The 243793-nt window shown below is 39.7% G+C and overlaps 2 protein-coding genes and 1 long non-coding RNA gene across 10 annotated transcripts; 2 read left to right on the top strand and 1 right to left on the bottom strand.

Moving 5' to 3' along the window:
* Positions 1–27265: 27265 nt before the first annotated feature.
* On the bottom strand, positions 27266–30115 carry CYTL1 (cytokine like 1). Its single transcript, XM_026121911.2, has 4 exons — positions 29766–30115; positions 29615–29659; positions 28101–28229; positions 27266–27934 (listed from the first exon to the last, which is right to left on the bottom strand). The coding sequence occupies exons 1-4, from the start codon at positions 29907–29909 to the stop codon at positions 27851–27853; spliced, it is 402 nt and encodes a 133-aa protein (XP_025977696.1). The 5' UTR covers positions 29910–30115; the 3' UTR covers positions 27266–27850.
* Positions 30116–33438: 3323 nt separating this feature from the next.
* LOC135328310 (uncharacterized) lies at positions 33439–47480 on the top strand. Of its 2 annotated transcripts, none has more exons than XR_010389133.1 (5): positions 33439–33842; positions 40993–41385; positions 42066–42166; positions 42468–42540; positions 44615–47480. It is a non-coding gene; the product is annotated as an uncharacterized LOC135328310 (long non-coding RNA). The 2 variants fall into 2 exon arrangements; XR_010389134.1 differs by having other exon boundaries at positions 33439–33556.
* A 7614-nt stretch (positions 47481–55094) lies between these two features.
* STK32B (serine/threonine kinase 32B) lies at positions 55095–228250 on the top strand. Of its 7 annotated transcripts, none has more exons than XM_064511447.1 (13): positions 55095–55194; positions 75467–75528; positions 86497–86552; positions 95203–95354; positions 149908–150081; positions 174016–174053; positions 183066–183155; positions 197429–197532; positions 201055–201171; positions 202287–202412; positions 206462–206593; positions 207381–207445; positions 226617–228250. In XM_064511447.1, the coding sequence occupies exons 4-13, from the start codon at positions 95236–95238 to the stop codon at positions 226753–226755; spliced, it is 1104 nt and encodes a 367-aa protein (XP_064367517.1). In that variant the 5' UTR covers positions 55095–55194; positions 75467–75528; positions 86497–86552; positions 95203–95235; the 3' UTR covers positions 226756–228250. The 7 variants fall into 7 exon arrangements, with proteins under 7 accessions (XP_064367517.1, XP_064367519.1, XP_025977868.2 ...); XM_064511449.1 differs by lacking the exon at positions 75467–75528 and adding an exon at positions 60560–60613 and having other exon boundaries at positions 55117–55194; XM_064511448.1 differs by lacking the exon at positions 55095–55194 and adding an exon at positions 55267–55581.
* The last annotated feature ends 15543 nt before the right edge of the window (positions 228251–243793 follow it).

The following is a 243793-nucleotide window of genomic DNA, read 5'->3' on the forward strand; positions in this document are numbered from 1 at the left end:
TTCTGAGTCACATACAAGTTTGTCAGCTTTTTCCATTCCTTACAAGTGAGCCCTGTTGTTATTGCCTTACTGTGTCATTCCCTTACATCTGATGTGTCTCTGCTTCTCTGTTTCCTCTATGATAATCCAGTAAAACCTCATTCCTATAGGAAATGATGCAGGGTTTTTTTTAGAGAAATAGTGATTTGCATCAGATGCACATCTATCTTAATTTACAGGTGATTAATTCATTTCACCTTGGCTGGGGACTAGATTAGATTGATTGGTGGAATTTATTTATATAGTGAGCATTGAGCAGGGATTAGAGTTCAAAGCTAAGTTGGTCCAGCAAGAGCTGCCAGAAAAGGTAATGACTTGTAATCAGCCAGAATTGGTGGGTTGAAAAGCAGCCTTGTATGGAAGGAGAAGAGAGGGAAGTGGTGTGGTGTCTATAAGCTGAAAATTGACTATATGACTCTCTTTACAGAAGAAAATAATCTTCTATGCTTATAGTGAATAAAGTTAGTTGTTTATACTGGCAGGAAAAAAGGAAGAACTGTGCATGTGCCATGTCTTTAAATGTTCCTCTTGTTGGGGTTAACCAAATATAAAATACCTGGCATTTTGTCACTTTATGTCAACTTTTTTAAAAAAGTATTGTTAAATGGGAAAGACTGTGTTCGTTCTTAAACGTTCTTCTCTCTTCAGAATTTTTGTTTTTTTACAGAGCCCCCTGCCTTTTGGGTCATGGATATAGAGAGGTGTTGAGACTAGGAAGGAGCAAAAAAATCCTTAAGAATTGGGAAGAAGCTTAATTACTGTGCCGCTTCCGAGGCGTTGTAATACTTTGCAATTTGCCTTTTTACCTACCCAGGGATACTACTTACGCTGTTCCCATGTCCTTCCAGACACACCAGTGACTGCAAGGTATTGCCTTTCCTATTCCTCTCCTGCAGTTGCTGCTATCTCTGGCAGCTCTGGAAGCAGCAAGGCTGAATGTGACACAGCTCTTGTGTTATAGTTTCACATCTTGTGCTTGTCTGTCAGTGTGTCTTGAGATACTTATCACTGTAATGCCAGAGTGAATAACCCTACTCATTTACGGTGTGCACATGAGTGCACTGGTGGTATTTTTCCCTTGCCACAGTGAGGTCATTATGTCCATCTACTGAGACCATATGGATTCTATCGTCCTTTACTAACAAATGTATTACTCCATTCCTTTTAATAACCTTTGAAACTATGACTGCATGAAACGTCCTTCCTTTATCTCTTCTGACTCAAATGAAAAAGATGCAATTTTTTTAACACTTGTAAATGGTACTATAGAATCCTCTTTTGGGGGGAGGTGGGGAGTGGGAAAGTTTTTCCAACTACATTGTCAATTGCTCTAAGTACGTACACACTTGGAAGTAAATTTAATATTCTTCTCAATGGGGATTTCTGCAATCTTTTTGAAGGAGGGGACCCTTGGGCTGCTCTGAGCTGGACTTACAACCACATCACAGTTTGTGCTCAGTACCTCTGCAGGAATATGTCAAAGTAGTTGCTAGATGCTGTCTTAAAAGATAGCACCCACTGTCCTGACTCAGGCATGATTTTGGCAACTCATCATGTAAAGGACTTTCTTGTTGTTTGCAGAAAAAGGAGAAGAGGCTGCTTCCCAAATAGCACAGCAAGGGTGTGAGGGGTAGCTGGTGAGGGCTCCAGGTCCCAGTAGACGGTGCCCATGACAGGCCAGCATCCTTCCTCCTTGTCTGAGGGCCAGGGAAATGTGCAAAGCAAAAGGCTGCTTCTGTGCAGCTCTGCGCACTGGCACCTAGCGAGGAGGCAAAGGGTCTGAGCTGCGGTAACCTGCCTTAGTCCAGTCTGGGTCGTTAGCACCAGAGGTTCAGGTGCCAAGGTCCTGAAGCCTTCCTGCAGCGAGCCCTGAGGAGTGCTGCTCATCAATGCACCACGTAACCCAGGGGTCCCAAACTCAGCAGGTGCCCTCCTCCTGGGCAGCACAAGGGGAAGGCAACAGAGGCAGGTGCCTCCTCCTGTTCAAAGGAGGAAGGTGGTAGGAGTAGGAGGGAGAGGAAGCAGGTCCCCATAGACAGGCCAGGCTTGCTCCTCTTGTGCCAGAGATAGGATCTCCCACAGTGAGGAAGTTCTGATTAACCCCACTTTTCTTGCATAGCTCTGAGCTTACTCTGACCTAGGGAGGCCAGAACAGTTAGCAGTTCTCTGAGATGTCATCCAGGTTGTCTGCCAACTCAAGCAGGCACCTTGGTACTGCTTATTCTTTGGTTCTCTCACAGCTGTGAGCTAAAAGAAGAAGAAAAAAAAAAAGAAATTACACTTCAGCATTTTTACTGGGTTCTAAGACCTGGGACCTTATGCCTATGTTTGTATTGCTTATGCTTTGGTTTATGTGTGAGATGATATATTACTGTGCTTTGAGCCTGGTTGTAGACATTTGACCTATTTCTAGCTGTCCAAGGATGAGGGTGTGGTCATCTTCTAATATTTAAAGTTGGATGTAGGGGAAAAATAAAGAGGAGCCCTTCAGATTCCTGCAGTACCATCAAATCTGTGCCCCTTTGCCATTCTGGTCTTGTAGGGCCTCATTGGAGCTGCTGTCTAGCACAAGAAAAGGATAACAGCTGATGACAGGCAAAGCAGGCGTCAGGTGGGTTGATACTGTGACACTGGGGTATTTTAACAAAACAGTGAATTTAATTACTAAGCATGCAGGAAACTTGAATCATTATGGAAAAGGATTTTGTCCTCAAAGGGAAGGCAGTCCTGTACAAATGCCTTTCTGTTTTCTAACAAAAGTACAACTTGTAGAACACAGGTACATCTCTCCAGTGAGACCAGTTTAAATCAAACTGGTTGCAGACTCTCTTGTTCTGCCAGTTTGTCCCTATAAAAGGCAGGAGAGCAATTGCAAATCTGGCAGAGAGGCTTTGGCAAGAAATATTACTCATAGGTATTTCTCAGAGATAGATTGCCTGCTTACACCAAGGAGAGAGGACATTTCCAGCTGCAGGCTGTGCTAACTGCACTGACGCAGCTACACTGAAAATTGGGGATAAAGTGGGAAGGGAAGTGCAGGCAGAGAGACTCACCCAATCAGTACAGTACCTCTGGTCACCCTCCTGCCTGGGGAAAGGGTTAATGACAGACCATCTGCTTACCTTAACATGGCAAAACTCCTTGCACAGGGAAATTGCTGTCTTATTTCCCTTTACCTCCTTTCATGAGATACCTTTTAGCCTTATACAGTTCATGCCTTTCAGCTACTGGCAATTTGGGATAAATCTGAAGTGTTGTTCCAAAGGTCCTTTAATATTGAAGATATAAAATATTCTTCCTTTTGGAGAAAGTAGGACAATTTTGTGAATTCAGGTTGCCCTGTCTCAGAAGCATCCATCTTCTTAGATTGCAACTGCCACGATGCATCAAGGAAGAGGAATTTCCTTAATAACTGAAGCAACTGTTTCGCTGCTTTATGAAGAACACTCAGTGCTCTCAGCCCTGCTATGGGGCACTCTGGTGGGAAGAAAATGTAAAGTTAGACTCACCTGTAAACTCCTGTGCTTGAAAACAGCAACAAAATCTTGCAGTTCTTAGTTCATGTTGTCTTTCAGCTTTCTCTCTCCTTCTCATTCCTGAACTAGCCCTGTGCATAACAAGGGTTTTGGTGTGCTACTGCTCTGAGAGCATGACTGAACTACTGGGTATCAACGGTCCTTGCTACCTCAAAAGATGGGGCTGGATTGTCTAGCCCCAGATGTAACGCCATTAATGTCAAAAAAAATAAGGGCTGGCAGGTGCTGATTCTAAAGCAACAAAAGCCACTTTATGTTTAAGTATCTGATACTGCAACACTGAAATCAACAGGCATTTAAGTGTCAATGGGAGCAACTTCAGACTGTTTGAGCATAAATTGGTTGCTTCTGGGTCTCAAATCTCTGGAGGTCCTTCTATTAACAATTCTGCAGTTGCCAATGCATCTCTGATGTGCAAGGTATGAATTATTGCCAAACACAAGAGGCTGGGTCACATGGACTAAAAGTCAAATCCAGTATTTCAAATCTTTTGGTTGAGGCTTGCTAGGGTTGCTAATAAACAGTAGTTATAACAGTGATTTTGTTCCCTAAGAACTGGCTGTTGGTGTTTAATTTGGGCCTTGAATATTTATCTGTTTTTTTAGTGATATATTATTAGATATCCTCAAGCAAATTTGTAGATTTCTTTTGAGGAGTTGAATTCTACTTTCCATCAGTGACATTCTGGATATAGTAGACATGTCAGCAAAGCCAATATATTGGCTAGAATATTATTTTAAGTAGTTCTGTGGGGTTTTTCTCTTGCTTGGTTTGATGAATGAAGCTATTGAGGAGAAAGGAAGTGAAAAGTTTGAGTACACAAAACAGCAATTTGTTTGCCTGTTTATTAGGTTTCAGCTTGAATATTAATGTGAGTTCATCACAGTTCAGCTGATATGGAAGGGAGGAAAACCTTGGGGATAAGAACAGTCATGGACTTTATTTTTCATTGCTATTGGGGATTTAGGCAGGTTCTATGCAGATATGATGCTGTCTACCTCTCCTGCTTACTTTCAGGGACTGTGTAGTTCTCAAGGCATCTAAATTCATGCCTAGCCTGGTTGCTTTAGCCACTTTCTGGAGAACCCCTTTCATAAAGAAAATGATCGCCATTCCACCTAGCAATCTGCAATGATCTAGCTTAGGAAGAGGTACCTCCAAACTCTGACAGATCCTACTTGCTGGACTGTATGCACATCTTACAGAAAACTGTCACTAGATTTAAAAAAGTAATTGAAGACAGGACCAGGCCCAAGAATTCCTCCTAAACAAGCACTTTCTCTGTGGCTCAGATACCAGCAATGTTGAGGAGGCAATGCCTTGGCTACTCAAATTACAGAGGCTGTTTTCAAGCTGATGGGCACATTTTGAAGAAGTAGAACTGAGGTTCCAAGTGCCCATTGGGAAGGATGTATCAGAATTATAGTCATGATACAAAATTCAGTTTATTTGTTTCTCAGAGGCTTCTTTCCAGTTATCACCTCAAATGCTTTTAAGTTCTGTAGGCTGGGCTCAGCCAAAGCTTCTGAAAAGCTGAAATGTGGACTGGCTGTTTTTACCAGCAGGAATACCCCTCTTGGATGGTGCTTTTTTTCTGTCGAGGAATGAGGGAGACTCAGTTATTTATTCCTCTGGCTAACAGAGTTGCAGTGCAACCCAGACAAGGGTCAATCTTCAGATCTTGTTTTATCCAGGGGTCCTGTAGCCCTCAGAAGGGGTTGGAGCAGGATGGATACGTGATGGTGGCTTGTTTGCCAGACGGCCTTGCTGAGTGGGTGTAGTTCAGGCAGATGGAGCTGGTTCCTGTGCCATGGGAGTACTCGAGGAGCACACGGCGTGCTTCGTGGAGGGGCTATGCTAAGGGTATGCCTCTGCCAGCTTTGGCAAACAGTGTGACACTTTGCTGCCTGAGTGGGTGTGCATTTGTCCTGACACGCATGAGTCATATAGCCCTTTTAGCTCAACTCCATGACTTCTGATCTATCCTACCTCTCACTGAGGCTTATTAGTACCTCCAATGTGCAGCTGCACAGCTCCCGGGTCTGGGCAGGCAGCTTGGGGCAGTCAGGTATGTGGTTCCCCAGCAGCTGATGTCAATCTCAGCCAGAGTAGCTCTGCTGACCAGGTGTGTGTTTTTGCCCCCTGCCCTGACCCTAGCATGCAGGCAACTGTGGGTGAAGGAGTGGGGGGAACTGAGCTGTCTGAAAAGGAACAACCATTTTCAAAGGATGGGGTGGGTATGCCCAGGTGGAAAGAGAAGTGCAGCAGCCCAAGTAGATCAGCTGAAGCTGCCTTGGAAACAGCTTTTCTCTCTCTTTTGTCTGAAATACCCGGAGGAGACAGCACTTGCTGGTGCTCCTGCTGCAGGACATCGTCACCTGCTCTGGTGTGGATGGAGGAGGAGTTGTGCATCCTCGTGTGCCTGTCACCCAAGTAGCGAACCCTGTGGTGAGGATGATGAGGATCGTGTCTGTAGGGCAGATGTGTAAGTAAGCCAGATGACTTCTCTGAGTGCCTGCTTTCAGCAGATGTGCTTAACTTGCTGCTTCAGTCTCTGAAGCATATGGGGGGGGGGGGGGAATGGCTTGGGGAGTTGATGTGTTGGCTGCAAGCCAGGAGGAGAGCCCCTGAATGAATAATATATGCTTATGTTATGGTTTCAACTTCTTGTTCAATACTGACCAGATGATTGTAAGTGCCAGTCTATAAACCCCTTCCCACAACAAAATCCACTGCACGTGGGAATATTTGCCTGGGGGCAGGGGGTGGTTACAATTTTGTGGTGCCCAGCTCCTGAAATGATGGGAAATATCAGAGCTGGAATATTAAATCTTGGCTGTGGCAGCATTTCACCACAATGCTGCTATCACTGAACCACAAATGAAATAGTGAGCTCTACCTAGTGAGAACAAGTAAACAGCCACTAGTCATATTCACCTCATATACACTTCCATTTTAAATGCCCAGCAACTGTGCTATTGCTTTGTTCCCCAGAGCCTGCAAGGAGTACAATTATGTCACACTGTAAAATGTGCCACAGCATCGTGTCCAGAGTTAATGCAACATTCTTGCTTTAGGTCTCTAGGTGGACTTGCATCCTTGAGGTGGGGAGGGAGTATTCCATAAATGCTTCTGGAAAGTTTTACTTAGCTGAAAGTCTGTGGACTAGACTTAGTCGCTACTTTCTCTATGTAAATCAGCAGCAGGTCTGGGAGGGTTGCCCTGGATCTATACTGATTTTGGGAGCACTCTTTCCCATACTTCCCAAAATGGGGCAGTACAGACTTGAAGTAATGCCTCCCACATCCCACCCAGAAAATCCTCATTCTTGAGTTACTTATCCAACAGAACAGATATCTGAACTTTGCAAAACTGAAGACCCAGCTGACCCCTTGCTTATGTGAGCATCAAAGATAAATCAAGTACTGCCAACAAGCAAGAAACTTCCATCTGAAATGATGCATTCATTATCGCTGGTAGCATTCAGTCTCTCTCCCTCACCCAAAAGAGGAGGAATAAAGAAATATTCAGTTACTAAAACTTTAACAAGCAGGTCTAGCAAGACTGCAGAATCACAGAATGAGTACCTCTATTGCAAACTGTAATTTACTCACTGGTGAAATACTCAGCAAAGATCTTGAAAGGAGGGAAGGAGATAGAAGAAAGCAAAATAACTACTTCACTTGCATCTACCTGCCTGTGTTGCAACAAGATGCAATGAGACATGGGGTTTGAAGGGAAATGAAAGGGAGACAGTTTTATTTTAAATTAAGAATATTGAGTTTTCAATTGTCCATGCTGAAAGATAATGTGAAGGACTGAAATCCTAATTCCAAGGAAGCAGAAAGAAATGACCTCTTTTTACTTTACTGAGGCCTAAAGCTCACCTCAACATTCAAGAAAACTGGAAACAGTTCCTTTTTATTTTTTATTTTTTTTTGTGAAGACACTGCCCTCTGGATGCATTTGAAATGGAGCAGCTGTGGGATTTTCCTTGACAATACAGGTCTGTCTAGCACTGATTTCCTTTGAATCCTTTTTCAAAAAAAAAAGTTTAAATCCTAATTTCAAAGAAGCTTCTTTATTGATTTAAAAATTAAGCTTTAAAGTGTTTTTTCTTTACATATGGGTGCAGAAAAAATAGCAAGAACACTGAACTCAACATCTTTAAAAATCAGTGGCATAGGATGTGTTCATCAAAAGGAATAAACAAACAACTTTGAGAATGAAATAGAAACTGCTTTTATGAGTATTTAAAAAAATCTTTAGGCACCATATAAATTTGATAATGGAGAAAGGACTTGATGTTCTTTGCAAGAGTGAAATTAAACCTCAAACAGGCTGGTTTGTAAATACAACTGAAACATCCTATTTCAGGTGTGATAGGATTCATCGCTTGTTTCCATGTTTCTTTCTGGGCCTGAATCCCTTTTGAGAAAATGCAATTTGAACCTGGTGATAACAGGAGGATATAAATCTATTCTAATTAAAAATACAATCACGATCCCTTAAAGCAAGACAATAACTGTTCTCTTTCACTAAGAATAAGCTGACCAGATTTCTGGATGAAAAATCTATGGTATTGTGGAGCAGGTGCTGTGATCTCTTATCAAAGACTGCAGGAAATATGTTATACCGATAGGAGAAAAAGGTTTATTATGGCTTTACGTATAAGTAAGGACTAATATCTGAACAGGGAATGGTTGTATGGTAAATAATAACATGTCTCTTAGGTGCTAAAATCTAAGGGTAATACTAAGTACCTTCAGTTTTGTGAACAATATTAGAAATATAGTTCATTTAGAGATTTACTGAAGTTAATATACTTGATAAATATGCCATATAAAAATCACCATGAAAGCCACTCATGGAGCTAGGTAATTTGACATAATAGGAGTGTTCTGATAATTTCCCTCAAGTTAGAATTCCTCTGGTCTTAAAAGTGTATTAACCAAGAGGGGATGTGGCTGTTGCCAAATGTGACTGCTCCTAGACCTGACTGATTAACACTACTTTTATATGAATTATCCTTGTAATTTGAAATGTGCTTGTCTGCACAGCGAGGGTGTTTCTCTGGGAAATACTCCTTTCACAAACGTATGTGTATGGGGGAAGAAACAGGGAAAAGTTGCTAATTCGTACACTGAAATGGGTATGTGTGAGTGGGAAAATTGTTTAACATCCTTTCTGCTTGCTTACTGCTTACTTTCCCGATGTTGCTGCAATAGACCAAAGCAATCACATGTGTTTTCCTTCCTCCTACTGCCCAGCCCTAAGCTCTGTTGGTTTGTATTGCCCGTGTAGCTGTTCCTTCATTTCATGAACTGTCTTTGGCAGCTGATGGAAGTGGGAGTTCAGCTGTGTTGGGGTCATCTGTGCATTTGGCCTGGCTCCAGCAGGCATTTGTACAAGTGCTGAAGTAAAGCTGGTGGGAACTTCCACCAAAATCAATGTGCATGAGTGTGCTTAAAGTCAATCGCGTGCATAAATGCTTGCTCTTGCGACTGATGCCTGCTGATAAATGAGTGTAGGCCTAGCCTCGCCGTCGTCAATCTCGTGACTGTTTGCTATCAGGATGTGGAAGTTCTCTTTTTGTAAGTCTTGGTGAATGAGCTAACTTCTCTGTAGGGGACATCTCTTAAACACGGTTGCCCCATTAGCGGTCTGTGGGAGTCTTGGGGTGCTGGTGTGGAAAGTGGAAGCACAGGGCTGGTGTGGGAGAACTGATGGCAGCTTGAGGGCTGTGATGGGCTCTTCCCACCTTACCAAAGGGAGATGAAAAAGTGGGACCTGGAAAAGGAAGAGCTGGAGCTTGAAATAAAGAAACTAGAGGGAAAAGAGGTCTAGGTTTGGATCAGGAAAAGAAAGATGGAATAATGAGAGGAAGGAGGAAGAGGTGAAGAAAGCAGAAATGGAGAGATGTGGAGGGAAGGGGGATGTGGGCAGAAGGACATCCTGGGAGGAGAGAACAGGACAGGAACAGGAATGAGATTCAAGGTAGGGCTGAGAAGGAAATGTGGATGGCTGCATAATACTTTTGGCCTGAGGTGTGCTTGATATAGAAGAGAACAGAGCTTTGACTTAAGGTTTTTTTTTTCTCCCTTTCTTTTTAACAGTGAGTGATGTAGCCACAGAGAACAAAAAGGAAAACCTGATCAGCATGAAAACAGGGAAACTAACCAAATGGGTTTGAAAGAGTGACAGAATGAAGAAAATTTTAATAATGTACAGCTGATGTGCCCATCAGTAACAAGATTGCAGTCCGTTTGTACCAGACATGGTACCAGTAGACGGTCAGAGAAACTGCTTACACTGCACAGCAGACAGACAGAAACTGAGTGGGACAGAAAAATGAAATAACTTGCTTCAGGCCATACAACAGCCAGGTGACAGCTGATTATCCTGGAATCCTTATTAACATACATGTCTCAGCTACCTGTAAGGGCAGTACTGGATTTCGGTCTTTTCTATCAACAACATTGTTGTTGGCAGAAAGGGGATAACTAGGATGTCAGGGGAACAGATGGAGACTCTTCTTTTTTGATTGTCTGAACTAGTAGAAGTTTGTAGATGGACCTAAAATAAGCTGCAAGGAAGCCTGGAAGGGAAACTGTGCTTGATTCACATTTTCTGTGTGATTTGTATTTTTTGTTTTGAAATTTTAATTTATAAAACATGAGGATGCATTATTGGAGCTTGGAACTGTAGTCATCACATTGCAAATGATTAAAGAACAGAGATTTTTGCAACTTTTACCGTGAAATATTTGGTTTTGTCTACATCCATGCCAGGCGCTTGAGATAAGGACTGAAACTTCAGGTTTCCTGAAACTTCAGGTTTCATTTTCTTGTGATCTCTTGGTGCTCTGAGAACCCAGTGCTGTTGGGATCTTTGCCACAATAGGAAATAGAGCTGGTATATTGTGTGTGTGGAGGGGGGCCAGTGTAGAAAGGGAGCCAGGAAACCGGGCGGGGAGGGTGACAGCTGTGGGGCAGGAGGACTGCACAGACATGTTTGCCTAGCCCAGACAGGAGTGCATCCTCAAAAACTATTCAAGATCAGGTTGTGGTTCACAAGAAAGTACTCCACAGATCCTGCTGACATCTGTCAAGTCACAATCTGGCCAGTGAGGAGGGTGGTAGTGGTCCCATGCATTGAAAATCGAGTTCAGGGTGGGTGCTCCTCGAATCAAGTGGAAGAGGACAGCAGATCTGCTTCCACTAGAGCCTAGGAGGTTTCTGAGCTTAAGCCTGGTTAGTTGTACAGGCAATTGCCAGAACTGGTTTTCTTCTCTCCTTATTTTTAGATGAGCCTCCCTCCCTCAGTTCCTCAAGTTTTATCTCTATCTTCTGCTGCTTAGCACAAGGGTACTGCTGATACAACCTGCCCAGCTGTTCATACTCTGAGCTAACCATAAATCGTATATATCTTCAGTTTTGTCAGATCAGTGATGGGCCTACAAGTCCTGAGAAACTTCTTCCAAACTGTTGAAGTGATTGTTCCACAAATCAAGGTATTCAGCAAGTGAAATCTATAATGACATGTATGGCTTCATGAATTCAGAAGACAGGCAGGACTGTTTCAAGACACTTGTTTGGAAAAAAGCTTTAGGTGATAGAATGGCAGTCATTCCATAACCATCCTCTTTCCCAGAAGAGGATTCCCTGTCTTGCAACTGTTATGCTGCCTCCAAAGCAGAATTAATCTCTTCTCTTTGTGAAGTCCTTTTCACAAGCCAAAAACAATTAGCGAAGACAAAAGCAATACTTTAAAAGAGGACTGCTGTGGTACACAGGAATCTGTCAAAACCATCCTCACTTCAGTTGTGACTTAAACTTTGGAAAGTTTATCTTTAGTAATTAGATTTGAAGGAACTTCAAGTTACTCAGTCTTATGTGCCTCAGTTTGCTGGATTATATATATATTTTTTTTTTTCAAAAAGTTTTTCACTGCTTCCATCTAATTCATGTTATTGCCAGGCTCATCCAGAATGTGACATAGTCTTAAACTGGAGCTCTGAACATTGACCAAACTCAAAGCAAGTAGTCACATTCCAGGCTAGGTGGGTATAAAAGTGATGCCCTAGAATGAGAGCTCTGAGAACAAGGAAAGTAAAGGGAAGACTGGGTGGCCTCCTAGCTGGGACTTTACATGAGTGGGCCTGGGCACTTATCCTTGCCTTTTATGACATGGCTTTGATTAATTTTCATTGTGGTCTCTTTCTCTGGGATGCCTCAGTGAGGTGAATGAATTTTTTGCTTATGGTTGCAGTAACGGTCTCTGAGTTTCGCTATGTATGTTCCTCCCAAACGGGTGGATATTCATCAGCACCAGTAGACTTGTAAGAGTGTCTGGAGGGATGGAGAAAGAGAAGGGGGGAGGGAAAGCTGTTGAACTTGTGGTAACTGAGCACTGAGTTATCCTTTTCTACATGTGACTATTGAGAGCTAGGATTTCTCATTTTCAGAAATTAAGCCTGTCTTGCAAAGCTCTAAAGTGGAAGTCAGTCCATCCATTAGTTTTTTATTAGATATGCTATTTAGACTATAAGCTAATTTGATTGGCACAGTGGAACTCATCTCTGTAGGTGACTGTAGAAACTACCTGATAGAGTAACAGCCATACATGTGCCCTATTTTTTGCCTCATTTGCACAGACCTTCTCATGCTAGAACACAAACTACTCTAAAATTTTTCTAAATGGTTGCTTCCATTTTATTCTAGTGCATAGCAACTTTATTCATGCTTTCCTGACAGTTCCTATTATATAGATCCAATTTCTTCCTATACTTGTGCCCAATTTCCTCAAGGTATTTGAATGTTTAACCTCTGGAGATTTTGGTGATTAGGCAGGTTGGATAACTCTGCTGTTGGGAATAATCTCTTGAATTCAAAGGAACTAATCAAATAATATTGTGCCTATATATCTGCAAGATATGGTCGAGTTGGGTGATTTCTCTAACGTATAGCTCTACAGTGTATTGCTAGTACTCATAAAGGTTAATTTATGAATAGCTTCCTGGAAGATTTGAGTTAGTATTTGTGCACTTGGAGAGATGAGATTTTGATTTCCCTTGGTATACAGAGATTCATATACTTCAAGAGAACTTATGTAAGTTTGCCATTGTAATTTTCTTACTAGAACACCAAGAACTATTGGTTTTAATAAGGATGTTAAATAAAATAGGCACATTTTACTTGGCTGCATTGCCTGGGAAGACATTTCTCTACAAAACTGCTCTTAATGTTGGAAGATCCAGCTCTGAGCTTGAGTTTTGTGGAGTGTGTTTAAACCTAATCCCATTCAGCACACAACACTTAAATACAGATTTAATGAAATGTCTATCTGACTCTTCTTCAATGACTGTGGGCTTAGTTCAAAAAAAGGCAGTAACAGGTGACAGCGATCTGTTTGGTGGGCCAACAAGCCCTTATATTCCCTATGGAGCTGTAAAATCTACCGATTAGCAAGCTGTTGCTGTTATCAAGGGAACAACATACAATGTGGGCTTTAGGGGCATCAGAAGGCTTTCCACATCTCTTCACATCATTCCACTCTGTCAAGAGGAGGCGATGGTTTTACTTCTGATATCTTGAATCTCTTCTTTGTGGAAACTCAATTAGTATTTTAATTAAAAAAGGAGACAAAAGGAAATGGCATGTCTCCCCTAGAGGAATATTCCTAACAGAGTGTGTGGCCACAGAACAGAATGGAAAAAGGAAGTGATCAAGCCAAGCAAGGCAGGAGCTCCTGCAAAGACTGTCAGGGACAGCCTGTTCCATGCTGTCAAAATTTAGCATGGGCAAGAGTTACTCAGCTCTGTGACCTTGCACAATACTTGGGCTTTTTTGTTTGTGTGCCCTTTCTCAGGGAAGAGACTTCCCCCAAATGAAGGTATTATTCCATTCTCCCCCCCTGCCTTTCATGAAAGACCTAACTGTTTCTGTTGCTGGAAGCTAAATTTAACAAAAACTATTTACAAGTGTAAAAATTATCTAAGAGCTCTTGTAAATGGAAAATCCCAGCAGAGTAGTTTAGAAAGATCGTCCCTCCTTACAACTGAAACTATTCTTCCAACCAAGCCTATACTTAATCTAGCTAGAAGAAACTGATAGTCTGGGGAAAGTTACCAGAGAGAGAGAGAGAGAGAGAGAGAGAGAGAGAGAGAGAGAGAAAACTGCACTGAGTCTGTTACATAAACTAGCTTGTCACAGAGACCTTTCCCTGCTGAGAACCAAATACACCCATGTGTTTTGGCAGGCACATGTTCCCATTGAGCAGCATCAAGGTATAGACTAATGGAGCCCTACCAAAGGTGTTTAAAAGATCTATTTGCAGAATCACAGACTCGTGGTTGAAAGAGACCTCTGGAGACCATCTAGTCCACCCTTCCTGCTCGAAGAAGGGTGGTCTTGAGCAGATTTCCCAGGATAATGGCAAGTCAGGTTTTGAATATCTCCAAAGATGGACAATCCACAACCTCTCTGGGCAACCTGTTTCAGTGTTCAATCACCCTCATAGAAAAGAATGTTTTTTTTTCTTATGTTGAAACATAATTTCTTGTATTTCATTCATTCATTCTTGTATTTTAGTTTGTGTCCATTGCCTCTTGTCCTGTCACTGGGCACCACTGAGAAGAGTCTGTTTTCTTTACATCCACCCATTGGATATTATAGATGCTGATAAGGCCCCTCTTGAGCCTTCTCTTCTCCAGGCCAGTCACAGCTCTCTCAAAGGCCTGTCTTCATAGCCCTTTGCTGGACTCACTCCCATACATCCATGTCTCTGCACAGATGAGCCCAGCACTGGACACAGCACTCCAGGTATGTCTCACCAGTGCTGAGTAGAAGGGAAAGATCACTCCTTGATATGCTGACAGTGCTTTTCCTCATGTAGCCCAGGATACCACTGACCTTCTTTGCCACAGCAGCACATTGGTGGCTCATGTTCGACCTCTGCACCTTCTGCAAAGCTGCTTTCCAAGGAGTTGACCTCTAGCTTGTGCTGGTGCATGGGGCTACACAGGACTTGTTATCGTTTCCTGTTATTGAACTTCATGATATTCCTGTCAACCCATTTTTCCACCTGTGGAGCTCCCTCTGAGTGGCAGTACAACCATCTGGTGTATCAGCCACTACTCCCCATTTTGTATCACCTGCAAACTTGCTGAGGGTGCACTCAGTCTCATCATCCAGGTCATTAAGAAAGATGTTGAACAGTATTCAAGCCATTATTGACCCCTGGGGTATATTGCTGATCACTGGTGTCCGGCTGGACTTCATGCCACTGGTCACAACATTCTCAGCCTGGTGGTTCAGTCAATTTGCAGTTCACTTCACTGTTCATTTATCTAGTCTGTGTACTTTATCAGTTTGCTTATGAGGATGTTATGGGAGGCAGTGTCAAAAGCCTTGCTAAAATCAAGATAAACAACATCCACTGCTCTCCCCTCATCACTGAGCTAGCCTTCTTGTTGTAGAAGGCTATTGGGTTGTTCAGGCATGATTTTTTTGCCTTCATATACCCATGCTGACTACTCCCCAGAAGTCTTGTTTGTTCTTGTTTGGAAACAGCTTCCAGGATTACCTGTGCTGGATCCTCCTCCTTGCCCTCGTTGAATATAGGAGTGATATTTGCTGCTTTTCACTCCTCAGGAACTTCCGATAGCCATGACCTTTCAAAGATAATTGAGCAGCCCTACAATATCATCATCCAGCTCCCTCAGCACTCATGGCTGCACCCCATCAGGTCCCATGGGCTTATGTATGTCCAGCTTGTTTAAGTGTTCCCTAACCTGATCATTCTGCACCAAATCTTTCATGCTCTGGACTTTCCCACTGGTCTCAGGGACCTGCGAATCCTGAAGGCTGGTATTACAGGTAAAGACTGAGGCAAAGAGGGCACTAGGTACCCTGACCATCTCAGTGTCCTTTGTCACCAGGTCCTCTGCCCCATTCAGCAGTGGGTCCACATTTTTCTTAGTCTTTCTTTCGCTGCTGATGTACCTGTAGAAGCCTTTCTTGTTGCCATTCACGTCCTTCACCAGGTTCAACTCCAATTGGGTTTGGCTTTCCTAACCCCTCCCTGTTTGCTCAGTATCTCTATGTTCATTCTGGTTTACCTGCTTCTGCCTCTTGTATGCTTTCTGTTTGTGTTTGACTTTAGTCAGAATCTCCTTGTTCATCCGTGCAGTCCTCGTACCATCCTTGCTTGACTTGCTGCATGGGTAAAGACATCCTCTGGGAAAGCCTGGAGTGTAGGGAGTTTAATTTCAGAGGGAATAGATTTACTATCTGCAGCTTCTGTAATATAATAGGATATTTATAAATTACACTTTTGGGGTTTGATTTGTTGGAATCAACTGAAAGGATAAATGAGCACAAGTCTTTATGTGGTGCATTCTTTTCTGTGCATTTGGGATGATTTAATCTCTTAGAGTTCATGTGTTTTCCTGCATAGGTAAATTAAAGTTGGCAATAAACGTTTTCGTGTCCCAGACTTATAGAGAGAAAGTGGATCCCTTTGCCTTCTTGTATTACAGCAATCTTCCAATTTACCCAAAACTATCATCTTCAGCATTGTGTCATCAAAATGTGTCTGGCTATTGTTAATAATAAACCCTGACTCAGCTGTAGAAAGGCAGATTTCAAAATCAATGAAGCTAAGTGGAATGGGGAAGAAGAAAACAGTCCACACAGCAGCTTTCTGAATTGCAATCTGACGTGGTTACTAGAAATTGTAAATTTATGGACAGCTGAAAAGCAGAAATGGTGAAATGCCACAAGCTTGATTGCAAAGCCTGCTGGAAGCAACTGGCACATAAGGGCGAATCTAAGTTTACAGGAAAAAAAAAAGAAAGAAGAAAGGTGCAAGTTATTGTTGCTGACTTTGCTTTGCTTTTTTCTTTATACATGTGCTGTTATAGTTTCTTCAGTACTTGACCAGCTTCAAAAGGTGATAATTGGGTTTCTGCTGGGATTTTTTGGTCCAGCTCAGTGACTCAGATGCTGAGACATAGTGCTTGTTTTCTAAACAGAAGCAGCAAACATGGGTTACTTGTATCTTAACAAATCAACTTGCTCCAAATATCAGTAATAAAAGGTTACCTCTTTTTATATATGATCCAGACAGAGTTCTTGCGTTACTCTTCTCAACATGGTGCCAGTTCATGTGACAGTGTGTGTGATGGGGAAGATCCCAGTGGCTCGTGTGTGTGCCTCTCCTCCTGGGAGCTCCTTTCGAGTGTAGAGCCCTGCTAGGTGACACGGTCCCAGCTGCAGCACTGTGCTGTGGCCTTTCAGCTACTCCACTGTGGGGGAGCAGTGGATCCCCCAGCCAGGTATGTGTGCTCACTGGAGTCAGGGAAGTGGCAAGGTACAGCACAGCTGTGCTCCTGAAAGGCAGCATGTCCAAAATAGGGTGGAACTTGGGTGTGATCACTTCCTACAAGTAAGGGCCATCACTGTTTTGGCCCAAATGAATGTTGTGGATGACTTAAATTTCTGCGTTCTGACAGACTGGAGAGAAGGGTGGAATTGAACCTCTGCTTCTGGCGAACGCAGAGACTGTTTACTTCCTGATCTCCGCATCAACAAGAGAAGAAAGTTGGAAGAGCAATAATATGCCATCCTTAATTACCAGCCTGAAATCCCATTGTAACCATAACATGTACTTTACAAAGAGACGTACTAATGACAATCACCCTGTTAAAATCCCAAGGCTTTGAACAGCAAATTTTAAGCTAAATTGCTTCCTCTTGCAACCTACAAAGACTTGGTATGCACTGAAGTTTTAAGAGTTCCCTTGGGAATATGGCCCAAACCTACACAGCGCTGTTTTCAATAGCAGCTTGCAGTGCTTGGTTTCTTCATTGCATTGTCCCTGCTAACATCAGATGTTTTACAACAGAAGGCAGCAGAACTGAGGCACCAGGAATGCCTAGTGAGAATACGCAATGTAAAATGCGTGGCATAAAGGTGATGTGCAGCATATGACTAGGTATTAAACCTGGACATAGGCTCTGGCTAGTCTTTCGGTATAGCTAACATATGGATAGTTCAGCAGTTTTTCAGTTTCTTTTCCTTTCATATGATACTTTATTAAGGATCCTCTAGTGAATGCATCCTAATTCTGCATCAGTTCTGCAGCACTTGCACTATGGCAACAGTGACATTAACTGAGCTGCATATTTGTGTAAGAACTTGGTATTCTTGACTATTCTACAGAATCACATGGAAGGAAATATCAGTGTGCCTACTCAAGCTTATATCCAATTACTAGTATCAATCTCTTGATCTGATCTGTTCCCTGGACCCCTGATGGCATATTCTGACAGGTAGACAGAATCCCACTTCAATATTACAAATAATGCTTGCTGAAAATGTCTGTCCCTTCCCCTCATTTTTGAATTTTAAATATGATTCCCAGTCCTGAGGGATCTCTTGAATTTCACTAGTTTCCAAATTTCATTTGATCGCCAGTGTATGTGGGACTATATCATACAATTGAGCTTGATGCTGGACTGTAGACAAGCAGAGTGTAAGGAGGCACTTCCACCCTACAGTCTCAGTGGTGCTGGTGGCAGTATAGGGTTTTGAAGACAATAATAGCAAATCACTTTTTTTTACAGATCCAAGATAAATAGTCTGTTAAAATGTTCTGGAGGATTTCAGTTTTCTTTAGGAACCCAGGATTGTTCTGATGTTATTGTTTGCTGCTGAATTTTGGATGTTGTCCATTCAAAAAAGAAATGGTATTTTTCACTGTGACCATCAGGTCTTTTTCTGCTTTTTGATATCATGTGTCCTGTATGAGCCACTGGGACATATGTGCTACAGAGAATAGACCACACTTTGACTGCCTTGACAAGAGCTTTAGCAGGGAGAAAATACTTCTTCAGACCAGTCCTGGCGCATGAAATAAGAATCCATTTTAAGTTTGGACCACAAATCTAGCTTCAGTCAAAAGCTCGCCAGGCACAATGAAATAGTAATCCGTTCGATTGCTGTGTAAAACCTGGGTTGTTAGTAAATCCAAGAGCCGCTCCTAGACTACACAAGGACCTGTGGCTAAAGGCAGTGCTCACAGCACTGGAAGGAGACTCAAAAGGCCTATGCTCTATTTTTGGCACTGTCAATTTGCAGTCTGATTTAGGCAAGCTGTTTATGCCAGAGTGTTCATACATAGATTCTTAAAACTGCATTTAAATAACTAAATAAGCAGTCTGATTTAGATGCATCAATGCCTAAATTTAATAATCTCTTTCTGAGCTGTCAGAGGTATTATGAGATGTAATTAATGTACATAAAGCACTTCATGATCTTTTCTTTACCTGTCTATTTCTTTATCCAGATTTTTATGCCAGGCTGATGAAAGATGCTAAGTTGAAAGTAATTACTGTATGAAGAGATGACTGAGAAAGCCTAATAGCATAATTACCCTTATCAATAGATTTTCTTGAGTGCAACTTTTTGTTGTCCTCCTTTTGAAGACAGTGATGATTAGAAATGATTCTATCTGCATAATTTCTCTTCTGAATAAGAGTCTTTTGTGAAGACATAAGTGATAAAATTCCATTACAGAAGACCGGAGTGAAAGTCTGATGCATTTTTCAGTTGATTGAGGAAACATTTCTGCAGATACAGAACCATCTTTCTTTGAATTGACAAAGACATGGAATTCTCTAGCTTGGCTCTTCCTTCTTCCCATCCCCATTCTCTTCCATCTCTTCAGGCCAAGGAAAAAATGGGATATGCAGTTTCAATATTCTGGGCATGGGCTTGGGTTTACAGTTGTAATTAATCAGGAAGATTAGGTAACTATACTCTAATTTTTTTTAACTTTTCCAGTAAAATAACTGTTGCTTCTATAAAATAAAATGCAAAAATCTGTAACCAGTTATTAGTAGGTGATGAGGTTAAGGGCTATAATAGTTAATTACACCCAGTGTATGCTGCATGGAGTCACCTTTGGGATCAGCTAAAAACTTTTGATTCTGAAGATCCTGGCAAAAAGACAAGGTTTATGTTGGGTTTATCTTAGGCTACTGGACAAGCCCATTTGTTTTTGTAAGTGCTGAGTACTGAGCTGGGGGAGTGGAAGAGAGGGGAGATGCAGCTTTGACCTCCAACCTGCTCTTCATGGCCGTGGTGGGAGTTAGGCCAGCTTTGCCCCTCCTGCAGACTGTCGTGCCATGTTCTTTTTCTCCTGTACCACCTTATGACCATTTTTTGCCTTTGAGTTGGAGGATTTCAGGAGTGGCATATATTCCCAGCCTGTGAGTAATTTGGCCATAGATTCTCTCTTTTTGGTATCCATACAGGGCTTGGCAAAGCCTGGGCCTGAAACTCCTAGGACTTCTATAGCTTACAAATTCAGATAATTAATAAAAATGACACAGTAGGCTGTAAAGGGAATGACAGTGCTGAGTGAAGAAAGATGCTATGTAAATGCAACTATCTGCCATTCCCCCGGAAGTGGCCGTGTCTCTAGCCTAGCTCTTAACTGCACTAGTCAGCCATGGGCCAAGCCCAGGCTGTACAGCCAGATGCTGTGTAAACACTGAACAAAAGATAATCACAAGAAGCTTCAGGCTAGAATGGAGTTCATGGAGCTTCTGACCTAGCACTTGAAAAAAATCAGCCCTGTTGCACCACCCATAAAAAAAAATATGGTTTGTTATTACTAAAATTTTAGTGGAGGAAACTGAGACAAGCACTACACTTTACAGTGATCAAAAATCAAACAGAGCTGCCAAACTGGGCATAAAATGCAAATAATTTCAGGAGGTATAATTAGTGATGAGGATTGTAAACCAGGATATAGCTCCTATTCACTAGAAGAGTGAGGGTACTAGAACAGCCTGAGCATATTTCTTCCTTCCTTTGTCTGGCATCTGTGTCATGATCAAGGAAAAAAAGTTTGAAAAACATCAGACTTCATGAAGCCTGGTTTCATGACTATCTAGCTGTTTTTCATTAGAAGGCAGCAACAGCTGAATGCTTATTAGACCTCAGAGAACTCACAGTGGAGAAAAACAGCTTAAATTTTGCAGCTGCAGAAGAGCTTCCTCTGTATTAAATAGTGGAAAATGAAAAAAAGTTGTGACCTCCAAATAACATTTTTCCCCTTCTTAGGTCGTTAATAGTGCTTCTCTCTGATCTTGCTTTAGTAAAAACTGTGTTCGTGCTTCCCTCTCTCCCTCGATAGGAACTGTACCATTCTGACCGAGATAAATACTAGCTACTTATCTCATGGGAAAGTCGTATGAAAACTGGGCAGGTTTGGAGTCTGGTCTCTGGACTACTTTAGGGTTTGTGTTTCAGCTCACTAACTAATATGAAATGCATTAACAATCTGGAAAGTGAGACTCTTTTCCTGGGGGAACACCTGAACTGCTTCGCTCCAAAATCAGTTTCTTACTTATTTGCTCAAACAGGGTTAGGAACATTCCAGGTATTGAAACGCACTTGGCTATACTAGGAAATTGGTAGAATAGTTCTCTGCATGGCTTTGCCCTGGGGCAGCTAATGCTCTCCTCTGTCATTCCTCTTTGCATGGTCCATTCAAAAACCAAAATTCAATTTGTAGCAATTCTGGAGCAGCCTTTGCATTTCATTATTTGTTGTTGCTTTTTTTTCTTCTCCAAATGTTTTCTTCATTATAGAGTATTGAGGACAATTTGTAATCTAACTTTCTACATTTGTTTTTAAATTTAAGTTAAAAGGTGTAATAATGCTTCCAGATTCTTCAAAATGAAATTTGTTTGTAATCTTCTGTTGTCAGAACAGTACTGATAGAGACTTCTACACTGCTTGGCATTGATGAAACCTCAGCTGGATGTCTGTTTAACTTTGAGCATTACTCTTCAAAAAGCATGGGGACCAATTGGATAGAGCCAGAAGTAAGGCAACAAGAAGGGCTGTGTTTCTAGACTACTGATCAATGAAGAGAGATTGAAATGACTGAATTTGTACAGTAGGTAGAGAGAGACACAAGTCTTCAAATGTACTAACATCTGCTGCAAAAACAAAAGAAACAATCCAAGCCTGGGCTAAATAAGGCAGGAGGCAATGGGCTTACATTTTGAGAAGGGCAAATTAAATACCAGGTAAAAGTTTCTAACAAAAGGGCAAGTGAGGCACTGGAATGCATTGTTTGGAATTGCTGTGGACTTTCTAACATCAGCTTTTTCTTAAAAGCTTCCAGACAAACTGCTGTCTGGAGTGACCTGGGCTATCCCGGCTTGTCTTGGGCCCGAGGGATGCGTTTGCAGGTCTTGAGCTTCTTTCCTGTTCTTTCCTGTGACTTTGACCTTTTTTGTTGTGTAAGATTTGAATAATAATGAAGTAAAGCCAGTACATTTCTATCCATCACAAAACATCTTTGGAAGGGTTTTGGTTTTTTTTTTTTTCCCCTCTCTGGCTGTAAAATCCTCTTATCTATCCGAACACATTCTCTTTAGGGACCTGCAAACATGAAACAATTTCAGGGTATGTATGTATGTACTTATTTATCTTCAAAAGATTATTGTTTTAATTGATTTGCTCTTCATTGTTAATATCATGTACCTGAGGATATGCTTTGACTCTACACTGAGGAGACACAGACTAAAAATCTTTTGATAATGAGACCATGTTCTTTTCCTGGATGTTGCCTTTGAGTTTTGGCTTAGAGAGCTACCCTTGTAGACCGTTTTTTTTTTTTTTTTTTTTTTTTTCGCTCTTGCAGACCAACAGTGAAATCCTGGGTGGCACAGGTGGCACTGCACTTTCTCAGCCTAAAGGGAAAGGGTGAATCCCAGAAGTTGTATAAAAAAAATTGGTGGAGTTTGTTCATTGCAGTTTTCACTTGTATTGCTATATACTCCAAAATTGGAAAAGATTTTCATGTGGAAAAAATTACTGGTAGTGGATAAATGCTTGCGAGGTAACATTGTCTGCAGCACTTTTGCACTGCAGCAAGTGTTTTGGAAATTTTTTTAGGGTCCTAATAACTCGATGCACACATATGATGCCACATATACAGGGAAGGACGTAATGGACAAATGGACATTCCTAATTCTGGTGTATGGACAGTTCTGGTGTTTGGACAATTTAACAGCATGCTCAAAAAAATTTAGAACATATAGGTCAGATTCTTCCCCAGTGGTATTTTACTGTAATTTCTTTTCTTTTTATTGGAATTACATAAGGGCGCATTTGATTTGGATCGTACTAATTGGTAGCAAGTCCCCACGTTATTCCTGGATCATCAATGGCACACTGTTGCCCTGAATGACCTAATTATCTGATCTAAGGCTGTTGTCTTTCCTGACTTCATGCAGAGGCTGGGGAGTAGGTGTTTAGTAGCCCTCAGCCCTAGGCTGTTTCGCCTGAAAGCCAATATATGAAGAGTTAAGCCACCAGTGACTACTTCAGGAAGGCCCGTATGTCTGAGACTGAAACAAAAGAGATAGGAATGGAGTTGATACTAGTAAAATTCATAGTATAACATTTTGGCAAAATTGAAAATTTACATCTTTGATTAATTTTGCAGAGTCTTTCCCCAAAGCCTACAGTTTTGACAGCCTTAGAATTTAGTATGATAATATGGGGGAGATAAATTAGTCAGTCCCTTGAATTAAAACAAATATTCCTTTGCTCCTCATGGAGAAAAGCTGCAGGAATTTTGCAGGGAATTTTGAAATTTTGGAAGTGCAGGCATTTCCAAAGGTGGAGCAGAAAATCCTCCCAATTCTTCTAGGTAAACATCAGTAAGACTCACAAGGACTGATTTCCCATGCCCAAGGCTCTCCCAGGACTGCTGTTCAGTGGGCTTTCTTGCAGATGGAGAGAAGTCTGCAAAGGAAGCCTATCGCTAGGGTTGACTACTCTTCCCAACAAACCACCTTAGTGTAAACTGGCAAGACAACAGAACAGATGCTTTGTTATTCTACAAATCTTCTGTAATAATCATACAAGCTTAACGCAATTTCTTAATGATGTGCTTTGAGTGGTATTCTGCACTAACTAGGCATGGTGCCAGGTGACAAATTACAACAAATGTGTCTTCCTTAATCCCTTGCCAGTGCCCGTGCCTGCCTGGGGCCCAAAGGAACACGGGGCTGCTGTGTTGCAGGAATAGAAAACTCGGTTACATGGATGCTTTTACCACTCCTTTCACTCGGTGTAAAGGTCCTGGTATAATGGTAAAATAAAAGTGCGTAAACTTGCTGGCTTGATGAAGGTGAGAACTGGATGATTTCTTGGCAAATTACAAGTGAATTAGCTCTGTTTATCAATGTTTTTTTCCCCTGGACTGTGCCACCTTGGAAAAATGCTGTCCATGAAAAGGTTTCATCTAATCCTAAATCTCATTAAGATAATCTGAGTGACAGTGGGTTACGATGAACCGAAAGAGCATAGCTTTGCTTTCAGCACACTTTCCATTAAAAATGACATTTGAGATGTGAAAAAAAAGTCACAGCATAAACCATAGGGAATATACTTGTAAAAGCACTCCAATGATCAGGCAAATCTGATCCTGAGAATAAAATATACACTATGTGCAGATGGAAGATAGGCTTTTAAAGCACATTCAAGTGTGTATAGTCCCAAAAGCATCCAGTCGCTTTTCTCTGCTTCTGGGGAAGTAGGATGTAACAATACCGGAGAACTGAACTGTTGGTAACTAACTGGGGAAAGACTGCGTCACAGGCAGAGCATGTCCTTGTCAGTCATGAAAAATACAAAAAGCTAATGTTACTAACTGGAGAAATGCAATGAAAATAATGATTTCTGTTCTGTTTCCAATTCTGAATACTTCTTGCAAGATATTTTGTCCTAGAAAAGAAGAAATCGGGTTACATTTTCCTCACAAAACTAATCAGCTTAAAGCAGGAGAAAATATATTCGGAAGGTGGTTGAAAGAATGAGAATATTATAGGAGAAATCTGAAGATAGGATCATGAGTTCGGTTCAAATGGACTAAGGAAGGCTTATTTACCTCAGGACAAGCAGGAGTTCTGAGAAAGTCCATGAGAAAATCCTCACCAAATCCTCCATTTCAGAAAGTGTGTGTCCATGTGGAAAGGAAAGAAATGTGGACAAAAGTGCCACAGTTGCTTGCTCAAACTATAACCAAGGTCCAGTTCTGGGAACAGAGCTGTGTGAGCTTTTGTGGGGCAAGGAAATGTGCCTGGCTCTGCCGTGTGCTTGCCAAGGTGCAACACTGGCCTTACAATAGGCCTGTGTTTAGACCCTCTGACAGCTGGAGGTGGAAAAAATTTGCCAAAGATTAACAGCTTTTGCTGCCTGCTGCCAGCTACCAGGCACACGTAGGGCCTGGTCACTGCATTAGCTCTGCACACTGCATGGCCTCTATAGCACTTTCTTTCAAAGCGTGTCCATGGTGCTCTCTGTATGAAGGTATGAAAAGCATGGGTTGTGATGTGGTTTTGATATTTGTATAGAAGTGCATGGTCCTTGGTATTTTCCCAGCTCTGCTTGCTTCCCCAGGTGGTATTTGGGTCACCGGACAAACGGAGGACCCAGTTAGAGAGAGGATGGATTTTGAATGCAGAGTCTGACAGCGACTGGTTCAACTCCATTTGGATTTTTCCTTGAACTAGAGAGCTGCCAGTGCTTACATGCTCAATGTGAAGTCACTGCCAGCATGCTAACAGATGTCCTTGTTCTAGGATATGTTTGCTGCTGCAGGAGTTGGCCTTGGATAGGTGCAGATGTTGCAGAAAATTGGTGTTGGTATCTCTAGAGTGTGTGCAGGATTTTGTACAAAGGTTGCTGGCTTGGAGAGGAGAAGAATCCAATATGCAAACCAAGCAGTGATTCTTCTGATAGCAGAACTATTTCAGCTTTTGAGCTTTTTTCATTTCAGCTTGGTGCTAGATCAGAGAGTGCACTGCTACAGACAAGTCGTAGTCTACCTGATGCCAGTGTAGATGTTTGTGCGTGTGGGGGGGAACCCTTGAGCTGTTTATGGACAGAGAGGCTCATCAAGAGGATTGGTAGGGCTAACAAGTAAAGAATTTCATCTCCAGGAGAGAAGTACAAAGTCCGACAGACACTTTCCTTGAACCTCCGCTTAGAATTGAAACTAATTGAAAAGGAAGCCAACTTGCTTGCTTCGTTTGCTCTGCGTCTCTCCTGGGTTCAGTGTTTCCCTCCCTTATTCTATGGCTCTATGGGATAGTCAGATTTTCTGTGTAGTTTTATGGGAAGTTCAAATTTCAGAGGCATGGAGATTTCTGAAATGGCTTCCAGATAAATCTCCTGTTCAGAGAACTTGTGACCATATTTGTTCTAAATATATGGTATGCTTTCTGGTCACAAATAGAATAGAGGATAAACAGGATAAATATACTCTTTAAGGAAAGGAATAGCTGTACACTCGCATATGCTTTTACTGGAGCCCTAGAATGCATTCTGCTTTCTGTTGGTGTTTCTTGTTTCTGTTCAGGTCTTTTCTAATTTGTATCATAATCTCATGCCTTTTATCTGAAAATATCAAATCATCTACACTGAGTTCTGAGCATTCCTGGGAGGCATATTCATACTGGTAATATTTATTCTGAAAACAAGTAAACTGAAGAACAAGGAAGTTGCATTGACTAAAGTGTGTCTTGCTTCCCTCCTTCACTAGCCATTAAACGAATGGACATGGATCACCTTCCAATAAAGTACAGATCTCCATGTATAGATCTGTCTGCGTAAGAGCAGTCAGAAAACGATCCATGTGGATCCTGCACCTGCTGTTATGTAAATAAGATTTGGCACCAGGCTGAATAGTTCAGACAATTTGTATCAGAATGCTGATGAAATAGGAGAACTGTAACTAAAACAGAATTATAGTTTCTACAGAACAAGGTAATTCCAAAATCAACAAAAAAAATCTTTCTTTTTTCTCCACCCATAGGTGTATTTTTCCTTTAATGTAATTGTTGTGATTCCTCTATTTCCATAAAAGTTGGCAATCTTTTCGGTTTATAACTTCAAACTTTCACTGGAATGATACTGGATAGAAATGTCCTTTTCTGAAACAAGCTGTGATTCTCACATAATCTCATGATTCCAGGAGATGGAGTTTTCATAAAAGGTGGAGAGACCAGTGGCCAAGTCACCAGAGCTGACAGTGCTGCAGGTGAACGACCAGCAAATGCTCTAAGGGAGATAGAGGAACCAGCTTCACTGAGTGAAGGAAGTGACTCTCTGGGCTAGTAGCTGCTACTTCCAAGAATATGGGGAAGATCCTTTCTATTCTTGGCACCAAGGAACTGCTGGCTGCAGAGGTCTCATGTCCTGCAGATGCTGAAGGGACATAGAGTTATTATCCCAAAACTATTAATTTCAGAAGCTAGGTATATGAGCCGAGTCTTGGAGGCATCTGTTCAAGCATTAAATACGCTTTTTGAACAACTGCCTCACAACTCAGTCTCACAATACAGAAACATTATTTTAAAAAAAGCCCACTAATTTCATCAAATAAATTGTTTGCATTAAGGAAAAATTCACCTGGTAGAAACTTAAGCACTGCCAAATCATACAGACACAGCAAAATTTGCATTGTTATGGAAACAAAGCTAAAGATGGCTTATGCTGTGAAAAACAACTTACAAGTGACTGTGAAAAGCAAGTTTATAAGGATGACACCTTTTGGGTTCATCTTGATAGACATGATGTAACACAAGCATCTTGGGTTAGAAGGCTGTTTTTATTTAGTTTTCTACCAAGAAAGGTAACTTTCACTTCTATTCTTAGAAGTCTGACATAAAAAACTATCAGTGTACATATGAGCTATACAGGTAGACATACATCTGCTAGTACCGACTAAAACTTTTCCTGTCAAACACTTTAGCAAAAATAAGCATGGTCTCTTCATGCCCATCTAGTGAAAGAGGAACTGCTAAGTCAGGATAGAATATTAATCATAATATATTTTCCTTTATATGAGTCAAGTTATTCATAAAAGAGTAAAAAAAATCTAGTATCTAGAGTTTAAACAAAACATACTTTATACATTTGGCTAAGCTGAAACATCATACCTTGCCAGATGAAAAAATGCTCCCTAACCATAGTTTCACTAGCAGCTCAGTAGGTATGTAAGGCATGCAGTTCATTTCCTGCCAAGGCTGAGAAAAATGGGTAGGTCTGAGATAATATTGCTAGTATGCTTGAAAAGGATCTTAGCTGTTAATGTTATAGCTGCCTGCAGATATATGTTTTGGTTTTTGGTCTCCTTTAAAATTTCTTAGGTAAAACTTGTGGTCCGGCTCCATTTTAGCTCTGAATGATGGACGGCGCAGCGGGAAACAGAGCAGGATTTTCCAGGGCGCTACAGTCATCAGTTAGGAACACCAGGTCCTGGAGGAACAAGAGAGAGAACTAATGTTATAAGGAGGAAGGCACAAAATAGTGAAATGTTTAGATGCTCAGGCCCTGATGCAGTCTTGCTGAAGTCAGGGGACATGGTGGAGATGGATGGGGTGAAAGGCAGAGGCTGCATCCCTGTCGTTGCATCTGGACCTACCCTTCTGCAGTAGGAGATCATAATGGTGTACAGGCTCCGGGCTTTTTCCTTCAGAGCACTCACTTCAAGCACTCTCTCACATCTGGGGTATGCCACAAAATCACGGAGTTTTGCCAACACACAGTAATTCTGAAAAACAAGCAAAAGAGATGCATTTGTGCAGTGTTACAAATATATTTATGTTCAATGCCCACCACTTAAAAATTCTTGTTGTCTTTGTGGGAACCTTGAATTCCTAGCTCTATGCATGTCTAATCTATGTAAACCTTTAGTTAGGAAAATTAATCATCAATATTTCAAAACGAAGATGTTCGCTCAAAATCAGTGCTTGGAAAAGTGCGTTTTGGTCTGACAGCTTCTTTCCCACATGCTTTAGGAGGGAATCATGCTTTAGGAGGGAATCATGCTTTAGGAGGGAATCATGCTTTAGGAGACATCAGTGCCAATACGATCGAATCTGCTCCTGAAGCTGGTGGAGTTACTTACAGTATAGATGCACTGTATCCATTTAAAGAGAGCTCCTCACTTAGCTGCTGAAAAGAATTATCAGGGTCTCACAGACATCATTCCTGTGTTCCCATACAATAGGCAATACTGGGAGCACCAGGGAAAAATTTTCTTAGAGTAATTCTCCTTCACACCTTGCATTATCAAAGCAAAGCATAGATAGCATTAACTTCACAACTTCCCTGTAAGACAGGTAAATAAATATCTCAGCTCTTGCTTTAAAGCAAAGCATTGGAACTGCATTGCTTAATCTTTGTTAAAAGTGAGGCTCTGGCAACTTTGGAATTAGAATCCGCAGGCTCTTGGCTTGACAGACTTCAGAGTGTAACTGCCTCCTGCAAAATGTGTCTGACATTTCTTGGTTTGTCTGATATTTTTTACTTCATTGCTCAGAGAGCACTGAGAACATAAGCAAAGTGCGTCAGCTATCCCAGGACACAATGCAATAATATAAACTACTTGTGCAGGAGACTATTTGTCTTTACTGGGAGATGACTACTGCTATCTTTTCTCAGTATTACACTTCTATATCCTCTGAAATACTTTTTCTTTCTGGATTCAGTAAGTGGCTGTTTAAAAAAGGAAAGCTAGCAAAGCATTCCTGCACTCCCACTTACTAAAACTGCAGTGTCGGTAGTCACACATGCTATAAAACAGGTAAAATAAGGTTGATTCTACGTTTTTTCTTTTAAACTATTACTCTAGGTATTGTTGCACATTTAACTTCTGAAAAGGTGCTGTCGCAATAAATTAATAATACGCAAATGCACTTCAGAATTTCCTCATTTTTGAATCTTTAAATAAGTATAATCTCTGAAGCTTCACAGGGATTTTAATAAGACCCAAAGTGATATTTCTTTTTGTTTTTTTCCCCCACCCCTCCAGTTAATTAAGCTTTGAAAAATTAATTTCAAACCACTCTTCTGGGGTACAGTCTAAGCAGTTATTCTCTTTTTTCATTAGCTGATTTTATCGCACAGCAATAAGAAAGAAGAGCAAAAACTTACGTGTATGTCCAAATACAGCCTGGGGAGCATCTCCACACATGGATCCTGCAGGAAAGAAGAAAGATTACTGCAATTTTGTTTTCAGAGAAATTTCTGCTGAAAACTAGCAACCCAAAGTTTCTTTGCAGGAGCAGTTTTTAGATGGACTCACCACAGCTTTGGAGGTCTGTAAATCCCTAAAAGACTCTGTGATTTCTTTGCTTAGAGACAGCACCCTCGAGTAGCAGGTCGGAGGAGCCGAGCTGACAAGCAGGACAGCAGAGAGCAGAGCAATCAGCCTCAGCAGCATCTTCATCGTGGGGAGTTTGTCAAAAGGAGAAAGGGAAGGAAAAAATCACTGTCAGTGGTTTTGCAGCTACTGGTGAGCTTCAATAGTTAAGTTTGACAAGTCAGCCCCCAATTAAATAGTCTCCGGCATCAATGGAAAAAAAAAGTCTGGGAGTGGTCCAAGCAGCAGCTTGTTGCCGTTTTAAATTTCCTGCCAACCTATGAGCCCGAGCTCCTAGCAAGCTCCTAGCACTTTCCTGCCCTGGAGCAGGGAAAGAAGGGAATGGGGATAACAAAACAAACACTATGTTATTCCAGAGAGAAAACAACCTAGTGAGCATCTAAAGGAATACGAATACGTGTAATAAACAGCACAGAGTTATCGAAGGTTCATAGGCCCTGATCCTGCGTGTACTTTGGCACATATCTCTTTCTTGGAAACATAGTACACAGCCCTGGGACTACGCAAGCTGCATAAAGAGAAGTGTCCTCACAGAGCTGGTGTCTGATGTTGATGGTATTGGTTAGACTGCTTATCATCCTTAGCAGGTCTGAAGGGTTACTACTACAAAGGAAACCTCCCAAATTCAGTACCTTTTTCTTTTTTCAGTCTATGCCGATGCTCAGGGTTTCTTAATCACAATAATAGCACTTGTTACAGCTGCTTGGAGGGACTATGTATTTATGTATTCATGGTCTGAAACAGATTAATACACCGCTGTAAGGCTATCATAAACATATAAACACCATTTTGCTTTCCGAGTGGAATTTATGAAGCTCTGTTTTTTCAGCAGAGTCCAAAGTGAGCTAACACATCCAGATGTTGGGATGCAGACGTAAGGGCTGAATGTATGTTGGTTTTAGATGTTAATTGTTCAGTAGAATGGAAGTACCTTTCAAAGAAGAACTGGCTACATGTTAAAAACAAACAACCCCTCATTCCCCAGCTCCACCCCAATACCTTTCAGGTTCAGATTCGAGCTAGGTATTAACCCAGGCAGTGAGCAGTCTGACGGACGACTGCACAGTCCCATGAGATTGCAGCAGACTGGGAAGGTTCACCTGAATATGGGAGAAGGAGAAGAGATTGAGCACCTGGACAAGGAAGGGCTTCCCACCAGCCATTTCTGAGAGGAAATCGGGGATCTGGAAACAGATTTTTGGGGAAAGCGGGACTGCTGCAGAGGACTCTGCCTTGAATCCTCCCAAATACCGGGGTGGGGGCAGGGGGAAGAGAACTGCATACTCTTCTCCTGTTACATATTTCTTTGCTTTATAAAGAATGATCCATTTAGTAAAATCATGTGCTCCTGAAGGGTTGGATGGTAAATAAGAATACCCAGTGAGGAAGGAAATATGTAAACTATTGAGAGTCTTGGCAGTGGGGTTTTAGAGCTGGCTTTGGCAAATGGGCTGCCAGGTCTTATTTTCAGGAGACGGATTTGCTTAGGCAAGTGAATGAAGATCTGGGAGGAAAAGAGGGAACCTTCTCTAGTAGAAAACAAGAAGCTCCAAAGCAGGTGGATCCACAGTGTGAAATCAAAACACAGACACCTAGTGAACATCCAAGGAAAGGATGTTGCTTTGTGTAAGACTTGCCAGCAAAGAAATACTTAATCACTGTCTCATTACTGTAAACAGGAGCTTAAGGTAGCAGTAAAATATTACCCTTCTATCATGTTCTCATTTGGCAAGCTGTTAAAATGTGGCTGCTTTGCCAGAAAAACAGTCTTCTGAACAGCATAAATGCTCTCTCAGTAAAAGAAGTCTGCAATCCAACTGCTACTAAGGATGTCTTCAAAATGAAGCTTTTCCTTTTTTTTTTTTTTTTTGAGTGTAAGCAATACTCTCTTTCCTCATATTTTACCTATATTAGCCCTACAGTGACAATTCCGTTTCAGACTACAGCAAAATCCCATGGCTCATGTTCTAAAGGGTAGTTAAATGTCGATGTGCCTGCTATGAACCTGGCCCCATGGCCACCCCTTCTTTGCCGAGAGTGAAATACTGGCAAAAGTAACTCTCTGAGGCTGGCGTTTTGGCTGGATTCAGGTAACTGAAAGATATACAACAACCCCGGGCTGCAGGATGGGCAGAGGGGCAAGTGTGTGACTTCCTACGGCCTCAGGCAGTGCCCTCTGCCCCAGGTGCCTTATCCAGCACTCATGTCCTGGGAAAGCCTGACAGTCTCAATCAAACCTTTAGCTCCAAGGATACATTTGGGGAAGGAAGTGCCCAACTCCTGCGTAGCACTGAGGACTCAGACTTTTTGCCCAAAAGCAGAGAGACCTGGGATTAATTTCTTTTGCAGTCTCTGCAGGTGCAGACTCTCATTTCCCACGTCCCTGTTGAATGCCCAGATCATGAAGCTGCAAACTTGCGCATCATCTTCTTTGCTCCGCTGTCCCTTGTGAGTCTTGTCCCTGCACCTCAGCGTTGAATGGCCAAATTCTGCAAGAACAGTAAAGGGAAGGGGGCAGAAAAAGTCTGTCTACCTCTGTTCATGCCTTTGCACTTGAATTTTACCTGGGCGCAGGCTCGCAGGGTGCATGCCCAGAGCTACATCTGTCCTGAGCACTGAGGTTTGCACAGTCTCAGGCACTCAAAGAGACATTTGGCCACCGACAGTCAGAGATGTGACCCACACTCTCAGGCATCTACAGAATGGAGAAACGCAATGAGCTGCTGAGCTACCGAGATGCTTCATACGTGTGGCCCAGAGAGCAAAGCAAAGGCTGGATCGAGGCATCGCCGAAACAATTAACCAAAGAAAGAAAAGGGGGTGGGGGATTCTCTGCTACAAAGCAAGACTAGGCAAGACTGCTGGAATAATCTGCTCTGAAGTTTTTGCTCAGCTGCAGCATTCCTGCCTTGTGGTTTCCCTTTGATCCCATAAAAACTAACTGAAGGAAAGACACCTGTGATGGTCATGATTGCATGGACACCTCTACTGTACTCCTCAATTCAGGTAGCACCTGAGGGCTCCGAGGGCTCGGGTGCCACCTGCTATCTCTGTTTTACATCAACTCTTTAGGCTGATGATATCACCACAGCCCCTTAGTGCTACTTGCAGGGTATGTATTTACCCTGTTTTTATAAGGAATATTCCATGCCAAAAGTAAACACACAGGCTGAGGGTGGATGCTGCCCGTGACATGACTGTGTATATGTACCTTCTTTTTATATTTGAGCTGTGTTGTCCTCTTACTTCTATTTTCCTGAAAACTCAAACAATAATATTTTTCTAAAAGTCAAAGGACTCGCTATGTAGGCAGAAATTCCTCCAATGTTTGAACAGTCCACCAGGGCCTCAACCAACATTTGAGAAAAGCCCTTTCAGGCTGCTGCCTTCCCAATACTAAAATCCACTTGCCTAACAAAAATATTTATTTTGAAATAGTTGGGGGCTGCCATGAGGCACTTCATGAAATGAGCTTCTGATTATGTTGAAAAATAGGAAAAGAACAAGAAAAGTAAAACAGAACTTTACAGAGAATGTCTTGTGTGCTTAGGAAGTGATTCAAAGCCCCATGACTCAGCTTGCTGTGGTGGCCAAGGTGCCACTTTTTGCTTCAGAGCTGAGCTAAACTGCCTTGCAAGCTTCAATCTCAGCGCAGAGCTATTCGGAGCCTTCCAGAAAACCCTGAAATTTTGACTAAGGCCTTGTCTATACTAGTAAGTTTGCACCGTTTTTCCTCACTGTTGCCAGTGCACTGCTATAATTGCACTTCGGTGAGCCTGTACGTAGACACCAGCGCTGAACTGGCAGTCAGGGTTGTGCAGCATCACACGCTCGGGGGGTGCTGGGCACAGGAGGAAAGGGGCATGCCTCAGCACAGCGTGCCCGCATTTGAGCTGGGGGTTTCCAGCCCACCTCTTCCGCAGTTTCCTGCTCGTCGTACTTCTCTGCGGGAGAGCTGCGCTGCTTGGTCGAGCCGCGTGGCCTGGACACGGCAGGAAGGTAGGACCTCGGGGCTGTCGCTGCTGCTGGGCTGCTGTTGCAGTGCTGTTTGGGATTATTAAGCAACGGTTTTCCTCGCCTCTGCTCAGTGACACAGATCTCTTTTTCCTACGCTGCTGTTGTTATTTCCAGTATTTTTAAAAATTTACATATATATTGAGTAAACAGATGTTACTGCTCCAAAGCCTGTTCTTAGATAAAATGGTTATAGAAGCAGTTAAGTCATCTGGGCCAGAAAAACAGACTAGATGTTCTGCAGCCCGCAGGCCTTGCCAGTATGAACCTGGCACTAGATGCTTTTACTTGCAGATAAACATATGGAAATAGGGAGTCCTGTGGCCTAGGACAGAGGACGGTTCAGCGGTGACTGCACTAGTCACAGGCAGGGGAACGGGAATAATTTCCTTGTGCTGCCACAGACCAGTGACCAAATCGCACGCACTGGCAGCACTTGTAGACATCTCCCCACGCCGTCTGCCAAACCTGCTACCCCAGTAAGCTGCGGCTTGGGGCAGTAAGATCACGCTGAGCTGAGAGCGGCGTCGGTGCCCAAGGCAGCTCAGAGACGAGCGTGTGAACAGCCATCGCTGCGGTGCAGATGAAACCCTGGCGTTGCCGAGCCTCCATGCCCCGTCTGTACTCTGGGAATAACGGCACTTCCCACGGACGCTGCGGGAACATAGCCGTTAACGACAGTCGCTGTCAGTGATGCTCTTCTCAGGGACTGCGAGGCTTCCTGATTCTGCGGGATTTAGAGTCTGAAGCCTTGCTGAGAAAAAGGCAGTTTTACCTCGGAGTAGCTAACCGGCCGTGGCTGCTACCAGCGCTGCTCTCAGCGCGGTTCCCTGGCTGGGACCGGGCACGGCAGAGCTGCAGCCCCTCGTCTCCTCGCGGCAACACGAAAGTGCCTTGTCCGCAAAAACCCTGCCTGGGTTTGGAGACCGCTCACGCGTGGGAGTTGTCTCGAGGTAAAAACGCGCCTCGCCAATGCTGAAGACAGGGCTTCGGCAACACGCTTCGGGGGAGGCAGCCTTGTTTAGATTTAGATCAGTGTTCAGCAATAAAAAGCCGTGGGGAAATAAGTTGAGCTGTTCGTGCTTTCCCTGCTACCCCGTTTGCCTCCCTTCCCCTCTCTCTCTGCGTCCACATGCAAATGTGGCAGATAGCTCCAGGACTTCTCACTGCTGCTCAGCTTCCAACCCCCAATTACCTTCATGATGAAAAATGATGTCAGCCAGCGAGGAATGTATCAGAGGCAACACAAATAAATGTATTCATCTACTAAATTTATCCCTGATATAAGCCCACGGGGGAATTCAAGGGTTGAATCAATGAGAGGTCTGCGCTACCTGCTCTCAGAGGTTGTCCCTTCGAGGAGCTCTTGTCTATGCTGTGCTTAATCCGTAAGTAAATGAGGGACTTCATTTGCTAGGACTGGTATTCCCACACCTTTCAGAAGCATTATGTCACTAAAAGAAAATAAATGGATGAGACTGAAAGTGCAGCTGTATATAGTAACCTGGTCCAAGCTAAACAGGAATCCAAAGAGACTTCTCTGCTGAACCACAGCATGCACGAGAGCTTTCTCAGTACATGCTTAGCATTCTAGCAGGTTCAGTTTTCTGTTTATTCTTGCCAAGAAACCTGCAAACGTCAAAGCTTGTGTTGCTGTGTGTATTTCTAGATATAAACAACAGTTCTTCCAGCAAGCTAACACAACTGCAAGGCAAAGTAAATTCTCATCTCAAATGGCTGAGAAGGTAAAGTACAGGTCCATATAATACATCATGTCCCCATAGTTCTGCTTTCTTTTCTATGGACTGCTTTTTGTGTTATATGTTTAAACATAATGAATAAAATCCTGCCATCACTGAAATCAATGATACAAGTCACAGAGTCCTGCAGATCCACGTTCTCATGTTAAATCTAAACTTGTATTCAGTTCATCAACTCTCATGTTAAATCTAAACTTGTATTCAGTTCATCAGCTTCAGTATCGCTGAGGCAGTGAAGCCAAACCAAAAGTAAATCAGACACATAATTTCCTGCTCCTCATGGAGAGCTCTACCTTTGGGAGTCCTGACTGTTGGAGATATGAGACAGGTTCAAAGCCATCTTTGCCAGTCCCATAAAACTAAATGATGCAACAAGTATCTTGTACAGGTGTAAATACTCTTCTACAACACAAAAATGTTAAAAATAAGGTGGGAATAGTTGATGATCTGCTCTGTTTGGTAAAATCCGGAAGTCATGAAAATAACTGGAGTTTCATTCTGTTCAAGAAAATTAATAAACTTATCAACCATTATACTTTTGTTCTATGAACTTGCCTTAAAATAGTACTAGGCAAAGTAAATACCTGAGCATGTCAGAAACTGATCTCAATACCCATGCTGGGTTTCAGATGCAGTTTTCAATTAAAGCTGAATTTCACTTTTCATTGGAACTCTTCTGCTTCAAATCATGTGGATAAAAAGGAAAAGAATCTCTTCTGCTTTGGAACCACATGTAATGAATTCCCAGGTGACTAGATGTCCCTGTAAGCATGTATTTAATTTGTTTTTGTTTAATCCAGGTGACTAAGAAAATAATTTGTTGAAGACTCATGCATATTTTATGAAAGGTGTCTACAGACATGCCTGAAATAGTTATGTTAGCTCCCTTTGGAAATACGACCGTAGCTTAACGCAGTGTCTTCTCTACACAGGAACCCTGTATTGCTGTATCAGGAGAGGCAGAGGTGGTATTACCCCAAGTCTGGACATGCAGGTTAGGTGTGGGCAGTGTTCAACAGGTAGTTCTGAGAACACCCGTAAGTGCAAGGTGCCCACCCGTGCCCCTCTGCTGGACCTCTGCTGCACGGACGGTTTCCCAGCGAGCGTGTGGCAGCGCGTTAACTGGGGGTACCGCAGCACGCAGCATGCAGAGGGGACAGTGCCGTGCGAGAGGCTGGCGTTCGTGGTCACCAGCCGGATAAAAGGCAAGTCAGATCTGAGTGTGGTTTTGGCAGACTTTCTCAGCAACAGCGTATCTGTGTACCCTCGTTGCTTTAGAAAGTTTGTTTTTACCCATATAGTTATTCTCAAAAGGAAAGAGAAATTACACGGATCTGAGGTATCATTATAACTGTGTCTACAATGAAGGATTGTATCAGTGGAAATATCTGAACTGAAGAATTGCCCCAGCTGCAGTGTTATGCTTTTCGCATGAACATAGAACAAGCCAAGGTCTTTAACGTCTAAACTTTTAATTTTGGACCATTAAGCTTCTGTTAGAAGACTAATCAAATGAGCATCTATTTTCTCCCTTTCTGTTTGGTTGCAGTTTTTTCTTTTTGTTTTCCCTTTTTGTTTGTTTGATGTTTTAGAAGGGTTGTGGCCAGGGGAGCGAGAACTTGGCTTGATTTAAAATGTAAATGCAATTCTATCAATCTTCTCCTCTGCTAATAGGCTGCCTGGGCATTTTAAGGGCATATAGTGAAAAGGAAACTGTGACTGCTAAAGAAAAGCCAGCCCCCTGCTGTTCCTGTTCATATTTATTTCACAATCAGCCCATTGAAATGGTGTGATTCACACTCTGATGCTGTCGTTGTCTAGCTGGCAAAGTCACTGGTGAATTTAAAGAAGTTTCCCAAGCTGAAAACCAAGCAAACTATGTTTGGGGCAAAAAGCAATCTTATCAGCAATGAGAAATAGTGAGTCACTGCAGCGATCTCTCTTGCTGAGAGCTGAGGCTACCCTTGCAAATGAGAAGTTCTTTTGAAATAAGAAGCTGTCTTCAAAAAACTGTAAAAAATGTGTTGCTTTTGAAATGTAAAGTGTCCTTCTGGTATACATATACATAAAGTAAACAAGAGTAAAGTCTTGCTTAAGTTTGTAGAGGCAATGTAAATGTTCTTTATTAAAACACTGTTTCTCAAGAGAAATACCTGAGAAAGAGTAAAAGCATGTGTCAGTGCACAAGAAGGAAAGAGGCTGCCCAATTCTCCAATAATCTTGGGTGAATACTAAAGAAAAATCCTGTCTGTTTAACTTAAATTATCCAGAGTTAATATATTCATTGTCTACTTTGTACTCAAGCAGTTTGTGTGAAATAATGATTTCCTGGTAACACGAAGGCACACATGGTCAAAATATAATCTTTACTACATGAATCATTATCTACCTCTGTGACAAGTATTACCATATACCATATCACTGACATACATAACTTAAAAACAAAAATTCAGGAGCAAGTATCAACACAGAAGAGAAGAATATCCTAGAGAAATAAATAAAATTTAGTAAAGACTGGATTAATAGTAATAATCAGAAATCCAATAGTATTGTGTGCTTGGCTATTAATTTTAAGATAGAATTTCTCCCATAATAATTCTTCCAGCTTATTATTTAGCAGTGATAGAAGATGCAGAAAAATTCTGAGTTTATTAGAGCATATATACTTATTAATCATGGGATGAAGTCTGGTATTGCCATGAAAAAGGTGAATGTAATCTTAGAATGTTTCAGAAGAGTTGTATCCAGTAGGGACAAGAAATATTGACACCATTGCAAAAGCATGGCTAAGAGCTCATCCGGAATATTGTATACGCTTTTGATCACCCGTGCTCAAGGGGGATGAATTCAAACTGCACGGGGTGCAGAAAGAGACTATGCTCTGAATGGAAGAGAAGGTGCCACCTGGGCATTTTCCCCTTCTACCTCCCTTTCCTAAATGCCCCAGCAATCCTCCAGCTGCCGGTCCCTGGCGTGCTGTTGTGGCAGAACTGGCTGTGGGCGCCGCGGCTCAGGGCGCTCCTGCCCATTGCAGCCACCCCGTGCCCAGCCCATTCCCAGCCAGTGGCTCCTTCCAAAGGTGCCACCAGCATGTTCTGTGGTAGGGGATGGTGGTCCTGCAGGCAGCCTCTCTGTGAGTACACATCCCAGGTGCCCAGAAAACACAGAAATCCTCATGTGCTGGAAATGCAGACTCCACACAAGCTAGAAGCTCTGCAGTTTGGGTTGGGTACCAGACCGTGGCCAGGAGCCACCACTTTGGCTGATACAAGAGACCAAAATGGAAGACCCTTTCAAGGGAGGAGCTCACAAGCGCCTGAAATAGAGTCCAAAGGCCTCTCTGAGTCCAGGCTGCAGAAGGATGTGGTAACACCCTGACACAGTTGCCCCACAGAGCCCAAGTCTGAATACAACATTAAAACTGTTGTGTAAATGGTGCTACTTGATGCTCTCAGAAAAGCTGGGTTTGCTCTCTGTGAAAAGCACATGTACAAGCAGTGCAGCAGCTGCCACCCTCAGAACATCAACCCATTTTATTCACTAATTGTGCAGTAACAAAAAGGTTGGCATCAACTTTGTTCACATCAAAAAGACACAGTTTCAATTCTTCCTATTGCATTATTTAGGTGCATGCACTTCTGTAAGAAAACAATCAGTGCAGCTCAGGACGACAACGTTGTCTGCACCACTGTCGCTGCGACACCAAAGAGAAACGGAGCAAACAGAGTCAAAGAAACTGCACATCATTCAGCAAAGTATCAAAGTGATCAAAGCAAATGCTTTGATTCTGCTTCACACACACTATTCAAAGATGGGTTACATTTCCAAATGCAGTGTGTCAGTTCTTGATTCCAATAAACTGGCTCTGTAGAAGTTTAGCTTTATACTTTGGTAGGAGTAGGGACCGAAGAAAAAATCTTTTGCAAGATGCGTTTACTTAATGCGTGCTATCAAGTGTTGAACTTGCTAGGAAAAGGCTAAATGTATTTGTTACTCTCTGAGGATGCTGCGTCTTACTAGAGAGAGACCTAGTGTCTTGGCTGGGTAGCCCTGTAGAGGAATCCACATTTTGCAAGTGTGAGGAGAAACTCTGAGCTTATTTTTTTGTTCATTTGTATTTAATACACCTCTTTGTTAACAAAGCCAAGCCTTGGGGGAAAAAGAGTGTTTTGACTTACATAGTTTGTGGATCATATTTAAAGAGCTGTTTGGAAAAGGTGCCAGGTCACAGTGCTTTTACAGCTAGAAAATATTGATTGATATTATTTTCATGTAGTTATTTTCTTTTTCCAAAGAGATAGGCAAGGATTTGAGGCTCCTGATCTAAATGGACTATTGTGAAATACTGTTTTTTGATGTTATAATTTGACCATAAATGATGTCAAGCATGAAGCTTTTCTTATATTCTGGCAGGATGTACTCCATTTCTGTCTTTATAAAATCTTATTTTCTCTCTATGTTGCAGCAACTGTAAAGCACAAGCTTCCCCCAGGGAGGTATTTTGTTTAGCTATGTGGACACATTCCTTCATGAAGCATTGAAGCCAAACCACACACACACACTCACAAACTGTATTAGGAGAATTCAAGCCCTGAACAGAAAACAAACCAGTTTTGGGCCTGGGGTCTGAATTTCAGTACATGTTGAATTGTATTTTTCACTTTTTTCTTTGTTTTTACTCTCTGAGTCAGTGGACCAGTATAGGCACTTTCCAAGCACACAGCACTGCCCAAGGGCACTCCTGTATCCTTTGGACATGTCAGAGTTAAAAAAAGAACCATATCCACCACATTGCCTAAACTGTCCTATCACCATGCATATCCACCATGTTTTTGTTCTGCTGGTGTGTGAGACAGACATGGCCAGTGGTGTTTTTTTATCATGAGTCAAAATTTTAAAAATGCAAAAGATTTTCTGCAATGTGCATAACCAGCATGTGACTCTGGAGGAAAAGTGGTGCAATGGTTTTATACATTCTTTTCTTTTGGTTTCTGAAAGCAGATATTTCTCTAAGAGAAAAGTCAAGCTCTCTTTTCTTCCAAGATAATATAATAATAATAATAATAATAAAAAATTCAAAAAATTTTGATACCCTCCCTGGCAGTTAGCATCAGGAGTAGGATGACTGCTACAGTAAAATGATGAAAGCCATCAGAATCTGACCCTTGCTTAGGACCTTGCTTCTGCAAAGAAGAACAGCTTCTATAAGGCCAGAGCTGCTGTTAAATTGAAATAAGTTGTAGCGCTTTGTTTTTTTATTTTGTTTATTTAACATCTATCTGTTTCTTTAACTTTATTTAACTTTTATTTATCTTTTTACCATTTTTATTTATTTACCTCTTTAACTCTATTTATTTTATGGGTTCCCACCACAGGAAGGAAAGACAACATGGAGCTGTAGGCTGGCCACAGAAGACTTGGATGAGTGAACACGAAGCCAAACCGTGAGGATGTTTCTGCAACTGGCCGCAGCGATGGACTTCACACTTCTGCTGCCCAGAAGAAGGCCCGTTACAGTCGCAGCCCCTCGTACCGGTGGGCATAGGGGCTGTCTTTCCTGGCGCTCCCTGCATTGCCAGCTGTCCAAAGGGAGAGCAGAGCAGAGGGAGAGCCAGTAAATGGCTCTGAAATGGCCCCCAAGAAAGGGGAACACACTGTATGGCTTTGTTTTATTCACCATGGATATCCTCCCTCTGGCTGACGAGCTCTGCCTCTTTTCAGACAGATTTGAAGCAAATAACTCCATGCGACTTAGGTTAAACTAACAGGTATGAAAAAAAGAGGGGAGGACAATGCCAGCGCTGTCTGGGCATGCTGCTAAAGATTATTAATAGAGTAGCAGAGGGAATGACTATGGTCCCCTAGCCGGCTTGTAGGCCTCCTTGGGGTGTCTGAGTATCTTCTGGTAAAAATGAGGAAAATGTTTCTTTTCCTGATCTGCCTTGCCTAGCGAAGTGCGCAGTGACAAAGAGGTAGAGAGGCGCCAGTGTTTGAAACTGCAGTGCTACAGAAAAACGGCTGTGCTCAGAGATACACACTTCACAAGACCTGCAGTGGATTTTTTTGGTAGACTGTTTTGCTCAAGAGCACTGCTGGGCAGCTACTAAGATTTCTTAAATGTCTGAAGCAGTGTTGAACATAACTATCATATCTTAACAAATGATAGTATTAACTGGAAAGCAGATGCTTAAAATCTAGGGTAAGGCTAATGTAAATGAGGGTGAATTTTTTCCCCCTCCAATTGCTCTTCTGCTTAAAGTGGCAACTGTAGGTGTGATACTTTTATGTTCTCAGAAGGAACACAAGCTGATTTGGGATTAAAACGACGATGCTGAGAAATTTTTCCTATAGAACTGGTGTATGAGTTGCTTGAATTTCCATTGCAGTATGTGAACAAGTTTTCAGCTGTGTAAGAGATCAACATCCAATGCTGACCTCTTTTTTAAAGGAAACACTGCTTAGAAGGAGAAGACGGTGTTCTTTGGGGGCAAACTAAGGCTCCAGCAAGGCACTTAAGCACATGTGAACCAAAGCATACCATTGAATTTGGTAAGAGCACTCTTCTCTTTGAAACTGTACATGCACGTGTGCCTACAGCATAAATGGTGGGTAAAAACTGCCAGAAAAAGTTGCGGATAGATATTTGTGTGCAACTGCCTAGTCAAGCAAGCTATGTTTTTGTTGACTCTGTGTTACAGTTTTTACTGCATAATTCACAACCATCTTTAGTAGTCCATTTGGCCATTGTTCCTCCTGATGCATAGATGGCTTAGGGAATGTAATGATTTTTGGCTTTTTTATATTTATGCATATTTCATTATTTTAATTCCTTTTGTCTTTTGGCTCACAGCCTCCAGCAGGGGAACAAAGTCCACTGACAGTGTAATGGAAGATATTTGAAGCGCAGAATAAGAAGACACTAGGTGTGATTATCTATGATGCTGTTGAGAGCTGGAGACTAATTTCCAAATGACATATGTTATTGTTATATGGATATAAGGGGCCAAAGTCACAGATCAAGACTTCCACTGAGTTAGGAGTTGTGCAAACTTGTGGTGAAAAGATGGTCTCCGAGCCACAGAACTTTGCTCAGCTGACTGTTTTTTTTCTCCCAAGGCTGTTTCCTTACATCCATTAATAACAATATATTTTCTTGTTTGGTAATTGCATGCTTTGCTTCGTATTTGTCTCATGAAATCCGAAAATGAAAAATGCCTGTGTTAATATGGTGAATTCCTTGCTATTGTGTCTACCGGCATCAGTGAATCACTCCCACTTGACACAACAAAGATTTAGGAGGCAATAGAATTTGCTTTTCCAGACAGCATTGTTCCGCACACTGTTTCCTTGAGTGCTCTTTCATTTCTAGTGTTAATGATTCATGCAGGCAGAGCACATACCTCTGAAAAAGTCTGTATCTGATTTGGATGCTGTTGCTGGCTGGTTTTTGTGTTTTTGCATATCTGGGATGCTGAGGCTGGCCAGCTTTTCCTCCAATAGTTCTCTATTTATGCTAGAAGCACAAATGCTGCTTATATAGTTTGTTTTATCTAGCAACATTTGGGATGAATAGCATATTCCCTGTGTTGGTCTTTCTGACCAGTTTCTCCTGTCCAGGTCTAAACCTGAAAAGGCAAATTCAACACAGTTAGTTCCACTTTGGTACCTGGTCCAGAAAGGAGAGGGCTTTTGCAGACCACAAATACGGAGCTTGGCTCTCCTGCTCCAGCTCCTGTATTCAGCTTCAGAAGGCTTCAGCTCAGTCACTGCTGTAGAGCTAAGCTGTAAAGCTGGAGGTGATGGGGAGGTGGGAGAGCACGGAATGAACTGGGCGCAAAGAAGCACACAGCTAAATCTCCGGCAGATACTACGCTGATATGAATAAAGCAAGCAAGCACTAGGTATATGTTCAACCCTGCCTAAACAAAATGCATTGCCTTTTTGGCAAGAGAGTAAATGATTGCACGAAATACAGGAAAAAACACATTCACATGCGTTTTAAGTCTGTACAACTCCACTGTTTTTTGATATATCTAGTTAGTAACTGAACTGAACATACTATAGTTCATTAGATTCAGGCAGCATATGAAAACAAAAATCAGAATCAAAATCTTATGGTTTGGTTGTTTTACTGTACTTTCTCTTATTTTTATGAATCTGATCATCACTCTTCTCTGTCTAATATGGAATTTCAAAAGCAGTTTCTAAGTACCTTTAGTACTTGGGTTATATCCAATGCCTCGGTAACTAGACACAGTAGCTTGGGGGATAGGCTGTACCCACCAGGACTGATATTTCTGGATACTCAGTTTTCATTTGGCCAGTGCAGTAGGAGATGCATGCCCACGCCTCTGGACGTATTACCCTCCAAACAGCCCCTGCACTCCCTGTCTTAGGAAACCAGATGCCTTCTGGTCTATTCCAAAGATCAACTTGTATTACCAGGCTTTTTAAAAAGGCGGAGGTTTTGAATGCTTCTGTGCTGGACTTCAAGAGGTGACATTTTCTAGCACAATTACTACTGTGGTTGTTGCTAATGTTTAGATGAGACACATATCTAAAGGCTCCAGTGAGAGAGACACTGTATATGTAGTTAGTCTTAGGAGATCAGAAGCAATAGGAAAAGAAGATGAACAGAAAATGTGGTGTGGACAGTCCTATCTCCTGATAGGACACGGAGTATTTTGCTGGCTCCCAAATTATTGCCATGCCCATGGGCCACAGCGAATCAGTGGGAGTCGAGGAGATTTGGCCCCTCGCACTCTTGCCCTTCCCACTACCCTGCTGTCAGGTGGAGGCTGAGGTGGAAACTGTGGGGACTTCTGCAAAATCCTCATTTGCGAGCAAACTCGCAAGCGCTTTCCAAGCCTGCACTGACCTACGTGAGAAAAGGTCACTGTCGGGCACGTAACAGGAACAGTTTCTATAAACAACATGCTTCGCCACCAACATAACTTTACCTTAACATTTTCCCTTCTGTTTTTGTCCCTCTCCCAGGGCTGCCGGTTGCCGTATTGAAGATTCCCGTAATTTCAGCGGTAAGCCACAGCAGGCTGCTCTCAATCAACAGCAGCAGCGTCACAGCAAGCAACAAAAGTAACAAATTTCCCTCCAAGCAAGCACACTCTGGCTTCATTCAGGCACACAAATGTGCTCCAAATCCCAAATCACAGTCTCCCAGCCCAGCAAGACAGAGGCTGCAAACTGAGTTGAAACAAAACAGATAAGCAAGTGGAAACATTTTCTTCCAGCAGAAAAATAACCCACATATTTGCACTTTGCCTACCTGCTGGAACCGTTGTTCCTTCCCGTGATCCCGCTGCGGCGTTTCTCTTCTCCAGGCTGAGGGCCCAGGCCCGTTGGGTGCGAAGCACCTTCTCCCTTTGACCGGCAATGGAGATTCTTCATTTCTCAGGAGAGGTGAAGAGCCTCTGACTTTGGGGAACCTCAGCTGCCGATGAAAGAGTCTGGAAAAGCTGCCGTCAGTACTCTTAATCTGAACCTGCTTTCAGAGCAATGGAAGCAGGAGCAGGAACCATGCTTTCTTCAGCCTTGTTTCTTTAATTTCCAGCTCGCCATTTGCATAACTAACTAATTTAGCCTCATCTTCCAGCTGAAGGTACAATGAGGCTTTCACTATAGCAAATACACACATACGGAAACAGATGAATGGAAGCCGCAGGTGGTGGTCAGCACCGAACACTGGCTTTTGCGAAGCACTGACATTACTTAGACGCCGGAGATTTCTCCTGGCTTTTTGTGGAGACAGATATGAGAAGCACTGATCTGCTTGTCTAATCATAAATGCTTGCTGAAAAGTGGAAAAAAACAACTATTTTTATGTGCATCCAGAAGAAGATACTATTAGAAGTTACTGTCATTTGCAAGTTTTCAGTATGGCTTACAATTATCTATAAATATCACTATATTTACAAATGCTGTCTAATGCTGTATTAAAACACCATGATTAAAAGGAGGAAATATTTAAAAAAATCATATTAGAATAAATTACACTGTGTCATCCAATTTCAGAAAATACTTTAGCATGTAGGACTGGACTCCTTTTCTCCTCCACTAACATTAATGGAAGAATATAGAAAGATAAGAAAGTCAGGAAAGAAATCAGATGGAAAATAAGTGGTGGTAGGGAAAACTCTCAAGGTTACAGGAGATCCGAAAAATGTTAAAATCCAGACCAGACAACATCAGTTTCATTTTTGTATCAGAACAAGAGAGCAGCGTGTGGGCCCATTTCATGTTGATATTGATTCTTTTTTCTCACCTGTCCTGACTATCTCCTGAAGAATCAGAAGGATATAAGATATATAAAATCAGTATTTAATACATTTATATTTAAAATTTTAAATGAATTTTAAATGCATTTTAAAACTTTTTAAAAGATTTTTTAAATGAATCATCATTTAAATGATAATTTAAAATTTGACAGTAGTTTGCTTCTTGAACTAAAATATGCCAGCACACAGTTTCCTCACAGAAAAACAATGTCATAACAGCTGAATAAAGGAGACATGACAGAATGATGAAGCATTTCTTCACATAATAAGGCCCTACGATGGCATCAAATCAATGGAGTCTACAGGGCTGCAAAAACTAGGAATCCTAGAAAACTGCAGATGTGATGAGCATAACTGAATTTCCACTTCTGCGCTGACTAGTATATGTGGAAAAAATTTCTTCCTTGTATTAACCAAGCATGACTATTCCAAACTGTGTGTACAATTGTACTCTAATACGAAAAAAAATGCTGTTGTGAATGTATATTATTCTGCAGGTCTACCTTCAGGAGTCGGGCTCATTTCTCACAGCTGCCTGGTTGCTAAGGATAGCTGATGTATATAGATGTAGACTGCTCATTGCATGCATATATGCACTGTATTGAGTGAGGATTTGAAAAGAATGCCTCTGCTGGTACTTCTACACATTTTTCTGTTTGAATCATTTCTTGAATGTAAATTGAGATAAGCCTGGAGTATAGTACAGAACCAAATGCTGAGGTGTCTGTATGTACTAGAGATTTTTCTTGTCCTACTCGTACAAACAAGTTAATTCCACAGTCAACCTAATTTTGTGCTGCTTCGGGTCCATGGTTTAATGGCAGAAGTTCCAGCTGGGGACAAAAAACATTGAATAAGGGCTATAGCCTCATTAGAAGCCAGAACCCATCCAAAAGGAGACATTTGCTGTATCATTAGCAAATAGTGCAGTGCTGTGGGAGCAGATCTGGAATGGGGAACATCTGGTGCTGAGGATGTCATGTCCACACTGCATGTGTTTTGGAGGTTGCATACCAGACTGATGCTCATCTGACCCCATGGACTGACTGCCGAGTACCACTTGCGGTGCGTCCTTGGGCTAAAATCTTTATTCTTGAAGCTTTTTATAAAAATTATCACAAAGTTTTTATTTTCTACCCTATAAGCAACTAGGGTGGTGGAGAAAATGATGAAATTATTTGTTTTGAGAGCACTTACAAAAGTGTGGATTCTCATCCAAATTGCACAGCAGACACATGGCGACCTCCAGACTAAATCTGTTGGTTCTGCAAATCTGAATGCAAATTTTGTGCCTTTTTCTGCAAACCCGAACGCTTCATGAACACCTCTATCAAGCTTTGTTCTGACAGATTTTAGCAAACTGCTTGAATGGAGACTCAGCAAATAAAGTTTTATACTATTTTCCAGATCTAATTAATTTAATAATTGTTTCTTCAGGTGCCACTTTTTTGAACAATTTCTTTTCCATTCTGTCATTGCTCAGCTACCTGTATACAAAATCGTCAGGGTCCAGAAGTGAGCTCTTTGCACAGATTTCTACTCACATGGGTTTATTGTGTCACTCTCAGCAAATGACTTCACTTTTCTAGCCATGAGTTTGTATTTTCTTGTCTGTTAGGTGATAAAACATGTCTTACACTGTTTTAGTTTTTTATGTCTAAATAAAAACAGAAGGAGACTGTGTGGCTATACTCCTGTGAGAAAAGAAACAAGGGAGCTGTAAGTCACCCTGGCACTCCTATTTAGTGTTTTGCCTTAATAGCCCAAATGTAAAAGCTCTAAAAGACTGGCCTATTCTACTAAGGGGAGCTCTTCATCACTTGAGCTACTTTCTGAGTTCTTGAAAGACACTCTGCAGGCTAGGAAGGACTGTGAAGTCTATAATTTTACATCAGCCAATGTTAATGATAAATTGTCAGTCACAAGAAAGGAGAAGACAAAATACAATAGGACAAGCTATTAACAAAGCAGCCCCCATGTTCTACATATAGCCATATTACCTAAAGAGGGGAAGAGAAGAATCATTAAGCAGTAAAGCTTATTAAACAGCTAAGATTAAGGGGAACATAAGCTATATGAAGCTAGTATGGGCTATGAAAGAGGATGGTTGGGCTGTTTCACTTGTGTAAAGGCTGCATGTTAGAGCAGCAAAGCACCCAGAGCAGACACCTCAGGAAAGTGCGTATCTAGCCTGACCTGCCTTGGAATATTTACTCTGGGGAGAGGCAAGAGGTATGTTATATTACTGACAGGACTTTGCAGCAAGTTAGGCTGGGGGGGGGGGGCAGGGGGACAAAAAACCAAGGAGCTGCTCAGGAGATATTCTGGAACAATATATCCCTCACCTGTTCTACCTACCCCCTGTTCTTCTCCAGCACCACTCACCTTTATGGCCCAGTGATACCCACAGAAACCAGTTTCCCCTCTCTAAGGAAAGGGAAGCTAATTCAGGCCTTTTTATTTGCTCCTTCCTCGGGCTGCAGGAACTCTGTTTGGCAAAAATTACTTGGTACATAAAAACACTGAGGTGGAAAGACAAAAAAAGCGTGCAAAGGTCACAGATCATGAACAGCAGAAGAGGAACATGGCAACCCCTGGTGCTCATGCCCAAGCTGAACATTTTTATGCTCAAGAGCATGATTTTATAATAAGTTGGCCATAATGAAGTTGCATGGTCTCAGAAGCATTTTATCCCATATGTGTTTCAATGCCCTCGATTGGTTTACAGAGATTCCTTTCTGATCTCCCAAGTATAAAACCAAAGGCTATGACCAGTATCTGTACAGACAACAAATATCTTGTCTGCACACGATGTACCTGCATGCAATGAAGACCATTCGCCTGCCGATTTTTTTTTGCTAACAATGCTAAAGCTTGACTCTGCTCCCAAAGCAGCACTTTCACAACATAGCGTTGCCATTGACCTAAATAGAACACACTCAAGTTACCTTGCAGAGAGCTGAAACCAGGTTTCTCAAATCCCAGTCCAACTGGGTTTTGCTTTATCATAGAGGTGGGCTTCAAAACTTCAGTTGTACCAAGAAAGGAACTTACAAAAAACTTTCACGAGTCTTCCATTGTATTTCTGTGCTGAAGGAAATACATAATGCATACTAGGTTGAATTCTACAGAAGCAGGTAAAAACTACAAAGGAACAAAATGCTTTCTATTTTAAGTGATTTCTGCTACATACTGCAGTGAAAATTGCTTAGGGTTTATCAAGCTGTGATTTACTGTAACAGTGTCAAATGACAAGGTAAGCATAATGGAAGTGATCAGGCTGTAACTGAAGTCAATTGCAAAAACATCACTCAGTAGCAATACGTCTGAACCAGAGCCAAAAGTTCTGGTGTTGTAATCATTCCCGACCTCTGATTCCAATAACTTCAGCTTCTTTTTGCTCCTTGAATATGCACAGGAAGTCCACTTCATTTGTATAGACAATCAAGTTTTCTGAGGGACTCCAGCCCTTTGAGGATGATTTCTAGGGCTAGTGCTCTCTGGAACGGTATGTGCTCAGCATATAAGCGATTTAGCCTGTTTTGATTACTTGTGTGATACCACGATATTTCACAGATAACTGACAAATGATAAATAAGACTGGATCCTAACTAGAAGCCCAAGCCCAAGCTACTGCAATTTGGACCCAGACGTATTCAATGTAGTGTGGCACTGACTGTCGTGTCTTTATCAGCTTAGGTTTCTGTGTAAGTAGATCGTTCTAGGTTATTGCTAATACACTAATTACACAGGCATGTTAGCTATTGCATTTATATCCAGCACATTTTTAAAGAAACTACATTGAAGGCTTCTGAGCTATCCTCAAAGCTAGCTTAGGTCTCTAGGAACCCCTGAGTTTGGTGTAGCATGAGTATAGTGCAGCTGTGATGGAAGGATCGGGTTTGGGAGAGGAAAGAAGCTAAATCAGTATTGTTTGCAAGCCACTTTGCTTAACCACTATGGACACAAAACAGCTGAAGTCCCTATATTCTGTGGAACTTGTAAGTGCAATGCAAAGTGGGAGCTGCCAGAATTTTAGGCCTCCACACCTAGCTCTACTGGGACTTCTGTTGCATTCAGGAGACTTTGATTGTTTTAGCCCTTTTTGGAATATGCTGATATGAAATAGTAGAACTGAATAAGACCAGCAAACACTGGTGTTTGCAGCAGAAGCTTAGTTGAGGTCAGACTCTGCACTGTAGCTGTAGCTTAGCTGGAGTCAAACACTTTTTTTTTTCCCTCTCCTGAAACAAGGTTGAACATACAGCAGGCCTCATTTTGAGTAAATGGCCATAGCTGTGCTGAGTTCACGTTGATGTAATGCAGTGAAGCAGCTGCCTGGCAGCTTTTATAAACCTTACTGAGTATCACTGGCTTCCCTGTAAAATGGAGGATAGGAGCAGATGTCTGGTCTAACCATGAGATTTGATTCTGTGCAGCCACTTGACTGTGAGTCCAACCCATGCCCCATTACCTTGTCTAACGGGAAGGCTGGGGCCCTATTAGTCCTCACAAAAGTTCGTGCTTGGGTGATGCATAGTGGGATTAGTGCAGAAACCTTTCAAAACTGTATTTTACTTTAAATTTGTACCATGGGGATGAGAAAGAGGACCGCTAGGGAGTGGGGAGTAGTTGGGAGGGCAGTTTAGGAAACCAAACTAAACCACTACCTTGCTACAGGTCATAACTCTAGCAATGTAAAGGTAACTGATCTATGCTGAGATCAATTTATCTGTTCTGGGAGTATGCCAGAGGATGCCAGTTAGATTCATTGCTGCTCGTGGTAAACCTCAATAAAACTATAGCTCTTTAACACAATCCCAGTAAAACCTTAGGAGAACTGAAGCAGTTTTCCCTAAATTCATGCAGGGGATGAAATGGGACTCAGTTACTTTAAACAGGGTCTGACCTTTCTTGAGTACTGCAAGTACTTATGTTTGAAGAGAGACTAGAAAACTGTCACTGTATATTTCAGGGTTCTTGCCTCTTGCTTCTTTATTGAGTATTCCCAATACATACATTCCCCACAATACAAATAAAAAAGGGCAATTAAGTTTTCTGGTTTCATATCTTCTGTCTCTTATCAACCCTTAGTGACTGGAATGAGGGGAAAGCAATCGGATGTGGTTTTGAAAGTGCCTGTGAGTAGATTTATCACTGCCTCAGGTGACACATGGCAAATGGTCACAATATTCTTATTCCAACCCAGAGCAAAGCAGAAGAAGTTGGCTTAAAACATGGAGCCAATTATGTCTGAACTGAGAGCACAATGACCACATCTGAAAGTTTTTAAGTCCTTAAACTGTTTGGACCTTCTCCTGAGAACAAATTGGACTATCACCAGTTAACACTTTTTGGTGATTTGGAAAATCAATGAGAGTGGTGCTCCTATCTCCCTGATATTCACTTTAAAATCCCACTGCCTCTTGACGAACACAGCTGTGCCTCCACCTTGTCTCTGCAATGGCAGTAAGGCTGCAAAACGGCAACTTTTCCTGGGCGCTATGTACAGGGAACCTATCCGTTTCCAAGGAGGGGACTGTTTTTACCCCATCATCTTTCATTTTTAAAGCTGACACAATCTTAAAGATACAAGATACCTTTCTAATATCTTGTTTCTTAATACCTTGTTCTCTGGGGTCGTATTCAAACATCAAAAACTTCAGTGTAAACAAGCTGCAATTTACAAATATTAACATAACAACAGGGTATGCTTTGAAATCAAGAACTGTAAGGTCACCCTGCAAGTGTCATCAGAAGCATTTTAATACAAAAGTTGTAATCACAAAATTGCTAGCTACTGGCTCTAAACTACTAAAATGCCCTAAGGGAAGTTTTATAGTGCAAAGGAGTGTAATCATGTTGGACTTTTTTTTTTTTTAATTGCAAACTCTGCATGGAGGTCTGAAAAATGCTATTAATCTAAGACATATGGCTTAAATGAAAATGTAAAATAATATCTTAAAATTATGTTCATGCTGATTGCAGCTTCTGATTCACAGGGAGAAAGCCTAGTTCTATCAGACTGTCCTTTTCCCTATCAAAAGTGCTGATGTTAAAAATGGAACATATTTTTAAAAATAAAACATAGTTTATCTCAGGCAAAACTGAGTGATCTTTAAGGGGAGTAGATGAGCATGGGAAAGTTGGATTTGGTTCTGGTGTTGCTAGACTTACAAAGTTTGACTGCAATAGCTTAGTTACCTGTCCCAGAAGAGTAAATATTGAATTGTCTTGAAAATGTTTAGGCTTCAGAGAGTTTTGTTGATATGCATAATGTTATGATATAAGATTTTCAGACTTAATTTCTGATTTACAAAAGCAATTGGAAAAACACATGAGTAATTGTTCCTGAAGAACTATTGCTAAAATGGAAGCAGATGCAGTGGTATTCTGGTTGTTCTGGGTAACTTAAAAATAATAACAATAATAATAAAAAGACATTGATATTATGCATCTGTTCAGCACTTAGAGTATGTCTGGTGTTGCAAAGGCCAAAGTGGAGCCCAGGATCCTGCGAATAAGCACCTATATTTTCAGGGATTGATATTACTCATATTGAAGTATGTATTCATTACCTTCAGAATAGCAAAACTGAAAATTCTTTTCAAATGATCTTTTTTGGTGGTTTCATATAGAAAATGATGGAAGGATAGCATCCATGCTATCCAAATGCAGGGGTTAGAGGAATGTAATGGTATCAATTAATAAATCACGAATGAACAGCTCATCAATACATTATTAATATATGTTTATTTTTCACATCTTGCATTAATACAGCATACTGTTTGTCTTAGCCTCCTAGCTATGTGGATGTTTAAACATAAGTCAGTAGTTTCCACAGACCAAGGACAAATGGACTGAAAAGCTGCCATAATCCAGATAGGAGTCAAAAAGACACGTCAGTCTAGTAGGACTAATTAATGAATAGAGACAACTCTTTGCTCTGTAAATTTTTAGAACTGTTTTGGTTCATGGTGGGCCTTGTCATATGAAAACACGAAGGGCATCTCAGAAGACTCATTAGACTCTCAGTGTAGATGGAAGACATTAAATGTTAAAAAAAAAGTAACTTGGAAATTGTTTTGAATAATTTTGTTTTGAATTAGCATTTTCTGCATGCTAAGTATTCCCAAACTGTTCCTGCCCTTCTGATGTCTATGAATGTATTGCGTGTAAAGGAGTCAGTCCGGAGGGCTGCTGGCAAACTAGTTCTTTTGCCAATTATTTTAGGCAGGGGGAAGATAACTTTAAGGTACTTTCACACGAATTGAGAAAATTCCATTAACATGATTTAAGCTCTTAGCCCAGGTAGAAGTTAACTCCTGTCAACTGAAATGTGTTAAACTGTAAGTGTGGTCCTACTCTGTTGCTCTTGCAAAATGAAATGGTTAACTTAAAGCACCACATCTGCTGGTTAACATGAAAGATAATTGCTAGCTGAAAGGCAATGATTTCTTTATGTGCTATTGCTACCTTGTGATTGAATGAACATGACCTCAATAATATGGTATTGTTGCAGTTTTTTTGACAGGGTAACTTAAGCTTTCTGAATAGGTGAGAAATAAACAAAAGAATAACAAAGAGCAATTGACACTTTTCTGGAATACATGTTAGATGAATAGTGTCAACTTTTTGAAAGCTTCCCTATTTTGTGAGCATTTTCTCATGTAAATAGTGGTAATCCAAACAATTAAGGAAGAGGTATCAGATGGTGATACCGTCTCACCATGTCTGCTTATGGAAAGACATCACTGTGTCTGGATTTACTGGCTCTCTGGGTTTGCAGGCACTTCAGGTTCTGAGCCCTTGGTGGCTGCAAGCTCTTAGACATGCAGAGCAGGGTTTTACCCACTGTGTTCAATTCTAATCAACCTTTCTCTGAAAGGTTATAGCCAAGTTATATTGGGTTCAAAGACAAGTGAAACAAATAACTAAGGTAGTTAAAAATCCTGAGAAGAGGCTGGAAGTTCTCATACTTTATATAGGATTTATTTTAGGGCTTTTTCTAGCCCACTATTCTGAAGGAAGGATGGTAGATATTATAGGAGAGCATTACAGCCTCTCTGCCTATTGATGTGAAAATATGTATTCATTGGCTTAGTGTTCCTAGTCCTTCTGCCTCTTATAAGAGAAGTTTCACTTATGGTTTCTCCACTGTTTCAGTTTCTTCTACACGTTTCTCCTATAGGAAATGCACAGACTTTCAGATACTTCAGAGAGAGAGATTTTCTTTGTACCCATTTCCCCTCTGGTAGAAACTTCACAAGTAAGCCATCCACTGCTTATCATTAGTAACATGTAAGGTGAATATTCGCAGGAGAACGCTATTTCTGTGTATAAATGTCAATAATATTTCTAGAAAGACCTCACTGCTTGCTATATAGCAGGTGATGCATATTGTACCTCGAGGCAACAAAGTCATTTCAGGGTACCTAAGCTGGACGTGCATGTGTCTGTGTGTGTGCGTGTGTGTGTATGCACGCACATATAACTGATTTGCTGTCTTTCTGCTGCACATGCAGAACGACAAGCAGAAAGGCCCTCGGTGCCTGCTCCCGGCTGCCGGGAAGGGGACGCGGGTCCAGCCCGGGGGCGGCGGCTCCGGCCGGCAGGTGGCGCCGCGGGGCCGAGCCGGAGCGGCGCTGCGGGGCGCGGAGCTGTGCGGGCTGGGCGCGGCCGCGCCTCCGGGCCGGGCGACCCCTCGGTGCGGGGCCCCGGAGGAAAGAAACGGCGCGGGTGTGTGTGTGTGTGTGTGCGCGTGTGTGCGCGCATTTTCTCTTTCTCTCTTTTTTTTTTTTTAATTTTCCCCTTTCCTGTTAACTCAACAGACTTCGGAAAACCGCCTCGGTCCCTCCCAGCTGCCGGGGAGAGGAGCCCCCCAGGCAGGAGGCAAAAATAATCTAGACTCAGTGCAGCGTTCCCCCCCCACCCCCCCCCCGCCCCTTTCAGGAGCCCTCGGCTCCCGGCACCCGGCTGCTGGAGCCGGCGCGGGCAGCGCCCGGCGCGTCTCGGGGTGGTGCCGCTCCCCGCGGGTGAGGGCGGCCCGGGCGGCCACCAACTTCCGCGGGCGGCGGGAGCGGCTCCGTCCGCCTCTCCTCGGGCAGCGCCGCGGGGGTGCCGGGCGAGCGGCCCCGGCCCCGGCCCCGGCCCCGGTCGCGGCCGCGGCCGCTCCAGGCGCCGGGGCGAGGGGCTTTGCGCAGCCCTGGGAGGGGGCGCGGCGCTGCCCGGCCGCCGGGTCTCGGAGGCGGCGAAGCAGCGGGAGGATCCGCGAGGATCCAGGTAGATCCGGCTTTTACCTCTCGCCACGAGCCACCATCAGCAGGACCTCCGCCCTCCGCCTCCCCCCTCCCCTCCCGCCGTCCCTTCCCCCGCTCCCCGCTGCCCCTCCGCCGTGCGAGATGGATCAAGTTCGCGAGCGGTAGCCGCGCTCCCCGCCGCCGGCCGCCGCCGCGCTCGCAGGGCGGTTTCCACCGCCCGCCGCGGCGGCTTGGAGCGGCGGGGCCGGGCCGGGCCCCCGCGGCGGCGGAGCTCCCCCGGCGGCGCCGGGCGGGCGATGCGGGCGGCTGGCCCTGCGCAGGCTGCGGCGGGGCATGCGGAGGAGGCTGCGGGCGGCCATGGGGGGCGGCCACTCCCAGCGGGCGCCCGTCTTCGACGAGAACGAGGACGGTGAGTGCGGAGCTGTCCGAGGTGCCGCCGCCGCCGCCGCGCCCGGCCGCGCGCGCCCTTCCCCAGCCTCCGCGCCGCCCCGGCAGCGCCGGGCGCTGGCCGCCTCCCGCGGGGAAACCCGAGCGGACCGGCCTTTGCTTCGGGTTCAGCTCCCCGGGGAAGGAGAGGGAAATCCCACCCTTAGTCCAGGCGCCCGCGCTAACGGCGTCGGTATCCGCTCGTGTCTCAGCTAGCCCGAAGTCTGGCGCGCTGTCGCTGGGATTTCGAACACATGGCAGGTAACTTCATGCCTTTGTGCAGCGTTTAGGAAATGGATGCTCACCCTGGTCCTGTTTTCCTTCGTAGCCGACTCTTCGCCCTAATGCCCGTTCTAAATGGTGGTGTCTCTTTCAATCCGTGTCCTTCTTTCGCCACCCTTACTTTCTGAAACTTTGTTTTGCTTTGTTCTGTTACTTAAAGGTTTTCTCCTCTCCTAGATGTCATGCAAAGTGTATCCTGTGAAGTTTTGGGCAGACAGTGGAAAACTTTGTATTAAATGCTGTCATTCTTCACTATTTATGCATTTCCTTATCATTCTCATATAAATAGAACCCATTTCACTCGAGTTATGTGACTGTGTTTAAATTAAAACCATTTAGGTTTTTAAGCAAAGAGAATGCTGTCCTTTTAGGAAGCAGCAATTAGGTAGCAGTATCATCACCAGAAATGCTTTAAATGTTACACATAGGATACATCTTGTTGTGTGTCTGTACTATTTATGCTTGATTTTCAATATATTCCTTTCCCAATACATTTTATTATGAGGTGGTTGTGCCTCAACAGACTGTATCACACTGCTTTGGTTTTCTAAGGTTCGTAACAGGTCAGTAACACACATACTCTTCCCTAAACATTCAGAACACAAGGAGATATTGGTATTGTTTTGCTAAGATGGAGGAAATATACTAAACACATTTAAAGTGTATAAAAGGGTGGCTACTCATTTACTTACAGTTAAGACAACTGGCATTCTCTATTACTTGACAAAGCTTGGTGAGGTTTTGTTAACAAGGCTTCATTGTCTGCATGGAGTGTGGGACAGTTTATTTAGTATTTGATTATGTTTTGTGATGCAATAGTTGTATTTTTTCTTTAGCAATATCAAATTTCAGTCATTTACTGTAAGGCATGTTAGGTAAACAAACGAGAGAGAAAGAAACCACCCCTCAGGGTAAAATCCTAGTGGTGACCAGGTACAACTAGTCTTGTAAACCTTGAAGCTCACCAAGACTGAAAGTATGGTGTAAATTGTGTGTGGATAACTCAAAGCAAAAATTAGCCGTGCCTTTGCCTTTATGAGAGTTTTGATTGGACTCTCTTGAGTTAGCTGCTTCCAGGAATTATTACACTTTTTTTTTTTTTTTTTTTTTTTTTTTTTGCATGAGACAAAGCTGTGGTCAGTTTTTGTACAAAATGAACAAGGTTCAGTAATGAATTACTACAGAGAAGACTTCTTACCACTTTGTTCTTTTTCCCTCAGAAAAAGCATTTACGTGATGCAACCATTATTAATACCTATTTAGAAAAGCACACAGCATAAAGTATTGGTGGATTTCTATTAGATCATTACTTACTGTTTGCGTCTTTTACTCATTGAGAAAGTTCCTAACATCATCTCATATTTCTCTTAAGACATTATGCTTAATACAACCATCCAGTCCAAAAGAATTCATTGCTTTTGAAACACTAGCCTATTTTCTATGGTGCTTATAAATTATTACTTGGGATGGGATTTTCCCAAGTACATAAACAGTATAGGAAAACATCCTCTTTGAAAACTTGCCTTACAAGGTTTAACCTAAAACTAAGCTGTATTTCACATTCAAGAATCTACAAGAATAACTTCAAGAAACTACAAGAATCGCTCTTTTGCACAATAGTGGACTCAGTACAAAGTTAAAAAAAAAAACACAGTAGCAAAAGAAAGTAGATTCAATTCTTGAGATAGTATAATTTTGCTCAAGAAAGACAATACTTATCAATTCCAATACAACCAGAATAAATGAATTGTATATGGATATATAAACATAATAAAAATAAACTATTTAATGTATTTTATGTAATGTCAGAGCTGCCTTCTAAAATGAGAAAACTAAGCAAAAAACATTGTCATTTTATGTTCATACAAGTTGATGTTAAATGTGGAATAAAACATGAATTTCAGAAGAGGTTTAAAAACACTTTGTTAAATGGTTCACTGAATCAGTAACTTCCTACCTGAGTTTCAAAAAAGTATATGGAAATAGCTTGGGAGGTGCTGCCTAACAAGCCTGGAGAATATCTGCTCTAGAATTACCACTCATGCGTCCTGTTTGATGAGAATAGGTCCTGATCCATTGAGCAGACACTGATCTGTCAGGCAGAAAACTAAAATTTGTATTTAGACCTCCCACTGTGTTTGGGATAATAAAAATGATCCAGCCAGAAGCTGGAAGGCATGTTGTAAACCATGTTGTTCAGTCGCCAGTTATCACAGACAGCATATCACATCATTATAATATATTGATCTTTTTAAAGGTCATAATCCACAGCATTTTTAAAACATTTTTGTTAGAAGGATCTTCCAGAAATTCATTCTTCTAAAGTTTAGAAACATTCTGGTTTCTAGATTGAAGGTATTCTTGACCTGTTTATATAATTTGCATTTATTTCTATTTTTTGTTAGCTTAAACAGCTGTTCACCCTCCATGATGATTACTCCAGCACATTGTTAGATAGCAAAAGTTTCCCTTATCAACCTTTGTTTTGTAAGAAAAACTCTTCTAGTTTTCTTTCTGCTGCTTTCCCATTGCCTGAGTCTTTCATCTGCTTGTATTCAAAGTCATCTTGATTACACACAGCTAGCCTAAATTATACACAGTATTGCAGGCAAATTTCACCAAGACCTTTTACAGGAAATAATACTTCCTGATCTCTACTGGAAATAGCTTTCCTGGTACAGTCTATAATTACATATGCCCTTTTCATGGACATATCATACAGATAATTCATAGTCATCTTGTGATCAGTTAGCCCACCAGTCCCCCGTTCAGTAATTTCTACTGATGAGATCCAATTTACCGCAGAAATTCTTGATATTAGCTCCTATGTGCGTGACCTTGCATTTTGCACCATTGAATTTCAGACCATTTCTATTATTCATATCCTCAAGATGATCACACTCTTCTTTCCTTGTATTGTTCTGATTCTCCATTATTTTATGAATGCTTTCTAGTGTCACCACTTTCATTAGCTCAATGCCAGTTTTTGAGTCCACAGCATTATTTGTGGAAATATTCAATTGGATCATTTCCAGACCTCATCTTCTTTGCCGGTAACCCACTTCAGCTAGATATTTCCCATTTAAACATAACACTGTTTCCCAGCTTGCATTTTGTCAGCTAATCCCCACCTCAGTCGGCTTTGCCAGTGCTTTCTTATACTTTTGCTCTCCTGAAATTCAAACAAATGAAATCTGATACAACTCTACCTTCTACAAAATAAGTTTCTCATCAAGGAGAAGTATCTGGTTATTCTCACACAATTGACTTCTAGTAAACCCATGTCAATTTTTATCTTATTCTTCCAGCCTAAGTTAAAGCACAGCAACAGCTAGGAAAAGCCAGTGAGCAGAGTTGTTTGCATAAAACTTGTACTCTCGCTGAAGAAGGTCAAAGGAAAAATACATTTCATTTCTTGATTTTTATTGCTGTACAGATTGGATAGAGATAACTAGATCTGAAGTTGCAGTACCACTACCTCTACTCAGAGCTAGATGCTTTATTGCGTTAGGACTATAACTTTTTTTTCAGACATTTAATAAGTGTTTTCAAGCTAGATACTACAGCAACATCTGGTCAATCCAGTGTGAAAGTAAAAGGAAAAATTGTTTCATTTTTGTTAATACTCATGAAGCAAAAGAATTTTGACTCCATCCACCCTGAATATTTCCTGTCCTCATGAAGGAAATAAAACAACCATCCTCTCACAAACAGGTGCCTCCTGTACAAATAGCAGAACAGAAAAGGAGGACTTCTTTCCTCATGTTCAGCTGTTTGGAAATAAAAATAAGTTCACACAAATGGAAACAGAGGAGGAGAGGAGTATTCATGTCTAATAATAATAAATGTAAATATGTTATTTTTCAAATTCTTAGTAAATATTGTAAGTAACAAATAAGCCAACAATAGCCTGGTGATTGTGTAGAGTATCTTTTATGCTAGATTTGCTTGACTCTGCTCCATGAAGCCTGTAATGATATTTGACAGGCGAAAGTGAAAAAGTAGAAAAGACTCATTTAGAAAAGACTGGACTCACAAGAGAGATTACTGTTACCAAATAGTAATAACAGATATTTGTGTGTACTATAGAGGAAGATACAAAAGAAAGAACAGGAAACATATATATTAGAGGCTGGAAGCTGGACCTTTTAACTGATATGGCAGTTGCATTTGTTTTTGATGACCTGGGGCTTAAAAAGCTGGGTTTGATATAGTTCCTTTTAGAAGCAAGTGCACTACACTTTTTAAGAGCTTGTTTGTTTTTTTTATTTTACAGTAAGTGACTTTACACTTACAGCAAATTTGTGTTTCCAAAACACCTTTCCCTGAGCATCCTGAAGCCATAAAGCTTTGACATTGCTTTGCAGAGGTCAGTGTGACATGCTGTGTCTCAGTACTGTAATCCCGTAGGAGGGAAATGAGGAGAAGCAACGTGCCTTGGCTTATTTCTGCACAGGGAGTCTCTGATTCTGTATAGTACTAAGGGATCTATTTAAGTTTATGCAAGTGCTGAAGTCCCACTGCTTTGCCTGCATTGTAAGGCTTCATTCTGCTACAGTATCACAACCACGGAGCTCAGTACAAGCTTTTTGTACTAAAGAATACTGATCCACCCTCCTGGATGAAGCTTTAAATTCCAAGTTGTAATTTTAAATTTGATTTCTCTCTCTCCTCTTTAGAAAAGCCTTCAGATGACTCTCAGCTTAAAGCAAGAATTTTAAGTTGAGACTAAGGTGAGTCACAGAAAAGGTCATAATTAAATGACCATCTGTCCAGAAGAACATCTTATGCTAACAACATGCACAATAGATACAGGTCCTAACAAAAAGGGCTGCAATTAATACAGATTGGGGTAGCTAAATTCAGAATATGATGGGTAAGTTTATACAAAGTACAGTGGAAGCTGATGATCTATAGAAGTGACACAGAGAAAACTGCCATACAAGGGTTTCACTTGGAGCCACTTTACAGAAATAGTTAAATGTCAAAATGAGTCAGATGCAAAATACAGTATGCAGTGTCCAGTTATTGTCAGCGATATGGCAGTGCTCATCTGCCTTCCACAACAAAGCTATAATAGCTAATGTGTGATACAGCCACATAACAGCTGCAAGAAGCTCAAATCCTGAAGCTAATAACATATTCTTTTTGAACTAATTATTTTGTAAGAAATAGCCCTAAAGAATGGTTATGGCAAAACAAGTCAAATAGGAGCTTCTGAATCTAAATAAAGTTCCTTAGTGAAAGTAACAGGTATAGGGTGGAATTCGTATGTCAGCTGGATTTTCATCCATGCAATTTTTACAGGGTAGTTATCCCTGAAGAAAAGATGAATATTCCAATTCCATGTTAGAATGGATTAGGAAGGAATGCCACATTGTGACTTATAAATGTTCTAAGGCAGTTCTGTGTCTTAAAAAGGGATAAAACAGCTTTTTTAAGGCATTATGTTATGCTAGATAACAACTATTAGAAAGAAAGATAAAAAAATCAAGACCACTGTTCTTTTTTTATTTATGGCCATGTTGAGTTACACAATTTTATTTATCAAAGTTTAGAAGTGAATTCATCATTATGTGTAATGCAAAATGTTTCAGAAGTCGTGATACTTCTGAATGCTGTAACGCTTTGTCTTTACAAACACAGAACAAAATAGTGATCACTATTGAGCTTACGGTTGCAGCATAATATGAGTCAATAGGAAAATATGGGCGAAAAGGAGAACACAGAAGAGCAATATGACAATATCAGGCAGTCAGGCACCCACTGCCTTACTGTTGTCAAGTGTTTGCATGGCCTGTGGCAAAGCAGATTAAGAAAAGATGTTACGGCACTGCAACTGTTTTCAGTCATTATCTTCCTGACTCAGCCTCTTTAAGGTGTTGGTACGGTACACAGACAGCGTTGACCTCTTCAGACACTAAATGACAATTTTAGTGAGGGTTGATATTAGATCCCAAATTTCCCTTTTCCACAGGCAAATCTGAAGAAAAGCAGGACAAATCTGTCACTTCCATTTTAGCTTCTTGCTCCTTGTTCCCTCAAGTTAACTGCATGAGCATGCCTAAAAATGTTATGCAATCTGATTCTCTCACACTGTCAGGACTAGAACCAAACCTCTTTCAACTGGCAGCAGAAGTGTTTACCAGTTTTAATTCCACTGTCCCGAAAACCCAGATTCAAGACAACATCTGCCAGCAATGGCTTAAAGATGGGCTAGACGATTTGTCAAGATCCTTTCTAAACATGTTTTCTATGATTCCATGATTTGATTTTCTGTTTTGGTGGAAATGTTCTTGTCAGAAGCAGGACCTCTGTCTTGAATAGAAAGATACTGTATAGGTCTCTGCCTTCCAAATTTTGCACAGGTGGTTTGCATGGTAGCTACCACTGAGAGTGTCAAAGTGTCTAAAAAGTGGCTTGTTCTCCAAAAAGCGTAAGTGCTCGGAAAGCGTAACATTTAACCCACATTGTTCCAGAAGTGTTATGTAGCATGCGTGGAACTGAGGATAGGCTTTTTGAGTAATCAAGAATAAATAATTCATGGCAAGCAAGATAATCCAATCCAAGATTAGGGAGAACTCCCAATATCAAAGAAACTGGGAGAAAATGAGATTCTTATGTATATCTCAACCCCATTGCTTTTGCAATCTCTCCTTTCCACATTCATAAATTATGTCTCCCATCCCTGCTGTGAATGGCTCTTGCAGTGAAAATTTCAGGTCCTGTTCCTGTAGCTGTGCTGCTGCGGTTTTCTTTGCCAACAGAGTAGTCCTTCAGAGAGCTGTGTTCTGCCAGACTAGAGAAGCTACATGGTGTAAAAGGAAGCAAATTGGAAAATCCAGTGTACCTACACTGACTTTTTGTTGGTGGGGAGCTGGGGGTTGCTGTGGAGGAGAGAACCAGCAGCATAATAGGCTTAGGCATATGTAATGTCTATATTACAAACTTAAAGAATATCATGAGCAGCAGTTAGGAGGTAGTCTGAACATTTGAATATCTCCTTATTGACTTCTGTGCAACACTTCAGAAGAAAATTGTCTTTGGAAAACTTGCTCAGGATGTGAGATTAGTTGTTGCAGAATATCTGAAAAAAGCTTTTTTCCCCCTTTTTTACATAGATGCATTGTGTTCAAAAGTACGGGGATATTAAACTTGCTCTGTAGCGCAATATCAGCTCACTTCCAGTTGCATTCAGGAGAGCAGTCTTTCAGTTCTGCCAGGGACACCATCAGGCTGGCAACACCCGTTCTTTGCTGACATGTCCCAGAAGAACAATGAGGAACAGCCGCACCTCCACCCATCCAGCTCTAGTGTGACATCCCACAGGTCGTTAGCTGCATTTGTCATGGAAGTGAAAGAGTTCCTTGATGTGGCTGTGGGTTACAAAGCCAGCAATAACGTGGGAATGTAAGTTTTTTTGTGACTCTTAAGTAACAATTCCCTCCAGTGAAAGGAGGGAAGTTCAGCCCTGAATGAAATGCTGACCCCAGCTGAACTAGAACATGATTGACAAAATCCTAGGAAGAAAAAATAGTGAGATATGATCTTGCTACTCAAAGAAAGTAGGTCCTATCTCACCAGGACTGTCTTTATATAATCTCTTTTGAATGTGGAGTTGAGAACTAAGAACTGTGGGATTTTGCTGGCCAAGCACAAGACACTCTGCTTTCTTGTGGATTCCTCGTGAAATGGTAAGGCTGGGAAAGCAGGAGGAGGAACCCTCCTGATGCTAAGCCTAGTGGGTAGTGACTTCTGGGACCAAGCATGGGGGAGCAGAGAAGGGGGGGGGAAAGATTGTCATTTTCATTTTTGAGTTGTCACAGTATTTTGACTTCACTGGAATGAGCTAATGCTGAGATGGTGGGGAAGGTGTGGAGGAGGAAAAGTTGCCACTGAGCTCAATCAATACAAGGTAAAAAATTCCCAAGGGGATATTCAGGGAAAGCGAAGGAGAACTTCAGGCTCAGCCTGGTAGTGGAGTTCAACAGACAGTTCCTTATCATGGTAAAATATGTGAGGAGAAGAGACAAAAACGGGAATGGGTAGTGTGAATTACTCATTTAATTCATCAGAGAGATAGGGACTTTCTGGTAGAGTATGGCAGAGGGTAGAGTAGCTGTAGTAAGCAGTGTGTGCTGGGCAGTTCAGCTGATCTCTCTTGAGTTCTGCTTAATTTCATGAGTTAGTTATTAAGTCCATTACCTTAAGCCGCATTCTTACTATCCAGTGTAAGGCTATATATGAGCTTTTGCTTAATTTTCTGCCCTATTTGTTAACAGTATATACATATGTTTATGTAAGCTTCCCAACAACATGAAAAGGTAAGAGATTATTATCCTGCAAAGATCAAAACCTTATGCTAGCAAAAAACATTATTTTTCTGACTAAATCTTATTTTGAATCTCCTTAGCTTCAATGCAAATTTTTCATGTATAATACAGAATGTTTGCGGAAGCAGAATAGATTAACATTTGTGGATTTTATTCTCCTTTCGTTAAAGAAGAACAAAGATGTCTTACCTTCTGGGTTCAATCTCTAATGTATTACTTATTTTGCAGACTAATACTATCTTCAGTGTGTCTCCACTTGATGCTAGGAAGCTGCTTACTGTATAAGAAATACTTATTCATGTCATACGGTACCTGCAGATGAGTGCTGATGAGACCCAAGGTGCCCATGCCTTCCTAGTACGCAAGCAGGTTGAGTGCTACAGTATCACTCAATGTATTTATCAGGGCCTACAGCTGATTCAATTAATACTGTGTTTCATGGAACTCCTTTCGATTTCACTTTAAAGTATGCAAAATTAATGTTTCACTGGATTCCTCACTCCAAGTTCTTACTCTTCTTCTTCTTATGTTTTGGAGTATGTAGCAGATGGGCTTTTACTGCACTTTATGCAAAAAGTTATTGATAGATACTTTGTTTATCAGCAGCTAGATTGGAGAGGAAAGGATGAAGGTGTCTGTAGCTTCACAGGTGAGTACCAGCAGTCTTTCAGATTCTCTGCTTAGCAGAATCTGACAAAGAGAAGGAAATTGCAACATGTAACCTGTTTTCAGGATGTCCTTGGGAAAATCTTAATGTTACATATTGGTCTGTTCCCTTGGGCAGTCAGCTTTCACCAGAAATGTCTGGAACAAGGAACTCTAAGAGTAGGGGTGTACGTTTGTATCACAGAGGAAAGGTCTTTCTTCCCTTAATTCTTTTCCACCCAGTGACCAGCAGACTGGCTTACACTCTAAACATCTCACACTTGATCAGTTTGACCTCATCTTTAGCTTCCCTCATTTCCACATTGACTCTTATCAGCCTGCGTATTGTTATAAGTAAATCAAGCAATCCAAATGGACAGGCTAGGATTTGTGAGGCACTTAGTTTTGTTTTTAACTTCTGGAAATTTCAGCTCTGTAAAATACATTCATAAAAATAGGATAGCCTCTTTTAGAATCATTGGCTTGGCTCTAGAGGTTGCCATGTCATCTTTTTATGTTTTTCAATGTGGCATTCTTTTGTCTATCAGGAAATCTTCCTAGCAGTATGCACCAAGGAAAGCTTACTGGAGATTTCAGCTTATTGCGCTTGTATTTATTCAGTCCACCCCCCCCTTTTTTTTTTCAATTTTGCATGTGCTTATTTTCTGCTCTAAATAGTAAAAGACTCTTTCTATCTATAATCAATTTTTATTCCGCTCTCTCTCCTATTATCTCTGGCACTAGTCTTGACATGAGAGTGTCAAAGTCTATAATATTTTATTCTTAAAAATGTTCTACCCTATTTTGTGACATGCTTATTAAGCATAATATAAACATATAAAATTCTTTCATTTATTCTATAATTAATGCAATGGCATTTTCCTTTTAAATTGAATGAACCTCTCTTGGAGTATAATTACAAAGCATTATTAGATTTGGAGATGGCCTATTATACAGATTTTTAAAGCTTTAATTATAACTAAATGTAGTTGAAGAAACTGATTTTTATTTCCAAAATTTTGTATCCCTAGAAGTATTTTATTTTAGAAAAGTTATACTATCATAACATAAAAGTCCATATTTTATATTTCATTAATCCTTTTCTACTTTCTTCTATATTGAAGATATTTAGTTTGAATACTTTTCATCAAGTCTACCCTACAGCTTGGTTATCTGAGTCAAACTGAAGTATAAATTAAAACTGTTCTTTTTAGCCTCCTATCTGGCAATATTTTCATTGCTTTTGGATTTTTGTCCACTGTCTCTCTCTTTCTCCCTCTCCCTCTCTCTCTCTCATCGAAAAAAAAATTTAATTCTAGTTCTTTGAATTTTGCAAAGTTTTGGGTAAGTTCTAGAACTTTTATACTTTTTTTGATCAAAATGCCTTGTCATTTTTAATTTTGGTTAAAACTAGAAAAAGCCAAGCACTAGCTTCATGATTGCATTACTAACACTATTCTGTGTACCCCTGTTGTATTAAATAGCATCAATGTACTACACTAGATCATGCAAAAAGTAATTTCCTTCTTTTTCTTGCTTTTGCAGTGATGGTAAGGGAACACCTACTGTTCCTTATTTAAAATCCAAAAATTTGACTGAGTTAATCCCTCTGTTAGTTATTATTTCCTTATGATATTGTTCTTCCTCCCTTGCTGAGCAATGAAAACTATTCTTAGTCCCCCTGATTAGCCAGCTCCCTGGCTAACAGTTCCTCCTTTAAAGCAGAAATGTAACATAATCACAAAATCACCATCAGCCATAGATTCTGAATGTCCTACACACTTTCCTGAAACCGTCGTAAACTTCCCTCTGGATTGTCTAATAATGTTTTCACATTATGTTATGAAGACTGTATTTAGGCCTTTTGGATTTTATACACTGTCATTCCACGCTAACTGAAAGAGCTGTTTTATGTGTTAGGCTTAGATGAATCTTTCTCCAAGCTGTAAAGCCTTCAAGCTGTTTGGGGGCAACACTGCATCGCAGGCGCTATGATTTGTTACATGCAGCCTGAAGTCGAAGAACAAAAGCTATTCAAAACATCATTTCTGAGAAGTAGCAAAAAGTTCTTATTTTAAGCCCAACTAAGCCCAACTTTTTAGCCCCCAAAGTTATTATTTTAAGCCCAACTTTCAGCCCATAGCAGATATATATAGCAGCTATATAGCAGATATAGCTGTGCAATCTTAGATACAGGGTATTACTATAAAACAAAGTTAGTGTCTTCATTGAGATTGGTTTGGATAATGGAAGAAAAAGAGTAGCCAGAAGTTGTATGCAGCTTCAGGATTCCTCCCTGCCCATCCTTGACATGATTTTTCAGTAACATGTCAATTATACAATGTATATTATTTTCAACTCTCTTCCAGCCCAGTGACATGTCCTTAAGGTCTTCAGCTTAAATTTTTAGGCTAAACTATTATACTAGATTGTTTTACGGTATAAATAATAATAGATAAAATGTACCATATAAAGAGAAATACATTTTTAGTGTGAAAGTCTCAGCAAAAACTCATTGCTGAAACTCTTTGTTGCAGGATTTATTATTCTGTCAAACAAAAACGTCACTGTTAAGTGCTACAAGACTTTTCTGAAAAAGAGTCATAGACCAGAGCATTTTTTTCTGATGATCCAAAATTTCAGCAGTGCAACCCTTGTTCTCTTGGAGCTAGAGAGCTCTCCGCTGATGGATGTGAGAAGGGAAGAGCTAGAGAACAGGCTAGCTGCCCAGGTTAATTATAAACATTGGCTGTGGTTGGAGAAAGGTGTAAGTGATTCTGGTCTGCTGGCCAGTCAAGTTCTAGTTATTCCTAGGATAAAATCTTCTCTCTGAACAGCTCTTCACAAGGCTTTACTGAGAGTGAAGAGAGGTCATGTTTGTTTTTTAGAGGAGATTAAGTAGCATATAGCAGGGAAGAAATGTCATGTTGTCAGCAGTTCAGCACCAATACTGACTGCTGCCCAGATTTCAGCCCTTTGGTTCTCCCAAGTCAGGAGTCATCAGTCCATCACACAGGTGTGGAGAGAGCACAGGCACAAGTTTTAAATGTGGTGACGGAAAACCACCCTTTCACTGGGAAATGTAGCTGCTGTGTCCTACAGAGAAAAGATGCTGCTTGTGGTATCCAGTTTTATCAGTTTCCCGTGAGATGAGGACTTGAATGCTTCTCTTGGCACACAGATACAAATACACGTGTTTCAATAACTGCAGGATCAGCTCTCAGCATCGTAACCTTCCTCAGTTATGGGTATCATATACATCTTTTGATCCACAAACACATGTGGATCAATAGCATCCTAAAGCTTTGAGAGACAGTATATCCTGGATGTTGCTAAGAAACTCCTGCAAAGTTATATTCTGAGTTGAAAAAGAAAAACAGAGCCTAGCAGACCACCCCAGGAAGACTGCTGACTGCTATCATATGCAATATATTTCTTCCAGTCTCTAGTTATTTGAGCTGATTTGCAGTTCTTTTTCCTTCTATATGTGTTGATTGACATATTGCCTTCTTCCCCCAGTCAAAAGAGGATAGAAAATAAACATTTTTTGTTATTTTGGAAATTTTTCATTCTGTATTGAGAAGAAACCATGAATTTTAAATATTTTTTTCATAAACAGCCAGAAGAAGCTCTCACATACCAAATTTTACTATCTTATCCTAGTTAGAAAAATATAGATATGAATATATTTATAGATAATCCATATATATATACACAGATGTTTTTGTAGGTGGATTACTCTCTTCAAAACAAACTTTGCATATGTGGCAGGGAACTGTAGAACTGAGTCACCAACATTCATTATTTTCATCTATCATTTATAATTAAGCTTATTTGAGATTTTATTTCTGTGATAATACAGAATTGGTATGAGTGCATTTAGTAACACTGAGTGTTTCAGAAATTATAGACTAAAAAGCCCTCTGCTGCACCGAACAATTTTACATTTTGCAGTTCGCTATTTGTTTGTGCTTTGCAACTAATGACTTCTGTTGTTAAAATTAGAAGTTATGTTCTTGCCATTAGTATTTATTAGCTATGCACCCTCAACATCAGATGAATCTTTTAATTCATTTCTGTTGTGTGGTGCTATAGGGTAGGTCTTTTTAAGTTAAGCTGGGGCTTGGAGAGTCTACTGACCTGCTGCGGTCAAAGCTTGCCACCAGCCCGGGAACCGCGGCTGGTCTCAAGTCCTCCTCCTCCTCTTAGAAATCTCTGCGCCAGCTGATATGAGAGCTGAGGAAAGGAGCCAAGGTGGATTTGACTTATTTTGTCAGTGTATCTATGCTTGCTTTGCTTTACATTGTCCATGTTTAGTCTCACTAGTGGATAGATAAGACTTAAGGCCCAGATTTCCTTATCCATATTTACTGGTTTCATCAATGCTTGTCTCCATCAGCTTTGGTGTAATTGCTTGCAGTGCATTAATAAGCGTACTTTTATGAGGCTGAAACTATCTTTTCTTCACCATTGGAAGTATTGCCTAGAGGTAACTAATCTCATGATCAGAGGATAAATAATCAGCTCCAAGTGAAAAACTGTTGCAGTTAGGCAGCCATTGTGTATACAGTAGTCAGACCATCTCTTTCATTCTCAATACTAAAACTACTAATTCTTTCATTGCGCATCTATCTGTAAACATTTGAGATGAAGGAATTTGAGTTGCCCTGAATATTCTGCAAGTTCTTTTTGAATTAATTGTAGTTTTTCTACTCTTTCCACATGACCCTGAAAGAAGACTGTGACAAAAAGTGAAATATCAAAATAAAAAGACATTTTAATATTAACTAATAATGCATGTTATTGCTTCAGCTGCAATGGGCACAAACTGATCATGTTGGAACCCTGGCTCAAATTCAACAAAAGATGGATTTTGAACATGAAGGTAGGAAAGCCTTTAGGAGGCACGCAAGAGCTTTTACCTGAAAATAGTAGACAGAATGAAAGAATTCTTATAAAATCAAATGACTCACACAGTGAAATAGTAGTAATCATAGCTGGAATCAAAAAGAGGTCCCTGTGTGGTTGCAGTTCATTCTACAATCAAAATCATAACAATAGATTCAGGTCAGTCCTCCTGGAATCACAGGTTTTGATTTGAGGTTCCATCTCTAAATTTTTATTTTTTTTACAAGTATAACTTAGTTTTAAAAATTTGAGATGCCTATGAGTAAAGATACAACTTATGAGTGCTGAAACACACAGTGAAAGTAGTTTAACTGCAGGAGATGGATAACAATGGGTGGGTTAAAGAGTGGAGTTAATGAAGAAGATTCAGTCCTCTTAAAAGCAAACTGTTTCTTTTGTTTAAACAGGCCATGGCAATTTGACTAGTATAAGAGGCATCTAGCTTCTGATAGATGATAAGGCACTTCTTCGTGCCCATTCTTTATTGATATCCTAGTAATGGAATACTTGATATTTACTGTAACGCCTCCATATTGGAGTACTGGCATTTAAATGCACTCACATACTCACTACCCATCGTTTTAATTTAGTTCTCATGGCTTTTTCACACAGGTCTTTTCACAGCAGTCTGAGCTGAGGCTGAGCTGAAATGGGGTCCTGGGCCCACGAGCAGTCTGCAGCGGGAGGCTGGTCAGGGCCAGTGAGGCCCGTTAGTGCCCTCAGAGCCCTGAACAGACACAGGTTGTTTTTCAGGCTGGTATTTGCAACTTTTCCGAGGAGGAAGAGCCATGAGAAGCAAATACCTGGACATCATCAGAAAAGCTCCTTAATGTTCTTGAAATTTTTGCTATTTCAATACTATTTTCAAATCCCAGAAGATAAACCAGGCCCGGACAGGCACATTTACAGCCAGTAGGTTTGTCTGCTTCCTTTGAAAGGTTTTTGCTGAGAGAACATCTCTATTCTCAAACTGATGAGCTATAATCTTACAACAACAAATGAAAAACAAGCCTACTGCTCCACACTTCAAGCACACTTCTGCTACAAGTTACAAGTGGCATCATTCATTTGAAGACCATGGGGCTGGTTTGGGTTTAAAAACAGTAAATGGGAGCTAATCTCAATCGAAATGTGAATCCTATCCACACGGCTCCGTAACCTCCCATTAACATTGCACTGAGATCACATTTTCTGGAATCCTGCTTTGTAAGAAGAGTGGTCTTGCAGCCACTACCAAAACAAGGACAAAGCAAACGGGTTTCATAGCCTGCCCCCAACCTGCATTATACAGGGCTCTTTATGGATAAGACTCAGTGATGTCTTACGGAGGATTTTGTTGGTAACTCCATGGAAAGAATTGTCCTTCACCTGGGGATACCTCTTGTGAATTTTATTGTAGGAAAAAACAGCCTGGTCCACTGAAATTTGACATTTTATTCCCGTAGCAACTTCGCTCAGAGAGCCTTCCAGTTCAGTTATTAATGAGGTTATCCTCATAGTAACTCTGAGGGAGGTGAATACTCCCACTTTCTAGCTGAAAAAGATGCCTCACAGTCTATTATGTGTTTCCTGATCTCACAGGGGAAGTCTATTATAGTTAAAATGGAACTTAGACTTTCTGTATTTCAGCCAATGTGTTTTCTTAAGGAGTATCTTTTCTGTAAACCTGTTTCTCCTAGCAATAGATTTCAGAGATTCATTTTGTCAGCTCATTCATAAGCAAGCAACATCATCAATCAAAAATCCTCTTTTCTCAACAAATAGGATTTATGTTTTATTGTTTGTGAAAGGTCTTAAAGACATTTTACATTTGAGCAGGTTCTGAAACTTTTCTCCTTAGTTTCAATGTCACAGAAGAGCTATGAGCAGCGCACAGACTCACAAAGACTTCCCTGCTATTCACTGGCTGTGATAAGGTCTGGTACGTCAGTTCCATTGTTCTTTGGTGATTTTTGATGTTTCCAGTATTTCTACTAAGTTAATAGCTTCTCTGAACTAAACCTCTGTCCTGTAGCAAAACAGAACTGTTTTCATAGCAATGAAAAGGAATCTTTAATTAAAACTTTCACTGATCTTAAAAAAAATGAAATTCACTGACTTGTGAGTATAATAGTAGAAATTTATAAATTACTACTTTATAATAGGATACATGGATGAGTGACTGAGATGATATCAGAAGTTCCAATTACTTTCTGCTAAAACAAGTTAGTCTATGCAAAAGTCTTGCTACACTAGAAAATGGGTTACCTGAATGTTATATGCTAACAGATTGTAGATACAGCTAAATCAGTTGCAAAGATCTATTATGGTAAACAAACCTGTAGTCATCCTGAAGACCTGACACTGCCTAACTAAATCCTAGTGATCGTGATCTAGTAGATTGTATGTCGATAATGTTTTATTGTACATAGCAAAAGGTTCATCCATTTTTGTCAGACTATGTAATTATTTCTAAGCAACTATCGAAAATATTTAATATAAGACAACCTGCAGGCTTTAGGACTGACTAATCATGCAACCAGTGCTACTTGAAAAGCAGACACAATTAGACACTTACCTGCTGATAGGTTTGTATTTAAAGGAGTGGTTGTCCTGTCATCAGTGATGACAGCTAAGAGTTTCTTTTCTGCTTTGATTTTGGTTAGTTCTCCTATGACTTTAAAGGTCAGGGTGAAAAATGGAGATGAAAAGATGCCAGCATGTGGACTGCATTGTAGGAAGGCCATTTGTCCAGAATCAGCCACATTCTGTGTGTTTTTGACTGACCATAGTGGCAATGAGGTCAGGGCTATGAAATTAAGTCAATTGCAATGAACTGCCATTATTTTCCAATGCACCAAACCTAATAATAACTTAATAATTTCAGTTCTTCATATTGTATAGCTACAATGCCATCCAACCTAGAGAGAGAATCAGGTGCTTTCATATGGCCAGTCCCATTCAGCCCTGTGCCCAGGAAGTGAATGCCTCTACAGCACTGATGTGTAACTGTTTTCAGCTGCAATCAGATCTTGCCTGGCCTGCAAGCTGATGCAGGTGCCCAGGCTCTGGCCATTGGCAGACACCAAGGATGTTTCAGAACTGAAGGGGAGAGTAATGTAAACATTTCTGTTCACCTTAAGGGAAGGCATCTGGCTTCTGACGTTGTTTTTCTTACCACTGAATTCTCCACCACAAACATAAAATTCCCGATCAATCATTAAAGGCCTTCCACAGCAATCTGTGGTTATTTGTTGCTTGTTGAAAACTAGTAGTAGATTTAACAGTGCAAATTCCTTTCACCTTTATATTAAGCCTAAAAGAGAAAGGCCCTGTATTTGAAGCTCAGCTATCTTTTTAATTTAAAGTACGGGTGATCCACTAGTCATCATGAAAAAATACCAGTGAGTGGCTGAGAATGGTTGCTTCAAAATAACACTGCAGAAGGATCACACTAAACTGGCCCACACGATCTAGGCCATCTAGGCTGTCATCAGCCCCCAAGTTCTTGCTCTCGGTCCATGGTACCACATTACTGTTGTCTAGGTCATATCAATCCCCCTCTATCCCCGTGGGTGTGAGAAGCAGCATTAGGAGAGCGTCTTGTCTGTGGTTCCTCTGCAAGGGGTCAGCTCTGCGCAGACCCCTCTCTTCAGCTGCAGTCTTGGTCATGGTTTCATCCCTGCTCCTAGTCTGAACTATGTTATAGTTCTGTCCCTTTCTGAGCTTTCTGATGCCTTTTCGTTTAGGTAATATGCTAGGGCAGGACTTATTATAAATTGAATTGCCTTTTGCAGTATTGAGCTATATTCATACTTGCCACTATTGTCTTTTGTTTCCTTTTCTTTTTGGGCTGTCTCAGCTGCTGCTATTTTAAATCTTAGGTACCTGTCAAGAGAGCTTCACCTTGGTTGTATAGCATGTATATTACAGCATTAGCCATAATTGGGATTTCTGAAGACCATACATGACTCAAGAAAAAAACAAGTAAAAATCATCCTCCACAATACTTTTTGCAGCTCACATCATCAACAGTGATGTTAGATAGTCATTCTTTCCTGTTTTATATTGCACTCCTCATGAAGACATGCTATCAACTTAAGCTTGATCCCTGCTAGATTGTCCAGCTGACTTTTTGTAAAGAAGACACGTCTCTCATGTTCCTTGTATTTTCTTCATAGTTCTGTCAGCTTTATTTGACTTTTGTTTGGCTTGTTAATAACAAATAATTTTATATCCATTAGTTCAAATGAGTGACAAAAGTGGATTAATAGGTTTTATTGGGCTTATACATAACTTTACTTTCAAGTAAAAGCAGTCATACTTTTGATTATGGTAATTTAAATCTTTCAGGCATAGGATCACTATTATTCCTACTTATTTTCAGACCAAAATTGAGGCAGATTGGCCACCTTCCTGAGATTGCCATCTATGGCAAAAGGCCTGCTTAGCAAATCTTTTAAATTCTATGTGTACATTTATGCCTTAGGAGAAAATGGAAGCCTCATAGTAAGTGTATTTTAGCAGGACAGTGATTAGAGTTTGATCTCTACCTCAGTATAAAATCAGTAATTTTTGTAAAGGTAAAACACAAACTCTCAGTTTTAGAGACTAGAAATTATGATCTGTAAATTAATAAAAGTGATCTAATTAGACTATCTTGATTTTCCCTTCTCCTTAACAAGATTTCTTGCCAGTAGTTTTACTTGGTATTTTATAGGTTCCCATCACCCTGTGTTGAATACTACTTTATCTCTTGCATATCCCTGTCCTACATTGGACCGGAGGGTCCTTGGCTTGTGCCTAATACTACTGCAAACTCCATGGAAATGATTGGCATGTTGATTTACTAGGATTTTTCCATTATGTAAAATATTTTCAATAGTACAAAGTGAGAGTGATTCTGGATGCATTTATACTGCTCAACTTTGACATCTTGTTCAGTTGCTTAAACAAGGAGGCTGCCTGCAGTCTCCTTCTGTCCTCCAGCAGGACTGACTACCTCCTTTCATACGGTTTCTTGGAGCAGGAGGCATAGGTGCTATAACTCACATTTGGAAGCGACTATCTCGTTCTACTCTCCCTGAAACTAGACTTCAACAAGACTAGCCTTGTAGCCTGGCAAAAGATATCATGATTGGCTTAATCCAATCTAAAAATCCATACTGCCGTCAAAAGCAGTGCTTCTGCTCTCCTCCCTACTCCTGTTCTCCTCAGTGTGCCAGTGACAGTGTGCATGTGATTGCCGGGTACACAGAATGAGCCAGCCGAAATCTAATATTTTTTTTTTCTAAGCTTAGTTTTCAGGCAGATCAAGTGTTTTATCTGGATGACCATGTGCTCTTGTCATCTCATGATGTGACAAGGATTATGAAGAATGGCAGAAACACAGTTTCAGCGAGGTGGCCTTAGAGTTAAATTGGTTGTACACATTAGCTTTAGGGCATCTAAGTTTTGCTCCTGAAGTTAGGGAGTATAAGTATTCTCTACTTCATCTCATTGTTAGGCTGGCTGAAAATAGAAATCTCTGTGAAAACCTTGAAACAAAATGAAATGTAAAATTTCTTGAAACATTCTGATTTCAGGAAGACAACTGGAAATGCACATATTCTGTGTGCACACAGACAGACAATAATAATAGCAAAATGGAAATCATTGTGAATCGATAGCGAGGAATTTTTCATTTCAGCTGGGATCACTCACGGCTTTTTGATTTTGCAGCTCCTTCATTTCCTTCTCCAGTGGCAAAGAATTAAAATGAAAAGAAAGTACAAAGCAAAAAGGTGAGAAAGACTCCAAACCTCGATAATTTTCTTTTTATTATCCTTGGAATTGAAATCGAATTCTTAAGCAAAGAATCAGAACTTTCATACTGCTTTTGTGTCCTTCAGATAGCCATTATTCATTTAAAAACTCATTTTCTTCCTCATCTCTATACATTTGCTCAAGCAAACTATGACAGGCAAATGCTTGCTCTTATTCCTGGCACCTCTGAGTATCCATGTATGACTCCGAGATAGACTAACCTATCTGAAGATCACAGAAGCAGCACAACAAACTCTCAGATTATGATTTAATATGGTTAATTTTTGGGCAAGTATTAAAGGGGCATAAAACCTAGAAACTGATTTTGCTTTTTAATCTAATGCTCCTAAGAAGGACTGTGCTAGAGATAAGCAGTCACAAGGGTCTTCTGACTGATGCAATTAACTTATGCTTTAAAACGTATTCTCACGCAGTCCTTCAGAAAGGAATAGCCAGTCTCATCTAACGAGTGTTAAAATTCTTGTGGAGCAATGCAAGGGCCAAACACTTCCACACTTTCCACACAGAAATAAATCTTTCTTGTTTTTCCCCAGGATGATGATCATGGCAAGCCCTTCAGTCCCTAGAGCTTCTGGTGAAGCCTTTTTTAGGCTATCACAAGGGGAGCCTTTGAACAGACTTCTAGCAAAAAAGAATGAGTGTCATGGTTCTCAGATCAAATCCCTGCTCCAGTGGAGGGCAGTAGGACTTTTGATATTGACTGCAATGTCTTGATGACAAGGTTCTCCTATCTGTAAATCCCTCCCCGTGGTTCACGGAAGACGATACCCCTCAACAGCTCAGGGTGAAAATGAGCATCCTTTTTTTTTTGCTTTGGTTTTGGTAATGTATCTGAAATCATACTGAAGGAGTAAACTTATTTTACAGGTTTCAGTTAGCTGCTTGATATATTTTACAGACTTGATGTGTTTAATGGCTTTATTATTTTATTTTATCTTATTATAGGTGCAAACAGCTATGGAAAAAATTTATTTCATTTAAATCTTAGGATCAAACAGATTCTTGATTACCTAGGAGCTGCAGTTTGCTTGTGAATGCAAAATTACAACTTCATTTTTTATAACTTTTACAGAATAACATTAAAAAAGGAATTATGTTCTTTAACAGAACTAAAAGTGAAGCAAGATTTTGACAATCAGTCTTAGCATCTTTTCTGTTAACAGCTTGGTTGTTGTCAAATGTTAGCTTTCTTTGGGATTTCAAATTCATTTCAAGTTGTGGCAACACATGCTTGTTTCTGTAATAGTACAAATCACGAGCTGATTCACTCAAGTCTCTGAATGCTTCCTTGGTTATTCCAGTCTGTTTTCATAGGATTTTGTCAGTGAAAAATGGTAGACTGTTGTAGTTCTTTCCAATATGCACTTGAACAAATACATTCAGAAAATTACTCAGCTGCTTAGGAAAGAAACACACTTAGGATACAATGTAAGGTAGAGTTCACTGAATACAGTGCAGAATCCTGCAAAGTTGGTACTGGTTTCAATGAGCAAACCGTGGGTCACCTATGTGTACCATGAATCTGATGTGCAGCTAGGTATCAAGAACTCACTCCCTTGTGGGAGGATAAACGTAAGGAAATAAGGATGCCTGCAATGCATCACAGCATATGTTATTTAGCTCACTCTGTTATCTATGATATCAGATATTTACAGATAGAATATGTGAATAAGACAAGTATTACGTAGTACTTTTCCAACACCACAGTATTGAGATACCCTCCCCATTTCAGACAATCTAGAGCACAGGTTGCATCCAATTCATCCTGTTTTACAGAGGTCATTGCTGGGAGATATCAAGGAATTCCGTTTGATTTTTTTTTCCAGAAAATTGTTAATTTCAGCAAAATGCATTTGATTTTTGGTACAAAAGATTCACGACTTTCCCCAGGATAATTTTTTGATGGAAGATTGAAGTTTCTGAAAAATCAAATGCCAATATTTTCCTTTAAAAAAAGTGCTTCTGACAGTCTGAATGGAATTAAAGTTTACCTTTTCAAACTGATGTTATTTTGGGTCCATTCAAAGTTAGGCTGCATTTCCGTGTTACAACACATCTTCAAAGGAGTTAGAATTTTATCCTCCCTTCTGTAGACCCAAATTTTGTATCCGATTACATTGCCTATAATCTAACATAACACTACCTCTGAGTGAACAAAGTGTGCATTATGAAAGTTATTTGCCCATGCTTAAGTTATGGAGGATAAAGTCCAGCCAATAGCCTCATACCATAGAAGATCAGACATAGTCATCATCACAAGGAAGTATAACTCAATAATGAACTGTCCTGAGAAAAACCACTTTGGATCAGTCAGGAAGTCTGAAATGAAAGTCTTTTGATCATATGGGAATGTTTCATTCTGACTGAGAAAGGGAAACATATATTTCCCTTATAAGACAGACATTATTCTGAACTTCTTGTCTGGATTGTTGTGATCTGATTCTGATATTTCAAAGCGTAAGACATGATAACAGTTCAAAATGGAAAAATTTAGTTCAACTTATAATGTAGAAAAAATATATTTTCAAATCATTAGTTATAGCCATTTTGTACCACTAAAAAGAAATAACTTTTTTTTGGGGGGGGATTTTGAGTATAAAGTAATATTAAAGTATCTGAATTTCCCAAGAGACAGGAATTACATTTTCCATACATGCTTTGTTTGCAAACATGATCAGACTGAAATGCATTTTAAAAATCAAAGCCACATTAGCCAAATTTTAAATTGCATTTATCTGACATACAAAGAGCTTCAGTTCTTTCTAACTGCAAACAAATGCTGAATAATTATAAAAAATGATTAACATAATAATTAGAAACAGTTTATATTAAGACTTAAACACTCATTAAGCCTGAAAAATTGAGACATTGTAATGCAATTTAAATGCAAAGCTCCTAAATACAATGATAGAAAAATGCCATGCTCCATCATTAATGAGATAAAAGATCAGCTCTGAAACTGCTTTTATCTTGTCCTTCAGTTATGTAACTCTTTCTAATTAGTATGTTCCCCAGTCAATTAATATATAGGGATGGCACATTCCACCCCTAAACCTAATGAAGCTACACAGTGTTTGTATTCTTTGCTCACCTCGAAGATACAGCTTGTTTTAGCATGCCATCAACAAAAATTCATTTCATACTTAATTTAAACTGTATCTTTCTTCACCAGTTCATTTCCCATCAATAGAGCATGATGGAATGTGACTCCTATGACTACCCTAACCATTTTATACCCCTTAATCTAATTTTTAAGCACTCTTCATGTTCCTCCTGTCTATATCCATTCAAGCTGGTGACTCCATCATGAGTACTGAATATCTATGACTCTGTCTACTTGGTTATTCATTTTCTGTGTCTATGTCTGGAAGTACAATAGCAATTTTAACAAGCTTTGATGGTTGCTGGGGTTCTGTCAGCAAGGCCTTGTGACTTAAAGTCACCATCTCTTTCTCTCTCCAGGAAAAGCTGGAGAATGTGAAAAAAGAACGTACATAAAAGAGGAAGGCAGAGTTAGTTTGAAAACTTAATTGCAGTGCTGCTGTATAAAGCAGGTCAAACCGTACAGAGCACATCTACAAAGGAAATCTCATTTAGTTATTCTGTTTTTCTGATTCACACAAAAGCAGGAAGCATTAGGACACCCAGAAACAAACATACAATGTCTAAGACAGGGCACAGACCTAGATAAAAGTCTGTTTCCTTGGCTGATGGCCATGTAGCATTTCCCTGTTTCTGTTTTCCATTGAGATCAGTGGGAACTACGCTAGATGCCTTGAAATGCACATTCTATTATAAATGTGGCTTTACTGTTTACCTCTAAATACCTTGAGAGACATATTCTGGTTTGGCTACAGTCATGCAGTCCAAGTAAATCAGTGGGCTCATCCAAGAAAAGCTAGAGAAGGAGAACGGCTGGATTTGGCTCTGGATACTTATCAGGTTGCTCAAAACATTTCAAATCAAAAGGCCGCTAATTTCCTTTCTGTGATGCCAAGAATGTGTGCTGTGTTTTGACCGCTTTGGATAGGCTGTTTGTTCTCTGAGATACAAAGTTATTTCAGGTAATGGTTATTGAGCATATCTGGGCTAATCACGTATATATGCTATAAATACTCCTCAGCTGCCATACGAACAACAGATGTCAGCTTTATGTAAAATCCACCTGATATACATATTGCTTCTCAAGCTAGATGTAATTTACACTTGAACAAATGATGGGGAACATGAGAGTATTTTAAATTGAATTCCTAAGTAAAACTAAAAATCAAAGGGTAGAAATTTTATGTTCTCATGTGATGTCATAAATCAAACATGTAATGATCTGCATCAAAATAATAGTTTGCTTGTTTTTGTTTAGTTCAAATTACTGTGCCATTCATGAATAATGCAGCTGAGGTGAACTCATATAAAAGACTTCATCATTTTAACACACATCATTGTGCGTATAATGCTGATTAGTCTATGCAAAAAGAATAATAAGCATTTCCATTAAAACTATCCGGTGTGTTTATAGAATGGTTGTAAAAACCCAATAGTCTGTGATGTGCATATTTTCCCCATAGTTTACTCTATCCTTTGGGAATAGTGGAGCAAGAAATGTTTATTTTATTTTTCACTGAGGAATTTTATATCAAATGTCTTCAGCATTCATACAGTTGAAAAAATATGTCTGAAAAATGTTATAGTCTAAAGTAGGAGAGATGTTCTCGTCTCAGCTCTGCGGCAACTTGGTGTGTGTGGTTTGAGTCAATCATCGACTTTTTTCTGTACCTCCACTTCCACAGTGGGGTATACTTTTCATCACTTTGAAAATTGCTTTCAATCTTTATAGGGAAAGCACTATTACCTGAATTGACAGTCTCTACTCTCCTGCTTATTACTGTATGTGAGCACCTAAACTGCTTCCTATTGCTAATTTTACAACTGCCTAGAGACGTAATGATCCCTGTTTCCACAGACTGGGGCATATGGTGCTGAAGCCCATGGTCACATGAGAAGGCCGTGGCAGAAGAGAGATTCATGTGTCCAAGATGGTCACAAACCACCACACCATGCTCCTAGATATTCCTGATATTTTTGAGTGCACTCATATTTGTGAACAAGTATCTGTAAAGGCTAGGACCACCTTTTCCCATGTTTACTGTCAAAGAGTGCAACCATTCATTCGGGTTATGAATCCCATTACCATCATCCATGCTTTTATTAGATCAAGAATAAACTACCGCAAAATGCTCTACATGGGGCTACTTCAAAACCATGAAAATAATGAAAGCAAAGTATACTTGTGCTTAAAGCTATTAATGTAGACTTGAAGCTGTGCAATGGAATTCATTTAAGATTTATTTGAGCGTGACTAAATGGAAAAAATAGTTTAATTTATGTGCATACATAGCTCATCACTGAGATTAACAGGCATCAGTCACTGTAATACTGGATCATACAACAGATGTTATAAATGCTGAACTATTTTCTCCCTTAGTTAGCTGAATATCTCTGTTTTATTCCATAATCATTGTCAGTTCTGAATGAAAGGAGATTTTTTAGGGAAGGAGGAGGAAGATGGAGGAGGGGAGAATATCATACTTCTTGATCTTTCCAAATTGATGAAAGTCAATAAACCTAAAAGGTGACTCCTACATAATTTTTATTACAACTCACAGTTTAGTTCTGTGAATTCATCTGTGTAAAAAAATAGCTGAAGACAATGTAAATTAATTTTGATTTCTGAAAAAGGTCCGGTTGAAATAGGTACTGTAAGACCCAAGTTCAGAGCTGATGTCTAAGTACGGCACATGAGGGAATCTAGCTACCATGTTGGGTATGGTCCAAATGGGTGCAGGGGAGTTGTGGAGATATTAGTTCCCAGCCCAAACACACACATCTTTTTGGTGTAGACTGCTGATGAATACTGAGAGTGAAGCATGGTGCAGAGAAATCAGAGCTAAGGCTTGCCCTAAAAGAGATTCAAAAAGCTCTTGAAAGGGTCTGGGAGAAAGATACGATGTCCCAGGTTAGGGGCTGAATGATAGCAAGGGCTCCACCCAGGAACAGGAGGATCGTCTAACCAAGAGGTGCACACGCAGCCTTGCAGTCTCCAGGACTGAGCGGAAATTGAGTGGGGCAAGCGTCTGAGTGTGAGCATTGCTTTAAGCAGAAGGGGGTCCCTGTGGTCCTTTTGCAGTTCTTTTGTAGATCTAACCTCAGGTGGTCTCTGGGCATACTTTCCATCTGAATACCTGGATTTGTAGGATCTGCCATTCTTTTTTTCTCCTTTCCAATCCACAGTCTTTCTACTGGATCTGACCCAGGGCCTAAGGATTCAGCCCTTATTCAGTCAAAATTCGAATGTTAACTGTCATTGCACAATGACACTGCCCTAGCTGTGATGCCACATGCATTCAAAGTTTGTCCCTAGATGTTATAAAGAGAAATGGTATGTTTTACAAAACCAGCTGATACCTAGGGAAAGATGACTTATGTGCCTGAAAAATGAACTGTTTCTCCCGAATACAACAACTAGTTTAATGAACGTAACCTGTGCTTTAGCAGTGAATACAGGATCATATTGTTGGAGAAACTTTACTTCCATTCATGTTTGTTAAATATGGGCAATCCTTCTATAACCACAGGTAGATAAACCTGATCTAAATGGGAGTTTCAGCACAGCGATAGTGCTGTTACCTGCCCCAGGAGTTCTGTTTGCATTAGTTGGTGTTCATAGAAAGTTAATGCCCAGTTAGTTTCATAACCTTCTCTACCTCTGTTCACTCTATATTTCATTATGATACGCATGCTCAGAGGCATACATAGAGGTATATATATAACGCATAAAGAAAAGTGAGCATTTGTGTGTGTGTGTGTGTGTGTGTGTGTGTGTGTGTATACATATACTTACATAAAATCATTCATTAACTAGTACCAAATAGTTCTTGCTAAAAAACATAGTGATAAAATAAGTGTTCAAAAAGTTGGAATTTTTTTTCCTCTTGAGTAAAGGGTACTAAGAAAACTATTTTTAAAAGAGTAATAGTCATATTACCATTGCTAAGGAATGTATCCTTCTGCCAGCCACACCATTATCTCAGCTGGGTTTTGTGCTAGAAAAATGTCATTAGCTACAATACCAGACTTCACAAGAGAGTTAAACATGTCATGTTTTAGAGGACAAGAATACAATATTTCTGATATCCCCATTGCAGAAGAAATGGCAGTGTCTGATCGTGATGATATTTTAAACACTGGAAATGCCAGAGGTCATGGTGAGCTGTAATTCTTCTCAGAATAAGTAGTGACCCTGTGGTGCTGAATTTTCACCATAGGGGAGAAAAAGCACATCTAGAACATAAAAAAGTGTGATGAAAAAAATAAGCAAAATATTTTCACTGTGAGATTAAAAGCACCTGAGGAGAATGACTAGTGTAATAATAAGGTGGCAGCGAACTTAGCTTGACAGTTCACTGCTTATTAGAGTAGTGATGTTAACATGACTGCTGCATGGCTGATCTACTGTTGGTGGGACTGTTGCCTAAAACATGCTAGTTTTATCCAGCTCAATATGGTACTTGTCTCAGCTGTAGACTGTCCCTTTTATTCCCCCTCCCCAACACCACACAGAGAGAACTTCACTGATTTTGGAAGCTACAACATTGTGAGCATGTTTGAATGATCAAAAGAAATCAAGTTGCCTCAGCTTAGCGAACTAGCCATTTCCAGAAAAACCACAGTGCCTGAAAGCATAGCTCATTTGAAATGCAAACTCAGATGTGTTAGCATACTTCCACAATCACTTGCAATGATCATTCTTTTCTCTTGCACCAAGTATGTTGCAATCATTGTCCCTTGATTTAAGACAGAGCAGACCAGCTTGTGGGACAGTGAACTATAGAAAGAAAACACTCCTTTTTCTTAATGAAGATCTGAAAGTGTAATAAGGTCCCACTTTCTCTTCATGTTGAACACAAAAATTAAGAAAATTTGATCAACTGTTGTGGCTGTATTTTATAAGTACTTATTAGACTTACTAGTAATCCACGTTAAACCACAAGGACCAAATGCCTCATTTAATATTTTCCTTCTTAAAGAAGTCCAGTCTGCATTTAAATCCAAAATGATAAGTCATTCTAGGCATTCAGAGCAATAAGAACCATTAAAGAAAGAAGTAGAGAGAAATAGATTTTACATTTACATAATAAATTTCCTTCTCATAGCTAAAAATGATTATTTAATCTTAGTTTTACAAAAATCATGGAACAGACAGATGCATTTCAAAATCAGCTGGGTTGCAGCACAATAGCATAGTCAAGTCCTACTGAAATGTGACCTGAATTCGATTCAGGTAATTAGAGATGAATCTATACAAGGTATTTTCCAGTTGTAGTTGGGAATTGGCCTCAGGGGTTTGGATTCGGATCGATCTTACACTCATATACAACTGGCATAAGGCAGGTCAAGGTAAATAAATATGATACTATTCTCACATCCACTGAAGTAGATTTGTTCTAACTTCCTTTGAATTACACTGAAAGAAAATTCAGCCTGGTAACCTATATGGATATTCTTCAACTCATTGAATTCTTCCCACTGACTATTTCTTACTGAGTGTGCAAAAAGAGATGTTTTTTTTCCTGTACCAACCTGGCATTATACAGGAACTGAACAGAATATATAAATACACAAAATAAGAGGAGATGCTCTTAAATGTAGTCCCAGCCTCTTTACTCTAATTAAGCTTCCAGTGAAATAAATCTGTGTTTTATGCAAAGAATGTAGAATGCAGAATGTAGAATGCAGAATGGAGGACAAATTCAGTGAAACTAAGCTTTAGTAAATGAAAGTGTTTATTAAAAAATCAGTATAATATACAAGAAATATCAGAAGGTTTGGAAGTTGGGGAATAACAGGGAGAATACCAGGGTATTGGAGGGAAAAAAATCACTGAGTTTTCCTGATCAAACAAATGAGTGAGCTGAACACATTGTTTTGAACCTTTTCAGTGCTATGTTGAATTCCTACCTAAGCCTCCATCAACCTAAAGATCCCAGTCATTAAGCTCTCAACTCCTCCACCTAGGGGAGCACATTTGGATCAGACAATTGGTAGGAACAAAACTTGTATTGACAGAAGTCTGTGTGGAAGGTGGTATTCCTAAATCAGCCATCTTATCCATCACACCATCTTGGACCAATGGGAAATACGGAACTGTGCCCCACTGGTAAAAAATGTGGGCAGAGACCATGGCCATAGGGATGTCCTTGGCAGACAAATGTGCTTCTTCCAAACATCATGGTGACCTTAGCTCTAACCTCATTCAGCAGAAAACTGGTTTTCCAGCAAGAGAAGGTTAAAAATCCTTTGCTGTTTTATGCATTTTCCTTTTAGTATCCAAATCCTAAAATAACTGTATTCACAATTATCATCGTTGTTTGTAAGAGTAAAGTCTGCTACTTTCAGCTCTGTCAGCTCTGGGTTTGATTAGGTTTCCAGCAATTACCAGGAAGATGGTTGCTATAGCTGCCCTAATGAAAGGAGCAACCATGTTTCTGTGAAGACAATGTAAGCAAGTATAAATAAACAAATGCTTAAATATATTATACATGACATTAATAGTGCAAATGAGGTATTACTGCAACAGCAAATATAAGATTTTAGCCTTTTTTGGAGGCTTGATATATATCAACCTTGCAATATTCTACTTACTTCTTAGCTTGAGCAGGTAACATTTTTTTGGCAGATATGCAAAATGTTATAGGATTCTCTTTTTCATCGTGACGTGAGTTACATTTTTCTTATATTTCTTCATGTTACCACATTTCTCCAGTGACAGTCTACCTAGATAATTTTGCTGGTGTCCTGTTACTTCAATAATGGCCACATAGATGAAGGTACATGACCAAAGCCAGGAACATAAGAAAGGTTTAACTAAAAACAATCCTGTTAAGTTTCAGTGAACTTTGCGAACTCCAGTTCACTGAGTTTAGCTTTAAGTGTGATTCTTTTCTGACAAGTGACTGTAAAGACTGTCACACATTGTCAGGTTTGTGTTTCAATGGCTCCTTATCAATTTTGTTCAGGATGTTATCGGATTTTTTTTAAACCACCAGACCTACCAATGAACCAGAGATATGAAGGTCATGCTGTGTTCAGTCTCATGCAACACCAACAATGACATTTCTGGAAAATGAACTATCTATCTCACTCACCTTCACAGTACACCACTCCACTGTGTAGGGCAGATCATGTTATCATCTAGATATTCATGAAGCTGGAGTAAATTCATTCTATTGCCAAGCTAAGATGAAATCTTCCAAAACAACTTATGCTACATCTACAAAATAGGCTTAAAAATATTAGTATTATATATGGTATTAAGGTGGCAAAGTTCAGAGTAGCTGATCCTGCTAGCCCATAATGGGACAAGCTTCCATTACTTTAACAGAATATCTTCTTGAATAAAGGATAGGAATTCTCCTGTGGAGTGATTACTGTAACAATGCTATTCTTATATTATATATATCTGTAAGCTGATGGTATTACTTACCTGAATTATTTAATACTCTTTTAATAGCAATTTCCAGAAGGATTAAGATCTGGGCAGTGCTAATGGCTGTCTAATGCAACTGACTGACTGTCTTCTTACATGGTTAGGAGAGAGATTTGTTGCTTTTTGGAAACATTGGGCATTGGAGGCATTGGGCCAAGATGGATTGACGAACAAATTAATGATGCATGGAGCATATTTTAATGCAAGCCTCCTCTTTTTCTAGTTATTAGATAGACCTGGTGTTTTAAGAGAAACAGTATATGTCTCATGGCAAAATGACATTAGTAGGAAACAGCCATTTGTTTTAATTCTTATTTGATTTCTGATTCTCATTTAGCACTTGACAAACTATTTTCCTTCTCTTCTCTGTTTTATTTTGCAGTTAACTTTGACCACTTTCAAATATTGCGGGCTATTGGGAAAGGGAGTTTTGGAAAGGTAAGAATCGATTTATTTTTAGCAATTAAAAATCTAACAGACAATTCTTTTGTGTATTTCTGATATGATCTCATTAGACATTACTATAAAGGAACATAGGCTTGTAGACTGCTTTTTGAAGACATTCTGATATCAGTCATACTAATTCAGATAGTACACTAAATTATTTCTATTACAATACATTCACTAAAGTTAATTGAGTAAATATGTTTACAATAATTAAGTCTCTTCAATGGGGATTAGCAGAAGTTAGAAATCAGTCCTCAAAACAAAACAAAAATATGCAAAAAGTTGGAGCAGACCACTTAGTAGACAGTCTAGTAGGGTCATCTTGTTCTTAAATGTCTGGACTTATTCATGTCTTTAAAATAATTGCAAAATTTTAAAGACACTTTACATAGATTCAATACACTTGGGACTATATAAGCTGACATTCGCTGTAATTATGATCACTGAGTAAATGTTTGTTCAATTCAATGGGCCTGTGTTGAAACAGAGAAGATTAATGATTTGTTTACACATGAGTAGATGACCTTTCTTTGCTATAATAAAGACTATAACAAGGTTTTAAATTTTAATATGGGTAAGTACAAGGCCATGCAGCCAGAGAAAATCATATTAGAAAAATGTTAGAAACCATTATTTGCAGGAATACATTTGAAGGTGAAATACAACTTCAGTAGCTGATCAAGAAATAACTATGTAGACCTTGATTTTAATGATTCTTGAGCGTGTGCCAGCTGAGTGGCAGTGGGCTACTCCTGTAATTTTACATTACGCACATGTGTAAGGTTTTTTTTGGCTCCTGGCCTTCCACACAGAAAATTGACTTTCATTGTACAGGATCCAAAAATGCTTCACGCAGACCATTGCCTTCCTGGTGTGGTCCTTGCTCCGTCCAGTAGATTCCACGAGAAGCGCTCTCGGAAGTCAATAGGAGAATACGCTGTCAAGGCAAAGCTGTAGTCAAGAATTCCTTCAAAAATCAAGGTGGCTGGAGAGCCGTGGCTGTTTATTATCACACAGCACTAACGGAGCCTCTTATCAGACAAAGGATAGACTCCCATTGCCTGCAGTGCAAGTTAGGTCCAAGATAAGCACTTAGAAAAGTATCCAAATCATCCTGGCCATCACAAAGGTCTCCTGAACCGCTCTCTTTCTTCAAAGCTTCCACGTTTGCACTTCACTGTCTCTGCCTTACCGAAGGGGCTCTGACCCTTCCACATCATGCCAGAAAAATCAACAACCCTGAGTGCTTTTTGATGGCCTGGTGGTTGATTCATTCTTCTCCATGGCATCAGTGTGTAACATTTCCTATGAGAGCAGGATTCAGGAAACATTGCTGAATGTTCGTATGATGATATTTCTAGAAACATCTAATTTTCTTATGGGCTTAATTTTTCTTATGGGCTGCAGTGTTCTCCTGAGCCTATTTTGGGAGTAAGTGTGTGTGAGAATAAAGTTCCGCAACCCTGAGAGAATATATTCAATACGAGAAAGAAAGAGTGCATAAGGTCCCCTTTGAACTTAAATCCTTAATTTGCAATTGTCAGTGCAACACAGGAGTCCTTGGCATAACAGGCTTATTTATTCCAAATGAATGCAAGCTTCCAGCCAATCACCTTATTCTTCCTTCCACAGACAGAAAGAAAGCAACCCATTTTAAATTGACCTATTGTACCATAGCCAAAAATGCAACATAGTAAATCAGTCACCGTTTCAAAAGTGTCTTTCTCTGTGAGTCAGTCTTGCCTTTCCCCTTCATTTAGAAGCCCAGTTGCTGGCATCTTTTCCTCTTACTGTCCTTCTGGAGCTACCTGGCAGCAGAAAACATCAACAAGCGATGCAAGGCCTCTGTCTCTATTGACTCACTGTTTACAGCTTGGGGTCTACTGTGCTCCAGCATACAGCAACATGCAACACCATGTTCAGCATCACTTTCTTCCTTTATGACTGCTCTGTGGCCTTTTTAGTTTTCTGAGAGCAATAGGATTTTTTAAGACATGCTCTAGTTTTTTATTTTATTGTTCTTGGTACAATCACTCTCTCTCTTTCTCTCTCTCTCTCTCTCTCAATATTTCTTAAATTGCTGTGGTTGCCACAGCAACCTTAGGCCTCTGCAGGATATTGCTGCAGGAGGTATCTGGAATGGCAGCCAGGCAGAGACTCTGCACAGCTCAGCTCGCTTGTGTGCACAGAGCTCAGGGTGACTTGAGCAGCCTCTGCTCCACCAGGGCTCACTGCTTCAGCAGCTGTGCTCCGGCCCTGCCGGCCACCTTCAGAAAGCAGCCTCCTGACTTTTCCATCAGCTGTTGCAACTTACAGTGGCTGCATTTGCTGTTACAGGAATTCCCAGGCCATTCAGTATCAGCTAGTTTACATCTGAAGAGGTCACCTTTCTTGGGAAAGGGTCACCAGTTTTGCCTGTCTCTGCTCCAGCGTCCTCTGTTCTCTCGGGGCAGGTTAAGGCAGGCGCAGTCTCCTACATGCTCCAGTATCTTCTCTGGGGAAAGCAAAGGGACATCACAGCAGTTGTGAGGGTAGGAAAAGAGCATGCAGAGAAGAGAAACGAGGAGCATAATCTGGTTTCTGGAAGCAAGCGGGCTTGCTTCTCTTTGCCCGGAAAGAGTTCAGTTTGCAGTCAGCTACTGAGTAGAACAAGAACTTGAGCTTTGAGCCTGCTCAGGACCATTTTGGCTATAGCTTTTGTGCAGATCAGGGGGTCCTGAGCCTTCGTTCAAGACAGGTGACATGTAAGCTATTTCAGACCAATGTGAGACACTGACCGAATACTCATCCCCTCCCTGGGCATGTGCGCTTTTGCCCAGTATATATCTGTATCTGTAAGCATATATAGATACTGGTACACCTCTGTGAGCTGCTGAGCAGCAAGCAAGACCCAAAGAAGGTATGTGGCACCGCTAAAAGCAGTCTTGCTGGCCTCAGTGACCTTGCTTTGCTGGGTAGAAGAAGGTAACTCTTTACTTATGCTTTGATGTCCTTATCTGTAACAAGAAGTATTGATTTTTTTTGTTTTGTTTTGTTTTGGAGACTCTGAGGCTAGTTGTGCTTTACATGGTCCAGCTATATAAGTATTTTCAAATACACTTGAGGTGGATTGGGTCAGAAATTTTCTCTGAACAGTTTTTGTCTATATATTAAATTTTTTCCTTCTAAGTAAATTCAAAGTGGACAATTAAAAAAAAAAATCAAACCAAAAATTCTGAACACTGGTCTAAGTAGTTATTTCTTTATGCAATGTCACACATTGTAAGTGCTCTCTTATGTTTAATCTGGCTATTTTTTTTTCTTTTATATATACATATAGCCATCATTCCCATCAAACAAAATACAGTAAAAATTTATAATTTTGAAGATTGTTCAATAAATAAAACATTGACTGGGAGTGAAATAAAAAAAATCATTTTTCTTTACTGCAACAATAATCTCATAGTTGCAAGCTTACTACTGCAAAATAATTTGTATTCAGCTGCAATGTCTAATTTTCAGGAATATTATAGTATCAATTTTCTTCAAGTTCTCTGTTCATGTTAGCAGGTATATTGAACAATCTGACCTCCTTAAATTAAATTTAAATTATGATTTCAATGTACAAACCCTTCCTCCTTCTATTTGTCTAAGATACTGAGACACAGGGTGTAATTCTGATTAATTAGGTTGCATAAAACAGTGACTTTCTCTGCTGAAGTAATTGAAATTACATTGGTGTAAAACAGATGGGAGCCCAGAATCAAGTCTGTGCTGATTGAGTGTACTTTACCAAACAATATGCAAAAAATTTCAGAAAAAAATCTGCTGCTATTCTAAAGCAACATAATGCACAACTACAGAATATTAATATTATTTGACAGTACAGCCACCTATTTTTTTAGCTTGAGTTAATATGAAAGGATACTAAGCAGCTGCTCAGTCCCTGCTACAGCTGTCTTAGTTTTCTCAGGGGAATCTGGGAATGAATCCCTCTATGTCAAGGAAATTCCCTAGCAGTGTAAAGCCCAGCTTATGACATCCATCCTGCGGCTTGTTTTTGAAAATCTTGCCCAGTCTGCTTGTAGGTTGAGTCTATGACAATTAATTTTAAGAGTATGTAGGTAAAAAGCAGATAAGGTGGCAGTATCTCGAAACATGCTTTGCAGATTTGTCCATTCTGACATTGAGTGTGAAACGTGTCATTGGCTTCTAGCTTGAGGTCCCCTACACATAGGCATGTATCTTCTGCTTCGAGGGTGCCACGGCCTCTTTCCTGGGCTGTGATTACCCATGGCAGTTACAGGTGATCTATTGACCTATAGCTGACCCTATGCATATCTGATATATTGGCATGATTAGTGCATAAGAGATGGTACATGAGTGAGGCTGAGGTATTGCTCTGCAGCTGCGAGCTTACTACGTGCAGTCTTGCATCTCTCGTGGTTTATGAACTGTCATACCACCGAATCATCTACTAGTTTAGGAAGGCCTATAGAGCAAACTGAGACCAAAATGGCTTTATTGAAACTAAGTGCTTCTGTTTCCTGCTGTTCTGCTCTCAGGAACCAGCATGGGGCAGCTAGGCATCTCGTGAGGTTAACAGGAAACATGACAAGTCTGTGCTCTGCAGCAAACTTTTCAGCTATCCCCCTTTTCTGGTTTCAGAAGTACTTCTCTGAAGCTGCCCGTGGCCACTCCTACACAGCTTCCTGCAGCAAACCAGTAGCAAATTCTGCCCAGTTTTTATCCAGCAGAACTCTCCCGCTTCCCTCACCCAGCTCTGTAACAGCCAAGAGGGCACTCAGTCACCGAAAATGGTCTTAGTGTCTGTGACCTATTAATCTGCAGATCAAAATGGAGCTGTATGTGTTCTAATTTTTACATGTGAAATCAGAGGAAATCAGAGGTGCAGAATGCAGCTTAGAGGTGGACCACAGTCTAGCTTGTTCCTGAAAGATTCAGTTTAGTGTTGCAGTCATAAGGTATTCATTTTCTCCGTTCTGAGGGCAAATGGCTCCAAGTCACACTCTAGTGAAATTCCTTCTAACCTGGTAATTTTGAAAACAATTCATCATCACCATCTCCCAAGTATCAGAAAGACACGACCCTCTGACAACAACATAGACATGTAGGAACACCCCCTTAAGGAAGGGAATATATTTGCAAGAGGCTTTTAAAAATGAGCACCCCATAACTCCAAAGAAAATTAACAAGACAAGATTCATCTTAGCTATTTTTAAACATATACAACATAGATGCCTACATCCAAGCAAGTCATCTAGAGTCCCTTTATATTGGGCTGAAGAGAAGCTGTCCCTCTTGAATTGATTCCCTTACCCATTTAGACCTTTGCCATAGAAAGAGATGGTCTGTGCTCTGAAAGGGCCTGTCCCTCCCGGCTGACTATGAAGCTGGATAGTTGAGTTCATCTGACACCTATATTTGGTTTACAGAAATTGCTGAAGCAATGATATCAGTTTGAGCTGAGCAAAATCATTGGCCTTTGGAAAAATTCAAAGAGGATGTTTCAGCAATGTGAGCATGACAGGCTTCCATACCGATACGTGTAAATAAAGCAATTCCGCACAGACTTCCTTGTGTAGTGAGTCATCACAGAATTTGTTTGTTGAGGTGCCAGAGCACCTGTTTGTCCCAATTTAAAATGTCTCCTTCAGAAAGAATTTAAACGATAAGCAAAAAAACAATTTAAACATTTCCCATTAAGACTGCACAGGTGAGGAAAGCTCTGGGGCTTTTCCTTTCTTTCCAGCAGTAGCTGAGCAGTTTAAGCCTTGCAGAACAGCCTGCTGATGTTCTGCTCAGAAGAAGAGCTGACAGCCAGGAGGTAAAAATGCCAGCGAGTATCTGCACTACTATTTAGCACCATCATAGCAATGTCAGGTGTTTTTCACAATAACATCAGTATGAATGTAGCCTGGATTTCTTGATTTTTAGCAGAAAGTACCTTCAGTATGCTAATGAAAATCCTATTGATTTCAAAAACATGTTAAAAGGTGTGAGGAGGTACACATTTCTAGAAAATGTTTTTCAGTATTCTTTTTAAGGCTGTATACTTCTAGTAAGCTTCCAGCATCAACAGAATTGCCTTGAATATCCTCTCAAACGTGCTGAATACCCTCATCTTTACTGTCAGGTGAGAAAGCCAAGTACCTTTTAAAATCACATCAATGCTGTAAAACATAATCTCTTTTTCTTACATATTTAGATGCTGTGTGATCCTAGTTTTCTCCATTGGTCAAACCTGTTGCCTCTTAGCTGAGTAAACCTCATTCTCTGAGCAGTCTTGCTAGTCAACCATTTAATATGGAGGCCCTTAGTATAATGGAACAAATGACTTCTGTGAGCACCTCTGTCTTGGCCAAGTTTCATTTAAAATCATGCTGCAAATTCATGCAAGTGAATGAACTTCTGAACTTAGGTTCTGAGCCAAATTCCGTAACTGTTAGATTTTATAACGTGATTCACTAGGTTGGAGCAGCCATCTCCAATTCTGTGAGTGTCCACATAATCTCGGACAAGGGAACAGGATTTGCGACTTGCAAGCTTTGTTACACTTTTGAAAAACTGGTGGAAGTTTGAACAATTCTTTTCCTCCCTTCATGCCAACTCAACCCCACTGCGGTCTGTTCTTTCCCCAAGAGGCCAAATCCAATTTCTTATTTTTCCATAGCTTGAGTTCTTTCTACATAGGCTTGAACCTTTAGTTATTTTCAGGACTTCACCAACATTCTGACTTTCGATAACAGCCCAAGGAGGAAAACAAACAAAACTTCAGTACTCATCATTGTGCAAGATCAATAGGCTCCAGAAAAAAACATTGCCATCCCTGTTTTACTTAATTAGTAGAATGTCTCCTGGTATTAGGAGAGGTAATTAGAAATGCTGTTTAATTACACCTTATCATTAAAGGTTAAAAGTACTCTATTAATTCCTATCTTTGGACTGCATTTGAGCTCAAGAACACAGTTCATGGAAATAGAGTTCCAGCAAAATAAATGTGGTTCAGTTTTCACTGGGCCAGGTCCTTCTGGAGGGACCAGAAAAAGGTGGAGAAAGCAAAATACGCCAATGCTCCTAGGGCGTTTCCTCTGATGGTAAGGTATAACTGAGCTTGCCATGCCTCCCTCTACGGCCCTGATCCTGGGCTCTGGTGGGTTGTTACCAGGCCCAGAATCTAGGTGAGACTTTATAAGAGTCAAATAAGAAATTTCAGCTGTTTAAGTTGCCTAAATTTCTCCAAAGTATTTCTGAACTTTGAGTAAGCAAGTTCCTTAAAACACAAATCAAAATCCAAAGGATTTATTTTTGGTTGACACAACAATATAATTTGATTTCTGAGCATTAATCTCATATATGTATGCATATGCATGTATTATAATATGTGTGTGTGCATGTGTTTATATACATACATATGTATAGTATAAATGTATATATAAAAATAAATATAAAAAAATAAAATAATAGTGCCCACGCCAAATGAATCCTTCGTAATATCCTTGAACTTACTACAGATTTGTGGTATCAAAACCAGATATTTACAGTTGGTGGTCTGCACATGTCCTGATGATGAAAGGTTCTGATGGAGCCTATGGCTGTGTTGGTAATATAAATGTTGCATCAAAAGAGTATTTTCAGCTTATGTTCTTTAAGCTGTAAGACACACTATGAGTTCTTAAAAAAGGTGTGATCAATTAATAGGAAAAAACCTTCAGAGCAAAATTCTCATGGATATATAATCGTGCTCTATTCATGTGTGTAGGATTTGTTATGAAGATGGGATTCATACTAGCTTTGGGGATGAGACACAGATCAGTCTTACATTTCTGTGTTGCCACAAATCATATTTAAAGCAATGGTGCTTAGATGCAGTGTGGATTTAAGACTGACTCTCTCCAGCATCATTCACAAGGAAACTACTCTACCATCATGACTAATGAAAAAAAAAAAATTAAGTGCTTATGCTGGAGTTCTCTTGAATAAGATTTTCTTCCTGTGTTTACAAAATTATTCCATTTTTTTGCAAAAAAAACCCCAAAATTAAAGCAAAGAAATTTACTACCTGAGACTATATCATTGTAATGGTCTCCTGTGATCTTAAAAATATTATGATGAACCTCTATATGAAAATTCTCTTTCTTTTCAATATTAGTTAAGGGAGAATAATTCTAATATTTAGATGAAATTTTGAGCCACATGAACCTATGACATATTTATGATTCAATAATCAAGATGTGCAGATTGACCTGTGGGAATGTGGACAGTGACCGTGCATTTTCCTAAGGTAGGAGGCAATAATTTCTGCAATTAGTGCAATAGCCTGGGATTCAAGCAATTAGTACGTATTCCTCCTAGCTTTACCGAATAACCTCTGGAAGTTATGCCACTTTCTGGGTCTCAGTTTCTTCTTATGCAGAGTGGGGTAAATATACAGGTATTCTTTTGTTAATTTATTAGTTACAAGCTATTACAAACAATCCTGCAGAGTTGTAACATGGACTTTCTGAAGGTTTTCCTAGGTCATGATATCCAGCTCTCCTTGGATTCTTGAAATATGGTAAAAGGCTTCTTTTTTTGAAGTCATAATTACATTTTACTTCTGTAGGTGTCAAACTTTGCCTTTTATTTTGCTGTCAATTAGGTGTGCATTGTACAGAAGAGAGACACCAGGAAAATGTATGCCATGAAATATATGAATAAACAGAAGTGCATTGAGAGAGACGAAGTTCGAAATGTTTTTCGGGAGTTACAAATAATGCAAGGCCTGGAGCACCCCTTCCTAGTCAACCTGTGGTAAGCAAGTCATCTTAAAAATTCTATCAGGGATCTATTGTTATCTCCTTTTGCTAAATAAATTTGGCTCTAGGAGGCTGGAAAACTGGAAAGAATGAAAGAATGACCTCTTTTTAAGATATTTAGCTTTTGCTGAGGGTTTTTTCCCATAAATATTTTAAAGGTGGCCTTTTGTATTGCAATATTCAACATCCCTTTCACCTTTTCATTTCTGGTTTGGATTCTCATTAGATTGTTATAGCAGTGTGTGGAGATATGTTGTTCTGTCCAGCTTTATCATTTCTTTTTGACAATACCTGGACTAAGTAACTGATTTTAAGATGGTGGAATATCAAAACCAACCATTCAATTAAAAAATATTTTGAGTTGATGCAGAGAAATTTCAAAACTCAATTATTCTTAAAAAATGGTGACAGGGAATGACATGAAAGCAACTACTTGTCAGCTGGAATTTGTCTTATCTTCCCAGTAGTAACATCTGAATGCCTCAGTCATATACGAGTGTAAGAAATTGTTGGTCAAGTAATGACTAGATCCATCTATACCACAAACTTAAAACATTTGATGGCTTTTATCTAGCGATAGTGGTAATGGGATGCAGACTTTCTTACCTGATCTAAAGATGACCTATATCATTTTGAAAAAGGGATGTATTATTATGCTATGAGAACTATTCAGTTAATGAATAGCTTGATTGTCTGCAGATGTTCACAGTGCAAACAGACCTTCTATTCTGTGAGTTTTTAGCAGTCTTACTAGTGTTCAATGGCTAGCCTACACTCTTGTCTATCCTTTAGCTCTCTCTTGACCTGTGCTTTTGAATAATTTCTGGTTGCCAGTTTAGCACCTTCCATGAACCAAGAGCCAGATTATTTTCCAGCTTAAGTGAGCACAGCTTTAGTTTAATTGCATCCACTTATATCAGCAGAAGACTCGATCCCAAAAGTCATTCAAAAAGCACTTAATCATAGATACATGTCTCAAGTGCTCTCCACTTAACACAAATGATCATAACTGAGCTCATCCAGTAATGTCTTATCTCCAACAGTGGGTAACTGTGATACAAAACTTGCCCAGTATACTCACCAAGGTTCCAGCATCTTGTACTCTGGGGATTTCTTGGCCAAAGATATGATATCTTTGTCCTTTGTAGCCTATGGATTTTTCTTTCATACATTTGTCTAGTCTCTCTGAACCTATACAAACTTTTGCTCTATAACAAGAGGTGGCAAGGACTTCCACTGTATGACTAGACATTGTGCAGAAACAGTTATGGGTTGATGTGACCTACAAGATATTTTTTAAACATAACAATGCTGAAGAATTAAAGATCAAATATTCATTGTGAAACAAGTTGTATGCTATATTCGAATTACTGAATTGTAATTGGCAAACAAATATTCTTTCTTATTTTCTTTTGTTATGCCAAAGATCAAACCTGGAATAGACAATACTTTAAAATGTGTTGGGTTTGATGATGATTTTCTTGTAAATAATTCGTGTATTCTTCTCATGCTTCTGAGATACAGTCCCAAGATCTCAAGGTTCAGATGTCATACTATATATGTACATGTTCCAAGAGAAACGTAATACTCTAAAATTAGCAAAACGTTTCAGGCCAAAAAGATACTATTTAAAATGCATCACTGCACTAACAATGTTCTACATCCAGTGCCTCTAGCAATGCTTATAGCTGATCAGACCATCTAGGATGCTTATTTTGGAGGATGACCAATTTTTCTTTGAAGGCAATGCACAGAGAGGGCCTTCCCACCACATCAGATCACTTAGTAAATGACAGGTCAACTACAACAGAAGGAGTCAGAAGTACATCACCTGCATCAAATCATGTGAATGGCTCAGAGGCCAAAGCCACTGTCTCCCACTCACCAGGGTTGGTTTCCAGGACTATGTATAAGAAAGAATGACACAGACTATCCTGAGACTTACATCCTGGTGTAAAAACAGTGCCTGCACACTGGGACTATCTTGCCAAACCATGCCATTTGCTCGCAAAGTTATACAGCCCCTGTTGCATTAATATCTAAATGCTTCGCAGCCTGTAATGTTTACGTAGACAACATCATTTCATTCTCCTTAGAGCAAAAACGTGACTCTGCAAAGGTACATATAAGCCAGTGGACAAAACAGCACCCAGGACCATTCCTGGGTGCTGCTGTGTGCAGCTGGAACAGCCCTTGGCATGCACCAGGCCCACGCGAACCAGCCCTTTCCCAAACAACCTCTGGCTGTGTAGCTCAAGAGTTATAATGTCCAGGCATCATTTTGGTGTGGACAGCCTCCATCGGGGACTAGGACTTCCTCTCATAGGCACAAGCTGTTCCATGCCAGCTGGCCTGAGTACTCAGGAATGGTCCTAGCAAGTTTAATCTACTAGTATAGCCAGAAAGTGCCTTAAACAGCACAAGGTATTCGAGGGACACCTCTTCATCCTTGCAATTGAAGTTGGGCAACTGTGTAGCCAGATCCTGGGTATATCACACTCTTCTGAGATCTAGTGACTGGAACATGCATAATTAGAGCTGTAGGAAATTTTCAGAGAATAATTACATTGACAAATACGTATTATTTGCACCTGAAGTTTTTCTCCTCAAACATTATGCATTCACATTTCCAGTGGTTCAAAGCCCTGACTCCAGAGCAAGGGGCTGAGCATGCATTTTAACCTCAGGAAGTGCGGCGAATGAAAGACTTGAGCACAGACCTGCCCCAAAATAGCCTTGTCTCCCAGAAAATCTTGTTCTTCTTTGTACCACACCCATAGTATGTTTCTATAAAATGCACTTAGAATAGTTCTGATCTATTTCTTGTGTCTACAAGTGTCTACACTTGCAGACTGCAGTGTCATATTCCGCACCTCAGAATCCTCCATCTAATTCAACATTTGCCTGAAATTCAAGATATTCTACTCCTTGTTTTTAGCTAAGAACTTCTGTTGTTGAACTACAAAAGGGCAAAAATACAAAAATCACAAGTGATCCACAAATACCAGTCATGTCTGTTTTAACAACATTAAGTCATATGAAGCTCTTAAACATATTAAATGTATCACATTTGTTTAATCATTCAAACTGTGTTTTATTTGTTTATTTACTACTATGCAAAATGGAACACTGCAAGTAGAAATGGAATATTCCTGTTCAACATATTTTATGTGTTCCCAGTAATAACCTTTTAAAATAATAGTATTTTCATTGATGGTGAATTAGCAGCCTACTTAATGCATTTTGACTTGTAGTTTAGATACAATAATAATTTGCATTAAATGAGCTTACATTGTAGCTATAACTTATATTGGATGATTAGCAGGAATCTATGAGATTTCCTCTTATGACTCAATTCCTGGCAGCTATGTTTGTGTTTCTTTTTTCTGAGTCAGACTTTTTCTGTTAGTTTGGTTAATTACATTGTAAATGTACAAAGGGGCTGTTAAAGGAGGTACTAATTCTAGCTTACTGCAGAAATTGGAATATGAATTTAAGAAGGTGTAATTACATCATGGCGTGTGTGTGCATGAACTGAGCTGCAGGTCATGTAAATGTTCAGCTCTTTTTTGACTAGGCCATTTTGGACTAATTTGTCTTTCTAGGCTCTATCACACTGACTGAGGTTGAGCATCAACTTTCAGAAATCCTGCCTATGCTAAAATTTTACTGAGTAAAACTCAGAAATCCCATCAGCCTAATAAATTCAATGACCATCTCCCTGTGCTGGGATATCCAACTTTGCCTACAGATATTCAAGGAAAGTATGTACCAGTCTGCCATCTAAAGCTCTACTGCAAACCATGTTTAAGCAGATAGGCACTAACACTGTGCCTAAACCCTTGGAGAAGCCAGAAATTTAGTTGTAGGCAGAACTCAGACCGAGACGAGTAGTGGTGTGCAGCTTTCTGGAAATGGTTTAATTGCTTTTCCATGCTCATTTTACGTTAGGCTGTCACTGGATAAAAAAAGCAGATGTTGGAGCAGGATCTGTAGTAATAGCAGGAGCCATAGTAGGATCAGTAGTAGGATCTGTAGTGTGTTTGCACTGAACACTTTTCAGCCTTGTGGCTGAATGGTCTTGCAGTCTATGAAGGATGGGGGTTCTAGAGCCCACATGTCCCACTTTTCAGGTGAGCATGCTGACTATTCGCCTAAAACACAAAAAGGGATGGCAGTGCTAACACCTTTATTGATGTAAATGTATCTTATTTGTCCCTTGTAATGTCAATGAAAAATAATTGCCTGGCTGGACACACCCTGAAAGTCTTCAGAAACATCCACCTCTCTCCACTGACTTGATAGGGAAATTTACAGCTTATTTTGGCTGCATTAACCCTTTGCCTTGATACCTTCTTCTCTCTCCAAGTCCTCAGACACATGAGGCAAGGCTTAGATATGTAGCCTGGATCTGATCTGCTATTCTTTTGCCTGGAAGGGATAAGAATGTTGAAAAATTCAGAGAATTTTATTATCAAAATATTTGAATTTTTTTAAACATCATTTTCTGTAAAAAGAACTTCAGTTTCATCAAAATTTCTTTTTTTTGCTTTTGAATGAATTAAAATAAAATTGCATATTTAATTCATAATGTCAAATCCCAAATCTATATTCAAAGCACATTCGGAGGAAATTCCACTCATGGCAACCTTTTCATGAGTCTGCTGGACTGTCCCTAATCAGAATTGCTGATTTTCAAACATTATTTATCCTAACCTTCAAATTATATCAAAAAATCAATACAATGGTAAATCTCCCAACAATTCCTTGAACTTCAGAGCATACTAATCAAGCACATCAGTCTACCTTTGAGAAATTCCATCATCGAAAAGTTGGTAACTCAAGAAACAAACAGGACTGGAAAGTCCTCTAGTTATACATGATAACTGCATGAAGAGGGAAAGAGATAAGGGTAAGCAACCTGTCATCAGTTAAATTCTTATGCAGTGAAAGAGAAGAAGGAAAGAAGGTAAACCTTCTGCACTGGGTAATTCTGCTGGTATCCACCAGTAATCCCAGCATATACAAGGATACAGAACAGCTAATATAAAACAAGGGTAGTGTTTCAGCTCCATAAGATCTATATTAAAAAGCTTTTTGAGGCTCATGCATCTTCTCTGAGCTTTATTAAATTTAACTTTACAATCTGAATTTATAAATCATATTATTTGATATATGAACTGTCTTTCATAACATCTGACACAGAGAAGAATCATTCTTCTGTAAATGCTCATAATAGCTTGGAGGATGACAGTATTTTTCAGGAAGGGTTTGGGGCTGATTTATAACCTTCATTTTGGAAACACAATTGAATAAATGCTCAAAGATATGTGAATCTTGTAGCCAGTTTTGTCACCTTGAGAGGCATTTCTGGTAGCAGAGATTCCTTTTTAAAATGAAAAGCAGTCCTGTTTTTTATTAGACCTTTTGTATGTGTCATGTGTACTTCAAGCACAGATGAATGAGCTGTAGAAGTGTCAGCTCCTGACACAGTCCCACCCTGAGACTACAGCATGCTCTTCTGAGCGCCAACATTTTGTCTTACCTTTATCTTTCCTCACATACCTGGGTGTCCTCTGGTGAGATGTGTAGCATTCCTGAAAGGATCTATGTCTTAAATATCTTTCTTACACCATGCATTAGGACTGAGCCAAGATCCACGCACCCTATCTACCAGTGTGGTTAAACTTCTAATTACTTTCAATTATGAGTAGATTGACTAGCTACTCTGAAAATAAGATAGCTTACCAGAAAAGACAGACTTTTTTAAAGCAAAAATACAGGTGTCAAAAATGATTTCTCTGCTGATGTAGATAAGAAAAATGTATTTTCTGGATCATTCCTCAAAACCTGTGGAACATTGAAGTGATCTTATTTTTAGTAGCCTTTCTTAAGGCTATCATGTCCTTTTTAAATTGTCAGAACATTTTCAAAGGCAGCAGAGGGAGACAAATGAAGATTTACTTTTGTCAGCTTACAAGTCATTCTCCTAGTATAGCTGGAACAATATGTTTGTTATATTTAACATCCCATAAAGAAGGGTTAGCTGTATGCTCAAAGTGGCTTTATATTTTGATATTTTTATTTCTACTCATCACCCTCTGGAAACTCTCTGTCTTTCACAAGACAGATCTACAAGAGTACATTACCACTACCAGCTAGAGTAGAGCAAGACTAAGTTTCAAATCCAGTGAGAACTGGAAAAAATCAAGTGCACCTACCATGTTAATGTTGTGCGTGCATGTCTGAATTCAACTAATGCCTCCTGTCTTCAGACTAGATTGGTTGTGCTACAGCTGCAGGTTATCTGAAACAGTTTTCATAGAAGGACATTAAAGTTTGTCACTGCTCTTAGTTTTTTGTGCTGGATAGGAGGTGAAAATCTTCCGCACTGTTATTTGCAGGGACGGCTGAAGCACAACTGCCACCAAAAGTGGACAGCGAGTAACAGTGTTCAACTATCTACATTTGTCATCTATCATGGGCCCAGATGTTGAGTTGCTCTTCAGAGATTACTCTTGCAAGAAGCTGACAAGCATGCCGGGGCCTCTCACAGCAGGAGCCCTCTCTTTAAATTCCTAGGGGTTTTCTCAAAACAAAAAAAAGGGAAGAAAAATAAAATAAAATAAAATAAAATAAAATAAAATAAAATAAAATAAAATAAAATAAAATAAAATAAAATAAAAGCTGAAGAGAATAAATGATCAGTTCAGTCTCAAGTCTTGCAATGGGTTGGTTAATGTACACACACATACACACAGCGCTGGAAGTTGTCACTTCCCTGTGAAGGTGCCCTTGCTAGAATAAGCTGGGAGAAATGACAGCTCGGGCTGCCCTATAACACAGCTCTGTTCCTCAAACTGGAGTCAAAGAAGAGGCATGTAATCCTACAAACTCAAGGAAACAAGCACACCTGGCCAAGTGTTTTCCTGCTGGATGGGGCTGAAAATAACCAATCAAGTAGCATCAGTTACCTATTAGAAACCTGGGGTGAGGTAGCTCTGTTTGGTCTTAGGGGAGTTTGCTTAGTAGATGCAGGTCTATGGCTGTGTAGCTCAGTGAAGGAACATGTTGGGTTTGATGTTGGAGATCTAATCTGGAAAGAAGATATTTTATAGGAGATAGAAAATTTCTGTCCTGATGTCTTGTATGACTACCTTTTTGAGCTTCATGCTGCCCTCTACAGAAGACTGTGAGTAAAAATCATGATTTAACAGGAAAAAATACATAATATTTCTGGAAGGGAGGGGAGGATTGTCATGTTTCATGTTACAGCATGGGCTGAGTGTTTACAATTAGTAGGACAGCTTCTGGGAGGTGTTATGTCCTGCTGAGAAGGGAAGTAAAGCTGTGGGTGATGTCTGCCTTCTTAAAGGATGACCCTGAAAGGGTCATGAAACAACAGATCCTGACAGACACCTAGTCTCTGGTGAGGAAAGTGGGTGTTGGCAAAACTGCCCAATGCTTTTAGCTTTCTTCTTGCTTATATCACTCAGCTCTAAGCTTGGCTTATGGGAGTGAAGGCTTTTGTATTGCCTTCCTTGGCTATACTTACACTGGTAAATTAGTATTGGGGAATCTTCCTGGATTCTGGAATGCAATTCTCCATGTTGCTAAACTCTTACACCTGTTCCTAGTGCAGCTGTGGGCTGGGGTGGGAGTGCTACCCCAGATAAGTTCCAGGTGTAGCCAGGGACCACTCCAAAGAGGCAGTTTGCATGCAGTTGCTCTGTTTTGGAGGCTGATTGTTTAATAGGTACAGACATGAGCGCTTTTTTTAATGCAATTTGGCCTTAGTGCTGGAGAGCGGTCCCTGGCACATTTAATTATATAAATGTATGCTTCTTACTACTTCTGTGCATTTAGTTGTGCTCATGAACTCTAGGCCATGATTTTGGTGTCCTCTAGATATCTGAGGGACACTAATTCCTTTGTAGGCCAGAAGACAATATAAATTAAGGGAGAAAGATACCTTGCAAGTTTGTCTTGCATAGACCTTAGGTGAGTGAACTGGTCTTTGCAGGAACCTCTCTCTTTCCCCTCCTCATAGAGGGAGCCAAGGGGGAGTACTTCCCTCATACAGCTAGATCAGTTCATCACTGAATTGATGCAAAATTGTAATAGGTAAAGGTATCAGAGCCCTATATCTAAGTATGGACAAGGAGAGGAGGAAAAAACAGTCTCTGTTCTCCAGAGCCTTAGAAAAGATAATGGTGAAAGAAAAAGGTAGAAAGTGTGGTAAGGTAGCAGAAAGGGTAGGATAATTGGAAGAAGAGAATGTAGAAAAGGTTTGAGAGTTGTAAATATTTGGGATATTGTTTCTGGTTGCAGAAAGTATGCTTGAGTCAACGTTTTGCCTATTCGCTGTATTGGTAACCCTTGGATGCTTGTGTTAACTGAGAACGTTAGCCAGCAGATTAGCAGTAACAGCTTAATTTACTGATGCAGTCTGAATATATGATCCAACAGTTCTTCATTTTGTGCCGATTTTAACACCATAAGATACCATCAGTATTGGAACACTGCCTTGAGTCTACCTATATTGAATTGTGTTCTAGTGAATAATTGCTTCCTGTGAGGAAATCACTGCCATCTTTAAATACATATTTTTGGACTTGCTTTAATTCTCTCATCCTGAAAGCATGCTGGAATTGGCCTTTGGCCTAGTTTAAGTTTTGATGTCTTTCCCATTTAGAAACTACTACAATATATATTTCATCTCACATGTGTCATTGAAACCTGGGACCTTTCTCAAGAGCCTGTTTTCTGCATCACTCTTACTGAGACAGACTATTTTTGCTGCTCTGTAATAAACTTTTCTCACAAAAATCTTTCACTGCAAGCGGAATTTTATTATTAACACTGAATGTTCAAGCTGCTGGAAAATAATCATTTTATTTTAAGAATGTTCAGTTTCACTGTCAGGTTCCTCTTGTGAAACTGCGTTTATATCTGCAAAGCTGGAGCAATCTGCTATCCAATGCAGGCCCTCATGAGCTTGGGGTTAGCCTTGGCCATGTCCCAGTTCTGTGAGGACAGTCACAATAATCCTCAAGTCTGAGTGTAGAAGAGGCTTCTACCATTCCTCTTGGGACAGAAAGAGAGCTCCAGTGCTGTGGCAGGGGTATCCTCAGGACAGTTTTCTGGAGAGTGGGATTTTGGCGCATTTAGCCTAATGGGATGGAAAAGAAAGTGCCTTAGATGTTGTTTCAGACTGCTGCCAATTTAGGCAAGAGATGCTCTTTTTTTTTTTTTTTTTTTTTTCTTTCTTCTTCTTTTATCTTCTGTTTTAGCTATCCCATTTGGTATTCGTAACCTTTAGAGTGTGTAATTAAGCCAATAACCAAGGTCCTGTAGGTAAAGTGGTTCTTGTAATCGGTGATGAAGTGATGACTTCATCATGCAAATCTACTATTTTCAGGTGGATATGACTGATTCTTATCTATGCTATGGAAACTGGAACTGCAATTAGCCTGTAAAAGCCTTGCTAGAGACAGGCTATACAAGAATAGCTCATCACTGCATTAATATAGCTATTGTCATGGAACAGCCATCAGACTGCAAGCAAAACTTGCTTGGATGTACCTGTAAAATAATACGTAGTCATCCAGAGACTGAATGCAAAGTAGGTAATGATTACCAAATAAAAGTAAGTGCTTAATGCTTTTCCTGCAAGACTTTGATACTGAACATATCTTGCAAATCAATGCCCAGTCCAAAAGTCTGGATTTTCTTTTTGTCCAGATGTTCACAAGGACAGAACACTATCTGGAAGTCAAACTGTATATATGAGAGAACAAATTCCTGAGTGTAAGGCAATTTAAATTGTACATTATAATAATTGTATCAAGTAGAGTGGTTTTAGCATGGTAAATAGTGGAACTGAAATAAAGTGGGAAGTTCCATAATACATTATTGTTCTAATGTTGCTTCCTTGGGGATCAGTTGCTTTGGTTAATTAAAGCTTATCAGAGTTTTCTTTAATTTTATTTTAAAGGTAGACTACAGAGTGTTGAAGTACAAGTGGGCAGTCAATCCAATTTTATTTAACAAAAATTATATTTATTATACTTGTGGTGTATAGTGATACTACTTAAAAATTAATCATTTTCCTAAAGTAATGACACTTTTTCAGTCTAAAATTCTTATTAGAAGAGACTAATTCTCATGCTTTGTAAGTACGTGCTTTGTAAGGGAGGAATGGGAGTTTCTTTTCTCCTGATGGACTCTAGTTGTACTCCTTACACAACCAAAGAAATCTCATGGGCTCTGAGGTAACGACTGTCTAAATACATCTGCAGAACAGTTCTGGACAGGATGAAAATGAGTTCTGCCTACCAAATTCTTTTCTGCTGAACTGGAATTTATCCAGGGCACGGTGGGTAACTTTCTTGCAAAAAGCAGAGGTGCTGGGTTGAGCCCCGAGGCAAACAGACCAGCAGAATGCAGCTAACTAAGGTAATTCCTCTTGAAGTTTCATAGCTCTCACTGGCCCACCAGCAGATGGGTTCAGAGATGTTAAGCAGGGTGGGAGAAGAGAATAAGGCAAACGAGAGTGATAATGAGCTGGGTGTGGGGGGGATGCAAACACTGGGGATGAAAGAAGAATTCCCCTCGCCCCCTTCTGTGGGTACAAAATCAGAAAACTGATCGCAGAATATAGCCAATACTGGTGCATAAACTGCTTTCAAAGGTCTGAACTATTTTACTGGCACCTGGAAATAAACCTATTACTTGCAGATTTTTGTGGCAAGTAATTACTTTTTGCTGAGAATAAGTCACAAAAATTATCTAAAAACCCTTGGTGTCTGAAAATAACTTTTTCATGCCCCAGGTATTTTCATAACCTTATTATCAAAATTCTATGAGTGCTTTGTCAGACAATGCTATGCTGTGACTTTGTGGCTGCCTCTTTAATTCAGAGCCCTATTTTCTAATAAGAGCTGTGAAGTTTTTCAATATGTGTAGATACTCTTAAGAGTCTAAATATATTTAATAACTGAATATATTCCTTGTCTTTTAGATAGGCTGAGTATCTGCCACTCATACTAGAAAGACTTTCAGATGCTGAATGGGTGCTCAAAAGACAATTACGTATCTGGGCGTCTTTATATTCTCAAAAAACGAAGATAAAATTACACTTTTAAAAAAGAACAAACAAATTATTGGGTCAAGATATAAATCTGTTGTTGAATGTCAAGTGGATAATGTGCACTTTTCATCATCTTAGAGCAGCAAAGAAAGCTAATTTTATTTTTGAGATCTATCAGAAGCAGAGAGACTGCTTACAGACCTATGTGTGTAATGTTTTTCTGTACAACCTGAAAACTCTGCAACACATAAAGACCAAAATATTTCATTCAGCTTGAACTAAAGCATTTGAAATTGTTCAGAGTGAAATATCCTTTGTGCATAAATTGGATTCAAAACCAAAATATTCCTTCATAGAGTGAAAAGAAGAATGGAACACCCTATTGTAAACCACAGGCATTTAAAAGAAAGGTATTTTAAATTATTCTTAAGTTGTCAGAAAATACAGAGATATCATCTAGGAATTAAAATATTAACATGCAAGGGGGCTTAAATATGTCAAGCTGGTCTCAAGCACTATTAAGGATAATACTTGTCATGGAACTACAGAGGTCTTCATTTGGTGGCACAGGAAAAACATGATTCTTCATGAAAAGGTAAAATGCTTTCTTTTCCAGTCAGTACATGCAGCTCCATAGATGTTGGATAGTATCAGTTTCACTTCCTCAAACGCCTTTGTTGGAAGATCCAGGGTTTACATGTGAACACTAGCATATTTTTGCTAGGTCTGGGAGGCCTGATACAGCAATATTTGCCGTTTACCATCAGCCATAATGCAGCATGCCTGCGTTTAAGTGGTCTATAAGTATGGGTTTAGAAAAGCTACACTGTGCTGTTGACATGCTATTGTGTTACCACTATTCTACCAAACCTGTGGTATCTGGTGTCTAACACACCTACTGACAAATAAGGCAGAGTCAGATGTTAATCCATATTTAGGACCATTGAATTACAGAACAGTACTAATGAAATGTGGTGTATTCTGACACTTTTTCAAGTGGAAACAAGAATTGTTGCTGTACTTAAAAACTAGCATTAGTTATGAGAATATAAAGGTATAGAAAGACAAGTAAGCAGGCTTAAAGGTTGAGACACTGATTCTGGATACGTTGCTTTTTTTATATTATGAGTGATATTTCTTGTGAGCATGTCTGAAGTGTCTGTCTCAGGCCCATGGGTGGGGAAGCAACATTCATTCCGTATCTCAAGTAAAAGGACCCAAGGTGAGTGCGTTTTGCCTTGGAAGTTTGGTGACCAACAGTCACCTCATAAGGCTGAAACAGCTGAATAGCACAACCTCATTCATTCAGGGTGTGTGTGTGGTGGGGGAAATCCTAGACTTGTGACTTTTTGATGTATATCAATGCTGACGAAGAAATCGAACTTTCCTGTTGGCGCTGTTCTGTCATCAGCTTGAGCTTGCGTTTCATCATTAAGCAATTCTGCCTCAAACTATGCATATTGCCCTTGAGTTCCCAGAAAGCTCGGTGGTGCATCTGTCTCCATTTCTGACCAGCCATGGCCGGCCTCACCCTGCCCGGCGGGTTCACCAGTCACTTGTGTTGTACAGGGAGTGTCTGCTCAGGTGCCATCATTGGATTTCCTCTCCTCTTCCTTCCTGCGCTTCTCCCAGGAGTCTTGTGGCTGGGAGTCCACTTTGTATAGTGGCTGGAGGTGTCTGGTGAACTCTTTAACTGCTTATTTTATTTCATGAAATGCAGCTGGATAACTTAAGTGTTTTAGGCCCCCCCCCCCCCCCAAATTATTCAAGAATATCTTAATAGTGTTTTGACATGTCAACTTCAGGATGCCCCTGTCAACAAATACTGAGTTGCCTGTAGTGGTTTCTTTTGCTTTGGCTGGTACATTTCATACTAAGTCCACTTTAACTTGCATAACTAGTGGCAATAGCTGATACTTTGGTTTAGGTGAGATATCTTTAGTGTTATCGCAACCTTTGACAAATACAGCCTGCTTTAATGACACGCTGAATTCATTTTTCTGCTTACTAGAACAATTTCACTTCATTCCCTAGAATGTCATATTTTTGTTTTCTTTTCTCTTACTTTGGACACATCTGAATATTTAGCATGTCACCAAGACTCTTGTGCTCTTTTGAGGTGAATGAACTCTTTCCTGCTGATGAGGGAAGAACGGTGCACTTCAAATTACTCTCCAATCTCTCTTCAAGCAGAGTATCCAGGCTGCACAACACCTTCTGTGCACCTGCAGGCACAGCCTGTTTTGAACCAAGAGTGCTGTCAGTAGCTGCAGAATAATGGAGCTGTCAAACATAATCGGACTGGGAGGAACAGAAAGGATCGTCCAGTTTTCCAGAGAAATGCACAGAGGAGGACAGAAGTCATGGCTGACACACTTCCCAGGCAGGTCAATAGTACTGGGCAGCTGGCACTTGGTTCCTCTTACAGCTGGTGTCAGACAGTTCAGCATTGTATCAGCAGAAATAGACCTGCTTCCTGGTTGAAACACTACTTTTTTTTCCCTCTTTTCTTTCCTCCTCCTTCTGTTCAGTCACTTGTGTATAAAATTATTCAGTTTAATCTTGGAAAGATGGTTCTGTTTTACTTTATTCCTTCACAACTCACAGAAACAGAAGATGCAAAGTTATAGTGAAACTGAATGATACTATCTGACAAGCTAAGACTGGCATCCTTGTTTCACAGAGATGTGGTGGGTTTTGTAGTAGTCTGGAATGAGTGGTAAAGAGGAAGAAATCCTATTTGCTCGTTGATTAATCCGGAGAAATTATTGCTTTTTGTCTTGTACACCTTTTGTTACAAGCTTAACTGTGATTTCTCCAAGTAGGAGTCTGACCTGTGTTGTCCTCCACCCTCTTCCACCTTCCCCATGAATATAGAGCCTTAATTGGAAGCTGCAGTAGGAGAGCAAAAGCATCACATGTACCATGTCTGCTCCTCTCTCTGAACCTTTGTCTGAGGCTGAGTCTAGGAGAGTAAGATGTGCCTTTTCCTATAACATTGTTCAGACATTAAGTCTCTGGGAAAAATCAGATCTGTGAGTAAAGGACACAGACGTCATCACAGCAGATGAGTGAAAGAAGGTGGGTGACGAGAGTGTTTAACAAGGAAAGATCCTTCATTCTCAACCCTCTAACAGAAGGGAGGAGCCAGACTTTCCTTTGTGCCATCCCAGCCCCTTCTGCCCAAATGATGGGCGTTTCCAGGTGGAGGAAAGATCTCAAGCAACCAAGACTATCAGAGAACAAACTGGATTCTCAAGGTGTTTTCCTTACTTTGGTTAAATGGCTTCAGAAGGTAGAAAGTGGCTAATATATTTTTCTAAGACATGCCTTCTTCTCCACCCTGCCAAGTGTCTACCCTCCTTTCCCTGTCACTGAAGTGAACCTCAACTCCTATTCTTGTGTTGCACTTCTCATCACTGTTTTGACTCTTCCTCCCTCTGCCAGTGCCTATGCTGTGATGTCTCCTCCCCAAGGCAAGCTGCAAGGCAGCTGCTCCTAATCCAGACTGGCTCTTACTATTGCAGAAGAACTGCCAGTCTTCAGTGACTAAATGAAAGTGTGGATTAAATTGACCATTTGCTCTTCTAAAAAACACCTGGGGGAAGTCCCTTCTCTAATCTTGTGCTTCTGACCTCACTTTCTTCAAGCAAGAATTCTTAAACTATGCATTTGAAAAGCATGTTGTGCGTGCTGCCTTATTGCAACAAATAACCACCTGATATTTCTATTGTGCAGAAGATACATGGCACATTAATTAGGTTCCATTGTTTCTACGTCTTTAATTTAATGTAGGTTTCCATGACAGCAGAAAGACAAATCAATCAAAGCTAGTAGTTAAAACTGACAATTCACATTCTGGTCACCAGCCTCAATGTGACGTACATTTAAATAATTAGACTGTCTGAGTGCTTGGTCATGTGTTACACTGCTGCCTCTTTATTTACAGCAATCTTCTGTAAAAATACAAAATGTTATGGGATGTTGATCTGCAATTTGGACTTTGCTATTTACAGAGCAGTCTGCTCAAATTCGAGAAAGATGTTTATCTTACAGATGCAGTAATAGTAATAAACAAGGAAAGAGCTGTTCTCTGTACCTTAACTATATATTTGTATGATAGAAAGTTGTATATAAGACTAGTTGAAAATAATTTTAACAGGAAATTTATCAATGTCATATTGACTTAAATTTTTTTCTAAATCACTTCCTTTTCCAGTAGAGCTTCAGAATATTCAGGAACTTCAATCTCTAATGCTGCACACTAGTTTTGATGCATTTGCTTACTATTTTAGTCGGGAGGAACGACAAGAGAAGTTTAGACAGAGCTGAAGATCTGGTCTACATGCATATTTTAAGAAAGATTGTTTCTTTCCTGTGAAAGAGTCTTTTTAAGTACTACCTAAACATTAATTTTTTTATATTACTGTTTTTAATGGTTAGTGTTAGCCTGTATCACAGGTATTCAAAACAGTTACAGTCTTCCCAGTGTAGAACTGTAAAGAAAGGGAATCTGAAGGACAACTAGACCATATGTTTTCATAAAAGCTGGTAGAGGAGAAATCTGAGGACAGTAGAAGCTTGAATGCTCTCTGGAAACTTGCTGCCAGCTGGATCTGATCTAGCCCTCCGGTACGGAAGCCTTCTCCAAAACAGTCACCTGATCTTGTATTGAACAGTATTTGCCTCTTTAAAGTGCTATTTCTGTTCTGTGTGACTGAGAGCACTGACATATCTTGTTGAAATGAACACAAGCAGATGATGAACACCTGCAGATGACCTCTTGCTATTCTCAGCTGCCTTTCTGGAGCATCGGGCTCTTTTGTGTATGTCTCCTAAATAGCTCAAAGTATTCAAATGTGAGGTGTTGCATCTGAGTCTCACTGGCACAAGCCAGCGAAGCTACTGCTACTTTTAAGAGAAATTTTATGTAGCAGTGCCTTTTATGGTGAAGTAGATGAGTACCTAATTCAACTATTCAGCATATTCAGTTGAAAAATATGTAGCAGCAGCTGGTCAGAGAACTGACCTGTCTCTCAGTTGGTATGGCCTCTTTCTTGGCTATATGCAGAAGCTGCAATGGTGCTACAGCTGTGGTGTTTTCTCCTCTCCCTCCCTTCCTCCCCTGAGCACTTTTAAAGGTAGTCTCATGGATGTCTATGAAGGCTGAAACAAGTGACAACAGTATGCCTTGTTGAGAGCAAACGCAGATGCATACCACTGTGCTCCTCTAAACTGGTAATGTGTTTATGTATAAGAAAAGGGATTTCAAATTTTCTTTCTTACATGACTGCAGTAGGAGGTGTAATGTGACAAATAATAGAAGACTCTGCACAACTTAAAAACCAAAGTTGCAAAAAAGCAATACAATATATATTCAAGAGGGGCTGGAGTAGCAGAAAAAGGAACTGATTGTTTTCTTTGGAGTTTTTGAGGAAACTAAATACAGAAAATAACTGCAGTGGAAGAAAAAACAAGCACATGTCCAAGATTCTCAAGACAAATGGCCTCACTGATAAGTTTAATCAAGTACTGGAAAGCATGTTATAAATTTCCCTGAAGGATGTAACATTGGATTGGAATGAGTTGCTGCTGTTATGACTTGCCTCTGAGAAAAATATCAGGCACCAACAGATTTTTTTTTTTCCTCTGACAATTAAAAGATCCACTTTGTGTAAGAAAGGAACCCTGATAGTCACTAAATAGAAGTCAAACCCAGTGTATTTCCATAAAGCTTTCCAAAGTGCATGTGCTGTATTAGGAAGGGCAAGGAGTGGTGGGATGGAGCATTCTCAGCACTTGCCCCAGTACAGCTGCACCTGTGGCTTAGCTTGGCAAATGGAGCAATTCCTAGATAGAAATAATGAGTTATCCCAGAGATGTCTGGAATACTGGGGGCAGTATATGGCTCTGTCAAAGCAGGCCTCTTGCTCCTGTTTCCTGAAATGGTAAGAAGTGTGTTGCCTGCTCAAGAAAATAAGGCCCTTGCAAAGCCTGAGGATGGATGGGTGGATGAGGTAGCTATGTCAAAACTCTGAAAATGAATTTGGTGTGTTAAGATGTGATGAGTGGAAAGAATCACAAATCAAAGTCCGAGCTGAACTTCCTGATACAGGATGTATTGGAGAATTAGGTCATTAAAAAAATGAATGGGTTGAATAGGAGCCTGATTACAGTGGCAACAGCCCCCCTTCAAAGAGAAGGAATTATGCATGAGTGTTAAAGAATGCTTCCTTGTTTGAGGAGATTGTCAAAACCCTCCCATTCTTTGGCTCAGCTTATTGTAGAGTAATTCTTTCTGCCTCCACCTCTATGTACTGCTGACATAATCTGAGTGTTAGACAAGTAGAAAGCCTCTGAAGAATCAAATAATGGTGATAACTAGCCTCTCTAGAAATGAATAAGTATAGATCTAAAGAAGGATGATATAACTTATCTATAAAGGGACATGGAAAGAGTATAGAATCCTGTTCTGCTGGATCTGGGGGGGCTGGTCTGACAGCAAGCACATGTAAAGGCTTACAGGGTGTAGTAGTGCAATGCATCTATGAAACTACCACAGAAAACACAAGGCCCTCTTAGTCTCTGTTTTAGGGCTATGGAATAATTGAGGTTGGAAGGCACCTCGGGAGGTCTCTAGTCCAAGCCCCCTCTCCAAGCAGGTTCAACTATGAGATCAGACCAGGTTGCTCAGGGCTTCATACAACCTTGTTTTGAAAACCCTAGGGGTGGAGACTGAGCGACTTTTCTGGCCCACCTACCTAACCCACAAAAAAAGTAGTTAGTGAGCATGGAATAAGGCAGAAGCTTTAGTTTTTACTTCTTTGTGCTGACTGCAATTTCTAGTTGAGATTTCCAAGTCAGACAAGCTGTTGGGCTTTATCTCTGCATGGGGTGTAGAGCTGTGTGGTCACAGGTGCCACACATTGAGACTAGTATAGCAGAGGCCAATGTTACAGGGGTCAGGGAAATAGGGATGCTTCATATCAAAGCCCACTGGTAGTTTCTGGACAAAAGAATGGATTTTCTTCAGTGCCGGGAGGCTTCAAGATTAGAGCATGCAGTACTTCAGAGCCCAGTTCTTGGCTGCACTTATAGTCCCAGTTGACATTTTATGCAAGTTAACCCAGGAACACTTTACTGCAAAAGGCTGTGACACAGGTGTGAGCAGCATCTGACTCTGAGTAGCAAATATACTGCAGAGGGATGTATACCAAGAAACTAGGAAGTAGGAGATCTTAAGTACTCTGCAGAAGAAGCCTTTTTTCCTTGAAAGAGACAAAGCTCTACGGCATTATGTGAGTAAGCAATCAAAATTCCAAGTGAGAGGTAGCTTCCCCTGCAGTTGTACAGTTTGGGCCTTTGACATAAACTAGTGTAGATATCTTCTAAAGGAGTCAGTTGAGACAGAATAGTCTTCTCCATGAAGAAAGGAGAAAATATGACAGGGTGAAATAATTTGTGAAATATCTTGGAACTTCAACTATCTGTTAATCCTCAGAGAGGCTGCTGTCAAGGAGTGGCTTACCATCCACACCTGGCTTGCTCTGAGTGGCAGGGAAGACGGGCAACCAGAAGTGCCTGAAGAGCTCTTCTGGAGGAAGAAGCCTCTTGCAAACCTTAGCAGGAAAAAAGTACTGTGATGGGAGAACCAGGGGTAGCTGTAGTCTGTCTGGAGAGAGAACTTAGTATGCTGTGACCAAAAAAAAAAAAAAAAAAAAGAAGAAGCAGCTGTAGGCTGACAGCTACTGTATGCTTTTTTTCCTTTTGCTTCCCGGGGTGCTTAGACGACCTGATTTGTACTTTCCACATGAGATCTATTTATTAAGAGACCTCCTTAATCCCAGGGAAAAACAATCTTAGATCACTGATTAGAGTTCAGTTGAGGTATAAAATAGAGATGTTTCCTATCTTATTGTTTTATTTTTTTCTTTAAGTATTGTTGCAAAAGTGCTCTAGGTGACCCTGCCTGAGCAGGGGGGTTGGACTAGATGATCTCCAGAGGTCCCTTCCAACCTCAACCATTCTGTGAAATCTCTGAAAAGACCCTCTAAAGTTGCCTTCTACTCTTCTGAGTTCTTGGGCTAATAAATGCATTACCTTCTCCACTCTAGAAAGCAAAATCTCTTATCCAGTTTGACTATGCAAATACCTTTCCTCGCTTATGCAATCAACTTTTCTTGACTCTGAGACAACATAGCTGGAATTCTTTCTTGTCCTGTGAAGTATGAAGATCTACCCCTCATCTAAGTTGCAGTGGGTTATTTTGTGTGACAAACTTTTCTCCACTCATAATTCAACTCAAGTTAGCATCCCTTTCTTAAGAAACCTCGAAAGGAAATTTCCAGAATTTGAAACTGCTGGGACAGTGTTTTTAGTTCTGAGGTCAAAGAATCGAGATTTTAGTTTTCTTTAGCTAGGTTAGCCTTCCAAAACCCAGAGGCTCATTAATTGAGATCAATTTTGGTGTAGAATGAACTGAGATGACCCAAACTGGAACTTACTGTTCCTTATTAGAGAAATCCACAGTCATGAACAGTGGGTGAAGAGTTAATTGAGTTTATTCATAGCATATACTCTTCTAGTAGTAACTAGATAATTTTTTTTTCGGTCAGAATTCCCTCAAACTCCCCATTGGTTGTTCATGCTTAGGATGCACTCATGCATGGGAGCACACTTGACCAGGCGTGGATGTTTTATCCTAACTGGGTATTAAGCTCTGACTATGTAAATAACTATTATGTACTGTGTTATCTACTAGGCTCTAAAGTTACAAACTAGAAGCAACAAGGGGGAAGGTGAAGAGATCTTAGTATGAGGCTACAGGCTAAAAGCTACAAGGTGAACCTGCAAACATAATTTGTCAGAATGAGGCAGTGCAAGCCCACAAGGACAAAGGTATTCAGTGAGGTACCAAGGTGAGGACACTGCTGCAGCATCTTCAGGGTGTGCAGATGAAAGGTTGCAAGTGAAAGGCAGGCTACAGAATTGGAAATGAAAGGTCCTTAGTATTACAGGAATTACGTACCTAAGGCACAATGAAAATAATATTATTTTGGAATCGGTCTCCAAGAGCCTCCAAGAGTTCAGAGCATATTTCTCTCCATGAGCCTTGTGGGCAACCCATATGATCTATAGCAAATACCTCTGCCCCTTTCCCAGCCTACACAATGAAAGGCTTTAACCCTCATTAAGTAGTAGGCAACCTACAGTTCATACTGTATATCTTTGGCCTTTCAGGCATCCACTACTGATTTAAATGCCGTTGTGTTCACAAAATTCTCCTGCTAATTGCTAGTCTTAAATATTATCTGCATTATGCTTCTTCCAGCCACAGTGTGTAAAATTATCTGATCAATATTTTATGGTGGTGACTTTTTTAGAGGCAGAACCATTGATTTTAATATTTTAAATCAAAGGCAGAGATCTGTCACCATTCAACAACAGTAATTACCTCATCATAATTAGAGGTAGGTACTTAGTAATGAGTAATAATGGTAAAATGCAAAAATGATAACTAGAGGCTTTTATAATTAAAATTGCTAATATCAAGTCATAAACAGTAGCAGCTGAAAGAGGAAATGAAAGCTGCATGTGTGGAGCACTTTCAGAAACCAAATCTTTCTGTTCAAATGGAAAGCAGTTCAAGTATCAAAATTTTTGTTTCAGATAAATAACTAACTAGAGAAGAAAGTAGCACCTTTCCTTCCTTCAGTGAAGCATGTCTATTGAATGAATGTGATTGTACTTTCATTTCGGCTGAAGTTATTCTCTATATAAGAAAAGAGAGAAGGATGCATCTGTAATACCAAAATTACTCATCCCTGGACTAGATAAAAGGTCAGGAGCTGACTGTGGAGAGATGAATTATTGCTTACCCTTCAGGTAAGTTTTCCCCTAACTCTTGAATCTGCTGAGCTTCAGGAGTCCACAGGTCAATATTGCCAGATACCCTGTCAGTGTATAGGTTGCATTTGTCTTTCCTGTAAGTGTACACCCTTTTCTGGGACAACACATTCACCTTCTGAAAAGTATTGCAAGGAAGAATACTTGCAGGATTATTTAGCCTCAGATCCCACAACACTAGAAGCCAAATATGTACACAAGGAAGATGACAACTTCTGACCTCAGAAAGAGGATCATGAAATTCAGTGCATGAATTTACTCCCAGCAGTTTAGCAGCTATATTATTCATTATTTGTGTTTCACTTATAGATGTAGACAACACAGAGCTAATTCAAATATGACATCTTTGCCTGAATTTTCCACTGCTTCAAGTTATATACAACTCACATGTAGAATGGATGTGAAATGCTTTCATTCTGTTCTGACAGCATTTTTTCTGGCAATTAGCAACACTCGTGGCTGCTTTGCACCAGTGGTAGGGATTACAGCAGGCTAAAGATTAGGAAGTATCAGACCTAGGCCCTGTATATTTTGTTTTGTTTTGTGTTCTAGGTGTAAGCGTGAGAAGGCTTTCTTTAAGGCCAAGTTGTACCACTGGATTTACATGAGTGTAATTTTCTAAGTTAAAAAGGTTTCTCTAATTTTAATCTTAGTTCAGCATCATCTTTCTAATCTTTCCTCAAAATCCAAATTCTGAAATATACACAGAAACAGGTTTTCTGTTTCAAAGCTTGCTTTTTTCCTTTACTTGTTTTTCTCCTCCTTTTCCTCTGTCTCCTGGGTGTTGATTATAAAGCAAATAGAATTTCTTGCTATGAAACCTCAGCTCTGCCTCAGAATTACACCCATAGCTGTCACCAATCAGCCCATCTCTGTTTTCGGTAGGTTCAGAGACGTTTTGGCCGAGGATTTTTTTTTGAAGTTGAAAGACATGAGAAGTGCAAACATCTCTCATGTGTGCCATTACCTGTAGTAGTCTGTAGAGGAGCCTCAGGTTATCCAAGCATAACCGATTCTCAGTCAGGGACTGACAACTTTCTGCCTCCTTGTTTACCCACCCACTCTTTACTGTCCTCTCCATGACTGCTTTCTCCTCTGCATTTCTCTTCTGATCTTTGTTTCTCTTTTAGCTGTTTACTCATATTACATATTACTCTTCCTTCTACTAAAACAACATTTTTCCACATGTTGAAATCAAGTAGTCAACTGGGCTTTTGATGTAAATGTAAGCAGCTGTCAATGTGATCCTTCATTCTCTATCTATTTGTAATTGTTAATGTAATATTTTCTACAATGCAGGAAACATGACCTCCTTTTTCCAATGCTACACGTCTTGCTATCCACCCATCAGCTTGTCATGCATATTTCCTAAATATGGCTATCTGTTTAAAAACACCTTTTGAGTGGTTAATAATCAGTTCTTACTAGCAAAGAATCTATTGAATGTGCAAAGAAAGACTTAAACATCTGAGAGATCATTAAATCTAGTTTTAAAGAGCCTATCACTAATTCTCTGTCCTACTGGCTGTATCATCCTTGTGTTATTACTGTTGACTCCAAGGTTTTGTGCATGTGCCTGGACTATTACATCTGACTTTGGCCTAGTCTCATAGTCTACAGATAATCTGTGATAGTTACATTGTTCTGTATTTTCTTCCTACATTTGCAGCTGTTTTTACAGCCTAAAAGACCTTATTCATTAAATATTCAGTACTATAGCATTATATAAGCAAAGTTCCACAGAAAGTGACTTCTTTAATGTGGACAGGTTTTATTATGGCTAAAACTTTCTGAAACTATTTTGTTTTCATGTAAACTGGTGCTGTTGCTGGTTCATGAATACTAAGTGATCATTACAGATATAAGTAAAGAGTGAAACAGTTTATTCTTTCATGAACGTGAAAAGAAATGTGGTCTGTAACAGGAAAACGTAAGGATTCTTTGCTACTTAAATAGGTGAAAAAAACATTTAAAAGATCTGACTGAATAAATTTAACTAATAAACTGGCCAAATAACTTTCCTCAGATTTGAGATTTACCAATATTCCAATTCTATGCAGGAACTCTTCAAGGTCATACAGGTAGTTCTGAGAGTAATATTTGGCCCTTTGGGTTATGCAGTCTGAAACCCAGATTATGATAAATGAGGGCATGTTACCAAATGTTTCAAGGGTTTGCTTTATGCACTCTACATGGACTTGGATTTCAAAACAGGTATATTTCTGTCATTATATACATTTTATCCTATAGTCAGATACAATTAAAATGTCCTCTAAAATCTTGGGTCAGCGACCAGTTGGCAGTGAAGCTTTAGGTAATCTTTTTATGAGAAGAATTCATTGACAAACCTTCCAATAATGAAGTGTTAGGTCAAAGTTAATTTGAATGTTCCACATTAGCACAAGGAAAGAATGACATTTCAATGTTGCACTGAGTACACAACATTGCATTTCAGCAGGGTAATAATTCTGAGTCACATCCAAAGTGTCAATGGTGCTCTCCTGTGATTTGTTAAACTTCTGTTTCCTGAGGGTTGGTGTGATATTTTCATTTTCCTCTGGTAAGACTATGCAAGTTTTGGACCACTCTCATTTCTTCTTATACACTCAAACTCCTGTTTCTAAAGATTTCCTTGTTATGCTACTAGGTTTTGTACTTTTAGTAAATTTAATCTTTATTTGATGATTTCTACAAGTCCTTGAAGCTTCATTTGTAGTCCTTGTTGGAAAAGTGTCATTTAAAAATTTTTGTCAATATTATTCTTATATAATGCAGAATATTTTTGTTAAATGTATACTATAAGAATAAATACCAGGGTAGAACTAGGTGGATGAGGCTAATTCCTGAATGACTCCATAAATATCTAAATACAATGATAAGAAGAACAGGGTCATATGCTCTCATTACACTGCATGGGTATGGCACCCATTGATCGGTTGCCCAGACAGGCTGTGGAGTCTCCGTCCTTGGAGATACTCAAAAGCCATCTGGACACAATCCTGGGCAATGTGCTCTAGGTGACCCTGCTTGAGCAGGGGGGTTGGACTAGATGTTCTCCAGAGGTCTCCTCCAGCCTCAACCATTCTGTAATTCTGTGACATTTGTTTCCTAAATCCTATAGGATAGCTTCTGTCACCTGTGCTTATGCCATTCTTCTAAACTCCACCCTAAAAGTTTTGTGTTCCAGACTGATATCCACAGCACTGGCAAAGCTGCAGTATTCAAATGTGTTATTCATTTCTGAAACCAGCCTTCTGGAGCAACTGCCCATGGGACTTTGGGGATCTGGTTAATCACATTTGTGGTACTATGGTTACATCTGTGGGCAAAATATTTGATCTACCTGTGAGTCATAAAGTATCTTTTATTATCCAGTTACACATTAGCCACATGGTATGTGGGTCCTAGATCTCAGAGATGAGTCTTTATTTTTATCTACAGGCTAGCTGATTCTGTTCCCTCTCAGGAAAATGCCATTATTCTGCAGAAAACTCTTACCTTTAAGAAACCATAAATCAGATTCCACTTTTTAGTGCAATTTTTTTTCCACTAATGGTAAAAGAACAATATTTAAAACAAACTTAGGTTATTGCTATTTTAGAAAAATCACTTTTTGCTAAATAACCTTTATTTGTATTTTTATTTCTGAAATAAATGTCTGATTTGAATTTACTTATTACCTCTAACTTTAAATTTTGAAAAGGGATGAGCTTTTTTATCATTAGAAAGTGATCTTGTCCAAAAGACCAAAAAAATGCAACATACAACATATTCTCAGAATAAAACTGTATGCTGTTGGGAAAAGAAAGTACAAGCTGTCATGTGACTGACAAAATATGGTAGAAAAAGTAGTCCATTAGAAATGCTCATGGCAGCCATTTTAAGTATAAAATTCCTATTTCGCAGAGTGCATCAGAATTTTGCTATGTTCTTCAGTCTTATGGGAAAACTCCAGCATATTCCTTGAAAACCAAAATATTTCATTGTCTTTGTCAAAAAATATCAGTGAGAAATAATGAAAATAAGCTTCAGATGATTCATTAGATTTTTACTACAATTTTTAACTTGTACATGTATAAATATAAGTTTTAAATTATTTTTAACACAGTATGCTACCAGTGAAAATGATTCATATTAGTTGCTGTTTATAAAGCATTCTTCAAAATTTAGAGAGGTCAGCTTTTATCTTCAAATTCTCAAAGGACTTTAAAATCTTAAGACAATATTAGATGGAAACCCCACTTTTCAGACAGTGATATTGCTCTGTCATTTCTCAGTGTATTTATTTCCTGTTTTTAAAACTATTCTAACACCAATGATTAAAAATTGAGGCTAAAAGTTGATAATTCAAAAAAAGGTACTGAAAGTAGTGCTTTCAATAGCTCAAAATTGGATCAGCTCTAAATAAGTTAACTCCCACTATGGCCATATTTTAAAATATAACTAAAATAATATATGTAAAATGTCAACTGTGTATTTCTTTAAATACTCATGCAGTGCTTCAACATTTTTAACCTTGGATGCCTAAGAGGTATTTCTAAATCATGTCTGGATTCTTCAGCTTTGCTGTTGGGTGGAGGTTATTGTTCAGAGCTGAGCTATTCCTTTTCCTGCTGAAGCTAATGAGAACTATAGGCACTCTGTTTTCTGGATAATCCAACTATAAATTGAAGTAAGCATCCAGCTTTATAAGCATTGGTCATTGCATGGGTGGCTAGAACATAAATTCTGTATGTTCCATTATTATGTAGGGCTCTACTCCGCTACTTGTGAGGAAACAATTTCAACAGTGACTCATAGCTTCCTTGCTTATGACACAAGCAACTTTTTCCATCCATGTGTTTTCATATTTGACTCAATTTCCTGAAAATCTACAGTATGCAGCTTTCTATGAGAATGTGGGAAATCTAATGCTTTTGTCTGGGGCCTCCTGGTAAAGAAAATTTGGTCAGAAGCAACATATACCCTATATCTTCATGTATCACGTCTGGCCATGTCTATGTTAACAGTTAAAGTAGCCCTGTTGGACAGGATGTGTAGGGAGAGAGTCTGTGGTGTGGACCAGCAGCCACACTGTATTCCTGTTGCGGATTTTTCTTTTGGACTAGATCTAGTCTGGTCACATTAACTGAGCACCATTTAGTGGCTGGTAGGCATGAAGAACAGTACCAGATTGCATCCTCAGGTTTACTTTCATCCATGGAGAACTCAGCAGGTGTGCTCCAAGGCATTTTGGCTGTCAGACATGGTCCTGATCCAAACTGAAATGACAATGTAGTTGCACCCTCTGTTAGGAACTCCTTGTTCATGTGTTAGTCATTCAAATACAAATGACATGGGGGTGGAAGTCTCTTTATATGTACTTTAATTTTAGCCAAATACTGTGACAGGCTTGCTTTTTTAGAAATGAAAAGCTGATGACCCATGTAATGAATAAATAGTTTTATTCACTTTGCACATGTTTTATTACAAAATGAATCCGAAAGAGAAGCTTGCTTAATCATGTCTTGTTGAAGCACATGTTAATCAGTCTTCCAAATATAATATTTGCTGTCAAAGATGTGCATAACTCCTGCATATTTGGCTTCTGATGGAAGGATATGTAAATAGTAGCCCCTTAGTATTTTGCCATGTCTCAGGCTATGCTTGTTTGGAACTGTGCTACTGCTCTGTGGGGTATGAGGGTGACACGGTTTATCTTTTTAAGGCAGACTGAGAATGCCAAACTTTGATTAGGGTGGTATGTGCCCCACAGACCTCCAGTCTCCCTTGGGAGTCTGTAGCAAATTGGAAGATGCAGTTATCTTCCACAGAGAGTTCCTTTGTTTAACAACAATTTTGGTAATAGAGAGAAATTGTTCTGATGCTCAGTTTAAAAACTAGTTGGACAGTGCTACTGGCTCAAACTGCTACTGTCATTTCAGTTCCCCCTTCCCCCCCTCCCCATGCCTTAATTTCAGTGTTCAAGATTTGTGTGTCCTTTGGAGCAGCAGTGGGTAGCAGAGGGTGAGGTGAAACCTTACAGAAAACTTCAGCATCTGTTTCAGCTTCAAAAGTTGGGCAGTTGGTTGTGTATCCTTAACTAGGTCTTTTGGCCTATGAAAACTATACAGGTAACATTGTAGAAGTATTTTAAACAGTGCAGTCTGATGCATGCATATTCTCATATTTCAGTGAAATTTAGGTCTTCTGAATTTTGTTTCTTAAGCCACTGAATTGTAGAATTAGGAAATATGACTTCAGAACCCAGCTTTGCTAGAATGGTCTAAGTCTTCTGTGGAAAAGCTCTTCCAGTAGTGGGTTTGGAGGCAGATTTTCACTCTAGCCAGAAGAACTCTGTTAATATTATCTGTTGTACATACTTCATGTCAGGAAAGACCAGTTTGGCTGAAACCCTCTTTGCTTTTTATTGTCTCTCTATAAAACACATGTTGATCTCAGTATCGTGTAATATAAACTATGGTTTCTTTCCATATGAACAGGGATCTGCTTTGGGGTGTTAATATCTACACAGCCCAGGTGAATAGAAAATAACCTAAAACATTTTCTTGTTTATAGCAGCTGTAACTTAATAAGCAATGATTTTGTTGCTCTTTGCTTTAAGATATCTAAATTAGGGTTTTGGGTTTTGTCTATTTGAAACAGACCTATGATTTTGCAAAAAAAAAGACTAGGAACAATTTTGGGGCAGGATGAATGCCAGCATGTTCAATTTTCTATTCCCAGAGCAGAGATCTGATATCACTGTTTTTCTATTACTTTTTAACAAAACAAACCAAGATGCTCCTAGTGGTTATGCAAATACCATTAACTTCTTGAAAGAACTTCCATTTTAATTTTTAAGCTTGCTTGTACACACGAGAACTTTTTGCGCTTCCCTTTCATGGATACCACCTAATGAGCAAGCTTGACTCATTTAAATGCCTGTAAACTAGTTTATATAGTCAAACACAGATTATTAGGCTCAATCCATGAAGGATTAATGACATTCTTATGACCTGTTTTGTCCAGACTAGGGTAGATAACACACTAGTCATCTCTAAATCTAAAATAAATGTGAGGTCCAAAAATAAAATAGGACAGACATAATGAATTATGGCAGCAATATTGGAGAAAATAAATAGCTGGCCATCTAGGATGTCATTTTCCTTTGGTGCAGATCGTTAAGTTGTAATAAATCTAGGAGGTGATTGCTCATGATCAGAATGAATTAAATTGAGATTTAATCCCTAAGATGTTATGAGAATGCATTTGTATAGGAAATCTGTCTATTTTTATTGACTAGGGGTTTAGGATGCAGGGAAACATAAATGTTAGTCTTGGAGGCAAGCTGAGAAGAAGACTTACTGTCTCCCCTCCAAAATTAAAAAATGCTTAATAAAGTTATGACATTCAGCAATACTACAAAGAGTTATTGCACTATGTTTTCCTGATTGAATCTGGTACGCAAATTTGAAAGTAGAATTTCAATTCTGTTTTAAATGCAGATCACAGCACAACAGTAGAAAGCAAACACTGCTGACTCTCTGCTTAATGTGATACACATATATGGTAACAGCAATGACAACTGCAGCTATGTCTGTGCGCTGAGCCATTGTGGTTATAAGATACAACAGTCAGCATTGTCTATAGGTGCAATATATATTCTACTGCTAAGGAAGATTTAGCTCATCTAAGCTTTTCAGATAGGGAAGTCCTAAAATTTTCTCCCTGTTGTTCCACCATTTATGAATCCAGCCTGTATTCCTGGTGAATTGCTGGCAGCTCTGGTTGTATCTGCAACCTGTGTCTCTGGGTCTCTATAGACAAATGGGGATCCTCATTGCGGAGGCCCTGCTGAATCAGTCTTTGTGGATATGAGGCATCTGGTCATACCAGTGTCACCTTTTCTGTTGTGAAGCAGGACTGGGACTGCCTGTCCTGGCAGTCTGGCAGACGGTTGCTTTTGCCAAGCAAATTGCCAGGGGTTGGTGTCCCAAGGGCTGGGTGACTCCTAAGCACATGGAAGCCACAGAGAAGTAGCTCAGGCAGTCCTGGTGTCCCTGGCACAGTAAAGTGCATGGACTTGGCCATCTGTTCAGTGAAATCACAACAGTTGGTTTCAATGTGATTTCTCACTTGGCAGGAATTGGGAAAATATTTGGTTTTGCCATGATTAGGGCTGAAATCAAATGTACAAGTGGCAAGTCTGGTCATGAACATAAAACACTGTTTTTCAGTCTACCCCTATTAACTATCCCACCTAGCTACAAACCACAGTTAGACTCCTATTGTGTTATGTACAGCGCATACACACAGCAAAGGATTGTCTCTGTACCTAACCGGTAAGGCAAAAGAGTCATTTTAGCTAGAGGTGAAGTGAAACAGTTTACCAGTTGTACCACTTACTCTGTTGTAGACCAGAGAAATAAAAACAGGTGTTCGAACTCCCCAGCAAATATTTGACATCTCAGCTTGACAGCTCAATTTCCAACAGTCACTTTCCTTGATCTGACCTAAGCATCCACAGTGTTGTCAACTTTTCTATTTGCACGATGTGAAGGCTCCTCACCTCAGGTCCTGTGGTATGGAGGGATACAGCCCAACTGCGTGTGCTACTAGTCTTCAGCCTGTGGTGATAATGTTGTTTCTTCTCCTTTGACAAATGAATCTCTTGCTTGTAATAAGCTTACAACTAATGCTATGAACTGCTCAGTATCTGGTCGTGGGTGCCAATTTGTGCCCTGTTGGCAGTCTATCATTGGCCCACTTTGTTAGTTAATTTAGCCTCAGAGACTTTCCATGTGAGTGACTGAAGAGCAAATAAAGATAGAGGAGCATTTTTAAAAAAAAAAAAAATAAAAAACCTACAGCAGGGAGGAGAAATCGCTGCAGCCATCTATCCACTAGTGCAGTTCAATTTCTTCATGCTCAGTCAGTTGGATCAATGACGAGGTCTGTTACAGGCCTTCTTGAGATGCAACCAAATAGTCTTTCATAATTAGGAATCTCTGTTAGTTCAGGGGTATCCTTGTTAGGCTTTGTACAGCTCAACAGATGCCCAGGTAATTTGAAGCATGTTTTGTCTCATGGAAATGAGGGATCATTGTTTGTGTTCTTAGCACTTTAGAAAAGAAATTAAAGTACCATCTGCAGAACTGAAGGTAAAAAAATCAGTATTTTTCTAGTTGTAGGGTGTTTCACATGCCTGGAGGACTAAGTTCTTGTCTCTTCTGGGTCTGAGCAAATGAGGATTTGAACAAGTGGGGTCTAACCTTCTGACTCAGCTTCTCAGGGGCTTTTATGCTTTTTGTTCAGAATGTCCTCGATTCAAGGGAAGGCTCCCATGAGTGTTGGCTAAATACAGTCAGAAGTAGATTTGCTGTCAGCAGGGCAAGGAGGAGAAAGCAGCAGCCTTGGCCTGTGTTAGCGTGGGCCAGGGGAGAGTGCCCTCTCTTTTGGGAGAGAAGAGGGGTGGCCGTGCTTTGGCCCAGGTTCTGCTGCCTCCTTATGGAGGCTGCATGCAATTCAGAGCTAGGAAGGTGCCACAGCAAAGTCTTTGACTTGGATCTCCTGTTCCAGCCTCAGAGACCTCTACTGCAGCACGAAGGAGGGAGGATCCTGTTAAGTCATCACTAGCAGAGTTCACCAATTACTAAAACTATGAAAATGGAACATTTTGTCAAATCAATGATGAAAAAGTGCAATAAATAAGGACAATGTATTTACAAATTATTTATTGCAAGCAAAAGGTAAAAATTAATAAGGTGAACTATTTGTATTATATCATCCCTGTTAGCAGGACATCTGTAAGCATATTAACACTTGCTGCAGTCTGGAAAGTAACATGACAAGGTGTCTTTGCTTATCCAGATTTTGCTGCTGAAATAACATCAACAAATGATTTTAGTAAAAATAGATCTATAAAATACAAATAATTGGAGTTTTAGAACTGTCCATGTTCCACTACATAAGTTTAAAACAAGACTGTCACAAAATTGTTGTCTAGCTGGTGGTGTTTCTTTGCTGTGAAGGTGAAATATTGCTACTTCTGTCAGGGGATGCTGAATCTGGTGGTTAAACAGAGCTCCATTACCCCAAGTCCTACCACTAGCAATGCTGAGCATGTGTTTCCAATAGGTGCACACACAAACATGCTCTACAGCACATATGTGCATATAGATGTGGCTAGCCACACAGACCAATGCAGACAGAAAATTCCATGCATGTCCAAACGCACCAGTGGCACCCAGTGCCTCCAGTTGCTGGCACCCCAGGCACACAAGCCCCTGTGACTCATGGTCTGACTCTAGTTGCTGGCACTCAGACCTCCACACACATGCACACAAAATAGAGTCCCCTCACACAGGAAAATATTTAGAAATGGAGTTAGGGACATGACAGGACAAACTGGTGATCAGGTACAGGGTAGGGCCAGGCAAGTTTACTGACCTGTTTTTGTGCAACCAGCTCCTTTATCCCTCTATTTTCCCATGCTTGTTCCTCCGCAGACCAACTTGCTCCCTCCCTTTCCCTGACCTTGGTTCCTTTCCTGAACACCCATAAGTCTTCTGCAATCCCCAAATGCTCTTCCCTTGCACCCTTTAATGTGTCTCATACCTCTAGGCAGTAACCTCTTTCAGCATGTAAGGTGGTTTGGGGAGCCTCTCTAATTGACTCTCTATGGTGGGGGTAACCCCAAGCCTATGGGGCTCATGGGTCCTCTGTGACAGCCCTGGGAGGAGCCAGGTGAGGGTATTACTTGGGTTCCCCCCACCTGCTATAGTGCCTCTGTGCTCTTTTGTGTGTGGTGATGAGTCATTTATCATAGCACCTAACAGCTTCCACATTAGCTTGATGAACTTTTAAAGCAGAACTCTGCAATTTCTACTAAAGATTAACTCAACTCCAGAAGAGCATGGCGTGAACTTCACTTCAGCATAGCAGCGCAGCTGTGGCCACAGGGTAACATTTAAAAAGGTGTCACGGTGTATCGACTGCATTCTGAAGAACGGCTGAGCATGGAGGGGCTACCGGGTTGATCGTGCATGCCGGCAGGATTGATGGAAGGGCATTTGTACATGGGTGGAATACAAATGAAGCTTATGACGGTATAAGGCACTGGTACATAAAACGCCTTCTGACATGCTAGTGCCCTTTGGGCTCATTCCTTTTCTACAGGAAGAGTCAGCACTGACTCTCCTAACCTGTACTTGCGTGAACTGGAACATTGTGTGTCCTTTGTTTTCTGTCAGCTCTCATAGGAAGGTCTGATATCAGAGTAACATCATGAGCAGACAAGGGGGTGTGTGTGGGGGGGGGGGGGTTCTTTTTTCTTTTCTTTTCTTTTTTTTTTCCCCTACTCATGCTCCCAGGGGAAAATCCCTGTTTAAAATTCTCCATCTGTGGCACCGTGTTGGCCAGGATGTACTGGACCTGCTTGAAACACCAGAAGGTTCAAAGCAGGCCACTGCTCTCAGATGAGCCTCAAAAGTACCTTTTTCTTTCTTGGACACCTAGCAGTCTGTTAAAGAGTTTGAGCAGAGCCTTCAGGAGAATCTGTAAGAGTTTTTGTGTACTGAATGTGTCTCAACACAGTAAAGAAAATAGAAGAAATTTCTCTGAGTTGAGGAAATAATAGTGTGAAAGTGCAGTGCTGGCTCCATGACCTCACAGCTTGAGATATGGCTTGTAAGCACTGTTTGCTAAAAGTAGACTCAAATGTACTGTGTCTGCTGCTAGAGGTTTTTCAACTTGTGTTTTGTCTTATTTGTAAACTGAGATATTTGAAGTTCATTTCAACAGACGTAAAATGGCTGGTTCAATAAGTTAATGGTGGTGTTCTTTTTATGGGCGCTTCCTCCAATTGTTAGGAAATAGTTGACTTGTTTTGTGTGACGCTGTCTGACTAGTTTTGATAAAGAGCTGAAGAACTCCCTGTTGAGATACTGTTCTTCCTCATTGTTCTCCCTTTATGTATTTTATATGTTGTTTTTTCCCTTCAAAATGCTCTTCTAACATATAAATTAAAGCAATCTTTCTTGCTAGATTTTGTTTTCCAATCTTCCATAAAGATTGAAAAGTTTGTAAATTAACTTATCTTTTCTTGTGTACCTTGATTCTGTTGCAAGTTATCAGCTGCTATTTTGCTTTTCTATTTGTGTAAAGATAACACAGCCATCCATATTCAAAACTCAGAGCTGAGCTTGAATAGCATTCCACCTCCTGCTATAATTCTGCCATTCCATTAGGTACACAGTAGAGTTGAAAAGTTCAGAAATAATAGTGCAACCATAACCCTGCTACACTGAAATGAAGTATGAAAGTCTGGAGTATATCCTTGCTTTGACACACAGACTCCCTCAGACACCTTCCACAACAGTTATGTTTTATGTACATTTTCAAATACCCTCTGTAAATCATATGAAGCATGATATGTACACAGGCATTGCATCAAGTACTCATCTTTCTTGCTTGTTTGTACTGACTTGAGTTAATTTTCCTAAGGAAAAAAAACATTTTTTAATAACACTCACTGTATTTGCTGTGCTATATAATCACTTATGTATGAGTTGAGTGGTAAGAAATAGCACAAGAAATAGTGGTCAACTAAAGATCTGTGCCAATATTAGTTAACAACCTGACCACTCATGATTTAACATCCCAACACTGGTAGCAAATCATATTTTCAGTTAAAATAGCCCAGAAACCAATCTGGCACAGCAGTTTTCAAATTCATATGTGCAGTAGCTAACAATTATAGATTCTACTGATAAAAACATCTGGTAATTCAGCTAAATAAGTAACATGTGGTTTCTATTAAGTCTAACAAATTAGACATTAGATTATAAACTCCTCTGTTTCCCATATCACTCCTTTCATAGGTGAATTCCAAGTGTCCTGACTCTTACATGTCACCATTCTTTTAAGAATTTGTCATAATAAACACATTAAAAGACCATGGAATTACTCTGCCACCACACATTCAGATACTGTCTCTGCAATAGATAGTAAATCTGGGATTTTCATGATCACATTTTCCCCCTTCTCTTTTGAATCACCTGAAACATCAATAGTCCATTTTCCTAGCTGCTGTTCAAGGAATTTCAAGGAAGAACTGTACCTGTGACTTGCTTAAACTAGTCATGAATTAAATGCAGCTGTTAGAGAAACATGATTACATTCCTTAAGACTCCAAGACACTGAACTGCATTTTCCTTCATTTGATGTCAGGGCTGATCTCTTATGGCGCAGAGGGGGCTAACAAAAAGGAACTGGGAAATCCTGACCTTTGAGTATCAGGTTCCTCTATTGACAAGATATTGAGTCCTCAGCAACTGTTATTTTAGTGTTTCAAACATGTATTGGTAGAATGGAGGCACATCTGTTACCCACATAAATCACAGGGATGCTGTGAATGCAATTAGAAGTCATTAATCAGCATTGCACTTGAGGCCTATAAATGTTCTATAAATCTGTAACTCATATCATTGTGATATTCCTTCTCTTTAATGCTATTGAAAAATCTTTCCTTTCCTGCATAAAGAGCAGGGAAAAAGACATTTTCTTTTGCAAGGAGCTCATATCTTTTGTCTTGAAAAGCACAAACACTGAGCTTTGTCTCGTGATTTCCAATGTTCAGAAAGGAACCGCTGTACACAGGAGAGGGAACAAGAAAAAGGGGACAAAGCACACAGTGCATTTACACAGGGAGCTTTTCTTCTGATGTCAAAAAGCTAACGTGAGCAGTTAACGCTAGCAGTGGCATGTTATTGTACCAATAAACTGCTCACACACCATCACAGATTGCCTCTGCAGACCAACTGCAATGTAGACAGACAGAAGGAGGGGATGAGTAGGTTGCACGCAAATCTCTTCTTAAGGGCACGCTTTTGATAAGATGAAGTCGAACAGCAGCAAAGAAAAACAAGGGTATGTAGAATTACAGTTTCTGGAGCATGTGTCTGGGCACTGCAGGGAACTGTGAGAAAGCCAGTGAGGGAGCATGGCTACTGTGACAAGAAATGGGTCCAATTCTCTGGAAGAGGTGACAACAACAATGGTTTAATAGATGAGATTAATACTAATGAGGTATGAGCACTTTAGTTTTATTTTAATCAAGGGATTGATTCCCTGAATTTGGTACTGCCCCATAGCTCTCCTTTGGAGAGCCAAGAAACTGGGCTTTCTCAACTGGAATGGGAGCTAGTTGGAAAATTGCCTTCTGAACGGAAGGTTGCATTTTGAAATTGATTAAATTTATGCATTTTAAAGTTTGGAACTAAACTAAAATGTTTAAAAGTAACAAGTATGATGATTTAGCAAAGCCAATTTATTGAGGATTTAATCTGGCATTTTTGAAATGGTATTTCATACTAATTTGTCTTCATGAAATAAAGATTCAGCTGATAGCCCTACTTTTTCTTCTTACTATGCTTCACATTAGTGCTTGTAGGAATAATAATTGATGTGAGCATGGAAGAGGGGAGAAATGATGGCTGCTAGAAAATCTTATCATTCAGAGTTTCCCTAGGTTGTGAAATTTTGACCCGCTGCATCAAGAGGCAGGAGATAAAAGGGCAATAATAGACCAAAACCAGTCACTGCGTATCTATGAATTAGTGGTCAAATACATACAGATGAAAATAGATCTCTGCTGGTAATCAAGCCAATAAACAACACGGAATATAAATTATATAGGCAAAGTCACAAAAAGAGGAACTGAACACTTATCACTTGTCTACCTGTACTTTAGTAAGCTGGAGTACTTTTTTGTTTCAGAATACAAGAAAATGCCAGAAAAGAAAACTAATCCACTAGTAAATAAGAGAGGTAAAATTGTTAACCATCTAAAAGAGTATTTTCCAGGACTAAAAGAGGGGAGGGGGCAGATGAAAACCAAGTCTGGGTAACTAGGAAATAAAAAACTTGCTATACCTGTGGAGAAAATGTGTATCTCAGAATATTTGAAAAATTCACATGTATGCATCAGCAGGTCTGACAAATATGTAAACAAAACACCAGTGCAAGGAATTTGCTACACCAAATTTAGTTATGCAGCTGATTTTGAAAATGCCTGGAGATCTGCAGAAAGTACCAAAAGAATGAAAAACAGAAAATGGTAAAGCCCTTCTTCCATTTAAAAAAATCAATAGACAAGGAATTCATATTTTTGTACTGACTAGAAAGAGAAAAAATGTAAGTCCTGCATCTCAAACATTGTTGTCTGGATTACCTTGTTCCTGGAGCCCTCAGGAGGTCCTGAGGAGCTTTCTGGGTTAGCTACAAATACTAATTCTAATGTCCCCAAATCCAGGTTTTGGATGTGAGAATTTCCCATTAAGAGCCATTTCAAAGTGTCTGCACAGTTCTCAATTCCTCTGGGGTATTCCAGCCTGGAAATATATATTTTCTCTGAACGTCTACTCTGGCAATACTGCATGTGACGCCATAGCGAAAGAACATCGCTACATTCTGTCATAAGGGACTAAGTTTAAAACCTCTGAATGTTTGTTAAATCAATGTGTAAATGGCAAAGGAATCTTATTTTTGCTTATATTGCTAAGCTGGAGAGATTCATAGTTAATGTTTGTGAAGCGCAAGTATGAATTCTATTGTAAATATTTACTTTAAGTGTTTCCTCATGATTACCAAGGACAATAATGTCCATGTAATGGGATACTCCACATGCCTAGTGTAATTTTGCCAATTTTCAGAAAAGCCCTTTTGTGATGGCTTAAGACACACAAAGTGGCAAGGAAACAAATATGCAGTAGCTTCCCCAGCTGTCAAACTGTTGCTCTGAAAATATTTAGCTAGGGGTGTCCACTAGCTTCTGTGCGCGCTCTCTGATTAAACCGTGGTGCTTTAAAGGGCTTCCTACCTCTTAAATATTTATTTTTTACACAATTTATGCTACTGGCACACAAGCCAAACTTCAGCACTGCTGGCCTCATGCTGCCATCGGCTGATTGTGCAGTTTTTCCCCTTTAATGTTACAGTAATTGCTGATGTTCTTCTGCTTCCTTTCCTGTTCCCAGTAGATTGTCTTTTTGACAACTGATGCATCTGTGGTGCCAGTAACAAAGCAAGCTAGTTATAACAGCAGCAAAAGAAGGAAGCAAATGGTTTATCATTTCTTATAGGTCTTTTAAACAGCTCTTTTAAAAGTACTTTTTTCTTCTGTGGTAATTGTTTTGCCTGTTTATCCAGTTCTGCGGTGTTTCGTTCAATGGATGCGAATGCAGTGTGTATTTTCATAATTGATCATTTCTCTTCCACATAGTGACAGTAGCCTTTAAGTTGTGAGAAATGGTGATCTACAGTCTGGCATTTGGGAATATAATTGTATTAGCCCAGTTCTATGCTTAATATTACTCCCCTGACGATTTATTTGAGGTGAATTCTTATGTTATGCTCTGCCCTTATCTTTCTGAGCACAGACCATCATCATGTATGCCACACTATAAATGTCGCATTACAAACGTGATCACTTTTGAGCTCTTCTGGTTAAATGCTGGGTTTTTTCCCCCCTCATTTCTTTAATAACAAAATACCGGTCGGTTAAACTCACAAAAAAACCCAGCAAAAACAAACAAAAAAAAACCCCCCAAAAACCTAAAAAAACTAGGCTTTTAAAAAGACCTCCATCCTGGAAGGTGAGACGACTTGCTGTTAAGATTCAGTGCTGGATTTGCTTTTCCATAAGAAGAAACGTAAATCGTTGAGTCACTACTCAATGGTTAAATCGGAGACAGTTCACAGGAAATCACTTGGGGTGGACACGCTTTGGTGCAGAGCCAAAATGGAACCGAGGTGCTTTAGCACTGAGTAGTATGGTATAAACCTCCACAAGCACAGCCCTGGAGCGGGGGTCTCAGGGCCTGTTAATGCATGCAGGAGGGGATTTGGACTCTGTGGGCTGGAGTATATAAAACCCCACCTAGCAGCAGGGAGGAATGGATAGCCAGTCACTAGAAGAGGACTCTGTTTTCTGAGGTTTTGGTCCCTCACTAAGCCCAGTTTGGGAGGTGCCTTCATCTGCCTGAGAGTCACGGCCCAGACTGCTCTCCTGCCTGTTGGCAATTAGCCTCTTTTTTTCAGCAGTAGAACTAGGATCACGCGGTCTTTTCAAATGACAGTGGTGCAAATGCCATTCCTTCTTCCCCTTTTATGTAACAGCCTGATGGGTAAAGCCAAGGAAATTTCAGTCTGGTTTCCTAATAAATTTCCACAGGCCATTCCATGTCAAATCAGTGCTGACTGATTGCTCCTCCCCTGGGAAGCTCGACTGCTAGACTCTGGCCCCAGAGGTCTGCTCTTGCTTAGCAGAAGAGCTGTGCTCATATTAAAATCAGATGCTGATGACAAAAAGCAGAGCAGCAACAGAAGGCCAACATTTGTCTTGCCTGTGGAAGGCTGCAAAACCGCTTCGTCCTTTCTTGCTTTTCATTTCTGCTTTGCAGACCAGCCACACCAATGGTCTGTATTAAAATTTATGTTCCTGAGGCAGGGCCAGAAACCGGATGGGTAGGCTGACAATCTCAATAGCATGTGCAGAGTGCTCTGCACTCATTATTTCCTCTGTGCTGCAAGTCCGTGAGGTTGCTGAATGTTGTCATCATTGCTGGAGAGGAGAAATGATAGGGATTTCAACCACTGGTTTAATACTCAGTTGACTATGTAGGTGAGTCTGTATTTACACACCCAACCTATAAACATATACATATTTACACACCCAACCTATAGCTATGAAGGTATCTTCTGATTGTTTAGGTACCTATTTAAAGATATAGCATAAGAATTAAAAACGAAGAATGTGGGACTAAGAAAGAAATGAGGACTTTTGCCTTCCCACTCTTGTATTTAGGCTGTTACTCAGCTTCATTCTTAGAATTTCAGTTTGCTTGACTGCTTCACTGTATTTCTGAATCTGTACACAAGGCCATAGTTAACATATCCTTTAACAAAGGATGGTCTCTGCAGTTGTTTGCCTTCTGTTAGAGGATGAATTTACTACTTCAGTCTACAAATGTGTGTTGAAAGTATTTTTCCATTTTTACTTCCTATAGTGTGTAAACTGCCTTTGGCCTCTGTTAGAAGCTCTGGTTAATGTGTACAACAAACTGGTGTTTCTTTCCTATGCCTAGTCCCAGTTCAAAATGCTTTTCAGTCTCATATGAACTTATTAAAGGAATATCCTCAAATATTGTTTCCATTATTCTCTTCAGTCTAGCTACAGCTGCCAGCCTAAGCACGAAGTGTCAGATCCATTGCAATTATCACTACAAATTAAGACAAATACAACTTGGGAGGAGAGTTATAATGTTTTTCTCTTAGTGTGAAGCAAAGTAAATTTGCTGTTATTGGAGCTGGATGAAATTTTTCCAAGGGAACTGTTTTCTGTGAGGAAAATCTAAATAAAAGTGAATCAAATGTTCCATAGACATGTCAATTAAGAAAAAAATTTTGTTGGAAACCCGCCCCCTTCTCCTCTTGCCTGGGGGTCTGTTAGACTGCCAGACTCTGGCTCTCCTGCTAATGGGTTGTGAGGAAGAAAGAGCTCCCAGACTGGCTTTCTGTCTCCTTCTCCCACATGCAGACTTCTGGATTGCCTAAGTGATAAGATCTCCACCCATCTCATTGGGTGGACTGCCCAGCTCCCAGGCTTTTAGGTCAGCATATACTTTCCTCCTTGATTATCTGCTTCTGTTTGCTTTAGGAGATGATACCTGGTGAAATAGGCTTTGGGTGCAGTCCCAGAAGAGGTTGCTCTTCTGTTAATGATCCATCCTTAGTACAATATTACTTTCGCAGATGATCTTTGCTGTCATTTGGGTCTCTCCCTTGCTCCTGACAGTTTGACATGCTCCTCCTTCCTGTACCTCATTTACACTAAGCAGTTACCACAAATAACATCAGTGTGCCATGTTAAAATTAAAAATGAAGAGTAAATCTTGAAGGCTTGACAGACAATTCTGTAGAATAAATTTAAATGTCTAGGATGACATAGAACTATAGTAGTTGACAGCTGAAGTTCCTTCTTTCCTATTAGTCTGAATCAACTTGATAAAATCAACTGTAAACTAAGAAGGCAAGAGGTACCGGAGTTTTATATCAAATCTTGCCATTTATTGTGACTATAATGGGAAGTGGGAAAACAAGCTGAAGCGAAGAGTGACAATGAGATCTGATTATTCGGGAACTACATTCTGACATAAAAGTCTGCTATGCCAAAAATATTGTTCTTTGGTAGCAGTTGCATGAATAAAGAACTGTGAGTCAGTGACAATGGTTCCCAGAAAAATTTAAACAAAAAGAAAACAGGCAGAACTAGGGTTCTTTATCATAGACTATCGTGATGTGCTGAGATCGTAAACCCCATTCCTGGGTCAGAAGGGCCTGAGAAATGCACGTTCCCATCAGGTATGCTTGTGCCTAGTGCTGGTCAGGAGGACCCAAGCTGGCAGCAGCTGCCTACCAGAAGTCTGGTGAGGGTTAGCACAGGGAGCTGGGCTGCAGGGGGCAGGTGCTGGTCTTCCAGCTGTTCCGCTAGGACCTGGCCCTGGATTTAGTATGCTGGCTTGTGAGATTTTTCCCAGAGCTTTGGCTAATTCATGACACTGAAATAGGATATGCAGTGAAAGGTGTGGGGTTTGGGGGTTTTTTTTGTTTTTTTTTCCTTTAGAGACATAGCCTTCCCCAGGACCTGAGAGCCATACCGAGCCTCTTATCTTTCTGCTGAGAGCAAGGAAGAACTTTTCTAACACAATGCTCATGATACTGTGCAATTCAGAAAACAAAAAGATCCAAAAGCTCTACCAAAGAAAGATACTCCACTCCACCTGCTAAGAAACGGTGGGGAAATGAACACTAGATGCATATGCAGTGGTGTCGCATGAAGCACTGATGGCATGCCCTCAGTTCCTACAGTGATGAGTATAGCTCAAGAACAACTATGAAACAATACCTAAAATCCCGGGATTTGGTTATCTGACTGCATGTGTCCTAATTAGTTTAGTTCAAAATGCTGTCAGCTGAGAGTAGCCACATATTTGTTCCTAGCTTGCATCTTTATGGGAATACAAGCCAGTGAAAATTATTTTGTGACTGGATGTGTGTCTGATTACTACAGCTTATGTGCCAACTCAATTGCTTATCATCATATCAAAGAAAGATGTGTTCAGCTGAGGTGACTTTGAGCAGACTTTGAGAATTTAACAGTCAGGCTTTAGTACTAACCAATAGGAATGAATACAATTTGAGTATTTAAATTCCATAGCTGAATTCAGGTACCCCAAGCAGTTTGTTTATCCTGCTGGGTTTTGCAAACAAAAACAGAACAAAGAAATAAATTAAAAGTTATTGAAATCTGCACAAGAATCTAAGGGAGGCTCTTGTCTGAGGCTTTCATATATGATAAAGGTGAAGTCAGTTTTAAACAGAACCTAAAGAGAAAGGTTTATTCTAAAATGGACCTTTCCTCCTTAGATCATATATGTGAATTTAGATGCAAGTGACTAGCTGGTCATTTTAGGGACTTTTCAGCACAGAAAAGACTTGAATTCTTCCAAGTTAACTTCAGACATCAACCTTCTTTCCTCTGTAATCAATGGAAAGAAGGTGGTATCTCCAGAGAGTGAATCAGTACATCTATAGTCTGAGTTTCCTTTGGAGGTGTCCATCTTTCTCTACTCACTGCACAAGTTTCCTAGAGAAACAGGTCTTCTAACCTAACGCACATTAATAGGGTGCCTAAATGCAGACAGGGTGAAACTAGTTCTAAAGAAGCCCAGTTCTAATAAGCTGTTGAGTGCAACCCATCTTGTCCCAGTTGGGTTTATGACTAATGTTCTAGAAAGGCAAACAAAATTTTTTCATTTCTATTTTTTCCAAGGTCGCTCAAGATTTGGTGTGTGGGTAAAAAGAAAAGGTGGTTTCAGGTATGCTCATGCTGCTTGAGGAACCACTTGAATCACACTGGTGTCTTACATTCCTTCCGGAAGAGCTGATTGTAGGGGAATCTTTGTGAGGAAAAAAATTGAAACTTTAAATTGAAACTGAAAACAACTTTCTGTCCTGAGTTATAAATATAGTGAGACAATAAACCTGTTATGTTCTGCATTGCATTTTTCACATTAGTGTTCAGAATTTGTTCTGTCTTTTGGGCGTGGAAAGCTTGCGAAATAACTAGTGTGCCATTGAGAAGGTAAGCCTGAAATGCACTAGTAAAGATTCAACAGTGTGAACAGTATTTCACTTCAACTTGTTTAATTTATTGCAACATTTCAGAAATGTTGCACAATTTAAAGACAGGATGTATCTTACTAAGAGGAGTGTCTGACTTCTCTGAAAATGTTAGCAGGCGTGTACATGTGATTGAAAGTACTATGCTTTACCGCTGCAGTTTTAAATTAACTAAATTGTTTTCAGAAAGTAGGAGGAGTTGCTTGTGCAAAACACTTTGAGCCAGACATGGCTGGTTTTATTCACCAAGGGTAGTGTCAGAGCGGAGGAGATTCTATGGGAAACTGGCTGACAAGTGTTTGGGTATTTCTACCACAAAAACAAAAGAAAGCAAATCATTCATAGCAGAAAGAGAGGTTTGGTCTACAGCAAAGTCGGACAGAGGGAAAGACATAACTGGACATCTGTCAAATTCCAGCAAGGCAATGAACTACAGAAGGTGTACATAGGCAGGATAAGCCTGGCTTGCTTTTTCTAGGCCACATACAAAGAAAATGAAGGTTTTCACGTATCTCAGAAGAGAACCTCATTCAGGCCTAGCTAAATAAAAAAAAAAGAAAGAAAAAAAAAAGCTCTATTTTAAGTCTCTCAACTCATACAGGCTGCTCACATATACAGATACACGTACACAATCACTGCAGTATATGAGGTTGTATATGGCAAAGCCTTACACCTATTCTTAACCTCAAAATGTGTTTATTTATTTTTCATTTAGTGATGCTTTTCTTCTGCTGAAGGTTAAATCTTTGTATGATTGAAGTTTAACTGTGAATGCTGCGTCTCTGATGTTTCTTTGCTTCATAAACCTGAAAAAACAGTTTTAAAAAATTGTCTCTAAAATAGAACAGTGTTGAAGTTAAAAATAGGGAGAGTTTGGAAGTAATTTGTTTTAATCCAGTCCAAGCTTGACTGCTGAACTTTGGATTACACCAAAGTATGAATCCAAACCTGCAGCCGGGTTTCTCAATAGCTCCTGTTGCCTCAGCCAAACCTTAGAGCCAAATACTCTGAAAATTTGCGTTATTCAGCCTGGTTGAAATCCTTGTTTAGTAATTTCTGTCTGTATTTAGAAATGTTGGCAACTTTTTTTTTTTAAACTTCCACTGGATTAAGTAAGTGTTGTGAATATCACGTCGCAGGACTGTGAGAAAGAGGAAACAGAAACAGAGAAAATGCTCCATGGGACAAATATCTGCTCAAATTCTATTCTTCAGTGCTCTTTTTTCTTGTATATAGCCCCAGCTTAAAGAGCCAATCAGCTGGTATAATGAAAAGATCCAAGCTTTGCAAGCTGAAGGCTGGGCTCTGGACTTGCTTCTGAAATTTGCATGTTTTCAATCTACATTTCCCATCAAACTTTTCCTTTCTCCCTCTTTCTCAAGAATCCACCTTTCTTGACTATCCATTTCTGGTGTTTCACCCTGCTTGCGCAGGGGGGGTTGGACTAGATGATCTCTGGAGGTCCCTTCCAACCTCAACCGTCCTGTGATTCTGCGTGGGTCGTGGGGACTCCTGCACAGGAGAAGCAGTTTCCCTGAGTTCTTTGTGTACGCTGTCTGTTGCTTGCTTCAATGGGACATGTTTGTGACAAGCAGGGACAAGAGACACTAGCTGGCACTATACAAAGAATTGCTACTGCTGTAGTGCCACGTGCATACAAAGTGATATAAATTAGCTGCGATAATAACATGAAATGATAATGAAGAACTTGGCAAATATTCATTAAGTACAATGACTATAGCCAGTCACAACACATCTCCAGCATAGCTGACTGGACTTTAGAGCCTGCGTTCAGCTGGGAATATCAGCAAATCCCAAGTATCTTCTCTGTATGCTATTATTCACTCAAGTAGAATAGGTTCTTATGTGTAATTGTGATGTACCTATCATAAAGAAGACTACATATAGAAGAGGAGATAGTGGAAACTTTTCCTTAATCCTCTCAACAAAATATATATGGAAGATAAAATACTTGGGAGAAAAAGGTTGATGAAGACTGAAGCTGACTGAAAACTAACTGAACTTGGTGAAAGCTGCCATGCTTTGTGATGGCAGAAAAAATAAAATGAGCTTTGACAATATTACATCCAAGTCTGCTAAAAATCCTACAGAAATAGACTGAGGCATGAGCCTCTCTTGCATTTGTTTCCAAGTTGTACTTTATCATTGGCCTAACAGAAAACAGACTTTATCATGACACTCTGTCATCAAGTCTGCAAGTATATGAGCAACTGATCTAGAAGAATAATTAATTTTCTCTTGAAAAATAAATTATCAGAAAGTACTTTGAGAGATGGATGACTTCAAAAAATGAATCACTGTTAGTTCATGGGCATAAAGAAGTTGTCAGAGCAGTAACAATAGCTAGCAGTGTGGCTGCTTGGTAGCTTTACTGCTTTTAGTCATTCATAGTGCAACAGAAATTCTGCCTATTTGTCTAAAACTTTCCAGATTCGAAACAAATGTTTATGAAGTGTTAAGCAAATGCTACTTATTACCTCAAAAATACTGTGAGTGATTTTCTGCCTTGGGCATCTCTATCAGATGTCTTCTAAATGGCTCGCTGGCAGTTTTACCAGGTACCCTCTCAAACTGGAAACCATGCTTCTTGGTCAGCAGCACTCACTAATGCAAATATTTCATGGACTGGATTATCCAGTTCCATTCATGCACTCCTTTTTCTCTGTAAGATATAAAAACAAGTTCCTGACCAACTGCAAAGTTGGAAATTGGTACTCCCACTAAGGCCATGCAGAGCAGTTTATAGGGTGGATACAAGATAGTTGAAGCAGGAGGATGAATGTGTCAGAGCCTTCCTTCTGTTGCTCTTAGTGAGATGCAGGAAACAGGACATGGCAGCTGATGCCAAACAGGGTCCCTGTGACATGGACTCATCATGCAGTGACTCCTCCTGCACCCTCTTCTGCACTGATATTTCTTGGTGTGAGATCATCTGGCCTTTGTCTACAAGACTGTGAAGTTTTAGAGAAGCAGCTTTGTTCCTGGGTTACAGAGCAGAGCTAAGACATGAAGCTACTGGGCTGTTCTGACTCTGCCTGTCTCCACGTTCTTTGGGAAACCTGCGTCTCACTTACCAAGCTGCAATAGCAAGATCACAGCTAGCAAGCTGAAGAAAGTAATTATTGCCCTCTAGCTGACATTGTGGGACCCATCTAGAACTGTGTGTCCAGTTTGGGGCCCTCCAGTACAAGAGATCAACAAATGGAAGGTAGTCCAATGGAGAACTCTAAGATGGCTAGGGATCTGGAGCATATGATGTTCAAGCGGCAGCTGTGGGCTTCTTTAGCTTGGAGAAGAGAAAGGAAGGAGGAGTGGGGATCTAATTGCAGTCTTTCACTCCCAAAGAGGGTGGCATAAGGATGGCAACATATACAGATGGAGAAAAACTCTTTGAGATGCACAGTGAAAGGAAAAGAGACAACAGTCACATGGTGCAGCAGGGGAAATCCCAATTAGATGTAAGCAAGAAATTTCGCCAAAACTCAGTGATTGAATAGAACAGACAGCTTGGAGAAGCTGTGGAGATCTCTTCTTGGAGATTTCTAAAACTTGTCTGAATGAGGCCCTGAGCAACCTTATCAAACTTTGAAATTAGCCCTACTTTGAGCAGGAGGTTGCACTTGGTGACCTCCAGAGAGCCCTTCCAGCTTAAATTATTTTTTGTGTTAACATTCAGTGAACGCTATTCAATAATAATGTAAAAAAAATCGCTTGGTTATGGTCCATATAAAACCCTGGCTCTAAGTTCTTCACATAGGATCTAGGGGAACAGTAAACTGTAGTCTAAATAGTAAGAACTGTTTCTAAATCGGGAGATGACTACCAATATTTTGATCATGTGGTTTCTCTACCATACTGTAAAAGATACCAGGATTAAATATAAGCAAAGTATCCACAGCTACTACCATTATGCACTTCTCAGATGACCCTCATTCTCAGCTAGCACATCCAAAATTGGAAGCAGAAATAAAGATACTGTCTTTAGGGGCAGCAAGGTATGGATGATTAGAACCAGACGAAGGAGTGAAAGAGAAGAAGCTCTGGGGTGAACCATCTCAGGTGATCAGGACTTACAAAGAACTCTGACAGCTCAACACAGCATTTATCAATAACCTGCAATTTATGCATGTAAAAATGCAGTAGTGAGGATTGTTTCATTTGGCAAAGGGATAGTACATAGTAAAACAGTAAACAGTGCTTATTTGTTTTCCATTTTGCTTTTTTATCTTTATATTATTACTGTTCTTTGCTGCCTGCTTGCTGTTTGGTTGCTGAGCATGCCTGGGGTGAGCTGAGCTAATGCTGTGCCTGTGCGGAGGTGAATGAGGAGCAGTTGTTTTTCAGATCAGAGAGGGTTGCTGGCCTCTTATTTTCCTGGAGGAGGAAAAACCCACTTCCATGTGTAGATGAATACTAAAATGGCTCTAATTGACAACCCCTAGCTGGTTTGGAGCTAATATGAATTGGTATTAGTTATATGAATATATACTATGGTAATGAGTTTGCAGCATGTTTCTTACCACCTTTGCTGCAACAGAAATTCTCAGAGCATCTTAAAACTTCATTTCAGGCTATTCTTTATTTAGTCGATTTTCTTAGCTATTCCCTTTGGTCACATCAGGGCTAAATAGAATTTGAGGTGCGATTTCAAATCAGCAGAAACAACTTTATAAAACAATCTTTCTGCTCTCAAAGTTTTTAAAGTAATCTTTAAAAATATTTTTATAAATTTTGTACAGAAATAAAAGAATTGTCCCTTGTCCTTAATAGCCTTTGGAGAAATGGCTCTTGTCTTTCTGAGTTTGGAAACAAATATATTTCCGTTTTTTTGCAACAAAAGACTTCTATAAAATAGTTTGCAAGTGCAAATTGCAAATCCCAATAACTAGTGTTTACTTATTTTCCAAAATCACAAAAGAAATCTATAGAAATGTAAGCAAGACAGACATTATGAAAGAACACTTCAAATGTGCATGCTCGAATTTAAGAGGTTCATAAATCAGGGGGTTTGTCACTTAAAGCTTCTCTTTGACTGGCAGAAAACACAAAGTTCTTGAAATTTCTTTAATTAGTTTGGACATCTCATTTTATAAGCTAAGTAATTCAAATATAAGTATTTGCTATTCCTAGTCACCGTGGATATAAAAGTTTTCAGTGCATCTTTGCAGTTAAAGCACAGGCAAGTTTTTAATGACTTGACATAAGAATAAATAAAGGCATTACTAGCTATACTTGTCACCCATGCTTTTCTTCTCTTCCTGTTTGGTGCATAGTTCTCTGTTAAACCCAAATTATTAAATTTTTTCAGTGGTATTCTCTTTTTTCAATACAGTCAGTCTCTGGTGATCCTATTACTGCCCAACAAAGGAGTGAGGAGTATTCTGTGACACAGTACACACATTGGGCTATTAAGAAACTGAAGCAAGGCAAGGACATCAAGAAAAAATGACACTAAAACCATTAATTATGCCCTCTCCTTACACGGGGACGTTATGACAGAATTATCTTAATTGTAAGACAATATATTAACTGTACATGGAGAAGATGCAAGCTGCCTTTAACTTCAGAAATTCATTGGTAATACCTTTGAATGTTAAGAGACTTTGTATACTATGCTATATTTTAATGTCATAGCGGTTTAACTTCTCTTTATTAACCAAAATTTTCTATATGGGATAATCTATAGCATATATGTATTAGTAATTTTGTCAGCTTTTAATGTATTTTCTTACCAGTTCCCAGCACAAAATTCCTTCAATTTAGAAGTTAAAGCAGCAAATTTTCCCAAATTTTTGATTTGCTTTTTTACTATATATTCAAGCCAAACCTGTTTACTTCACTCTGATATGTATTCTTTGTCACAAGCTGCATAGAGACTATTAATTGCTTATTTTTTTGTTCTGTTGTTTGCTTGTTTCAAGTAAATAACTGTAACAGGCTATGTGATATACTTTTTCAGATCTTTGTACTTTGTAAAGGAAAAATAAAATGATGCTTTTCTAGTCTGGCAAAATATAATAACCGTTATATATGTTCTGGCCGTACAAATTACAAGGTAGTTAGACATGGGATCCTTGTTACCTGGCACTTCTGTCTTAATAAATACTAGTGTTCGTTGTAAGGCATATAAATAAGGAGAGATGTGATTCCTGTGCATTATTCAGTCTTGTGACTGTGGTGCTCCTAGCTGTACCACCTCATGTTTTCCTATAGAGAATCGACTGGCATTTTCCATTGTCCTTTATCCAAAAGCAGTTTCTACACATGGTTATTTTGTGCAAGCCTGAAGAGTTTTGCAGAAACCGAAGAGCAGAGCCCATGTCCTGTCTCAGAACAGTCATCATGTTCTTCGTGCATCTTTATTAGCCAAATATATGTGCAGCATTGGCTTCCCTTATTTAGGAAGGTAGTAAGAAGACTCCTTCATATTAGGAAACATGTAGAACGATCCATAATTTAAAAACACAGTAGGTCAGTAGCAATTTAACTGGTGAAAGTTGCTGTTTCATCAACAGGAAGTCCGAGTAGAATCAGCTGTGGTAGGTTTTCTCACAGAAAGTAGGTCATTGTTCAAAAGGTTGCCACAAAGTAAAGATCTCAGAGTCTTCAGCTCTGTTTTACCTTCCAAAAAGGATTCCCAGACCTTTGAGATCCACAGCTTACTGGCGTAGTTTTCTAAGAGATTACCAAGCATTGGTACACTGGTGCTTCTGTAAATTTTGCTGTGAGATAAAGATTCTGCAAGATCTGGTGATCCTTGGAAACGTTAGCAGGAGATTCCTGCTCGGAGACCTGGAAGCCATGAAAACCCTGATTTTGGGGTAAGGGCTCTGGAATTTACACTCCTACGTGAAATTTAAACTCTACTTTTGAACAATCTGTTCAAAAGGAGAAACTAGGCAGTCCAAACATAGCCCCATGACCTCTCTGAAAGAGACCAGTTTGACCAGTTAACGAGGGTTCCACTATTAACTGCCTGCCACCTCTTGGACAAGCTGAATGGGACTATGTGATTTAAAGAGAAGCTTTTTCTGTTGGGATGTGTCTGTGTTTGGAAGGTTCCTCAAGGCCTTGCTAATTCAGGCCAGTTTTGATCAGCTCTGCAGCAGTATTGAGCGGGGCTCACAGAGGGGACTCAAAAAGCACTGAGATATAAGGCCAGCCCTTCATAAGCCCTTTGGGTTCCTTATTTCAACTGCAATGTTAGGAACCAGTGTACTGCTCCAGTTCTCCGCTTTGCACTGCTCTGGTGGCACTGGATATCTGTAAAGTGCACTTCAGTCTCTGGTGTGCTCTGTCTACTTTTCCAGTACAAAAGAAAATCTACGATCAGTGGGGTTTTGCATTGCTAAAAAAAATTACCTCCTCCCTGTAACACTACCAGGGGAAAACTAGGAAAAGATCTTGCTTTAAATTTCTAATTAGGAGCTACCAAGACTTAATCATTTATCATACTCACTCCAGAGCAGAGCCGAGGTTAGCTGAATGTCTGAATTGTGCATTTCTTGCCTTAACCGATTACCTCGGATTTATAAAGTTTGGTTTAGGCTTAAAGACAAAGTCTTCATAATTTGCCTTTAATCTTAAATTAAAGTCATAAATAAAACATCCATCACAATGTTATTTTCCTCAGGTAATACATATGAAAAAAGAAGACTGGATAGTGGGTGCCTCATCTGGCAGGATTTCAACGAAAAATTACCCTAGTTAACAAAGATGATGGAATATAAAGGGGAAAAATGATCTTAATAATTCTTCTGTAACTGCTTATGTAAAGAGACAGAGAGACAAATAATAAATATAAATACAATATAAATACAAAAATATAGATGTTATAAAAACAAATAGAGATATAAATATGAAAACAAATATAACTCATTCAGAAAGTGCTTTGTTCCGATTTGTTTCCGTGGAGGAGTCTGTTCAATTGTAATTTATCTTCCAGCCTGTTGTTGCTAGGGGCATTATTATTTTATCTTAATTTGAAGCAAGCTGATTCTAATGCATTAAAATTTCTCTTTAAGCAATAGAAAGCAGAGACTAGTTAATTAGAATTGTTTTCCTACAACTGCTTTATGATACTACTTTTTCAAAAAAGAAAAAAAGAATCCAAAGAAAACAATTAACTACAAGCCATGTTTTCTCTCCTTTCTGTGAGGATTAAACCTGTGGCTTTACAGTAACATAATAATATGGTATTCAGTAGTAGTCATAAGGCCATAATTCATTCAGTAAGGTATTTCTCAGCTACCTGGTTAACATAAAAATCCAAAACAACCTCTGATTTTACTTCAGAATCAATCAGCCCTTTTGTATGTCATTTGCCTTTGAGCAGATAAGAAGCTTACAAAAGTAAAATTACAGTGCTTGCTCCAAGAGCTGATCTCCACTTGGCTGATTTGCCAGGAGCCTCTCCCCAACCTGCAGCAATATTTCCAAAGATTCATTTTTCAGGGGGCCGATATTTCACTTTCTGTCAATTTCAATTCTTAGACCAATAGATCAAACCCACTTAGTTCTTGAAATATTGAAAAGAGACATTAAAAGGGAATACTTCGTTTCTTGTGTAAAGAAAGAATATTGGATTTGTATATGGGAGAGAGACAGAGAACGAAACTGGTTGTGACCATGACAAACGAATCCCATCAGAGGTGGTGCACCGAGTTCTGTGGGTCCTTTGTGCAGTGCAGGAGTAACAGCAGTCAGTTCCCAGCTGTGCAGCAGGGCCAGGAGGGACTCCTGCTCAGTAGTTTAAAACTTGGTAGCTGCAGGAGCTACTCAGTGGAGTGGCTACCAGAGGCCTTCTGCTGCTTGGCATGTCCCAGCCCTCCTCTAGGTTGTAGGCATAGCAGTTGAATGGAATAATCTCATTTACCCTCCAGAAATCTCTTGTCTGCAGCACCTTTTGTCTCATCATGATCTGAACCCGGCAGTCTGCGAAATGCCATCCATGCAGGTTTGAGCCAACTGGATCAACAGTGCAGGGAAAATGCCATTATCCATGGCCGTGTGCTTACCATTAGCACACTGATGTGTGTCAGGCACAATATAATTTAGCATGGGTGAAAATGTCCAGTCTGTATATTGAACCTGTCCACCCACAGTACCTGTTCTTTCTAACTGGACATATACAGCTCACGCTTAGCCAAACCTGTATAAATACACAATACTTATAATAGGATCAGCAGAGTTACCACAGATTTGCATCAACATAAATGACAAAGAAAAATCTGGCTCCGAGTGAGAGAGGAGAACATTGGAGAGTATACAAAGCTCTGTAAGAACTGTGTCTCAGTGTGCACTATCGTTCTAGCTTCAATGCCTAAACAAATTTGGTCTGTGCTCCATTTACAGATTGTGACAGATGCAGGAAGGGTGGTGAATGCAAACGTTAGCCATACTTTTGTATCTCTGCAGGCTTCATTTGTTCTTTTTTGTCTGTTTGGATTTCAATTATGTTGTTCCAGGGGCAGAGTGTCTGCTAGAAGCCTTGTAGCTGTGTTTGTAAGGATTGCATTTGGGTTAACAAGTTTGTCTGAGAGGCAAGATGCTGTAGCAGGAGCCCAATCATTCACTAACAGGTCTGGCAGGTCCCAGGACAAAACCCACCTCTTGCTCTTCCAACCTGGATTCCCTGAGATGCCAAAAACGTCCCAGAAAGCCCCGGAGCCGTGAATGGGTGGAGGTTGTCTGAGTCCTCGGGGCAAGCGTTACGTATTGCCATACATCTCTTTACTCTTCCCTTGAGCATCTGCTCTTCGGTGACTCTCATGTTAGATAAATCTCTAGACTGACCCAGGGTGGTTGCTCTTGTGTTATGGTATGTGAGCAGAAAGAACATGCAACCCTCTGCACCTGACTCTATGGATATGCCCTAAGACTATTCAAATATTGGTATTTTCAGACATAACACAATGGGACAGAGTACCCGCTCTTTCCATTCCTACTTTTTGATATCTCTTTTAAATCATTCACCATTCACAGACGCACCAAAAGGTTACTTGGGAAATAATCAAGTGCCACCATCTCCCACCGCTCACGCTGTATGGGAAATCAGAGTGCGTCAGCAGAGCCCCAAGCCTGGAGTGAAAATCCATTTCCAGCCTGGGTGGGGCCAAGATTTCACATTTATTTCTGGATGGTTCTGACGGCTCTTTTATTTGGACTAAACATTTATGGGCATGCTTTGAAACATGCTCATCATTTTTCTGGGAACAGCAGTTGAACTTAAAACCAAGCTCACAACAGTCACTCTTTACCCTGCATTCCCCCTTTCCCTCATGACGGCTGAATCATTAAAGAAATGACTCAGGACATTTTTCTTCTCGAGACCAGAGTTGCGTCAAAACTATTTCTACTGACATGTAATCGCATGATTCTAGACATTGTGAGAGCTCTTTAGTTCCAGACTAGACACAATATTTCATTTATACATTTAAGTACAGAGTTTTCAGTCTGTAACTTTTGATTTCAGGTTTTTTTTTTTAATGTAGAAAGGAACCAGACAAAATCTACTTTATTCAAGCAGTAACTGAAGGAAGAAATAATATCTCTCATTACATGTGTTCATAGCTACAACTACTGCATTTAAAAATACATCAGTGTCAAAAAAGAAAAAAACTCTTAAACATCAACTACATATTTAAGCTTCCTTTTGAGATTGCTGCAGGCTCAGCAATGCACAACGTTCAGAGTAATTTGAATATAATTGAGGCCTTCTCTTTTCTTGTGTTATGAAATTCTGAGTCTCTGGAGGTGAGTAGACACCGTGTGCCACCTACTTTACTATTTTGTTTCAGAGATTTGACTTACTGAAGAGTAAGCTTAATGCAAATAAAATGGCTTTCCCCTCTTGGCTTTTGGCAGGCGTGCAGAAATGCAACAGAAGATCAGAGTACCTAGAGACACTTGCTTCTCAGAACTGTGTGCTGAAAGAATAGAAAGCATTTAAATTCAAAACGAACCATCTGTGCCAACCCCTAAGCAGTGCATTTCAAAAAGTGCAAGCCTGGGAATAAAAGTGAAACTGTATATAGCGGCCAATTAAAATAATCTAATATAGACTTTTCTGCTTTTTTTTTTTTTTTTTTTTTGGTGTGGATTTTCTGAGAACCCACTCTGTTTCATTTTTTTAGCATATATTTTACAGTTCAAAGGACAACTACTTAAAACTGTAGCCAACATGTATTAGACACCTCTTGGGATAAAACATGATGGAAGAGTCATTATCATTGTGGATCACTTCTCAGCAGTTCATATCCACAACTGATATAAGCTAATAAAATTTTTAGTCAAAATGAATACTAAAACTATTTCTCAGACAAGAGTGATTTCATATTAGAAATAAGTTATTCACCATTCCTCATTTGGGAATTTTAAAATACTGTATCTTAGAAAGTCAGCATTCAGAAATGAAAACCAGAGAGTTTCTGTCAGTTTACTCAGATCAGAAGAAAATAGAGCAATGGCAGCATACCCAAAGTAAGTAAAAACACATGGAAATTCCTGCTTGTCCAAGCACTATATACACTATACATTGGCTGTCTATACCTTTGGATTTACAGAATTTAAATCAGGTCAGAATTTGGCCCTCAGAGTATTCAACATGCAGTTCTGGGAAAGGATCCAGCAGAATTCAGTCAATAACCATGAAGACTCCATCACTTTATAAGATATAAATTGTACACTGAAAAAATTTGTAATGTTAGGAGGTACAATTACAGTTTTATTTCTTATTGAATTTGGAGCTACACTGCAAGCTGTAAAGAATACGCAGTGAGAGAACATCATGTACATTTACTGAATTCAGAATATCCCCCCAGGACATAAAGTTCACATCACACCACGATACTTTTCGTAGGTAGGGAGCTACAGTTGTTTGTGTGTGAAAACTAGGTGTGTTTCACTGGCCTTATTTTTATTGCTGCTATTTAGAGGGCCATTTTTGCCAACTGAATGAGTATACAGTTCTCTAAAAACCCATAAATCTGAAAGGTATTTTAAATACTGTCTCATCAACATTCAGGTGTTAATCTGTGGTCAAAGAAATCAAGACAGCAGTACACCAGCAGTTCAAGCTCTGCTTGCCTTGAATATGCAAAGAGCCCCACCACCATCAAAGTCTGGCCACAGGTGGGGACTGCAGGCTTCAAGTGCTGCATACAGCAATGGGAGAAATCGGAGTGCTACTTCTGAGCAAATTAGGGCCTTAACATGAACAAATCTACTTCTGAGAGACACCCTAAGGGCATGGCTGTGGCTATTTCTGTGACCCTGGCACCTCAGCTGTGACTCTTCCTTCCAGGTATTCTTTTCAAGATGAAGAGGACATGTTCATGGTGGTTGATCTCCTGCTTGGAGGAGATTTGCGTTACCATCTGCAGCAGAGCGTCCACTTTAATGAAGGAACTGTTAAGCTGTACATTTGCGAGCTGGCGCTTTCCCTGGATTATTTACAGAGATACCACATCATTCATAGGTGAGTGGATTTTAGTTGAGGCATGGACTGCTTGCTTTTGGCAGAGCATCTGGTTGCATGCTTTTGTTTATCCAAAACCTGTACACCCATTTAAAAAGTTGTTGCACAAATGTATTCAATGGTAGAATTTGGCTCTGGAAAGGTTTGTTTGTTTGTTTGTTTTAGAATTTTTTTTCTTCCATCAGTCATTCAGCAGCCCCATTTCCATGCATATCCATCTCATACTATCTTTTATTTTCTCTTGATCATGGACTATTGTGTATGGGTTTTAAGCACTACATACAACATGTAACAGCCTCCTGGCTGCTTTTAATTTATTTTTAATTCTCCAGTGTCCCAGTCTTCCTGAACACACAAATGTTATAATTCAGTACAACAACTTTTACCACAACATCAGGAAAAGGTCACAAAACCAAAGGCTGAGAATGAAGAATAATTTGTTAGCTTCCTGAACCTGCTTGAAGGTCAGGAGGAGGAGGAGGAGAGGTGGAGAGGGAAATAAGAGAAATAGACAGAAATAAATTGCACCAGCAACAGGTGGTGTATTCTTTGTGCATTTTTTAGATTACAACAGTCTTCTGTTTTTACTGCTTTTCAAGAATTTAAAGTAATCACAGTATTTGTGTGAAAAAAAAAGTCAAGCATCAGGGTCTATCTATTTTCCTTAAACAGTTCTGTGTTTAGTTAGGGTAGGTGAGCGAGGTCCCTTGCACTGTTAGCACAGCAACTGTGGAATTATAAACTAATGGGCTTGATCCTGCTCCATTTTACTATTTTTAGGCTGAATTTCTCCTTGTTAGCCTGTATTTTTCCTTGATTTACAGTGGTCGGACAAGGAAAAGAACTAGTTTTGTGAGTCACCAAAGCTGGATGGGAATTTCAGAGGCCAAAATGAACTAATCTGAGCCACTGGTCTGCCAGTGACCAATGTAAATAAATTCCTCCAAATATATTAATTGAGACTTGTCATCCTGTCCACCCAGCAGAGCTGTCTCATGATTTCATAGTAGAGCCAATAAAAAGTATGATTTCATTTTCCAAAGAGAGAGGGATTGATAAGAAATCTGTACACTCAGGTACAGAGGCAGGCGGTTATCCTGTATTACTGAAATTGCACAAGACAAAATTCAAATAAACTCTGCAACAGTTCTTTTGCTTGCAATTAAAACTCCCACAAATGTTGCAAGCATTTTCTGCAATTTCGTATCCTCAGCGTACTGTTATTATTTCAGTACAATTCCATGATTTTTTTCTTTTGGGGGGAATGTTTTAAAAAGACCAGCTTAGAATTTCATCTGACCTTTGTTTCTGTGCCTTAAGGAATGTTCTTGGTGAAAAACAAAGTGATGAGAGTTTTTCTCATCCTCATTCTAATGATGAGACACTTTATGCAAATAGGCTGTCAAAACATTCATGAGAGAATGCAGTTTCTAATCAAAACTTTTATTTTGTTACTTGTTACTAAGCCTGCAGCTTAAATAAGGTGACAAATGTCTTGAAAGAATAAAAGACTGGATCCAAGTATTTGTGATTGCAATTTTTCACGACGGTGTCTGCATTGTCATGATCCAATTGTAAAGCTGAGCAAAACCCAGATGGAAAGAGACTTCTGTTCTTTTCTGTATTACTTGATCGTGAATGCTAAGGACTTGATTCTCTTTTTTTGCACTGGTTGCAGTATAAAGTAACATCACTGACTTCAAAAGTTGTTGATTTGCACCAAGGTAAGTGTGAAAGTTGCGGGGTCCCAGGAGCAGCTGGAGCCAGTGGAAGTTGCAGGCTTCAGTTGGTGCCAAATTCTGGAGTTTGGTTTTTGTTTTCATTCCACACTAAAAGTTTTCACAAAACCAAAATTGTGTTAAAATACCAGTTTCTTAGCCTGTGGGTGGTGTCACTGTCTGGTTAGTTAGGGTTCTTGTTTAGGAGGTAAAAGATCTGGTTCAGGACTCCGCTGCACTTTAGGACAGGGAAGACCTGAGAGCTGAATGCGGCTCTCCGTCCTCACAGCTTCGTGCCCAAACCACCCAGCTGTAGCACGAGGAGCCTGTTGTTTCCCATCTTCCCATCAATTAGCATAAAACCCCAAATGATCCAAGTGCCAGTGAACATGTTATTTAGTCAGAAAAGTCCCAGCACATTTCACCTTCTGCCTCATCTCAGCTGCAAGCTGAAATGTAATTCTGCTGGGCAGATCTGCAGGTGCCGTGAATCGCTGTAGCGTAACTGGCATCCAAAGTGCAATGTTGATTTAAGTTGGCTAAGAAGCTAAGGCAGCAGCTTTGCACAGTGAAGAAACGCGTAGCCATTAGTTTACTGTTGCAAATATACGGTCCCTGTCAGACTACACCAACGAGCTGGTCGGTATTTACACCTCAGGGTGGCAGACCTCAGCAATACCTTTGTGCCAAAGTCCTACCAGTCAGCACTCACGTGTTCACCTACAAAACTCTATTAGAGCTTTCACTTTTAAATGAGTGCGTTGGTAGCCAAAAAAGAAAATCATAAAAAAAAAGGTTTAGTGAATCACTAAGCCATTGAGAGAGCCCACTACTAAATTTTGTCTGTGCTACAAACAAAGAATATTTGAATGATTCATCAGACTGGGTAGGTGGATTTTCAAATTGCGGTATTATAAAGAGCTGAATATATGGTGCATGAGTCAGGAACTTAACTCCTCCTCAGTATTTACAGATGTGTATGAAACGCGTACAGGTTTTCATTACTATTACATCTGGTGACATGACAGAATTGTTTTTTCAAGATTAACCTGCAGCTCCAGGAATTTATTATGAAAGGAAGTGGCAGTGGCGGGACAAGGAATTGTCGGGCTATGAATGAATGTAGCAGTGTCTAGACCAGTGTTGAGCCGGTTGCTGTTGGAGTTGCCATACTACCCATCTGCATTTGCTCCGCAAAAAATTTGTTGGTATAGCTAGCTTTGCATTTTGCAGTTGTGTGTTACGTCACAAACCCCTATTTTCCCACAGTCCTGCTACAATAATTTTATCCTTATTTTTTAAAAGCATAAATAATTCTTTAAAAGCTTCCTGGCCAGTATTTCCTATAGACCCTTGGATCCAGCAGGTACAGAAAGGCTTCTGGTAATTCACACGGTCTCATTCACTCCCAAATGTTGGACTAAATCTGGCATTCTGTATTAGCTGACATCGAGTTTCGAGACTGTATGACTAAACATATTCTTTCCAGTGCTGGTTGTATAATACCAGTGAATAATGCATTTGATAAAAGTTTTCCCATCAAAGACTGAATAAACTTATTTCAGACATCAGTAACTCAGCCTCCTCCTTTCACAAATGTTGTTGTTCATACATTTTAATAAAACCACCTGCTTCCTCACTAAAGTAGGCTGCACAGTTTCATTCAGCTATTTCTTCCAGTCTTAGTGGAGACGTGGTATCTCCTAGGAGGTTTTTGCAGCTTGAGCCCTGGCTCGGAGCAGCGCCAGGCCTGTGGCACTGAGGGTGCTTCCAAGTAACACATTTTGTGCCGACAGAAACACATTTTCTCTTTCTAAGGGGGCAAGTGTTAACTGCATTGCCCTCACAACTTTGCATCATCATTTAGCTTCATCAGAAGCCAAGCTTTGTTCAGAAGGAGGCTGGATGTGGCAGGTGTCTGGAAAGGAAATTACAATAACGTTCCAGCATCGTTTTAGTGTGCTGAATGAACTGTTTGATCTGGATGCCCAATTTATATATATATATGTATGTGTGTGTGTGTGTGTGCACGCGCGTTTGTGTGTATATATATACATATACATATATATATATATATATATATATATATATATAAAATTTTGGTTGAAGGATAATATGCCTAGGGTTTGTTCAGTGTCATGGGTCTGTCCTGCATGGTTAGTATAATCACCACTCTGTTTAACATACCTGCAAGTTCTACTTTTGAACAGCTATTCAGCAGCAGTGCAGCATAGGTAGCAGCTAATGGAAAATGGTTGCAAACTGAACATTATGTTTCACTCTGCCAGCTGATCCACTGCAGAATAAGAGTATCTTGCTGCTACCAGCTAGATGAGGTGTACTCTTAGTTGAACGCTACTACGCTGTGCTACAGTGGAGAAGATTCCTGTTTGTTCATTACCTTTGAGCCTTTCAAGGCATCCAGCAGTTTGGTGAAATAGGATAATATGTCTAAATGTTGAAATCCTCTCTCTCTAAAGTGGGCCTTTCTAGTTTTATTTGTGGTACCATGCACCAAAAGAACAAGCTCTTATATGAAAGGTTCCCTCATGAAACTGTCCATTTAGCATGTCAGCAGCAAATAACTTTGGGAGTTATTTGCAAACAGAGCTATATTGATTTTCAGAGATGTCACAGGCAGAACAGTGCCATCCTGAGGTTTACCAGGACCTGTTAAAAGGACAGAGTTCCTTATGGATTTCAGCTCACACTAAAATGAGTTCACACTCATTTTCTTGCTAGTAAGCATGAGGAAAAAATGTAGAAGAATCTTGAGTAGATGAAATGGGAAAAAGCAATGAGAGTGTGGCTACTATTCATATGTACTCCTAAGGATCATGACAGGTTAAAAGGCCTATTTACTGAATTTTCTTGATTTCTCTCCTATTTCTTTTTATTGTGTTCTTTAAACAAGTGCAAGCCCTTATTATTTCCAAGGACAAATTTCAGGAACTGAGAAATGTCATGCAAGAGAAGCAAATTAGAAAATGTATCAGAAACAGATAAAAAAGAAAAGCCATACAAGCCACAAAGCACAGAAAACCTGCCGAATGCTTATGAACCAGCATTGATCAAAGAGAAAGTGATTTACAAATTCCAGGCACAAAAAGCATTTAAATTTCAGTTGAGTCCTTAAGAAAGAATTAGATATCAGAAGATATGCATATGCAGAGAACAAGCCTTTCAACTTTTGAAGGGAGTTCTTTACCTACAAGAACAAATTATTTTTACTTTTGTTTGGCAACAGTAAAAAGAGTAAATTATTTCGTTTATCAGATGACATACTGCAAATAAATGAAGTTGCTTTGAAAACACAGAGGTTGCAATATCCACAGACCAGGTTAGTGATGATAAGTTACTATCAGTGTAGGGACATGAGAACCCTCTAAGACACTTGATGCCCCATCAGATGGTCCAATTCTGCCATTGGCACTGATACGTTCTTGTATTGCGTGTATAGTGCGCTCGCCCTTCTCCACTCAGGAGAAATACCAGGAGAAAGGGCACCAGAAGAAATCCTGCCGTGCCCTCACCACTTTGAGACCCCATCACAGAGAGATCCGTATTGCTATCAATAGGCGATTGTTTTGTTCCTGGTAGTTTTTAATTGAATAGATGAAGCTGGTGCTCAACCCTGCATGGGAGAACAGGGAAGGGAGGGTTTCTTTCATGCTCCTTCACCTCATTATTGCAAAGTTGTGACAATGTGCTTGCTTGAAATACTTTGTTTAGCCAAGGAAATGTCATCTCACAAACCCTACATCATCTAAAACTTAGGTGCCAGGTCAAAGTTAGTAATCTGAGAGTCCCTGTAGTCTAGAAAGAGATGCAGATATCCTCACAGAATGATTCAGGCTATCATCATAGACACGTATGGCAGGAGAGGGAAAATCTGATCTGTAGATTAAACCTGGCCAACTAGCTTACATTAGATAACAAACTTCCAGTGGCCAAAGAAAACTGAAATTAATCCCATTCCAAGTTTTTACGTGCTGGATTAAGGTCTAGAGAAAAAGTCTCCTTGACTACAAAATTAAAGAGATGATGCCAGAATTTGAAATGTGTAGATGCCAGAATTTGAAGTGTGTAGAAAGTTTTATCATTGTAGTAGGTTTTCTTACTGCTTGCTTCTCTTTAAAAACAGGCAGCAATTGTATAAATGGTCACACACCCACAAAGGCATAGATCTGGTCCTAGACGAATGTGCAACATGCATCTAAGAGAAAAAGTTATGTATCAGTTCTAAGCGTTGATCTTACTAGTTCTCCTAAAACTCAACTATAAATAATTGCAAAGAATTTTATCTGAATTCTGTTTTATTTTTTTACACATTTATTTAATTTTTTCCTGAGTCTTTTCTCATAACACAGTCATTTAGCTGCAACCAACACAATTAACACAAAAAGCCGCTTTTTCTAAAATTCTGAAATCACAGTAACATCACTGTAGACTCCTACATGTCTGACTTGTTCCTATTAGTTGTAGCTCCATACTCCTTACCACTGGAGAACATGGTTCTCTTGGAGCAACCTAAGCATTTCCATAGATACCATAGCTACTCATGTGGTTCACAGACAAGGACACAGGAAAGGTCCTCAGACCAATCCTCAGAGTGAGTGAAAGAGAGCAAACTAGGAGATTTCTCTTATGATTTTCAAGGCAGCTCAAGGCTACCTCTCTTTTGCATCCATCTTTACAGTTCTGAAGCATCCTGTGAACCTGAAACTATTGGAAAGAAGCAGAACCAATACTAGTAACTAGTGCTGGAGAGATGGGCATGAACAGGATCAAAAAACTTTTATAGCAGCATAAATCAGTCCTACTGAGATGATCCCACGCTCTTTTTATTCTGCAGTAGTTTCATTTCTAAGTGTGTAGAGAAACTGAGGACCAACCAAATTCAGCCTCTCTGTCATGCCATGCAGCACAATTTGGATTGAAAATGGGCAACAAAAAGCCACTACCTTGCCAAAGAGCTTGTTGCTGCAGAGACTGTGATAGTCGCACCTTAAGCTAGAGAACTCGAGCTAACAGCAAGTATCTGGTAGGATACCTCGGCTTAGTACATTCTTTTTTGTAGACTATGCTTAAAGGGAACCTGTAACGTCCATTTGGATATTATACACCAGTTCACTGGCTCCAAGCTCTGCATCTCTCATTTGCCAGTCAATCTGGCAGGGAGTATATCAGTGTTTTGTTTTTTTTTCATTTCTCTCTGTCTGCTTGAGGGCCTTCTCAAAGCCCTTTACATTTATTCTAGGGCTACTTGCCTATGAGTTGCTTGTACTTTCTGCTGAGTGTAACCCCCATCTACAACAGCTGCCTTTCCCTGTGTTATTCTTTTTCCTATCCTTCTTGGATACTTTAATAATCCTGTTGCATTAACCTACCTTTTGCAAAGAGAAGTGTTATATAGGTAGCCTGCAGGACATATGTTGTATATTAAAATACTACATGTCCCTCATTTCCACAGTTTATTATTCTATAGATGGATAATGAAATTAAATGGTCTCCTTCCTTCCTTCCTCCCCCACCCTGCTATTAAAATTTTGATCATGAATCATTTTCATAGATTCATACACTGAAGTAGGAAATTCTGACTGAATTGAAGCACTGCTCTATATTCAAGATTATCTCAGGTTTTCATTACTAGTGTCTTCCTGCTCAATGCAGGGCGATCGTTACCAGAACCACCTTTTTTTTTTGCAGAAATCTTTTACAAATTTCTTAGCATTGCTTTAAAGCTGGAAGTGGTTTTAGTACAGCATCTCTTCTCGGTTCCTGTATACTAGTGAGGACCACTATATTGATAGTACATTGGTGTTTTAATTCTAAATATAATAATTAAAAGTATTAATAATTAATTTTGGATAACATTGAATAAATAATTCAAAAGATTAGGCCCTCATTCTAGAGAGACATTGCCATATCCACAATATTAATTGCATGCATTGCATGCTTCCCCTCTCAGAGCCAGGATGGTGCAACTTCCCCAGCCTCCCCATTCCAGCTGCAAGGGGAGGAGGGGATGAGCCAAGGCTCCTCTCACCAGAATGATCAGATTAGCAGTGAAGTGAGGTCTGAATGAAAGGGGAGGGAAAGAGGCCCAAAGCCCTTCTGATGCTATATCAGTTCTTTCTCCAAAGGGGTTGGTATTAATGTTATTCTAAAAAATATTCTGAGATGTTTGATACTAGCACCTTGGAAATTTCACCTGACACCACTCATCACAGCTGTGCACAGGCATATTGTCTCTGGTAAAATTGCAGATTTGCATGCAATGTGCTAGAGTCATTCTTGCTTGCATTCAGTGAAGAAATCTAAAAGCTTTGATTAAAGTAGGTAGATGAGGAAAAGGAATATGAAAAAAGAAGGTGGTAAACTTCAGGTTGAGCAAAGTATAAACCAGTAGCAGCAGATGGACAAGTGCCTGTTTCTGCTTTAATGGTTGCATCACCTCTTCAGCTTGGATGAGCAACACTGGTGTGAGTATTCTATCATTCCTGTGGAGATTTCCTTACAGTAAGCTTGATTTTAATATATGGCAAAATAACAAAGACTTAAGGCAAAAAGTGCACATTTACATTAATTTTTTATGACTGCAGCAGTTTTTTATGTCTCAGGAACTGAGTATATTGTCCCTGATGTGGTAGAAGACATTTCATTAAAGGATATTGCCAGTTTAAGCTTTCTTCCCCTCTTAGAAATGCATTGAGCAGCTTTCGAGACAGTTCTGAGATTCCAGGTGAGAGTGGTCTGAGTTGTACAGTTTTTCACTTAGCAGATGTATGGAGGGCTCAGAAAGAGTGGGAGTTACAGCACTGATTACCTGAGGGAGTTTCACCTTTCAAAATGTTTCATCTGGTAGGTAGGAACTGTAAGTAAGACACTGATTGCTGAGAGTTTTGTTCTGCTGAAGGTGCTTTCTTGATTTCTTTTTTCTCTCTTGCATTTATTCTCTCTTTCCTATCTGGGAGCTCATTAGGGCATTCCCTAAAGGTTAATTTCAAACATTTCTGTGTCATCTGCAAATATCAGTCCGAGCTCCCTTGGATGGGTTTTACAGAGGAGAAAGCACAGCAGCTCAAAGTTTGATGCTGTAGGACAGTCGTACTGGTGCATCTCAGCTTCTTCCAACACGTGCATACACAACGCACACAGATCCCTGGGGGGATTTTGCTGTTGACCCTGTGGGACAATTCACATTTTCCTTCTGCAGAGGAGATGAGGCAGGCCTGCGATTCAGCAGTCACGGTGCCCTTACACTCAGCAAGGTTATGCATGTTCTTAGGGAAAGGACTTTGCTAACCCGGGGTCTTGTGAACATGTTGAACTTCCTCAAGGTGGGAACAGCACTAGGTAGACAGTGCACTTTCAATGAACTGAAGTTCATTGGGTTAGATTCTGGTGAACTCGGTCATTCATTACACTGTGATCAAAATCATTCTGGCAGTCGAACTAACATGAATAGGAAATAACCTCTCTCCAGTGGCTACCGTTTTTAATTCTTTTATTTATTTGTTGATCTTGTTATACACAAGAAACTTTGGCACAGTTTCGAGTGCAGAATGCAGAGGTTCTTGCTTTGTAGTCTAAAGATAGAAACAGCTTCTTGAGCTCCTTGTCATTTATTTTTTTCCTTCACAGTGACTATTCGGTGTGTAATCGTGTTATAGTCTCCTGGTTTCTTTCAGTGATATTCTCCCTTTTCATGTATTTTGCACTTTTTGGTGGGGGTGGGGGGTATGCTTGGGTGTTTAAATATGAGCACAGGTCTTTTAAAGGATAAATAAGAGCTTCTTATAATAAAACTGTGGGCCCTCTTCCTGTATACAGATGCTGTTTCTATTTTGCTGTCTGATTTAGTCCAGATCATAAGCATTTTAAGGTTCAAAGCATTTTTTTCTTTGGTTTTATGTGACCCCCAAACAGTGTTATTTTTTAGTAAAAACTAAGAAGGCTTAAAATCTCATCTTTTTCTGTAGTTGTTATCATTCAATGTCAAATGGTCTGCAATGGAACTGGAATGATAAAAAACTTCATGAATGATAAAAAACATCACAAGAAAAATAACCAAGAAAAAGATATGATTTTTTTAAGAGTGTCAGGGAAACAAACTGGTTAGACAATCTTAGGCTAAGATCTCAATGTTTGGCCCATGACCTCACAACTGGGGGCTCCAGTGAAAATGGCTGATTTTTTAGATAACTGAGCAGATACTGCTTGAAGAGCCACTAGCAAGAGGAAAAGAAATTGGTGGTAAGACAGATGAACTCTAGAGTACCAAGAAGAAAAAGTACATCATCTCTCTGTTTAAGAGCTTGGAGAAGTTGTTGGTGGCAGGGAACTGGAGAAGGAATAAGAGAAGCGGCGATGAAGTAGCTTGGAAGGAGAAGATGATAATTTTGAGGCACTTCCAGAGGGTGGATAAAAGCTGCATACACTGAGGGGACTCCTGTATGAAGTGCAGAGTTAAAAAATGCCAGAGAAGCACTGGGGAGGTTGAGGACTGGGGAGTGCATAGCGCGGTCTGGAGCGTGGTCAGTGAGAAGTCTGCTGGGAGAAAGGAGCAGTCCATGAAACTCCAAATCAGGAGTGACAGAAGAGAGAGTGGAGAAGCTGAGAGATGCGCTATGAAGTGGAGAAGAGTGCAGTAATAGGGGAAATGGGCGTATGTGCCAATGTATGACTGTTGAGTTGGGGGCTAAGGCTAACAGAAGACTGTCTGATTTTGAACATATCTCTCTTGTTTATTGTCAGGGTCAAACAGCTTTATTCGCCAGCCTTGAAAAACCTCTCCTGGAGTTCTTCATGCAGATAGGAGTTAATACACTGGCTTGAAAAATAATCTCTCCTGTATATTGCTAGAAGAGGTGCTCATGTGGAGAAATGCAGTCCTAGATTTGCTATGTTGCTCTCGCAAGTTGTTATAAAAATTCGGAGATGGTCTTCTTTAAAAAATACGTGATCAACAGGTTTACTCAAGGAGTAACAGACATCTGTTTTGAATGCAAATCAATCAACAATAGCTGGCTTACTGTTAATAATCAGTAACAATTAGTCACTTAGCAAGACGTGCTGAGGTGAAAACCTATTGCCAGAATGCTGCATTTCTAAGCTTTTATGCTAATTAAATGTATTAATTATCTAGAGTTATGACTTTAAAATCTACAGAGACTCATGGCTTGCCTCTGTTAAATTTGAGACACTGCAGAATTTTCCCCTAGTGGTGTTCTTTCAACTCTTGTCTGCAAATCTACTCACAGACATAGAAATACTCTACAGACAGACCCCCACACAAACATGTGCACTTACACATGTACACAGAGTTCAACACTAATTAAAATACTAGCTTATTTCCCTGACTCCCACAGTACCTTTACAGCTGAAACTATAAGTTATGAACATACAGGCAAAGACGTCCATTTCAAGCCAGCAGTCTTTCATCCTATCATTATTATTGAATGTTTGATTTTTGGAAGAGAAGATATAGTGTTAAAAAATACAATGTAGGAGATGTAAAACTGAGAAAAGGAATTATTAAGCTTGAGTTGTCTGGATTTTTGAACATATACATCACACCAGAGTAATTATTTAATTAGTGAGAAGAACATTGGTGCTCAGTCATTGCCTGCTCTTCTTCCCTTCGAAGAAATACTTGATCACCAGTTTCATTCTGTCAGACAAGATTTTTGCTCCCCAAGATGAAAGGTGGCTCCAGCTGTTTAAGAAGAGCTCTTTGTGGCAATGTCCAGTCCCCTCTGGATGCTACAGATGGCTGGGCTTGAGATGACCATGTGCCTGGTGGGAAGTAAGGAACCTTGTCTCCTTCCTCCAACATCCCTGGCATAAACTCACTCTGTCAGAAGGTTGTGCAGATACTCAGAGACTTTCCTGAAACAAATGAGGAGGATATTCTATTTAATGGAACCAACTAAGAAAATTCTTAGGCATGCAGTCTATTTTAGCTATGGCACAATTTATTGTGTGTGAATGATCGTATGTTTCACTGTGTGAAATTAAGAACTAGGCAAAGAGCACCAGAAGCGTGACTCCTACAGAACCTGCCTGTGAGTCTGTGATAACACATTACAATAATTTGACTCAACATTCCCTGTTGTTTTCATAATTTCATGCATCCTGCAATTTTTTAAATGTTTTTTAAAAACATATTCCACAGTTCACCAAGATCTAAATATAGGTGTCTATGTTTGAGTTGGTTATCTAGAATTCCAATGTAGCAAGTGGATACCTAGTCAATGCACTCAATGAAATCTAAAAAGCTATTCAGCTCTTCCAAAAATAGATACTTGGTCATTGCACTGGTTCTTCATGCTCCAGTGACTGTATTGGCTAGACATCCATCGCCTATGAATAGGACTATAGAAACCTAATTTACACTCAGATAACCTAATCTCAGTATCTTTTGAGCTAAATCCCACCCCTAATTTCAATTGAATAAGTAGCAAGAATAATCCTTATAATAATTTCAGGACTAGCAGTTACTGTAATGACGGTTTCTCTGCATAGAGTCTATTTTTTCACTTGTACTGTCTAATAATCTTAACCAGGATGTTTCTACTACTACAGTCTGTGGGCCCAAGTAATATTGCAAATGTTTCATTCCTTATCCAGTTTCAAGGGAATCTGGAATAAATAGCCATTTTATTCCAAGCAATATGTTGTCTACTTGTCTTAGAATAGAAAGTCTCCTTAAAAGATGTCATAATGGAATAAGAGTTGTGTTTTGGGCCAAATGTTTTATACTGTCAGGCCTCATCTATCTTAAATAGCAGTCTCGAAGAATACATATACCTATTACTCTGGGAGTTTCTTAGTAAATTTTCCTTTCTACAAGCATTCATATTTATTCTTAGAAGTAATTTATTATTTTCCTTCCCAGGATAGGTGAGGGAGATAGAGAAGTGTCATGAGACTTACGTCTGAAGTGTTAAAGGTTGGTTGGCAAGAGTGAGTGCCGTATAAAATCAGATATTTGCCCCTCTATTACATGGAATTAATCCATCTGCTGGTGGATTTCACAAGAATAATTGCCATCTGCTTCTGACAGATCAGGTAGGGAGCAGGTCAGGTTTTTTAATCATATAGCTGTGGTTTTCTTTTCAGGCATATACTCTGTGCCTCCAAGCCTACATTAATGAAGCTGACTTTACCTATATCAAAACTGTAAAGCTACCCATATGCAGGATGGAAAAGCTCACTTGGCTGTGGAACATATTCAGCCTCTTCTCTGTGCTATATCTTGGTTGTGTCTAAAGTAGTCATTTTGAGGAATAAAGGCCCAAATACTTACAACTATGGTTCTCATTTTGTGGGTATGACCCAGCAGGAAGTGATGGCAGTGGTGAAGGTGACTGGTGATCTGACACTCCTGCTAGTGTTTGGGGTTTCAGATCTGAAAGAATAACATAGCATCACTACCTGGCACGTTTGTATTCTACTTGCCAATCTATATACCCACCCCTGGCTAGATCACACTGTTGAAGCTTGGATCAGCAGAAAAATGTGTTCAAAGGGGATCTTCACTGTGCCACTTTGAAGGGATTCCCACCCAGGCACTCATTGAAAACCTGCAACCTTTGGAAGCCGCTGTCACCTTCCCTACCTGCATGTGAAGCCCATTTTGCCATACTGTACTTTAGTTGCCAGCCATTCTGGCCGTACTGAATATAGTAGTATGTACTGCACTTTGATATACATTGTTTAACATCCGTTTCCTTCATGTATTATTATTATGTATGCTGCTGTTCTAATAGACTTCTGCATATAGAAATTGATAGGACTTTTCAGCCAAATTTTGGAGATATTTCATAGCAATTATAAACTGCAAGCCGTGACAGATTCAGGAATAGTCTCTTAAGCACACGTGTTTGGAACTCTTTATATTTTCTTTCTGAGTTTGTCCAATAAGCTGAGCAAATTCTTGATAAATATCTGATAAATCTGAATGGATCTGTTCCATATTTCATGCAGTGAAAACAATGGAACAGCTGTATGAATTTTAGTCATTGCGAAACACCACACTTTCCATGTTAAGCTTTTTTACAACTGATAAAGCAAAGCTTGCTTGTCAGTAATGTTGTGCTCCTCCTGATTTATCTTTAGGCAGAGGACAAGTGTTATCAATTTCTGCCCTCATCCACTCTCACATAGGGATTTCTGCCTGTGTTGGAAGAGGGCCTATCTCTTTTGCTGGAGGAGAGTGATATTCATGCAATTGTTGGCAGAGCACATGCAGAGCATGGTCTTCCCCTTACTCCTGGTCAGAAGTTCTAACGTGGTGCCTCTGATGAAGGAAGCACCACCATCACAATGTATGTACTCTTCTGCTGGATCGGATAATGCTTTCCAAAGCTGAATTCCAGCCTGTGTCTAACGAGCTGTGCGCTTCCTGTGCTTATCAGAGATGTCATCTACTCTCAAAAGCTGATTCATGCATCCCAGTATGACCCTTGTACTTGTGCACACAGAATGTCTCAGCAATACTTGAAGCTACAACACAGAAAAGATTAAGCCATCAGCTGCGAGGTTATCACCATATTGCTGCTACATGGTGATTCTGCGTGACTCCTACACATACACTGAAGCTGAGCATTCAACTGAAAAAGGAGTTTATTTGTTCTTTTTTTAGTATCACATTTCTCTAAAAACGTAGATTGAAATAAGGTGATGTTTTGGCATTGTCTGTAACCAGAGAGCTGTTCAAGGTCCCTCTCAGAGCTACCCTGCAGTCCTGGTGCTCTAGTCCTGAGCTATGTCCAGTGTTGGTACTAGAATGCAATTCTAGTAAAAGAAGCAGAAAATTTCTCATTGCTTTGGATCCTTCAAGCAAGATTAAACCAATCACTAGATTGCCTGCAAGTTATTGTACTGGATAATGTTCACTTGGAAGAGAACCTCTGTATCCAAGACAGGAATTCTGGATAGCATACTATGGTTTTTGTTATGTAAAGTCTCAATTTATATGGCCACAGTGACCCTTACCAGCCTCAGTCTCCAAGACATTACATAGTGCAATACATAGGAGGCAAAGTACTGGTTCACTTTCTCCTTTGAACAAATCTTTCTAACATTAGGAAGCTTTAGCAGTAGGGGGGTTTATAGTACGTTAGAATCTTCATCAATTTTTCCTGCAATTACAGAATGTAATTACCTCTGTGATATAATTATATTGGATCTTCAGGAAGCAGCATCCACTGAAATATTCTGTGTGGGTATTTTATTTTAATCTAGAATCTATGCAAATAAATTCAGGAGCTAAACCTAGCCAAAGATGACTATTATCTGTCTACATGTACCCAGAAATGTGAAAGGCTCAGTATAGGATTACTGTATTTAAATTAGCCATTTTCTTCAACCCAGGATAACAATATCTATTACATCTATTGCTCTAAATCAAAATTGATTAAGTGTTTCCAAAGACCACTGTCCATACACCCAAACGTAGATATCATTACTGCCACCTATTGTTACAAGTAGAGAACTGAAAATTTTTTCATAATTGTATTTTTCCAGAGGAAGATATAATTAGAAAACAGCAAAATTGTTCCAGTTGGAGTATTTGTAAATAAGCATATTCTGGAGGTTTCCTTACCACCTCTGCTTTGAGTGCTATAAAAAGCTGGCTATTACAAGTGTTAAGAAAATACAAGATCTTCATGGACATCTGTTCATGGCATAAAAATTAGCACTAAAAAACAATTCCACAAGAAGGAACCATAGGTATCATAATGCTCAGCATCACAGTAACTTGCTTCTGCATATCTAGGTACCAGAATCCACAGCCTTGAGCTTGACATCCCGACTCTCTTTATAGGTACATAGGAAGAGGAAGCTATGAAACCAGCATTTTAGAACCCTTAATTAGTGAAAGCTTCTTTACTTTTTTTCACTTCACTTTGTTAATTATCTTGTGATAATTATTACAGCAGTTATATCTTGCATATGCACCAGAAATTGGTCTTGTTGATCAAGCAGGTTGCTACACAGAAAGAAAAAACCACTGAAGTGTTATTTTCAGCGGGGTGATAGAATTCTGATTAATATCATATGAATGCAAGCTATCAGATAATTAATTGGAAGTGGTTATGGATTTTTCTCTTAATTTATTCCCTGTGGTGGGAACTGTAGAGAAACCAGAAGCTTTAAGTAGGAGGACTCCATAAAGAAGTTTTTGTAAGCCCCACTAATTTGTTGGGCACCTCATTCATGAATAATGCATCACAGATTTTATAATAACAAAATTACATAGTTCTGATTGACAATAAATATTTTGGGATCTAATGTATAGATTCTTGGCAAAGGTACTTTAATTTTATGGAATGATTTTCAAATCCTGATTTTTTTTTTTTTAACACAACTACAGCTTCCATTATAGGAGTAACAGAGCTGCCTTAGTGAAGACTGTGAGACTGGAACACGTAGTTAAAATATCATAAAAGTATTAACACACTGATAAAACCAAACTACCTCTCAAGTTGGAATGTTTGTTAATGTGAGTCTTTCCTGAAGGAAAGAAAGAGTTAACTCTTTTAAGAGAACTGGTATCTATCTATCTATCTACATATATATGTATATATATATATATATTTAAAAACCAACCTTTTACTGGAGTTTCATGATTTTGAAACTATATCTAGTAAATTACTGCAAAACTGTACATCTTTGCCTTCTTTGGAGTCTGAAATGCAGATTTTTTTTCTGATTGGAGATGGGACTGACTAAATAATTTCCACTGGGTGGAATTTAGACCAATTAATATTTTAAGCTTTTTGACATTTCAGACTGGAACAGGACACTGTAAGCAGTGCCCTTTAACATGTCTGCAAATCCTCTGTGTATAACAGGCTCCAGAAAGTGCAAATGGAAATGGCTGAGTTGATTGAAAGAGTTGTACCCTTTGCTTCTTAAAAGATAAATATATGCATGGACGTTCTGGTGCAAAATAGCAGCTTATTCTGCTTTCAGGCAGAACTAGAGGATCTCAGCTGTGCTGGAATTTTCTTCCTACTCAAGGGAGAAATAGCATTCTCTTGTACGAATAGCTCAGCTAGCAAAAGCCATGCTACACTAAATTAATTGTGTAACTTGCCTTTGATTGTCAGTGAGTTAGCACAAGTTTAGATAGATCAGGACTAGATTTCAGCATCTCACTTGTCTCTGCATTTCCATTTCACACCTATTACCTTTAATAACAGAAATTCTTCCCTTATTCCTGTTTCATTTAAAGAGCATGAAGTGTGAAAGTCTGTTTCTGAGCTTAATTATTCTACTGACTTGGGTACGAGATGTGTTGTCCTGTGAAAGCGTATCCAGACTCATACAAACAAACATCTGGAAGATTTTTTTTCTTTACAAATCTCTCATAAACTAATACCAAATGTTCTCAGCTAATTTCCACTTTTACTGGAGTCTTCAAATTTCAACATTACAGTGATTGACAGGGTCAGGTCATCTTATAGTATTCAGCAGAGTAGGAACAGAGGGCTCTAGGGGTCTTTTTATGAAGGGACAGTATGCAGCAGCAATCACTAGTGAGAAATAAGTGAGGCGTACATGAACAGGCAATCAGAGCTCTGGAGTGGTTAAAAGTCTTTCATCCCTATCCATCAGATAGGGAAAGTGAGTAACGAACTTGGGCAAGCACTTTTTGTAGATACTCTGCACACTTCAGCTCCCTAGGATACACCATTTCTGCTCTGCCCCTCTATAAGCAAAGCGCATCTGAATAATTCCTCTCTTGGCTGTATTGTGGCAGGCAAATACTGACTTTTCCTTCATCTAAGGCTTCAACAAACTTGCCGTAAGGAAATATCACTATATATGTACTCACTTTCTTTACTAACTGCGTTACTTGGACATGTGTATTACTTATGCATGTGTCTGTTTGGTCTAAGTACCAAACAAGAAGGAAGTCCAGTCCTTCCAGTCTATTTGTGAAAATCAGCAATTGTTCACCTTTCTTTCCATAATCATAAAAATCCCCTTTATAATATATGGTTCACTTCAGTGCTCTGATATCATGCTAAATACTATGTTGACTTGAATATTCCATAGCTGAAACTCATATTTTCTAATTCATTGCCATTTTTTTGGCTGTTAAGAACTGTTATACAGCTAATATTAATCTTAATGAAACTTGTTCCAAACTACTCAGTTCATTATGATGTGGCAGGTACATGTCTGTGATTTAACGTGAAACATTAGCGTGACTAACTGAAAAAAATAATAAAATATAAAATGCTCTGGCCAGGTATAGTCTGTGCTATATAAAAGAGTTATGAGCAAATAATTGAGAATAATTTAATATTTGAGAGAATAAGGAACTCAGTAAATTGAGGTTATTGGATATCCAGAACTTGTTATTTTTTTCTGTGCCTTTTTTAATGATAGCAGCTGTATTCTAGACTTGCAGCTAATAGTCAGTCCATGCTCCTAGTCTTTCTATAATGTTCTCTATATGCAAGAGTACAAGCAATGTTCACTTTTAGTCGTGATTCTTGGGAATATTTTGACAAAACGGAGATATACAAGATCTGACAATAGGATAGTGGAGCTCATTATAGGTTGAAAAATAGTTAATGTGATTTTCTGTGACCTTCACACAATTTTCTTTTCCTAGTGAAAACAGTAACTTTGAACACTTTTTTCTGCATAAAAGAGAAAAATATTGGTTTAAGAAATTATCTGCATAATTAAGAAAATAGAAAGACTTACTAATAGCCTAAAACTTTCATCTCAGTTTTTCAGTTCGTCTTATACAACAAACAGTTAGATTGTCAGCAATAAGAGAAAAAAGCACAGGAGAAATATTATTAGGGATGAAACAATGTCTACTGAAGCCAATGTAATCCTTCCATTGACTTCTAAGGCCTTAGTTTGGATCTTGCTTCTTCTCCATCCTTATGAGAATGCAAAATTCATCTAATTTAATTTTTCTGTTGGATATTTTGAAATGATCTCCAAGAAACAAACTTAGCCTTCTGCAAGGACAAAAGCTGCATTAGTTATAAGCCAATGAATTCCAAGGGTCAATAATGTCCTGGCCACATCCAGAGATGAACATCTCTTATGATCCACAGAGTTTTGTTGCAAGTAGACTTTAGACTTTCCCATTTTTCTTGGAGGAGATTTGTAAGGGTTTGTAGTGTTAAAGGTATTTTATAGGAAGCCACTCAGTTGCTGCTCCTGACCTGGTGAGTGGAGAAAGACCCCTTCGCACCCTGCAGAACTCACCAAAATTTATAGAATCATAGGAAAATATCAGGTCAGAAGGGACCTCCAAAGGCCCCTACTCCAGCCTCCTGCTCCAAGCAGGGTCAGGCAGGCCAAGCTTTTCCTCATAACCAGTCTGAGCCTCTCTTTCCTAAATTCACACCTGTATTTTGGTATGCTAGATTATGGTTTTTGAATAAAAGTGAATACACACATCTTCTATCTATTCAAAAAAAAAGAAGCTAAGGTCACTTTAAAAAAGCCTAAGACTTCATTTGTTTCATTGTATAAAATTGAGTTTTCTATATTATTTATATCTGTTTAATGAAGAGTTGAAATCACAACATTCTTCATTCAGAGAAAATAACCAATTATCATTTGTAAGTGGAAATACTCCTAACAATTCATGCTGGTAAATTTATTATTAACTGTAATATTCATAGATGTTTCTGTGGGATCACTTAAGTCTTATGAAGCTCAAAAGAATGGAAATGTGATAATACATTAAATCACACTCTGAGCCAGCAAGGGAAAGAGTGAAATCCAAAAGACATAAATCTGATAAAATATTTTTTGGATTTTGCTGATACCAAAGAAAGGGGTAGAAGCTATTAAACACATAAATTCATACCCATTCAAGACTGTTATAAGTGAAATATCTCCTCCAATAATACTAAAAAACAGCTTAGTTGGCAAAGAACACCTGCCCCTTTGTTAAACCAACACATGAAAGCTTCTGATAAAACAGAGAGAAAATGCAGGCAAAAGCAGGAAATTGCAAACAAATTTTAAGATGGCAGAAACCAAGCCTGCAGTGTTTGTATGTTTGCTGCAAAATGTGAAAGCAGCATGAAACAGATGGGCCATGTTAGTTCTTCAGTTCTCACAGGTTTAATGACAAGCATAGACCTTGTGTTTGGCATTATTATTGATGTGTTTCAAATAGGTGAAGGGAAGTCAGCATCTGCACTAGCTGTAGAAGTGCTTTCCTACATTAATCAGATTAGTCTTAGCTGGAGAAACTCTAGCTGGTAGTTCTGTTACTCACAAAAATGGCTAAATCTTTGTTTAAGGTTCCCAAGCATTTTTATGCAATTGTATCTTGTAGTAATCAACTTCAGCGTTTAATTCTCAGATGTATAAATAGCATCCTGCTTGTTTAGTTTATTTCATTTTTATGAAATCTGAACCTTGCTTTTACGTTCCAAAAGCAAACAGGAAAGCACTATTGACCTTCTAGGTACTATTTATTATTTGATATGCCCATCACATCACATCTGACAGAGCTCTTCTACTAACTAAACAACCCTAATCTGTTTGTTCTTTACTCTCAGGGAATTCTTTTTATTCAGCCTTTCCCCAGATCTTTTTTTTTTCAGTTGTTTTCTTTTAGATGCTATGAAATCCAGTGACCTGGAGGACATACCATTGCTTTAAGTTAGAGCATAACATTTTTTAAATATTTTTCTATAATCTACTCATAATTAGTTGTTATCAATGTGGTATGGTAGTCAACTAAAGAGTCATTTCTTTCTTTCCATAATGAAACTATATGTTTGATGGTTGATTTCACCCACTGCAACCTCACCATCTCTGGATCAACACTGCAAGTCCAGCCTAGATCAATAGTTACAATAGAAAGTTACAAAGTCCTGGTTGCTAGTTTGTAGCAGTGCACACAAAACTTTTTTAAGAGATTGTTCTGGATTTCAAGGTTTAGAGCAAATACCATCACCACGATGCTTTTCAGCCTTCTTTCCTATGGTTCTTCGACCTATGTAAGGGATATGAATATGTGACCTCTAGAAAAGTAATTTAATCTTTCTGAGTAATTCAAATTCTAACCTTCTGATATGTGTATCTTGTGTCTGCTCTTACTTTTATTTGGCACTGGCAATGTAATCATCTAGCTGTGCTCATTCTTACTGAGATTTCTCAGAATCTCCTTTAGATGAAATAACCTTCATTACTTGCCATTTCATATCACTAATAAATATTGTTACACATCCTCAGTACCAAATGGTCGGACATTTCAATTTTAATCTCCTGTCATGCTGAAGATTGGCTATTTATTCCTGCTTTTTTCCTCATGAGTAATCTAGCTCCATGACAGAGTTAATCACGTGGAAGCTGTGATGATCTTCCACAACAGGCAGCTGTGCTGGACTATATCAAAGACTCACTGATTTCCACAGAAATGCTCCTATTCCAGAACTCCTTTATCTCTTTCATAATCTTCCTTGTAGCCAAAAGAAAGAGGGGAAAGGATGTTAAACTTGAACTTGCACATATTATTTTTCACAGAATCATATGATAATTCAGGCTGGAACGGATCTCTGGAGGTCCCAAGTCCAACCTCCTGCCCAAAGCAGGGTCAGGTGTAGGATCAGACCACTTGCCCAGGGCTTGAACCAGTTGCATCTGGAAAATCTCCAAGGGTGGAGACTTCACAGCTTTTCTGCTGCTTAATTTTGAAACCTGCTTTTACCCCACTCAGTAACATCACTGAGGAACATGCATGGAAGCAATGACTGACACTGTAAATACCTGAACCTGAGTCCTTGTAATCATTGTGAGCCTTTCCAGTGAGTTCAGCAAGTGCTGATTTACTTATGGAGTGAATATGAATTTGGCAACATTTTCCTCCATGCAGAGGGAATATCTTCAAGCAGTGGATGCCCTCTCAGCCTAGATGTTACAGAAGATACAAATAGAGTATTATTAAAGTTGATTAATCATTCTTTTTTATTTGGAAAATATATGGAGCAACTTCTTATTGTTCTTTCATCCTTCAGCAGGTTTCAGTTTGACATTTGTTTCTAGGAAAACAAAGGAAGCTAGAAATGGTTTCACAGGCAATAGCAACAAGTGTAGATTAAGCTATGTTTTTTTTCAATCTTTTCTCACCTGTCTGCACCTCTGAGCTTCTTGGCCTAACTATTATAATAGTTGCACCTGGTCTTGCCACTAAGTGAAGAGTTTGCAGGTTTCACCTGCTCCCATTTTTTTGGTTCCTGCTCCGATTTTTTGTGAACAAAAGGAGTTGGAGTAGCACCAGCACAGACTGAGAAAGTTGCGTATGATATCAGTGACTAGGAGAGTACTGCTGGTTATTGCTTAGTGAATGGTTTGAAGACAGCCCAGGGCTCTTCTGAATCTGAAATTTAAGTTTATTATTTTTAAAAGTGCTTGGCTTTCTGTTGTGAGCTTGTTCAAGAGATTTGGATCATGAACTTACTGTTTCAATTCATTTGTGTAGCTGGGGATGTGCATAACAGGAAAACCCTGAAGTTAAGGTATGGATTTTTACATCTGCTGTTTGAACAGGCCTGCTAAGTGGAAAAAGTATCTTCTGTAAATTTGATGTGTAGTCAAAATAGAATTTACTTACTTAACATGTTTGAATTTAAACTGCTTAACTAAAGAGTTTTTATGTTTTAAATCCACCTGCCTACATAAAAAAGGTTTTTTCTATCTAAAAGTACTTAACTAGACTTTTTATTTAAATGGACTAGCTGTCTTTTGTGTTATAGGTGCCGAAAGTCCTCCATTCTGAGTATATCACAACTGCATTGCTCCTAGACTTGCCAAGTCTTCACACTGACCCTGTTGAGTGCTGCCTCCCCCTGAGTGTTAGGGATAGGCCTGTATCCGGCAGGCTAACGCAGCACAACGTACTACCGGCCTTGCTCCTCCACAGTCTGTGGAGCTGTCAACCAGTTGCCTGTGGAGGAGTGAGGTTTTAGCACCCTGCTGTAAACTGGGGATAACCATGTGAAAGAGCGCTACTAGAAGGCACACGCTTCACTGTGACCTTGCACTTTGGTTTCTCGTCTGTAATGTGAACTTACTCATCATCGCATCTCCAGGCATGTGCTCCCAAAACAGCAGCATCCTAGTTTCTGGAAAAAAAGTACTTGAGAAACTTGTTCCCCTTCTGGCTTAAGGTAGCCCATGACTTTTACTTGCTGTAAAAGCAGTTCAGAGTAACTTATTTTGAGATCTGAGACAGAGTTATCAGCACATCAAGGTGCCTTGGGGGCTGACAGGTTGGACTGCTTTCCACAACGCGATACACCCTGCTATAGCTGCCTCCCAGCAACAGCACTGCCTCAGGGCAGAGTGTGCAAAGTCCGTGGAGCACGTGTTGGGGAAGATCCCTTAGGTAGGAAAGGCTCTATGGTTTGTTTGGATCTGTATCAAGTATAAGCCACTGTCTGATTTAGTCACAGAAAGATAAGCACAGATCTAATTTTATTGCTTGACTGTTCCTGAACATTACAGTGGCAACTGCATCTAGGATATATTTGATGCTATATACAGATGTCAGGTGGATTTGTCAATGTCTTTTCTGGTGACAGCAAAAATACATAGTCCATTTAATGATGCAAAACCATAGCAGGTATTCAAATAAGAATTTTTTTAACTCTTCTTAAAAAGAAGATGGAGAAGGTATGGGCTTGTAATTAGCAATCCCTGGGTGCTGCATTATCATACACATGACTACGGTATGTAGGACTCTGCGAAATATGTTGTCAGGTACATGAGCATGGGAGGTTACTGGGTTCTGCCAGAAAGGTTAGGTGACTGATGTTTCCAGTTAAATGATTTTCTTGGGCTTGTCACATGAGGAGTCCCTGAGGCAATGAGGTACCTTCAAGATGCAAATCTTCCATCTCACTGTTCCTGCTGCTATAAGAAATAAAGTATGTAATCTTGAAAAACAATTCCATGGCAATGCTAACCCTGTGAAAACAGAGGCACATGAAATGGAAACTTGCAAAGTCTCTTAGCATGCATGGCTTCTCTGAGCAGTAAAAAGGGATAGGTAAAAATCTCCCGCCTTTGTGTATGGTATGCTTTTCACTGGATTTTTAACAATTTAAGTGTCCCAGCCCTCCTACCCAGATGAGAAAAGCTTTAAAATTTGCAAGTCCTCTTTGGGTATCAAATGTAATGCATTCCTTTTCTTATTTTCCAGAGATATCAAACCTGACAACATACTACTGGATGAGCACGGTAAGTGGTTATTGACTGTTTTCTCTTAGATATGTCTAATTTACGAGATCTCAGTGACATAGTGGCTTGTGCTTCATGAGTCAACCTGAGATTTTGGATTCATATCTGAATCTCATCTGTCTCTACAGAATCCCTCTGTCCACCTTATGGATCTTGTCCTTTCCCCTCTTATTGCAAACAATTAAAGTTGCTCTGACACTTACCAGGTTTGAAGATGGAGTAATTCAGTCTGAACTGAGATCACCAGGGGCACTTGATTTATTTTATTTTTATTTTTTTAAATCAGTATTTTAATATTGAGGGCCCTATCAGGAGAAGAGTTGATTTTCAGAGGTACAGAGCACTTATAGTTTCTATTCCAGAACTGAAGGGCTAAGCAATTTGAAATAGCAGGTTATTTCTCATGAAGGTGTTTGGAGTTATTTTCCTAAATTTAGATACAGATTTGGAAACTTACCTCTAAGCCTCTGTAAACCATTTTCATGGCTCTACATGAAGTTTTGGTACAAATTGCATTAAAAAGACTAGACAACATAATCAGCTTTGAAACTTCATTAGTGGTTCCTAGTAGATCTAAATCTCAAATTCAAAAAGACATGGTATAATAAATGCTAATTTCTCTAAAATTTAGACATATAGCAATATATGATAAGCAATATACAAAGAATTTTGCTAAAACTTTTTTTCACTCATTGTTTTGAAGCTATTCATAGGAAAGATATGAGAAAATAAGAAGAGTAAAAGAAAGCATTAACTTTTTAGCAGTTACAACAAAAAATATTTACAAGAGGAAGACTAAATGGAAAAAAAGAGATGTTTGTGTGGGAAAGTATTATGCTTTATGCACCTCAGAAATTAATCTTTGAGAAAATAAGGAATCTTGGAACAATGCCAAAGTCACCATTATCTTTCAAAATATATTGCAGAATGGCTGAGTAGAAAAGTTAAAATTGATGAAGGAAGTAACATTGCAAACAGCTAGAGTTTGTCCCCAGGAATACTGAAGGCAAAAAAAGCTGAATAGTATTTGAATTTTAAACCATCTAGAACATAAGTAATTTAATGTTTCAGACCATAGATACTAATATCAGCAAATAAGCATGAAATAGAAATCTCTTGTCTTAAGTCCTGGGTGAATTAAACATGTCAAAGGCAACACAAAATGACCAAGAGTGTGTTAAATCTCTGATTGACAGCCTTTGAAGTATGGTTGCCCTTGTCTCCTTTTGCCCCTCATCAAGGTCAATTACAGCACAAAATCGGCCTCTTGCAAGAGCTTTGTTACCATCTTAAGGGAGCCTTACAGAGGCTCAAGTATTGCAGAGGAAAAGCTACACCAGAGTGACTGCTATGCTGCAAAATGCAGTTTTCTTAGTGGCTATGAGACATTAGTAACAAAATCATCTATAGCCAGCTTGAAAATTTTGGGATGGATAGTCCTTTTTCTCCATAGCAGCAGATAACTGCTCCCACATAACACCTGCACACAAGTGACAAAATAATCATGCTTTCCTGGACTTGCAAATCAGCCTTGGTCAGCAGAATTAATCAGCTATCTGATAGACAAATCCTTGGTTCACAGACCTGTTACCCATTTGGGCAACGTAGTCCTTCTAGCCTAGGCAAGGGTCCATGTACGTCAACTCACTAAATGAAACAACATCTTTAGGACAGATGTATCTATCTATGCTAGTCACCCTTTCGGCTTCCTTTACAGACAGCAGAAAGACACTGGCATGTTGCAGGGTCTGACTCATCTGATCTATTTCAGATGCCTACACTAGAAGTACCTGTTTCTCTTCAGTGACCCAAGGAAGCCTTGGGTTCAGCTATAGATATCCACATTATAGATGCACATTTAGCAAGATAAATCCCATCCTTGAGGTCCATAAAAGCTTCAGTTAAGTTTCAACACTTTGTAGTAACACTGTTTTTGAAGGAACCATCAGCTTTCACTTCATGGAAAAAGGTGTTGAGTATATACACCTTAAATATGTTAGGCTGCAGAGCAAGCATAACAAATTTGACTAAGAGCAAATATAACCAGGTGTGCAGGAACTTTATGTAGCCTCTCAGATGCCATGCCAATTTCCTATATGCTTGACTTTAACCTTAGGTTCATCTTATAATTACTAAACAAACTGTGCTTATGCAAAGTGTTACAGAATTGGGCAAAAAATGGACCAAGATTTTGTTTCAGTAAGTTAGATTTCTTTGACTTTACTGAAGAAAACTATTTTGGCAGAAGTTAGTGTTACTGCCTTCATATCGTCTTGCATCTTCAAGCAGTAGAACTGAAGACTGAAGTTTTCATAAATTATACCAAGATTACAAGTATTTCTGCCTATTAAAACTAGTTTTACCACAATTTACCTGTGTGGTTTAGGACACATCAGGAATATGAAAATAATGAAAAAGAGATTTTTCCCAACCCATAAAAATGATCAGTCTAAGTTTCAAAGTAAAAAAACATGAAAATATACACCACATAAGCAAAATCATGCTGGCAGAGCAAGCCTGAATTTTCCCATAGGCTTTTCAGCAGAACCACATCCTCACACTGCTCTGCACAGGTTCTGATATATCAGTAGAAACAGATGTTTGATTATCATGAGGAGGGTAATGCGAAGTGAGAATGTGGGAATTGCCTACAAATAGTGTTTCAGCCCCTACCAGAAGATGGTTGCCAGGTCTCCTGGAGAGATTCTCCATCCCATAGAGGAGTCTCCTTTGAGGAGAGAGATTAGGGGTGTTTTCAGTGTGCTGCAGGTGCAACAATGGGATATTTCATATTGGTTCACCCATTCAGCTGGAATTAGGCCTCTTTAAGGAATCAAATTCTGCCCATAAAGCTCTTCTTTCTAGTTCCCTCTCTGCTTTCCCAGAAAGCTCTTCCTCTTAGGATGAAGACTTCTTTCTGAATTTAGCATCAGTGCTCTGATCTGTTAACCAGCATGCATCTGAAACAGAATTATTCCATTGATGCTTGAAGGGACTACCTGATGCTTCAGGAGAGCTATAATTACTGTATTATATAGAGAAGTGCATTACAGAACGCTCTTAATGTTATTCTGCTTCCTCCACTCTTCCTTTCATTTTAATGGTTTAGAACAATAGAACTGAAATGTTTGGAACTTAGAGCTGTTGTATTTTTCCTGAAATGCCAAAGAAATTAAAGAAGCCTTTTAATTGCTTTATGATCTATTAGCTGGTATGTCTAAGGAGAAGTAGATTGTCTATAAATGCAGAAAAACAGGCATCTGGATTAATACATGTCTTTTTTTCAGCGAAATCAACTTATTATTTCTATGTATATTAGATAGCACTGTAGCTGTTAACATTTCTGGTCACTTTGCAGAAATTATTGGGCTGTAATTTGGCACCTAGGTTTTGCAGTGTGCAGAATGACCACATCAAAATCATACTTTTTTTACAGGAAACTTGCAAGGGTTTGATTTCCCTTCAGGCATGTTGTCAGGACATCACTCTGTAAGACTGCAAGGTTACCTACCTGTAGTAATGTCAGTAACCTTGCTACCCGGTAGGATGCCTGTGTGGTCTCCTACAGATTGATTCCCTACTGGGTCAGATCAACGCTCTACCTACCCTAGTGTACTATTGCAGCCAGGGCAAAAGGAAATACTATTTACAGAGAGCATGTGACCTCTGCAACTTTCCCACATCCAGTGCTTTAGTGCTCCCTAGCATCCACAGTTCTTACGTTAGGATGCCAGAAGTACCTCTCCACATATTCCCTTTAGAACCTGGCCGGACACTTGTTAATGACTTTGTCCACACTCACCTTGAAGCTGCTGATACTGTCTCTCTCTACAACCTGCTGGAGCAACAAGTTCTAGAAGTTCACAGGCCTTCATGGAAGAAAAGTACTTTCTTTGACCTGTTTTAAACAATCTTCCTTTCAGCAAATGTCCACTAGTCCTAGAATTGTGGGATTTGGTGAATAATAGTTCTATACTCACTTTATTCACCATCCTCATGATGTTCTAAAACTCTCTCAGCCCTCTCTTGTCTCATATGGAGAGCCTCTGCCTTTTTAATTTCTCCTTTTAAGGCAGCTGCTCCCTTCCCTTTCAGCTTAAGAACATAAGAGCAACCATACTGGATCAAAGACCCATCTAAATGGATTTCCTATCTCAAAGACCTGCCAAAAAAACGAATGACAGAGCAGAATGTAAAACAAGGCAAGCTCCCAAGGGTACTTTCCCCGTGTACTCACCCAACCTTCAGTCTTTTGTGACTGAGGCATTTCCCAAGTTGAACATGGTTCATGCATTTAGTAACTTTCAGTGGTCTTTTCCACGGCCTTTCCTGGTGTTTCCCTGAATGGAGTGAACTTTTAGCATCCTTAACATCTTGTAGCCAAGACTTCCATAGCTAAAACATAGATTATGTGAAAGATCACTACCTGTTTGTTCGCTTTGAATGTATCACCTGCCACTTTCGGTGACTGCCTCCTAGCTCTAGTCTTGGAAATGTTTACCAAAGCTTTTCCTGTGTTGAAATCACAGACCTGATACTTCACTTTCAGTCTCAACAAGACTGATGATGTCCTATTCACTTTTTTTATAGACTGAATTTTTGCATCTGTATTAGCAATAATTTTACTCATTTCTATTATGAAGAGGCAGCTTCAAGCTGACACTTGTATGCACCTTTTTATATAAGATTATATTGTTTTATGATCATCAAAGTTGTCCTTAAAGTTCCATTTACTTGGTTATATGAAAATTGCAGCTCTCATTTGGAAAAATAAAGGCAGAGTTGAAAAGATGCAGCCAATGTGCAATTTTGGGCTTAAAGCCAAAAATAGGATGAAAAAGGAACCATAGATTCAATATTCTGGACTCTGGCTGTTGCCAGTTCTGTTGTTCAGAAGTCAGCATTGATATTATATTAAAAAAAAATATCTGAGAGATGTAACGTCTTCACTAGGGAAGTACCTGGTGAGTCCGCGTTAGCGCTAACCCTCATCACATGCGCAAACAATTTTCCTGATGTTGGTTAACCATGTGAGTGTTCAGAGCATAACTCATTTACCTGAAGTTGTCTAGGCTTTGAAAGTATATTTGAAAAATTGCATGCTTATGTGGCCATTAAATATGCCTGCTCCTTTTGAAATGCATAGCCTTTCTGGACCCATCTGTAGCAATACAGTAAGGTTTCTCAAAATCTCCCTGATAATAACTGACAGACTGCCAAGTCATGCCAAGTTCACGTGCATGCTAGCTTACACTCTTGTACGTACTACAGATGAACCCAGAGAGTTGCCTTTCAAATAGTTCATAGAGTTTGACCTTCTGAGGACAAACCAGATCTGAATTTGCTCCAAAATATTGCTCTGCTGAGATTTCCCATCAGTTCTGACACATACAGAGGTAGTGGCACTAACTCCAGGCTTGATATTTTTTTATCTGTCCGCGCATTCACCCCATGAATTGCTTACTCATAGAAACTCAGGTGTGAAATCATGTATTTTTTTTCCTCTGCTTAATGTTAGTCAGTCTGCCTCAGCCACCTTTCAGAACTTAGTTTGACTTTACTTATGATTAGTCCTCATTTAGCAAAAATTAGAGTCCAACAAAAATCATTTGTTGTTTACTTCAGATATTGGATTTTCAGGCTGTGTGGATAAGTGAGGCATACAAGCCATATGGCACTTCTGAGATGCATATGTAAAGCTTCTGAAAGCCATACACTGTGCTGTAGATATTAATTTACATTTTTTTGCGTTTATAGCCTTAGTTTGAAGTTGACCAGAGGAATGCAATTTTCAAAATGATTTCTATTGAAATGCTTTCTGTTTAGAACGTATTTGTTGATGTACATGAAATCTGTGCAGTCTGGAATGATTTGTAAATACTACCCTGTAGAGAGCCAGAGGAACATGCTAATTTGCCTTCTCCTCTCTCCACCGTCATCTTATTATCATATTGGGTCATGCAGCCATGGCGATTAAGCAATGTGCTCTTCCCCTGCGATACTCAAATCCAGTTTGGTACTGCTGAATCTATTGTGTAGTGTTCAGTCTCACAGCTCTTACAGCTAGAGCCAAGTGGTACTGGCATACTGTTTGGTTCAATATTGTACCTGACGCCTGAGAAGGGAGCCAGGGTACAGATGTTCATTTCTGGGTTTAATCGTTGTGCTAGGTGCTGTGCAAAAAGTGAGGTCAAGTATAAGGTTTGAAACTCGGCTGGGGAAAAGTCCCCATGATCTGAAATTTTGGAAATGGTATGAAATGGCCAATATTCTTGGATTTTTGGTCCAACCCATAGCTTGCTTTCCTTTTTCTATATGCAACTGTTGCAGTGAAAGTACATGTCTTAGAGGCTGATCAGAAGCCTTCTATAGTAATTGGGACAGGACAGGGGGGTGGTATTGACAGCTCCTGAAATGTTCAGGATGCGAGTTAATGATTCTTTAAAAGATGCAAGTCACTGGGCTCAAAACAGTCAAACTTGTTAAACATTGTGCCCAGGAAGGCAGAACTCTGCCTCCTCATCCCTCCAGCTGTGATCTTGTCCTCCTCCGCTTCTGCCTGCTTGCATGAGTGGGTACTTCACTCCTTGCCACCCGCTTCTGCCCTGGCTGGGGGTCAGTTTCAGCCTTCCCTGGCTCCCCCCAAGAGCTGTTTGCAGCCAGTGCAGCAGCTTTTGTATCGGTAGCAGGATGCAGCAGAATTATGCAGATCCGATCTTCCCAATCTATCCCTTGCGTTACAGAAAGGCATTTTTAACAAAAGCCATCAACCAGTGTACATAACACTTCACGTATGCACTATTTCAGTTTTGTTAAATGAAAAGAAATCTAATAAAAGGGAGAGAAAACAATGCACCACCAGAGAGGCAATTTTCATTGCAGATCAAATATTTGGATCAGTCTGAATGGATGTTATGTGATAGGTGTTTTGCAATAGGCTATCATGCTGGCACTCTAATGGGGAGAATCACTTACAATGCTGTTATTTAAATGACAGAACTTAATATTTGTCTGTCAAAAAAGAGAATGTATTAGTCTGCCAAGATTCTTGCAGCTTTCCATTCTCCTTTGCACGTGAAATTGCTTATATCTACTGCCATGAGGTGGCTCTATGTGGTTCAATTATCTCTTTCAAGAAGCTTCCTCCTATGGTGTTTTATTGCAGAAATAAACTGCAAACATGCTACACACCTGCCATTGGCTTCAGTCACCATGGAAGGAGAATGTCATTTTGCAATTTGACGCTAGACCAAACTATGAACACTAGTTACTGTTATGGCAGCCTACCACTCTCTTCCCCCCTTCACCCCAATGAAGAGATTACTTTTGTATACTCTGTTTTTGTCAGATTTTTCCACATTTCTGTTGATTTGTTCAGAGCTGGATGTCTTAGGAGGAAAGCTTCGTAAGTGGTTTTTGAGAACAAGGTTAGGGAAAGCATGCAAACTGTTTCATTGAAAACTTCTGGTGTGTCTCTGATTTGGGGAAATAGCTTTAATTTTGGCAGTGGATTGCCTTTTTCCTTTTTCCCTTTAAAAACACCACAGGTCTGGCCAAATTATAGGACTCTGAGATTTTCAGTTCACACATGCATGATTGCAGACTTCTGAGAGATTGACAGATGCATTTTCTGGAGACTTTGCCTTAACAGAGTCTAGGTTAGACTGTAGATGCTGAATAATCTTTTATTGAAATTGCTGTTCCTTAGGCAGGCACTGGGGTAACATTCAAAATCAGAACCAAAAGCAAGTCATTTGTTACACTCATTTCATCTTTGGCAACAAACATGATAACAAGCTCCTTCACTTAATAACTGCCTCACGCCCAAAGCCTGCTCCATTCTGGGCACTGACTGGGGCTAGGATCCTGATCAAAAAACACTACAGGACCTGTCATTCAAGACTCCAGTTAAACACACAACATAACACTTGGCTCAATTCCAGCGAGTGAGTTACTGTATAGTAACTGAACCAGTATCTGCAGAGTGTTTTTAGAAGTCTGATCCAAGGGCACAGTTAAGCCAGGGAAGAAAGTACATTTCCACAAACTCTGTCCTCTAGAATGGCTTTGCTGGATGTAATCGCAGGCAGCATAATATCTACATCACTCCACAATATGAAAGGAGTCCTTAAGTGGAAGATGCACAACCAAACAGCAGATTTAAACATTAAAAGTTTGTGGATGTGTTTTCAGGCTAGATTTACATTCAGTTTGCCTTGCCTATGGCAAGCCAGGACTATGAACCATTGCTTTGCTATATGTGATGGAGTGATTCTAACTCTGCTTGTAGTAAACTAACCCAGGAAAAAAAAATAATGATGGTGGGTTTGGGCCATCCAACCTGATTAGTTCAGTTTAAATCAGCTGTCTAGGTGGTCAGGAAGCAAGTCCAGGGGCCAATTTGTGTCACATCTTTCATCTTGTAACCCACAGTCAAATGAGGATCATTTGGGACCTGCTGCTGTTACATACTCTCTTCTGCTACTGTGAATCTAATTTTGTAGCTATTGTACTAGAAAATATCCTTTTTCCTCTTGGTTCCCTTTTTGCCCTGAGGAGATTCAGAAAAAGCCAGACTGGCTGCAACCTGAAGTGGATGAGATAGCAGACAGATGTCACAAGTACATGAGATTGTTGGAGATGGCTCTAGTTAGAGATAAGGAGAGGCATATTTCACATATAGTGCCACAAAACTCATTTCTGCTCCTGCACAATGTTACTGCTCTGAAAAGGTGGTTACTGTACTCGACATTCATGGCAGGAGGAGGTTCAGGGGTGACCAGCAGCAAAGGGTCGGCACTGGGAACTAATGGTGGACACCATCATATGGGAAAAGAAGTGTGCCACCATTTTGGTGCCAATATAATTTTTCTAGCTCTGACAAACATGTAATAGTAAGTTTCTGTGAACTGGTATAAATTTCCAATTTAATTTCTTTCCATTAGCACTTTAATATTAAATAAAGCAAAGAATATTTGCATGATGTGCTGTTTTCACTTTGTGTAATTGCAGGACATGTTCATATCACAGACTTTAACATAGCGACCATAGTGAAAGGCTCAGAAAAAGCTTCTTCTATGGCTGGCACAAAACCCTATATGGGTAAGTTTTCAAGACTGTTGTAAAAATGTAATAAAATGCACACTTTTATGTTGATTAGTGGTGTATTAAAAGAATTTTTAATTGTAAAAGCATATAATAAATGTGAGCAACTTCTTTTTTTAGGTAGTGTACATGTGTTAGCAATGGAAAACATCAGAGACCGGAGGATTGGGGAATGGTTTGGTCTCTGCAGTGCTTTTAGTCAGATTCTGCTTGGTTTTTGTTTTGTGAAGCCAATCTGAGAGAGGCTCAGCTGTGTTCCTTCATGCAAGTCCCCACAGTTTGGAGAGAAAAACATAACGTTATAATTGTATTACTGTATCTATGATGTAGCAGAGAACACAGAATGTAATTTTAAGAGCCTAGGCACATCTTTAACCACATTGCTGAACTAGCTTCCTCAAAAATTTTCTTGCTATTTAGAGTCCTAGATAACTAACCACTTACGTGACTGTTCCTTGGCTTTAGGGTACATTTCGTGTTTTAATCATGTGAATTTTAAATGCATAGATTGAAGGCTGTGAGAATAAAATTCTGTTCCCCTGACTTCATGTGTCTAAAAGTTGAGCAACTTGGCTAAGCTGCTAATTCAGATTTCCCCTAGAGCTGAAGGAGTGAAGACATTTCCTGAAGGCAATTTGTTTTACAAAAGTTAGGCTAGCTTTCACAGCTAAATATAGGTATGATTCAACTTACCTGTGGCTTCACACACATCTGCTGTTTTAATTCTGTCCACACATAAAACTTCCATAGCCTAGAGAGAAGACTAGCTGAAAAGTAAACTTATTTGAGATCCAGAAACTATCCTAGGAGGTGTGTGTGTCTCCAAAAGGCTTTTCCTGCCAGGTGTGCTCAGAGCACATTTAACACCCATGCACTGTCAAAATACTGGTACACTAATGTATTTTGAAAACATGGATAAGGGAACCAAAAGCTACTGTTACCTTGCTTCTGTGTGATAGCATAGGGCCCAAAGTGTTTGCCCAAGATAGAAATGAGCACTTAATGCTCTCCCCACCCAGAGGAGCACTGTGAAACCTGCCCGTTCGTGAAGCGGCGAGGCTTGCACAGGGCTACCTCTGTGCTAGTACCGAGACAGTGTCAGAGCAGTCTCAGGCACCGAAGCACACTCATCTTATTTTCAGATATGATGTGGTTTTAGCCTGAAACAGCTAGCACTCTCCCAATTAATTCCCAAGGAGTTAGCAGGGCTGGAGTATCTTCTGCATCAGCAGCTGGGACAGAGCCGCCCTGTTTTGGGCTTGATAGGATATGATAGCTTGCGTGTGGCCAGACAGGGCAACTTGGGCTCGGGGCCACTTGGGCTCAGTGCCCCTGTGTCATCCTGGTGTTGTTTAGCTTGCTTTTATAGGTGAACCCCAAATGGCATGAGAAACATCTCATGTAGTCCTGGCTCAAGCATTTAAGTTATGCAGAGGAATAAGGTTTTAGACAGCTTTCTCAGCAACTTGTATTGGTCAGCTCTGGGTGAGTATCCAGTTCAGCATCTCTACCTAGATGAGCTGGTCAACACTGCACATGCATCATATATGGAGATCAGGATACCGAGTCTGGGTACCGAGATTCCCCTTGGGGCCGCTACCTGAGTGCTCAGCATTGCACCCTGCGTCCTCTACTAGATGTGGTGAAGAGAGATGGGAGGGGATGTCACAGCCTAACTTACACTGACTGCTTTAATTTCATAAGAATTCATATGAACATTTTTGCCTGTATGTGGTGTTTTGATTTATGAAAAACCCAAAACAACAAAAACTCAGAAAAAGACACATTCTTTTCCTCTAGAAATAATTTGACCTCTCCAACGTACACACACACACAAATACCTGTACAACTTACATTTGAAACTAATTCCATTCAGTGAAGTGTTCTTATATATGTGAGGACTGAAATATTTTAAAAATTCCACCATATCCAGGACAGTATTTTTGCATTTCTGGGAAAATTTAATATCTCCAGGCTCACCAGTTCTGCTTAAATAGCTACCTACAGTCTTTTATTAGCCATTGGCATTAGACGTGCAAATTCTTATTATATACATTATTCAAAAAATATTCTTGGGCAGTAGATATTTTGCAGGAGCTCAAACAAATTTAGAATATATTTTTTCCATATTTAAATATGATGATGACTGCAGACATATCAATAGAATCTTTTCTATGATTTAATTTGGCAGTCAATTAAATGACTGATATGATGGTTTTACACTTTTAATCTTGAAGTGGTTGCATAGTTTCACATTAGAAAGCATATTTCTTATGAAAGTTAACAGAAGAAACCTGAATATTTGCTTAGGAGTCAGCATTTTAGCATCTGCCTGTCCTAGTCTGAATGTGTGGAATAAAGAGATCACCTCGGTGTTAAAATGATCAGAAGCAGATTAGTTCAAATATTCTGCTGAGTGTTAACAGGAAATTTAACATCCCTTGGAGCCTCTTTCAGTCCATTTGCACACACAGGTGGACACTGCCTTTTTAGTTATTTTGCCTGCGATTTTTCTTCACAAGAAAAAGCTAGCTAAGAACCTAGAAATCTGCAGCAAGTGCTAAATACAGTGATTTGGTATTTTAGGGATCAGTTTTAGAATAATGACCAATGTGTTTTGGAATGCCAATCTTCCCCTTTGCCCACCAAAAAGGAGGAGTAACACGTTATTTGCATAACTGGCATTACCCAAGCAAGTGAAATGCTTCTGAGATTCCTCTTAGGACACCTGGTTATTCGATTCAGAGATGCCTAAGTCCAGGCCACCCTGCCTAAATTCCACTTATGTCCCTCTGCCTCATACTTTCTCTTTGTTAGGCAATTCTGGAGTCCTTGTATCCAATAGGAAACTATTAGTCTCAAAGATGGATATGTTTTATTGTTCTGAAATTAATTCCTCAGCTTAAGATCATGACAAACAGTTCCTCTGACCTAAGTTTGGAGTGCCATTTTTCTGCCTTTACAGTGAGTTAGATGAGGTCATGGATGGTTCAAGTCATGCAACCATGGTCAGCCCCAGCTGACCCAAGGAAGGAGGTGTATTACAGAGCTGGAAGTGGGGGAGGATGGGGAACAGGGGCAGGATGCACACAGTGATGAGCTACTATCTTGGTTCGCCTCAGTCCATGGAGCCATTCTGTTCCTGAATCCTCCTCCCCACGCATCAGACCTCCCCCAACCAACCATCTCACCACAAAAAGAAATAATAAAAGAAAAATGCCCTTTATGAAGAGATTTCCATGCCATCCATGAGTTTTCTTTCTCTCCAGTGAGTCTTCCTTATCTCTTGGAAATGCAAAAGCCACAAGTTTAGAGTCCTTGCTACTCTGTCAGAGGAGCCATTCTTGCATTTATCAGGAGCTGCAAGGAAGCAGGAAAGCTTTTAAAGCTGTTACAATTTTCTGTTTCAGGATGAAAAGTGATGGGTGAGTATTCTCTGAGGCACAGCTTGGGAATCAAAGCTTCGGCAAACTATCTCAAATACCAAGAGCTTGGCAAATAGGACCAGACGCTCACTGGTGCTGCATTTCCTCTTTCTAAGTGAATTGACTTCACTTCCTTTCCTCTTTTAATTTACACCTTTAACTTAGTGGAGAATCATACATTTAGTGAAATGCTACAGATACATTTCTGTTGCTGGAATCAGCAAAGCATTATTTTTACTCTCAATGGTTATTTGATATTGGTATGATCTCTGGGTTTAAGGCTGTATCACAGATTTTCCACGGGCTTTGCTTAAGTCATTCGGACAATGACTGGAAAAAAAAAAAAAAAAAAAAAAAAAAAGCATCTTGGAGTTTGGCTCCATGTTTGACAGCAAGTTTTCATTACTATGAATATACATCACCCTTTAATCTCAGTGTAACAAGGGAAAATTACTTTCAAGCAAGTCACTTACTGAGCACGAGAACCAAGGAAACCTAGTGATTCTTGTAAGACATGCCTTACATTATAATGGCTTTGACAACAACGAAGGTATGAAGTGTGATTTCTCCATTTGGGATTCTTATAAATGCTCACTCCCATTTGAATACTGTTACATATAATATGACATGAGGGCACACTCCAAACTTTCTCTCAGTTGAGGTATTTATAGGCTTTCTCATCTCTACCTAGTGTCAGTTTAAAGAAACATACAGAAACATATTATCTTTAATCCTATTTGAAATCTAACCAGAATAGGCAGAGAAATTGCCAGGAAGAGGTACATTCACATGCAGCATGACTACTTAAAACTTGTATCCAGAAAGATGCAATATACTGGCATTGTGTTGTTAGCAGTTCTGATTAAGATAGTTTAAAATACAACTGACCCTGTAAGTCTAAGCATGGCATGGGTCAGCTCCTGCAGCCTTTGCTTAATCCCACTTCATATTAGCCTTTTTGTCCCCAAGTCTTTCTCAGCCTAAATCTCCCTCTGCCTATTTTCCTACATATGAAATAGCTCTATGGAAAGAAATGTATCTGAAATTGAATGTTTTCCCAGAAACTTTCTAATTCCACCTTCTTAGTTGATTCATTCAGACACACACAGACAACAAAAACATGAAGAACGGTGAATCTGAAAGGAACAAGACCACTAGTCTGGCAAAATCAGCTTCAGCTGCTGCTGCAGTTTTATTCCTCAGTATAAATCACACTTTGACTTGAAATGCTGAAGTGAATTCAGCTGCTGTCTTTAGAGTTTCTGTCCCCTACCACTCAGGCAGCTGCAGCTCTGAAATACGATGTGTGCCTTAGTCTGGTTTAGGAAACTTTTGTCTCACCCGTGCCTGATTTTGTCATTACAAATTTACTCCCCAAATCTTCTACATCACCTGTGACTGAGAGTGCTGTCAAGGGTTTCATTGTAACAACAGTTCTTAGAAACCTCATATGCTTTCAGGCTGTCACACTCCTACCCTGACAAGCACTGCAAAATGTCCTCTGAGTTGACTTTTGACAGGTACATCTGCTTCCAGCAAGTGGATGCAAACACTTGTGGGGGAATGCATGGCAAGCAGGTGCAAGGAAAGCCAGCGCGGGGCAGGATAAGCGTGGTCCCCAGCCACAGTCTCTGGCTGGAACATGTGGCCTTGGCTTTTTCTTCCTGTGGACGGTCATTCACTTGTCCTCTTGTGATTAAAGGATGCCAGGATATGCCTCGATAGAAGAGCTTGTGTTAAGGCTCACTCTCTTCAATGCTATCCAACCTCTGTGAGCAAATAAAAAAAAAAGTGTTTCTCATTTTGGCCCCTCATACAGGTTGCAGGCAATATGCTTGTGCCTCAGAGAATACTTTCTGTACCAGGCATCCAGTTGCAATATTGGCCTTCGAACCCTGCAACAGGTTCATTGGTTACAAAACAGAATGTTAAACACTAAAATACATCAAGAAAATATTGCATACATTACCTTTTGTTTATTACTGACCCTTGCATGATTTAGATATATTTGAGTCCTATCGCATACACTCTTTAGTCGCTGAAATATTTGCTCTTTTTATGATGGAATTTCCATATGTCTGTATATTATTTGTGAGACACACTGGGTGTTGTAGAAACTTCCCACTCACAGATTATAAATCTCTCTTCTTTTTTATTTCTGGTGATAGTGGAGTCAGATAGAGGGTTTGAGGTTCTCTTCAGTAAAGGCTGAAGTTATCTGAATAACGTACCATGATTTTATTTTACAGCAATCTAGTAAAGTAACTTTTAGTATCCTACAAGTAACTTATATACCTGCCAAAGATCTAAACCAATAAAGTCAGTAGTAAATTACCCAAAAAGTTTCAGCTACCCCTTCCTATCTTACAGACTTGTTATCTCAGATTTTTACAGTTTCTCTCATAGGTTGCTGTCATGGTGAAGTATTGCTGAATATTTGAGATTACCAGAGAGGCGTGAATTTACAGAGGCCTACTGAACATTTAAAATGTACTTGTCATCCATATATATTAATTAATACTGTGTCGGTTTGCTATTGGAGTCAGAAAAAAGAGTGGATATCCTGATAAGAACTTTACAGGTAAAGTAAAAATATCCTGTAAGGCTAAATTTGTTCCTGAAGTAGCAGGGACAAAGCTGGGGTTGGATTTGCGGAAGTGTTCAACCTTGGCGTTATTTGCATTCATAGTAAACAGTGCTCTGAAATTAAACAGTACTCTGAAATTAAGTAGTGCTTTGAAACTCCTATCTGAGCAGTTAGGTTAGTATTCAGGTTTTCAAATATCCTCCCCTTGTTCTGCAGGGCATAATGGGTTTGACTGCCTATCTGCAGAGTTTCCCTGGTGATGTCTCTACCTGGCCTTTTGGTCACAGGAAAATAGCATGGTGCCAAGGAGAGCTGGGAGGCTTGTCCTTATTCTGATAAGCAAGAAGTGAGAGGGGGTAAGTGAGGCTTTGAGCTAGCCAAAAAACACCCTCCCCTGTACTGAAGGGTTTGTGCAACCTGCGCTAGGACCACTGCAGCTCAGCGGATCGAGCACTGAATGGGAAGTGGGTATTCAGGTTTTGGCTCTGCTCTGACATTAAAGAGGAGGCACACAAGCAATTTGGACTGAAATGACCTAAGGGCCTGATACGATAGGCAGGTCCACAGACAAATCTGAGAGGAGATAACTTCTAGCAGAAGTAGCAGAAGGGGCAACCAACAGCCCAGCAAGGCATTTCTGGTCTCCAAATAAGTTGTACTCTGTGGTCAAGTCATGCAACTCCTCCAACTACCAGTTTTTTGCATGCATAAACTGAGGCAAAGATATTTGCTAACCTGGTAAGAGTATGTGAGGCATGAGCACCTTAGTGCTTTTGGAGTGTCAAGCAGTAGCAGATACATATTCACAAATTCTGTTCTGCAAATCCTCAGTTCACCAGGCCAGTTGGCTTCAGTCGCAGGGCAGAACTGCTGCTGTCTCTACACCAGGCCCATCTCCCAAAAAGCATGTGGGTTTCTTTGGACACAGTCCCCTCAACAGCTTGTTAGAAAAACTGACACTGCAGCTGCTGTGAGCGTTTTGATGGAATAAGGAAGGTACCTCCTCTGCATAATTACATATCCAGCAGTAGGAGCCCATCGCACGTTCCTTGTTGTCGGGCTGATTTCCGCAGGGCTAACTGCACAAGGCTGTTTCTCTGAGGCTGAGCCAGAGCTGCTGCAGTAAGAGTTTCTCTGCACAACCACAAGAATAAAAACTGGGTACTGTTCAGTGGTTAAGTAGTGCAGAGGGTTTTCTGAGGACACCAGTCTGTGAATAAATGCAAGAGAGGTTATATAGCTATATAGCAGAGTAATAAGGCATTCTAAATGTAGTGTCTGTATACAGGTGATATTATGTAAAATATTTACTTTGATTGAATAATTACATTAAATACGTAAATTAAAATTACTGTGGTGTATTATGTGAATAAAGGTACAAAATCAGTCACATTGTTATAACAGCTTTAGACCTCACACTAGAAAATTGCCAGCCCAGCATGTTCAGACTTTAAGCAGCACTTTACGTTATACAACAGAAGTTAGCAGCTTGCTACATGAAAGATCTGAGTCAGGAAGCTGTCCATTATAATTTAGACCTTTTTAGCACATGAGAAAGTAAACTCTAGGAGGTAAATTGATAGTTTACCAAGTTCATGTTTACATTCAGGGAGAGAAAAGTTGTTTTCTTTCATTTTGTTCTTCAAACAGCTTTCCCTCTAAATATCAGATCACTTGCCATCACTATAATTTGATTCCTGCCTTCTATTTAAAACATGACCTAGAAGAATTACTGACCTTCTCTGAGTTTATTTTTCAGAGAAAAGTGATAATTAGTATTTTCTCATCAAACTGCTGAGAAAGCTGTTAGCATTTCACTGAACCTGTTCAGTCAAAATCGAGTTCACTTTTTTATTTAGACAGATCAGTCTGTTATCCATTAAGCCTGATTCAGCAAGGTGTAGGCATCTAGCTAATCTGTGAACAAGTAATATACATCAAATCACTCACACATTTAGAATTTGGAAGGGTCTAAGCTTTTAACAACTTATCCTGTGCTGGCCAGTGAAAATATTGTTTATATTGTTTCTGGGGGGGGGGGGGGGGGGTTTGCAAGGTTTGGGAATAATACAAAGAAGCAGAATGATACCTAACAGCATGACATCATGCTAAACCTCAGTTAATGGTGCTGGAATCTGTTTCCCTGTCTATGAAATCTCACATTTTACAGTAAAACCCACATCACTGAGGTATGGGTTTGCTACGTGACTGGCAGAGTGTGTGGCTTTGCAACCCCTGCTGTACACCACAAACCTCCGCTTCCCCTTACCCACATGCAGGATGTCAGCTGTTTACTACACAAATAAACTATTAAGAGCTCTAACTGGCCATCCAGCTGACTAATGTCAGGGCCTTCATTCTTGAGTAACACTTTGGACATGCCCTTCCGAACCTGACCATTCAAAACATTTGAGGCCAATCCACTACAGCTTTGTTTTTTATTTTACTGTCAGTTTGTCCTATTGATAAATTCAGCAAAGGTCATTTTGTAGGAACTAATGACCAAGTCTGATTTGCAACGTTTAGCTACTCATGGGCCATCAGCTCCTCACAGGTGACTGATCTTCAGGAATCACTTGGCACTGCTATCATTACTGCTTAAGCATACTGCAGACAAGGGGATTTGTTAGTAGGTGGCAAAGGCCATTTGAAGAAGGGCATTCTTCTTTTCACTACCTCTCTCTCACTGATTTTGCCAAGTTTCAAAGCAGTCCAGTGGAAGTCGGAGGTGATTCAGAGTAAGTAATAGCTCTGTAAGCTCCCTTAATCAACCCCTGTCAGACTCCTGCGTGGTGCTAGGCAAGCACTCCAGGCACGCTTTGATTAGGTGCTCGCTAAGCAAGTGAAACTTAAATCAGTTCATCAGAAAAGAAACTTCACATTGTGCTATTTAGGATTCATGTCAGAGCCACTCCAAGCCTTTCATTTTATGATTTAGTCTGATGAATTATCTTTATGATTGAACTAGTATGCTCCATCAAAAATGATAACAGCTATTCTCTGTGCTGACCATTCTAAGCGGTAGACCACAAATTGACCATTTTATCATGGGTAGCCTTTTCAGACACACTGTTGAGGAATAAATTAAAATGGCCTGAATTTCAGAGACCTGGAGCACTTAGCGGTGCTATGCAGTTAAGTGGTACCTCTGAACATTCGGCAGATTTCTAGGAACTCTACTTAGAAGCCTCTTCTTCTACATACAAAATGCTGTCTTTTACAGTGCAAAAAATTATTGAAAATTGGGTTGTGTTGTTTGCACTCATGTTGATACTGGTACAGAGACAGTCTACAATGATATGGCATTATTAGAAAGATACAGTGCCAAAAACATTGGAAGACAGAACTCTGAAGAGGATTTTATTTTAATTTATTTGTTGAAAAAACATTAACTGGAAATGCATATTAGGGACAGTCATGGAATGCACTGAAGCACATTTGATGCAGCGCAAAAGTGAGTTCATTTATGTGATTTTTCAAGGAATCAAAGTAGATAAAAGTCAGTGAAAAACTGAAAGTCTGCTATTAGGAGAAAAGGAGGGAATGCTTATAGAAAAATAAAAAAAGAGGAGTTTTGGCTTGCTGAGTTGTTGAAGCTAAACATGTGCATTTGTTCATTTTTGTACAAGCCAGGGAAATATTCCTGACCTTATCACTTGCCCCTGTTAAGGTTAGCACAGATGTCCTAGCTTGGACATTTGCTTAATTTTGAAATGCTCTGTGTGTCTAGTAACTGAAGCTTTGTATGAAAGGTGGTGGCTGATCATACTCTTTTGTCACCCGTAAAAAGTAGTTCCTCTGCCTAGGCCAGAAGATTTCATTCCCCCTGAGATGTAGATTTTCAAAACTTTCCAGCACTTTGAGTGACTAATTCTAGTTGTGTGATCTGAGGCAAAGAGCCCATGCGGTTCATACTGCCTGCTTCCTTTAAAAGGAGCTGTGTCTCCTAATGTGCCTGTTACTCCTTACTAAGGAAAAGTTGTGGTATAGTTTGGTGGGAGAGAAAAAGCTACCATAAAATTTTGTGACAGGTATACCAATATAAATTGTGCTTTAAAATCCAGCTTTTTAATTCAGTTACTTTAGATTTCCAGTTCTACAGACAGCAGCAGTATTCTGCATTGGAGTATAGCCAGTTAATCCTAATTTGTTCTAATAATACTTCAATGAACTTGCTGGTTCCTTACCAAATAGCTTGCTGTCAGCTGAACTGAAAGGCAGGGTCCTAACCAGACGGGGTGCTGCATTACCCAGCCTGGTATCAGACTGGCAGAGTACTATCTATACCAGCAGCTGAAGAGAAAGTCGGAGGCATCCCAATGGAGGGATTTTGGTGCTGGCCATTCAGAGCTAGAGTAGCTGACGGTGACCATGGCTGAAGGGCAGGGGCTGTCTGGCGGAAGGTGCTGTAAGGACCTCACTGAGACTTCTGGCCTTAAACCTCTTTGTCACCCCACCCAGAGGGACTGAGGTAGAAGCTGGTCACTTAAGCTTTATTAGCATCATAGGATCGTAGGATAATTCATGGTGGAAGGGATCTCAGAAAGTCTCTAGTCCAACCTCCTGCTCAAAGCAGGGTGAGCTGTGAAGCCAGACCAAGCTAAAACTGTTGAAGGCACTCTTTTGGGCAGCTGTAGTAATGCACTCCTCCATTATATCAAAGACTTTTGTTCAGCGGGACCCACCTGTAAGACCTACTGGTTGCATCACTTTTCCACTTGCCTTTGAACTCACTCTTCAGAAGACTTGCTGCCAAATATCTTAGCTTCACTATTTAAAAGCTGTTCTTCCACCATGCAAACTTCCACTGACTTCACTCTGACCATGCGTGACATTACTTACAAACCTCAGATGAAAGAATCTGCAGGGTCAGGCCCAGTATTAAAACTACATATTTTCCTAAAAAAGCCTTTGTTTAATAGATGTTGCTAGAGGAAAAAGATCTGAAACTCTCTCATTTTTTCATGCACTCTCACTTATGTTTATCTGAATGAACCTTTTCAGGCAGGATTCTTGTATTTAGGTGAGTGCACAGGGATAAAACATGTAGGAGATCTTCTCATCCCAAATCTGAAATTTTGATAAGAGAGGATGTGTGCAGAGAGGATGCGCACAGCAAAGCTTGTTCCAAGCTGGCAAGGCCAAATCCTATCATCCTTGTAAAGAACCTACCCAGAGTAGACCCCAGGCTGCAGGATGGCTGTCCAGAGATCAAACTCAAAATTTAAAAGATTATTTATAATCTGTTTTAATAATAACCTTGAAGAAAATCAGTGCTATATTTTAACTTTCTTTTCAGACTTTTACTTGCTTTAATCCCATAAGGTGGTACTAAGAATTTGTTCTCTTGGCATAGTTATTTCTAATGGCAAATTATAACATTATGTCCCAGCTGTAGTTCCTCAGAGCTTGGCTAACCCATGTCGCTTGGAAGATCTCTCTTTCTGTAAAATCATGCTATGATCCTGAACCTGAGCAAGGATCCTGAAGCAGGCAAACTACAAAAGTCTGCCATGCAGGCTAGAGACCTTCATTTGGACCTAACGTCTCAGATCAGAACAGCTTTGAGGCACATTAAGCATATGCTCATTGTAAGATTTGTATTTTACAGCCTTTTTAAATTAAGGGAAAAGGTCTTTTGGCTTCAGCAGGGCTGACATGTCAACCTATGAATAAACCAGTATGTAGCATACTGTCAAGGGTATTGCATCTTCTGTCCGTGTCCCCTCATCTTGTGAAGCGGGTGCTTGTAGAAGTTTCCCTGAAGTTGCATAAATGCAGAGAGTCAGTCCAGCTGAACAGCAATTATTACTAAAGCAGGGGGAAAGTGCTTATCCGCTTTTAAAAACAGGGGGCTGAATGCTCTGTGATCGAAGGACACTGTCATCAGCTTACGGTGAGAAAACTTTTCAATAAGCCTCAAAACGCTGCACTCAGTACTGCAACAAAAAGCATATTCAGCTGATCTGCTTAATGTGGGGTGAGTTGATACTGAAGCTTTTAGACCCAGCAGATAGAATAGAAGTGGATAACTCAGTCAATGAATTAGCAAAACAGCTGCACCATTCTGCCAGTGTTGCGGGTTACATCAATAAAGTGCTTTAGTCTTTGCCTCACAGAAATCAAATAGTGGTTTTTCACATTATTACAATGCTAAAATTATAAAATAAAAAGTGAAAACAATGTTATACCTATATAGCTGAGTAATGCAAGTCCATATGGGCTATTTTCTTTAATGAGACATTATACATAATGTAGGCATAGTGGGCAAAAGCCGTAACTAATGTGGGTAAATAAAGTAAACAAACGTAACCCTTCACTGCTAGATGCCTATGATCATTTTCAAAATATGACTTTGGTGTCTGATATGCAGTGGCAGAATTCAGGTGCATTGATCCACAAAAGTAAGGCAGAAACACCTGGCTAACCCACTTAGCATATATCTACATGATAGACTGGCCCTGTGCAAGTAAGCTTGGCTTACAAAGAGCTCCAGCAGAATACAAACAAGACCTGAAGTGGATTCATGCCAAGTTAAGCAATATTAGCTGTAGGTGAGACTGAGCTAATGCAGCATCACAACTTTTTATGGCAGCGCTGACTCATGCCCCCCTGGATCACAGCACAAGCTCATGTTTGCCTGAGATCCACTGTTAGTTATCCTCCAGTGACACATATTCTGGTAAAAACATTTACTTAGGTGCCTGCAGTTCTGCCACTGCACATAATTACAGATGTTCTTGCTGGGCAGAGAGTGCAGGACCACTTTCATTCATTCATTGCTTCTTATTCTATAGATTAGGCTTTTGCCAAACCTCATTCATAGATGCCAAAATCCTCTATTAGACTTGGCTCTTCAGGACTTTCTAAACTCAACGCTTGAGCTGTAAATTGTTAGGATGCCATCCATAACAACTGAAGGACTGCAAAACTCCTCTGGAAGGAATGTCTTTCCTTTAATTAAAGGCGCTTCTCTAAATGCCATACGTAGTCGAATCCCAAGCTGCCAGTCAGAAGTGAGACCAGGCTACATTATTCATTGCAGCATGCACATTAGGAAGCGATGAGATGGCAATCAGGTGGTAATGCGGTGCATTAGTCTCAGTATCGCAGCCAGGGAAGAGGCTCACCTGGTAATTGCAATCCAGCATGATGTTACGGTTGGTGATAGTATTGTCTAGAGAATCCCCAGGGAAAGCGTTGTTTTCACAAGCGTACTGAGATTAGGCTGGGAAACAATTAGAAAAGCAAGATTGGCTTTTCATTTCATTTCATATCCTATCTTATTTATATGTGGTTTTCTGAGGAAACTGCACTGGCATTATTTAGTACCTCTTGCTGAAATTAGATGAGTGGATCTTTGTTTTGAAAAGATCCTTTTTTTTATTCAGGAAAGTTATTATGGTAGTTATTACTTTATTGACAGTGTGTTTATTTCCAGTCATAATGGAGTTTCTCACAGTATACAGTCGGTATCAGGGTTTGTATTTAATTAGCATTTTTCTGTGTTAAATACCTTTAAAATCCCTTTGATTAATGCTATCCAAATGTAGAGCGAGGTTGGGATTTACTCTGTTCAACACCTCCATCAATCATAAAGAATCATCTTGCTTGCAAATATTTGTCCCAGTAAATATTCGTATTACCCTAAATATTCCAAGTTACATTTCAGTTAAGAAACTCCCCTCCCATAACTTATTTTTATTCATATAACATGAAACCTAAACAGATTGGGTTGAAATTAGTTTGTAAAATTAATGGCTTTGAAAAACCCTGACCAGTGAAGGATCCCCCGAAGCACATAACCCAGATGATAAAGTATCGGGCTTGATCTGAAAGCTGGCCATCAAGTCACTGTCTTTTGGAGATTGAGCTGTGATCGTCTTTACTTCTGTCTTGTCACCCAGCTCCACCTGTGTGGTCAGTCAAAACGCGGTGTAGATACACACTTGGGGACCCTGCTTTGGAAGAGCGGCATGAGAGAGCATTGCCTGCGCCGAGGGAGGAGCTCAGCCGCAGCGTTCCACCATCCGGGCTCCTCCATCGTCACAGCAAAGCACCCTTCAGCTCACTGTGCAAACGCACTCATTGCCAGTGAGCTAAGGCACTGACACTGCCTCCTGAAAACTCAGTGTTTACAAATGCCTTTAATTCCGTTTAACTGCATCCCTATTCATTTTTAAAATTCAAATATTAATAATGATCTGTAGTCTAACCTTAATATAATGCTCTTTGATTGATTTAGTTTATTGTTTTAGCTCCGGAAGTGTTCCAGGCCTTTATGGATGGTGGCCCAGGATACTCGTACCCTGTAGACTGGTGGTCGCTAGGAATTACAGCATATGAATTACTGAGGGGCTGGGTAAGAATGTGAGGTTTTGTTTTTTATTTAATGCATTGCCTGACAGAAGTCCAAAAGTTTGCAGTGTCCCCCTGAGCACATCGTTCATGATCAACTTTGAGTGAACGAGGCTGAGGTTTGGGTCTGGAATGCAGTCTTGAACTTTTCCCAAGTGAAAACATTTTGGGGCAAGTTTTCTCCCACTCTCAATTACTTTATGACTGTTTACCTAACATGGACATAGGCTTTTGGCGTGGGCCAAGAAAAAGCCTAATTTTTAATGGCTGCTTGATGGTGCAGAATTGGAAGCAGTGGTATTTCTATATAGAAGTTAAGTAACTGGGGTCTTTATTATATCTTTGATTCTCTTGGCTAATACCCTAAAAGAGCTAATATAATATCCTAAGATATTTGGCCCAACTTCAGAAAATGCTTATCTGCCAGTGCATTCTTTACTTATCTAATCAATTATGTGAATAAGCTTAATGAAAAATTTTCCTGAGCATGGTTGAATTTCACAAAAAAAAATGGAAAACCCTTTTCCATTTTGGTCCAAAGGATTGAAGTTGGTTGGTTAACTATTTACTACTCCCTATGGAAAATAATACTTTAAATACTATTTCAGGGTAAGGACATTTAGCTCAAGTAGCTAATGTCAAGTAGCAAGGCTTTTACATTAAACTCCTATTTTGGAAAAGGATTTTATTGCATTGCGGTATGCTGTACTTAAGGGAAGAGTATTTATTATTATATCACACTAGCACAGTACTGCTACCCTGTCCTGCTAGGCACTTTCTCATGTAAGACAATCCAGCCCACAAAGATCTCACAGTTTCATATGGAATGACAGATGAAGGAAAATAAAATAAAGAACAATTATTATCCCCATTTCTAGAAGGAAAACTAAGTTTCAGAGTGCACGGATATTGTTACTTCAGTCCATAAAATCAGATTTTGCAAAGTGGTAATATTTGGCCAAACTATTTTGAATTTCCGTAGAAATGGCAAAAATCCTACTCCTGATACAAAGACCTCTCCCATGCTAAATCTCAGTCCCTGCTCTCAAAGCACAGGAGTATTTTAACAAGTTTTTTTTTAAAAAAAAAAGAAAAGGTCTTTGCAATTTTTTGCTACCATCATTCTGAAAAATTACCGAGTGTTTAGGCTGACATTGTCCCCAGTATGAAATATTTTAACCTGAACAGTTAAGGTCTGGCAGTGATAAATACATACTTAGCCCTACTCACAGAAGGTTGTACTGGCTGCACATATAATAAATTGAAAGAACATACTGCTGTTTTAATATCAATCTTTTTCACCAATGGGTTTCTCCGAGAAAGGAGCATAATGAATGATTGTGCAAGTAAAGCCGAACTCCCAGGACAAATCACTAAAGATTCCTAGTTACTTTAATAAATGAAAAATTATATAGAGTGGTATCCTTTTGCCAAAATCAGCAGTCTTCTCTCAATAAGTTTATCCATCTAGGGGCAAAGCAAAGCAGAGGCTGAATCAAACCAATTTTTAAATACAAGCATTGCCATCTGTCCCTGCTCCAGCCAGCCCAGCCAGCTGCTTGTACTGCACCGAGGAGCCGTTCTTGCCCATCGAGCAAGCCAGAGGGCGGCTTGGCAGCCTGCGCCTTTGTACAGGCTAGAAAAGAAATGTGTATTTTTTCCCTAAGTTTTAATTCTAAGTTTTTTCTAGTCTGGACAAGGCCTAAGCCAGCCGGAGTGATGACAAGGGACATAGCAGTGGGTTGAGGAAGGGCGCTCGAGCCGAGGCGCGCTGCTGCCTGTTGCGCCCGCGAGCTGCAGAGCCCACCTGCGGCAGCAGCCCCGCGCGGACGGCGGCGGGGCGGCAGCTGCAGCGCACGGGGCTGCACACTCGCGCCGGGGACAGGCAGCCCAGGCCTCCTCCGCCTCCCACGGTGCTTCGCTCCGCGGCAGCACGAGGCATCCCACGGCCGCGGGAGCAGAGGGGTGCGCGCTGGGTGCAGCCCACCCCGAGGAAAGGAGAGGAAGCAGCGTGGGCCGACCTCCCGGATGCCACCTCCTCCAGCCTGAGCACGGAGACCGCTGTGCTAGGGAGCGGCGAGGCGGGAAGGGAGGAACACAGACAGAAAAGGAGGAGTGGGTAAAACGTGAGGTTATTTAGATCATTTTCCACCTTCCAGTTCTGGGTAGCGTGTGAAACTACCTACCTGAGTTCAGGTGGTGCTAGGTAAAATCGATTTGCTGTCTGTTTTGCTGAATTTTTGTTCCTATTTGCCTCTGCTCTCACCAGCTGGAAATATCCTTAGAGGAGGCTGCAACCACGCACATGCTGCTGCTGCCTTGTTCTCCGCCACTGAAACAGCCGAAGCAACGCGGGGCTGGAAACAGGGCCGTAGCCACTGCAGCAGGTTGCAACCGGTGCTAAGATGCGCTGCACTTTTCTTGATTACCCATGGTAGCGCAACCACTTCATACCATGTTGCAGGCACATTTCTCTCCTTTTCCAGCTGCTAATACAAGACCCGACAAACAAAAAAATAGCAGTTTCTAAAACTTTGCACTGAATGTTGCTCTTTTTCCTAGCTCCGTGAAATTAAACTGCATGATGCACACCACAACTCAAGTCAGCCTGTTCCTATGCCACTATGATTTCAAATGGACAACAGCTAAAATACTGTACTAGCTGCTTAGAGAGGCAACAAGGATTTAACTGAGCCTACTGATGAAACTGAGCAGAATGGTACCAATGTAGAGTATCATTCTAATAAATTGGTTTACAAATACATGACTTCAAAAAATATGTTCGTGATAATTAGTGAGAACGTAAATTACAGGGAATCCTTTTGTTTCCAAATGCTATATTTATTCAAGAATAGATCACAGCGTTCTTCACAAACAAAGCACTTTAGAGCTCTGGGCTTCTCCTCACCTATAGAAGAATTCAGGCACTGCAAATACAGCACACCAGGTCCCTGTCATCTATAGGCCCATATAATGAGTTAATTTTAGTTTTCAAAAAAGACGATTGAGGAGGGCTATAAGTGAGAGAGACTACTTCTTTACTGTGGTTCTTAGGCAGTTTTTTTTTTTTTTTTTTTTTTTTTTTGTATGCCTGCACTTCATTTTTGAGTTTCTCTCTCTACTACTAGGTAAATTAAGGATGATAAAGCTTCATCAAGCCACCACTATTGCACTCTGTCACTTTAGATCAAAGTACTTTCTACTACAGGTACTAAATAGTAAATAATCCACATATCACATAGAATGCCACAAGAACAAAATTATTCATCTGTCTAATTCAAACTCATATCAGATACTCATTTCATAAAAATAAAAATTTGAAAAGAAAATGGATCTATAAGTAATTAAATTCATTAAAACCAAAGAGAATCACACACGCAAAGAAGGATTAGCCTCAAAGTTGTTGTAAGATATTTTGATGTTTCAGTATTTCCAAGATAAGGAATGTTGAGCTCAGGGAAATATGAATTGTCTACAGTCTTTTATCCATTCTTGCTGACTTGATATTGATTTAACTTTATCCCAGAGGCCCTATGAAATTCATTCAGCCACCCCCATTGATGAGATACTGAACATGTTCAAGATAGAGAGAGTTCACTACTCATCCACATGGTGCAAGGGCATGATAGCATTACTGAAAAAGGTAAGAAAGATAAAGTCCTCTCTTCCTCCCTCTTCCAGCAGTCCCTCCAACAATTGGGCAGGCATCATACAAGCAAGACACAGCTCACAAACTACGTATTTAAAATTTCAAGGATTAGAAAGAAGTGTTTCTTTTTAGACTTTTCTGAATGTTGGTCATGCTGTATTATCTCTTTAGAAGGTAGATTAGTCTTTGGCTTATACGTGGGTCTTTCAGTGGCCTGGAAGAAATAGAAATCTAATATTTCTGCTTATTTTAAAACATGTTAATGTTAGTAAAACAACTTTGGGAATCAGTGATTTTCTCTCTGGGCCTCTTCCCCATTGTCTTCAGCCTGAGTGGCGGATGTAGGAGAGGGAAGGAAGGACCATTATGTCCTCCAAATTTCTGCTAAGATTTCCAGCAAGCGTGCCTAGAAAAGTGCTGTATATCTCCCAGTCCCATGTTGCTACAGTTGCAACAAGAAAAGTCCAGCCATCTTATGTTATATGTCAGTAGCTACAAGATGGGTGTTCTTCTGGCACACATCCTGACCCTGGAACTTGCTTTCTTCCTCACATCCCCATGTGTTCATTTATTTTAATTGCTTGGCCATGCTGCAAGGCTCATTTGCCCCTTCTAGGTATTTGAAATCATCAGTCTTGATGGTTTGAGCAGGAAGTGTTTCTGAATGTGTGAAAAGAGCAATAGAAGATCAATTTCTTTTGCTGCAATGAGCAATCTATTTTTGATAGATAGTGCAATGAGGTGGTTAATTTTAATTGCTGCCAGGATGCTCACGGTAATAATATCTTCCAATAAATTAAAGACTAAATACAAATTGGTGGGTAGAATTGAACTGTGATGTTTCATGTCACTTGGACTCCTGTGTATTTGTAAATAGACTTTTATTGCTAATTCATTTTTATATTTCAGGCCTGAAACAGCCATCTGGCAGCAATTAAATTATCTTAATATCCTATGAGCTAAGTTATTATTTTTATTTTTTAAGATTGGGCTTTCTAGGAGGTGCATCTTCTCACAATAAGTTTTGTATCATACCATTTATTTGTGTGATACATTTATTCTTTTACATGGCATCCAGTTCCTTAGAAAATGCCTTGTCTTGATCACAGCTCCTCACTAAGGACCCGGAGAGCCGTCTTTCAAGTCTTGCAGACATTCAAAACTCTCCATACCTAGCTGATGTCAACTGGGATGCTGTTCTGGAGAAAGCTGTGACCCCAGGCTTTGTTCCTAACGTAAGTCAATATTCTAGCTGAACTGTGTTTGCAAATTCCAACTTCAATTATCACCGTTGTTTTAAGTGTTTACTAACAGACACTTGCTCTTCAGTGATTTGCTCCTGACAAAAGTTTTACTTTGGATTCTGCTTTCATTTACTCAGCCATAGCTAAGAGAAAATGTGGCTCATTTCATAAGATCAAACCAAAAACTAATTAACCTTGGTTCACTTTTTGTTCTCTCTCAAATAAAAAACACTTTCCAGACTTTGCATTTCAGCTACGTTAGAACAAATGATTGTCGGTGTTAACTCTGAGCCAAAGAGAACCAAGAACATTACAAGTCTGAAAGCTATGCATCTGAATAACATTTGCAACAGCTTTTAATATTCAGGTGTGCTGATCCTCTTTCACCTAAAACATACTGTTTCCAAAGACTTACCTATTTCCTTTGTGACAATTCAGATTCTATTAGAGTATTTGGTGGTTTCTGTTTTGTGGTTCTGTTTTGTTGGTATTTTCTGGATGTTTTGGTTTTGTTCATTTGTTTAAAAGGTCCCATAAATTGAATGGGTTTGAAGCCATGAATAAAAAGCAATGACTGTGGTGACAAAATGTTTCTCCAGTTTGCAAAGTCACAGAAGTTATTTTGTGCCATAATTCTTCTCTAAGCGTTTGTAACAGACTACGGATTATTTATACTTTTTTTATGCAACCATGGATAAAAAAATGAGGAAGGTGGGCGTAGCTAGATGCTCTCCTCTTCCAGGTGTATATTAGAGTTCCTGCTAAATCTGATGGGGATGGGAGTAAAAAGTGACTTTTATCCACTTGGATTAGTCTAAAAGTCATATTAAAAGCTCTATCATCACTTCAGGCTAGAGGCTGATATTGCAGGGCTTGTTCCACCTGGTTGATCAGGTGTATTAGGAAAACAAGTGAGAAGGTGAGAAAAAGTGTCTTTTCTAGCATAACACTCTTTTTTTACATTTACTTTGCTATTTCAGGAGACCTAGCTTGGCCGGGTATTTTGCAGGGAATTTTCTCTCTCTGAGCCCAGCATAACCCATGCTGATTAACTCGGGAGCCACACAGCAAAATATTTCTTGGTTTTTAGGCTTTGGGTGAGAGGGCGAGTTGAAGTCAACATACCCTGGGATGTGGAGAGGGTGTGTTTATCATTACTGTTGGAAACTTGCCTACCCTGTCCTTGTTCTTCTCTTTAAAAAGACTGGCTGCCACCATGTGAGAGGCCTGTGGTAGGAAACCCCAGAGCTTAATTCCTCCCTCAGTGGTTTCATTCCAGGAACATCATTCTTACTTAACTACTAAAAGTGTTTCTTTCAAGTTTATCTAGTTTCTTCATATCCAGCCTTGAGTCATATATATATTGTAGTTCTTTTATATTACTATATTTTGTAGTTTTATATGCTTTCGGTATCTGGACATTGCAAGGAATCAGAATATAAGCAGTGATCTCTGGATCAAATGTTTCAGTGCAGGACACCTCAACTTATGTAAATGATTCCTGATGTGGTTTGACTGCTTAGTGCCTTTGGTTCCTAGACAATATCTGCGATTGCTACATAGCTTGTCTTGGTCCTGCCGGCTCGGCAGTGGCAGGGTGCACCCGAATTCCCAGCAGTCCAGCGGGAAACACGCTGCCGTTGCGACCCTCCCCTGTAGCAACGTGCTGCGCGGGTCAGAGCGTTTGCAAACCGTTGGGAACACATTGAGCGAATGAGGAGCCGAGAGGAGCGTATGTTGTTCTCATTGCAGGAGGAGCAAAACACTGACCCAGCAATTTGGGTGCCTTCTAGTCACTTTTTTTTTTTTAAAGGTACTGGGTTCCACTGGAGCTTTTTCACAGACTTTCTGGCCATACCTCATTTCTCAACCCTAAATAGGAGAGGAACAGTTCATATTGCCATGAGATGGCTGTAATACATTAATGAATAGAATTAAAAAATCCAAGCCATAACACACTTCTCCCGCAAACTTTTGTGCTGAACAGATCTCAGAACTAAGGAAGGGAATGACCATGTAGAAATTGTATTCGCAATCACCCTGTTTAAACAATGGCTTCCTAATACGACAGAGAATCTTGAGACTTGGTTCAGGCGTCACAAATTAACATAAAAAGGTAGAATCCAGAATATTTAAGTAATATTAAGGAAAAAGATAATAGAGGCAGTTTTTTGATTTTACTCAATGGAGATATAAACGCTGCAGATTGAAGATGGCTACATTTGTCATTCTTTATTCCTCACAATTTAAGGTGCTGGGTGCTCTCAAAAACCTGACAACTTCAGATAGTCACTTGAATGGAAGTTTAGATTAGAAAAATCTAGCATAGAGATTGCAACTTGATTTTTGAAAATGTACCATTCCACATTTGTAGATAGGACAAGGTTGCCATACTCAACATCACCACAGCATCAATAAGAGAGGAAGTACAAATAACCCTAGAAAGAAAGGAACAATGCCTCTGTCAGATGAACATATGTTTCAGATCCTGAAACGCTATAGCAGTCTGTAGCAGTGTTTGATGCTTGTTGATTTTTTTTCATAGTTTCAAGTTCTGAATTGCATACAACATTGGAAATACCTATAAGTGGGAGTGTCTTTCCTCCTTTTCATCAGCCTTTTCCTATTACTCTATGAAATAGTTGAATCCCTGTAGCTCTAATTATTAAATAAACTTCTTCTAACATTTAAATGTTTCTTATTTACAATTTATTTAACATTAATACATCCAAAGCCCTGCACAGACATTGACCGTTACCACTTCTGTGGAATAGGTTTAGTTGGCTTTATCTATTTTTTACAATTTTATATATGAAAACTGAAACAGAGAGGTGACAAACAGCTAACAGCAGTCACATTGGAAACTCCCAAAAGACATTAGATGATGGCTGGACTTGATTTTCAAAAACAACTCCATTGGCTATAATTCTTTTTTCTTGCAGTCTGACTCTGCTAAAAGCATTCCCATCATGAGTTTCCATGGTGCAGATGGTGGCTATAACTGGCTAACATGTAGTAATTCCATAACTTTGAGTCATTTAACCATATTTTAAATAGTGAAATACAAGTATCAGTTTGAACACCATTATTGTTTTTGGAAAACCACAAAGAAGCTGTTTCGGCTCCTATTTAAAACTCTCACCTGATCAGCACTTAAAATTCATAAGCATAACAGTGTTTATTGAGTGTGTGGAAAAAAAATTGCACATGTGACCAACATACTATTAGATCTTGTTATACCAGACAAGGAAATCCTTTTCTAATAATCCTTTCCTAATAAGGACAGTTTTGGGGGGGGGAACTGTAATGGATTTTACAAACAAAATTAGTTATTGTTCCAGTGCAGGTGCTTTCTCCAGTAGGGGAGTCTGCTGGTCTATTCACACCAGCAAACCATTGCTGCTGTAGGTAAGGCTTGTCTTTGAGTGCAGTAGGAACGAGATCAAGATTTCTGATGCAGAAATTAATCCCATGTGCTGGCACCAGTTTCTCTCACCACAGCATACAGCAAGATATTCTGCATGGGAATGAGTCTGAGCTTGTTTATGTACAAAACCTGAGGCCAGCCCCCTCCTTCCTTTGGTGTCTTGGGTAGTATCCAGACACCTGAACCCACCTGCAGCCCTTCAGAAGCACAAGGGGGTATACACGTTTTAACAATTTGGTCTTAGAGGCACTTCCCATCCTTTCTGCACTATTACAGTTGCTGTTTCTGTTCTACAACACTAATTCATATTTTGATGAATACTTTGCTGCAGACTCCTCTCTCTGATTGGAGTAACATGATTGGAGTCACTCTAGAAGTACATCTGTGTATAACTAGGAAGAGAATCTAACTCTTTGTAATTGCTTTATAATGTGACTTTTATCTCTACTCTGTTATTTAATCTTCAAGCATTGCTTCAGGCCTGAAAAAGACAGTTTTCATTTTGCAGTTGTGGGTGGGAAGCTGGATTGTTATTAATGCTATTAACCCTGATTGGACAAAATAAAAAATGCAATAATGCTTCAAAGAATAACTTCATGTCCTTTTGTACCAGAAAGGAAGACTGAACTGTGATCCAACATTTGAACTAGAAGAAATGATTTTAGAGTCTAAACCTCTCCATAAAAAGAAAAAGCGACTTGCCAAAAACAAATCGAAAGATGGAGCTAAAGAAAGCTGCCCACTGGTAAGCTGGGGACTGTAGCTTCAGTCAATGGCATCTCATGTACTTTCTCTGATGGACATAATCAGTTAAGTTCAGTTTTGTCATCTTTGAAAATAGACTTGGTCTCCCTGTGTGTCATTTTATATATAGCTGCATAAACCATCTCCAAAGCAAGATAAAAAAACAACCATTTATTTCTGTCATAAAAGTAACAGCATTTTATGCTATAATCATTTTTAAGATTCTCACAAATGCTCATTTAAAGTATGAAAAACTGTTGCCAGTTGGCAAATATGCTTCCCACACACAGGCAGATAGTTATAAGGAGTATTTATTCACTGCTAGTACTGAAAATGAAAAGTATGCAGTGAACAAACTCCTTACTTATGAATGTTTTAAAGCTGTTTCGCACAGTCTTTACTAATGTATCCCACATAGAAAGACCCATTGTATATGCAGTTTAAATTTTCAGGAAGATTAAGAAATAACCTCTTTCCAGACTTGAATGTTCATTTCAGTGAGGCTTTACAGTTTCTGTTGCTACTCCTAATGATTGTGAATGCTCATGCCAACTATTCTTCTTCGAGCTGTCAGACATAAAAATCCTCAGGGATCCTTTGTGGGGAACATCTCCTGGGAGAAAGAAGGATTGCTTCTGCTATCAGTGTGAACCTTTGAAGAGCCTGCAAAATGCCTCTTGATAGTATTCATTCATAAGCTGTTTTGTTCAGTATCATTTCTGTTGTTGTGATTTTTGTCTATGATTTTCTGTCATTTTTAATCAACCTATTCATGCTGTTTTTTAAAGAACGTACACCTGCAGCAGTGCTTGGAAACCGTTAGGAAAGAATTCATCATATTCAACAGAGAGAAGTAAGTGCATTCCTTGATGCCTATTTAGCATTCACTACCGAAATTAATTTCAGAACGACTTTTTTTTTCTCCCAGTTTTAAGAAAGGTGATTAATGATCACAGCAGCATGAGGTAAAAGGCTGGATTTCCATTGATTTCCTCCTTTTACAATCCCTGGTGTGTTGATATTGTAGCTCTCCCATCTCCGAAAGCAAGCAGAAGTGCTTATAGTGAAAGTATGTTAGATAGATAAGGTAAATGTCACCAACAATCTGCAGAGAAACTGTTAACAATTAAGCAAAGGGAATATAATGCAAGGGACTGCTTTTGCACAAGAACAAAGCCAAAGGAAGAGATAACTCATGAATTTTTAATGATATGAACTGCAGTGGTCTAAGGCAGATAGTCTATTTGTACTCTACCCCATAAAATACGTTATTTCAACATCAGTTATTTCAACAGAACTAAAAATTAAGCAAAAAGTGTATCCGATAGGAGGGAAGTACTCCATAGTCTAAACATTAGGCAGAAGCAGTAGAAACATAAGTCTGAATCCCTACAATGTAGATTTTCGTCCTTCTGATATATTGGATTTTATGTAGTTTACTGTGTTTGAGTTTGAGCCACCATCAAACTGTTAGTTTTGTATTTGTATTAAAGATATAGTTCATAAAACCTTCATCCAAGTATATCAGTAGCTTTGTTTACTCTAATTACATCTGCAAGCCTTTAAAACAACTTTGTGAAATGTTAGAAATTATTTTAAGAGTCCTTATATCTTAATGCTTACAATACAAGTAATTACTTTCTTCTGTAATTAAAACTGGGGAAATGATGATCAGCTTTGCATCGTTCAGGCCATGTAAAAAAAAGAAATTATGCCCTGGATCACCCCATTTTTCTGTTACAACCTGTGGACACCTCCATGCCCCCCTGCTGACTGCTCCACATTCCTCTGAAACTACAGCAAGGACTTACAAGGAAAAACAATGTCAGATAGATCCTTAATGTAATTTTGCATGATCTCTAGGACAGTCTAAGAGCCATAAACAAGAAAAGCCAGCACATGGCAGCTCATAGATTTTCAGAGACCTTGGTGAACTTCTCTGCGTCAGTTCCGGTATCAATGAAGTAGGGAATGCCTGAATTTTGTAGTAGTAACTAACTCATAAAAAGAAAAAGATTAAGATAATAATAACCACCTTTGAAAAAGATTGAATTGATAATTCAATTATTTCCAAGAATTTTTCACGCACCTAGTTCTTTCCCAAATATGACCCTCTCGCCTACTCAAGGAAATTTCCTTGATATGGCAGGGAAACCCAACATATAGGAATTTCTGAGAGACATATAAGATAAAACATTAGCTTTTGTAAAACACTGTCAAAATCCCTTTCCATATGCTTGCTGTATTGAACAGTTTCTTTTGACATGATTTTGCTTTGTTATTCTTGAATCTTTTTCAGTAATACACAAAGATTTTTTCTTTCCCTTTCTTCATACTGCACAACCACAGTAACAATTTAAGCTATAGAGGACTCTGAGAGATTGATGAGAGATCAAGGAGATATTTAAAGCAAAAATGGAGAGAAAGCTAAAACATGTGCACTTCAGTATAGCATGTTTCAGTCATCACTTGATTGGCTTTGGCAAGGTAAAGAAAAAAATATTTAAAATAGATCTATAACATATCCTGCATGGTCTTAAGACAGATCATGATAATTTTTCTGTTTAAATTGTATTAGAGCTGAAGAAGGATATAGAGTTGTATAGAAAAGTTAAGAAAAATCAAATGAAGCTAATTAATGGGGGAAGCAGAGGTAACATTTTTTAAGTGCATAATGTATTAGTTAATGGTAACAAAATAAGTGCACTGACAGACATGGACATCATCACAGTGCAGAGAAGAACAGGATATGCAGTATATGCCGACATAATTCACAGTGAGTTTTCTTAGAGCTTTCTGAACACTTAAGGATGTACATATCTGCATTTCCAAAGCTGCATGACCAACCAAGTTCTTAGGAACAGTTGCCAATTCCAGAAGACATGAACTATTCCTACAAGCACAATATCCAGCAGTATGTGATCATATCATTAGCCTAGATTTTAACCCCAAGCAGGATTTTAAACCAGTCTCAGATTAACATAGCTGTATGTTTAGATATCCCTTCATGTTCCTCTGCACAGAATAGAATTGCTTATATATTTTAGCTGTTTGAAAATATCTGCATATTTCCTTAGATATTCATTATATTCAGCTATAAAGAGCCACCTTTTACTGTGATTTAAACATTCTGCTATGTCTGCTCCAGGGGCCACAGAACAAGGCGTAAATCATAAGAAAGTATAGATCAAAAATTTAGCCCATCTTTCAAGCGGAAAGATGAGAATCTCCAAATTAGGATCTTAGAAAAAATTCTAGGTATTTCTAATCAAGCAACATATAGGCATGTAGTAAGATGGCATAGTTAGGGTACGATATTAATTTCTCTGGTTCCACAATATCTTGCAATCCAATACTAGTAAAATATTTGCTATAAAAAGCAGAATCTTTTTTTGTTGAATTTATCATGCTGGCACTTCTAGATTGTCCCTCTTTCTCGCCAATATCATTCATCCAGTACCAGATATCACAAATCTTGAAATATGCTATATTTATTTTCTTTACAACAAGCTCAGGAGACAATGAGGAACTTTCAAATCACAGTTAAAGGAAGGTAAATGGAACTTTTGGAATTAGTAAGCCTTAAAGTAAGTAAGTAAATAAGTAAGTAAGAAAGACTTAAAGAAAGGCTTACTAGGCTGAAAAAATATGCAACATTCAAGAGACCGAGTGAAGTAAATTCACAGTGCAAGTTAATGCTGGCAAAGATGTAATGTGCACATTTTAGCTTTTCTGTTGCTTGCAGTTAAATAACTGCAAGCTGGTATTTATAAGAAAAATGCTTTAAGCAAGATGACTGCACAGGAAGACAGAGGCCATTTTAGCTAAGCCCAGAATTCAAACGAGTGAGCTCAGTTAAAAAGCCTGTTTTTTATCCAGATGGCTTTACTATAGGATCTTATGCAATGTCCTTTTTCAGTAAGTCTTATACTGCCCTTGAATGCAATTAATTTTTTTGGACTATTTTTTAATTGTTTAACTGATATCTATGGTTTGAAGAGTTACGAGATTGGATGAAAGATCTGAAGAATTATGAAGATGTGGGATGACATATGGTCAGAGAGCACAAACGTACACTGCAGAATAATTGAGCAAATATGTTTTGTTTTCCTAGGAACTAGAAAAGGAGGACTTGGAGCAGTGATGTTAGTTGTTTTGGGGGTTTTTTTTGTATATTGGTTTTAACTGTACAGAACTTCCTGGCAAAAGAAGTGTAATCCATGATCATCAACAACTGGTAGCAAAAGTTAGATTTATACACTTTATTTAAAAACTGCTGGTCACACAACTTGTTGTGTTGATATGTAGATTTCTTTGGGGAGATACCTAGGAATAGAGGAAGGACCAACTGTTTCTAGTTTCTTTATACAAATAAAAAAAAGAAAAAGAAAAAGAAATGTATCAAACAGAGATATTTCCAGAATATGAAACAAAAACTTTTTTTTTTATGATTTGTATTAGTGCAAGACCTTGCCCCAAGTACTAAAAATGGCAGTTATAGACAAGAAGTCCAGGTGCTGTTCTGTGCATCAGTTTAGCTAGGGATCTTCTCACCACAGTTAATGTCCCCAGACAGTCTGGGAACTCTGCAAGATCTGAAGGGAAGAAATACTGCTTTCATGTCTGCAAAATGGCCACTGAATCCTCCAACATCTTTCTATGACCTGAGTCAACGGTGGTTCCTGTGATGCCCCATTCCTTCGATAAAGGGATTGTGTAGCACTGAGCCTGGATCATGTTCATCCACCAAAGCCCCTGTCATTTCCTCACGGACACTCCTACCCCCAGCGTACAACTCCACGTAGGATGGCTGAGCTTTTCTGGAGAGGTAGCTTTGTACCCTGCTCTTCATTTGTGCAGGAAAACAAGGAGCATTCAAAATTAAGTCCTGTACATTGAAAGTAGATTTTATCCTGATTTTATTTTTCCCAATGCCTCAAATACCAGCATGGCAAGATGGAAGGCTTTGTTTTTATTAACATCAGTATTTCACTGAAGGTGAGCTACAAATTAAGATACATGAACATCTTTTGTTGAGAGATAGACATATGTCTTCATTCCACACTGATTAAATCTTCCATTACTTTTAAGACAAGGGTACATACTGCCCTGATCCAAAATAAAATAACATAGGAAAGAGGGTCTTTTGCAATCCAAATTTGATGGAGGAAATCTTTTCTTTTGTTCGTTAAGAATGATAGTAAAATCTCTTATTTACTTTTGACTATATAAACTAAATAAACCATGATCTAAAAAAGTCTATACAAATGCACTTACTTGGAGAATGTGATTTGATTTCAGGGATGCATTCAGCCTTTTTTGCTAACAAAAAGAACTTTTTTGTCCTTAAATCTATTGCTGTAGATAGAAGCTTTATTTTTTCCTCAAATGTGCTGCAGTATCTGTGTGCATATTCCCATAGCCTTGCCAGCAGTTTTTCAAGAAGCTGATCTTATTTAGAAGCTGTAGGCTGTATTTTCAATTTCCTTGGGAAAAAAAAAAAAAGATTTTAGAGATAAACTTATGCTGTTTCTTCATAGTTTTATTAAAAACCTGAGCACAGATTATCTTGCTCTCTTAGCGACATTATCACTAAATAAATCTCCACATACATCTACATCTATTTTCAGATGTCTAAAACCTGAAATAGCTGAAAATAAAAGAAATAGATGCAATATTTTGTTGTAGTGGAATCCCATTTTTTGCCCTTCATGGTTCTTGATCCTTTTCCTTTGCCTGAAAAGATGTCCTTAAGATTAAAGTAATAAAATAACAGAAGAGAAAACACAGGAAGTATCTACTCCTCAGGTGGAATAATGATTCAATTCTAAAGGTTTGTCATAAAGATTATCAGCCAACTAATTAAATTAAAACATTTTATGCTACATTTTAACAAATAAAATATGTATTTCAAATATATATATAATGTATATGAAAATGAATTAGAATTATGTAGAGCTAGTTTAATAAATGGGTTGAAGTGACATGCAAAATTGCCATATTTTTAAAAATTGTAGTGCAAACTGTCAAAAATTTACTAATGATTTCAAGGGTTGAACATTATTTTCTTAATACTAACATACTGTAATAGCATTGCTATGACACTTAGCTAGCTGTCTACTACCCATTGATTTCAATAGGCTTCCCCCTTCCCAAACCACTAGAAAACCTTATTTCTCTTAAGATTTGTTTGAAGCAATCACACTAAAAAGTTCAGCCCTAACTTGAGGTGGTAGGATGGCTGCTTCACATTTTCCTCTCTTTTCCTCCCATCATTCCTAATGTTTGGCCATAACTAGTTCTTTCTTAAAAGGTGCTGAATAGATCAAGGTGTATGGACAGCTTTCTGTACTGAGAATAAACAGCAGAAGTTGAGGGAGGTTGGTAATTTACAGGTATTAATATACTTAACATGATGTTTGTGATTTTGTCCTTTTAATAAGCTCTGCATTTTTTATAAGATCAAATTTATTGTCTCTTCTTTTGTAGTTCCTTTTCTTTCAATTGTCTTTTCAGATTCAAATCCAGAGTCCCTGAGTGCTCCCTTTCATTTCCTTTTGATAGGAATTGAATATTCATAATGATTTGCAGTGTACCTCATTGCATGTACTTTTCTTAATAAGTATTTTATGTCATTGTACTGTCTCTTGAGATATTTCTATTATCATAATCCCCATAATGTCTGAATACTTTTCAGATGAGGCTATGGCACAACTTTTCCTTTCTTGACACTTTTTCTGACCTTGATTCAGCTTAAATCCATCTCTTTCTGAGCATTTAAAGTGGTTGTGCTGCTCTTCACTAATCTCTTCCTTGTTCCTTTTGTAATCTTCAATTCTGTGTACAGTTCTGCTTCCTTATCTCAAAAAAGATATAGTGGAATTAGAAAAGTTAGTAAAAAGAACTACAGGATTGATCAGAGGTATGGCATGGCCTGCTCTGAAGGATTTCATAGACTTGAACTTGTTTAAACTCAGAGAAGAGACAACTGAAAAGAAGAAAATAGGCTAAATGTTTCTATGTAATGGAAGTTATTGAGAAGATGACTAAGCAGTGGCTATTCACCTCTTCTGATAACTCAAGGCCACAAAGTTATTAGGCTGCAGGTTTTTTAAAACAATGTGCCTTTTTGTGCAACCCAGAACATTGCCAAGGGGTGTTCGGGATGCTAAAGCACAAATGGATTCAGAAAAGGATTAGGCAAATTCATGTGAGAAAGATCCATCAAGGACTGTGAGACATGAGGCCCCGATGAGCTCTCTGCTTCTGGACGTAGGGAGGTGTCGGAAGCGAGGAGGATATGCCATAGAAGACATTTGTCTCCATTTGGTCTGTTTTTAAACTCTTTTGCTGGCGCCAGAAATGAGCCATGCTGAGAGGCAGGAATCTGTGGTGGGGGGAATGGCTGCGTATAGGCTTTTATGTTATCTCACAGCTTATAAAGTCTCCACCTTCATATAGTCTTCATAATAGCTGTTGGCTTGCAAGACAAAGTATATGTATATGTGTATGCATGCATCCATACACATATACATATATATAGGTATACATGTATGGTGGTTAACCATACATGTATACGTACAAATACAGGTATACATGGTGATTAACCAAGGCTGCATGTCATGCTGTGTGATCAAAACTGAGCTGTGGGCTAAGACTCCTCTGTGGGTATCCTTTAGGAAATGAAGGCAGCTGCAGAGTTAACTTGGCTTTTTGTGAATCTAGTTTTGGTTTTAGGCAGAAAAATCTGCTATGGAGGATATGGAAGAGAGAAGAGACAGTTGAGAACTCAGTGGAGGATGCAGTTGCTCCCTGGAAACTCAGTGATTCTGGTTCCCAGAAACCTGTTGCCAGGAGAAAGGGAGAAGGGGCTAGCCAACACTCAGGCCAGTCAGAGGGTGTTTATTGTCAGATCCCCAAAATCATACATAGATTAGCCTTCTGCGTACCATAACTATGTTAAACTATCTTAGACTGTCACCTGTGTGGCTCTCTCAGAGCAGCAGTTTTGATTAGAGATGCCACATTATGGAAAGGGGTGCTGCTAAGCAAAAGTTGTCACAGCTATGATTTTCCTCATTCACCTCAACAAAAAAAAAACATTCCAGGATTTTTGTCTCAGCAGCCAGGAAAGAGGGATAAAAGGAAATGAGGGAAGCTGTAATAATCACATCTCAGTGATGGATGGTTGTCCTTTTTTTGAATCCTACTTTGTCATGGTGTTCTGATATACTGACTTACTGACACGACACAGCACTGTGGAACTGTACATTATTCCCAAGGCAAAGGCAGGCAGTCATTTCACAGTCACCACATTATTATTTCTCTTTAAGGTCTCTGTCCACTGTCAAAATTTATGCTCACTGATGTGAACTGCTGACTGTTAACAGGCCTCTCTACCTCAGCTCTTTTATAAAAGTTTCCATGTGCTGAGCTCCAGGATCAAGGTGGAGGTAGTTGTGCTTGAAGTTATGTTTCCAGTAAAATAGACCTAACTCTAGGTGCTGATGAAGAATTGTCCTTCTCCACTATATTTCATTTAGATATGACCCAAAGGATCATTCATCCTTGAAACTTTTTGCATGAAAAATGAAGGAAGAGAATACTTAAAAGCAACTACTGTGAGCTGTCTGCTATCTACTGACAGTTTTACAAAAGGGGACTACCTATCTCTTTCAGAATATACACGCAAGGCAGGCTAGGAAATGTGTGTCTTCCTTGAGAGTGCATTTTGGACCATACTGCTGAGAATTATCCTTATTCATGGGCAGGTGCCTGTAGTTTATGAACTAGATTCTGACAAATGAAAATGAACTAGAATTTCCTCCTTGTGGTCCCACAAAGTCTAGTAGCCAATACAGTAATTTCATAGCTGCTTTCCTGTTGCCTGTGCATGTGGATCAACAGATGTATTTAAACTAGAAAAACAGTTCACATTTAAAGATGTAACTGTACAAGACAGATATTGTTTAAGATGCACCTGGCCTTGGACAGCCAATAACACATTTCTAAGAGACACTTATTTTTCTAGTCTGAGCATGGCTTGAACATTAGCGTTAATCGGTTGTTTTAGTTTCAGTTTCTTAAATGGTTGCTCATCATTTACTGTTTTCATTTATTTACTTCATCTCTTGACTCTTACATTGCTTTATCAATTCCCAGGGTAAACCTGAGCTCTCAAGACATTGCAGGCCAACATGTTACAGCATCCAGTGTAATTTGTCACTTGAGTCCAACATAGTTCTACACACTAGTATTTCACATGTCAGTCACTCCTTATGTGCACCTGAACCCATTATGCTTGATTATAAATTGCTGGTTGATAGAAAATTATATTCACAGGCATTTACTGTGCATAATTACTCAGCGGGAACCATCAACCTGAATCAATTACCCATGGTGTAAGCGTGTTTCCCCAAGGATTTTTGGAAAAGGTGGGAGTAAATGTCATGAGTGTCAATGGTACAAGGAGACATCTGTGCTACATGGGGCTACTTCCTCCAGAATTTTACTTTTTGCATTCAGGTATAATAAAGTATAACTTTTAGCCCGTGCCTTGGTCATTTAATTTTAAATGGAATTATAACAGAGTTATTTGAATGCTTACATGGTAATCTACTGAGCTAGCAAAACACATACGTCACAGTATGTTAGGAAAACAGAATGGAGATTATGGTTGTTTCTACTGAAGCAGTGTCAAGAGGAGCTATTCAGAATCAAAGACAGAGTTAAATGTTCATTGGGTGCAGAATAACTCCCTCTCCAAAGGGCTTAGGCAAGATTTTCAAAGGTATCTGAAATAAATGGGAGATAGATGCCAAAGGATTTTTCAGGATATAGGCCTCTACGGCCCTGGCTGTTGCTGGCAGACCCTGAGCCGGATTGTATGCTACCAGCACACCTGCATGGACGAGCACCGGCAAGTGCTCGCCTGTCTCCCTGTGCTCCCATGTAAGTTCATCTCACAGCTCTTGGCAGAGTTTATTAGTTTGTGCTCCATACCAGGCTGATGGGGCTATTCACTTTCTGCATGCCTGAGCAGCGTGGGTGTGAATTAGCTCTAATCCAGAAGCAAATTGGCTTTGCTAAGCAGTGCATGATGTGTTTGTACAGCTTCCAGAGAGGAAGGGACTTGACTCTGTGGCTCAGAGAGGATAAGCATCTGTCTTTTTTTCTAGAGATGCAACAAGGTTAGGATTCATTTAACTTAATTTAAAAATCATTTATTTAGTCTAAACTCCTTTAGTAGCGAGGAGAGACTGGTATCTCTCAAGGTTGGTCTGTGACACATAAAACTTACGCTGGAACTAAGTGTTCTATGGAAGTACCCCCCTACCCTGCCTGTAGATCTTTTAGTTGTCTACAGCTGGATGGCATAAAATCCATCCCAAATTTGTGGGCTCAGTTCGTTTGCCTAAAAATAAATGCCTAGCTGCCAGTTCAAAAGGGCACAGGTCTTCTGTGGTCCACTGCTCTGTCTGCTGCTCTCTGTGGATGTCAGATTGCTGAGGGTATCTCACATGGCACTGAACATGTATTTTTGCGCAACTGCATTTGAGCCATACGTATCTTGCCACCAAGGCAGGAAGCCAAGAACAACAAGTTATAAGGGTGAATGTTATCAAGGAAGAGCTAAACACTCTTGAAGTCCACTCTTGTTAGTGATTTGGTGTGGGTGCCACTTGGAAGTGGGTTCCCCAAAATACATACCTGTGATTACACAAACGCACAATCACATTATGCTTCCTTCAAAGCTGCTCTGTACATGTTGGTTCTCTACAAAAACTCTAGGGTGGGGGAATGAGGAGGAGATTACTGAAGGCATCTAACACTATAGACTCTCTGTTCTTCAAACTAGAGTTGCCCAGCTCAACACTGACATCACACAGTGATGAACGTTGAGTCCGGTCCTGTCTGCCCTAAAGTCTGCCCTAGTCTGCCCCTCTGGCTCAGAAGATTGTGCCATCTTCATATACTTGAACATCCTTGGAAAATTCAAGCATTTTTCAGAAATTTCTGTTTTCATGAAAACGCTAGTGAGAGAACTCTGTATACAAGGTAAAGAAAAGCATAGCCCACTAGTAACTCTGCCATGGTTACTGCTCCCCAGTTAGGTGTAAAGTGTTTTTCTTTTTCAATAAAAAAAGCACATTAGTACACACCCAACTGTCTCTCAAGATAGCTTTAATTAGCTCTATAATTATTTAGTTTAATTAATTAGATTTCCACAGTTGGCATTCTCCTGGATTCTTTCTCATGTTTCAAATATCTGACTTTCCTTCTTCCATTTCCACTTCCTTTTTTTCCCCTTTTCTTTCCTTATTCCGCATTTTACACCTTTATTGTTGTTTTATGTCTATTTTTACATCTTTCTTCTGTATTTCTTTTTTCCTTCCCCTCTGTTTTTCATGTTTACCTACATCTCCTGCAAATGGGTAAAGGGTAGCATAATGATTAAGATGGCACTATTAAATATTAAAAAAGCAGAGTATGGGCAATCTTTGATAGTGCTCAGTTGTTAGTATGGTCCCTGGCATATTTGCAGCCTGGCCAAAAAACATTCTCTGAAGCAATTCCCTTCGTGTTTCACAGCATGAAGGGCTGGTTAGCACAGATCAAAGGTTATTCCTAATAGGCAGCTGGAACACAACAGTGCTGTTTTGGAGATTAGAGAGCTAAGCTGTGTGGATGCAAGCCACCCTGTGCCACTTAGCTTCCAGGAAACAATCCCTGCACCATTTCCTCTTCTGGTATAAATGTAACCAATGCCTAAAAAGCAGAAATGACTTTCATATGCAGACCTCTATTTGCTGCCTGCCACAAGAAACTTCCTAGGTGCTACTGGAGAGTGGGAAGTAGATGAATAGTTTGACAGAGGTAGAGATTACCAGATAATTTAATATTACACAGGGTTCTTGTATCAATCAGTTCTGCTATATGTTGCTATGAAATCAAAGCAGGTTTTTTCAGCTCATGAATTTCTAAGAATTTGGCCAGAGACTGAAGACTGGGCCCTGTCTCTGTTCATGTATCCTAATCCTATGCCAGTTCCTCACCCTGCACTCTGCTTTCTATGGGAAGCGAACCTGAGCATAAGGGCAGGAGGGGATCTGCAGCTCACCCCAACAGGATCTCCTACATGGACACTCCAGCAGAGGCATGTGTTACAGAAGGAATCGCATGTCATTTCAGGGATATGTTATTTTTGCTCTTTTTTGTTAGCATGTTTCCTTAAGATTTGCATGGGGCAAAGGTTAGTGTTTTCCTCTTTATGGATAGAAATACAAAATAAGCAAATTTGCTGAACTAACTGATCAACTTATGGGCTCACTTTTGATAATTTTTTTTTTTTTTTTAAGAAATCAGGTACAGGAATTTCTGTTGCTTTCTGATATATTTGGTGGCTATTATGTTTTGGAGAGTAAAAATACTCTCCCCAAATATGCTTATTCAGTGAAAAATAATGTCATTAGGGTGCTTTTCTCAATTCCCTCTTCTTCATTTTACTTTTCTTTTACTAAAAATGTAGTAAAACAAAAGGCTGGAAGATGAAAACTATTAAGCAGTATAAGAGAAAGAGTAACACTCACTTACAACGGCAAAATACTGCCAGCTTCTTCAGTTTTACAAAAATAGAAAACAGCAAGAGCCAATTTATAAGAAAACCCTTCGAAAATGCAGGCAGAAAATTACCAAATGTCCATGTATCAAACTCAATTGTTATTTCCCACAGCGGCAGCCAGATGACAGGCCAAGCTGCTTATTGTCCCAGATATCATGCTCAGTTATCAATATGCCTGCAATTGATGTTGAAATGGTGCCACAAAAATAATGGGGGAAGTTTTCAAAGTGGGGTATAAGATGCACATGCATATAGCCCATTATTTTTGAAAAGATGTGTGCACACTGCAGGGCCTACATATTCCTGCCTAGAAATTGTCCTGATTTTGTAGGAGGTGCACTTTTGCTGAAGTGTATGAGCTCCTATAAAGAATAAATGAGGGATTTTATAGAAGATAAAGCTTTTCAAGAGCCTGGGGAAGTTAATCTGTTCTTCTGGCTGAAGCATGAGAGATTGTGAGTTCTTTGAACATTTTCTCAGTATCAAACCAAGGGAAGAGTCTTTTGGGAACTGCTAGGTGAGCTGGCCTAGAAAACGAGCTGGCACTACCAACATTGTTAGTTTTCTCCTGCGTGGAAGAGGGGACCATATTCAGGGCCTTGCCAGGCCCTTTTCCTAGTGTATAGAGGAAGGTGCCTTTGTACTCACATAGCACTTATTAAGTCAATATTCATTTCTGGTCATGTTATTGACCATGTTTGCCGCATAGGCTTGACACTGTGTTTGTGTACACATTTTGCAGGCATAGGCACAGCACAGCAACTAAAAACAAGTAGTGGGCAATAGCAGTGAGGCACCAAAGTGAGACCCTGTCTGCCCTCAGCACCAGGATGTCTCACTCTAGCCTCAGCTGTGTATAGCTAGCTACCATCTCAGCTGGCGATGCTGGATTTCTCCAGCTCTGTGGGTATCCCTGAGGGAGACTGCTGCAGTGGGGCTCGCTGTCCTTTAGGGAGTCCATCTTCACAGCACGTGCATTGTACCACCTTCTGTAAAAAAATGTTTTCAGTTTGGCTGGGACTTTTGCAACTCCAGAATATCCAGAAGTTTTAGTTGCATGGCATAGCTTTCAAATTTCTATTTGCTATGATCAGAGCATAACCAAAAAATATCGGTATCTGGCTTCTTTCTACTCCTTTACAAAATTTCTTTGATAGACCATGTCTATTGAGACAAAAAAAATGTTTGTGTAGTATTTTGAAAGAATACTACCCTCTATCCAATTCTGTCTGTCCAAGTCTGTCCAAAGAGTCTTTACCAATTGGTATTCTAACAGTGCAGTCTTTGAACTTGAAGATACTTCTGGTTGCTGTGAAATCCACCCCTGTAACTTCTGTACCTGTGCTTCAGTAGATAAACCAGAATGATACACACATAGAGAAATAGTTGGAGTCTAACTGCAGCCTTCGCTTTCTTAGCAGAGTCATTTCCTTGATAGATGGGAGAGGGGGAGTTCCTCTCCTGTTTCAGACACGTTTGTAATTAACCTTCCAACAAGGCCATCTGGACAAGACATCAGCATCACTTATGTCTAACTGCTAAATCATACAACTGAGGGTTTTTTTCCTAACTATTTAGCAAGCTGTCTCCCAGGATTCATGAATCTAAAAAGCTAGTAGAGACATGCCTGGTCTGTTCTGACCTCAGACTTCCTCCCCTGTGAAGGCTAACAGGGATAAATGTTCCATAGATTTAGCTTCTCCTAAGGGCTCCTTTTGAGGAATGTGTTTCCCTTACTAGAACTTTTCTTCCTGCAATAAAACAGCAGTTTCAAAGGGTTGACTTCTTATGCCCACCTTTTCCCCAAACCAAAAGCAAAACCATCTCCTTTCACCTGCAAAGGTTTTGAAATATCAATATGCCAAGGTCACAGAGATAGCAGCTTCTTCCCCAAAAAATGCTAAATCAAATTCCATTGTGCACTCTCCATTTTCCTTCTTCTGCACTGGTTTTGCAACACTGGTAAACTCATCTGTAAATTTTCCGTAATAAAAAGAGTGTTCTGTAGGACTTGCTACATATGTGACTCTTGGAGGAGCCGCAATTTTGCCTGGCTTGAATTCTCTTTTTGCCAGGAGAAAGTCAGTCCTCAATGGTTGCTCACTGTCTGAAAAAGCTCACACTTCTGAGGCTTCAGTTTCAAACCCGCAGCCTGGCAAGGCCCACTGGTGAGAACATGAGTTGTATGAAGGCACTGTCAGGCACTAACCAATTGTCTGGCTAGAACAAACAAGCACAGAGTGACAGGCAGTGTAACAGTCTCCATAAAACTCTCACACAGGTCAGGTACATTTTGTAAGCCTGATGTCATTGCTCTATATTGCTACAGGCTTTTTTTGGACCATAGTCACAATTTTTCTTTGCCCTTTGAATTCACTTCCACTTACAAATATCTGCCTCAAGATGCAGTATTAGAGATCCAGTATTACTGCAGGAAATCTGCTGTAATTTCTGGGTATCAAGATGATAAGAATCTTTCAAAGCTTTCCATAGTTCGCACAGCCACTTTCTCTTTTCTGGACTGCTGATGAAGGCCAAGATGTGACAGCAGGCTCAGTCACTCCTCTTGATACCTTTCCATAGTGGCTAGTATGGCCTCTTTCTTCCTTGCCACTGAGGAGACAGTTGCTCAATGGTCTGTGCCATGCACCATCAAAATTGCACAGATCAGTGGTGAAGAAAATGATAATTCTGCTTATCTCTTTGTTGGGTCAGCAGAACCACTTTAATTCTTAGCATAACTGTCCCTGAGGCTACTTATCTATTCTGTTTGTACAGAATTGTCCTGGACTAAATGTAATAGACATTGTGCAAACTCCTTTTCAACCTCTTTTCCCTGCAAGTTTGCTTCCATACAGGTGTCCGCTAGAGGTACTTATTCATTTTTTCTGCATCCACAGTTGTCCATTTTACTATTTACCCTTTGTTATAACATTCAGCAAAGAAACAGCAACCTGTTTTGGATCTACAATAGCTAGGTCACCACTGAGACATTTTTCAGCCTTTATTCTCTCGAGGCCTTTATCTAGAAAGTCGTCAAAGCCTGCAGCTGCATCAGCTTAAAGGCAAGATAAGTCATTCACTGCAAAGCAATTTCTTACAAAGGATTTGTTGGACTGGTGCCATCTTCAAAACAGAATGGCCCATACCACATTTGTTTTGCCATGAACACAGAAACTGTGTCAAGCTACCCACGTTTTCAAAAAACTGAGAACATCTGATGGAAATCTGCTCCAAAGTACCCAAGAGTAGATGAACAAGAACTAAATTTCATGTTTGCAGCTTCTAACTGAACAGACTGCTTGTTCACACACAGTTGATGTAGCAAGATTTGTTTAGGTCTTGAGCCGAGCCCTCCTGCAGTTTCAAATTGGATTGAAACACAGACTATCTTTTTCTAGAAGTAAAAACTTCTAGTTCAAATTGAAGTGGTTTGAGCGGGCATGCATCTGCCAGTAATATTTCTGAGACCAATTAAATGGTTATGATTGGGGGTCTCCTGTGCCTTAGGCTTTTAGCATAATTGAAATCATGACTGTCATGTTGAACCCACAGCTTCCCTTCCTTTTCCATTGGACATATTCTACCAGACAACAGACTAAAGACAAATTTCCAATATTTTTTTCACCTGGTCAGCAAAACCGAGCAAGTGAATCCTGTAGCTTCAAGCTCTTCCCTGGTGGGTCCCAAGTTTGGCGGCGGGTTTCATTAAATGTTTATGATTTGCACTGTGGCCTGACATATTTGTAACAGCCTTTTTCTTCAGCATTGTATTTTCCATGCTAGTATGTAGCCAATCTGCTCTCCTTGCTTTTCTATTTTTATATATGCAATAATGCATATATGTGTAATTACATATACAGTATAATTACATTTTTCATGATTATATATGCCACCTTCTTTTTTAACAATTACGGGTACCAGATGCTAATTTCCCATGCCATTCAGGCATGTGGGGCACAGAGCAGTACTTACAGACACAAAGCTACCAACTTCCATCACTCTCGGGAGCAGCTGCCTCGTCATCTGATGGGCAACTGCAGCGAATGATTCACGGTCCCTGGCAAGTTCCTCACTCCTTGGACTGCTCATTGCCTCCTTGTCCTAATCCAGAATTGCAAGTCCAAGTCTGCAACATGCTCTGTCACCAGTTTATCCTAAAAATCACCTGTGGGTATGGATTTGACAGGAACACAAATTTTCAGCAATCCAGACATGATTAAAATTTTCTTTTTGTTTCTAGTTCTTAGTCATAGCTTTTGCAGCCTGGATTTATGACTAGCCCCAAACCATGTGAGATTTCTGGATAAGTATTCTTCCCTATCACCTCCAGCCCCCTACACTGCCTCTGCTTTTCAACTGGGGAAGCTAATGCACACAAAAAGGCTGTAATTTTCCCTTGAGTGGTGGAGGTGGAAAGAGAATCAGTCTCCTGATTCTTAGTCCAGTTCTCTAACCACTAGGACACACTGGCAAGTAGGTGTTAGCATGCCGTATAATAAAAAAATTAAAGAACAATAAGCTCTTTAATATAATTTCAAATACTGAATAAAGTGATTGATAAATTATTATAACATTAAATAATGGTTAAATTTTGAAAAATAGTTAAATTTTGATTACACCATCAGATTAATAACCCATAGCTTACTTTGATAGTTTGTAAATTATGGCTAGTGAATCCAGATACGGAAACAGAAAATGTGTGAAAATAGAATACAATGAAGCACTACTAAAACAATGTGTTCCTTTGGCACTTTCAAATCTCCATAATCTAATTGCGTTACAATGATAGCCCTGGCCAGCAGGGAAGCGATACAGGTTTAACTCTGAATCCATTACCAGACTGCAGACTGTCAGCTGTTTAACCCACAACACCGCAGAAATTCAGAAGAATGTTGCCTTCACATGAAAATATAGAAGCCATTTATTGCAATTAAACAAAATGATCACATCAGAGCAGGTTAGTATAATGCAGTTAAATACCCAGGTATACCATGGGTGCAATGGCTCTTACATTTACACTGTTTGATCCACCAAGGAGAATGTATTTCAGACTGGGATGTTGTTTCAGCACTGAATGAGAAGGCTGAAGATTTTTTTCCCTCTGGAAATAAATCAACAATAGAAATAATCTTTGTAGAGAATGAGAAAATCAAGACTGGTCAGCGGTGTTTTTTGAACTCAGCATGGGCTTTGCTAATCCCCTTTTCTCTGTTCTCCTGACATGCTGCTTTTGTGCCAGTTTGAATGGTCTTGGAAGAGTTGAGATGGCCTGCAAAAAACCTTGGTGTTTTTCTGCTTTGGGCTGTTATTGAGAGACTTCTTATTTCCCCATTAATGTTGGAAGTACCTTCTGTTCTGGAAGTGCTTTCTGTTTCAGTATTTGAAGTGTTTCAGCATTTGAAGGTACAAACAAATATTAAACAAATTCAGGAAGAAGGTGCTTGAGGGTCTTAGATCAATGCAGTGATTCCTCAGATCTCCATAGAGCCAAAATTTGTCTCACCTCACTATTTAGCATGTAAGGGCATATCAGTTTCCAAGTACTGTAGTCTTTTCCCTTGGTGTCTACTAATATCTCCAGGGGGCCAGTAGATCAGACCCTAATGTTGTTCTAGACTTTGTTTGGTTCAAACATTCCTCTGGTAGTTTCCTGGATCTCCCTTGAAGCCCACCCTCCCCTCCTCAAAAAAAAAAAAAAAAATCACATTTGTTGCTTTCCTTTCCTTGATACCAAGAGAGTTTTAACAAGAAGTTACATACTCCATTCAGTTGTTCAGAAACTACATATTTCAATTTTCTTAGAGTCCTTGGGTGAAAATCCTCTGTCCTGGTGATTTGTCAACATTCATTTGAAAGATCTGTTCTAAAGCTGTTTTACTGACAGTTTGACTTGAGATGACAGACAAATTTCTCATAAAGAAAGGAACTTCCCTAAGCTCCTCTGTCATGAACACCAGCGTAGAAAATTCATTGACTTCTCAGCTAGGTACTCCTATTTCTTGTGGTCTCCGCTAACGTCTCAGTCATCCATCGGCCTGTAAGCTCACCAGTAGGCTTCCTATTTCAGATGCATTGGAAAAAAATTACTATTATTAGGCTTAATACTTTTAGCAATTTGTTATCCTAAAATCTTTTTTTTTTTTTCTTTAGGTCTTAACTTACCAACTTGGACTTTTAAACATAACCTGTTTGGACAGGGTTTTCACTATTTTTACTCTAAATAGTCTCCTTTATTCCTCCATTTAACTATGATGGAATTTTTGTGTCCTTTCAAATTTTCTTCTGAGTCTTTAGTATGGCACCTTCATAGTCTTTATACCACCTGCAAGCATTTTACCCTTTTAACTGACCCTTTAAATTTCCTTTTCGCATGCTTTTTCATTATGAAGTAGTTTATATGTATTAAATATTACTTGAGAAGGTTTTCTGGAGCATATCATATATACCAGTTATAATCACTGTTACGAAGTGCTTCTTCCGTGGTTACATCTGAAACCAACTCCTTGGTGCCCTTTTCGGTAATACATCAACAGCTGTTTCTCATTTTATAAAAGCAGCTAGTCAGAGAAAAAATTCTCCAAAAAAACCCAGCTGCTAATGTTTTCTAAAAATTTGGTCTCTACCTCATAACTTTCACATCAATCTACCCACTCTGCAAGAAAATACTTACGTTGTGCCTTTGTGTTTGGAGGAAAACAAGTATCACAACAAACATCATAATATCACCAAAGTTGACACCAGGGTTGAACAGAAATGTGGAGAATTTTGATGACAAAATGATTGGTGGATATTGCACGTACTGCTATGGTTGTTGTTATTTTATGGAAAACAGTGTCTAAAGAAGATGGCTTTGCAAAGTCCCTAAACAGTGCAGGATTTGTTTTTTATTATTACATGAAACCACTTAGGAGTCTTTGACAACATCTAAAAGCAATAACAAGAGGAATATTCTACTCACCCTTTCACCTCATTTTTTTTTTCTCATACTGTTGAAGGTTACTAATACTTTTGTACCATAGCAGACAGGAAGAGCTGCTTCTCTCCTGTCGTGCACCTGATCAACCTAGAGCAAGAAATTTTGTTGAGTTACAGTCTGAACAGAGGTGTAAGAGCACAAAAAGGCACTCTACTCTGCTGGCTATTTATAAGTTTTAGTGGCAGCAGGACTTAACCAAAATCCAACTGTACATATGTAGGAGGAGGAATTCATCAGTATTTAGAAGGAGAAATAAAGGGCAGCTGTGAAGCTAGGGAAATGAATAGCATCAAATAGTACAGGGGTCTACTTTATACACAGGTGCATGTGCCTACCCATAAAACAATGGCAACAGCTATTATTCTTAAACAGTCATTTGCTCATGATAACTATAACTCTATCAATGTTATTAACTTTTGGTAGATTAAGAAGACAGCAGGATCAAAGTGGACAGAGTTCTAGCACGGACAGTAGAGCATCCCTTCAGAGCCATGGAAAACTTCAAGATGGACGTAACAACAATTTACTGGGACACGGCTGCACAAGAGGCTGCAGCAGCTAGTGAGCTAGTTCCATCCCATCACACACACGCACCTGGGAGGGAGAGGAAAGTTTCTCTCTGTGCATGCCTTGATCTTCGTCCCTCGGGCCCCAGGAAGTCCAACTCCTCCAAAAAGCAGGATCCCTAGCCGACTGCAAACCCACAGAGCACACCAAATGAGCATTTCCACATACGACCCTGCTCTTCTTTTGACTTGCCTCTGGAAACATGACCATCAACAACAAAGTACAGTTTTATATGTAAGTGTGACTTTCCTCTTCAAAATCCTGGAACAAAACTTGAAACAATTCATTAGGCAGCCTCTCAAAGATTGCCAAGATTATGGCTACTTGCAAGAGACAAAGTTATATTGGGGCCAGCTTTATTCTGAAGGCTTTGCATTATCCTCTCTGTCTCTGTTACTTAACATGGTCCAATTTGGAATTTTTGTGAAACTGCTAAACACAGCCGTTTCTGAGCATCTGCTGTTAAGTTTATAATGGATGTATATGATGTAAATACGTGAATGTAGTGTCAAATAGGCCAAACACTGAGTAATTTCATTTAACCATCTGAAGTCCATTGAAAAAGTTGCAGCGTGAATGTATCCATATTGTTCTTTATGCATTCTGCTTAGTAGTAAAAGATGTGACTCTGGCCAAGTCAAAGTTTTGCTAATGATTTTAGTGGATGCAGGATCAGACACATTAGTAGTGTGTTATAACTATGAAAAAGAAAGATCTTTTTATTAGTAACAATAGGCTGACCAAGCCAGAGCTGAAAAGCAGCTTAGTAAGGAGAGCTAAAAACATTAGAAATTTGCTCAGATCCATAGTTTGATGTTATAAAATGTGAAGAAGCTACGTGTGTCTCTGTTTTCATGGATCTATTCTGGATAAGAACTGTCTTGAATAGAAAGCAACACACTTTATCCAAAACATTACTGAAAATAAAGCCTTTTTTTTGTTGTTTTGTAGCATCCACAAATCCATACTTCTGTGGTATTTTACAACTTGTATATCTACATTTTGATAATAAATGCATGCTTGTTCTGTCCTACTGTGCTTTTATTTTTTAAAGATTATCATCCGTAAGCAAATTTCATTTTCAATTTTTAAAAACAAATAAATTAGGCTTTTGGAAGTGTTAAAAGCTTTTTATTTATAATACTCTATTTTTACTGTATTCTTTTTGTTTTATCTTTTACAAAACAAAGTTCTTTGTAATTGAATCTATTTTTAAATTCTGTTTCACATTATATGTAATTTTTGTCACAAAATTTTCATAAAATACAGTTTTTTACAGCTCCATGAAATGATATGGTGTTCCTATGAACAACAGAAAGTTTTACAACTGTAGTAAGGTAGAGATTTTACATCTGTCATGAATACAGTGTGCGTTTACTTGCTTAATTTGGGTATAGAGTGAAATAATTATGGGATCAAGGAAAGGAGCAGAGTTTCTCTGGTCCTGAGAGGACAGGTTTCATTGTCCAGAATAAACTGCTTCATGCTCATCTCTTCTTATAATGGCCTTTTTCTTGCTTAATCTTGGTTTCACTTGGGAATGACCAATGTGGATAACATTCCACACAATTTCTGGAAATTCAGATTCACAGAACAGGTTGAGTTTCAAGAGACCTTTGGAGATCATCTCGTTCAACCCCTCCTGCTCAAGCAGGGTCAGCTAGAACAGGCTGCTCAGGACCACATCATGTCGAGTTTTGAATATCCCCAAGGGTGGAGACTCCACAACCTCCCTGGGCAACCTGTTCCAGTGTTTGATCACCCTCACAACCACCTTTCTTACGTTCAGCTGGAATTTCCTGTGTTTCAGTTTGTGTCCATTTTCTTTCATCCTGTCACTAGCCACCACTGAGAATAGTCTAGCTCAGTTTTCTTTACTTCCTCCCATGAGGTGTTTATACACATTGATAAGACCCACCCTGAGCCTTCTCTTCTCCAGGCTGAACAGCCCCAGCTCTCTCGGCCTCTCCTCCTACGAGAGATGTTTCAGTCCCTTAACCATCTCTGTGGCCCTTTGCTGGACTCACTCCAGTAACTCCATGTGTCTCTTGTACTGGGGAGCCCAGAACTGGACACAGTGCTCCAGGTATGGCCTTACCAGTGCTGAGTAGAGAGGAAGGATCACCTCCGTTGATCTGCTGCCATTGCTCTTCCCAATGCAGTCCAGGAGGCTGTTGGCCACCTTTGCCGTGAGGGTGCATTGCTGGTCCGTGTTCAATTGGTTGCCCAATTTGGTCTGCAAAGCTGAGAGCTATTGCTCTGTTCTAGTTAAAATATATCTTGATCTTGGATCTTGATCTGGATCTGGATCCTGGAAAAAAAGAAAAAAATTCTTTATTTGAGTAATCCCACAGAAATAAATGGCACTCTTTATAAGTAAGTGTTTGCAGGATCCATGCTATATCAGATAGATAGAGAACAGAGATTAGAGCCATGAAATTTTTAGAAGTAAGGTCAGTAAAATATATCAAGACTATCCAAAAATTTCCAATTTCAAAAACACCTGGCAAAAAAGAATACAATTATAAACATTAATTTTTGTCTGTAATTACAATTGTTTGAGTGACAAGACTTATGTGTGATCTTGTACAAAGTCAACAATATAGGATGCATTAGTACTAGCATATTAATTAAGACTGAGAATGCATTCTTGAAGTGAACCTCCCAGTCTTTCCATTTTACTGCATTTTGGTTCACATTGTAGCACACAAATCAGGTTCTTTTTGGATGATACTAAACCAGAAGGTGTGCTCCAGGAGCATGCTTAATCCCATCCCTCCATCCTTGGGCCTTTAGACCACGGAAACATATTAGAGCAAGTCTAGTGAAAGCTCCTGCAATGTGTCTAGAGCATATGTCAGGTCTGCATCACCGACTGCTTCACTCTACAGAATCCCTCCTATTAGGCTGCACCACTTGTACAAACAGCCATAAAGAAGCCTGTGTTTATAGAATAAAATCTAAAGAAAGAATTTATCTGATCCAGAGTCAGATTATCAGAACTTCATCAGTGATAGTATTGCAGACTGAGGCTTTTATTTTATTTTATTTTATTTATTTTATGTTATTTTTTTTCCTGCAGATAGAATTTAATTAGCAGCAGGAATCTACTGAACATTTGCTGTCTGATCTGGCTGGCTGCAGGGTATCTCTGCCAATGCTCTACTAAGCTGATTTTGAGAAGAGCCTGGTTATTTTATAGTTGGCATGTCCTTAAAAATATTTGCACACTGTATTGTGCATAAATGCAAGCTCACTCTGACACTCTTTAATTTCATGCTTATGGGTACATGGTCATTTCTCAAACAACTTGCTATGATTTGCACAAAAAATCATGGCAGTAGTGCTCAGATTTATCCAGAGTCTCTGGAGCACTCTGATTGACTGTAAGCTGAATTTTACGCTGCATATAATTATCTTTGTCTACACATTACACAGCTCAGACAATACCCTCAGCTACACTGTGGAAACCCAAATAAATTCTTAATTCCTCTTTCCTTTTAACCAACATAGATGTAATGAACTAGCCTGTCACAGGAGACCATGAAGAAGGAAAAGAACTCAGCTCCTTTTGTAGCAATTTGTGCTTTCTGAGGATTACAGGAGTAATACAGGAAAAGGAGTCACAGCCTGGAAATAAGCCTGAGAAGTCTTTGCATAGGATTTGTCTTAGGTTCATCTTAGCTGAGTGAGACATGTACAAAGTACATACACTTCTGCAGCTGAGTTAGTCAGCTCTAGAGTCAAAAATACGGAGAAAAATAAAAAGATGCTCTCATGATTGTTGCATTTGCTTTGTCCTGACTGTCCCTCTCAGCAGCTGGATCTCGCTGCAGCCCTGCCTCCATGGAGCAGGAAGCAGGTGTCCACAGGCAGCGCAGATGCAGGCAGGCACATTGAACGCTCACGTTTAGTCAGATGAATCCTGTTCGTTACATCGCAGACATTTGGTTGAGATGCAGTCTTCACTTCTTATGAAAAAAATGGGAACGTTTCTGATTGTTTCAGTACAAGAAAGACTGAGTCATTTAAACCGCTTCTGTCCTTACACGGGAAAGGCTGGAGAAGTTCTGCAACAACGCAGCCTTGCAATGAACACTGCCTTGCTTTTCCAGCACAAAGGAGCAGAAAGGAAAACAGGCAAGGCAACCTAAATAAGACATGGAAGGTTTTTGCAAAATACTCAGTGAGATGGAGGCAAAAAACAATGTGAGGCAGTCATAAAAGCAAAAGAAGCTCCTTGGGACTCATTTATTCCATACAGCTTTATTGCCTTACAAAAGCAGCTAGTGATCTCAACTCCCAAAGTCTCATCTGGTTTCTTCAAGTCATTTCAAGGGTAAAATATTTTGTCTCCTTTCTGTTCCAAATGGAGAAAAGTGAAGGAAGTCTATCTAGCTGGTTATTCACACAGCTGGAAAAGCAGTTTGCTGCTATAATATTTCATTGCAATGCCACTTGCTTCGCAATGTTACATTTCTGATCACACATGCACGTTCCCACAGTACCACTCTGTTAAACTCTGCCAGATTTACCTTCTGTTCAGCTTGCTCCTTCTACTTTGTGTATTAAATATTGGCACAGTACTGTAAGTGCTTAATTACAAACTGTCATAAAATACAAATGGATTCTTTCATCTGTAGTCATGACAAAAATGATTGATGGAATATTTTCAGAAATTTTTCCAAAGATTTTTTGGGGGTGGTAGTAACAGATCTTTGTACCCTATTCAAAATTACATCAGACTACAAAAGGAAGAAATAATAGGCAGCAATCTATCCATCCCATTCATTTAGGTATTTTCTTCTTGCAGAAATATATGATCACAATTTAAAATTAATTTTTGGAAGTTTAAACCTAAATGCTTGCATATTGGGATGTATTAGGGAGCTTTGACTGGCTGACAAACACCCACAGCATTTTTCTGCTTTCCAGTTGGGTGGCTATGCCAACACTTCTGCTGTGAAAAACGTGTATTCTAACATAGTTAAAGCTTTGCGGTTTTGGACAGGTACGTTCACAGTTTTTGTGCCAGAAAGACATAACTTTGTGGTGGGGATTAGAAAGCAAGCATATACTCTAACTGCATTCACTTAGAAAACACAATTGTACTCACGAACCTCCTGTGCTAGAATCTGCTTCAAGAGCAGATCGGGAACAAACCATCACCATGCAAGTAATCACCATTATTTCTGTATCTGGCCCAGATTTCATCTGTGGCTAAACAGACTCATCTACGGAGGCTTTTAATGACTAGGGACTGAAGCCAAGACCCCACCTACCTCCAGGGTTGGTCTGCACAGACTCTGCCTTCTTCTACGGCAAAACGAACAGCAACTTGTGGAGGCCGCTGGAGCATAAGTCATTTGCCCTTCTAGGAAAACGCAAGAATATTTTCTCCTGTATAGCAGTTGCAGTTCAGTCCCTTAGCACAGGCTGCCAACAGACCCTCTGGCTAATTTTGAATGAGGAATAATGCAAAACTTCTATAGATCCTTCTGGTACCATGCAAAAGCCTCCATGCTAGATTGGTGTGATTTTTTTTTTTTTTTTTTTTAAACAAGAGCTTTGCAGATCTTCTTCTGGAGAACATATTATTAGCTAAATAACTAATTTCTTCTGCATATAGTGCTTAATCATCGTAGCTTCTGTCAGAGTTTTTACTTCTGTTTATCTCTATTTTAATGATTGGATCAATTGCTCTCTGGCCAGCAGGGAAAAACATTTTGATATTTTTAGCATTCATTTAGCAATGCAAATTCAGTTACTATAATCATGTTTATGAGAAAACACACAGTACAATCAGGACCTTAATAAAGACTGATATTAGGTCTATTCCGTACATCAGTGATCTTGGCTCAGATATAGAAATTATAGTTTTTGTCATTTTTAATTTGGAAAGAGGCATGTATATAATCAATTAGAGCATTTTTTACAAAATAGCCAAACAGTCCTCCATGAGTCCGCTCACAGGTTCAAAATCATAACCTAAGGCAGCAAGTTTTGTTGTTCAGTGTTTGGGGTTCTTTAAAGTCATAAACAATAAAATAAGGATATAAGAATCTCTGTAACATTCAATTGCCCTTAAGAGAAATAGGACTAAGAACAATTCTAAAATCCCAGTCCTTCTAAACCTTATGTCCATGCATAGAATTATATGAAATCCATACCTTTTGAAATTACACTAATACATTTAGCCATAGACATTTTCATGAGCAAGAATTTGCTAGAACTAGAGCTCTGGAGAAATATTTTATGCTCCTTATTTTTTCACTGTTTTGATATGTCATGTTACATTCCTGAAATTTTTCCACAGTGATTATTTTGTACTTAAAAATTCCTCTTGGAAGAGTATTATAGAATTTAAATAATCTTTATAACTTTGCTATAGTCTTCAGTCAATGTGCTAAGATATTAAGGTAATTTCTGTGTGGTTAATTAGTAATGAGGGAGTGCTTTAAGTCTTAAGCCCTATCAGGATAAATAACATCTCCACACATTAAGATAAGTCAGACGCTACTGCAAGGAATTTATAGTTTGACCTAGCTTTATAAGATATAACTTGAAACTGGAAATAAACCAGGGAAAGCATTGTTCAGGGAGGCAGGTAATAGCAAAGTCAGGTTATTAAATGCAATGAGCAACCATATAATGTAGATTTATGGATTTTTTTCTCTATTAAATTATATGTAACATTTCCTTAAACACCATAAATATCCCACTTATATTTGAAAGCTCGGACTATATTGTCTTGGAGAGCAGGGAAAGAGCTGAGGGAGTGGCAAGGCAGCAGCGCCAGCCTGCTGTTACACTCTTAGCTGCTGTCATTAATACCTTGTCCTTTGTCCAGTTTAGGCCAACTATAGCACAAGAGATTAGTTACACTGAGCAGAAAATCTCTGCAACTGCAGAATCAAAGAAAAGAGAGAAATGAAGAGTTGAAATGAAGATGTATACAAACAGAATGACATCCCAGCCAAGGGAGCTGGCTCGTTCCTTCTGCACCACCTCCAGAGAACGAAGACGTTGGCCAAACCGATGTCAACAGCAGAGCCAGTCACCATGAGCTCCTCTGTATGATGCATGGAGAGAGACAGGCTCTTTTAGGACAAGATTCCTTTCATCATGAAGTAAATATTTTTGGCCTGATGAACTGCACCCTAAAAGTGGCTTTTTCTTTCCATTTACTGAAGAGGGAATCTGGGGTGACTGGTTCAACTGCAAATATCTCAAGGTCACATCCATCGCCTTCCTCTTTTTATCACCAGTCACAGATAATTCTTCTTTTTGTCTTTGCCTCACATGGTCTCCAAACTGGGAAGTACTCCTTATGAAGAGTCATTCTTTGAACTTTAATGTTCCTTCCCACTTTGCAAAGGCAAACAGACACGGTGCCTGTAAGAAAGAAGCAAGCCCGTCTGTATGCAATGCTCCAGCCCCGCTATCAGGATCAGGAGGAAGCAGATCCTTCAAGCCGTCATGTCTTGCTTCTCTCGGTTGTGTCCAGTTCCATCTTCCTCTTCCATTTCTCTCCTAAATTAACTCAGTTGGCTCTTTACTTTCCTCTCAAAACATCTATTAATGTGTAAACTTTCCCCGAACTACAACCTTCCCAGAACTCCAGCTCTAAGAGCCCCTGTCCAGGTTTCAGCCTGGTTCACCCCTTCTGTGCACAGCGTGGGGTGGAGGGGGAGGAAGGAGGCTGTCCTTGTCTTGGTGTTGTCTTGTGCCTGAATGAGACTTTTAGAAGAGTATCAGAGGTCAGTACCAGACTATCCAAGTCAGCTAAGGCATTTGCTGTCATTACACTCTCATCCTTCCCCCTTCCCCCCACCCCCTCCCCCCCGAAACATTTTTGGTTGCTGAGCCTGTAAATACATTGACTCATGACAGTTCCATCATTTCCCTCCCCACTTTATTTCAGTGGCTCCAGTGAGTTATTTACTTTCTGCCCAGGTTATATCTATAGTCCCTGCCTTTCGCACAGCCTGCCAGAGGCATTCATGCCACCAGTCTGTTTCTTTGGTGACATCCATGTACGAACACTGGGCAGCGACGGAGCACAGAAATCAGTCACCGGCTGAACACCGTTTCGACTGACACAGACCAGTCACTTCCCTCCCAAAGTTCTGCCAAATACTACTCAAAGACATACATTCATACTTCCTCCTCTTGTCAGTCAACCAGTCTGATAAAAGACACAGTTTGCCAGCTACTCAGTTATTGTAAAGATGAGTCCTAAACTCCTGGAATTAAGGGTCCTGGAAATCCTTATAGTCTGTTGAAAACCTGTCAAATCTACCAGTCAGAGTGCTTTGGAGGATTTTCTCATTACGTGTTTGCATTCTTCTTATTTCAGTACAGGGCTTTATTTTACCTTTACAGAGAGACACACAGTAATACTGAGCAGATAATAAAAAAGAAAAAACACTAAACACACAGCAATAGAACCAGCGAAGCTACATATGTTTTAAAGACATTTCTGAAATATGGTTTCACCATCTTATAAGCACGGCTATTTGAAAGAGCAAAGTAGTTTTCTTGCAAATAAGAGAGATGTAATTAGACAGTCTGTGCAGAAAAGTGCCCCTAAATGTATGTAAATGATAGTGTGCTCTCATTACCTTCTCATTATTGTCTTCAAGATAAAGTACCTGCTAAGTCCTGTATTAGTAACATTGAATTCTGCAGGTCATACTATGTGAAATATATTAAAAATGATAATACCATCTGATATTATCAGTTTTAATTTTGTTCCACTCTGGCTTTTTTTAAATTTTGAAGATGAATAGGAACACACATCCAGTGTTTTTGGTATCCTTCATTGCTTCATATTGTCCTCATTCACATTTGTCTCCTCTTCAAAAATACAAACACTCACCTGACAACACAAACACAATTATTCTCCTGTTGCCAGGTTTTCAATCTTTCTTCACACATAAAGCTCTCTGTGTCTCTAAGATATTGTGCTGTTCTTCTCTGGAGAAACTTCTCTTTGGACTACACTGTTTTCTTAAAATTATCCCACCAGGACTGTAAGTTATTCAAATGGAGCTCTATTATCATTTTAAGATGCATAACTTCATACTGTCACATTCTTCATAGGCTGTTTAAGGAGTTAAGGATTTTTTTATATATTACAACAATAGTATAGCTCACTGAGACTGCCCCTTTCAATCTTGAACGTGTCAATACTGAGTTTCACCATCCATTCTGTTGTGCAGCCGTCTTTCATTGGCAGGTCCAAATTTATTCCTTTATTGAAACAGTGCCTATACCATGCACATATCCCTGCTTTTCTTGAAGAGCATACATTTTTATGAGTAGGTTAACTAACTGCATTTTTACCCTTGAAAAAAGGAGTATTTACTTTAGTTGTGCTAACTGGGAATAATATATAAAACATTTTCTATTCACTTCAAGCAAAATCTTTTCTTGCTTCCCATCAGCTGCTCAAGTTAGTCTCTAAATGAATGTTACAGGATTTAAAATGTATTATCTACTGAAAATATGCTTTTATTTCTTTGAAGACATTTATTCCGAATCTGTTTCTATAGAAATAATACACTGATCCCTGTGATCTTTTTTTACACAATGATATCCTCATTATGTGGCATATACACATTAAAGAATAATTGAAAGGGGTGGCTGGGAGAGGTAGTTTGAGTTCATACGCCTCATGTTCACCATCAGCTTTATAATGTGTATCCATTTACAAGAGACAAGTCAAAACGTACAGGTAGAGGAGAACTCCTGTTGCATAAAAAGCAGATTTTTCTTGTCAATAGGGTGGAAGAAGCCTCAATCTTTCAAGCTAAGTAATACGCTTAAATATAATGAGACATAATGTAACCACATCTGCAGATGTGTTTGAAAATAAAATCTCTCTCGCTTTCTCTCCAGGGATTTGAGATCTGCAAAATTCCTGCCAGAAAAGATAGAATATGGATTTAGAGTAGGCTGGAGAGAAGGAAGAGATTCTAGGAGACAGATAAGTACACTGTGGCCCAGTATTTGGAATATGATAATGTTTTGCTGTTAAATGATACGTCTTCCTGAATCAGGGTGGTTTTCTGGACATAACAAGGCAAGACTAGGCATAAAATTAACATTGAAACATACTTCTGTTGCTCCAGCCATAGTTTGGTGTTATCTGGATGTACTGTATTAAAAGGGAAAGGTTTTTTTTTTAAAGTGCTTGTACATGTTATCACGAGCAATTATAGACAGATAAATTCCTGTGTGAGTTTTCATTCAAATTTTCTGAAGCATTTTGAACTTTCTTCCCTTCTGTATGTCTCCATTTTTGCATACCTTCTATACTCCTGTGAATAGCCTCACTCCCTCTCTCAGGAATTTCATCTGAACTCTGAACTAAGCCCCTCTGCTTCCCACCAGCTTTCATCTGCAAGGAGAATTAACTCTGTCCTAGATTTAGTGATATTAATTATTTGTACTTCAAAGAAAGGTCTTTAACTGTAATGGATGCCAGCTCTGCCTCCGTTATGAAATCTCCACTGTTCTGGCAGTCCTCCCTGGACTCAGGCATATCTTCTGGACCTTATGATCCAGAAGAAATTGTAAAACAGTTCTAATGAAGGACTTTAGTAGCTAAAATATTGACATGCTGTAAATGTAGATGCCTGAACCATGGAGCCCAGGGAAATTCAGAGCCATGTGTTTGAAGCCTACTCTTTCCTGTTACTTTACAGGGAGGAGATTAAGGCACTACAGGGCCCAGGGCAATTGAGTCAAACATACAGAGCTCACCAGTAAAATATTTTAAGCACTGGGGTAAGAGAGGAGTCCCTCCTCTCTTAAGGCAATGGGGCCTCCAGCCAGCTCAGATCTACAACCTGAAATTCTCTCCTGGGGGGGAACAGGCAGCTACAGCTCTCCTAGAGAGAGTTTACTCCCAGACCCGCAATACTCACAACCGTTTAACAGTGAGAACATTCATCCAAAAAATGGTAAGCGTGAGTCTGAGACTGTCCGCCGCCCAGGGAGCTTAAAATATGTGCCTCAAGGACAGCAGCCAGAAAGCAGAAAGAGCAGAGGGTCTTTGTTTCCTCAGTCTCTGAAGAAAAGAATTCAAGATTAACAGGACCCTCTGACAAATCTTCATCTAGGTGAAAAAAAAGCTATGAAAAAAAAACAAGACAGCATCATATAGAAGACTGTACACAACAGTACAATGTATGCAATATGAAACATGAAATTCAAAAAATATCTTTGTATATGCTGTTCAATTCCCACATCTATGTTACTTATGCTCAAGGTCAGCTACAGAACTAAAAGTGATTTCTCTTTAATCAGTATTCATATTAGTGTTCAAACTATAATTCATATTCCTTAGAGATGGGTACCTTTCTCAGTTCCAGCTTTTTAAAATGAGAATGAACTTCTCTTCAAATATTAGCTTTGATGTATTTCAGGAATTTCTTTATTTTGGTTGGAAGAAAATGATTTACTTCAACAAATCTTAATGTCTGTATGTTTTGCTTTTTCTATTTGACTATAATATTTCTTTGTTGACAAAAATTGTTTTAGAAAAATATGACAATTTTAATATTTAAAAAATCTATCTCCTGGTTTTAAGAGACATTAGAAATGAGAGTTGCTTCTAAATTTATATTATTTTAAAAAAATTATAATGAATGATCCTTTTAGGTGCATGAAGAATTTAGTATAGTGTGTGGGGTGAGAGGGGAAACTTTTTTAACATAAATTGAAGTTGGCAGGAGCTCATCATTAACACTCATGTAGAATTTTATTTTGCCAAAAAGACAGAAGTGTGTGTCACAGGGGAAGATGGGGGACATAAGGCTAAGAAAATTCATTCCATTTGCTGCAAAAATGAATTGGCAAGTGAATAGTATTCAGCCACTCTGTATGATAGTCATCAAAAACAAAGTGTAGAGGAAATACAATGCGCAGTGGCTCCAAAGGCACTATATCCCTTGATCTTGTATCCACAAATTATGTTACCTAAAAAAGGTCTCTTCAATTTAAAGGATGCAAGAGAAACTACTAGGGCTATTACAGGTCTGTTTCCATGGCTGATGAAAGCAGGAACATAAAAGTAAGTGTCACCTGAAGTATTTTCTTTTACTTTCAAGGTAGAAGCTTGGAAATCTTGGTAAAAGCAATGGAAATCTTGGTAAAAGCAATGGAAATCCATCAAAATGTTTTCTTCTGACATGTTCCTGGTAATAATCATGACTGATATAAACCTTCTTAAACAGCCACCAGTGTCTGCTAGAAAAGTGGAGAATGAATTCCCTTCCCACAATCAGTCTAAATATAAATGTCTTGAGGAAAGATGACCAAAAATGAAAAAATCAGGTTGATATTTCTTAATTAAATCAAATCAAAGAATCTCTTTAGATATTTTTTTAACTGACAAATCTTTTGCTTACTACCAAACATGAACAGACATAGAGAAACATTATTTATATTGTAAGAAGGTTTTGGTCCCTTGCCTACCACTTCCTATTTTGATTAGCTTCCCCAATTTTAAGAATGAAATGATAAAATTTTCTCCAAGAGTGGTATATGGCTCAGGTTCATTTTATTTTGAAGAGGATGCTAGTTTTCTTCATTTCCCCGTTTCAGAGACTGAAGATAGAGAGCTATATGGTGTTTTACTCACTATTAAAAAAGGCAAGTTCAGCTCTAACTCCATCCCCACAGAAAACCTGCAAGCAGATGCTAAGAAACCATCACAGCAGAAAGTTTGGGGTTGTCTGTAAAAGAGCAGTAAACACACACAGCACTTGGGCATAATCCCAAATTCATGTCCCAAGTCAAGAATGGGGTACAGTCAAGGAGAAGTGCACTACAGTCGCAGCCACAAGCAGATCCCTGAATCTCAGCTTACCCTACTTATTTGATAGACATTTTATTCCCAAATAAAGCCAAACTACAGCCAATAAGGGTGGAAAGTACCAAGGCTGCTGAATGTCTGCCCCTCTCTGTGACAAAATGACCTATGACAGTGTTGTACCATCTTCAGTAAAATGCTAATAAACCTATAGACAAAATGACCTGTGCTGCCAGAACATTTTTTTGCATGTGGCTCACTAAGTGCTGTTGTGTTCATAAGTGCAAGTTAATACATTTCTAGGGAGAATAGGTAGATGCGGAGAGAGCAAAGGAAAGGAGCTAAAGTCTGAGATTATCTGAGGAGAGTGAGGCGGGAGGTTAGGGCTGGGATGCATTTAATCAAGAGAGAGGCAGGACCTGGAGCCTGGGACTGCTAGACAGACCTTGGGCAGGGCTGGGCAGCATGTATAAAGGAATCTGTGGATGAGAAGGTGAGGAGAAGTATGAGCTATAAGGGCAGGGAGAGACCTGGGACAAAGGCTGGTCTGACAGGGCAGGACAAAAAAGGCTTGTGAGGAACGAATGGAACAGTTGGTGCCCAGTAGGTCATATTCCCTTTCACACCCCAGTTTCTCACTGCTCCCCCAGTATTGGCAACTACTGTGAATCCACAGCAAAACACATCTCCTTTCTATCTAGTGCTAGTTCCCATGGAGAAAGAAAGTCAAAAACAGCTATCAGGGGCAGAGGTTTGTGCAACAGAGCTAGCAGTTTCAGACTTGCTGAGGAAGCATATGAGTGCAAATGAGGTACTGTGTGATCAAAGCTCACCAGTTTCTTTCAGTTTCAAAGCAGGAAGAAATTTTTCCAAAAACACCATTTGATTTCTTTTTCAGGAGCAGAAGGCATGTGTGTTCACTTTGAAATAATCAAAGCACTCTCACAGCAGGAACATCTTGGTGCCTCCAGAACTGGGGAGGAGGAAGTCTGACACTCCATGGACTGCCAGGAACTAGGGAGGTGGGAAAATGGGCTGACAGAAACGGCTCCTATTGACATTTCATGTAAACTGAGATATTCCCATGGAACCTGTGGATGTCTGTGAATCTTCATTTTCTGACAGAAAATACTCTCTTGGAAAATTTCTACCAGTTCAAATCAAGAAGGAAATTCTGGTTTTCTGGCTTCTTTGACAGAGCTAGGAATTTATACATAAAAAAAACATTCAGAGATGATTATGGCAAACAGTCAAAAGTTGGAGAATGCCAGAGCTAAGATGTGCTGGCACAAGAGTCCACAAAAAACAGACTGGAAGGCCAAGGTAATTTAGCAATCGGTTTTCTTTCTGTTTTTTTTTTTTTTTTTTTTTTTTTTTTTTTTTTGAACCTCAGCAGCAATATTTTTCAAAAAGGTTTTGTCTCTTCTATGGAGTATTGTTTAATGGCCAATGACCACTGTCAGTGTTTATATTAGCCAAGTAATGAGAAAAACAACTTCCCAGGTTTATAGTAATAAAGATTTTGGATCCTCAAGTAGGATTCAGCTGGAGTTGGAATTCAGTATAGCCCCCTTCCAATTCCAGCAGCCTTCTCTTTTCTCATTTGCTAAAAAGTGGTGGGGCTTCAGTGAGAGTCACGGCAAATGCACCAGTACAGAACTATCTTCTGTGTACGGTTAATGCCCTTTCCTCAGACCTGGATTTGACTGTCCTGAGACAGAGGAGAGGACTGAACAAGTATTTCTCCCCATCTTTGGTGAGTTTCTAGACTACTGCACTATTACTTGAAAGGGCAGAGAAGAACCACCTTCACCTTGAAAGCAAGATTTTAAAAGGAAAGGTCCCTCTTAATTCTAGAAAGAACTCCCCTCACCCACCTGCAGTTCAATGTTACAGAACATGAATCAGAAAAGGTTTTTCCCTGGTACCCTGAGGAAATCAGAGCCTGCAAGAAGCTCTGTAAGCTCCAGAGCCTACAAAAGTTACTCATTGCTCTGATTAAGCATTGGTAATGAACTGAATAAAAAATGTCATGGGTACACATTAGTTTCGAAAACAAAAAGGAGAAAAGAAGTGGAGCTCTCCTCTTTGGTTCAATTTCTGTGAAGGCTGGATGTTCCCAGCTTTTATTTGTTTAGGATCATGCATTATTTCAGTAGTCAGCATCTGGTCCCAACAGAAACCATTTAGAAAAGCCAGCAGTTCCCGGACTGCAGATGCCATGGGACATTGGTACTCTGCAGCAGACAAACATTCCAGCTCATTAAAATATATTGATGGCAAAGGGAAACTGCAGGCCAGGAACAGAGCCCTAGGTCCTACCCAAGGGCAGAAGATGTGAAAACAAAATTACATTTGCAAAATCCCACAAACACACTGCTCAATAAGATACAGCACTCCTGTGTCTTGTGAAAATGGACTTTTGATAGACAGTGATTTGTAACAGTTTTCCTGTGAGTAATCAGCAGCCAGTTAACCATATGGATGGGACGCTTGTAGTACATCATGCTCAAGGAGAGGCAGCTGCCCTGGTAGTGCAGAGAAGGGACCAGGCACGTAGAACTGTCCTGTTAGGAAACAAAGAGTGCTGGCTGACAGTATCAGCCCCTAAGTAAAACAAGATGGGTGCAGGATTTTCAGTCTTCTGCTCATTTAATCAGTGTCTGGATTCAGCTGGAAGGGAAGTGAAAAAAAATCTCATTTTTCTAATCTTTCTTCATGGTGATTTTGTGAGGTTTAATGCATAAGTATTGATAGTCCTTTAAGTACATCCATGTTAAAAATAACTTCTCACAGTCTCGTATTTTTTGCAGGTACTCAGCCCCTGTCTTTCCCTAACTTTGATGCCCTTTCTGAAGAGCTACCACAGCCTTTCATCTTGTTTTATTACACACTTTTATCAAAGCTGAAACACTCACGTGGACAGTAATCCACAAAGAGGAAAGACTCCTGGTCACTGCCAGCACCTCACTGGATATCGAAAGCTCAAGTGCATGACCACATAATTTTAATGTATCACTTAGGGACTTTCACTTCAGCAGCAGGCATCAAAAAGATCCTTGTTTGTGACCAGAAGCTGGTAGCTCATTACAGGATCCCAGCCAGCCAGCACACGAACACACATCTAGCAGTATGCGGCTGATTTTGCACATAAATGCCTAGAGGTAAACAGTAGGGAAAAGCTGATCACTTCTAGCACCATAAATCATATATTCCCTTTATGCACAACAGCACTGTATGAAATGAGATGCGGAGCATCCCCCCATTTTCCCCCTTTGAGCAGTCTGGTGGTTAGAGCATCCTCTCCTGAGACATGAAAACATGGGCTTGAATTTGCTTGAGCCTAAGGGAGGTAGTGAACTTACCGAGTGAATGCTACTTTATGAAAGGAAGGATGCCTCTTCTCTTCAGGCTGTGTGGTTTGAAAGCAGAGAGTGAGCTGACCCTTCATAATGAAAACACACTGTGGAGACCAAAGTTGAGGAGGGCAAAGGAAGCGAAGCCCAAACGAGATGCAGGGTTTCCAAGCTGGTGGCCTCCTGTGCGAGCCAATGCTTTCCCTGCCAGCACGGCAGCCAGGCGCATGGCAGCTCTGCGCTCCGGGACCCCACACTCTCCTGCGCCCTGGGCAAGGAATGGGGATTCCTCTGCCAAAGCCAGGTGTGCAAGTCCCCTCTTCGGGATCTGGTCCCTAATGTTTGGTTCTGACATTAAATTGCCATTGTAAGTCAGTTTTGATAGCACTTCCCTTCGCTGCGTGCCTGATGATAGAGAATTGTTCTGATCTGCGAAGTTAACATGCATTCATTACTATCTGGTGTTCAGTTACATCAAGTGTATCATCTAAATGCAGATGCAAAAGAACTTTTAAGCTGTGTTTGGAAAAAGGTTAATGATTAGGGAATAGTTTTCTGTTTTAGATATTTTGCTGTGATGAGTGTTTAAGAAATCATACATAGCTTTGTCTGAATTATACATCACTGCTAACTACATAAACATTTACTCACACAAAAGAAACCAACAGAGTGTTGAACTCTCAGATATTTAGCTTAAGAGTGCATACGGAGACAACTCTCATGTCCTTCCATATATTCATAAGTCTGTCAGACTTGCATAAATATTTCTAGTCTTTGGCATCCATCCACGGTAAGACAAAACTCTAAATGGGAGCTGAGAGGTAATGATGAAAAGTATTGTCTTGTCTTAATGC

Source organism: Dromaius novaehollandiae, chromosome 4 (genome assembly GCF_036370855.1).
Source record: "Dromaius novaehollandiae isolate bDroNov1 chromosome 4, bDroNov1.hap1, whole genome shotgun sequence".
NCBI lineage: Eukaryota > Metazoa > Chordata > Aves > Casuariiformes > Dromaiidae > Dromaius > Dromaius novaehollandiae.

Excerpts from the sequence above, each read along its gene's own strand:
- CYTL1 (XM_026121911.2), bottom strand. The coding sequence starts at position 29,909 with ATGAAGATGCTGCTGAGGCTGATTGCTCTGCTCTCTGCTGTCCTGCTT. Across the intron at positions 28,230-29,614 it reads GGCTGTATTTGGACATACAC|AATTACTGTGTGTTGGCAAA; the intron begins GTAAGTTTTTGC and ends CTTGTTTTTCAG. Across the intron at positions 27,935-28,100 it reads TGATCTCCTACTGCAGAAGG|GACCTGGTGTTCCTAACTGA; the intron begins GTAGGTCCAGAT and ends TTGTTCCTCCAG.
- STK32B (XM_026122079.2), top strand. The coding sequence starts at position 55,506 with ATGCGGAGGAGGCTGCGGGCGGCCATGGGGGGCGGCCACTCCCAGCGG. Across the intron at positions 150,082-174,015 it reads AGATACCACATCATTCATAG|AGATATCAAACCTGACAACA; the intron begins GTGAGTGGATTT and ends CTTATTTTCCAG. Across the intron at positions 174,054-183,065 it reads CATACTACTGGATGAGCACG|GACATGTTCATATCACAGAC; the intron begins GTAAGTGGTTAT and ends GTGTAATTGCAG.